The sequence below is a fragment of the Mirounga angustirostris genome, unplaced genomic scaffold (genome assembly GCF_029215605.1).
Source record: "Mirounga angustirostris isolate CCGP_5_RB_7025 unplaced genomic scaffold, mMirAng1.0.hap1 SCAF_1, whole genome shotgun sequence".
NCBI classification, from domain to species: Eukaryota; Metazoa; Chordata; class Mammalia; order Carnivora; family Phocidae; genus Mirounga; species Mirounga angustirostris.
Window position 1 is genome coordinate 69,146,193 of NW_026991709.1, and position 288,358 is coordinate 69,434,550.

Sequence of the window (288,358 nt, forward strand, 5' to 3'; positions counted from 1 at the left end):
ACACTTGAGCAGGGCATCTAGAAAGGCAGGGAAACTGTCCCTGAAATGTGCCCAGAGGAGGAAACACTCAGCTTCCTGCACTCAGTACGCCAAGCAATGTCTGCCCCAGGCAGTGATCTGAGCTCCTCCCCAGGAGCCCTTTGCAGCTGCCTCCAGCAGGCCACCTGCCAGGCCTTCAGGAACATAGGTGACACGTGAGATGATACCTTTTCTCTATTCTGGCAGCAGGAGGAAAAGGAACCAGGTGAGAAACTGCTTCTACCCCCCAGGTCAGGAGAGGGTCAGAGCAAGACAAGGCCTGTCCCATCCCTGCAGACAAAGTACATCCGCAGAGACTGCTTCTGCCTGGAATATACACACATGAGCCAGCAGTTTGCTTTCTGAAAGCTAATTATTTATTAATTACACATCGGAGAGTATGCCAGGCTGCCGCTGAACGGTGATGCGGTGCACCGAGTGGGTACCGCCTACCTCCCCTGGCTCTGAACGGGCCGCAGGCAGGAGCTGGGCGGGGGGCTCCGTGGGCCAGAGCCCACGTGTGGGGCCTGCCTAAGATGCAGACAGCCACATACCTGCATCGTGGGCTTCTGTGCAGTTTAGATGAGATGATAATTGTGAAAGCTTTTTGTAAGCAGGAAGCATAACAGACCATTTTAAATGTGGGTGAAGGTCCCCTCAGGGAAATCGGGAGGAAGAGTAAGGAAAGAGGGCTTCTGGACCATGCATTTTCTATCTTCCCCACCTAACTTGTCGTCATGTTTCAGGGAAATGCTTGCTCTATAGCTCAGCCGTGAAGGCTGCCCTCCCAAGCCCTGGCCTGGGAGAGCCAGCCCCTTCCAGCATGGATAGCCAGGGAGGGTTCTGTCACCCCGACCGACGTGAGGAATGGAAATGGCCCTGCCGCAGAGGAGGGAAGGACCGTGTGGTCAAAGTCTGATTTCCCTGGATTCGAATCTGGGCAGCACCTTTGGTCAATATTGATTTAAGTGTTGCTAGAAATGGGAGACTTTCATGGCAATGTGGGTCTCCTCTGCCACAGAACTAGTTCAAAAGCCAAGGTCTACATCCAGGAGTTTCTGCGTGCTTGCTCTGTGGTTTTTCCATGCCTGTACACACTAATCCTTGTCCAAGGCTGAGAATCTCCCAAGGCACAACCTGGTCACCGCCCTGCAGAGCCCCAGGAGGGGCAAGAGCTTCAGATGCCGTGCAAACATTGCTTGCTGATGGTTCTGCTCCTAGGACCACACAGCGGATTCTTCCCCAGGATAGCCACTACTGCCTGCAGGACTCAGAACCCGGAGACACAGTGTTTTGGGCACCTGATACCATCCCACAAGTGGCGGGAGCCCACGGCAGCAATGCCATGGCCACCTAAACAAGAGCATTCCCTGCCCTTCCCAGCCTCCTTAGCAAAAGGGCCGAGCCTTTCTTGCAGGACTCAGGCTGCCACTGCTACTTGACTTTAACATCACGAGGAGCAATGTGGACCCCAATGCCCTTCCTCAGTACCAGGCAAACCAGCTAAAAAAATCAACTGCAAAAGGCTTATCCTTCTGGGTGCCTCAGTAGATCAGCCAATATTATATCCGTTTAAGAATTGTTATGTGCTGCGCAGTTCTGACTTTTGGAATCACATTAAGTCAAATCAAATCAACAAGGATGAGAGAAAAATTAGACTGCAAAGAGAAACAAGTTAGCATAACTGTATTTCAAAGGAATAACATAACCACACTGAAGGTGGGAAAAGAACTGAACCAGAATAACTTTTGAATATGGTTCTTTGTGTGCTCTCAGTCTAAAGACAAAAATAACTACAAATATTCAATGCTAGATAGAAAGGGTTTTTTTTTGTTTGGTTTGGTTTGGGTTTCTTTTTACAGGGATAGGAGTTATCAATTCTAAATCTACCTTCTGTGAATTGTAGGATTGAGCAAATAAGTAAAGGTATATGAGTTAAGTTTCTCACTTTTGGAGAAAGGAATTACAACTAAAGAAAGAGGAATGAGGGGAAGAATGACCCCTGGAGTGATGGATTGGAAGGAGAAGTATCAGTTTCAATGTGTGGTTTTTAATATAGATAGAAAAATACAGTACTGGATATGTGTGTGTGTGTTTACATGCCTCCTCTCTGTCCACCTGCAGGCTCTGTAAGCAAAGACAGCTCATGGCCATCAACACACCTAGCACCTAGGTCTTGGTCTTTAAATACCATTCCTCATTTTAAGGAATCAAGACCCTTCCTTTGGAGAAATGGCTAATTCAGGGCTGGGGAAGAGAAAGTACAAAATGAGCCTGGAATATTTTGTGCCGGAAAGCAAGAAAGTGCTAAAAAAAAAAAAAATGGTGAGGATATGACAAAAGGACATAGGAGCCAGCTTGAAAGGAGCCCCCACTGGCCAACTCTGGGCTGACTGGAGCATCAAAATAATAATAGCAATAGAATATTTATGTAATAAAAGAAGAATCTGAGTCCATACAGACGTAAATAAATGAATAAATTAAAATATGAGGAAGAAGGGAAAGTCCTTCTTTACAGAACACCAACTAACATCTGTAGAAGGAGTGATGGTGTCAGAAGAATCACCATTTTGCAACCATCAGAGTCATAACTGATTCTGTCAAGAATCATCTCCATGGATACTAATGCCAGTGGGTGAAAGACCGATGAGGAACAGGATACTTCCCTAGTCTCAAAGTATCCCCAACAAACTGTTTATTAATTACAAAGAGAAAATCAGTAACTTTAGAGTGGATTAACGTAACAGACATCACCTTAAATAAGTAACCAAAGTTAGCATCACCAATAATGGGATAAACAGAAATCCTGTACCTTCTAGAGAAGAACACAACTATCACTTCTAGAGTCTTCCTGGCAAAAATACAAAAGCTAAATCTAATCATGAGGGGTCCCAAACTGAGGTGTGTTCTACAAAATAACTGTCTTGTGCTCTTCAAAAAACATCATGAAAGACCAGGAAAGGCTAAGTAACAGTTGCAGATTAAAGAAGAGTAGAGACAGGACAATTAGGTGCAATGTGTCATCCTGGACTGGACCCTGGGCCCTGGGGAGAAATGCTATAGGATGTGAGGGGGATAACTGGCAAAACTGGAATGTGGAACTGAGGACTAGATAATAGGATGTACCAATGTCACATTTCCTGATCTCGATAAATATACTGTGGTTAGGTAAAAGACAATTCTCGTTCTTAGGACACACACACTGAAGAATTCATGGATAGGGGTACATGATGTGTACAAATCACCTTCAGATGGCTTAGGGGAAAAATACAGAATATAATATATATTAGAATATATAGACAAATATAAACACAAATGGAATAGAAACATATGGAGAGAGCATACTAATGATGAAGCCAAAAGAAAAATGTTAACAAATGGTCAATCTGAGTCAAGGATATATGGGCATTCTTGGGGCGCCTGGGTGGCTCAGTCAGGTAAGCATCTGACTTTGGCTCAGGTCATGATCTCAGGGTCCTGGGATGGAGCCCCGCCCTGCATAGGGGCTCCACGCTCAGTGGGGGGTCTGCTTCTGCCCCTCCCCTCACTTGTGCACTCGCTCTCATTCTCTCGCTCTCAAATAAATAAATAAAACCTTTAAAAAAGAGAGAATATATGGGCATTCTTTGTACTATTGCAACTTTCTATGATTGTGAAATTTTACCAACATGTCAAAAGTTTAAAAATAAATAATAAGTTCAACAAAAGCTATATTTTATGCAAGGAGCCCAGATACTTATTTAAAAACATAGCTTGTACACTCTTGTGCCCAACATGAAACTTTTACTAAATGTGAGCTAGCTGAATGAATGAAAGAAATGTGCTTTAGAAAGTAACATTAGGTACCTCTTTTAAGATGGCAGAAAAAGCACTTCTGTGCCTTCCAAATTACCATAAAATGACAGAAAAGATGTGGGGTTTTTTTAAGTATAAAACTATACTTATAACTGGAAGGGAAAAAAGAACAAGTACCACCAGCAGATCAGACATTTGAGGAAATTCCTACAGATGGGCTTGGACGGGGGAAGACAAAGCAAAGGAGGGAGAAGCAGGGCGGCTGAGAGAAGAGTGGTCTTCTAAGGAACCTGAGAAGCTCCAAGTTCAGAGCCAGATAGCTAACCCAGGGCGTGGACATGGGCAGGGCATCCACTGGGCAAAATGTTGTCTTGAAGGCTTCTTCATGTGTGTGGAAGTAACATACGGGGCACTTACAGCACCAAAGAGCGGGGTGGTAAATGGGCCTCTGGGGTTGCTCAGTTTCTACATCGTACATGGACGTGGTACCGTATTAATGCTAAATAAACTGTGAAAAGTTTGAAATGTGCACTTAATCCCTAGAGCAGCTGTTCTCAAACTTCCTGGTCTCAAGGCCCCTTTACATTCTTAAAAATTATTGAGTGATATGGAAATGCTGGGGTTTGGAGCGAATGTCAAGGAAGAATTCTTGAGATGTCTTCAGTGCAAAAAGTGGTTTTATGAAAGCACAGGGACAGGACCCACGGGCAGAAAGAGCTGCAATGGGTTGTGAGGCAATTATATACTTTCAAGGTGGGAGGGGGTTAGGGGTAGTGTTAAGTCTCTAAGGAATTTAGAAGTAAGGTTTCCAGGACCTTGAGGGGGTTAGCTATTGTTAGAAAAAGTCATTTATTGGGTTAAGCATCTGCCTTCAGCTCAGGTCATGATCCCAGGGTCCTGGGATTGAGCCAGGCGTCAGGCACCCTGCTCAGCGGGGAGACTACTTCTCCCTGTCCCTCTCCCCTTCTCCTTGCTTGTGCTCTCTCTCTCTCTCAAATAAATAAATAAAATCTTAAAAAAAAAAGGAAGAGTCATTTATCACTGTCTAGTAAAACCTTAGTCATGAAACCCTTCAGATGTGTATTAGTGGGCCATATGCTTGGAGGATGACTGCTAACATATATCTTGAGGGGGTAGAGATAAAGTTAGTTTCCAAAGGAATTGTTATATGTTAAAGCAGGCTTACAGGATCCCGGAGGTCAGGATAATGTTAAGCTAAGACTGCTTTCTGCTCTTAGCAAAGTATTAACATCAAGGCAGTTGAGTTCCTAGAGGAAAGTCACTCTGTCTGTTTCAAGGACTTGTCAATAGGCTGTAGGCAGTAAGGAAATTTAATTTTTTCTTTTGCCTTTGTTTCTCACATCACTGAGGACCCCAAAGAGCTTTTGTTTGTGTGTGTTATATCTATCAATATTTACCATATCAGAAATTTAAAGGGAGCTACTTTTAAATATTAATCACTCAAATATCACAGTAATAACCTCATTGTCTGTTCAAATAAATGCCCTGTTCTCAGGAAAAATAACTACTGTCCAAAACAAAAACATTTAATAAAAAGAGGCCTTGTTATACATTTTGCAGATCATTCTAATGTCTGGTCTGATAGAAGACAGCTGGATCCACCTATCTACTTTTGCATTCTATCTGTTGTGAAGTATTGTTTTTCGAATACATGACAAAAATTTGGCCTCCCACAGTTCTACAGTCAGACAAGGCAAGAGTAATTTACTACCACCGGTCCATAAGTGAAAAAAATGACTGCCACCCAAAAGATGAGAATCACAAAACAGGGGGACATGCGACATAAGACACAGCTATAGTTGAGGCCCCTGGGTGGTTCAGTTGGTTAAGCGGCTGCCTTTGGCTCAGGTCATGATCCCTGGGTCCTGGGATTGAGCCCCACGTCAGGCTCCCTGTTCAGCGGGGAGCCTGCTTCTCCCTCTCCTTCTGCATCCCCCCTCATGCACTCTCTCCTCTCTCTCTCTCTCAAATAAATAAATACAATCTTAAAAAAAGAAAGAAAGAAAGAAACAGCTTTAGCCACACAAGAGCCAGAAGAAAGAAAGGAACCATGAAAGAAATGAAGACCCTGTTGCTCAAGCAGCAAAGCTTTAATAACTTAATAGGATGTTTTCTTCTCCACGAGTCCAATAACATCACTTGGTGATTCAGTTAAACACACACACCTCACTGTTATAAATGCTATTTCTAGGTTTTAAATTTTTATAACCAACCATTACAAATGTGGAAATGTTCTTTATAATTACAGAAAAAGATATAAATTTTATAAACCTCGACAAAGTAAAAATAATAATCCAACCAACAAAAAATGAGAAACGAAATGAAGGAAATGGATAGAAGAGTAAATGTGCCAATGTCTTCTTTTTTTCAGCTCAGGAAGCAATAAGTAAATGATTAATACATGGATAACTTGGTCAAGAAATTGAGGTACAAATATATGACTTAAAGGAAATGAAAACCAGAAATCATAAGCAGTGAATATCTATGGAAAGTGTGGGTGAAGGCTTTAAATTTTATACCATTCTTAATTGTTTGAATTGTTTTTTACTGCATGGAGTACTTCTGTGATAAAAATACTAACTTATTTTTTATGTAAAGAAACAATTAACAATTATTAGAAATATTTTTAAAGTAGAATGGGTTGGGGCGCCTGGGTGGCTCAGATGGTTAAATATCTGCCTTTGGCTCAGGTCATGATCCCAGGGTCCTGGGATCGAGCCCCACGTTGGGCTCCTGGCTCGGCAGGGAGCCTGCTTCTCCCTCTCCCTCTGCTTCTCCCCCGCTCATGCTCTCTCTGTATCTCTGTGTCTAAAATGAATAAATAAAATCTTTTAAAAAATAAATAAAAATAGAATGGGTTTTTGTGCTGACCTAGAGTTAGGAATCCTGTTTTTAACTCATCTTCATTTTTTGCAGTGCCAGGAGAAGCCCATGGTTTCGATCACAGTTTAAATGTGTTGGATGGACGGGTTACTTAAAGAGAGTGAAGCCTTTCATAAAATTAATGTCTGTTTTAAAATCTATATATCTTCTAAGAGAAATTAAAATTTGGTTTTGCTTTGTATTGCTCTTGACTGATAACTGCTTAAAATAAACAGGGAAAGTTACTGAGTCGTGGCTTTCTGCTTTAAGTTAAATTCTATAAACACTGGGATTCATGTTAGAGCAAATTTCTCATCTGCATCAGATGTAACTAGTGAGGGCTCCTAGGCCACCACCACCTTCCAGTTCATCAGAAAGCACCTGAGTCCTATAACTGCTCCCAGGGACTGTTTAGGAAAAGAACACAGCAGACTTTTTTTACACAGACCAGGGCTTTTTACACCACTATCTTTTCTCTTTCTTTATGTCTGTGAAGAAGAAAATATTCACACAACAAAATAAAAACAAAGGAAATGTAAATAGGACCTTTCTCCTGAGAAGTAAAAACACCTGGCGTTTCCTATTGAAGACTTTTGCCAAACTATTCTAAAGCACACCACCATCACTACAATCAGCATAGTCCTTTGATTAGGTATTAAAACTCACAAAGAAAAAAAAATTTTAAGAATCAGATTCACTTATACTTGATAATGATTGAAGAGCAAAAAGAGAATGAATTATACTTGGGCATATATATTTCTTTAAATCCTACTACAATTATTTAATATTCTGTGAATATAGAACTATCTAGTGTTTAAATTGTTATCCCGATGAGATACATTTTGGCCAGAGAAAGGTTAAAATGAATGGAAAAATATCCACCCCATAGGAAGTCAAGACGTTCAATCAGGCCAGACCAGGGTGTAAGCACCACCTAGTGGCACCTTCCTCAAATTACAAGAATAGTGCTTCAGCGCATTCTCCTTGTAAGCCCCGATCTATTTATTACAAGATGGCAAGGACTGTATTTTTTGTGTCTGGCCATGGATAAAAAGCACCCTAAGGCAGTAAGAAGTTTTCAAGTCTCCTAGTCAATCCGTTCACAGCTAGGCAGAATGTATTAATCATATTTTTTTCTTTTCTATATCTTACGATATTCTAACATCTTAAAAAATCTTGTGTGCTGAAGAAAGATTGACACCACCCCCCACCCCCACCCCCAGGGGTTAACCAATTCTTAGAGATAGCAGAGGGCTGGCCAGGAGCATACTTTTCATATGAAAACCAACTAATTCTGAATCTGTCCCCCAAATCACCCCTTTTTATCTAACTCTCACACACTAAGCCAATGTTTCCCTTGTCTAAACTGTCCCAGGGCCAGGCACTAGGCAACTAGAGAACACGGCTATAGCCCAAAGCCCACCAGAACTATTCCAATGAGCCAATCCTAAACTCCCTTGCCCTGTTTTTCCCACAGAAAGCCCCATAAAGCTGTGGTTCAGGCTTTCCCCTTGCTCCTGCTTCTCCCTCCTGACCAGAACCTGATGCTTTCCCTGTGGTCATGTGTGGCGTGGGATCCCCACCCCCCTTCTTCTGGGAAATGATAGCAAATTCCTTCAATGTCATTGACCTCTTCATGTCATCATGCATTCCCCTCCATAAATGAAGATCCTATGCGTACAAACGAGACAGGATCCCACTTAATTCATTTCAGTGAAGAATCACTTCCATTCCAGTTTCTAGGGCACCTTCATTCATAAAATGTCTCCATTCCCCTTTTTACAAATGGGCAGCATTTTTGGCCCAATTGTCATTTTGGGAGTTGCAAACAGGGCTATAAAATGGAAAGGGAGAACAACAAAGAGGAGAGAGCAGGAAGGGTGACAGTGTCCACACGAAAGCCTCAGACTCAGCTCTGTCCCTTCTTCTCTCCCAGATTCCAGGACCATAAGCCTCTTTTCTTCTGCCATCTCCAAAAGTTGGTTCTGTCCAGGTACCGTTGGTGGCTTGGCAGTGAAGCTACCAACTGAAGCTTCAAGACCCTTCACTTGCATGGAGTCCCTTCCAAAGATTACACCTAATTTCGTATTTGTAATTTGTATCTTTTAACTAAAGACAATCTCTAAAATCGGACAAGCTTCATACTCTAGAAAAACTGGGAGGGCAAGGACGGTCATGGTCCAGGGACCTCTGATGTGAGCCCTTCTCTTCCATCCAACCATTCCGGGCCTCAGTTTCCTTATCTGTAAAAGGAGGGGCTAACAGGGTGGTTTTGTCTTTTTTTTTTTTTTTTAAGATTTTATTTATTATTGGACCCAGACCCTCCGCTCCTAGACTCGACTGGCAGCACAGCCCCCCAGCCTCGCACTGGTGTCAGATGCGAGAGCCTATGCTTAAGTAAGAAATCAGTCATTGGAAAATTCAAGCAGAGGTTGGACAACTAATTTTCTGGAACAAAAGGAAACTCATGCATCAGAAAGGTGACTAATAAACATACCAGTAGAATATGGCTGCACAAATACCAGAATCTGATCAGATAAAACAGTTTAAGGAATTTCTTGGAACCTACAATAAACTTACAGAAACCTGCTTTTGGGATTGCGTTAAAGACTTCACAACAAGAGAAGTAAAACCTGAAGAGACCACCTGTTCCGAACATTGCTAACAGAAATATTTAAAAATGACACAAAGAATATCCATGAGATTTCAGGAATATCATATTCAGCAGAATGAAGCCCTGGCAGCCAAAGCAGGACTTCTTGGCCAACCACGATAGAGAAGTCCTAATGGATGGACTTTTGATGAAAGATTGCCAGCAGGTGTTGTGATGGAAATGAGGATTCATCTGATAGAATCCCCTGAAAGCAGTAGCCACCATATTAAACTGTCCGTCATAACTTTGGCAAATGGAAACAACTGCAGAAACCAAATTGCTATTTACGGAGAATAATCAAAATAGGAGGTCTTATTGTTCAATGAAAATAATAAGATGCAACATTTGTTGAGGCCTTAAGATTCAGCAGCTTGGTAATTTCATTAGAAAAATAAACCACTGTTTCTTAAAAAAAGAAAAAGATTTTATTTATTATTTATTTGAGGAAGAGAACACACAAGTGGGGGGTCGGGGCAGAGGGGGGAGAGGGACAAGGAGACTCCCCACTGAGCAGTGAGCCCAAAGACATGGGGCTCCATCTCAGGACCCTGGAATCATGACCTGAGCCGAAGGCAGACGCTTAACCGACGGAGCGCCCTAGGTGCCCCAGGGTGGTTTTGTCTGAAGTTCCCTTTTCCTTTCTCCTCAGCCATATTCATTTCTCTACATACTAATAAAGCAATACCCTCTAACCTCCCATGTGGCCACTAAGGCTCATTTTGCATATTGGCTTTTAAAGATTCCAAACCAGGCCTGGCAAATGCATGGCAAAGTCAGCACTTAACTGTACACAGGCTAATGGGGGTGCAGAAAACAAGGGCAAAGCTTTGGCAATGAAGCCTAACAGCAGTGCTCAAAATAATATTATAACCTAGAGACAGGCCACATTAAGCTCAATCCAGAGCTGTACTACCATCAGCACTTGTGGCTCCAGCCTATCTCTGCCCCTCTTCCCATGTGTCCTCGGACAGGCCATTCAACACCTCTGGCCTTGTTTCTAGACCTGCCGAGCAAGGCGGCTGGGCCACAGGTTTCTCCGGGCCCCTCTGCCTCTCGTGCTGGTACTACCTCCCTGCTCACCAGCTTCCCACACTTGACCAGACTCTCTTCTTTACTCTTACCATCCCTAAGCTAACCTAGGGAAGCCACTGAAGTGAGATAGAGAGCAAAGGATGAGAGGACAGAGAAGGGAAAGGGAGGGCAAGGGAGTCAGGCAATGCTGGGGCCCATTCAGGTCAGCTGTGCCGCCCCCCCCGCCGCCCCCCCCCCCCCCGCTGCCCCGGAAACCAGCCTGGGAACACCTCCTCCCACACTCAGGCCAGCTGCCACGGGCTCTACCAGGGCACCAACTTCCTGGGTCTGCTTCGGGCTCTTTTCCACGTGATTAGCTCAGGCCAGCCAGACATTAGCACCCAGATTTCCTAGAAAGGGGTCCTCATGGACTTACTCCTACAGGAGCTAAGTTTCTGGAAGAAGGCTGGATGGGGAAGAAAGAATACAAGTCACTCATACTAGCTAATCTGCAGCTTTGGGTGACTTGTTTACATCCCATTGCATAACCCAGCCTCCCTTTAGGTTTCTCTGGAGACCATCCAGCCCTGGGAGAAGAAAGACAAGAACCCTCAGATTAGTTAGAGGCGTTCTTTATTCCATAGTAATTATGAGACTTCAGGTTTGTTTGTTTGTTTTTTTAGATTTTATTTTTTTATTTTTAAAATTATTTATTTGACAGAGAGAGAGCGCACAAGCAGGGGGAGTTACAGAGGGAGAGGGAGAAGCAGGCTCTCCGCTGAGCAGGGAGCCTGACATGGGGCTTGATCCCAGGACCCTGGGATCATGACCTGAGCCGAAGGCAGACGCTTAACTGACTGAGCCACCCAGGCGCCCTGATATTTCAGTTTTAAGATCTCCAGCAATAGATATTATTGGAGATCCCGACAATCATATGCACTCAGTAAATACCTGGCTGGGCTGAATTTCCTCACTATTCCCAGTGCTAAAAGCACTTGATCTTGCTGGACATCAGACCTCACCCAGCACGTCAACTTGCCATCTCTCCCTGCAGGCTACATGCTTTCTCCTGCCAGCTTAATCTTCCCGACACACCGTATTGCCACCACAGTCCTCTCTGTCCAAGGACTGGCAGAGACAAGCATGGGATGTAGGGCTGTTAGCCTTCCATCGCCCTCCCTCTGGCTCCAGCAGCTCCTTAGCTTCCCAGGCCCATGCTTCACAAACAGTGTGCTCTACTGGGCTTCAGTGTGAAATCTGCCTCATCCAGCCACTAAACACACACAGTATTTACGGCTTGCCATGTGACAGGTTCCGGGCCAGATCCTTCCCCATATGGCATAAAAGCCTGAATATCAGGTGCTCCCTCCCTATCTCACAGTTGTGGAAGCAGACAGGGATCCCTGAATAACTTGCCCAAGGACCCAGCACATCCAGTGGCACAGTCAGACTTTGGAACCCAGCCTCTCAGGTTCAAGTCCACTGCCAAACCACACCTCATGTTAGTGAAATGCTCGAGGACAGAGGGTCCCCAAACAAGACTTGCTCCTGCCAGAGTCTCAGCAGGCTCTCAAACACACACACACACACATACACACAGGCGCGCACGCACACACACACTCTCAAGCCACTCTGCACCCATCTAGGTCTAGAAAGTGTCCCGTCCTCCTCAGTGGACACCCACCCAGCAGGTTGTCCTGGACAAGGTCCCACATTCTGGCTTCAGCCACTGGAATAATCCTGGATTTGGGACTTAGGTCTTGGCTGACTTAGGTCACCCTGGATTTGGGACTTGGGCATCTTGGCTGACTTGGTCTGACTTAGGTCCTGCATCGGTTTCCCCACTGAACCTTCTGATTACTTATTTTACTACAATATGGAACAAATACATACTCCTTACCTTAGTTTTATTATTAGCCAACATTTACTGGCTTCTTACTATGAACCAAGCACTACACTGAATATTTACATGAATTATCTCTTTAAGATTTTATTTTTATTTATTTATTTGAGAGAGAGGGAGTGAGCACGAATTATCTCTTTTAATCTTTGTAATTCCCTAGGGTATGTTTTATTATTGCAGCCATCTTATAGGTGAGGAAACAGAGGCTTACCTAAGTTAAATAACTTGTCTAAGGTCACAAAGTGTTAGAGTCAGTACCCTTGACCACCAGACTATCAACCTGATCTACAGCCTCTTCTCAGCTGGTCCACTTAGTACTGATCAACACGCACACACAGCTACTCCCTCTGGTCTCGAGACAATTAAAGCAGAACCAAGAACCCATCCATTCACCTCTCCACCTTACTCACAAGCATCCCTACTCTGGCCAAAGTTCTTGAGAGCTACTTTCCAGTCACAGTGACCAAGAGAAGAGCAGATCCAAACTAAAGGATTTGGCATGGGGCTGCCTTATTCCTGTGTTCTCCAAGCTCCAAAGCTCCTAGTAGAATTCCTGACTCCCGAGGCTAGAGTAAAGGTAGAAGAAGGTTCACAGGAAACTTCCAGAGGGCCAGCCACTCCCAGAGGTCAGCTTCACATATGTTAGTTACCCAACCTGCTATCTGTTCTCCGCACAGGCATCTGATTTACTATCTGGGTGGCCCTGTTCTACCACCGGCACTGGAAGCAAAGAGCAGAAAGGATTAAAGCTGGGGCCTTGGCAACAAGCACACCTGGGTTCCAAATGGCTCTGTTTTTTTCATCTGTCCAACCCAAATCATCCTATTTCCTCCAGAATGTGATTGTGCAGATGAAGTGAGCTGAGGCAACGTTAAATGCTCATTACGTAGTAAGTGCACTCCGCTCAGCCTGGGACAAGTTTCCTAGGTTCACCACGTATGTGCTCTGCTTCCACCAATACTTCAGCACGTAATGCAAATGGCAGCCCAGTGAGCTCCATTAAGTAGAACCAGCACTAACTGAGTACCTTCTAGATGCTGAGCACTAATGGCAGGTACTGAGGACACGACAATGGATAAGGAGTTCACAGCCTTCAGGGAGAGAGGAGAGAAACAGCCCGTTTCCATGCCACACAGTTAAGTGCGGAGGGGAAGAGCATGCAGCTCGAGCAGGGGGAGCTGAGTCAGATGACAGGAGGCCTTGGGGGCCAAGATAAGGAGTTTGAGCTGAATTCTGAAGGCAGTGAGAAGCCACGGAAAGGCTTTAAGCAAAGGAGTTGAATGCACAGCTTCACACTTTAGTAAAGGATCGTTTAAGTAGTGATGTGGAGAAAGAAGTAGGAGGTAGGGGCGCCTGGGTGGCTCAGTCAGTTAAGTGTCTGACTTGAGGTCATGATCTCAGGGTCCTGGGACTGAGCCCCTCATCCGGCTCCCTGCTCAGCTGGGAGTCTGCTTGTCCCCTTCCCCCCCTCCCCCTCCCCCTGCTCCTCCCCCTGCCCGTGCTTTCTCTCTCTCTCTCTCTCAAATAAATAAATATTTTTTTAAATTAAATTAAAAAAAAAAAAGAAGTTAGGAGGGTATGAATCAACCAATCCAGAAACGGTGCCCTGGACAAGACAGTGCAGGGAGTCAGAGGAAAGGGATAGATTTCAAATGTGTGTAGATAGTGAACACCAAAGGCCTTGACATTGAACACTGTCCAGCCCCTCAGTGTTTGGAGAGAGAGGTGATACAGAGGGCTTGCATCCACCACAGTTTTAAAAGCAAGCCTCTCTTATGGTAACTGAACTTGCATTTGGCTACCTGCTGCTTGTTGATTTGGTTAGTCAACTAACAGTCATCATGTTCAACCTGATCTACAGTACCAGGCACTGCCTTCGGTACTTGGAGGGTTCCAGTGACCAATCAGTTGAGTGAGAAGTATCAGCAAGGACCACCGGAGGGGGAAAGACACAAGCACAGTGCCCGGACAGTGGTGACCTCTGTCTGGAGTGTGGGGCACAGAGAAGATGCAGGCTCGAAACTCCCGCAGGATCAACCTGTGCAGGGCCTACGCTAAGGAGTTGAACTCTAGGTGGTGGACACAGGGAGCCACTGAAAGTTTTTAACAGGGGAGAGAGGGTTGCAGCTGAGCCTCCACAGATCCCTCTCACAGAGGGAACCCAGAATGTCTAACTCCTCTCTTTTTTTGGACTCCCTGGGGACAAGAGCCTCCTGTTTTCCATCTGGGTATCTTTTTCATGCCCTATCACAGCAGCCACTATTCCGGAAGTGGTCCACAGATAACATGTCAAGTGTGCAAACACTCACGTACAGTCTTACATATCCAAAGAAAACACATGGCAAGTATGGTGAGAAGCTGGTCAAGCTCACTAAAATGGAAGACCCCTGATTAACCAAGGTCTCTCTACAGGTCCTTGGCCACACTAAGAACGAACAGCTCTGGGCAGGCATTCTGAAACATCTTTGAGGAGCTATGCCAAGTCTCCAGTCCCTCACTTCTCAGCAGCATGGAAACTTCCAGGGCTGGGTGTGAGGAGCTGAGTACGAGGGTGCAGGGGCTACAGTCCGGGGCCTGCCTGGGAGAAGAGGGGCAGTACCTTGTGCTGGGTACTCGCCACCTGCCAGCCACCATGCTGCATTTTTCCCATGTACCTGTAAACTTGAAGAGGGGGTGACTGGCCAGTTTGGATTCCCCCACCAACTTAGAACCCCATCTGCCTCACCAGCCTCTGCCCTTTGGCTCAGGACACCCAGGTTCTGGAGCCTGCTCTCTGGCAATTGTGTGAGGCCTTGAGTTGATTTTCTCCCCTCTCAGCAGGCTCATTCCTCCCTTTATGCCAGAAACCCTCCTGCCCTTTTCTACAAAGTATAAGAGAAATTGAAGGGACAGTGAAAACTTCAAGGCTGAGTGATCCTTCAACAGCAAAGACTGGTGCAGGTAGTTTCCTGATAAACACCGAAGCACGGCTTTTTACTTTTTAAGGGATTCACTGTATTTCTGCAGAGAGCCACTTCAATTCCATAGCTATGTTGAATATTTACTATCTCTAATGATCAACAGGGGAAGGAGGAAAGAAAAAAGAAGAACCTGCAGCCATCAGGAAATCCAGAAATCCATTCTGATGTGGAAAACCAAGGCAGAAGAAAAATTATTAAATTTCATTACTACCTACAGCCCATTGACAAGTCCTTGAAATAGGCAGAGTGACATTCCTCTAGGGACTCAACTGCCTTGATGTTAATACTTTGCTAAGGTCAAAAGACAATTCTAGCCGCCCCCCACCCACCCCAACCCACCCCCCACAGGGTCCTGTAAGTCTACTTTAACATATAAAAATTCCTTTAGAAATTTCCTTTAATTCTAAACCCCCCAAGATACGTGCTGGCAATCAACACCTCCCCCCGCCCAAGCATATGGCCTATTGGTGGATATACATCTGAAGGATCTCATGACTAAGGTTTTATTAGACGGTAATAAATGACCTTTTCCTTGCCCAATAATAGCTAGCCCCCTCAAGGTCCTGGAAACCTTGCTTCCAAATTCCTTAGAGAATATCCCTAACCCCCTCCCAACTTGAAAGTATATAATGGGCCACTCCTCATGATCCTGGTGCAACTCTTTCTGCCCACGGGTCCTGTCCCCGTGCTTTAATAAAACCACCTTTCTGCACCAAAGACATCTCAAGAACTTTTTCTTGGCCGTTGGCTTCAAACTCTAACATCTCTCCTACATCACACTTGGCTTCAGCATATATGAGTTATTTAGAAATAAATTTACCTTCTTACACTGCTTTGATTCAATAGGAAAAGGAGTTTATATTATGTGAGTCCTCACTCTGTTCATGGAAAACCTCCATGGGGCAGGGAGGGATGCCCAGGATTCAAAATCCACTACAAAAAATACCAGATTTTCTGCACACAGCTGGTTAACAGTTGGCCATAATATTTTCTTAAGTCAGAATACCAAAATAAACTTCTGAGATAATTACTTTTAAAATAGGGTACTGTAATGTTTCCATTCAGCTTCCTGTCTGGTGACCCCTCATTCCCTCTCAGACCCCCACACCACGCAAGCCTACCTGCTGGGCTGCCTCATGGAAGAGTTCCTGCACTTGAGACATCTGGGCCGTTCTCCTGGAAATGGGGTCCTGGCAGTCTGGGTGGGGAGACCCCTCTGGAAGGTAAACACCATCCTTGGTCAGGCTGGCTCCTCTTCCCTCTGTCCTTATGGTCCATCCTTCCTGTATACACCAGACACAGCCCTGACTGAGGAAGGGACCTTGTTCCGCCCCATCTGGAAATAGCCCTTTCCTCTTTGGTACTCAACTATATCCCGCACACCCTTCAGAAGCTCCCTGTGCTCAAACCTTGCTGTCCTCCAGCCACAGCTGCCCCCAGCAGTTCCTTCCCTGAGCGCCTTCAGTATGGGGTCAGAGCCAGCCGCCAGGCTGCGCAGTCCTCGAGGACACAGTTGGACACTCCTCTCCCATGCTCGTGAGCCCCTCTGTCCACAGCACGGGCATCACTGGCTCACTAGAACTGGTTGCAGGCGGTGAGTGAATGTCCATTGGACCAGGAGCAGAGGGGGAGAGGGGGAGTTTAGGAAGTTCTTTTGGGGGTCCCCTCTGGAGCAGGGCCAGAAAAAGAGGACTGAGCATCATTATCAAGGCTTGGTTCTCCTCAGAGGAGCAGTCTGCCCTTGGCATCAGAGCCAGCTTTCCTTGGGGCAGGGACCTTGTGCGCCGCTGGTGTGCCCCCTTCCCCAGCATAGGGATGGGACAGAGACAGGGCTCTTGACATATTGGAAGGAGGAGGAAAGGGAGAGTGAGGGGAGGTACGGCGGCAGAGTCTGCCATGTGAGAAGAACATGACCAATGACAGCAGCCAGCGAAGGCGAGGAAGGGAAAGCGCCCCAAGGGTATTCTGAGGAAAAGGGTTGGGGGCTGGGGAGCAGGGAGACTGCAAGCATTTGGCGGGTTGCGGAGACGAGCAGGGTGCGAGGGGGACCCGGAAAGGTCCCGGCGCCCCTCGACCCGCCGCCCACGCGCAGAGCAGCGGGCCCTGGGGGAGGCGCGCTGGGCATGGCACGACCCCCGCAGCTCCGGCTCTTGGTCTGCGGACCCTCTCACGTCTCGGTCAGCCCCCCCGCCCCACTTCGGCGAACCCCAGATGGAGCAGCCCACACCCGGCTCTCGGGACCCTGGGGAGAACCCACCAGCCCTCTTCTGGGCCGGGCGGGAGACGCGCGCGTGTCCGAGTGCCCGAGCACAGACGCGCAGGTGCACACGCGCTCCAGGTGACGCTGGCCCGGGAGAGGCGGGGATTACCTGAGCAGGTGGCGACGCCTGGCCCCCGTACTACTGGACAGTGCTTCCCTGGAGGCAGAAGCCGTCCGCAGGACCACCTCGTGCACTCCCCACCCACCAGCCCCATCCACCCTTACCTGCTCCAGGGCCTGGGCGCTCCTAGCGCTGGGCCCGCCCTGTCCCCGCCCCGCCGCCACGTGGCTGACCAGGTGTGCGCTGCGCGGGTCCCAGCTGTCCCGCTGGAGAGGCGGGTCCCGCCCGGGCTCGGTCGCCCCAGCCAGGCCTGCACAGCACGGGCCTCGGGGCCAGGTGGAGAGGGAGGGGCTGCAGAGATTCCTCCCCGCCCCCCCCCCCCCCCCAGGGTCGGGTCCATACACCTAGCGCCGCCCAGGAAGGCTCCGAGCTCCCCCACAGAGCTGCCAGGCCCGGGAGGAGAGGACGGGAATCTGGACCCCCGACCGGGTTACCGGGGGAGGGGGGGGGAAGTGGGGGCTTCACTAGCCCCCAGACTTGACTCGACCAGCCACTGCCTCTGCATCTCTCGGCCCATTCAATGCCACCAGCTGAGGTGCCCAGCCCTGAGAAATGGGACAGGACGCCAGCCTACCCACTGCAGGTCTAAAGAATAGTGGTCCAACCCTGCACACAAGAGTGAGAAATGTTGGGGAGCCAGAGAGCCCGCAACTCCCACACTGGCCTCATGGCCCCCTGGGCGGGTGCAGAAGCCTCTGGGCGGGAGAGGAGACTGCGCCCGCTCTGGGGATCCTCAGGTGCGGCTGGCTACCCCACCAGGTGGCCCTCCCACTGGAAGAAAGTGGAATTCTTTTGCCCTCACCACCTTCAGCAAGACTCAGAACTGGCTTTCCCTAGGGATCGAACTCAGATTTCCAGGGCCCCAGATTGCAGGAAAAAAAACTGAATTAACATACAGAGAGATTAAATTATCTCCATTTCCAATCTGGCATATATCCTAATCCTTAAATAACTTGCTAGGCTTCCATATGGGCTTCTGAAAACAGGAGGGCAGCTGGGAGTACTTCCCACACCCACATGAGCCTTTGTGTGAAAATCCCTAAAAATAGAGGTTGTTCTTTTAAAAACAAAAGGGAAGGCAAAGCCATGGGAACACTGACAGAGCCCCAACATCTCCTGCTCCAGTAAAGGGTTTTTTGGTATGGAAAGACATATCACATAAAATGTGCCATTTTAGCCATTTTTAAATGTACAATTCAGTGACATTAATTACCTTCACTTTGTTGTGCAACCATGACTGCTATCTTTTTCGTCATCCCAAACAGAACCTCCACACCCATTAAGCAATAACTCCCCGCTCCCCTCCTTCCCCAGCCCGTGATAACCTTTAATCTACTTTCTGTCTCTGCATTTGCTCCTTCAAGATATTTCCTAGAAGCGGAATCACACAATATTTGTCCTTCTGCGCCTGGCTTATTTCACTAAGTATGTCCTCAAGTTTCATTCATGTTGTAGAATGTGTCAGAACTTCATTCCCAGCAAAGACGTTTTTTAATTAATAACATGCAAAGACATTTCTCTGCAAGAGGAAAGACTCCAGAATAAATTACACATTAGCCGGCTGTAAACAAAGGATGGATAGGTGGGCAGGATGATACTGTCAGATTATTGCAATAGACTATATATCCATGCATTACATCTGTATGGCCAGTAGACTCATCTTTATTATTCACTTTGGGATTACACATGACACTTTTTTTTTTTTGCCCCCATTTAGTTTCCTGTTTGTCATCATCTTCTGATGAACCATCCTCTAAGTGTCTGTGTGAACTTTGAAGAATCCACATTCAATTCCATAACAGCCTGAGTTAAAAACATTAGAAAAAGAAATCCACACCACTGTTCTTAACCACCTATTCTCTCTCACTCATTACTTTTTAAATAAATGAGAAGTTCCCTTCAAAGCTTATAAGCATTTTCAGACCTAAGAACAGATGTTTGTTTCTTTTCCTAGTATTAAAGCGAGAGAAACCCACCCATTTTCAAAGAAAAAAAAAGTGTATCTTGCTTAATGTAGAGTGACCTCATAACAATGGTATTTTAAAAGAAAATGCACTTTTGTTGTATTGAAAAACAGTATCCTGCATATCTTTTGTTGGTTTTTTTTTTAAGATTTTTATTTATTTATTTGACAGAGAGAGACAGCAAGAGAAGGAACACAAGCAGGGGGAGTGGGAGAGGGAGAAGCAGGCTTCCCGTGGAGCAGGGAGCTCGATGTGGGGCTCAATCCCAGGACCCTGGGATCATGACCTGAGCCGAAGGCAGACACTTAATGACTGAGCCACCCAGGCGCCCCCCTGCATATCCTTTGAAAAGAACAATTAGATTTTTAAGATAGAACCCTATCTGACCTAGTGTAAGGATGTTCACTGACTGCATCATTAGTCTGCAATAGTTAAAAAAATTTGAACCCAAATGTCTATTAATAGAACGTTGATTAAATAAGTTATGGTACAGCCATGCTATGACAGCCAGCATTAAAAAGAATTAGGTGTCTTTATATGTACTAATATGAAATTCTGTTCATCACATAAGTAAAAACAGCAAGTTGCAGAATAATGTGTATAGTTATTTTTTATAAAGCACTGTGTATATGTATGTAGTTAGTATGGAAAAATACACATCAATCTGTTAATAGTGGCTATCTCTAGGGAGTGGGATTGAGATAATGGGTAAAATGGGAGAGAAATCTACTTTCTAGGTGTACAAATTCAGGATTTTTGAAAAAGATTATTTATTTGAAAGAAAGAGAGCACAAGCAGGGCTAAGGGCAAAGGGAGAGGGAGAAGCAAACTCCCCTCTGAGCCGGGAGCGGGCGCAGGGCTCGATCCATCGGACCTGAGATCAAGACCTGAGCGGAAGTCAGAGGCTTAACCGACTGAGCCACCCAGGTGCCCTGACAAATTCTGGATTTTTAATGAGATATTTTTTCTTACAATGAGCACATTACTTTTGGAATCTGAAAAATAGATGAGTAAGAAAATCAAAAAACAAACAATGTGGGGCAGACAGTATATTCCAAAGATGCACTAACATATGCTCTTCTTGCAATATGACATTAACATTCCTTTCAAAAGACATGGGGTCTGTGTTCCCTACCCTTGAGCCTGAACGGACCTTTGTGACTGGCTCAACCCGTAGTAGGAATGCAAGAAATGACACCGATTGATTTCCTAGATTAGAATATAAAAGCAGTAGGCAGTCCATCTGGCTTCTTTGGTCTCGGAGCACTTATGCTTGGAATTCAGCCACCATGTTGTGAGGAAGCCTGGACCACATGGGGAGGCCACATGTGGGTGTTCCACCAGTAGCCAGCATCCACTGCCAGACGTGTGAGACCAGCCTTCAGATGATTCTAAGTCCCCCGCTTTAGGTTCTTCCAGCTGAGGTCCCAGACATTATAGAGCAAAGACAAGCTGTCCTTGCTGTGCTCTGTCCACAGAAATGTGGACCACAGAAACCATGAGACATAATAAATTGTTGTTTTAAGCCACAAGGTTTTGGGGTACTTTGTTATTCAGCAATAGATAGTGAATACATAATGCATCCAACCTAGGTAAAAAAAAAATGGGTTATTTCTATTCATTTCATTGTTATATAAAAAATCATAATATTGTTTTTAAACTCATTTCTTTTTCATCCAGTAGCAACTTCAACTCAAGCTGAAGTTCACAATAGTGACGTTGCTGCTCTGTGGGCCTTACCCCGCTTAGCCGCTGGCAGAAGCTCCTTCATCTCTTCCCCTTCCAGTGGTTGGCGCTGAGAACTGCCCTCTGTGTGGAGGCTGGAGAAGAAAGCAGGTCTTGAAAAAGGACCTCATCCGTCATAAAGTCTGAACCCTGAGCAAGGATCAGAGCTTGGACAAAGTCAACCAAAATAGAAACGTAAAAACAGGTTGAAAACATTAAATTGTGATATAAATATGTATATATACAAAATTACCTCGAAGCCTAGAATCAGAACTGGAACCAGAGTCAGAAGGGTCACAAGACGGGGGTCAGCTAGCCTGGTGGTCCTCTCCTCAGGCTGTACTATACAATCACCTGGGGGTGGTTTCAGAAAACAGCAGTACCCAGGTCTGGGGTGGAGCCTGGGCATCAGTATTTTCTCAATTCCTCAGGTGATTCTAAGATACAGCCAAGGTTGAAAAACATGGAATTTCTAGCTCAGTAGTTTGTGTGTGGGGGGGGGGGGAGCAGTTTTTGCCGCTCTCTTAAAATACTTAAGGGATAGAATATGTTCTGTCCACAGTGGTGTCCTACTCCAGTTAAAATTTTCTTTTTTTTTTCCTTTTTTTAAATTTTTATTTATTTATTTATTTGAGAGAGAGAGAATGAGAGAGAGCACATGAGAGTGGGTAGGGGCAGAGGGAGAAGCAGACTCCCCGCCAAGCAGGGAGCCCGATGCGGGACTCGATCCAGGGACTCCAGGATCATGACCCGAGCCAAAGGCAGCCGCCCAAGCAACTGAGCCACCCAGGCGCCCCAGTTAAAATTTTCAATGACAAAGAGAAGTTGTGAAATCTATTACTCAAAGAGCACAAGTAATTTATTATCTATCTATATTTCTTTCTAGTCGGTCATTGTGATGCAGCTCCGTGGGACATGTCTATTCAAAAAATCACAGGAATTGTGCACACACTCAGGAAAGTTTGCTGGCTCTGAGGGCGGAGTCAGGATTTGAACCGAGGTCTGGTTCCTGTTCCAGGCTCTCTCCTCTACACAATACAGCCTCTCTAATCCAGGTGAAGAGATTAGACAGAAGAAGGTTGAGGTGTGTTTCCAGGAGCCCCAGATGCAAGAAGGACGTCAGTCTGAAGCACTGGCAGGCATTAACTGGGAGTGGGAAGGGGCGACTCAAGAAATTCAAACCTGACGCAAGTACAAGCCCCTCACACTGGCTGAGATCTCCCAGTTCTCAGAAAGGTGGGGGCAGGACCCCAGGAGGAAGAGTTTCGCCCTGGCTTTCTGGCGCAGGGCTGAGTGGAGAGGGAGGGGCCGCCACTTTCCTGCTGTCAGGTGTCCCCAGCTCCTGTTGAGATCCTGTTTCTCCTCCAGGATCTACACTGTTTGTTGATTCTGGGAGTTTGCCCTCTGACAGGAGGAAGGCATTCTCCCTCTAGCAGCCACATGCCATCTGGGTTGAGCCAGGGTTTAGTGGGAGCAGAGAACATAGGAGGTGCAGGGAGAAGCCTAATGAGCTGGGTCCAGTTTGTCTTAGGAATGACGGTGGCAACAGTACAATTAGCCTTCAGCACTTGCTTGAATACCCTACACGGAAGACCCGCTGACAGGCCTTCGAGAGTCAGGATGAGAGAAGTCAGGCCCCAATTTGGGTCCCAGTTCTTCTTTTCCGCCATGGTCTTTACTGTGTCTAAGCCTCGGCTTCCCCGTTTGCACCATGGAGTTAATGATAAGGCCTGCCAAGCCTACCTGACAGAGTTGTTATGAACATTCTGGAATCTGATGAGGATTGAAATGCAGCTATCCCTTGTTTTCAAAATCCACCATCTTTCCTCCCATTTTGAAACTCACATGACCAGTTTTCGGGTCCCACGGCTGCTATCTAGAGGGCCTCAAAGTCCCAGGTGGTGCTTCCTCGGCAGCACCTGCAAGCTCTTTGCACCCTGAGGTGTGACTCGTGGGCCTGGATGCTCTCTTTCCACCATGTTCACCGGGTATCTGTTCATCACGAAACACTGAGCCCAACACCGACACACAATGGGGAGCCAGATGGCTCTGGACAGGCAGGAATCAAAACAAATTCTCACACTAATAAGCAGGTCATGACAAACAGCCATCTATGCTAGAAGGAACTGTATGAAGGGGAGGGGGTCTGAAATAGTTGGGTAGGGGGAGGCACAGGGAGAGGGTAGCTATGACCTAAGCAGGGAGATCAGGATAAGCTTTTCTAAGGAAATGATGCTGGGGCTGAAGTGAGGGTTGGGGGTTAATAGGTAAAGAGTATAAACAGTCTTTGTGGCAGAAGTGGGCATGACCAAACGTGAGAGGATGAGAGCTCACTGTGGGGGAGGCTGGGAGCTGTGGGCAGTGGGCAGCCACCAGGGCCAAGGCAAGGAGCTTAGTGTTTATTCAAATAGCAAATGAGAAGCCTCTGAAGGGTTTTTGCATGGTTATGATCTGCAGAAAGGACTGGAGGCCATCAAGAATCAATGTGCAGAAACTTGTAGGAGCCCAGGCAAGACTTGAGGGTGGCTGTGGTTGTGGTAAAGGGAGGGAGGGTTCAAAAGGATTTGAGAAATAGTCACAAGTCCAGCCCACCATGAGTTGTCCATCCAATTGATATCATAGAACATTTACTGAGCTGCCCCAGCAGTGAGCACAAGTCACTTTCCAATAGGCCACACATGTGGACATGCCCACCCCCCTCTTTTCCTTTCTTTATTCCTATGCCACTGGGCTGGGGAAAATGCTGGGACCTTTTCTTCATTTATGGAATTCTGACCTCCTGTTCTCTGTTTGCTCTTCTTATATATGAATTTGCTCTCATTTCTCTGCAGCCAGAGGGTAGTAAGGAGCTACAGGGAAGGAAATGGCTCTAGAAGTCCTGTAGTTCTGACCACATCCTTTGGCCCATTTCTACATTAGGGTTTGGGAAAGAGCTGCAACACATAAGATGCCATGTTTCCCACTAACCATTGATCCTTGTGTATGTCTCCTCTGGGAATCTTTGGAAGCTTGGGGCCAAGCACAGAAATCTGGTATTCCCAAGCTCCCTGATCATAGTAGCATCATCTTAATACCATCAAATCTCCACCATCATTTCTAACACCTCTACTGTTAATACCTCTTTTACTGCATAATATTGTTCACTCATTCATTTATTTTTGCTTACGGATGAAGCACTGTTCTATATTCTGTGAACAAAATGCCCTCGAGAAGCATACAAACTAATCCAGGGGTCCCACAATCTTTTCTTGATGAACAATTTTGAATTTTCCTGGAATATTAATACTAAAATCACTTGAAGTAAATAAACCTAACTTGCATGAAAGGCCAGGTATTACATGCCATCAGTCAGCTGTTTCCATTTGGTGTATACGCACCGTGGCACATACCAGAGTCTTTCAGGAGGAAGAAAACAAAGGAGGTAGCAAAGAATGGAGAGAAATGGCGAAAGAAAAATAAAGAAAATGTGGTGAAAGAAAAAGATGAACAAGCAGGTTCAGCACATACACACAGACCTACATGCCCTCCTCCAGCCTGGGGAAGCTGGCTGCAGCATCTCAACTTCACTGTCCATGGTGTTCACCTGCCTCATGGGCAGATAGGTTGCTGTACCTGATTAACCAATAGCTTGGGATTGAGTGGTTCAATACATTCCTACTTTTGTAGGGTGTGATTTCTCCCTCTTGCCCCACCCTGCAAGTCTACTGACTTTTTAACATTCACTACAATATACATTGTTCTCCGAAATGTTGCATCCCTTCCAGGGTCTCTGAAAATGGAATCACTTCCACCTCACTAACTAGTTTTCCCTTGCTGGTCAATTAAATCCGGACAAACCCACTCCTACCTTCAATTTTTTGAAAAGATGATATTGTCAGCAAGTCAGTAATTTATTACATGTAATAAATCTGCTTTACATGAAATGAGGCTTCCAAACCCTTGTCCAATTCTGCTCTATCTTGCCTTTGTCCCACTTGTAAAATATGACTAGGAAATGTTTAGTGCTTTACAGCTTACAAATCATTTCAAATGCTTTGATACTGACAGCAATTCTGAAAGGAATCTTTAATCCCCACCTTACAGACAAAACACTGAAGCTCAGGGTGACTTGAACAACCTTACACAAAGGGAGAGCCACAACTTAAGTCTCTTGATTCTAAGTCTCTTGCTCATTTTGCTGCTTCTTAACCTGCCAGTGTGGCCGGTGGAGTCTCCCTACCCAACAGCCCTGCGTCACACAATCATCCTCAACAAGATCACACTAGGTTCATTTAAAGCTGTCCCTTGCAGCACTGGTTACACTGCCTTTGAGTACCATCATCTGCCCTCAACTCATGAGGGCCAACTCAGCAAACTGCATGGGACAACTGCTCTCAGCAACTGTCTCTTGTGAGTAAACCCAAGAGTGGTTCTGAATGTGTTAACTCAGTTGCATCCTCTTCCTGCCATTTAATTTTGTGCTCTAGCAATCAGTCTTAACCCTCATGTTGCCAATGACAAAAGTTGCAGAACAGTGCTGGAGTTCCCATAAGGAACCAAAGGAAAATTGTCATATTAGAAGTTTAAGGGTAAATTTTACTGTGGACCAAACACCCTGAAGAAAATAGTCAAGGAAAAGAGTATCATAATGAGGGGTTAGTGGAAGTTATTTGACATAAAGCGTATCATAATCATAGCTGGGAGTACTGACTAGTAGTGTAGGACTTCAATGTATTTAAATTAGTATTAATACCACTCCATGAAGATTGTGCTCAAATGACTAACTAGCACTGGTTCGGTTGGCTCTATTTCCAGAAAGGCATCCTCTAGCATCCATTTCCAACTCCCTACTTTGATGTAGGTACCCCTCAGGTTTGCAAAATCCCTAGAGAGCACCTATCTCCCACTCCAATAATAGGTCAGTTCCTTCTGAACAAAGGCTATGGTCTCATTTCCACAGTACAGGTTTGAATTTTATCCGTAAGTTTGGTATTTTAGGGGATATTTTTAACAATGTTCTTTATTTCCACTGTATTGGCCTGTATATATTTTCTATCTTCTGCAATTTATTAAAATTATGTTTTCTAGAAATCTATCCTAATCTACTTACCCATTTGGTGAGGAATGAGGTATGTTACTCAGCACAACACCCAACACATCTTAACACTCAATATCTGCTTTCATAATCTAAAGTACAACACTGCACCCTGCAACTGATACCACTATAAATACCTTTCAGATGCTCAAATAAAGACGTTAGTATCCTCAACCGTCTCTTATTTGCATCCAGGACAATGCTTGTTACTTAGCAGGTGATCGATGCTCAATGAATACTAGACCCCAGCAAGTAAGAATTCACATCATTAGAAACGTAATTACTATCACAGATAATGCATTTCTTTAGCTCCCTTCACCATCTTGACACAAGCATCAGTTTCAGAATCTCATTAAGAATGGGAGAAGCTAGGGGAAATTAAGTTATGATTTTAAAAGTTCATCTGAATAAATGGGTAAAGATGCAAAAACTCAAAATGTTCCCCATTTTACCATTTAAGTCCATTTCTAAACTTGTTTTCCGTTTTTTCTACTTTGAGTTTTCAAAGTAGAAAATCACTTTGAAAATGGTCATTCTCACTTACAGTACCACTTTTCACATGCTAGCTCTCACACATACGCATATACATCTGCATGGGTGTGTGCATAAAATGTCCTTTTAAAGACATTAGAAAAATGACAAAAAGAACTAATTTTGAGACCCAAAATTTTACCTTCAGTTCACTTAAACTTTTCTGCTCCATTGATTTTTATCCACCAAATGGATATAATTTATCCTAATACCTTATCAGGATCACGGGTGGGGGTGGGGGTGGGGGTGAGGGTGAGGGTGAGGGTGAGGGACAGGATAGCCAGCAGTCTGAAAAAAAAAAAATTAAATTTCTATCCAAACATATAGTCATAAAAATCTTCATACTCCTTTTGTGCATGATAAATTGTCAAGTAAGACTCAATGACAACGCATTAATTCAAGTGACTTCATTTTTTTGTAATCTTGAAAAGGTAGAAGCATCATGTAGAGTTATCTCCCCACCCTTCTCCCTACCATTTCTAATCATTCAAGAACAGAGATCTAGGAAATGGATCAATAGACTATCAGTGGTATTATGTATCATTACTTAAAGCACCATGCTAATAAAGCCAGGGTCCTAGGATTAATCTCTCTGCAAAGGCCAATTTGCTTATATTTGTCCCAAGAACCTGGACTGTACTCCTGATCACAGACAGCTTTCTTACAATGTGTCCCACCGGTCACAAGACAGGGGACTGGCAAGGTGGCAAATGGATAAAAACAAAACTATCTTCACTAATGGGGCAAAAAACCCCAAGCCCCACCTATAACGGGTTAAAAGAATCTTACCTATAAAGAAAAAAAATCATGTAATTTTTAACCCCATGTTAAACATATTTCAAGTGTCAAATATCAGAGTCATCCGATATACATTTGACTCCTGAATTTTAGAACTGCTTAATACATTCTACACAAAACTACATACCGTCAAGGCCCTGCTAATTATTACCCAATTTGTGTGTAAAACTGTTAATTCCATATAGACATCCCTTTATCTTTTTAATATAAATCTATGCACCAGTTTTTAAATATTTGTCATTTAAGTTATTTGGTTCAGAATATTGTGAAAAATTCAGCTAGTAAAATTATTCATAAAACTGTATTCTGTATTTTTTTTTATTTTTCAAACAGCCAAGTGTCCACATTTAAAATGCAGAATTTGCAAATATAGTCTAATAATCCAATTAAAAATAAAACAAAACAGGTTCCTTTAGTATCACAATACATAAAATGGTATTATAAACCCCCAAGTGGCAAGGTTAACTACATGACAATGTCAGAAGCTGTGAAACTCACTAAACCACTTAATGAATACGTCAGTTTAAAGAACATGTCTATGTTCCATAACTATGCATGAAATGAGCTTCCATTGTATTATAAAGGCTCAGCAATTCATTCATGTCATAATATGGGGTCAAGCAAGATTTTATTTTTACAGTGACAATTAAAAAATGCATTTAAACAAACAAACAAGTCCTCCCGACTGTTTAAAAACAATTCGATTTGGAGGGTAAGACATATTTTAAAACACACTGACTTACCAGATTTCAATTGTCAGGCTGCTGACTACTGATGTGAAAGTTTGTATTTAAAAATATCACAAGTATCTTTAACAGTGAAAATTTCAATGTGATAAGTTCCATTGCAAAGCAATTTTCACCTGAGTAGATTTTGAAATTTAATGCTCATGTATTTGGGGGGAGGTGGGGAAGGAAAGACCCACTTGTAGAAGATACTGAGTTTAGAGTTGATTCTTTCACACAGATAACCCAGGGAGTTGAAGAAACAGCTGCTGTGACCTTCCCAGGACATATGATGCCTTTCTCCTGGAAATTTGTTCTGACATTAAGAATTCTCAGTATCCATAATATTTCCATTTACCCATTCAAGCATAACAACCCAATTCATTCAGTTTTACACAACAGTGTCTATATTATGTACATGTTTAATTATCAATAGGAAATAGAAAATAAAAATTTACAGTGACTGAGAAAGGGTCAGAAAATGGGATAGGAAAAGTAATACTGTATAATCAGAATATCCTATTATCCTACCAGTTTTAATGACAGGGTTTTTTCCTTTATTAGTTGAAATACAAAGAAGCCATAGGGGATCCCAGGAAAATAACACTATGTATCAGAAAATTCAACGTGCTCCACCATCAGGATTTCCATCACACATTTAATTTCTTCTGTACAATTTTTATAAACGTGTTTTTCTTTTCAAAATCATCAGATTTCCAGATTAAATTCAGCACTACACAGTATGCCCTTGAAGTAAAATGAGGTTACCTGCTTTATTTGGATACCAAGTTCCCTTCCAGACAGCATTAAAATAAAGACAAGACTACACAGATAAAATCCAGTATAATTCAAATCCAACAATGAAAAATTTCCCCCATATTGTTGCAAAATTCGTTCTACTGAAATGCTTTGCTACAATAATAAAAAGCATACATTACATATAAAAGATACCAGTGTACTAAAAAGTGACAGAAGTGGACTAGCAAATCCTTCAAAGCACATTATTATATAAATGACTAGCATTTAAAAACATTTCTCCTATAAAATGTAGGTCATATACATTTATAAATTGGCGGTTTTATTTCTAAAGCAGTGATGTGTGTGTTCAAATAGCTGTTCTGTACAGTATAATATCTACTCGATTCAAACTACAATAGGTTTGTCTTTCTTTGTATTGAAGTTGAATAAATTCATCTGATCAGCTGAGAAATCAAGCTCGAAAAATAAGTATCTAAAAATCAAAGTAGAAAGTAGTTTAGAATTATTGAAATGTAGCTATGAAATATGAAGAGAACTATTTCACAATGGAGCTGAAGTCACCTCAAAACTTAATGGGCTTGAATCTAAAACAGAAACAAATATTAAAATCCAAAGCAAACCACAAAGTTAGGTAGCAGTACAGAAGCAGGAAAAAAAACAAAACAAAACAACACACCCCCTTCCTTCAGTGTGATGGGCACTAAGTTTTGCGGTCTTCCTCCATCTTGCAGAAGAGTGGTAAGGCCATTCAATGCTTAGTGAAAGTGAGTACAGATGAAGTCAGATTTAGCCTGTCTCCCCTGCAACTTCAATTATGCTGTGTAAACAGTGTTATGTTCCAATAGGAGGAACAATGGAATTTGCTTATAAAAACTGATTAAAGATAATCATTATTAAATGAAATAAGGATAATAACTCTGAAATGTTTTTAGAACTTTCCTGATGCTACTTGTAAAGTTAGCACTGCTATGTATTATTGCTTACATACAGTACAACATCATATGCCTTCTAACATAAAGCAGTTATGATTTGTTTGTACATATTTACAGATTCTTAAAAACAAGCTGTAAAAACATTACATACTTTCAGACAATACAAATTAGCACATTGGTACTCACTTCAAAACAAATGGAATGCATAACATTAATAAACATCATAAAGGAAGACTCACATAAAAGTCCTTGATTGTCAAGACACGTTTATATATAAACTCTAACTGTGCAGAATTAAAGATTCAATCATAGGTACATCCTTATTTGATGAACCGTATTTACAGCATGGTATTGCATAAAAAAATAAAATAATGTTTACAGGGTTTTACTTTTTTATCCATTGGATTAAAGAAAGCAACAAACACAACAAGAAATGTTTGTCTGCTTTAGTTTTGTTTCCTACCAAAGTTTAAGTGAAAAAAGGAAACATACGGTTTTATTTGCAGAATATAGCAAAAACAACTGGAAAATTATTTCCCTGAAATAAAGCAATTTGAAACGGAAAAGGTTTAAATTAAATTGCAGTGTCAAAAAGTTTCTCATTGATTATAATAGTGCTTCTTCAAGTAATTATACTGTGAAAAAACAAGTTCTAGTTTAAGATGTTCTATGTCTAAGAAATGTAGTACTACAGTAATGCCTACTTTTAAAGTTTCCCGGCTTTTTTTTTTTTTTTTTTAACAGCCCTTTAAAAACTCAAATTGATAAAATGAAGGAAGTGGCAAAAGATCTAATCTAGCTGGCACTTTGCAAGTTTCTCTCCCCTGTGGAAATGAAAGCCTACCCTGAGCACAAGACCTTTTTTGCCTCTCAGCAAGGGAAAATTACCCGACCACTGATAGTCCTTAGCCAGAGCTAAAAGGATGGGTTTCTACGGTATCAAGTAGAAGATCTGCAAGTAGATCCAAAAGATTTAAGAGCCACTCAAATATTCCGAACCAAATGAAATATGTGTACAATAAGATGTTAAAAAAAAAAAAAAAAGGCTTTTAGAAGATGTTCAACAGGTATTACCTCATCTAACACAATCTGTTTCCAATCTTTAAACGTGAGAGTAGGTCCTAAGTGAAAAAAGCATACCTTACTCACAAAGACCAAAAAGTTCAACGGCATAAGAGCATATTTTAATAGAACAATTTGCTCACTGAGAGAAATGAGAAACACAAATTGCAAAATGGTATCTCATATCCTCAATATTCCGATCTACAGTAGCACAAAAGGCTACTTACTTTTACTATTAATGCCCGGATAGAAATGAAGTAACTTTCTACACCCAAGTGGGGAAACCCAAACTGCTGAGATGTTTATCATATGATGATAATACAAGGTAACTCTGGTAGGCATTTAGAATTTCACAGTTAAGAGAGCGATGAGTACTAAACTTAAATGGTGAGTCAGTAAGTTATGCTGAAGTATCACTTTTCTCAAAAATGCTTACAATGTGGTAGAAAAGTCTGCCATTATGTAGATTTAAAGAAATGTGTTGAAGACAGGAATGCAACACCTGAATTTCTGCTTGCATAACTACCATTTGCAAAGGCCTTCCTTCCTTAGCTTACCCTAACTGCTCAGCAGTAGAGTCCCATTCTAAAAACTGTGCCGGTGATGTTAAAACAAACAAACTGTATACTGTACCAAGAACTACATCAAAGCTGTTAATAGAACAAAATTTTTGATCAGGCTCAAAATAAAAAACCAACTCAGGAAATAAATGCCTATTATCAAATAGTAGTATGAGAAAAATACAAATGCCTGAATAGGATGAGCACAGTTCCATCTTTAACATCTCACTTGAACAAAGCCTTCTTGCAATTGTGTGATGTGTAACACAACACACACCATTCTTAAAAGTCAATAATGGCAGAACTTAAATATCTACTTCAAAGAAGTCTAAAATTCTTGAAAAATCTGGCAGCAAAGAAAGCTGTCAAATAGGAAAATTAATATTTCAAGCAAAGCTTAATAACCAAAGTACAGAGAAACCACATTAAACATAATTTATACTCATTATCATAAAACACCAAAATATTCAAAATAAATGTAAAAGATGTTAAGGGTGGATATTTTCTTTGTTCCCTTTCTTTATGAGAACACTCTTCGGATAACATTAAATAAAAGAAAAAATAATTTAAACGTATAACATTCTATACTGAAATAAAGACTGCAGATCTATAGGGCCAATATAAAAGTTAAAGTGGAAATTAGCAACAGTAAAGTTTTACCTTCCAAGGATATTAATTTTAGATTATCACTGGTGCTACATCAGAATGTGCATTGTGACAAAGTTGTTGGAAATTAAAATAAAAAGTTGGAACAAATTAAAGAGCACAGTAATATCAATAGAACTAATGTTATTTTCCAAAAATTAAAACTGTCCATGTGTAACTCAAACCGTCATTTTTTAGAAAAGTATATATACGTGTTTATATAAAAGCACTATTTATTGTACCATGCTGTATTATTTTAAGACAAAGTATAAAAAAAAAAAACATTCGTGGTATAAGGATAAAGTCTGTAGTTTATTTAGATTTTGAAATGCAACAAAAAGTTTCCGATCACTCATCTAGCTGAAAAAGAAATTGTAGTTACTAGAATTAGTAAACACTTTTGGTTTGTAAAATTGTAATGAGCAGTGTTCATTAAAAAGTAATTCAAGATAAAATAAGCAATTAAAATGCCCATTTCTTTAGTTTCTCTGGATACTGTTTAATTATCCAATCTATCAAGATTCTAGAAAGAGAAGGATTAAACCAGGTTTTACAGTTCCAAAGATACCCAATTTCCTTTTATTGCCAAAAATTAAAATAGTCAATTATGAGATGATTATGACACAACCATATCAAACCTAAAAATCTAATTTTTTTTTTTACTTTGAGAAATCAAAAATACCAAATAGATTCTAAGTGCTCTATGTTAACTGAAGTGTATATGTAAAGTAAAATACAATTAAGCTTTAAAACGTGGAATATACATTTTGTGTAAGCATTATGTTCTTGGGAATGTAATCTACAGAATATCTTTTTACTAAAACTTCAAAACCTTGATACCTGCACATGAAAAATCATAAAAAATATCTAAGTACAACTGTACAAAGAAACTGACACCAATATGCATACTTCCATAGAGAAGTGAATGCTTCAACAGTTACGTATTTTGGTAAAAGTTTTGAAAGTATGCATATTTTAAAAGTAATTAGGCCTTTAAATAGTGGAGTCTTAGACTATCAGATTTTTATTACTTTTTTTCTCAAAAAAAAAAAAAAACCATGTCAATATAATGCAAAATGAAAATCAAGGGTATATGGCATATCATTCTTTTTAAAAGGTGGTTTCTTGGTTTCTTTTTTCCCCCCTATAGGACACACTAATTTATTTAAGCCATAATCTCTTGACATTTAAACTTTTAAGTTCACTCTGTCTGTAAAGTATACTCAGATTCCCTGCTGAAGTGCAATGACTATGCTGAAAAACTTAGAAACAGTATGAGTAAATTTCACACAATTACTAATCTCCTCAGAATGTACAACGTTATCGGTTAGGAAACGAGTGTGCGAAAGTCTTTTTTTTCCTTTTAAACTCGGTGTAGGTGGAATAGCAAGTTTCTGTTCTAAAACAAGTAATGCATTGCTTCTATAAAGGTGACAACATGTAAGGCAGTTCAAAGAATGCTGACTAACCAAACAAAATGCAGTTATTGGATTATCGTGCTATTCCTATCAGCTTAACTTGTTATAACGCATTGCTCTTAAGTCTGTACAGCACTCCATTTTACACAGAGTAACCCCACTCTTGATCAATCTGTTCTAAAGTGCCAGTATTATTTACACATCTGCTTAGCCGAACGTCTGGCTGGTTGTGGCGTCAGGTGAAGACGTCATCCCAGCTCTGTTATCATTTACATTCACCAAGGGGAATTCTGGAAATTCAGCACTTGTCCCTGGTCCCCGGAGGTTCACCTGTCCGTTGGCAGTGCTAAACTGAGTAGCTATTCCAGCTCTTGATCCATGATACGGAGCACGGAAGGGCTGTTCGAAGGAGCTCATTTGGTAAGCTTGGTGGACAGGCTGAGCCTCAGCTTTTTTCTGAGAAGTCACTTGATCCAAAAAGTCCTGTGTTGACGTGGCAGAAGCATGGTTTGTCTCATCACCTGAAAAGGGAAACGAGTGCTGTGAATCACCAACTATTAGTCCAAAGTGGGACTTATCTGGAGTTGTTCTTAGTGGAGAATTCATTCCTGATCGAAAGCTGTTGATGGGCATGGCTGCATAGACTTGCTTGTCTATGGAAGAGAATGCTGGCTGATTTGGAAGGGTCTGGTTATCAGTCACAAAGTTAAGGCTCGGGCTATTCAAATAGGCATCATTTTGGCTAGTTCTGTCCAAAGCCTGCTGCAGAAACTTTGAGTATTCCTGCAACATGTTGGCTTTATCTGATGAGGATGCTTGGGAGCTTGATCCAACATTCTCTGCCTGGGTGACCTCGGGTACTTCTGAAGAATTTATTGATATGCTAGAAGTCACCTCAGTGTCCGCAACACTGAATGATATCTCATGCTGTCCATTGGCTTTGTGGGAGTAATGATCCAAGAGAGTCTGCAGTACCTCATCTGGAATAACATTTTTGTCGTGGTTACTCTTAATCTCCACATTCAATGCCTGTGAATCTAGTATGGACGCTGTGGTACTTTCATCAATGACACTTGCCACAGCCGCTTGTGTCACGGAAGGCTGAGAAGCTATGGTACCCACATTCAGCGCATATTCCCTACTATTGTTACTTGCTGCTTGAAGATACCGCTTCTTCTTCAAAAACTGCATGGCATCATCATAATTAGTGCTACTGTGCACAGGTTTACTGGGCCCCTCCTGCAAATTATCAACCTGATCGATGTCAGCATTGCCTTCTGAGTCCAGTAAAGCTTGTTTATCCACAAGTTCAAAAGCATACTTTGAAACTTTGCTCTCTTCATATGTGGATAAAGGCGAAATTGTTTGATTTTGCTCCAGTGGCTGTTTCAGACTTCTCTTACTGTTAATTTTTTTGAGAACCAACTTAGGTGGATGTATTTCTCCTGATGCATCTTCTAAATGCGATCCCCCAACTGACGAATGTGGCATTTCAACAGCATACTCCGCTACCATATACTCATCTTTTACTTTAGTACTTGAAGAATAAAGAGGCAAGTAATCATTTTTGTCTTTCTTCAGGTCAGATTTGTCCAAAGCACTCTCTTTGTCCATCCCAGATGATTTTTTCTCAGTTTTCTGCCTTTTCTTTTTTGGCAGTGAGCTATCTTTTGGTGATGTAGAAAAGCCAGAATCTTCCTCAGATGTCAGAAGGCCACCTTTGATGGCACATCTGTTTAGTTTTTTGTCATGATTTTCATGGCACATACGTTTATGTTTCAATACACGATCTGTTCTGGAAAAATACTGTCAAATTCAGATTTTGGCAGTCAGTTTTTTGTTTTAATTTGTGTTTTTTCGTCAAGCAAGAAAAGAAAAGAAAAAAGGAATTAATATAAAGACAGATAGAAGTATAATAATATAAGCAATTCCATACTAATTTGTTGAGCCAGGTGTCTATTGTAAGTCTAATCAGCAGCAGCTGGGAGTTCTTCAAACAGTTCTAGTAACATTTTCTAATTTAGTTTAATAGAATTATCTTATAATTTAATTAGAAGAATTTCAATATCAATCATACTGCAACAAAGTGATTTAAAAAAAAAAAAACCCCAAAAACAAACATTTCAAACCACCCCTTACCTGTAAACAGTATTCACACTGGTAAGGTTTTTCTCCACTATGAGTTCTCTTATGCCTTTCCATGTGATATTTTTGTATGAATCTCATACCACATTCATCACAGCGAAATGGTTTTTCACCTAGTACATGATACAGAAAGTTTAAAACAAAACAAATATTGTAAAATAATGAATTACTTTACAAGAATCTCTACATAAATGGCTCTTAAAAACTGTCATACTTTGCTCTTTTTAAATGATAAAAACTCTGCTCCTATATTAAATATAACTTCCAATTTAATTTGCAAAAAATATTTTGCTCTACAAAAATAAAAGATTGGCATATGCCATTGGAAAGAAAAGGCTGAAGGCAGGCATACTCAATTTCCCTACCTTTCTATTATGTGTGTACGTAACATACTCTTTCCAATCCAAGGAGACCAGGAGTACCAGGAACTTACAGCAATGTGAACCTGTTTCAGTAGAGTAGCTGATGCTTTTTATCTTTTTTATTCAGTCATACCAAATAATACTTGAGAAAAGTTTTTGAAAAAAGAAAATGTTACCCATATATAGTCCAACACAATTCCTGGGTACACCTTTTCAATTCTTCACTTCTTTTCAACAAATATTTGTGGTTAAATGAAATCTGAATCCTAGGAAATATTCTTAAAAATCTAATTTATTAAAACATAAAAAGAACTTAAATTAGAGACTAAGTTTCAAAAGGTTTGTTTATACTGATCCTTTTTCTCAACTCAAACCAGCACTACTCATGTCCTTTTGGGGAATGAATCAAACTGAGTACTGCTAATCAGACACACAACTCCTGCCCGATCCCCTCCTTTTTATTTTTAAAGTTTCATAAGGACTGATTAGCTATAAGGAACCATTACTGTGGAGATCTAAAATAGTTTTTACTGATAAAACCACAGTAAACAGAAGGGTGTGACAGTAAGTTCTCTTGAATAATACTTTTCTGGGAAGCTACCGTTACATACATTCAACAAAATCTTACTGAATACTTGCCCTCTACCCATAGCCCTGCTGTAGAGGTTAAAAGTGTAAGATTCGTTACTTGGCTTCACAGAGCTTATAATGTTATTGGGAAAACAAGATACACACATTATAAAGAGACAACTAATAAAACTACGTCCAGCTCTGGTTTACCTGTACAACATTAGATCTCACTACCTCTCTTCTTAAAACTTTTCTTCCAGGCAAATCAATATACCTACCATCTTGTGCTTTTCTACCTCTGCCGCAGATTCACACTGCTCCTTCAGTCAAGAATGCCCACCTAGGGGCACCTGGGTGACTCAGTCGGTTGAGCATCCGACTCTTGATTTCGGCTCAGGTCATGATCTCAGGGCCGTGGGATCGAGCCCCACTGCGGGCTCCGTGCTCAATGCAGAGTCTGCTTGAGATTCTCTCTCCTCTCCCTCTGCCCACCCCTCCCCACCCCCCAATAAACTCTCTAAAAGAAATAAATAAAATTAAAAAAAGAAAATGCCCACCTCTTTGTGTTCAAGGTGCCACATTTCCTTCAAGTCCCAACCCATATCCTCTGGGATCCTTTGCCCTACTCTTCCAGGGGAAAAGTATCGTTTCTAAATTTCCACAGAACTTCATCTGAGCCTCTTCTATAGCACTCATTACTATCACTGTCATCTCAGTAATTATTTTGTACATCTCTATTCAACTAGATCACATTTCTCTTGCTCCAAATCTGAGTCAAAAATTATCTTTACATAGCTCAAAATACTTTGTACAATTTTTAAATGCCAAATGAATGGCATAAATGATTATTACAGTGGATTATTACTGGGAAAAATGTTACTGAGCTGGTATGATTTGGAAAAGCTTCTTGCAAGTGTTAGAATTTAAAGTGAATACACTTTTAAAGAGACTGTGTATGTGATTAAAGCCAAAGAAAGAAAATGTAGTGGAAAATAACAAAGAAACTAAGAATTTAGTTACTATAAAATGTCCAGGAGAAATGGTGCCTGAGAATTTAATTTGGTGACAATTACTTGAAACTTTCAAGAATGTAACTTCTGTTTAAAAAAAAAAAAAAAAAGTGACTTCTGTAATTGCTATGGAGTTACCAAATTTTAGGGCTAAAAGAACCACAGAGACCCCAAAGGCTGATGTTGGTGTGGCAAATGGCTCTAAGCATCCACCTAGATTTCAGGACAGAATAGTTCCACGTCTGTATACTGGGGTTTTAAGTAAGAACTCCAAGCGTTCAGAGGCTAGAATGAGAGCTTAACATAATTAATCAAGACCAATTCACTTATTTCACAAAAAAATACTGAAGTCCAGAAAAGTTAAGGCACTTGGCCAAAGGGTTAGTAAGTGAATAACTAATGAAGCAATGGAAGCTGGTAAAAAAAAAACACTTTTTTTTTTTTTCTGTTTAGAATGCAACTTTCTTTTTCTTTTCTTTTCTTTTTTTAAGAAGACCACTTATTAAGAAATTTGGGGAGTGAAAGAAATGAAGAAAAGGAGATGAGAAGTAATAATTAGGAGGCAATCCATTCAAGAGAGCAAGTATTGATAAGGATGGGGAAACTGATTTATCTGAAGCCAGAAAGGAAGGAGCCAGTGAAGAAGAGAAATGAAATACTAGATTAAACTGAAATATTATGGTTAATAATCAAAAGAACAAGATCTCAGAGGACCTACGATGAAAAGGGAGAGTACAGGTTATATTTTAGAAAAAAGTAAATAATACTTCCATATTTTGAAATAGAGAATGTAGATGATAGAGCTTATCAAGGTCAGAAGTTACAGTCATTTTTCAAAAGTAGTATAGGATAGAGGAGAAAATTAGTGAACTGATTAGAATTCAATTAATTCTGCATAATATTCATGGACTAGTAAACTCAGTATTGTTTAAGATGGTTCATACTCTCCAAGTAGATCTATAGATTTCAAAGCAGAAATTGAGAACCTAATCCTAAAATTCATTTGGAAATGCAAGGGATACAGAATAGCCAAAACAATCTTGAAAAAGAAAAACTAAGACTCACACTTCCTAATTTCAAAACCTACCCACAAAGCTACAGTAATTAGGAAGATAGGCGGTAATGGCATAAGGATAGACATATATATCAAAGAACAGAATTGAGAGTTCAGAAATAAACCTTTACATTTATGGTCAACTGATTTTCAACATAGGTGCCGATACACTTCAATGGGGGAAAAATACTCTTTTCAACAATGATGCTGGGGCAAATTTGATACCCACATGTAAAAGAACAGAGTTGGACCCCCTACACCTCAACCATATACAAAACTTAACTCAAAATAGATCATAGGCCTAAATGTGAGAACTAAAACTATAAAACATTTAGAAGCAAGCATAGAAATATCCTGACCCTGGATTAGGCAATGATTTCTTAGACATGACACCAAAAGTCCAACCAACCAAACAAAAAATACAATGTAGTTCATAAAAATTAAAAACGTTTGTTCTTTGAGCACCTGGGTGGCTCAGTTGGTTAAGCAACTGTCTTTGGCTCGGGTCATGATCCCGGGGTCCTGGGATTGAGTCCCACATCGGGCTCCCCCTGCTCTGCGGGGAGGCTGCTTCTCCTCTGCCTCTGCCTGCCACTCCCCCTGCTTGTGCTCTCTCTCTCTGTCAAACAAATAAATAAAATCTTAAAAAAAAAACACTATCAAGAAAGTAAAAAGGAAGAAAAGTAGCTGCTGTGGGAAATAGTCTGGCAGCTCCTCAAAATGTTAAACATAGAATTACTACTATATGACCCAACAATTCTACTCCTATGTACATACTCAAGAGAAAACAGGGACTCACTCAAACAGGTACTTGTACCCCAATGCTCACAGAAGCAGTATTCACAACACCCAAAAGATGGAAACAACCCAGTGTCCATCAGCAGATGAATGCATAAATAAAATGTGATATATACATACAATGATATATTATTCATTCATAAAAATTCTGATACATGCTACAACATGGATGAGCCTTGAAGAAATTATGCTAAATGAAAGCAGCCAGACATGAAAAGGACAAATACTGAATGATTCCACTTAGATGAGGTACCTGGAGCAGGCAAATTCAGAGAGATAAAAGTAGAATAGAGGTTACTGGAGACTGGGAGAGGGAGGAAAGGAGTTACACTGTTTAATGGTTAGAGGTTTTACTTGGTCACACAATACTGTAAATGCACTTCGTGCCACTAAATTCTATGCTTAAACATGATGAAAATGATAAACTTCCATGTTATTTTTTTTTTAAGTGAAAAGATAGCCTAGGGAATGGGGTAAATTATTTGCAAATTATATATCTGACAAGGTATGTACATCCAGTTTATGAAATGAACACTTACGTTAAAGAGACAAATAATCTAAGAATAGGCAATGGATCTGAATAGACATTTCTCTGAAGATATGCAAATAGCCAATAAGTACATGAAAAGATGCTCAACATTATTACTCATTAGGGTAACGCAAATCAAGACCACAATGAGATACCACTTCACACCCAGTAAGATAGTTAAAATAAAAAAGACAATCACAAATGTTATAGCATGGATGTAGAGAATCTGCCCATATTTTCAAGACCCATTTGCGGTTTCATCTTTTACATTAAATCTGACACATTTTGGGTTCATCCTGAGGTCCAGATGACTATCAGTTTTCCCAACACCATTTACTGAGAAGTTCTACTTTTTGTGATCACGTCTTCATCAAAATCATATGCTAATAATTTCCATGGGTCTATTTCTAGACCTTCAATTCTATTCTATTCCACTGGTCTGACTATCATAAGCCAGAATGAAAACGTTTTATGACTTTATTATACACTTTATCATCTGGTAGAGCTAATCCCCATCATTGCTCTTCTAGTTTGTTTTGTTTACCCACTTTCCATATTATTTCAGAATTATCTTGTCTAGTATTTGGGGTGGGGGAAAGGGAGTGCTGCCTGAAATGTTTATGTTAACTTACAAAAAAGATATCCTTTATGATGCTGACCATTCTCACCAAAAAAGGGAGGGGGACATGCCCTCCTCCCAATTACCCAAATTTGGTTTCTTGTCCTCAACAGTGTTTTAATGATTTCTTCATATGGGATTTTCCATATTTCTTGTTGTTGATACTATAATTATATAAGGTGTTTTCTTCTATCTTCTACTGTGGGTGTATACAAAGTATATGGTTTTCTACTTTACTAAATTTATTAGTTTGCAATAATTTTTCAGTTGACTCTCACGGATTTTTCAAGTATAAAATAATGTTGGTTGCAAAAATAGTTTTTTTGCCTGTAATATTTTTGTGTATTTTTGCTGGCTACTATTCTCAAACATTATATTAAAAAGTAGTGATAATGTGCTCTACATCTTATTCCTGACTTTGGTACTTTGGGTTTTTTTTTTTTTTTGAATAAAAACAAAAAATAAAATGACTGATACGTATTTCACTAAGAAAAATAAACACTTAAATGAAATTTCTTTAGAAGAAAATCCCTTTATTGTTTTTCCCTTTGAGGGCCAGGGCCCCTCTACTAAAAAGAAAACCTATATAGCATTTGAGTGATTTTAAGATCAAGAAGAAAAGCTTACTTGAAAAATAACAAGAAGTTTGTAAATACTACTTAAAATTCAGGAAAGCAGTAACATGGGGAGGAAAAAACAAGGTGTTCCACTAATGGTAATCTCCAATACCCAAGAAGCCTGGGGTTTCTCTTCTGTTACCCACTGAGACCACAAATTCTTCCTACTGTGATGTTTTTCTCTAGTAATTTTAACACTGTTCACATTGAGCTACTTACGGGTAAGAATTCTTACTCTAATATATGGGTAATTACTGTGGCAAATTATATACAAGTGATAAGGACATAGTCTTTATGCATAAACTAGCCCACTGTGGCTTGATATACTAATCTGATTGTTAGCAGTTTCAACTATGCTGCTTCCTCTTCAAATATTCCAATCTGGCTTTTGCACTTACTTCATCAAAATGGTACTTGCACATCACATCCTGCAAATCTTTTCAGTTACCTTAGTAGACCTCTCAACAGCATTCAACTCAAGTGATCCCTTTCTTTTTTTTTTTTAAACTCATTTTCCCCTTAACTTCTATGGCAGCCATGCTCCTGCAGCTTCTCCGACTATTCCTTCTTGGTGCTCTTCCCAGCTCACCTTCCTCCCTCCAACCATGGTATATTTTAGTTCCTCAAGGCTTCTTAAGTTTTTTGCTTTTTCTTTCTTTTCCTTGGCAAGAGGGGAAACTCATCTACTTCCATAGCTTTAATTATACTCAAATCTGACCTCCAAATCCACATATCCAAGCTGTGTACTGAACAAACAATCCACTTCAATAACACTTGGGGATCTCAGATAAATCATACCCCACACTAAACCTGTGATCTTCAAGCCCCAGCCAATCCTTCCCCAGATTTCTTATTTATAATGAATGGCACTCCTATCCATCTAGTTTCACAACCCAGAGGCCCACACAACTTTTCTTCATCTCCTCTCCATATTCAACTAATTAAAAGGTTTCTATCTACTAAATACCTGCGAGATCTCCCCACTTCTTTCCATTTCCCACTGTCATCAATCAAATTCAAGACACTATCATACCCTGGACTAGACTATTCTATAATATCCTCCTAATAGCAGTCTCTCTGGGATCCACCCTCGTCTCCTTACAATTCCATACCACTTCCAGATTTTGTTAATGTAAGTAAATCTAATCATCTTTAAATACTATCCCTGGCCTTCCACTGTTCTTAGAATTAAAAAAACAGAAAACACAAAAACTGGGTCCTGCCTTTCTCTCATGTCTGATCTTTCTTCACAATTCCTCCCTTTACTTTCTGAGCTCTAATCAAAGTGGCCTTTTTGTAGTTCCTAGAACTATCATGTTTCTCTCCTCTAGGATCATTTTCTCCTAAAATTCCTCCCCCAAACCACTTCTGTTAATGATAGTGAATTGCAAAGTGCTATATACTCTAGAAATGGTATCTACTGTTCTGATTAATCAGATGAGAGCGGCAATTATTTTAATAATGAAGTCTTCATAAAATCTAGGTCAAAAATACTTATGATAATACTTGACCTATGACAAAGTTCACACGGCCTATCTAGTAATACATACTGGACAACAGAAGGAATCATCCATCTTTAGTAAATCATAAAAAAGGGTAGGTATAACAAAATTTACAACAATAATAAGTATTACACTAACCAAAAAAGATCTGGCACTATTGTGAGAAGCATTATAGGTACTTAAAAATACAGGTTCTAAAGCCAGACCAGCTGGGTTTTAATGCTGGTCCTCAGCATTTCTTAACTGTGAGAAATTGAGCATGTTATTTAAACTCTTAAGACTTGATATTCTTATCTGTAAAGTAAAAGTATTAATAAAACATACCTCAGAACCAAACGTTAAATGAGATAACCTGTGGGAACTAATTTAAAAATGAAACCTGGTACACTTTCATAGCTCAATAAATGTTAGTTATTAAAAATAGAAATGAAGAGGCTAATAAATAAATGATTATCATTATATTTACATATTGAGTACAGTTACAACCCACTGGCTGGACTATATATCCCAAATGTTTAAAACATCCTTAATTTAGGGGCGCCTGGGTGGCTCAGTCAGTTAAGCGTCTGCCTTCGGCTCAGGTCATGATCTCAGGGGTCCTGGGACCGAGCCCCACATCGGGCTCCCTGCTCAAAGAAGGCCTCTGCTTCTCGCTCTCTTCCCTGCTTGTGCTCTATGTTTCTCTCAAATAAAACCTTTAAAAAATAATAAAATCACTTGTTTAAAAAAAAAAAAATCCTTAACTTAGACAATAAATTTTGGAAAAGGGAAACATGGAGGATTATTGAAATAAATACATGGGCTAGTAATCACATACTCAGTTATTTGCTTAAAACTTTAGAGAATTTAGAAAATATATCTTTGGCATACAGTCCTTCTAGGAAGTTATGAAGATCATTTATCAGTCTAAGAACGCATATACGAGCATACCTCAGAGATACTGCAGGATTCAGTTCCAGACTACCACAATAAAGCAAATATCACAATGACATGAGTCAAATGAATTTTTAAATTTTCCAGTGCATATAAAAGCTGTATTTATACTCTACTATAGTCTATCAAGTGTGCAATAACATTGTGCCTAAAAAAAGCACATCCCTTAATTTAAAAACATATTACTGCTAAAAAACGCTAACCATCATCTAAGCTTTCAGCAAATTGTAATCACTGATCACCATAACAAATATAATAATGAGAAAGTCTGAAATACTCCAAGAATTACCAAAATATGACAGGGACATGAAGTGAGCAACTGCTATTCGAAAAATGCCGCTAACAGACATGCATGATGCAGAGCTGCCTGTACTATGCCGGAAACTATATTCTATAGGAAATAATCTGAGACTAAACTACAAACAATGAAGTGTAAATTAGGTCATTACATAAAAACTGTGAAGCTGCCACAGTAGCATGAAGACATGTCAGTTAAATCAAACTGACAAAAAGAAAAACAAAAACCAGAAGTCTTAAGTTAACTAACAGAAAAAGTAATTTTTCTTGGTAGCAAAGTTTTAAAACCAACCTTTGCAGTAGAATAGAATGGCTTTCTTTCCCTAGAATGGAGGTCAGGGAGAAACTTCAACTCCTGCCATTTTCAACTTCAGAAACTGGCAGGGGTGCATGAGTGGCTCAGTCGGTTAAGCTTAAGCATCGGACTATTGTTGATTTCAGCTCAGATCACGATCTCAGGGTCGTGAGAACATGGAGCCTGCTTAAGATTCTCTCCCTCCCTCAGCCTGCCCACCCCCCCCCCAACTGCTACCCCACAACCCTGCTCTTGCGCTCTCTCTTTAAAAAAAAAAAAGAAAGAAAGAAACATTATCAATGTTTGCCCTTTTAAAAAAATAACAAGTTGGGGTCATCACCTTCCCCCACAAAAGAAAATTAAGAAAAAGTTCTTTCATCTCCTCTAGGCTTCTTTTCTTTTGTGGAGCTATGAAATTATACATTTGCACTATAATTTTTTAAGTCTAGTTTCCTTAAGATGAAACAGCAAATGACAGGTGGGGAGCTGTTTTTTGACTTAAGTTTTAGACTTCTGCCTTATTAAGTAGACAACACTGAAAAATAATCAATCACCTCCAGTAAGAGCAACATCCCAGGCAGACCCGATTCACAATTTTAAAGATTTAAGTACGAGTTGGTCTAGGAATCACGAGAAAAACAAACAAACACTGTCCTAATTCTAAAAATAAACAACACAATACAATTATGGCAATTTCCACACCTTATTTTTCTATCAGTTGTATACTGTGCATCCAATACACAGCTTGTAATAGTATCTAAGCATATTAGAACTAAGTAATTGATGTCCCAATGATGACATGTAGGCAGTACAAAATCAAAATTAAAATACCAAAAGGAAATTTAAGTTAGAATCTCAAAATGTGGGGTGCCTGGGTGCCACAGTCAGTTAAGCATCTGACTCTTGGTTTCAACTCAGGTCATGATCTCAGGGTCTTGGATTGAGCCCTGTGTCAGCCTCCACACTCAGTGCGGAGTCTGCTTGAGATTCTCTCTCCCTCTGCCCCTCCTGTTCATGCTCTCTCTCGAAAATAAATAAATCTTAAAAAAAAAAAATCTAAAAACGTAAAATAGATTTTAAACAACAGTGAGCTAAGTAAACACTACCTTAACTTTGTAAACACGTTAATCTGATTTTGAACTTAATATAAACCCCCATTTTCCAGCTACCTCCTGAAAACAAGTGCTCTAGAATAAAAGATCAACAATGAAGATTACATTAAACACATAAGAGGTTACCAAATCAACTGACTCTACATTGAATCCCATATACTGCACTGCATAAAAAGAAAGAAACCTATCATCAGCTTATTTTCTTTCTTATTTATGGTATTATCTTCATATAAGACCGGACAAATGCCCATCAGCTTTCTTCCCTTTAAAAAAAAAAATTAACTATGGTATCAAAAGATGAAGAACCATTCTCTCAAAAATATACTTTTTTCAGGACGCCTGGGTGGGTCAGTCGGTTGAGTGTCTGCCTTCGGCCCAGGTCATCATCCCAGGGTCCTGGAATCCAGCCCCGCATCGGGCTCCTTGCTCAGCAGGAAGCCTGCTGCTCCCTCTCCCTCTGCTGCTTGCCCTGCTTGTGCTCTCTCGCTCATTCTCTCCTTCTCTCTCTGAAATAAAATCTTTAAAAATATATATATATATACTTTTTTCATCACTAAAATCTGTTTTCCTGATCTGAGCCCTAATCAGGGTCTTTTGACTTTTCGCCCACCCTTACAATTGTCTCTTATTCTGTTGCAATAAAATGATTTGCCTTTTCATATTAACTGCAACTACACTTTTATTTCATCTACAATGCATTTGAGAAATACGGTATAGGTGCTCTCTAACGTGGGCAAGGAGCATAAACAGAACTTTTAAGCAAAAACTCAGATATAGTGTGACTCAGAATTAGTGAAATTTCAAGCAGCTGTCTTTTCTGATTTCAGCCGTCAATTAAATAAAGACAACAAACAAGCACCACAATTCTAGGAACATAGCATGAAGTAGTCTGTCTCAAGTACTCCATTATTTTTTTAAGTGTCATCTTAAATGCATTTCAACCTAGAACACCTGTCTTATTTATGTATTCAGTCTTAACATTTTATTGAGCACCTACTATGTGCCAAACACTTGCTGGGCACTCTTACACTTAAATCAACTCTATTCTTGTCAATTAAGTACATTATCCCCATTTGCCAGGCTAGGAAACTTTTGCCCAAAGTCACAGTACTAATAAATCAGGCCTAGGAACAAACCCTGGTGGCATTCTTTCATCTCCAGAAAAGCCATCTTGGCAACAAATACATCTACCTCATGGTTTATCTCAAAGCAATCCCAAACTGTGGACCAATAATATAGCAAGTTGCACCCCAGGCATTCATCAATTCATTTAGCAAGTACTAAGTGTCTGTCAGTGTCAGGAAACTACAGGAAAAGAACAGGAGTTGGAACCTAGGTTTTCTTGTTGTTTTTTTTTCCACACTATTTGGCTATTTGGTAAGTTTTTACAAAGGAATACACCTCTGAAAGCATCACCACAATCAAGACAATGAATTCATCTAAAACCACAAAGTTTCCTGCTACTCTGTATAATCCCTTCCTCTCACCCTTCTTTGTCATTCCATTACTCCTTCTCAGGCAACCGAGTATCTGCTGTCTGTCCCTATAGTTTATGTTAATTATTATTATATTTTCAAATACACAAAAAGTAGAGAAGAATATAAAGAGGACTTATGTACCCATCCCTCAGCTTTAATAATTACCAACACCCAGTCGATTTTATCTAACTCTTCCCATTATTTTTTTCTTCCTTCCTTTCTTATTTTCAGCAAGCAAACTTTTTACCGGAGTATAAAAGTCACAGAGAAAGTAATCATAATCAAAGCTCACTGAATTTTCACAAAGTCCACTGACTCATTTAACCAGTACCCATAATCAAGAAATAGAACATTACTAGCATTTTCTAAGCACCTCATGAAGCCTCACCTGGTCACCAAACTCTCAAAAGATAACCACTATCTAGACTCCTAACACCAAAGATTAGTTTTTGCCTTTTAATAAACTGTTATGGAAATCTTAAAGCATACAAAAAAGTACTCAGAAAATACCCTAATCATATATATATTTTTTTCACGTATTTTGACAGAGAGAGACACAGCGAGAGAGGGAACACAAGCAGGGGGAGTGGGAGAGGGAGAAGCAGGCTTCCCATGGAGCAGGGAGCCCGATGCGGGGCTTGATCCCAGGACCAAAGGCAGACACTTAACAACTGAGCCACCCAGGCACCCCCCTAATCATATTCTAAAAACAGATTTAATGAGATGTAATATACCTACACAAAAGCATACAAATATATAAATTCAGTTTAATGAATTTTCTCAAGGTGAACACACCTGTGTAAATAGCAACCCACCCAAGAAACAGAATATTATGAGTACAGAAGCACTTCTACCCCCTCTCAATCAATAATCACTATCTTGATTCCTAGAGCATAATTCATTTTGCCTTGTTTATGAGCTTCAAATGAATGGGAGTCATACAATACGTATTCTTTTGTGTCTGGCTATACTCAACGTTATGCTTTTAAGATTTATCCACAGTATCATGTTTAGTATTCCATCATAGGAGTGTACTTGGGATTTATTGATCCAATCCTTGATGGAATTTTGGGCTATTAATACCAATGCTGCTTTAACATTCTTGTACTTGCCTCGTGGTTAATATATGTACACTATATAAGCATAACACTAAGAGTGAAAATGACAGATCCTAGGGTTTGTCTATTTGCAGCCTTGGCAGATAGTTTCCTAGAGTGGATGTCTCAATTTACATACCTGCCAGCAGTACATAAGAGTTCCAAGTGATCCACATCCTTGTAAGTACTTTGTACGGTGTGTATTTTTCATTTTAGCCATTCTGGGGTGTGTTCAAATGGTATCAGATTACAATCTTAAGTAATTTTCCTTATGGCTAATGAAACTGAGTACCCCTTCCCATGCTTACTAATCATCTGGATAACCTTTATGTGTGTTAAGTGACTGCTTAAGAGTTCTGCCCACTCTTCTATTAGCTTGTCTTTTCCATAATAGACTAGTAAGAATTCTGTACATGTCAGGCATAGTTTTCACTTTCTTAATGGAGTCTTTAATGAACAGAAAGTCTTAAAATTAATGTAACCCAATTTGTCTATTTTTTCTATTATGACTAGCGCTTTCTATATCCCAGCTGAAAAAGGTTATAGCCCATGTCTTTCTTCCCCTCTCTGTGATATTTTCTAGTGATATCTTCTATTTCACTAACCTCCTCTTTCATTATCTCTATTCTTCCATTAAGCCTATCTTATATATAGTCTGTATATCAATTATTTTTTCAGTTCTAGAATTTTCGTTTTCTTTTTTTATGGACTGCTATTCTCTGGTAAAATTCTCCATCTTTTTACCTATTTTCTATACCTTTTCTATGATTTTCTTAAAACATATTAGTTACAGTTTAAAATGTAAAGTCCTGAGGCGCCTGGGTGGCTCAGTCAGTTAAGCGTCTGCCTTCAGCTCAGGTCATGATCTCAGGGTCCTGGGATCAAGTCCCACATCGGGCTCTCTGCTCAGCAGGGAGAGAGCTTGCTTTCCTTCTCCCTCTGCCTGCCACTCCGCCTGCTTGTGCTCTCTCTGTCAAATAAATAATAAAATCTTTAAAAATAAATAAAACTTAAAGTCCTTTTCAAATAACTCTTATTATCTCAGCCACCCAAGAGACTGTTTTTATTGTCTCTATTTTTCTTCTTACCTTTCTGTGATTCTGTCCTATCATTTGGTATGCACTGAATGCAAAACACTATGTATGAAAAATTGTAAAGGTTCTGGATGATGTTAATGTTAATGTCTTTTAAAGAGGGTTCACCCTTTCTTCTGAGCACTTAGTGTAGGGGCTGATAACTTAAATCCCCAAATAGGTTAGGCCAATTTGAGACGGGTTTATTTTATAGCAAGCCCAAGATTCTGGCTTTTCAAAATAAGAAATGCTTCTCTTTCCTATTTCCTGTTAACTTTCAAAAAATGTTGACAAGCAAACTGCCTGACTGCTTTAAAACTTAGTAGCAACTACAATACTTTTACAATAGTACTTCTAAAATTTTTTTATAGAATCTGTTCTAATAGTACCAAGTCCCTATGAATTTCATTATGGACTTTTAGATTTTTAGATTATTCACTGCTAATGAGGATCTTTGCTTACTGAGATTGTGCCATTTATTTAATACATAATGTGGTAACAGCACTTTAATTGCTGCAAAGCATGAATCTGACAAATTGCATTCTATATAATTAGAATAAATACAAATAAGTTACATGTTAAAAATATTTTCCAAAAGTAATTTACTTTCCATATGATGTAAATTAAATTCTTTTAGTGCTTCAGTCTGGTACTAAACACTAATGTGAAATTAGTACAGTTTAACCAGTTTTTTTAGATGATAGAGGTTATGTAAGAACACTTATATTATCTACTAGATACAAAAAGTTATTCATAATATTCTTTGAAATATATAATAAAACTTATGTTCCATATTAACAGGCAGAAAAATTAAGCCTAATATTTCTACCAGATTTTTAGTTTGGATTGCTGCATATTTCAAAAAATAACTAATGTAGATCATTGCCATTTTACTTTTTATTTTATATTACACTTAGAAATATGAAGTTAATATTGTATATAAAAATGAAATTAAATGTAACATTATTTTGGAAAATACCAAGAGGTCTTTCAAGAAAACAAAGATTTTTCTATTAATTCAAAAAAACAAGTTTATGGGAGAAAAAACTACATATCACATATCTGAAATAAGTACATAACGAACACTCAAAACTCACAATAAGAACAAACAATCCAATTTTTTTAATGGGCAAAAGAATCAAAGAGACACTTTACCATCCCCCAAATATGTGTATTTGCACAGAGATGGCAAATAAGCACATGAAAAGATGCTCAACATGTTTGGTCCTTAATGAAGTGCAAGTTAAAACCACACCTGTTAGAATAACTAAAATAAAGAAATGTGGGGGGCGCCTGGGTGGCTCAGCTGGTTAAGCGACTGCCTTCGGCTCAGGTCACGATCTTAGGGTCCTGGGATAGAGCCCCACATCGGGCTCCCTGCTCGGCGGGAAGCCTGCTTCTCCCTTTCCCACTCCGCCTGCTTGTGTTCCCTCTCTCGCTGTCTCTCTCTGTGTCAAATAAATAAATAAAATCTTTAAAAAATAAAAATAAAAAAAATAAAGAAATGTGACAATGTCAAGTGCTGTCAAGGATACAGATGAAATGGAAGGCTCATAAGTTACTATAAAAGACAAAATGGTATAAAAGTTAAACATACACTTACGATATGATCCACAATTCTACTTCTAGGTAGTTTCCCAAGTGAAGTGAAAATATGTTCACAAAAAAGCTGACGCAAATTTTTATAGCAAATGTTTACAGTAGTTTCATTCATAAGCACCAAAAACTAGAAACAACCCAAATATACTTCAACTGGAGAACGCATGAACCAACTGCAGTATATCCATACAACAGAATAATGTTCAGAAATAAAGAATGAAACACTGATACATCAACAACGAGGACTCTCAAATGCACTATGATAAGTGGAAGAAGCCAGACTCAAAGGTTACCTTCCATGTGATTTAATTTACAGAATATTCTGAAAGAGGCAAAGGATGGGAATTGGGGAGGAGTTAACCTCAAAAAGATATGGAGGGAATTTTGGGGAGTGATGGAACTGTTCTATATCTGTTTTTCTTTTTAGAGAGCGAGAGCACAAGGCGGGGGGCAGAGGGAGAGGGAGACAGAGAATCTTAAGCAGCCTCCACACCTAGCATGGAGCCCAACACGGGTCTCGATCTCACGACCCTGAGGTGAAAATAACAGTCGGATGCTTTAACCAACAGACCCACCCAGGCGCCCCTCCCTTTTTAAGTAGGCTCCATGCCCAGTGTGGAGCCTACCACAGGGCTTGAACTCATGACTGTGAGATCAAGACCTGAACTGAGATCAAGAGTCGGACATTTAACCAACTATGCCAGCCAGGCACTCCCTGTTCTGTAGCTTGATTGTGGTGGTGCTTACACAAATGTATGTTTATACATTTGTATATACACTAAAAATAGTAAAGCTCATTGTATGTAAACTGTACCTTAGTTTAAAATAATGAAAAGAAGTCTGAAGTCAAGAAAACATATTTCCCTTAAGATGAAAAAGGTAATGAAAATTTAAACATCTTTAAATGTGTATCTATACAAAACATTAGAAAAATTCCCAGCTATTTTGCAAAATAAAATAAATCACTATTATTAGCCCATCTCCTCCAAAAAATCAAAACTTTCCAACTAATTGATGAATACATAGGTACTAGGAACTAACTGAAGTTCTCCTTTGATTATTTTTATTTTCTCAATGAAACAGGAATCAGGCAATCAGCTGGAAGTGAGAGAGTAGGAGGAAATGCTGGAGGTTTATGAAAAGGAGAAGGCATGAAATATTCATTGGGGAGAAAGGTAGGCAAGCTTTTTCTGTAAAAGATCAGATAGTAAATATTTTAGGCTTTGAGAGTCCTACAATCTCTGTTACAGCTACTCAACTCTGCTACTTGTAGGGAGAAAACACCCACTGATATTCCATAAAAGAATGGATATAGCTACGGGGCACCTGGGTGGCTCAGTTGGTTAAGCGTCTGCCTTCGGCTCAGATCATGATCCCAGGGTCCTGGGACTGAGCCCCACATCTGGCTCCTTGCTCAGCGGGAAGCCTGTTTCTCCCTCTCCCTACTACTCTGCCTGCTTCTGCTCCCAATTTCTCCGTCAAATAAATAAAAATTCTTAAAAAAAAAAAAAAAAAGAATGCCTATGACTACGTTCTAATACAATTTTAATTACAATTAACAGGCAGCAGATGGAACTGGCCCATGTGCTGAAATATGGATCCCATCTAGATGAGTGGTAGACTGAATGGACTAAGGAACTATATGCTTTCCAGCAGATATTAAAGGCCCTGCTTAACATTTAAGGTGACCCTAATTCAGCACAGCTTTCTGTTTTATTCCAGAGATGGAAGGAGTTAAATTTCCCAAAGTTGTCATTTAGCCAAGTGAGTATTATGTATGAGAGAGAGCAAAAAGCATGAGTGTATCAAGAGAGTGATTATGATAAATGAGGACAGAATTTAAACTGGAAAGGAAAGAGATGAGGAAAAGGAATGCTAGTGAAAGGGAGGTAGAATCACTGGATTGTAGGTCCTAGTAGAGACAAAAGACTGTTGAAAACTAAGTATAAGAAGGCATCAACAGAAATGATAGGAGGCAATGCTTGGAAATCATGAAGAGATCAAGGTTTGGTAGCCATTAGCCTAAGGTATGACCAAGAGTGAAGTAGAATGAATGACAAGATCATCCACAAAGCAGAGGTCTAAGAACTGAGAGAGTAGGACATTCAAAGAATAAATTCTGATAGCAGTCAGCAAACTTGTCTATAAAGAACCAGATAGTAAATATATTAAGCTTTGTGGGTAAAGAGGTAAAATCAAGGATATTGCATACATACTCATATAACAAAAGAGAAAAATTTCCACATATTTTTACTGATGAGATTCAACACATAATGATGATAATATAATATATAATTTATAATAATATAATAATAATAACAGAAAAACAGAATAATAGAATATAACTTTGACCACACAGATGTATTAATGGTAAGACTGGAATTATTTTTTATGGGAGGAGGTAGCATATCACTGAATTGGGGTTCAAAGTTAGTTGTTCCCTATCGTCAAAGTTGATTACAAATGTTTATCTGCTAATGCTAATCTATCTGTAATGAGATTTTACATATTCTTTAAAACTGTTTTGTCACAAAATACTGACATTAATCCAGGAAAATATAATTTTAATTAAAGTGTCATTCATCACTTGGAAGGCATTTCTAGAATTCTATTAGATTCTTTTCTTGATATTTGCCTTTTGCACGCCATTACATTGCAGATTAATTACTTCCAACTGAAGAGGAGGTAGAATTACCGTTTAACGGTCATGAAATATGGAAATTTCTTTTGCACTCACATCAAGGTCTAAAATCTGATGAAAATATAGTTTGAGGCTGGAAAACATATCTACCCCATATGTGTGTGGAAATGGGAGATTTTGCTTCTTGTTGTAACTTTTAACAACATGGGAAGTGTATAAAGCAGCATTTTATGATTCCACATTAGCAGCTGTCAAAACAACTTTACAATAGAAGTTTCACTATAAGCACTGTTTTCCCCTCGTAGTATTAGGTTTAATTAACTAAGAAACATTTTCAAGTCTTCAGTAAAAGCTAATTTCCAAAGCCATTTTCCAGTGTTCTATAAAATAGTGGTTGCGAGTAGTTCTTCTCATTCAGAAAAATTTAACCTCAGCTCTATACTCAAAAACTCCCAATGAAACTTGACCAATTCTAACATATTAAACTGCTATACAGTAGGGTAAGTCAGGATGTTCACTTACGTCTCAGACGAAAATTCGTGGGAGCAATAATGGTTAAATCCATTACACCAAATGAAGATTGCTGTTGATACTATTGGTTCAGTGACACATAATAAATTCAAATGTTTTCCACAAAGTATTGCTCATGTAATACAATGAATAGCCCATAAGCTTTAAATGCTTTACATTTTCTTATTTTCTGCTCCACACATACTTCTCCCATTATCAGGTGTTAACACATCTTAGTGGACTCCACTTTGTATTATATCCTGAAATAATGTTTTCTCGTGTATTCTTTTTAAGGAAATTAAACTATCTTTATTGAGATTTAATTCACATACCATGTAATTCCACCATTTAAAGCATATTATTCCATTTTGAAAATATTCTTGCCTACAGTTATTCCACAATGGCTAATTCTTCAGTCACTTCCAACTTGGCATTGTCTCCTTGAATAAATAACGACTGGGTAGTATTGGTAACATCTGTCAACTCATCAAGAGCCAAGGAAACCATTTGAAATCACTTGCCTTCTTTTCTAATTGACTATTGCTATTGCTCCATGTAGGGTTTCATTTGAAAACCAGGGTACCATAATAAAAATTTAAAAACCAATAGCCTTTACTACTTTCACTGTTAGTTGCTTCTGTTTAAACTGCTATTAAATTTCATCTATACTTAATCATCCTTTAAAATATCCTTCATATCTGGGGCGCCTGGGTGGCTCAGTCGTTAAACGTCTGCCTTCGGCTCAGGTCATAATCCCAGGGTCCTGGGATTGAGCCCCGCACTGGGCTCTCTGCTAGGTGGGAAGCCTGCTTCTCCCTCTCCCACTCCCCCTGCTTGTGTTCCTGCTCTCGCTCGCTCTCTGTCAGATAAATAAATAAAATCTTTAAAAAAAAAATATCCTTCATATCCATTTCATTCAATTTTTAGTCAATGTCTTGCTCATAAATTCAGGCCATCGTTACTTTGCCAGAGTATGACAGTGGTATTCCTAAGAAATCTCATTATAAAAGCAATTGTTGCAACGAGAGAGAAAAAAGAAAGATTGCCATTAGTTTCATAAGTTACTTACCTGCAGGGGCAAAAACTTTAATAGCTAATTAATTAATCTAAAACGCAAACAATGCTGAGCAAATAAATCCAGACTGTTAATAGAAGCAATAGCTTCAACTTTCAATTCAGCACTGTAATGATTTCATGTAAACTTTGTTTATACACAATATTCAGGAACATATTTACCATTCAAGAACTTTCATCCAAAATGTAAAAGCAGAGCAAATGTAACAGCTTAGAAATACAAAATATCACATGAAATACAAGGGAAGAAAGGACCAGAAATCCTATTATTCTGCTAAAATAGTCTGTTACCATTGTCTATTTCTTGGCTACTATCTTATTCTTTTTAATATCATAAAAAACCTACATACATCAGTTAGCCGCTGAGCAAATTCTCCTACTAAATAATAATCTAGAAGTCTCAATGATTAAGCAGAAACATCAGGCAATGTTTTCGGTAGGTAACCTCTACCCCCTCTTCCTGTAAAAATCATTCTGTTCTCCACTTCTGCTTAACATCTTACCTCCTTAATAAAGGCCCCTCAAATGTCTCCTGCCCAGTCCCTAATTTTTTATGCCCATGGCTTCTGCATAAGGGCAACCTTTGTATTTTTCACTGAATCCTAACATTTTAAATTAATACCTTTCAGTTCCAGGTTCCCATGAGTCCATCCTCCATTTCCTCCCAAATCTGACATTAGAAAAATAAAATGTCTTAACAGGCAGATTTTTCTGCAGGGATAAAGTTAGACCTCAAAACTCTATAATAGAGTTACCACTGATCAGACTCCAGGTCCCTCCCCTCCATCCAATGATACAGAACTAAAAGGTGATGTAGACAAGAACATACCTGACTGAATTTTAAGGATGAAGACAGTTCTTCCATTATATAAGCGTAACAGGCCTATATATAGAATACTATGCAACTTCAAACAACAGCAATATGTAATGCTCTTTTTGTGCCAGTATTCATTTTATTTTTTTCACAATTGTATTTGTCTTTTTAAATTTTAAATAATTAATCCGGGGCGCCTGGGTGGCTCAGTTGTTAAGCGTTTGCCTTCGGCTCTGGTCATGATCCCAAAGTCCTGGGATCGAGCCCTGCATTGGGCTCCCTGCTCAGTGGGGAGTCTGCTTCTCCCTCTCTTTCTGCCCCCCCCACCTGCTCACTCACACCCTCTCTCTCATATAAACAACTAAAATCTTTAAAAAAATCTATAATTTAGTCAATTCCCCAAGGTAATTAAGAGTTGACTGAATATATTTTCTAGGATAATTAAAAATGCACACTGAAAGTTCTTGCTCAGCAGTTATTCTTTATGTGCCCTTAGAAAGTCAAAATCAAAATAGATAATGAAATGTAGGTAAAGAAGAATCAGTTAAGCCCTGTAAAGAATTTACAGATAGATGAAAATATATGGGGGAGGGGGAAATCAATAAACTTCTAGTTAATCAGCTTCTTTACACGCTGTGAGGAAGAGACAAGAGACAGTCTTATAAGAAATAAAGACTAGGAAGTACTTCCATCAATAATCAGTAACACAAACGGCATCAAAGCAGCACAGGAGATGAAGCTGGAGATAAGTAACTACATTAGGATGTCAATCCTATGACAGTTGCTTCTTAACAGTATCATGAAGTTCGACTCTCTCCAAAAGATCTACAGAAGAGCAAAGTTATAAAATAGGGAGAAGCAGTTACTATTACTGTGGCTGCTTTCAAATAATGTCAAAACACTTCCATAAAATTCAAATCAGAGTTGAAAATGATAGTAACACTTAAGAATTTTTGAAAACCAGAAACTCTTCAGAGATAACACCTAAGGATCTTAAAAGTACTCAAAAAAAAAAAGAATGAATGACCTTGATAAGTAAATTTAGATTGCCTTAAATATCTAAATCCTGTTTCTTCATCCTGTGTCCAGACAGTCCAGTCACTCTTCCACCAAAGGCCCAAATAAATATATGAATTCTGAAACTATGTGTCATTAGAAGTCTGTCAAATGAAAAACTTATCAACAAATAAAAAAAAGTTTTGTCAGCCAATCCAGACATCTGAAAACTTAATGAATTCAAGATGTGAAAAGCATGAATGTTGGTCATCCACTCAACTGGCTTCTGGAATAATAAGTAGTAGTTGTCAAAAAGACAGCTTCAAATATTGGAGAATCTTGAAGGTCTCCAGGTGTTTGAATTCAAGGAAGTAATTGGGTATTTTTCCAAAAGAACGTGTAAAAAAAAAAACACCCCAAAGCATCAGATCTAGATTCAACTGTCTTAATGCTTTATCATCCGTAGAGTGTGAAATAATTGGGGGTACGGGGGGTTAGGGAAAAAAACACATTAAAGGAAGGCAAACTAACAAGTGAAAAAGTAACTTGTCTTGTTCTAGACTAACCACAGTTTATAAAGTAACTGAAAATGATTTAAAAAACAATCAAGAATTTCCTGCTTAAGATTCTCTCTCTCCCTCTCCCCTCCGCCCTCTCTCTCCCTCTCGAAAAACAAAACAAACAAAAAAAACAAAAGTTTTTGCCAACTCTAAATTTTCTGGGTGCTTGATCTACCCTTTCAATAGCATACTGGTTAAGGGCATGATCTTTGAAGACCTGGACTGTGTCGTTAACCAGTTGCACACATTGGGGCAAGTACTTAATCATTTTTACCTTTAGTTTCCTTATCTGTTAAAAAAAAAAAAAAAAAGGGAATAACAAATAGTACCCTCTCCTCGAAGGACTACTGTGAGGGTAAAGTGAGATAACTTATGTACTGTGTTTCATTCAGTGCTTGGACAGAACAGGTACTCAAATTTATTTGACAGTATTATTAGGTTGATGATACTGAATTCTTAGGAATTTCTAGCTTTTTAACTAACTTCAAAGTATCTGCCTCCTTCTGGTTCTTTTAACCTAGCATATATGACACACTGCTTGCTATCATATTATCCAGCATCTGCAACTGTCCTGATATCTGTCAGATTTTTAACTAGCTACTCTCTCTGTGTACCTGAATTTATCACCTGCATATCTGCTTACCTATCCTTGCCCAAATATTCCCAACTTCAGTACACCCCAGATTTTTCTCCTGGTCCTGGCTTCATTGTGCTTCTGCTCTACCACCTATACTTCCTACGATGACACTTAACTGCCATGTAACACATGGACTACAAAGTCTAAATCGAACCTCACAGGATCATTTAAGTTCTATGTCTTCCATGAAGCCACCAATCTGAATCCTCACTGGTCTATTTCATCTGAACACCTAAAGCACAGGTTGTCTGTACTACTTGTATAGAATGTGTCCAATTGTGAGTCATGTCACTCACATGTTCATTCATTCAATAATGATACATAAATAAGAATGAAACCACTTCAAGAGATTCCCATTTGTTAAACTAGAGACTCGTCAAAACAAATGATAATTTTTTTTTTTTAAACTGCAGACACTAAGAACTAACAAAGAACATTTTCTATGGATTTGAGGAAAAGGTCATGTACACAAAACATATATACTTAATTGAAAACCAGGCAACTTTCCTTTATATAGCCTCTTGTTCTCTTTATTTCAGTACTAATGCATAATGTCAAGATGGAGTTGATTCTCAGAATGACTTCTCCAATCCCCCAAAACAAAAAAAGTATGGCACAGTTTTTGTGTGTGTGTGTGCACGCACATAAGTGAGGGTGTATGATTTCTTCTATATCTTTACTGAGATACTTTGTTATACAGTGTTAAGCTTTTATATGTATTTTATGTGTAATCAAATCTTTTGGTGTGAATTATCAACAGTTTTGCAGAGGAAAAAAGATATCTGGTTTCTGAATGCTTTGTTAATAAACCAGAGGATGTCAGTCACAGCAATCTGTAGTTCCCTGCTTAATCTTTCTTGGCAAGCTCTGGCCATGCCAGCGCGATCTGGCTCAGCAATCAGAATGCCAGCAGCAACTAGTGCAGGCAACATCCTCCGCAGCACAAACAGTATTCAGTTCCTCCATCTCCACAATAAGATACACTCTAACCAGGTCTGTAACGTTTTCTTTCAATAAGACCTCTCCATTAAAGCTCATAAACTATAGATTGGGGATTCAAATAATGAGAGGAAAACTGTTATGTTTTATTAATAACTCAACTATAATGAAGGAAATACAGTGCTGAGCTAACTTAGTCAAGGGTGAATCAACATTCTTACTCCACCCCACTAGCCCAACTGGTTTAAAAAAAAAAAAAATGCTATTGTTCAGCTTTTTAACATGCTTGTGAAAAAAAGTCATAGTCAAGAGGAAAAGAAGATCAACATATTTTTAGGCATAAAGAGTGCTAACTTGGGTAAAGGTTTTCCAGTGTTTCTTCCTCTATTTGTATATATAGAATTGTATGCATTAAAAACTAAAGCCTTTTTTAAAAAGAGGGGGGGAGAAACTAATGAATATGCATAACTCTGAATGATTTGGTTTATTTTCAAAATACTTTTCATTTTGGGGAGCAAGATCATTCTATAAAATTTTCCCTATATACAAAATGGCTCATAAGTTTTTACTAATGAAATGAAAAAATTTGTGAAAACTGCCACACTATAAAATACAACCATAATTTGCTAAAACAGTCAGAATATCAAGATAGGTATTCTGTGGCTTACTATTTACAGGAATTTAGAGAACTAAAATAAAATTAAAATAAAATATTGAAAACTATATTAAGTTCTTTACTCCTCAAACTCACACCTCCTGTCCCATGGCAGTAAGACTGGTACTTTCTTAGGGTAAAATGGTGACAAGGTGACTAGAAAAGAACACAACTGGATATATGTCATTCTAACATGTGGTCTATACATGCCTTTGAAGATGTAAAGGAAAAGGCACCTTAGATGAAATAAAAACACCTGATCAAATCTGCCACTGAAAATCAATGTTTAACCCTGGTATGTACCTGACCCTAAACAAAATGATCAATTAGATTTTCATCTTCAACCTTGGCTTCAAGTCTTCACCTTCTCTCCCACATCCCCAAACATACCATAAGGATCTATAATACATTTACAAAAAGATAGAAATCTCCCATAATTGCCAAAAAAACAGCAGTCTCAAGAATATTTACCCTTCTCAGTGCCTTAGGCTAAAGGGATAAAGTTTTAACCAAAATTTCAGGGATCAGCCTCTGGATGAAAAAGTACTCACAAAATAATATTTCATGGGCTCAGCCAAACTTTGGAAACATAATTAAGTGATAACCTGTCCAGGCTGAGTTTTAAAATTTTCTATCTGAAAACCAAATTAAGCTCGGTTCTTGGTTTTTAAAAGTCACAGTTATCTTTTGGTGGCAAGAGTAGCCAAGCAGGTAATGATTTTTAGTCATGTTGGAAATGGAGCAGAGTACAGGCCTGGGGGCTGGGGAGGCTGGAGGAGACAGTAAAATGAGACCTAAAAGAATATGAGGGAGGCTATAAGGAAAATGGAGCCTGTAAGAACTAGCAGTTCTTCTCACAACAGGACCATTGAGGATCAGTTGATACGTGACTCATTACCTTCTTGACAATTTAAAAATGGATAAACATATGCAAAATCTCTTTTACAGCCCTAACTAATGTGATGCATTCTTCTAAGCTAAGAACGTACAGAGAGAAAGCCTTGACATGGGCAAACTGTAGAGCATTACCCACCTCTCTAAAAATGAAAGCCACTTAAAACGTGAAAGAACAGTAAGGGACAGAATAATAAATGTTGGAGAACATATATGTGGTTCTAAATATATACCCCCAGATAGGTATAGCTTATAGGTATCTTGGTTATAAGACAAAAACACCTTACTGTCTTCAGAAAGAATCCATAAAAGGAACCAAGAAAATGAAGAAGGAAAATCAATTCCCTTTATATCAGTTCCACCTGGGGCATTGAGGTAGTGTGAACAGTGAAGCAAAAGTGAGTCTCTCTTCAAAAGAAACTTTTCTCTGTTAAGGAACCATAGTGACTGGTTTGCCCTGGTTCCTCTCAATTTCTTCTCTTGTTCTAACTGTATTCTCTATATCATGAGAACCGGAGCCCTTGCTTCCATTCCTTTTACATATTACTAAACCCGGTTATGACTTAGTGGCATAGCAAGAAAAACTCAAAACGGCCAAAAGATAACTGTTATATGCTTCTAGTCTCATTTTGCAGTTAATGATTTCACATGTGTATCTGGAATCACAGACTTAGGTTGGAATCTTAGCTCCACCATATATGTATATTAGATTATATATAAATTTAGAAGAGTTTCTCAACTTTTTGTGTATGTATTATTTCTTCATCTAAAACACGGGGATGGTAATAGCTCCTCTCTTTCAAGATTAATGTGAGAACTAAATGAGATATTTAACAAAATATTTAGCACAATATCTGGTCTTAGTAAATTCTAAATATTAACTACCAATTATAACGTGTTTAAATCCAAGATACCCCCCTGGCTTAGCACAGTTATTTTTTCAGTAAGATTACAGAATTGTGACCAGCACATTAAAAAAGAATTTACTGGGCGCCTGGGTGGCTCAGTTGGTTAAGCGACTGCCTTCGGCTCAGGTCATGATCCTGGAGTCCCGGGATCGAGTCCCATATCGGGCTCCTTGCTCAGCAGGGGGTCTGCTTCTCCCTCTGACCCTCCCCCCTCTCATGTGCTTGCTCTCTCTCATTCTCTCTCTCTCAAATAAATAAATAAAAAAAAAAAATAAAAAAAAAAAAGAATTTACTAAAACAGAACAGAAAACAGCAGAGTGCAATTAAGGGAAAGTACTGTTTCAAAAATCCTTGTCAGATACACACACACACACACACACACATACACTCTCTCTCTCTCTCTCTCTCACGTACATGGTTTCTCTCAACTAAGCCGGCTGCAGTTTTCCTGTGTTGCCTTCCCTATGTAACCTTCAACAGCTAACACAGCTGGCTCTTGCTCAAGGGCACAAGAACATGTTGTACAAAACTCTACAACACTTATCACGCTGTGCTTGTTTATATGTATGTCTCTCCCATTAGAATATAAATTCCACGGAAACTACTTTTTTAATCTCTGTATTTCTGATACCTGAAAAATACTGAAGGCTCAGTACATTTTTTTAAATGAATGAGTAAATCATCAAAATCTAATAGGTATTAAAAACATACAAAAATTTTAACCACTTTATCATTATCTGATCAGGTTTTATTACTGTATAGAAATAAAAATTTAGCTGTAAGTCTCATAAGATCAATAAGTTGTTCTTTCTCCCAAAGTGCCTATTACACTCCCCTCCATCTGGAAGTGATGAATAAATGTTTACTTAAGAAACTGAAATGGCTGTTGTGCGTAACCATCTTTGAAAAGTAGAACTTTAAAGCACATAGATGTGCTACACAGTTGAAGTTGTATTTAAGGAGACCAGCCACATTCATGCTTCTTTGTTAGGGACAAAGAAAGGAAAATGATTAGGCAGAAGAAGTTGCTTCTTTTATAGGACAAACTGTCCAGGATCCCCTTTCACAGGTACTGCAGGTACCATGAGAACACATCTAAATAACATTGGGCAGGTTCCTGCTTAAGTACTTAATATAGAAAAAATATGAAGAACTTTAATATTTTGGGGGCACCTGGGTGGCTCAGTCATCGGGTGTCTGCCTTCAGCTCGGGTCATGGTCCCAGGGTCCTGGGATCGGGCCCCCGCACTGGGCTCCCTGCTTGGCGGGAAGCCTGCTTCTCCCTCTGCCCCTCCCCCTGCTTGTGCTCCCTCTCTCGCTGTGCCTCTCTCTGTCAAATAAATAAAATCTTTAAGAAAAAAAAAAAAAAGAACTTCAATATTTTCAGTATCACCATCACTCTCAATTCTACTTAAATATAAGAATCAAAGTGATACAAATACACCAACTCTGCTTTTATTCCATCACAAAAAGGCAAAACACTAGAAATAAATTCTAAAGAAACACTTTTCACCATGCTTACAGACATCAAAGTCAAAAGGTGACAGTCTACTAAATCAAGGTTACATATAACACTTGGTTTTACATTTGTCAAAAAATAAAATAAAATAAAAGCAAATAAATGTTTGCTTAAAAAGAGACTTAACTTTTTAAGGTACGGGTTCCTTTAAAGTGATTTTCCGAAATACTTGTTTCTAAGTCATTAACAACTGAAAAACTGGAAGTCTCCAATTTATCAGGATTACAACTCTCTTAATTTAGTAAGCTATATACATGAAACAGTAAGGGAAAAAAGAATGGTATCTGTATCTTAGGGCTCAGGCACTTTGTTTCTTCCCCAGACTAATGAATAAGAATGATACTTTTACCTAACCCTAAACTTGTTAAACATCTTAGGAAACCGCTATCTCACAAAAATCTCCTTTTGTCATTTCAAATAATTTTAAGTTATTATGAAACTCTATTTCAAAGTAATTTATTGGGCTTGGACATTAAAGCCAAGTCTTAACAGTTAAGACTGATTTATTCAAAGAAAAAATATGATACACACTCTTAAGAAACAAAACTGATGACAGTGGCAACAAGTTGCTGCTACTTGTTAAAAATTCTTCCCTGTATTTGGAATGGTAATTTTAATGACCCTATAGGAAGGGTGGCAACACTCACCAGTATGAATCTTCTCATGTCTCTGTAGCAGGTACTTCTGTATGAAACGCATGTCACATTGACTACATTGAAATGGTTTTTCGCCTTAAAATAATTTCACATCCACAAATTAGTTACTGGATAAAACACAGTTTATAGTTACTATTTCTGAGGAAAGATAAATCTTAGAAGCCCAAATTCTGGAAAATTCCAAATTATCCACACAATATTTTTATACTGTTCATTAATTTAAAAGAATTTTATTTCCTCAATTTTTTCCCCCACAATTATAAAATTCACATTATCACAATCACACAAAGATGAGATCAAATCCACTCTATATCCAAAAGGAAGGAAGGAAGGGAGGGAGGGAGAGGGAGGGAGGGGGAGAGAGAGAGAGAGAGAGAGAGAGAGAGAGAGAAAGAGAGAAAAACAAAGAAGAAAGAAAAAGCAATTCAAAACAATTTAAAAATCAGGAGGCTAAAAAGGATCTGGGTTATCTAGTGTGTCTTAAACAGCTCCTCTCTCTTTTTATCTGAAAGAAGATCCACCCACCCTGTTCTCCATGGCTAACTATCCCTTTATGCCCTTTCAATTATATTCTCCAGAACCTTCAGAACTTTCGAACATTTTCCTTTTTTTTTAATCTGGACTCTTCAATCATTCCTTCTCTGCTGGAACCTCTAAGTATTCTTGAGGTCTGCTCTATGCAAACAAACTTCCCAGAAATCCTGAAACACTCCCACCTTATTACTTTCTCTCCTTCCTTTTCAATCATACCTTGAGAGTAGTTTACCTCATGTCTCAAATTCTCCACCACCCACTTGTGCTTTAACTCTTATACTCTGCTTTCTTAAAAGCTACTTGTGATCTCTTTACTATTTTATTCCAATGGTTTCTTCTCAGTTCTCTACCCCTCTCTATCCTCTCTGAAGGTTGTGGCATTGCTGATCATACCCTCCCTGGAACTGTCTCTTTTTTTAGCTTCTGGGACACTCTATTTCCTACTTCATTAAACCTACCTTATTACTCTATCTTCCCCACCCCATACCCTTTAATTTAACCTACGTGTCTAGTCTGTTTCCCCAAGGATCTGTGATTAGTCTTTAGGTCTGCCCTCTATAATGTCATGTTCTTAGTGATCATTTTTAATATCATTTTTTAATATTTGAAGCTCATATTTCATAAATTCTTATTTCAAACTCCATCTGGATGTCTTGCAGAGAAAAATAAATGTTGACAGGCTTTTAATAATACATTATTTAATTGTTTCTCTAGCTGAAAAGAACACATAAGCCAGGTAAGTGTCCAATTAAGACTAATTAATTTTACACATCATTGCTCATTGTTTTCTCATTTAAAGTTTTTGCTGGTTTCCTTCTGACATTCTGGCCTGTGGAAATCTCTGATTTAAAATGCCAGGTTAGCTACAGTCTTAGAAATGAATGACATTTATGCGAGGTAAAAATAGCAACAACAATAATAATGGCCATAAGCCCATTTTAATTCAAGAAATACCTGTATGAATGAAGACATGTCTCTGTAAGTGATAGTTCGTTCTAAAGGCAGCATTGCAGTGCTCACAAACGTGAGATTTAGGGGTTTTCAAACCAAGTGATCCATCCTCATTTATTGTAAGGATCTAGTTAAAAAAAAAAAAAGGTAAAAACAAAAGTTTTAAAAACATAATACTAACTTATAAAAAAGGTAATGCCTTTTAACGCAAACAATGGTCACCAGAAATTATGAAAATTTCTTTCCTAATCTTGAAAAAGGTGTTAGAATAAGGTTATGATTAACTGTAGCAAAGTACAATGTGACTCGGAATGGTAAAAATCACTAATAAAACCTTGGAAGCTGGTATAAGTAAGATCTCAGCACTCTGTCCCCTCTTCTCCAAAGGTGATGTCTAACAGAGTCCTGAAGTGCTGCTCTCTGCTAGGGTGAGTGTAACTTTATTTTCAATTTTAAATTCTCACATATGCAGGACAAAAGTTTTATGTTTTAGACAGACATGGCATAAATATCAATCAGTATAGGACTGGTTAAATCATGGAAAGTGAATGCAACTTAATATTATCTGGTTGTAAAATAAAATGAGAAAAGCTCTCTACAGACCTATATGGAAAAAGCTCCAGGATTTATTAAGTAAAAAATGCAAGGTTTAGAATCCAGTACATAATTTTGCAAATTTTTATATATAAGAAAGTACATAGAAGGATACATATTTATTTGTATATGCATAAAAACTATTTAAGAAGGATACACATGAAACACACAGAGCCTTGGTTGTGATGGCAGGGGAACTGGGCAGAGGGGAGAAAGTGGGAGGGGGACTCTACATTGTTTATACTTAAATACTTTTCTGAATCACATAAATGCTTACCTATTACATTTTCGTTCTTGCTTGCTTGCTTGCTTGTTTTTGTTAAAGCAGAGAAAAAGAGCAATCTAAGTTTTTAAGTCATCTAGCATAGAATTTGGAGTCTGGTTCACTCTAGGATCTCTAAGGTTACTTATTCTAGGACTACTAAACTGTCACTGAGCATATTCCTAAAAACATCTGTTGGATAAATAAGAGTGGGTATGGGGAAGGAAGACAGGTGACAAAGAAATCATATCTTCCTGGGCTTCCTGAGGTTGAGAATATTATGGGCCTGGTCTGGACAGTGTTGGAGAGAAGCTCATCTTAATAAATGATCTTTTTTTTTTTCATTACTTAGGAGATTAGAAATGACATGGCAGAATATGACATGAAGATAAGAAGCAAAGAAAACCAGTAGGAGATCAGATCCCTAGGAGCATGGCAAGTAAGAGGGAAACAATACTGAAAGTGGGGGCATACAGTGTAGGAGCTACAAAACTGTGTCCCACACAGGGTAGACAAATCTAGGAAACATCTTAGAAAATACAAAGGCCTGTGGAAACTGATTAGGGCCTGTAAACACACAGCTATGACCCCCTTCTCAAACCTAGAAAACAGGAGAGGTAAGGGGGAAAAGGCTTTAATTTTTAAAACATTCTTTTACTTTAAATTCTGGAAGACAACTCAGCCTGTACTGTATGTAAAGCAATGGTAATTATTATGCAAATTATACAGGATATTTGGGTTCTGGGCAAACTGCCAATGTGGTCAACAATGCTTCAAAGTCTATGCACCAGAGTCATAAAGAGAAACATTTGGCACAAGAATGGAAGTGGGTGTCACAGCTTCCTGATGAGAGTCAGTGAGAATAGAAAGTTTCATCTCTGGCCAGTTGCTTTAAATTTTTTGACCCCTCCAAGTCACAAAATAATATGCAAGTTAACACTATGCAAAACAAAACACAAAATCTTTTCAAAGAAGATTCAAAATATTTCTAACATACAACAAATAACAAAAAGATGTTAAACATTTTATATAAAACAGAACTAAAAACAAGATAGCACCAGGTATTTTTTCCACATATGCTGATAACAAGATCCAAGTGCCAAAACACATGGCAGCTCAATAGCTTTCTGTGGCATAGCAACTGCAAGGGAAGTCTCTGCAAGGAACAAATCTGGCCCAAGTTACTTAATGTGAAACGGATGTTGTCCCTGACTGTACAAAGCCCTTTTATGAAGAGTTAAGGAGTTCTAGGTCATCGTTTTCTGGCACTGAAGGTAATGCTGCCTTTCCCTGTGCATTCAAGCCTTAACTCAAGGTGGATTTTATGGATGAAACAGCTAACACTGGCTTGTGAATAAGAAGACTGAAAAATCTAGCACATTTATAAGGTCAAAGACAGAAAAATCAAATTCTTGGGACATTTTAATATTTCTTTCTCTGTGTTTTTTTTGGGGGGGGGCAGAATAACAAACATATTTGTATAAAGGACACTGAGTAAAATTCATCTTGCCTCAGATGAGCACCAGTGGCTCTTCCAATTTGTAATCTGTTTTCAATATAACCACGTGATTTTGTCTGTTTTATTCACCACTATAACCCCAGTGCCCAAAATGGTATCTGGAACATAGTTAGACTCTATAAATGTCTAATGACATGGCTGACTGCTACCCATACCAAACATCCTCATGGCTCACCAATTTATTCTCTTTAAAAATTTTTGCCAAAAGTGATACCTTTCAATTTTTCGAAGTTACTAAGTAGTGCCACAGAGACGTGGCTATGTTAAAGAACAAAGGCCCTTAGTGGAAAAGAAATTGCACATTAATATAGGCAAAATTTTCTTCCTTGGTGGATATGGCTTCTGTTCTTGTTCACACCCTTTCAAGATCTTTTGGGAGAATGTGATCTACCAGTTAAATGTGTCTGCCTTAGAGATTAGCAGTCTCACTTGCTACTCTAACTAGTACCATAAAATATTTCTGCTTTTCTTTTTCCCCTCAATTTATGAACACTATTACAACTAAACATTTTAAATTTCAAGGTTTAAATCCTAAAATGCCTGGTATAGTATCTCCATTTGATTTGTCTTGCTTCCTGTCACTCCTACTCTTGGAGAAATATGGTATATTATAAAGACCAAGTAATAAGGCTTTATCAAGAGTGGTGAAATTAGTAACAGTCTAAACAATACTTAACATACTTGATTTTCTTAACTGTTTACAAATTTAAAACAGATTTTTTAGTAAAAAATTTCAAAACCAAATGAACTCAATTAATCTGCTTTCTTAATCTCATGGTCCATTATTTTTTGTTCTGAGCCAAATCTGTTCCCAGCTAGCTACTATATATGATGGTTATCTTAAATAATACATCAATTTTCATTAGGCAAAGCACTAACAAAGCTCTATTAAATTTAGAGATTTTTCATTCCTCAAAGGTCACTGCCACTGAACAACCTAACACTCTTCAGTGAGGAAAAGTTTTGCTGTCTTAAAAGGCAGAAATTATTTTCTCCATTCTCTGTTATGTACTATTAAAATTATTTTAAAATAATTGTAATTATTTTAAGGTAATGATTATAGGTTTTATCATATATTCTTAACCTAAAGCATCTTCTAAACTACCAAAACCCAAAAGACAATATAGAAGAGATAATTTAAATTTCTCCTGTATTGTAAGTCAGTTCACTGCAACTGGGGGGGGTGGAGAATGAGATCTTCTATAATTCTCTTTATTCTTCAAATCCAATCAGAAGCAGAATAGTGCCATCCCAAAGATATACAACAAAATAACACAGCCATAACCATCCACAGCAATAACCAGCACAACATCTTGACCCTTCTAGTTACCTCTAATATCCCACCCTCACACTGTCACTCTCATTCTTCAGAATTTTCACTATCTGTCCATACTGGACTTCATACATTACAAATTTCATTTTAAAATGACAAGCTTTTGACAGTGCCAGAACACAAAAGTCACTGTATTGTAAGCATGGCACAATAACTAATGTTCAGCATAATAACCCTAAGCTTTAGAAAAGGTCATTTCTCTTAGGTTTCCTAAATATTAGGCAAAAAAGTATGTGATATTTAAAGAAAGGTTTGCATCAAAATATTTTTTAAAGTTAGGGTTCAGTTTTGTGAGAAAAATTATTTACCCAAAACACATAGCTTCCTGAGAAAATTAGAGAAATAAAATATTAGGGACTCCTGGGTGGCTCAGTCGGTTAAGCGTCTGCCTTTGGCTCAGGTCATGATCCCAGGGTCCTGGGATTGAGTCCCATGCATCAGGCTCCCTGCTAGGATGGGGAGCTTCTCCCTCTCCCTGCCACTCCCCCCCTGGTTGGTGTGCTCTTTCTCTGACAAATAAATAAAATCTAAATAAATAAATAAATAAATAAATAAATAAATAAATAAATAAAATACACATTCTTTTACTAATACTCATCTTCATTTTTCTCTTAAGTACTATTCTGTTACTTCCATTCCCCATCTTATAATCAGTTCTTCAGCTTCAAAGCCACTTCTTCCATAATCAAGTCAACACACAGGAGAAAGTATGACACATGCCTGGTATATCTATTTCTCTGTTCCCTTTAATTAAGTTTTCCTCATTTATATAATTTAAGATCTTTTTGATATCAAAGTCACAAATCTTTTCTGAAAACCAATACTGTATAATAAATTGCTAAGAAAGGATTCTCTATATAATCTACAATCTATTTGATCTGTGGAATATTCTCATCCTTACTGAGTTCAGCACAACTTTGAATGATCAATTTCTACTCGGACCACCTAAACTATTAAACAAACAGTTCCATTCTTCAGCACCTGATAAGAGATGCTGGCACATCACAGGCATCTAAACTGTTTGCTGAGGGATGAAAAGGGAGATACATTTCAGAATAAGAAGTAAGGAATTAAAAGTACTCTGCTCTATCTCATTCAGTCACTGAGACATTTGAAAAGACCTATACAATGTATACAATACTGGATTAAGATAATATTATTATACTTTTCTTAAAAAGATTATCTTAAGAGTTGACTTTGGCTCAATAATCCTCATAGAAACCTTCTGTGTTACCTCCTAATACACCTAACAAGTCAATATCAAAGTCAAGTGGTAATAGCTCATTCCTTACTTCTTATTCCAGAAGTTTCTAGTATTAAGACTTGAGATTCTCAAGCGTAAACATAAATCACAATCGCCCTGGACTCTTTTAAAGTATAAATGGAAATCCCCTCAATAAGAATCCCCAGGGTTGGGGCCTGGGTATTTATAACTGGAAAAGCCCTATAGGTGACTCTAATGAGAGCCAGGAGGAAACCCACTGACATGAATGCATGGAGAACGAATTAAGTTTACTAAAACTTTTCACACATTTCTGGTAACTTTAGTTCTCCATATAGTGCTAATCCACAACAAAGCGAGATTCAAAGGGGCGATGGAACTAAGTATAGCAATGTAAAAAAGAATAGCATGTCATTAAGGAATGAGACAAGAAGCAATTATAAGCATCAAAAAAACACTTAAAGTCTACCAGTCAGGAGCGTTCAGGGTAAGAGGCGGGGAAAGCCCTAATATCTCAGTCCTTCCAAAGGGCTTCATTATAATTCATATAATTTTTAAAAAAATGTTTACATCATCAACATAGACAGACATTAGACTAGACATTATAGTTCATATGCACTATACTTAAAAAGAACACAACACATTAAAGATCCCCGACAAAGCTGTTAAAATTAAATTAAATTTGACATTTAAAAGGGACAAGATTTTATTATGTAGAAAACTTACTTTCATAAACAAGCTTAATCCATGATAGCACCAAATAACTTGACCTAGCCAACATTCCCAAGCTTGACTATATCCTCTTCTTCAGACATGCTGCTAAATGTATTTTGGCATTTTCAGTATCAAATCTACCTCTGCCATATGACAGAGGCTTAGAAAGCAATTATTGCTTAAAATCCATGGCAGCTAAAGATGACATAACAATACAGTACTTCTCACTACAGAGCTGATCTTGAAAGGAGTCACATTTATTTATATGGATATGTAAGCTCTAATATTTTAACCAGAAGTCTATCATGTTAGTTATATTTTCTGCATAGATCCCCAATCTAATATGACACAATGGTGGCGCACACCCAAAATATTCATAATGGCAAATTCAAGATCTGGAAAAGATTTGGGGGGAGAGTAGAGTCTTCTAAGCATAATAAATTATAATTCTTTGTGAAACTTAAAACTGTTTTTAAGGAATTTAAAACAAGCAATACATTGATTTATAGACATGAGATAAGCTTCTCTTTCTCTTCTTACAAAAAAGGAAGAAACAGTTACTTTAATGAAAAATATGAAGTGTTAATTTTTAAAAACATGCTTGAGAAAATGTAAAAAAACCTCACTGGTTCTGTCTCAAATTCTAATACTCCAGACACAAAAACCATTCATCTGGAGACTGCAGACCAGTGTTAAAAACAGTCCACACCATTCTCCGTTACATTTAATGTGTCAGGAAAGTTTAAAAATAACTGTTTTTGTTAGTCTCACACCCTCATCTTCCATGTATTATTTCTAGTTATGTCACTCTCCTAGGAATTCCCTAAAAAGACCCAAAACATTTCCTTATATATAATATACTTAAAATAGGCCAAATCTTTCATCTAGCCATTACATAGATATATATTTACATAATACCCTTAGAAATATTTTAATACATTATCAGTTTATCTACAAATTAGACAAGCAAAATAGCTTAAAGCCTCTAAAAATCTGATCTGTATTAGAAACACCTAGAACATAGCACCAAATAAAGATGCCAAATAACACCCTACTAGAAGATAATAATCTCAGTTTTAGTCAGAATTTTAGGATACATTACACTCAAGAATAGTACCAGAAAAAAAATGGCAATAAAATACCAAGGAAAATGTAGTACATTTTTTTTAAAAGACTTTATTCCCCATAGATTAGCAGCAAATCCAAAGTAACAATCACTATCACAATATTATAATTTTTTTCTCAAAACCTTGTATTGTATATATGAAAAACTTGATTTATTCATTAATGTAAAAAAACAACAACACAAAAGTATCATATAAGTCACTGAGAAAAAAATTAACCCCAAGAAAACAAAGGGAAGGAGAAAGGCAGGGAGGGACGTCACAAAACATGAAATATAAAATGCCAATAATTATGGGAGAAAAAAAGTTTAGTATGGCCAGTAACTAAAGAAATTAAAATTTAAACTATAATGAAATGTCCCTCTTATGCTACAGAAAATGAAGTCTCACACTTGAAAGTACAGACAGACATGACACACCTCAGGTCCACTACAGGTAGCAATGTAACTGGTACAACATTTCTGGAAGGAGCCACACTGTCAAGAACACTTTTGAAAAATTCATGCCCTCTGACTGATGACTGATTCAGTAACACATGAAGATCTATACACAAATATTTTAAGTGCAGCATGATTTAAAATAAAGGCAAAGAGAACACAACTTCCAACAATACAGCAATCACCGAATATAATGTGATACATCAAAAAATAATATATTATGCAGCTAATAAAATCTTTATAAAAACCATTAATAACTTTAAATGTAAAAATTGCTTACACACTGTTAAAAAAAATCAGGACTTTCAATCAATCAATCTATGTACACAAATTTGAATACAGAAAGGGAATATGGCAGAAAATTATGTTAGCTATCTCTGGCAATATGACTACAGGTTATTTTAGTCTCTATTTTTCAAATTTTTCTATAGTAGCTATACATATATATCCCAAAAGCTGTGGTATGTTCTTAATGCTTACCAACAGAGTAAGGAGTCAGGTGGTGGGAAGTGTTTGTTATAAATATTCTCACTATGGCTAATTTTAAGTTACTAATGATTTTAGCACTGGCTTACAAAATTCCTGTAAATTTAGCAATCAGCTCTGGCAAGCCAATACAAGCTGGCTTCAGCACATCACTGAGTCCAAAAATAGACTAATTATATAAATAATGATGATGATAATCTAAATCACAAATGTAAAAATAAGGAGCCATCAAAATTAAAAGGTCATGTTATATTATGACTTTAAAAAAAAATCCTTCTTCACTATATGAGGGAAAACAAAAGATGAAAAATAACTATAAAGATGTAAACATACTGCTCAGAATTCAGAGACTTCCTAGGAATACCAAAATGCTACCTACAGTCAACTATTACTATACCAAAGAGGAAAAAAAGCCAGCAATTACTACTAGTATGTCACTTATTTACTAATCTATTCATTCACCCATCAAGTATTTCTTAAGGGTCTATTATGCCTACTATCGCAGGCTCTTGGGATACAACTGTGAATAATATGAAGTCCCTGCCCTCGTGGAGCTTACATTCTAGTACAGGTATCCCACAACCTTTCCCTGGTGAATAACTGGTGTTGAATTTTCTTGAAATCATATTAAAATAAGTAAAACTAGTATGAATGAGAAGCAAGGGCAGAAAAGAGAGACGTGGAAAAAGAAAAGTTTGTCTTTAGAAAAAAGACATGGTGAAAAAAGTGGAAAAATTAAAACCAATGGCCCGCCACCTCCATGCAGACATGCATCCCATCCTCCTGGCGATTCTGATACAACATTCCAACTTTACTAAGCCACATGAGATTTTTATGTTTGCCTTATGGTCCAGCAGCCAGGTTCCTGCCCATAAGATTAACCAACAGTTTGGAACTAGGAGGTTAGGGACCACCGCCTTAATATATTCTCTTACTTTTGCAGGAGAACGTTGTTTCCGTTTCTTCTTTTTCTGTAAGTCTACTGGCTCTCTGATTTGTTTTTTGTCTCTCATCAGTTGCTCAGATACATCAGTAAAAGTAATTTCCTGCTTTACACTTATCTGTTAAAAAAAAAAGCCAATTTTAGAAATAAACAAAAAGTCCATTGTGACAAAGCCATTACATGTTTAATCCTTTGCTCAACCTACATATAGGTGCTTCCAAAATGATGGTGTGTGTGTGTGCGCGCATGTGCGCGCAGAACAGTGTATTGAAGAGTTCATTAATACGCAATAGAATAATAAGAGTCAAGAGTATATCAACTAAGGAATAGACTAAGATTTTACAAAAATCTATCTGGACAAGAAGACTAAAGATATCATGGGAAAGGATTATAAGACCAAAGAATAAAGTAGAAGTCAGGACAAAGTAAGATCAATTTCACTCCCACATTTAAGGAAACTGATACTGAAGTTAAAAGCACAAAAAGAGGTTTAAATTCCAAAAATCAGTAAAATATTGGGGAATAAAAGGGTATTCAGACTTCACAGTAGGCTTTCTCTTGATTTATAAAATATGAGGAAACACAAAATTCTAAAATGTAATCACGTCAGAAGAAAGGTAAGACAAAAAATGAAAATTTAATTATCTTTAAACTCAACACCCTGACAATATCTTAGCTTAGCCTGTACTTTCCTGGCCTATACACAAAACCATCACCAAATAAAGATGTTTATAGAACTGCATACAGTGTTAGGCCACTGTTATGTACAAGGCAGGATACTAATTACACAACAAACAAAAACTACAAAATGTTATCCCATCTTCAGATCTCTGTTTTCACAGATGAGATGCATGTCCTAAAACCACCCCCCCACACACACAAATAGAAACGCATGAAGGTTCTTAGATCAGTAATAGTAGTGCCAATTCTCATCACAACTGATGATACTCAGTCATCTGCTCTTTAATAGTACATTTTCCATCTATCCTTGAAATGAAAATACAAGAATCTTAAAACTAAAAAACCTTTCAACTCAACAGGTTCTGAACCACATTAAACATCCGTGACCTTTCCAACATGTAATGACACAACAAGAAGTCTGCGATCTGGAAGAGGGCCCTCACCCTACCATGCTGACACCCTGATCCTAGATTTCCAGCCTCCAGAACTGTGAGAAATAAATCTCTGTTCTTTATAAGCTAAAATAAATAAATAACTCCTTAATAACAATCCAGGAAGTATCATGTAGTAGTGGCTACATTTTTCAAAACATACACTAAAAAGAATGGTGCAAAACATTATAACATCTTACAGATTCACAGTGTAAAGTTGGAAGACAGCTGTGTAGAAGGGGTTCATGAGGAAAATGCAACATAAGGCAGGGATTTCAGGCTGACAAAATAAGGAACTGGAAGCTTTCATAAATTCCTGAGGTGTAGGCAGTATAAGAATCACAAATCAAGAAGAATCTTGGCACAAAAACAGGATGTAAATGATTTACTAGGCTAATAATTCTTTCTATCAGGTTATAGAATAGTACTAGCAAACCTTCCTATGGCTTCTTTTGGTATCATTATTTGGAACATAAAATAAAATGGTAAAATCACCACCAACAAGGCTTTGGAATACAGACATGTTAACACCTCTCAAGTGATGTGTACTGAAATACAAAACTTGGATTGGGTATGAGACAGCAGAGATGATTACAGACTATGTAAGCAGCTGCTGAATTGCTCTGTCCCATTTTGCAGGGGCACCAAAAAGTAGTTCCAGTATTTCCATCAGCTTCTAAATTGCAAAGAAACCATGAAAATTTAGCATGCAGCAGTAAGAAACAGAGGAATTATTTTTAGCAAAAGTGCCAAGTAGAGTATAAGACAAATTCACAAATTCTGCAATTAGCAGATATTCACAAACCAAGGAAGAGCCTTTCTGTGTAAACAGTGAAAAAGATTAATAAATGTATCTAAACTTTTCAGTTATTTCCACATATATGGAAAGTGTTTTTTGTTTTTTTTTTTAGGTTTTATTTATTTATTTGTCAGAGAGAGAGCACACAAGCAGGGGGAGCGGCAGGCAGAGGGAGAGGCAGGCTCCCCGCTGAACATGGAGCCCAATGTGGGACTTGATCCCAGGACCCTGGGATCATGACCTGAGCAGAAGGCAGACGCTTAATTGACTGAGCCACCCAGGCATCCCTGGAAAGAAGTATTTGTACTAGCATTCTCAAATATAAGGCATACTTTTAACATATGAAAGCCCAGCCTCAAACCCAGAAGTATCAATGAATCAAAACATTGTGAATGTCAGGCACACAGGAGCGCACCAACAGGCTTATTACCCATAAATGGAATAAATTAATCTCCTCTATATATAACATAACCACACACTAAAGTACACAGATCCAGCCTAAGGTGCTTAGAAAAGATGGAGGTAACTCTAAATCATAAAGAGATGGATGGGTATGATAGTAAGTCAGCTAGAAAGAGTGAGTTGCAAAAAAGTCTGAGAAAACTTAAGTCTTCTTTGGCTTTAAGAAGACAACTATAATCTATAAAAACATGAAAACTTTTTTTTTTAAAGTAGGCTCCACGGCCAGCGTGGAGCCCAACATGGGGCCTGAACTCATCACCCTGAGATCAAGACTGGAGCTGAGAACAAGAATCAGATGCTGAAACCGACTGAGCCACCCAGGCACCCCAAAACATGAAAACCTCTTAATCATGACAAAAGAGACAAGAATTCATCTATACATTGTCTTTTCATTCCTTGAGAACTGTCTTTACAAGAAAATCAAGTTCTTAGTGTTATTTTTCACCTAAAATAAACCAAAGTATAATTAATCAAAGCAGCATCTGCAGGTACATGATATTTGAAAAGACTGGTTTGCTGGATTTTTGAAACATATTCAGGGGCGCCTGGGTGGCTCAGTCCGTTAAGCAGCTGCCTTCGGCTCAGGTCATGATCCCAGGGTTCTGGGATCGAGTCCCACATGAGGCTCCTTGCTCAGCGGGGAGCCTGCTGGTCTCCCTCTGCTTGTGTTCTCTCTCTCTGACAAATAAATAAAATCTTTGAAAAAAAGAAAAGAAAACCAAGAGACTAGGAAATACATCAGATTAAAAAAACAAAGACTCTGGTTTCTTCCTCACTTAAGCTTTACCATTCCACCATGTCCCATATACAACTTCATGCCCACATACCTGAATTTCAATGTTGTTCTCACTACCGACCCAGAAATACCATTAAACCATCAATCAGCCTAACTACCCTTCCTTTCCTAAGATCTTACTAAAGCCAGGCATTTCTCCACCTAAAACCTGAAGCCCCCTCTAGATCTCTCACTTTGAGACTAGGGAAACTGTCAGGCATGACTCCCATGTTATATCTACCTTCCATACTCTTCTAACTTCTTCCCCAACAGCTTTAGAAGAGGTAGAGACCTATAATGTCATACCTCCTCACCCCTTGCCACAGCCCATGCTGGTTCTTTCTTGCTACTTCTAAAATATATCTCTTAATTATCCTGATGTTTTCTTCATTTTTGATCTCTTTCACTTCATTCTCCTGACCTTAAATATAAAGAGGCCTCTCTACATTAAAAAAAACTCTTCCCTTGATTCCCATGATCACTAATAAAGGGAGCCCAGAATCCAAAATTACTCTTTTAAGACTTATTTCATTTCTGTCCCAAAAGTAGACAAACTATCCTACTTTTATATTTCACTATTTCATGCACATGTATCTTATCTTGGTAACTGCAAGTAAGATATTCTTCTTTGGTATTTCCCATAACAGCCTTACTCATTTATTCGTGCAACAGCTACTAAGTGCCTGCAATGTGCTAAACTCAGTCTAAAATAATTTAACAAAAGCTTTAAATTTACTAAAATTCTAATATGTACAGAGCACAATTCTAAATACCAAGAATACAGTCTAAATATAAGGTCTCCTTTTTAAAGGTCTTAAAAGTGTACATGCGGAGTTTTGATGCATAACAACAACCACCAAAAAAACCCACCTAGCAATTCAAGTAATAGTACATGTTAGGTTCAACCTAAATGAATGGTACAGGGAATAAGGGCAGGAATCAAAGGAAAAATTAATGAGATTGGAAATAACCGCAAAAGGCTTCATGAATGAAATAAGAAACTTAATCAGAGCTGCAGGTTTATCATACATATCCCTTTATTTTTTCCTTCCAACCCTGCTACCCTTCCCAACTTCTTTCTTCCAGACTTAATAATGTTAATAAGTGATATAACAAATGTGAAATGTACTAAAATAAATTTGCCAGACATAGTGTATGATGAATAAGTATTTCATTTGGGTTGCACATTTTAGTCGACCCTCTACCCGTAACTCCCAGGTAAGAAGGTTTATTTTAGACTCTTCCTTTTCTTCATTCTCAGTATTCTACATCCATATCCAGCAAAATCCATTTCACTCTAATTAACTTTATCAACCTTGCTGCCTAACGGCATTATCATCTCCCTCATATATTCTCCCATGAAAAAATATAAAACTGTTTTTTGGGAGCACCTGGGTGGCTCAGTCAGTTAAGCGTCTGCCTTCAGCTCAGGTCATGATCTCAGGGTCCTGGGATTGAGCCCCGCCCGCAATGGGCTCCCTGCTCAGCAGGGAGTCTGCTTCTCCCTCTTCTCTGTCCCTTCCCCATTGGTCCTGTGCATGCACGAGTGCGCTTCTTTCTCTCTCCCCCCTCTCTCAAATAAATAAAATCTTAAAAACAAAAAACTGTTTTCTTATCATCTCCCCAGTGAGGAATCTACAATAGCTCCTTGTTGCCCATGGTATCAATTATATTCTCCCCAGCTCAGCTTTCAAGATGCTGTATGAATCCACTTTACAGAAAAGAAAAGGTCACTTGGCAGAAGTAGCTGTCCTTACCACCTCTCCTCTTTATTTCTAGAGCCATATGTTCCTTCCAATTTTCAATTTCCTCTCTACTCTGTGCTACTGACTCAATTCCTACCTATCTGTTTCACTGCCTTTCTAAAATAATCTTCCTTATTCTACCAGCTACATCTTCTCTGCCTAAAAGCACACTTACATTTCCTCTATAAAATCATTTCTCATGAACCAAAATTTTTCTAACAATTTCCTTCTTATGGCCAAACTTTTACAAAGAATAATCTGTTATACAGAATAATTCTTTTATAAGAATACTGACAAAATAACTGCCTCCAAATTTTAAAGAAATGGTTATTCCTGAGAGTAAAAGTAGTACACACAGTCATATAAAAAGGATGTGTTTATCACTAGAAGGGAACTGTTTCAAAGTATTGCATCTAGGAAACAAAATCAAGGTGACTAAATAAAACAAGTGTTTGAATATAAAAATAAAGATATAACACAATTAACTGTACTGTAAACATACTGCCTAAAGAAAGAATGTTAGCAATAGTGGGGAATATTCCTGGAGTCTGGAAAAGAGAAAGTTAAGACCGAGAGAGAGAGAGAGAGAGAGAGAGAGAGAGTGTGTGTGTGTATTTCCAGGGTAGTTTTGGCAAGAACAGTTAAATGTAGCTGGTCAATAGGAATATTTCTAATTCCAAGCTCACCAAGTCACAGAATAGGGCAAGGAGAGGAAGGAGCACACTGACGGAACAGGCCTTTGTGTGATTCATGAACTATAACCTTCCCTTCTGCCTGACCCACGACTGCATTCAAAATTTTGAATGTAGCTACATTTGTCAGGGTTTGACAAGGTCCATAGTTATCTTTTGATTTTGAAGGGTTCAGGGATCCATACTTCACAGCAAATATTCTAGTCTGTTTCTCTACATTTCTTATGATAAATCTGCATTTTGGCTGCTACGCTAGCAACTTATAAATTAGATAACTATAAGATGAAGTAGATGAAGTGCTCAAATCAAGTTATCTTATCTGTGACAGTGCTGACTCCCCCCATCCTACCTGGACATTCCATTCTTTCAACTTCCATAAAATCATGAAGGTCCCTGACACCCTTTTTGGTTGTCCATGAGCTTGGAAATGCTTCCATAATCATGACGGTTTTCCCCACTCTCCTCTCATGAATACATAGTGGCATTTTTCAGAAGCTAACATGTGATGTCACCACAGAGTGAATGTATTAGCGAATGTGAGAATCCAGTTATATTACAGTAAGCCAGGTAATATACAGATTAATAAAACTGTAAAACAAAGTCTCTCTAAATTTTTTGTTTTAGAAAACAAGGTTATATTTCAATTTTAGTATATGTGCTGCCAAAGCGAGCACAAGGTTATATTTCATTAAAAATGTTATATGTTATTTTTCACAGAACTAGAACATATAATACTGAAATGTATATGGAACCAAAACTACCCCATATAGTATCAAAAGCAATCTTGAGAAAGCAGAACAAAGCCAGAGGTATCACAATCCCAGATTTCAAGATATACTACTAAGCTATAGTAATTAAAATAGTACGGTTCTGGCACAAAAACAGACACATATAGATCAGTGGAACAGAAAACACACTCCAAAAATCAGACCACAATTATATGGTTAATTGATCTATCACTAAGGAGGAAATAACATACAATGGAGAAACAGTCTCTTTAATAAATAGTGCTGGGAAAACTAGGCAGCTACATGCAAAAGAATGAAACTGGACCACTTTCTCACACCATATACAAAAATAAATTCAAAATGGATTAAAGATATAAATGTGAGGGCTAATACTATAAAACCCCCAGACAAAAACACAGGCAGCAACCTCTTTGACATCAGCTGGCCGAAGAAACATTTTTCTAGATATATCTCCTCAGTCAAGGACAAAAGCAAAAATAAACTATAAGGATTACATCAAAATAAAAAGCTTTTGCACAGGAAAAGAAACCATCAAGAACATGAAAAGGCAACCTATTGAATGGGAGAAGACATTTGCACAAGATATATCTGACAAGAGATTAATATCCAAAGTATATAAAGAACTTATACAACTCAATACCAAAAACAAAACAAACCCCCCCCCCACAAATACTCCAATTAAAATGTGGGCAGAGGACCTGAATAAACATTTTTCCAATGAAGACATACAGATGGGCAACAGACACAAAAAAGGTGCTCCCTAATCATCAGGGAAATGCAAATCAAAACCACAATGAAAAAAATAAATAAATATCACCTCACATCTATGAAACTGGCTAGAACCTTTAGACAAGAAATAACAAGTGTTGGTGAGGATGTGGAGAAAAAGAAACCCTCATGCACTGTCGGTGGAATATAAATTGGTGCAGCCACTGTGGAAAAGAGTATGGAGGCTCCTCAAAAAAATTAAAACTAAAATACCTTACAATCCAGTAATTCCACCACTGGTTATTTACCCAAAGAAAGCAAAAACACTAATTTAAATAGATATATGCACCCCTATATTTATTGCAGCATTATTTACAACAGCCAACATATGGAAGCAACCTAAGTGTCCAATGTTAGGTAAATGGATAAAGATGTGCACTACATGCACGCACAATGGAGTATTACTCAGCCATAAAAAAAGAATGAGATCGTGCCATTTGTAACAACATGGATAGAACTATGGGATATTATGCTAAGTGAAATAAATCAGAGAAAGAAAAATACCATATGATTTCACTTCTATGTGGAATCTAAAAAACAAATGTACAAACAAACCAAAAAAAGCAGAAACAGATCCATAAATACAGAGACAAGCTGGTGACTGATTGCCAGAGGAAAGGGGGGGGAGGATGGGCAAAATAGGTCAAGAGGAGTGGGAGGTACAGGCTTTCAGTTATGGAATGAATTAGTAACAGGGATAGAAGATACAGCACAGGGATTATAGTCAATGGTATTGTAATAGTGTTGCCTGGTGACATATGGTAGCTACACTTGTGCTAAGCACAGCATAACACACAGAGCTGCCGAGAATCACTTTGTTGTACACCTGAAACAATGGTATACAATGTGAGATTGTGTGCCAATTATACTTCAAAAAAAAAATAAATTAAAAAAGAAAGACAGCCTCTGCTTAGAAGGCAGAAACATACTGCAATTGGTGGGTACAGGTTAGCTAACGATTTGCCAATATAATTTTTTAAAAGTATGTTCTATGTTAACTTGCAGTGGGATTTGTTATTTACAAATTAATAAAGTTTTAATTTCTAAAATGGTAAATAAAATAATGATATATATAACCAACATAAGCAAGAGTTGTTAGGAGCATTCAAAATTTATTAAGACTAGAAGGGTTGCATGCAAGACCAGAAATTTGAGAGCTGCTGACCTAGATACATCTTAAGTATACTTTGTGTTCTCTTCCTCTTCTCCATTCAATCGCTTTTAATAGAGATACCTGGACTCTACCAACATAAAGAAATGAGTAGAGATGTGTGCATGTATGAGTTAGCAGACATACATGTATTTCCTAGCTCTGTCTACTGAGATTACCAAGGAGGAATGATATCTAACACACCTAGCACCCAGAACTTAGGTTCTTAAATATCATTACCAAAATAAGAGGAACTGGGGCTCCTTGGAGAAGTGACTGATTCCAGAGCTGGGCCAGGGGAAAATATAAAATGACCCTGCAATATCCTGTAGTACCAGAAACTAAAGAGCCAGAAAAAGGATGAGTACGTGTCCAAAGGACACAAGTCTGGAGGAACTCTAAACCAGCACAGCTGGAACAACTTTAGCAACAAAGTAAGTAATGACAGTACAGGATTGGAACTCATAGAGTAAAATGAATATCCACGCTGAGAAAAATTGAAGTAACTGAAAAAATTAATAGGGGAGAAGAGATAACTACAATTAACATAAATACAGCAAGAAGGAGGAAAATACAAAATCACAATTAGGCAAACACCACATTAATAACTACAATCGGCAGGGTCCACTAATGGATGCTAAAATCAGCAGGTAGGAATTTGAGGAGAAATCAAATATTTAAACAGACTCAAAGATATCTGTTAACTACAAAGGGAAAAACAGTGACTTTATAGTGGGGAAAACTGGCAGATACTACCTAAACAAAGAATCAAGGTTAATATCACCAGTAATAAGACATATCAACATTTTGTTCCAACACCACTTCTTTGGGGTTGTCAAAAATGCAGAGCTTCAATCTAATCATGAGAAAACATCAGACTCTGAGAGACATTCTACAAAATAACTGACCAATACTTTTCAAGTATCAAATGTCAAGGTCATAGAAGACAAGGAAAGATTGAACTGCCTCAGAATGGAGGAGACTTAAGAAGATGCAAAAACTAAATGCAGTGTAGGATCTTACACTGAATCCTCGAACAGAAAAAGGGCATTAGGGGATAAACAAATGAAATTCTAATAACGTCTGCAGTTTTACCAACATTAAGTTCCTGGTTTTGATAACTGTATTATGGTTGAATAAACTTTGATATGAGAGGAAGCTGTGTGATGGGTTTATATGCACTCTATAAACTATTTCTACAACCTTTTTATAAATCTAAAATTATTACAAAATAAAAGTTAAGAAAATTTTGATTTTTCTAACTACAAAAATACCTAGCATCCCAAACTTACCATATTGTATACATTCAATATGTGCAGATCTTCTGTATATCAGTTATACCTCAATAATGCTGTTTTAAAAGAGTTACCATTTATATGGTCTTCTATAAATTTGTGGTTTCTCCTCCTCAGCATGATAAACAAAGATTCATCTACCATTTACTGGGTGCTGGGCACCGTCCACTGTTCTAGGTTCCTAGGTGCTAAGGCTACGGGATGGGGGAAGGGGGAGGCAGGCAGTACATGCTCCCTAACTCATACCGTCTATTGCAGTTCATCTCAGTTTCACAGCAACACTATTTTCATCCCCTTTTAAAAATAAGAAAACTAAGGCCCAGAAAGGTTAAGTCACTTGTCTAAAATCCCATTAATTAAGACAGGAAATCAAAATTTAAACCCAAGTCTTCCAAATCTAGCAACTGAAATCTTAACTGCTGTGATCTGTGAATTACTACCTTCATGTTACCAATAAGGAAACTAAAACTTCAGCGAAGTGTCTTACCCAAGCTACTATATTTCAACACTAGGACTTAAATCAAGATCTTGTATCTTTTAGTCCAGTGTTACTTCCATTACTATAACAGCTTCTTAATAAATCTGAATTATTAAAGCTTATTTTAAATTAATTTTTTACACGAACATTTTATTTTTCCAAATATGAACTACAGTTTGCTTGCTGCCAGAATGTGGAAAAAATTTCTAATGGTTCTAGAATGGCTACTAGGAAAGGGAGAGAAAATAATTTAAAAAATAACAAAGTGAGGGACACCTGGGTGGCTCAGTCGTTTAAGCATCTGCCCTGGGCTCAGGTCATGATCCCAGGGTCCTGGGATCAAGTCCCACGTCAGGCTCCTTGCTTAGCAGGAAGCCTGCTTCTCCCTCTGCCTGCCGCTCCCCCTGCTTATGCGCGCGCTCTCTCTCTCTCTCTGATTGATAGATAGATAGATAGATAGATAGATAGATAGATAGATAGATAGATAAATAAATAAATAAATAAATAAATAAAATCTTAAATAAATAAATAATAACAAAGTGGATAAAATACTGTCAATATTTAGGTGAAGCAGAGGACTTGAGTTTCAATCCTACCTCTTCCAATTACTATCTGGCTGAATTTGACTTCCAGCTGGAAAAGTATGGAAAAACATGAAAAGCAAAGGTGGGGAGTTAAAGGAAATACAACCTAATTCCAAAAAATATTAATAGCAGTTTGAGGCTGAACTAAAATTTAGTCATTTGGAACTTTCTTCACCAATACAATGGAGGAAATAATCCTCACAGAATTTCTGCAGAGTTAAAAGAGATTATATATGTAAAGCATCAACTACAATACAAAGCAGTTGATAGCAGACAGATTCTTGATGCTACTAATGATCATAATCATTTCTTCATCTCTTACTCATGGTAGTAATAATATCCAGCTAATACACAACAGAAAATCAAATGAGATTACATCAAGAGCACCTTGAAAACTTTCAAGTTCTAAACAAATATTTATGGTTATTAATTATCATACAATTACAGATGGGTTACCAATTTCTACAGGACATCTCCACTTAGACATCATATTATCTAAATCAGTGTTTCACCTCAGAACCTCCTTCCAAATTCCCTGCCTTTCAATATGCTATATTACCTCAGTCTCCTGTTTAAAAACATCTTTTAATTTTCTTCTCCACTGCCAACCCAAGACCAAGTCCACTTGTTTTTATTTCCTTCAACATCATATACAAATTTAGAAATTATATTTCCCAGCTCCTACTCTAGATCATTTATGAAGATATTAAGTAGGAAATCTCCTACACTACTACAGGAAGAATAACTGGTAAACTTTTACGGACTACAAATTGATCAGGATATATCAAGAGTCTTAAGAAATCTATACGGAAGAAATAATCTCACAGGGCAACAATGTCTACATATAACATAACATTCTTTATGGTAGTAAAAACAAAAGTGCCAACAGTCTAAGCATCCAGTAATAAAGACTGAGATAAATTACAACACAGCTATTTGACATTATACAGTTATAAAAAAATCTTAGTTTTGGATAATATTAATGACATAATGAAATGTTCATGGTTTGAGTGGTAAATATATAATTATGTAGATAGGTATATTTTACAATTTTATACAAACACACAAATACATATGCAGCAAATTTTATACAAACACAAATACATACACAGAAAAACAAACAAAAAGGAAACACTAAGATGCTAACAACCAAATGTTAGTTGTGATTATCCTATAGTGACATTACAACAATTTTTTGCTATCTTTTTTACAGTTTTAGAGTTTTTACATTTCCTCAACAAGTATGTGTTACTTTATAATCTTAAAAAGATACTTAAGTCCAGTGTTAGTATAAATCCCTAGTATTAATCAAAGAAAAACCTGTTTATCATTATCTGAACATACTAAGTTGTTCTAAGAACTAAAACATTAAGCCAGCAAAGTGAAACTGAAAAAATTTCTATGGGTGAGTGGGAAAAAAAGCCATCAAATAAACCTTGATCCCTATCTCACATCATCAGCAAAAATCAATTCCAAATGGATTATTAATCTAAATGGGAGAGAAAAACCATAAAGCTTCTAGAAGTTAACAAAGTATCTTTGTGACTTTGGGGTAGGCAAAGAATTCTTAAATAGGATACACAAAACACTAACCAAAAGGAAAAGACTTATAAATTGAATGTTATTAACATTAACTTCTATTTATCAAAAGAGTAAAAAGGCAAATCAGAGTGGAAAAGATGAGATGTATATACAAAGATAGATATATAGATAGATAAGATGATATATACACAAAAATAGATGTATATATATCTCTATATATACCCCCAACAGATAAAGAACTACTACAAATCTGTAAGAGAAAGAAACCTAATAGAAAAATGGACAAAAGATAAACATGTGCCTTACAAAAAAATAATATCCAAATTGCCAGTAAGTGTGAAACAGTACTGAATTTTGTTAGTTTTCAGTGAAACAAAAACCTAAAATCACAGTGCAAGACTACTACCGAACAAAAATGGCTAAAATTAAAAGGACTGACAATACAAAATATCAAGGATATGGACTAAACTAGCAAAACCACTAAGAAAAGCTTTTGCCAGTACCTACTAAAGCTGACCATATGTATATCTAGCAAATTCAATCCTAAGTACATAACCAACAAAAATGAGTATGTACATGCACCAAAAGACACATCCAAGAATATTCACATCAGCACTTTTCATAATAGCCCACATCTTGAAACAATCTAAATGTCTATTATACTACAATGGATACATTTTGATATATTTACACAACTGATGCTTATATAGAAATAAGAATGTGCATGGAGCACTGGGTGTTGTGCACAAACAATGAATCATGGAACACTTCATCTAAAACTAATGATGTAATGTATGGGGATTAACATAAGAATAAAAAAAAAAGAACTATCACTGAAAAAAAAAAAAGAAATAAGAATGAACTATTACATGCAACAATGTGAATATATCTCACAATCTGAACCAAAGAAATCAGACACTACAGAGTGCATGATTCTATTTATAATCAGTACAAAATCAGATAAAACCACTAGGCCATGCTAAAAGTGTTGTTATCTTCAGGAATTAGAAAAGGGTTGTGACTAAGATGGATAAAAGATGGGGAGGGCCTCTGAGATGCTAGTAATGTTCTATACCTTGATCTGGGCAGTGGTTACTCAATTACGTTCACTTCTGAGAAAATTTCTCACATAAAATTTCTGCACTTTTCTGTATAAATGTTGTATTTCAATAAAAGACATACACCTAGAGAAAGAGTGTTACAAATGTGTGGGTATATATAGATATAAATACAAGGAACATGATCATATATATATATGTATATACATATGTGTATATATATATACACATATATATAGGCATCTATGTCTATATATATAAGCATGACCCTTTCACCATTATTACTTCATTCAAGCAAATCTAGTAGTAATACAAATATCCATCAATACTGCCTTAAAGGCATACCATTTAATCAGTTATTAAAATAAGTTTTATATGCAATTACAAAATTTCTATAGGATGTGTTTTAAATGAAAATAGCTAATTTCAAAAGCATATAAATAGCACCATCTAATCTATGGAAAACAAAACATATGTTTTCATAAGATAATAGATCTTAAAACCATATTACATAGAAATAAATACACATACACATTCTGCATATTTGTTAATAAATTAAAAATTTCCAGAAGGCTATCAATATTAGTAGGTATCTTTTGGGAATTAAAGTAGGTAAGTGGTGGAAACAATTTTTACCTTTTACTTTGTTCTAAACTATTTGAATCTTCACAATGACTATGTAATTGTTTATAATAACCTACATCATATCATTATGAAAAAACCAAAGTAGTTATCTCTGAGACTGATCTAGCTAGGCTGACTCTATACCCTTGTCCATAATGATTTTCAGTTTGTGTACTACTGTCCTAAGTAAGAGAGTGTAATGCTCATTCAGTACTACTGCCTCACAATTCCAGATCAGTCGATCATCAAAGATCACACAGAACTAAATTAAATGTGTTAGGAGACTGGCTATGTTAATACAGTCATCTAGAAAGAAATCTTCTATTAATAATTTATGTCCACATAAAGGGAAAATAAATTAAATCAAACAACTCTAAGAGCATGGAAGGATACTAAAACTATAGATCATTGTGGGTTAGCTCCCTGAAATAATCTTTTTTTTTTAAAGATTTTATTTGAGAGAAAGAGTGAGCACGGGGTGGGGGGGGGGGGGCGGAGTGAAGGGAGAGGGAGATGAGGACTCCCAGATGAGCCTGCAGGGAGCCTGATGTGGGATTCAACCGCAGGACCCTAGGATCATGACCTGAGCAGACGTTTAACGGACTGAGCCACCCAGGTGCCCTAAAACAATCTCTTAAAAGAGATACCTTGACTCATCTGCTTATCAAGTAAGTTGAAATAATAAATAAGCAGTAGTATGACTCACACCAGGAGAAACTATGAAGCATGATTACTTATGCCAGGTTTTCTGCTCATATATTGATTCCTATCAAATATGGCACTTTCTAAGGTCTATATAGCATGTGAATAAAATCTTGTTTAAGAAAAAAAAAATTGAGTTGATACAAATTACCATCTCTTCTCCTTAAAATAAGCTTAATTAATGGATCTATTTCTGAAAAAGATATCCAGAGTATGCTGAAGTAAAAAGTATTTGAATGGGAAGAATAAAAACCCTTTTTAAAACATAGAGCCCTAATAACAGCCAATGCAATCACCTCAAAAGACAAGGACCCCAAAAGCCAATGAACATAACAAAACTACTTCTCAATCCCTCAGATGAACTCTAAAAGAAATGTAATGGTAGTTAAGAATTGGCTACAAGTTATAAATAGCTCTGTTGTTTTTTTTTTAAAGTATACAATGTAATGGGGATAACAAGCTGAGAGTTAGCCAAAAAAAGAAACATATCCTATCAATGACTATTTAAGCAAATAAATACAATGGCAAACAGATTTGTCACCTTCCAGGATGCTTGTGAAAGATCATTTGTCACCAATAAATGCAATCCAATTCTGGAATTAAAACAGAGTACAAAATATGTGGCAAAAATAAAAAATATCTTAAAACCACTGAAATGGGTTAGGGTTGATTTTTTTCTCTTTTTTTAATAAAAGGGAAAAAGTTACCCATTACAAGATATATACTCAAATTGCTAGCATCAGCATGTTAGGTTTTTACTGACTAGAGCAAGAGGCATATGGGAAAATATCTATACAGCCCTCCTTAAATTAGTAACAGGATTTAAGAAAATTTAAAAACTAAAAAACCAAATAAAGGTCTTATGCCAATGGCCAAATACATTTTGAGTTTCCTAGGCCATGAACAAAATTATCATAAATAAGAAATACATGAAAGTATTCCTACAATTTTGTTCATGCTGTTTTATAGCACAGAAATTCATGACTAAAATAAAATGCTACAAAAATGCTAAAGTATATTTTTTCAGGAGTTATGAATATCTGAAATACTTCACATTTTATTATATCATTATATGACTAGAACATTTTTTATAGTTCCTAATTTATAAAATCCTTTTGCTCAAGTGATACAATCCAACAGTTTTCTAAAAAACAAATGTAGCATATATATCATTATGAATTACATTTTGCTCCAATTTGTCAACACAAACATGTCTTTACTCTTCAACATGCTTGCCATCAAACTGGAAAAATAAAGCCCATAGAGAGTTATGATTTCTCAATTCCTACTAAACAAATATAAGAATTAAAAGAATAAACCAAATACTTTTTTCACATTTCTAAAATAAATTGTTTCTGAGTTATGAAGCTTTGTAGCACAGTGTTTCCAATAAAACTTTCTGCAATGTTAGAAATGTTGTTTATCTTTGCTGTCCAAAACAGAAGCCAGTAACTACATGTGGCTATTGAGCACCTAAAATGTGGCTAATGAGACTTAAGAACTGAAAAATTAGTTTTATTTCATTTTAATTTAAGTTTCTAACACATTAGAAAACAAAGTTCTAATGAGTAAACTGTAGACATTCAAAAGGTGGCCTGGAGATTGCTGCCAAAAATGTAGGGCCATTGAGTTTGGGTGACTGATTTAGAATAAGGTTAAGATAAACTCCGAAAATCAGCAGTTATCACAAATGAGGAACTTTTACTTCAATTGTCACGAAACACTAGAGAGTTTACAGAGGCTACAGAACCTAAACTGTTATTTAACAATCTAAGAGAACTTAAAACTCAACTCTAGTTTTTAGTTAACAAAAGAAGTTAATATGAAAAAGTTCTTTGTGGCTTCCAAATGAATGAGCAAATAAAAGAAGAAAATCATTAATATGCTCAATATCTATTTTTAAAAGTCTTCAGCACATAATCTAAAAAGGATGAAAGGCCTGGTAACTTAAGTCTTCTTACTTCTGGGGACCTGGATCATACTGTTCTAGATCAATGTCCTCTCTTTAATTCAAAAATATATATTCATGATCCCAAGACTTACCCTTCACCACTGTGCCATATTAGTGGGAATGCCTAAGTAAGAAAAAAATGATATAATTTGTGTCTGTTGTGTTCTACTACAGAGCAATGTTACACAAATCCTAAATTCTGCCCTCTGGTATATAGTATGAGACAAATTTATCATTACCTAGTAGGAGTAGCAGGACTTGATTTAAAATTATCCATAAATATGGAATATGAAACAAACATTTAATAAGTATTAGAAGAATAAGAAGTTAAGAAAAGTTCAAAATATGCTGGTAAATGAAAACAGTCAATAAAAAGCAACATGATCCTATGTCTGGTATACATATCAAAAAAGGACATTAGTATATATACCAAAATGTTAGAAGTGTGTATCTGGTGGTGGGAGTATGACAAGGTATTTATCACACACCTATGCTCACACAAAAACCTATGCAAGAATGTTCATAGCAGATTTGTAATATCCAAAATGTAGAAACAACTAAAATGTCCTTTAGTAAGTGAATGGTTAAACTGTGGTACATCAACACCATAGAATAGTATTCTATAATAAAAAGGAACAAATTACTAATACACACAATAACTCAGATGGCTCTCAAAGGCATTATGTTAAATGAAAAAAGTCAACCTCTAAAGACCACATACTGTATGAGCCCACTAATAAAACATTCTCAAAATGACAAAGACACAGAGGTGGAAAATAAACTAGGGGTAGGATAGCCAGGGGTTAGAAAAGGTAGGAGAAGAGGTGTGACTACAAAGGGGTCACACCACAGAGATCTTTGTCATGATGGATTCATTCTGTCTCCTGATTGTGGTGGTGGTTACACATATCTACATGTGTGATAAAGTATACAGCATTGGACATATTATAGCAATGTCAATTTCCTGATTTTGACATTGTACTATAATTATGTAGAATTTAATCACTAGAGGAAACTGGGTGAAGGGTACACGGGACCTCTCTACTAATTTTGTAACTTCCTATGAATCTATGTAATTTCAAAATTAAGTTTAACCAAAAGTAAAAGGATAGTAAGTTTTGTCCCTTCCTCTTCCTGCCCCTCCCTATTTACCCGCTCTCCATGAACCATTCATTCCTAAAGGCATAAGCTGAAGCATAACAGGGTATGAGATCCCAGACAAGATAAACAGGCATCTGCTGCACAAAGCAAGATGTCAGAGTGTAAGCAGGGTGAGGAGGTTCTTCACAGAAGAGAGCTAAGGGTGAGGTGTCAGAACCCAGGGAGCGTAAGGATCTACGTTATAGGGGAAGGGCAGCCTGGAGCAAGGTGTCAGAGGCTAAGTGGGGTAAGAAGGATACCAAGTGTGAGCGTGGACCAGCACAGTGTATAAGGAGGGCTCCATATGGTGATGAGGTCCAGTGCAAGTTGTGAAAGCACATGCAGGGAGGAAGTATGGACTGCCATGCAGTATAGGAGCCTTGGTAGAGGAAGAGGGCATCTGCACAGGAAGATGGGGTGACAAATGGTTTACACATGGCACGAGGGGGAGGGAGGTCTGATCAAGTAAGGAAATACACTAATGATAAAGAAAGCCAGATTTCTCACTGTTTAAGAAGGGAGTTATAAAATACAGAAGGGAGAAAATGAAAATGTACTCTGTGGTAATGGACTATAATTGGAGGGATCAGTGTGACTCATAGTTTTATAATACTGATAAGATATGGAGATAATTACAGATAGAAGTGGATGCACATATATACATATAAATGTATTTAATTATATACATACATATATTCTCTGGCTTTGTCCACTGACAGGCCTGGAAGTAGCTATACCTCAACAGCAATGAGCAGCACATTAGGCACCCAGTCTTGCCTTCTAAATGCCATTCTGCACAAAAATGAACTAGGCCTCCTTAGAGAAATGGCTGATTCCAGGGGTGAGGCAAGAAACACACCAGACAGACCTAAAAATCTTGTGACAGAAAGCAAGGATGTGCTAAAAAGATTGATGGGACATGTCAAAAGAACATAGAAGTCAGCTTGCAGAGGATCCAATTGGCCAAATCTTAAGTCAAGGATTAGAACAATCACAGTAATAGATTTTAACCCAGTTAATAAAATTCCTAAGCCCATACTGATATAAATAAACAAATTAATTAAAAAGTGTGATGAGGAATGAGATTAACTTTACAGTGACAAAACCTGCCAGACATCACCTTAATCAACTTATCAAAGTGAACCATCAGAATGGGGCAGATAAAAATCATGTGCCACCTATTAGAATGCAATGCAGAGAAGACACAGCATCACTTTTTGCGATATCCCTCCCAAAGATAGTAATTTAACTATCATTAAGAGGAAAAATCAGATAAACCCAAACTGAGAAACATTCTACAAAATAAAGTTATAATCTTCAAGTATAATCATAAAATTTTAAAAGTGAGGAACTAATGCAGACTAAAGAAAACTAAAGAGACGTGTCAATTAATGCAATATGTAGTTTTCAACTGGGTCTTTTTTACAAATAAACTTTAACTGTTGGAAGACTAGATCAGTAAAGGATCAGTGTCAAAGACCAATCCAAAATATATAAGAACTTAGAAGACTCAATACTCAAAAAATAAATAATCCAATAAAAAAATAGGCAGAAGACATTTCTCCAAAGACATACAGATGTCCAAGACACATGAAAAGATATTCAGCATCACTCACCACGAGGGAAATGCAAATCAAAACTACAATGAGTTATCACCTCACACCTATCAGAATGGCTAAAACCAACAATACAAGAAACAAGTGTTGGTGAGGATGTGGAGAAAAAGGAACACTCATGAACTAGTGGTGGGAATGCAAACTGATGCAGCTACTGTGGAAAACAGTATGGAGGTTCCTCAAAAAGCTAAAAATAGAACTACCCTATGATCCAGCAATCACACTACTGGGTATCTACCTGAAGAATATAAAAGCACTAATTCCAAGGGATACATGCCCCCCCATGTTTGTTGCAGCATTATTTACAATAGCCGATATATGGAAGCAGCCCTAGTGTCCATCAACTGATGAATGGATAAAGAAGATGTAGTATACATACATGATGGAATATGATTCAGCCAAAAAAAGAACGAAATCTTGCTATTTGCAACAACATGGATGATTCTGAAGAGTATAATGCTAAGCAAAATAACTCAGAGAAAGACAAATGATTTCACATGATTTCACTGATACGTGGAATTAAAGAAACAAAACAAATAAGCAAAGGGGGGAAAAAAGAGAGAGAAAGACAAATCAAGAAACAGACGCTTAATTATAGATGGCTACCAGAGGGCAGGGGGTGGAAGAACTGGTTAAATAAACGATAGGGATTGAGGAATGCACTTTGATGAGCACCAGGTGATGTATGGTGCTGTATACTATATAACCAAAACTAGCATTAACTATGTTAGTTAACTAACTAGAATTAAAATAAAAACTTAAAAAAAAAAGTGTCAAAGACCATAACTAGGCCAACTTGACCTAATTGACATTTATAAAATAACCCACCCAATAACTTCCAAAATACACATTGTTTTCAAGAGAGTATAAAACATGGACCAACTAACCATATACTGGGCCCTAAAACAAGTCTCAATGAATTTAAAAAGACTGAAATCATACACTGCACATTCTCTGACCACAATAATTAAATATCAATGACAAAAAGATACCTGGAAAACTTCAAAATATTAGAAGTTAAGCAAAAAACTTCTAATTAATTCATGGGTCAAAATGAAATCACAAAGGAAGTTAAGAGAAGCTTATAGCTCCAAATGTGTATATCAAAAATGAAGAATGGCCTGTAACAGTCATCTGGCCTCCCACTTTAAAAGCTAGGACTCATGGAACACTACATCAAAAACTAATGATGTAATGTATGGTGATTAACATAACAAAATAAAATAAAAAATTTTTAAAAGCTAGGAAAAGAGCAAATTAAAAATAAAGTAAGTAGAAGGAAGGAAATAATAAAGATGAGTTAAAGTTGAAATGCACAATAGTAACAATCAATAAAACCAAAACCTGATTCTTTGAAGAGACCAATAAAATTGATAAACCACTATCCAGACTAGTCAAGGGAAGGACAAACTACCACTATCAGGAATGAGAAAGAAAAATCATTATAGATCCTTAGACAAAAAAAGAAATTTAAAAATTATGAAAAATTCTGTTCAATTAAACAAGAAGAAATGGATGAATTCCTTGAAAAATACAACTTATCAAAATGGATTCAAGAAAAAAATTTAAAAATCTGAGAAACCTGAAATATGTTTTAAAAATTGAACTTGGGGGGCGCCTGGGTGGCCCAGTCAGTTAAGCGACTGTCTTCGGCTCAGGCCATGATCCCGGGGTTCTGGGATCGAGCCCCGCATCGGGCTCCCTGCTCGGCAGGAGGCCTGCTTCTCCCTCTCCCACTCCCCCTGCTTGTGTTCCCTCTCTCGCTGTCAAACAAATAAATAAAACCTTTAAAATATATATATAAAAATAAATAAAAACTGAACTTGGAATTTAAAACTTCTCACAAAGAAAACACAGTCCCAGGTTAGCTTTAGTAGTAAAGCCTAACAAATACGTAGAGATGTACAAATCTTACACAAACTCTTTCAGAAAATGCAGTAGGAAATATTTCCTAACTCATTTAGGAGGCTAATACATCTAAAACAAAGATATTGCAAGAAAACTAATATCCCTCATAAATGTATACTTAAAAATTATTTTAAAAAGTTAATAAACTGAATCTAGCAATGTATAAAAAGGATGACACATCATGACCAAGTGCAGTTTATCCCAGGAATATGAGGATGGTTTAATACTTGAAAATCAATCAACAGCATTCACCATACTAAGATAATAAGGAGAAAAAAATCATTATCACTTAATAGACATAGAAAAAGCATTTGAAGGTACAAATTCATTTATTCAAAAAAGTCTCAGCAAATTAGAACGAAAATTTCTTCAACGTAATGAAGATCATCTATAAAAAATCTACAGCTAAAATAATTCTTAATGGTGAAAAACTAAATGATGTAATGTATGGTGTATGGGACTAAATGAGTCCCCTAAAGATCAGGAACACAGCAAAGATGTCTACTCTTACCACCTCTATTCATCATTGTACTGAAGGCCCCAGTCAATACAATAAGACAAGAAAAAGAAGAGATATATACCGTGGGGGGTGGGGGCATGGGGGCAGGGAGAGATATATACTGGAAAGGAAAATGTAAAATGCATGAACAATATGATCAGACAATATGACTGTGAATAAACTTAAGGAATCGACAAAATAACTACTAGAACTTTTATGTATACATAACAGTCAGAGGACACATGGTCAATATAAAAAGAATCAACTACATTTCTATATACTAGTCATGAACAATTAAACATTGAAATTTTTCAAAATACCATTTACAATTACATCCAAAACACGAAATACTTAGGGATAAACTTAAAATATTTCCAATAACTCTACACTGAAAAGAACAAGGCTAAGATAAATTATAGAAAACCTACACAAATATAGCAATATATCATGTTCATGGATTAGAAGCCACTATTGTTTAGATGTTGATTTTTATCAAGTCAATATGTAGAACTAATATAATTCCAATAAAATCCCAGCTGGTTCTCTTTATAAAAACTGAAAGGCTGATTCTGTATTTTATATGAAAATACAAACAACCTCAAATGGTCACAACAGTCTTGCAAGAAAAATAACAAAATCGGAAGACCGTATTACCTGACTTCAAGATTTACTATACAAGATTCAGCAATCAAGACAGTGTAATACTGATGCAAAGATAGACACTAGCTCAATCAAATAAAATGAGAACCCAAGAGAAATGGCTTAACTTGTATAAAGAAGTACCCAAAAGAAATGAAAAAAAACTTGTACAAGAATTGGGCGCCTGGGTGGCTCAGTTGGTTAAGCAACTGCCTTCGGCTCAGGTCATGATTCTGGAGTCCCTGGATCGAGTCCCGCATCGGGCTCCCTGCTCGGCAGGGAGTCTGCTTCTCCGTCTGACCCTCCCCCCTCTCATGTGCTCTCTCTCATTCTCTCTCTTTCTCAAATAAATAAATAAAATCTTAAAAAAAAAAAAAAAAGAATGTTCATAGCTCATAGCAGGTTTATCCATAAAGGTTGAAAACTAGAGATAACATGACCGTAAAAGGGGAAATGAATAAACAGATTTTAGGACAATAACACAACAGAATATTAACCAACAACAAAAAAGAATGAACTACTTATGTATACATTCAACCAATATGGATAAACCAAAAACATTGTGCTAAGCAAAAGAAGCCCCACACAAGAGTTACATATGATTCTATTTACATAAAGTTCTCAAAGGGACTGATCAGGAAGAAACACATAGAAACCTTCTAGGATGACAGAAATATTCTGTATCTTGATGGGTTGTGGGTTATACAAGTCTATGCAGTTGTCTAAACTCTGAACTTTAAATTTAGCATCTGAGAGCATTCACTTTACACATACACATACATTTTCCTCAAAAAAAAAAAAAATATATATATATATACACACACACACACAAACGTTTTTTTCACTCAAAAAATATTGGACTGCCTACTACAGCCCAGGTATTGAGAACACAAAGGTTGAAGGCAGGATCCGGAAAAGGGACCTGATAGACTTGTAAGCAAAAAAATGCAAAATGTTAGTTATCACAATGAAAATCAAACAAGAGAAATCTTTTCAGCTGAGAAGTAAAAACAAGTAGATTGCCAATCAAAGAATATTACAAGTGTATAGAACATATACAGAAGTAATAGAAAAAATCATAGTGGAGCTGGGCAAATAAAGTAATATGATACACTTCATGTATAAACGGGGGAGGGAAGCTGTTGAACTACTGTCTAAGGGGTTGTTAGAAGAGATCTGATTTTGATTATGTAGGCTCTTTCTGCCTCTGCATTAGGCTGTGTTTTAGCTGTTTAGCAACAGGAACCTCTGAAGAAGTTTTCGTAGGGGAGTGAGAAATATAAAACTCATTCAGAAAGATCACTATAGAAACTATATGAAATATAGATTGGACAAGTCAATCTATATTTACAGGACAGTCAGTCCTATTAAAAAGGCTAATGCAATCTATAGACCACTTCATCAAGAGGAAAACACGCAATCTTCTCAAGCTCACATGGAGCACTCACAGACCACTTTCAGAGCCATAAAACACACCTTAACAAATTTGAAAGAACAGAAATTATATGATATATGCTCTCAGACCACAACAGAATTAATCTGGAAATTAATAACAGGAAAATAGCTGCAAGATCCCCAAACACTTGGAGATTAAACAACACACTTCTAAATAACATGTGGATCAAAGAAGAAATCTGAGGAGAAATTAAAAGATATACTGAATTGAATGAAAATAAAAATATAATTTATCAAAATCTGTGGGATCCAGTAAAAGCAGTGCTTAGAGGGAAATTTATAGCATCGAATGCATATATTAGAAAAGATCTAAAATCAATCATCTAATCTTCCCCCTTAGAAAACTAGAAAACAAGAGAAAATTCATCCAAAATAACAGAAGAAATCATAAAAATTAGACCAGAAATCAGTGAAATTGAAAACTAGAAATCAACAGAGAAAATCAAAAGTTGACTCTTTTAAAATAGCAGTAAAATCAGTAAGCCTCTACTGGGGTCTGGAGAAAAACAGAGAATTGTTGTCCAATAGGCATAGAGATTCAGTTTTGAAAGATGAAACAGTTCTAGAGACCTGCTGAACAACAATGGACATTAAAAGGATAACAAAGGAATATTATGAACAACTCTAGGCTCACAAATTTGATAATCTAGATGAAATGCGACCAATTCCTTAAAAGACACAATCTGTAAAAACTCACACAAAAGAAATAAACAATCTGAACAGGCCTACATCTATTAAGGAAATTGAGTCAGTAATTAATAACCTTCCAAAAAATAAAGTAGCAGACCATAAGTACTCACTGGTGAATTCTATCATACATTTATGGAAGAAATTATACCAATTCTCTACAGTCTCTTCCAGAAGTCAGAAGCAGAGGAATACTCCTAGATCATTCTACGAGACCAGGATTACTCTAATATCAAAATCAGATGTGAAGGTATTACAAGAAAACTAGACCAATATATATCATGAACAGAGATACAAAAGTCCTCAACAACTTATTAGCAAATTGAATCCAACGATACATAGTAAGAATTATACACCACAACCAAGTGGGATGTATTGTAGGTATATAAGGGTGGTTCACCATTCAAAAATCAATTCATATAATCCATCACATGAACAGGCTAAAAAAAGACAAGGCTATTGCAATGGGCTAGATAAAAGTTGGTGAGCACATGTATTAGAACACAACTATAAGTATTATTCATTCATTCACACAATGTGCCAATACCGGGGATACAATGGAACATAAGACAAAATTCATGCTCTCATAGAGCCTATAATCTATGAGAGAGACAGACACTGAACAAGTAACCACAAGTCCCTATTGTAGGAACTCAACCTGGACTAAATAGAAGGGGAAGGCTGATGATAATGATGAACCACTAACTAGATAAAAAACAGGGAGGGGGTATGGCTGAGGGGAATATTATAACCAGGATATATGAAGGTTCTGAAGCAAAGAAAAAGCACAGTATATTAGATATACTGAAAGAAATCCAGGTTTAATATCACAGAAAGAATAGAAGAAGATTACACTATGGTTATGATTTTGCTGGTCATCAGGTAAAAATAAAAACACAAGAAGGCAAAAAAGTTATGGATGCCCACAAAATAATACTTCAGGTGATTAAACCACGACATCTAAGATAAAAAGGAAAAACTAAAGAGCTGATATACCTTTTAAAAAGATAGTGAAAAAAATACAGGCACCAGGAATTGCCAAGTTACAGAATTTGAAGGAAAAATCCCTCAAAAGTGTCTGATCTTTTTCTAGTTATGCTCAAGATTCAATCTTTCTACTCCTCAAGGAAACCCAGAAGTTAAAACAAAATCTTTAAAAGTGAAGCACTTAAAATTTAATACACAGTAATCCTGACAGAGAAATAAATTTTATCCTGGAAAAGATAAGTTTCTAAAATGTATATAATACAAAAACTTAATTTTGCTTTTTCAAATGTGATTTCTGTCAACATTCAGCATATCAATTCAAGAACACCCATTTGAACTATTTAAGCCTTTAAACAATTTCTAAAATTTCCTCAATGACTTGAAGTATTACTTAACACAAAATTATGTTTCTAACTATAAGTTATATTAATCTTATAAAGGAATTACTTACAGGGACATTAAGTGCATACTGTAGTCCTTGAGGAAGTCTTTCATGTGTTTCCATCTGCTCTTCATCATTTTTTACTGTCTCCTCATGGACCATGAGTTCATCATGTGATATCATATCCTGTTGTCTCATTTCACTTTCTTGTAACACTTCATCTGCAGCAAGGATCTCCTGGTGAGGCATACTCCGGTCTTGAAGTACCGACTCCTGCAGTTCCCCAGACACGGTAGACTGGCCAGACACTCCACCCATTACAACCATTGCCCTGGAAGACTGCATTTCGTCTATGCCGCCACATTTAAGAAATAATCCTTCCAGTTTGTCGTCAATGTTCATGCTTAAGTATAACTGCCTAGAAAGACCAAGTTTGGCAACAAAGCATAATGAATTAGTTTTATATGTCTACTTGATACTTTTTAAAATTTCAATTATGAAAGGTACACACTTTAACAGAAAAATTTTATTCATGTAATTCATTATCATCTCCAATTTTAAAATTACCAAGATAAGTTTCCAAAGGCTAGTAGAGTAAAATACAAATTTTCATTTTTGGCATTAAGGCATAAAATCTTAATCTATTTCATTATGAAAAATGAGTATGACATAAAGCAAACTGGGGGAAAGTATTTGTAACAAAGGATTCGTATCTTGTAATATATTAAAATGTCTTAAAAATAAAAAAGGTGCATTAAGAAATAAATTGACAAACCACTATCAGGCAAATCACTACATATATAAAATATATAAAATGAGGGGCGCCTGGGTGGATCAGTCAGTTGAGCGGCTGCCTTCGGCTCGGGTCGTGATCCCAGAGTCCTGGGATCGAGCCCCACATCGGGCTCCCTGCTCAGTGGAGAGCCTGCTTCTCCCTCTCCCTCTGCCTGCCTCTCTGCCTACTTGTGCTTTCTCTCTCTGTCAAATAAATAAATAAATAAATATCTAAAAAATATATATATATATATAAAATGAATAGTCACTTACAGTAATAAAGAAATGAGCATTAAAACAGAGCTACTATATTTCATCCACCAAACTGGTATGACTCTTTAAAAAAAAAAATACATCCAATGTTGAGGTAGGTTAAAAAAAAAAAAAAGACACTCATTTACTAACAATAGGAAAATAAATTAGCTCAATTATTTTCTTTTTTTTCTTTTTTTTTTTTTTAAAGATTTTATTTATTTATTTGAGAGAGAGAGAATGAGACAGAGCGAGTACATGAGAGGGGGGAGGGTCAGAGGGAGAAGCAGACTCCCTGCTGAGCAGGGAGCCCGATGCGGGACTCGATCCAGGGACTCGATCCAGGGACTCGATCCAGGGACTCCAGGATCATGACCTGAGCCGAAGGCAGTTGCTTAACCAACTGAGCCACCCAGGCGCCCAGCTCAATTATTTTCAAATGTAATCTGGTACTATGTATCAACAAAAGCCATAAAAATGCACATATTCTTTGAACTGGTGATTATACTTTAAGAAACCTATCCCGATGAAACAAAATGCATAGAAAGTTATATATAAAAAATCACCAGAGTAAAGTTTACATTAACAAAAAAATGGTAATACACTATGTATTCAATAAAACAAAGCTGGTTAAAATATATTCATACATATGTTTTAAACTATACTGATGGCTGTACAACTCAGTAAATTTACTAAAAATCCCTGAATTGAACACTGAAAATGGGTGAATTTTATTATATGTAAATTATATCTCACAGTTTTTCTTAAAAATAAAATAGAATAGTGGCTACCCTGTGGGGGTTGCTGCTTATAACAGGTATGAAATGGGAGGTGTCCGGGTGCTGGCAGTATTTTTTCTTGAGTTGAATGCTGACTGCGCAGGTGTACTCACTTTGTAAAGTTTTCAAGTTGTTTATCTGCAATATGTGCATGTTTCTGTCAGTTATTATACTTCAGTAAGTTTGTTGGAAGCTCAAAAAAGAATGTATGCAGTAATAAAAATATTCTTGAAAAATACCTGAAAATGTGGGGGAATATCCCAATATATTAAAGGAAATGTGTGTCTGAATGTACAGATTTCTAAAATGCTAACAATATTAACATTACCACTGGGTGGTTAAATTACATTTCTCCATATTTATATTTATCTCTAATTTGAAAACTTACTATAATAAAATTTTATTTTTTACGTTTTTAAATGCGTTAAAATGAAATAAAAGTGAAACTTCCATTACTAATATAATCTTAAATAACAGCGCATGATTAACTTTAATAGGTTATAAGAACTACATGCTATCAAATAATTACATTACCTTATTTACTCCATTGTTTAAAAAGACAGGCAATATTAAATCTGCCCTTCTAACTTTGTTATAAATTCAAATTCCACTGTGTTACTCTAGGAACTAACATAACAATCATGAAATCAAAGAAATTTCATCTCAAAGAGGGTGGAAGCACTTGTACAAAGTTTTTCAAAATAGATTTCAAGACTGTGTAAAATTAACATACATAACCTACCCAAAGGGAAGGGTCCACAAGTAGTAAATGCATTAACTATGTTTCAGTTTGGTTACCTCTTCCCAAATCAATCAAGTAGGTAAAATAAATGATCAGTTACATTCAAACAAACACACTACCGAAATTTAAATACTCTTTCATTTACTAAGGTTATCATTTACTGAGAAACTTGTACTTAAATGAACAGTTCAAAAAAACACAAACAGCAAAGTTAAAAAACACAAAAAATATAATTCATACTTGCTAATCTTATCTTCCCTGGTACCAGGTATTATCAGTGTAGAACACATAAAACAAAGGACCCAGAATCGGATTTTACTTTTCAAAATCTTTAGTAGCAAACTTGGATCAAGCCCCACCCACATCAGGCTCTCTGCTCAGTGGAGAGTCTGCTTCGCCCCCTTCCCCCGCTCATGCTTGCTCTCTCTCTCTCACAAATAAATAAAATCTTTTTAAAAAATCTACAGGACAAAGATTCTAAATAAATTGCCAAATAACTGTTCTCTTCTAATATTCTATTTATCACATTTCTTAGAAAATCAACTATCCCACAAGTAAGTGAGACCTAAGTCTTACAGGGCTAAAATTTGCTTATTCTGGCCATTTCTTTGGAGGTTCATACCAAATCAATTATATTCTTCTATTTACTGTTTTCTTAAAGAATGTGGAAAGCCCCTAATTTAAAAGGGAATTATGTCTACACAAAGCCATCCTTTATTGCAATTTTTCATTGCTGCTACAGCTGCTGTTATATCGTTATTAAAAATAAAACACAAAAAACTGGGGAGCTTTTAAAGAATATGGGAGATGTAGAAGTCATTAAAAGGGCAACTTAAAGAAACTGACCTAGGACAAAACTTAAAGAAAAAGTAGCCAAAGTTGAAGCTGACTTGTTAACCCAACACAGGGTCTACATTTCCCTAAAGCAATGGTCCCCAACTCCAACTCCACTGTTTTTGATCATGCATCTCATCCTTTTCTTAAAATAGTATATCCTAATATATGCATACAATTTAAAACTATACCTCTAAAATACTGTTAACATAAAATGTACATATGAAAACAAACATTAAAATATAATTTTTACTAACCTTATCCCTAACGTGAGGCTAAAACAGTAAGTACTGAGGAAGTCAAAATATTCTAGGGATAGAGACTATTTTGGAGAAAAGGTAGGCTTACATTAAGTGCCAGGGTGAGGGACTTGGAACAGGAAGTTAACACACCTCAATACATACGGAGTAAATGGAAAAGGAAGTGGAAAGACTAAATGTAAGACAAATATGACCTCTTTGAAAATTTGCTTGAAAACAGGCCATAGACACAGAAAAAGGAATCTCTCTTCCTTTTTTTTAGGTATGGTTTTATTCCTATGACCCCAAATTAATCCATACATTTTGAGTTATTGGCTAGCCGAGAAATTGTTTTGAGACAACTTCCCTGAAATACCAGAAAATACCAAGATACAGATTTCAGTATCTGTGAACACCGCTCTGACAAGGGTTTAAAGCAAGCCTTGGAAATATCAAAATGAAAACTGCATGCACCCTTGACCCAGCAACCTCACTGCTAAGAATATACACAATCCTATAAAGTAATTCATTAAAATTAACCAAAGATGTACGTACAAGGATGTCTGGTACAACCCTTTAGTGGGAAAAGACTGGAAACAACCTAAGCATCCACTGATAGAAGACTTGTTCAATTAATTATGATTCAACCATACAATGGAATACACACAGTCATTAAAAGGAATGAGGCCGCTGTACGTGCCAGGTGAGAAGTTCTCAGAGATACATTACATGAAAAAAATCAAGAGGAAGATACACAGACAAATAAAGTGAGCCATACTTGTATCATACATCTCAACAAGTAACTGGGCAGAGTAAGCTGGACAAGAAATTAGATAAGGTTCTCAAACAATAAAATTAATTTCACCAAGCCTATATAGTAAAAGGAAAAAGGACAAAGCTACACGAAAAATGATAAGGAAAGACCATTTTTTATTGTCCTTGAAACTCTCTTAACATGCACTTATCATCTTTAACTTTCCCCCTTCTAACTCCTGCATGGTCTCAGTCAAAGCTCCCGTGTGTTTCACAGCACATTCAACAGCCCGAATACAACAAAAGGTCCTATGCTCAAGAGTTAACATAGGCTACTTCCCTTCTCTAGTTTCAGTTATTTCCAAGGAGGATCAGCCAGGAGTAAAGAAAGGAAACTGATATAATCAATCCATGTTAAAATGTGAATAGTTAGGGAAGCCTGGGTGACTCAGTCAGTTAAGCGGCGGCCTTTGGCCCAGGTCATGATCCCAAGGTCCTGGGATCAAGTCTCACAATGGGCTCCTTGCTCAGCAGGGAGCCTGCTTCTCCCTCTCCCTCTGCTTGTGCTCTGTCAAATAAATAAAATCTTTAAAAAAATAAAGTAAAATGCAAATAGTTAAATGTCTCTTCCTGTTAACGTCAAAAAGCCAACTAATGCTTTTTGACCCAAACATCTATACAATTAATGGAAATTCAGGTGTTAGGGATATTACACAGCAGAGAGGAAGAAAGAAATAATAGTTCCTTTAAATCATGTCACTTACACGAGAGCCTGCTTTAGAAGAAAAAAAGAAATAAACAATTAATTTGTGTTCCCAGTAGCCTCTGTCCAACTGGGGAAAAAGAAGGGCTAGGTGGAGTAATAAGCAACCAGTCACCCTGAGTTCCTTATGACAACACATTCTTTTGTAAGGGACCCTGGGCAGCTGACAGAGTTTAAAACATCACAGCTGTTAAGAGCTGAGACAAGATGGGCACCTGGGTGGCTCAGTTGGTTAAGCGACTGCCTTCGGCTCAGATCATGATCCTGGAGTCCCTGGATCAAGTCCTGCATCGGACTCCCTGCTCGGCAGGGAGTCTGCTTCTCCCTCTGACCCTCCTGCCTCTCATGCTCTCTGTCTCTCATTCTCTCTCTCTCAAATAAATAAAATCTTTAAAAAAAAAAAAAGCTGAGACAAGATGGACAATGATGTCCTAGGGCTAATTCAGCTAAAGGGATAGCTCTCTTTCTTCTGAAATTTAGAGTTACCCAGAACACAAATCATTAAAAACTAGAACATAGCAAAAGAGTGAAAAGAAGGAAGAAGCCAGCCCACCTCGGGGCAATTTCTCCTAAATCTCCCTTTAGCAGATTACTTCAAACTGCATTCTTTTCCCCCTTTCCAAGCTTTATTCTTCCCTCATCTCCATCTCTCTGTCAAAAAAGCTGACAGGTACAGCAACAGGGATATTTAGGGGGCCACAATACAGTTTCCTGCTCCATTCAATGATTCCCACACACTTCTTACCAGCCTTTCCTACTGAAAAATGTTTGGTTCAGCTGTGTAAAAGTAATTCAAATTGTGGCCAGTTAGGTAACCCCTAGTCATTTAAGCCTAATGGCAATGCTCTACTCAAAGAGAACATAAATTATTAGCCATCACTTTCTCCTGTCTTCCAGAAGGGACAGCTGACTCTCCTTGTCATCACCTTCTAATTTAATGCTTCTAATCAAATGTGTGCAAGCAATTAAAAAGTAAGCTTTATAGATTTATAAGATGAAATGGAGTAAATAAGCTTTGAGTCAGGGTTTTCAATAAGGAATTAAACACATGCGCTTTTAATACAAGCATTTGTGTTAATTATTTCTAAACTGAGGGGACTGTTTGGGCTTGCTTTCAGAAGACAAAGTTGACAGAAGCATAACATATGGACAAGCTGGCCACTACTACTCATTTTTAATCAACTCTACAAGGCACTTAAAGTGCCCACTGATTTTTTTAAGGGAGTTCTATGCAATTAATAAGGAAAATATCTTTCCAAATTTATTAATAGGTTTGGGTCTATATTATAAAGTTCAGAGATTATCATAACCTGGAGAGGAAGAACAACTAATATGTGTTGAGGACCTACTAGCTGTAAGACACTGCTGGGTACATTTATATATGTTACATCACTTAACACATATAGTAACACTCAAGACAATAACAGTATATCCCCATTTAACAGATAAAGAAACTGGGGTTTACCCCAAGTCATAGCTATGAGGTACACTAGGAGGGATTTCAAAATGGGCTTAGCTGGTTTAGTGCACTTTTTGCCTCACTATACTAAACCTTCCCATCTTGAAAAAGGATCTGAACACATTAAGAACTCACAGAACTCCTCCTCTTCTCACTCACCTACTCTGAGGCCACTCTGTCACCACTGCTTGGCTTGGTAAAGCAATCCAAGTCTACTTAGCTGGCTACTCCCACCACATGGTACCACAGGAGAACTCTGTGACACAAAATCCCTTTTTCTCCTTTGGAAGGAATGGACACTTCCTACATTTGCTATTTTCCCACTTCCACCCATTACTCACACCTTAGTAAATTTCTCCTGTTATTCTTTTTTTCATAGGCTTACATACACGGTCTTAATCCTTCCATTCTTTCTTCAAACCTTTACCAAGTTACTTCAGGAAACTCCCTTCCTCTTTTACCTCACCATTTTCACTTGGAAATCAAACAAAATAATCCTAAATGTGGCTAATATAGGAGTGGTTCTAAAGATATACCTGTATCAAAGAAAAGAGGGCTCTACATTTTAAGGTGAAAACAGATCTGGAAGACTTCTGCCGTAATCCTCCAAAATTTTTGAAAGCACCTAGTTCCCCTTCAGAACGTACACAAATATTCATCTGCCACTTTATCACCTTTAATTAAATCTTGCATTCAAACATGAAAGAAATATTTCTCACTTAAAGATACTGCTTTTCTGTTTTATTTATTTAGTTTGGTTGTATATTATTTTCCACCAACTTTTATTGAACAATGTAGAGGTTCCAACATTATGAGTCAAAACAGATTATAGTGGGCAAGCTTAAGAATTAAACATCATTCTTTTCTATAAAAAGAATAATTTCCAACTCAAAATATTCTCCCAAATCAACAATACCCTGCCTTGTACCAGAATCCATTCAACCTATAAACCTCACCTGAATGTAGAAGAAAAGTACTCAAAGGAACCTATTCTGAAACAGAAAAGCTAGGTTTTACAAATTACTTCTGACCCAAAGCATTTTCAGCAAACTCCTTGTTGTCTGGAGGATGCCAGTTATATTAATTCGGATATTAACATTTCTAACCCATGTACGAGTAAGAAATTACACCTTAAAAAATATCAGCATTGGAAACACAAATATCAGTCAGCCTCAAGATCAACTGGTTAGACAAAGCAAACCATGATCAATATGGAATTAATTTGCCACTGGTAATTCTTAAGAAGTTTCCTATTCTCTTTCATCCTTCAAAAGAATAGTTTTATCTATGCAAACAATGCTTCATCGCTAATTTAAAAACAAAGTCTACTTCTTGTCTAGACATATTCCACATTCAGAAACCCCTTCAGATATACCTTTGTATAACTACCATTTTGCACCTATAAAGTATATCTTGTAAACTACGCTCCTTGATGATTTTTAAATTACTACTAATTCAAAACATTCCAATAGGAGCATCATTTATAATGATGGCAACTGGACAAAATGGTCTTTCTGATCATTGCTAGCAACAGTTAAAGACATTAAATAAGAGAAAGTATAGGCTAAGATCCATCATTTTATACAATATAACAAGAAAAACATCTGACCCTTTTTTAACCACAGAAAATTTGTAAATATTAAGTCAAAATTAACAGGCATCTCTATATGCCTGCATCCCCCTCAAATAAAGCAGAATCTAAGCATATTCTGTATTCCAAATACTCAACACCAAAGTCTTCCAAAACAATGGGACAACAAGAAAATAGTGGTATCTATAAATATTAAAACATCAAATTTTTGGCAACTCATACTGTTTAAGAAACAGCTGTAATTTATATTGAAAAAGGGGGAGGGGGATAAAAAAAAAAAAAGATCCAAACAAAACAGAACCCTACATTCTGCTGGATCTAGTTGTTTCATACATCACATCTTATGCCAATATCAACAATTCAAACATTAATGTTAAAAATACTTATTCTGTGAGGAAACTATGAATTTTCTACAGTCTTGTATAATAAAAGGAGTATCAAAAACACTTCTTAAAACAAACTTCCCTATACACTATGAACATTAAACACCTAAGTTATTTTTAATATGTACTACAGAGTAACCAAAACTTGTTTCAGAACAGAGAACTGCTAACTATTAATATCAACATTTTTTAAACTTAGATAAATGCTCTCACTTTAATAATACAAACCCTATTTGTTCAGTACAGAACTAAGGATGTAATTTCACCTTCAATACCAAAAACACCTATAATGTCTTACACTATTCAGTAATAAAACTTAAGTCAACAGGACTACTATAAATGCTGTATACAAGTACATAAATTTATCAAAACTGTTATTCAAGTCTCTTAAAAAGGGTACCAAGGTTAAAATATGTTGACATAAAATATGGTGGAAAACTGACAACTAGTTTCTAACCCTTTAATAAATTCTATAATAGAATATATAATATTTGATACTTGTTTCAAAATACAGTATTTACAACAGGACAAGAACCATAAAATACAATGTATGATGACATACTTTCCATCTAAAAAGAACTATTTGAAGTGTATAATGTCCCTGAGATTAAGTTGTTCTGATCTTATCTAAACATTTAGAATAACAGACTCTTTAGAATTAGAAGGAGCTAGTTACAGATCTTTTAGCTCTATGTGTATCTGGAAAGATCCTCCCATCCAAGGCCCCCACCCAATTGTTTTAGAGTCTAAAATAATAGACAGGGACGCCCGGGTGGCTCAGTTGTTAAGGGTCTGCCTTCAGCTCAGGTCATGATCCCAGAGTCCTGGGATCGAGCCCCCAGTCGGGCTCCCTGCTCAGTGGGAAGCCTGCTTCTCCCTCTCCCACTCCCTCTGCTTATGTTCCCTCTCTTGCTGTGTCTCTGTCAAATAAATAAACAAAATTTAAAAAAATAATAATAATAGACAAATCATTTCACCCTAATGGCAGTGAAACAAAATGAGGAATTATCTCAAGTCAATTCTAACTTCTAATACCTTATTCTATCTTATCAAGACCAGCAGTGTTTAGTCAAAAAAAAAAAAAAAAAAAAAAACAAGATGACTAGTCACAAAACTTGAACTGTCTCAGAATGCAAATAAGCACAATTTCCAAAGTATGTCCCAGGCCAAGAGTTAATGTCTTGGATAATAAAAATTGTATTTTAATGCTAATCCAAACTAGTTAATGGAAAGTAAATCTGACACAAACCCTAATATAACAAACAACAAATTCCCCCTTCTCCCCCCACCAATCGGTTCTCTCCTTCTTGCCTAATAATAAAATATTAAGTGAGACACATGGCTACCTAGGTAAGACTCATTTCCCAGCCTCCTTTACAGCTGATTGTGGTCATGTGACAATGTTATAACCACTGGAATATAAGTAGAAATGATATACATAACTCCTCTTAAAGGGAAGGAAAATGTCCTTCCTTCTTCCTGTTGACAGACATAATGGTAACCTACTGGGACCACAAGGGAGAAGCCACCTGTTAAGAACAGCAGAGCAAGACAAAGATGTCCAGGATATGATGATTCTAGAGCCTCTATAAAATCTCAAGACTGTTTACATGGACTTTTCAAATAATGTATTTCTACCTTTAAAGCCTCTGCCACCATGGCCACGTCTATATTTTAACGAATATCTCTAATATAAATGATTAGGCAAACATACAGTACATACAAAGTACAGTAACTAGTATGTTTTTTTCATATTTTATAAATTATATGCCAAACACCATTAAATTTGATTAACAGGTTTAACTAGTTTTCCCACGTATGAAAACAGTTTCCATAGAAATTCTGAAAAATGTAACATGGGTTTGTATGTGTTAATGATAAGTGGGTAAAAAATACAATACCCTGCTGAAAAAAGGGTTAAAAGAGAAAAACATCTTCCCACTTAAATTTCACTTAAGATTACATAATAAGCTACCCATATTTTTCTGTGCTAAACTTAAAATATAAAATATTATTACTCCTCAGTTTTCTCTTAACACTGTTTTCTCAAGAAAAAAGATTAAAATCCTAAGTTTCTAACAGATACAAACATCAAAACAAACTATAATACAAAAATCAACATGAAATTCTATCACCCAAAAATGGTTTCATATTTGAAAATATTAATTTATTCATGATTATGAAAAACAAGTGTTGACGTTACCTGAGACTAAGGTAAAAATGAAGACTTCAAGGAAGGGAATGCTGTAGAGTTGAAAAAGAAATCATGGTTGAGTTTCTACCTTTCGTAAGCTTCAGAGACCCTCAACACCACTTTAATCACTTATGCCATCCAAGTCCTACAAAAAAAAAAAAAGAAAAGAAAAACACACAACAAAAACATTACTTATGAAGGGAAAAAATACTGTACAAATACAACATGGAAACTGGTATGAATAATCAAGTGATCATTCTTTGCAAATAGGAAGCTATGCCTGAATGACCAGTACAATGACTTGCTTTTAAGTCTGAAACCAGGAAGATAAAATAGTGGTAAGTAGTAACTGTGAAATAACCCTGGCCTTATAAAAAATAATTTGCCTAGGGGCACCTGGGTCGCTCAGTCAGATAAGTGGCCAACTCTTGATTTCAGCTCAGGTCATGATCTCGGGGTCCTGGGATCGAGCCCTGCATCAGGCTCCACAGTCAGCGAGGAATCTGCTTCTCTCGCCCTCTGCCCCTCCCCCCACTCATGCACACACCCATGCTCTCTTGCTCTCTCTCTAAATTAATCTTTTAAAAAAATTTTTTTAAAGAATAATTTGACTAAATCTGGAGTCTACAGCTTTAGAGATATGTGATGCTGAGGGAAATTCAGAGGGTTACAGACCTAAAAAGCTAGAAAAGAGAAAGCAAAGATTAAGAAACCACTTAATAGTACTATTCATATCTGCTTTGCAAAGTCTATGAAGTGAAGAGGGAAGCAAACACAATACCAGGCCTTACAAATAACAAACAGAACTAGTCATGTACAGAATATGTATTTATTTACAATAAAAACAATTTCAGTTGTAAAAATCCCATTAAATACTTAGATATAGAATCTCAATCAGTCAGGTCACCTTTGACAGGAAAAGCTGACAATGAGTATAATCAACCATGAATCACAGGAAGATGATATACCATATCCAAATAACAAAAATAAAAATGAAGAACATAAGCTATACACAACAAATCTAACAGTATTTCTGAGCATTAGTTAACAAACTCAAGAGTTTATGGAATTTCCTACCATAAGTCATTAAAAATATTAGATCCCTAGGGCACCTGGGTGGCTCAGTGGGTTAAGCATCTGACTCTTGCTTTCAGCTCAGGACATGATCTCAGGGTCATGGTATCAAGCCCCATGTTGGGCTCCATGCTTAGAGCAGAGTCTGCTTGTCCCTGTCCCTCTGCTCCTCTCCCCACCTATGCTCTCTCTTACTCTCCCCCTCTCCCAAATAAAGGCCTAGTTTGCAACAATAAATTACAAGATTACAAAAAAATGAAAAATGTGATCTAAATATTAACAGAAAATAGCAGTCACTACAGTTTCCAGAGTATGCCCAGATGTTGGTTTAAGCAAACAAGATTTCAAAACATCTACTTCAGATATGTGAAAAGAACACATATTTTAAATTTTTTTAATTATGAAAATAATCAACAAATAACAGATTCTCAATAAATGTACAGAAATTACATAAAAGAACCACATTGGAAACTCTGAAGTTGAACAGTAACTAAAACAAAATATTTACTAGCAGGGCTCAATGACAGATTCAAAATGGCAGAAAATCAATGACCTTGAAGACTATCTACTGAAATTATCCAATCTAAAGAATAGAGAGGGGTGCCTGGGTGGCTCAGTCGTTAAGCATGTGCCTTCAGCTCGGGTCATGATCCCAGGGTCCTGGGATCGAGCCCCACATTGGGCTCCCTGCTCAGCGGCAAGCCTGGTTCTCCCTCTCCCACTCCCCCTGCGTGTGTTCCCTCTCTCTTGCTGTCTCTCTGTCAAATAAGTAAAATCTTAAAAAGAGAGAGAAAATAAGTTGAAGAATATTGAACAGAGCTTTGGAGACCAATTTATTAACACTTCTGGAGTCCCAGAAGGAGAGGACAGAAAGGACAGGGAAAAAAATTTTTTTAATAAAATACCAGCCAAAACTTCCCATATTTTAGTAAAAAGGAATCAAATCTACAGGCCTTAGGAACTCAATGAATCTCAAGTAGGATAAATACAAAAAGGCCCACACTTAGACACATCATAGTCAAACTGGTGAAAGCAAACACAAAGAGAAAATAATGCAAGCACAAAGAGAAAAATCACTCAGCATGTGCAGGGACCCAACATGATTAACAGCTGACTTTCAGTCAGAAATAACAGAGGCCAGAAGACAGTGGAATGACAAAGTGCTGAAAGAAAAAAGCTGTCAACCAAGAAGACAAAAGAATTATCCTCCAATAATAAAGGCATAATAAAGAGTCTCCGACAAAAAAGGCTTAGAGACGTTTTTGCTAGCAAACCTGCCTAACAAGAAATACTAAAGGAAATCCATCAAGCTTTCAGGAAAAGACAACAGATTCAAATACACAGGAAAAAAAGAAGAGCACCAGAAATAGAAAATATGGGAGTTAAACTAAAGGACTCTATATATTTTTCTCATTTCTTCTCTCAACATCTTTAAAAAACGTAAGAATGAAGGCGGCTTCAGTGGCTCAGTCTTTAAACGTCTGCCTTTGGCTCAGGTCATGATCCCAGGGTCCTGGGATCAAGCCCGCATCGGGCTCCCTGCTCAGCGGGAAGCCTGCTTCTCCCTCCCCCACTCCTCCTGCTTGTGTTCCCTCTCTTGCTGTCTCTCTCTCTGCCAAATAAATAAATAAAATCTTTAAAAAAATAAATAAAAAATAAAAAACATAAATGTAGCTAAAAAAGTACTTAGAAAGAAGTTTATAACTTTATATATTTGGGGAAAAAATTCTCAAATCAATAACGTAGGCCTCCACTTAATAAAACAGAAAAAGAACAAACTAAACCCTAAAGTAAGCAGACAAAAGGGAATAATAAAGATCAGAGCAGAAATTAACGAACTACAAAACAGAAAATTAGAGAAAAACCTGGTTCTTTTAAAACTGACAAACTTTTAGGCAAACTAAGAACAAAGAGAAAAAAGACAAATTACAAAAAAATAGGTATGAAAAAGGGGATGGTAACACTGACCCCACAAAAATTAAGAGTTCTACAACTGAAACTAATACAAGTTATATGTTAATTACACCTTAAAAAAAATTTAAGAATTATAAAGGAAGAAACATCCTAACAAATTTATGCCAACAAATTACACAACTTTTATAAAATGGACAAATTCCTAAAAAGACATGTATTATCAAAACTGACTAAAGAGGAAATAGAAAAATCTGAATATAACAAATAAACAAACTGAATTAGTATTTTTTAATTTCCCACAAAGAAAAGAACAGGCCTAAATGGCTTCACTGATGAATTCCATCAAAAATTCAAAGAATACCAATCCTTCACAAACTCCTTCACAAAACAGAGGAAGACGGTACATTCTGCAATTCAATCCATGAAGCCAGAGTTTCTCTGATACCAAAGTCAAAGACATCACATGAAACTACTCAGCAATGTCTACAATTATAAAATTAGATATAAAAATCCTTACAAAATATTAGCAAACTGAATCTAGCAACATTTAAAAAGGTCTATACACCATGATTAAGTAGGATACATCCCATGGATGCAAAGGTGGTTTAACATCTGAAAATCAAATAAGGTAATACACTATATTATGAGAATACAGGACAAAAACCACATGGTTGTCTCAAGAGACATAGAAAAAAAAGCATCTGAAAAAATTCAACACCTATTCACAATAAAAAGTCTCAACAAACTGGAAGAAAACTAATAAGTGAGTTCAGCAAGGTCACAAGAAATAAGTTCAGCAAGATCATAAAATATTAAATCAATAAACAAAAATCAATTTTATTTTTATAGTGAAATGATGGCTGGGGGCGCCTGGGTGGCTCAGTTGTTAGGCGTCTGCCTTCGGCTCAGGTCATGATCCCAGGGTCCTGGGATCAAGCCCCACATCGGGCTCCCTCCTGCTTGGTGGGAAGCCTGCTTCTCCCTCTTCCCACTCCCCCTGCTTGTGTTCCCTCTCTCGCTGTGTCTCTCTCTGTCACATAAATAAATAAAATCTTAAAAAAAAAAAAGAAATGACGGCTTTGTATTATGACTTCCTACCAAAAATCTGAACTGATTCAAATTTTTTTTCTTATCCCTCAGTAGAGTTTCAAAATTTTCTTCAAGTAGCCTGTCCCCAGGCATTTTATATTTTTAGTTATTCTGAATGTATACTTTTTCTTCCATAATATTAGTCCTAATGCCTATTGTTTGTATAAAAAAATTATTTGTGTATATTAATTTTATAACCAGTTCCTTTACTGAATTCTCTTAATACTATCAGTATACAAAGAGGCAAGCAGATGAACTGAACAGAAATTATTTCAGACACATGCCCTTCAAAAACATGGAAATTCCGTATATGATAAATGTGGCATTTCAAATAGGTAGAAAAGAAATGCAACATTCAATAATTGGAATGGGGACAACCAGTTAGCCAGCCAGAAAAAAACGTAAAGCTAGAGCTCTACATCTACTGTTTATACCAAATATATTCAACATACATCAAGATTTTAAGCAATTTAAACCATAAAAAGTAATAGAAAACCTGTATAACTCTTTTTCAAGTACCATAGTTCACTGAATCTAAAACGACCAATCTTAAGATACATGGCTATTTTATGGGTTACTAAGAAAGAAAATAATAATGTCAAACTATGACAAACCAGGGATTCATATAATTCAAGATGTGACAACAGAGAGAAAAGAGTCCTATAACCAATGTCGAAGAGCTTTTAAACTTTACACAGAAACCCCCCCCATCCCCAGCCATAAAGGAAAAGATCACTAAATTCAATCATAAAAATTAAAACTTCTATAAAGGCAAAAACAAAATCAAAGGATAAGGAAAAAAAAATCAGTGAGAATAATCTGCCTAACAAATGGCTAGGGGCTCAGCACATGACCAAAGAGATCACTGAAAATATACATATGGCCAATAATAGTGGGAAAATGCTCAAGCTCACTCATAATGAAATTTTGGAAAGCAATACTAAACAACAAAATGCTGAAAAATATTAAGAAGTTTGACATTAGCTCGTGTTGTCACAGAGACAGAGATTCCCATTTTCCTAGACTACCGATACTGGGATAATGTTTTAGTTAGGCAATATATCTACCTAATTATTAAATGTACACACTCCTAGGCCCAACAATTTTTCCCTTACGAATTTATCCTGCAGATTTATTTTATTTTGTTTTGTTTTCATGCACGCACAGGAATTGGGAGGGAAGGGCAGAGTGAGAGGGAGAATCTTAAGCAGACTTTACATGTGGAGCCGATGTAGGGTTCGATCTCATGACCCTGAGATCATGACCTGAGCCAGAATCTACAGTCAGATGCTTAACTGACTGACCCACCCAGGTGCCCCTTATACTGCAGATATATTTAAAAATATATGCAAAGACATGCCCAAGATTTTTCACCATATTACCACTTATTATAGCAAAAAAAACTAAAAACCTAAATATCCATAAATAAGTTAGTAGTTAATATAATTATGGTATATCCAAATACTGGAATACTACACAGAATGAAATGAGAAGGAATGATATGCAAAAATATAGAAGTTAACAACAAAAAAGACATGTTGCTAAGTAATATGTATGGTGTGATCTCATTTGTGTAAAGAATATGTAAATACAGGTATACATATGTCTGCATATATATAGAAAATGCCTGACAGGATACACACATACGCACAAATGTTAACCATGAATAGGAAAGGGGAGAGCCTTTTTTTTTAAACCTTTTAACATTCTCTACTGCCTAAGTGTGTATCCTCTTGCAATAAACCTGGATAAGGAATGATAAATGCTGAACATGACAATTACCAAAAAATATGGAAAAAGAAGGAAATCTTAAAATATGGCCACTATATTATTTTCACATCCTCATTTTTAAGGAATTCTCAAAACAAAATTTATGAAAAACTTTAGAATTTTTATGATCATTAACAACTGACATCAGAATATGTGCCATTAACAGATATGTAAATACCCTGAAAACTGTTAAATATTTAACTTTCTTTCACTTGTTTGAAGGATAAAAGCATAGACCTAACATATGTACTAACATAAGCCAAAAAGAAAGGAATCATCTATCTTCCCAAAATAAGGGAACTGGGGCCTAAAAGAGACATGCAAGTAATCTAGTTAAGTGAGAAAAGATCTACATCCTATAAAACTAGTAACATTAACTCTTTCAATGTAGATATTCATTATCTCTATAGAGCAACACCATATATATATATATATATGGATAAGTATAATTCATGCTTATCTGTTAGTAGGCATAAAAGGAAAAGAGATCATCCAACAGATACAAAGTACTATCCAACTGTTGTGGTCAGTGCATCAGTGCAGTTCATACACAAGTGCATGGGCATCTATCACAGGTAAAAATTAAAGACTGAGTAAAACAGTGTTGGATTACCTCTATAAAATATGTCAGGCAAATGTCCATCCTATCAGATTACTTGGCGCAATTTCCAAGCTCCCAATTCCTCCCCTCTATCTTATAAAAGTACAAAAATACAGGTTATCCCCCAAAAGAACCAGGATTAGACATGTTCTTAAAGTCAAGTAATATGGTGATATCCAAATATGCCAAATCTAACAATATTCTCTCCATGGTAGATACTGTTAGATTAAATAAAATTAGTAGTAAATGATATCCCAAGGAAATGAGGAGACACTAACTGGACTTTTTCTAATTTAATTTCTAGTTGAGGATTAAGATTTCTTTAAAATCTGGGCAATAACCCAGAATTACCTTCTTTAAAATCTCGGCAATAACCCAGAATCATCTTAAATAACTTAAAGAAAGTAGGGGTGGGTTGGTGGCTCAATCAGTTAAGCGTCTGACTCTTGATTTTGACTCAGGTCATGATCTCGGGGTCGTGCGATTGAGCCTTTCGTTGGGCTCTGCACTCATCGGGGAGTCTGCTTGAGATTCTCTCTCTCTCGCTCCCTCCCCCTTTGCCCCTCCCCCCTCTTGTGCATGCTCTTTCTTTAAAATAAATAAAATCTTTAAAAAAATTAAAAACAAGAAAATAAACACAAAATGTGTTTCATTAAAATCTTATGTTGCTACTCTACATTATTCAGAGTATGATTTCCTGATGAAACCCCAAAGTAACATTTCCCTCAGCTCAAAAGTCTAACTACATTAATATAGTTTTTAAAAACATAAAAACATTAAGCATTTAAAAATTTCAAGGCAAAGGTATTTAATAATACTAGAACAGACTAGGGCACCTGGGTGGCTCAGTTGGTTAAGCGACTGCCTTCGGCTCAGGTCATGATCCTGGAGTCCCTGGATCGAGTCCCGCATCGGGCTCTCTGCTCGGCAGGGAGCCTGCTTCTCCCTCTGACCCTCCCCCCTCTCATGTGCTCTCTCTCTCTCTCTCATTCTCTCTGTCTCAAATAAATAAATAAAATCTTTAAAAAATAAATAAATAAATACTAGAACAGACTATATATATTTTTAAATGTTATGCTGTAATAAACCTTTTAACAGAGACTAATATAGAAAGTTAATATCCTGCACTGATATTGCATCGATATTGGACACATACAATTTCTTTTATGTAACTGTAGTATTTTTTTCTGCCATATGAAATGGAGGTAATGAAGACTGAAAGCTGAAATTTTATTAGAAACAAAGAATAAGCCAAATATAATTTTCTATTCAGAAATAATAAAGCATTTATATAGCAGCCCTAACACATTTTTAGGGCTCAATAAATATGCAAATCAATAAAAGCTATAAATGAAAAGCAAAACAATTAAATAACTTTAAATCTTTAGAAAATAACCAATATATTAATTCAAAGTTGTATTTACATAATTTTATCTAGGGATCACAAACACTACAGCATTTTCTAGTCCCTCAGCCAGTCAGTTTTGTTGCTAAAATAGTTACAAACTAAAAACTCTATTTTAAAAATTTTATGTCTACTAAGCTCTTAATTGCCTGCCTCAAAGTTTTGTTTCCAAGAATTCAGAAGAGCATATATGCCACCTTCTCAATTACGTAAAACAATTTTTGAATATGTATTTGTCATAAAACTATACTATTGTGGTAGACATTATTAAAAACAAGTAGAGCAACACTGTATTTGCACTATACTGCTATTCACTAATCTATGTTCTTCATTCACTATGTTCAACTTTTAGAATTTCTAAAGCTATATTGTAAAGTTGAACAGAAAAAGCACAGCAAAGTCTATACACAGGAAATAAAAATGTCTTCAAATTATATATTTTAGGAGTCTTACAAAGTTGATTGGGTATATTTACTTCACAATCAAGACATTATTACATATGTCATCACAGAATATGATAAAATCTACAGACTGGACAAATATTTTCTTTTTTAAGATTTTATTTATTTATTTGAGACAGAGAGAATGAGAGACAGAGAGCATGAGAGGGAGGAGGGTCAGAGGGAGACTCGATCCCGGGACTCCAGGATCATGACCTGAGCCGAAGGCAGTCGCTTAACCAACTGAGCCACCCAGGCGCCCTGGACAAATATTTTCGAAATGTTAATATTCTGTTGAAAACATTTTCACAAAAAGCCTACTCATCTTCTTGCATCACTTCTTATTGAAAGCCCTAAATTAAGGCTCTCATACATCAAAGAACATTAACTAGACATGTTAAAGGAGAATGAAACAAAAAAAAACAGTAAAGCAAGAAGGAAAAGGAAACATGACCCCCCCCCCCACACACACACCCCCGCATGCTTAAAATAATATAACCTCAAGGTCTAAATCTGTAAACAGAAATTTCGGAATATCATTCCCATCACCACCTTTCCTCTACCATGGAAACACAATTCCCTCTAACTCACCTGCCACAAAGTCTCTGTCTCTGGAACCCTAAATTCATTTAGCATCATCTACCAATTCACTTCTCCTTCCAAGTCTCTATCCTTCCTCCTTCTCTCCCACTCCTCTCCCCCAACAATGAGAAGAAAAGAACCTACCAAGCTGGAAACTAAGACCCTGTAAGTACAAAAAGAGAGGTATAAAGTTACTTGGACAACCACCCAAAGGTCAGTTATGATTTTCCTTTTTCCCTGCTTCACTCCCTCACATCAGGAGTTAGTGAATATTCCTTCTTAGCAATTCCTCTGACTTAAGATTTTGCTGGCTAAATATTCCCTCATTATACCACTTGTGCAGATATAAACAGTGAAATTAAAACTAAAAATATGTTTTAAGGCAGGAGTATTATGCTTTGCTGTCAATAAAGATACTTATCTTTCATCAAAGACAGATGTTAATAGATCCATACTACACTGTAAATATGGACTTCTAATTTACCTCACACTTATTTAATAACTGTGATTTTCTACCATTACCAATTTTAATAACTATGGCACAGAAAGAAAATAAATGAAATATTTTGCAGGGACCATTTGCTATTGTCCTTCCATTATTCAGTTTTGAAAGACTGGCAAAATTCATACACATACACACACACACACACACACACACCCCAGCAGGTGGGTTGATTCATTAAGCCAACATTTTTGTTATTAACTAAGTCAACACTCTGATCACCTGATATGCATGTACGACATGCTACCTAAGATTCCTAAGACATGCATAAAACATCATGGCCTCTGCCCACAGGAGTTCATAATTTAGCAAAGATGGTAAGTACACACATAACAAATAATGTTTGTAATAATAACATAATGTGATAAGGGCTATAACTGAAGTTGAAGCAATTTATTATAGAAAAAAGTCAAAGCAGAGAGGAATCACAGGCTGCTGGGTAGCTCAGGCAACAGTTAAGCATTCAATTCTTGATTTCGGTTCAGGTCGTAATCTCAGGGTGGTGGATCAAGCCCAGTATTGGTCTCCACACTCAGCAGAGTCTGCTTGGATCTCTCTCTCTTCATCTCACTCTGCCCCTCCCACCACTCATGCTCTCTAAATAAGTAAATAAGTAAAATATTAAAAATCTGTTTAAAAAAGCAGAGAGCAATCAATTCTTCCTTTGCTACTAAATGAAAAAGAAGTAATCTTTTAATGTTGATTCCACATTTAAAAATGCAATGAATATATGGTTCAGACTTTGCTCAGTAGTGTTCCTAGGACTTTGCAGTTATTAACTCACTTAATCCAAACAACAAACATATGAGATTGGTACTATTATTACTCACATTTTATGAGAGAAAACTGAAGGGTTAAATAACTTACCAAAGGTTATAAAACTAGTAAGTGGCAGAACCAAAGTCCCTATAATGGTCTGCGAGGCCCTCCACAATCTGTTGTGCTATGCTCTCCTCACCACCACCACCACCACCACCATTCAGACCTCATCTTCTATACTCTCCCCATTGCTCACTCCACATAAGCCTCACTAGCCAGACCTCCTTATCTCCCTAGATCTTCCAGCATGCTACTGCCTTCAGGCCTATTGTACGGGCTGTTCTAGGCCTGGTACACTTCCTCCCAAAGATAATCCTAAGTAAATCCTTTACCTACTTCAAGTCTTCGCTCAATCATCATCTTATTTAAAAGGCTTTTTTCCTGCCATGCAATTTAAAATACATACACTCACCCAATCCCCCTTTAATCTGTTACACATTTTGCATAGTAGGACCACCTCTCAACATACTATGTAATCTATTTGTTTATGATGTTTAAGGTTTTTCTAACTCCCAACTATAAACTCCACAAGGGCAGAAATTTTGTTTTGTTCAATGATGTATCTTAAGTGCCTAAAACAGTGCCTTGCCCATTGTAGATATTTAGTATTTTTTAAATGATTATATAAAGCTTATCTTTAACAGAGAAATCAAACTCCAGAAGCTTAACCACCACACACTATCTCAATTACAGAATCACAGATAACAAAACTAAAGCATCTAGAAAAGTCACATTTACCTAATGAAACAGCAGAACCTGATATCAAACCAGCCTAGTGAGGTTTTTGGCAACATTACCCTTCAGCTTGGGAAATTTCCCTAAAAAGGCTTGAAGGCCTTAACAATAAAGAGATTCAACCTACTGATGAATTTACTATAAGATTTATGAAACATTGTATCAAATAGAAAAAATAATTCTTAGCAATGTAAAAAACCGTTTAATCCTATCTAATTTCTAGTCTTTGTTGAGTTCTAATAGCGAATTTCAGAAGTACTGTTAGAAAAGCTACAAAAGCTGCATGCACTTTACAGCAGATCAGAAGAAACTAATTTTTTTCAAATATTTCACATGCTCCATGTTTAGTTCTACAAACCTAGGCAACTTCTACCTCAAGTATTTTCAAAGTATATCTGTATGTTGTTTGCTTGGTGTATTTCAGCCTACCAAATTGTTTCAACTGTCATCTTTGCCTAGAGAAGATTGCAAAAGATGAGGTTTTATGAATTAATGATCAAAATCCAGATAAGAAACCCCCACAAAAATTGTCAATATGAATTTCTAAGACAATAAAAATATAAGAAAATCTAATCAAAACTTAGCTGTTTTATAAGTATTACATTATATCATGCACCTTAATGTTACTTCCAAATACAACCATTCTAGGAAAGCTAATTGAGAAAAACAATAATTCTTGGTTAATTATCTCTTTTAAAACCTCATTTTTAGTTTCACTAATGTGTATGCTTACAAAATTTCAACTACTGATGCTTCCATAAGCACTACCAAAAAAGGCTACTACCTCTTGCCCTTTAAATGTAATCAAGAAAAGCACAAAGCAATAAAATATATAATAGTACATATGGTTTAAGAATCTGAAACAAAAAATACTTTAGCATCTTTTAAAGTCCTTTAGTATCTTTTAACTAGATCACATTTTAAGGTTAGTCAAGTTCTAGTATTACATTAGTTTTTACTTTTGTAAGTTAATGATGCTTTCTAAATGTCTGGGGTGGGGGGGACTTGTTCCAGGCAAAAGATTTCTATGAATATGGTTAGAATTTCTACACAGTAACAAAGCACAGACATAGGTGTTCTTTAATTTACACGAGCTGTATTAAAAATTAAAGTCGTTAGAACTCTATGTGAATGACGGTCTAACAGTATATTTTTCATGACCAGATCTTTCCCAAGCAGGAATGACAGCCCAACAAATTCAAACCAACCACCCCAGAAATTACTCTGCCCAGGTCTTTCTAGAACTATTTTCCATTTCTACTCTCAACAAACATCAGGCCAAAATCTTATAAACTTTGCAATTAATGTAGCTAATCCACTTAGTTGAAAATGAAAATCCTACGAAGGAGTAATCAAATTCTTAAAAGAAAACTGACCAAAGTGAGTGAAATAAAACCACGAACTGAAAATTTTCACCTGCCCTTGACCTTTTCAAATCACCTAAACAACAAACGTTTGTCGAACAAGAAACCAACTGTCCACCACAAGCATTTTTTTTTTAAAGATTTTATTTATTTTTATTTGAGAGAGAGAGAATGAGAGAGAGGGAGTAAATGAGAGGGGGGAGGGTCAGAGGGAGAAGCAGACTCCCCACTGAGCAGGGAGCCCGATGCGGGACTTGATCCAGGAACTCCAGGATCATGACCTGAGCCAAAGGCAGTCGCTTAACCAACTGAGCCACCCAGGCGCCCCACCACAAGCATTTTTATAAACTCCTTAGACTCTAAACTGCTAAAGATATTGAACCTTTCAACCTAAATTACCTGTTGAGGAGAGACACCTCCCAAAAACTATGACAAACTATCAAGCAACTATGTAATCCTTCCCCAAATTTACTAACAGAAATTCATTTCTAAAATTGGTAAGCCACTCTTGGTCGGTTAAGCATCCAACTTTGGTTTTGGCTCTGGTCGTGATCTCAGGGTGGTGATCTCAGGATCCTGAGATCCAGCGCTGTGTCAGGTTCCATGCTGGGCGTGGAGCCCACTTGGGATTCTCTCCCCCCACCTTTGCCCCTCCGCCACCCGCGCATGTGCACATGCACTCTCTCTCTTAGAAAAGATCAGTAAGCCAATAAACTCAAGGGAAAGCTGCTTTACTTTTACTTGTACATAAATTTTTACTGAATACACATTAATTTGTAAATTAATATTTTATACTATGATGATCAAGATCGTGCAAATTTTCAAATAATCTCCTCAAAGATGATATACAAGCATACTCTGATAAAGTACTTTGTGGTATACAACCTGCTTTCACTTGTCACATTTCACCTGACCCCCTATAATTACCTAGGCAGGTATTATTGTTTATCTCTGAGGTTCAAGGGGTTAAGTATGCAAGTCCTTCCCAAGTTAAAAATATATTTAACGCTACTCTTAACAATGTCCTGGGAGTCAAAAAAATTATATATATATGTACATATATAATATTTGAAGTATAATATCAATGAACATAAAATTTTAAATTAAAATGTTATCTATGATAGTTACCATGTAAATAGAGAAAATTAAATTCACCTAATTTAACACAAAAATTATCCCACTCTAATAACTAAGGAAACCCTAAAAAATTATAATACCCACTTAAAAATTAGTTTATTTACATTGATTTTTTAAAGTGTCAATTCTTTGTGAACAAAAACATAATGTTAAAATATTATTAAAGGTCAAAGATAAGAAGAAACTGGAATTATTACTTCTCATATGAAATATCATTAACAACTCTCATTTAAAAACATACAAATGGTCCACAAAAAGCCAGTTCATCTTTTGACAATTTTCATCTTATTCAATACCACAATCATTCTTATCTCTTCTGTTTAGAATGCATGCCCAGAGTTAAACTAGACACCAGCACAATGTAGAGGTATGCCCACACATAAAACAAATGGTTTTTAATCTGATTAGGAAACTGAGATTTGCCATCAGTGTCATTCAGAGAATACCTCAAAAAGTGTCTGCAAAGGAGCCTAGTGAACATAATTGCAGTAACTATATTAAGTTTGAACAATTCATGAAGTATGTTTGTGAGACTTTTTTTCTAAACAGGAAAAGTCAAATTAGCAAGTGAACTCATCATTTAGAAACACAAGCTTTCACTAATGTAGAATGGGCGTTTTCTTATTTGGGCCAATTTATTCTCAATTAAAAAACTAGGAACTATAAAGGCAGGACAAGACATTTTATCTGCTCTTTTCAATCTATGAATTAGAAACAGTTTAAATTGGCTGCATAATGCAAAACTTTCAGTACTGTTTTGAAAAATATTAATATTAAAATACTATAATGTACTTAAACATCTTCAGTGCAAATAATTTATTAAACAAACACATCTCTGAAGAAAATACTCAGAATTTATAACCTCATTTTAATTAACTACATAACAAAATTCTGTTTATGTGACAGATGCCCAGTAAAATAGCATGTATCTATTCCCTGGCACCCTCTTAAACTGGTTAGGACAGACTTCCCCAAAACTTAGGTGTCTGATACTCTGATTTATAACCGAAGCAAGCATTTATATAGTGCTTAAAACTTCACAAAACACATATCCATATACCATTATTTTCAAAGTTGATATAACCTGACTGGAGATCATGCAGGTTCACAAAAATTAAGGAACTTAAACTCCCTGTCTAGTCAAGATGGCGCAGATCTGTTTTCCCCTGCTCCTCCTCACTAAGTACAATTATAAACCATGGAAATAATATAAGAGACAACCAGAGGAAAACTCTGAAAATGGTAAGAAGGCAGTGACCCACTTTGGGCCCAAAAGACAAGAAACAAAAGAGCAGCAGGGTGCTTTTAGTCCCCACACCCAAAAGAAAAAAGCAACCCAGACTGCCATTTCCCGACCACCAACTTAGCAACAGAAGGCAGACCAGACAGTCACATTCTTCCCCCCAAATTAAAGTGGAGTCCCTCTACAGTATAAGGGGGAAATCCAACTGGAAGCCCAGCCAACAACAAAGACAGGGGAAGAAATTTTTCCTTACCCATCTGGCCTGAGACTGTTTTCCACCTAGAGATACAGAGACAAGTAGGCAAAGCTGAGGAATCCAACCAGAGCAAGCAGCTCAGTTTGGGCCAGGCCTCTCCTCCCTCATCCAAAGACAGGGGGACAGGGAAGAATGGGGAGGCATGGGATGAACAGCAGGAGGATCCTACCACAATGCCCTCCTCCCATCTAGAGATACCCAGAAGCCCAGCATGGGGAAAACCCTTTTGCTCCCTCAGACAGCACCAGCAAGGACTTAATGGGAGCCCAGCAGCAGCATCAGATAAATTAAGGTGACCACAAAGGCTCTGAAAATTAAACTACCAATGGAAACACAGCCTACAAAAGTGAGCCAAAATCTGTACGCTAAACCTAAATAGGGTCTGTCTGCTAAAATAAAAATATCAATAGGGGGCCCAGAGCCTCCTAACAGATAAAAAAGAAAAGACTCAAGAAGTCACAAATTGAGCGAGAAAGATCATCAACTAAGGCCAATGCAGAGATGAAATCAGACATTGGAATTATTTGACAAGGATTTTTAAAAACCATAATAAAAATGTTTCAGCAATCAATTATAAATTTTCCCAAAACAAGTGAGAAAATGGAAAATCTCAGCAAAGACACAGAATTTATATTAAAAAAAGAAGCAAAAGAAAATTATAGAGCTAAAAAAATACAACAACAGAAAAATTTGAACTCACTGGATAAACGCAATACAAACATAGAGATGATAGGAAAGAGAATCATTGAACTTGAGGACAGAAAAACAGAACTCACCCTATGTGAACAACAGAAAAAAAATTACGTCCTGGGCAACAATAGGCCGATAACAAAAGGTCCAACACTCGTATCACTGGAGTTGCAGAAAGAAAGGAGAGGTGCTGAAAGAGTATTTGAAGAAATGATGGCTTAAAACTGATCAAATGTGGCAAATACAAACTTACAGATCCAAAAAACTGAGCAAACCCAAGACAGGATAAACACGATGAAATTTACACCAAGATACAGCACAATTAAATGTTCAAAATTAAAAACAAAAAACTGGGAAGGCAGCACACAGAAACAACATACTACTTATAATGGAACAACAATTCAAATGACACCAGATCTCTCATCTGAAATCAGAGAGGCCAAGAAAAGTGGCAACAGTATTTTTTGAATACTAGAAAAATAAAGAACTGCGAACCAAGAATTCTATATCCAGTGAAACTATTCTTCAGGAATTATTAAACATCCATTTAACAATCCATTTAAACTGCTAAAACATATACTACAGAATGGGTGGCTTATACTCAAAAGAAATTTATTTCTCACAGTTCTGGAGGCTAAAAGTCCAAAATCAGGATGTCGGTATGATTGGGTGAGGGCTCTCTTCCAGGTAACAGACTTCTCTTTGTATCCTCACAGGACATAAAAGGGCAAGGGAGCTCCTCTCTGGCTTCTTTTATAACAGCACCAATTCATTCATGAGGGCTCCTCCCTCATGACCTCATCACCTCCCAAAGGACCCAACTCCCAATAGGATTTCAGCATATGAATTTTAGGGAAATACATTCAGACCACAGAAGGAACAAAGGGGCCATTTTTAAAAAGCATTCCCAAAAGAAGAAAAACTAAAAGATTGTGTCACCAACAGCCATACTTATAAAGACTGGCTGACAAAAACGTTCCAAACAACAGGAAAAAAAGAAATATAGGTATACACAACAGATTATCTTTTCCATCATTAGTTTTATAAATCATATTTGATGACTGAAATAAAAATGGCAACACCATTTCACACCCAAGACAATTATGTTTAAAAGTTGAGAAGGTGGGGCGCATAGGTGGTAGGTGGCTCAGCCGGTTAAGCATCCACCTTCAGCTCAGGTCATGTTCCTGGGGTCCTGGGATCAAGCCCCATGTTGGGCTCCCTGCTCAGTGAGGAGCCTGCTTCTCCCCGCTCTGCCCCCACCCCTCTGTCAAATAAAGAAATAAAATCTTAAAAAAAAATTTTTTTTAAATAAAAGTTGAGAAGGTAAAGGGTAAAATAGAAGTGAAGTTTACACACTTCAGGTGAAGTTGTAAAATATTGGTACCAACAGACTATTATAAATCACATATGCATATTGTAAAATAACTACAACAACCACTGCAAAAACTACACCAAGACAGACTCAAAAACATTATAAATAGATCTTCTGCACATTACAAAAGATGGGATCCTAAAGACTGTTCCAGTAATCTGCAGGAAGGCAAAAGAGAAGTAAAATCCAAAAACCAGAGAAAACAAGCCAAAAAAACACAACAGCAGACATGAATGGTGACATATCAATAATTACCTTATATGCAGATAGCCTAAATAATCAAAAGACAGACTGGCAGAGCAGATTTTTTTAAATGACCCAACTGTATGTTGCAAACAAGAAATATGATAACATATGTTGAAAATAAAGGAATGAAAAAGCTATAACAATATCTTTTAGAAAAGCACAGTGGCTATATTAATAACACAATCAACCAACAGAATCTAACTGATATCACAGTTGATCCCTGAACAACCCCCTCATACAGTCAAAACTCCATGTATAACTTGACGCCCCCAAATCTTCACTACTAAAGCCTACTTGTTGACCAGAAGCCTTACCGATAATATAAACAATCCATCAACACACATTTTATATATTACGAGTATTATATACTGCATTTTTACATAAAATTAGATAAAAGAAAATGTTAGAGAAGATCATAAGGAAAACACATTTACAGTACTGTACTGTAAAAAAATCCACATATAAGTGGACAAGCGCGATTCAAACATGGTTCAAGTGTCAACTATATATAAAATACTCCACCCAATGACAGCAGAATACCCATGGAACTTTTACCAAGACCATATCCTGAGCCACAAAACAGACCTCAACAAATTTAAAAGAATTAAAATAATTCAGAGTGCATTCTGTGACCATAATGGACCTAAACTAGAAAACAGTAACAGAATGACAACAGGAAAACCTTGTAACACAATGGGGGGTGGTGGGGGGGAGAAACACTTCTAAAAAGTCCATGGGTCAAAGAGGAAATCTCAAAGAAAAAATTAACATACAGATACATAAAAATGAATGAAAATAAAAACACATGTCAAAATTTGTGAGATGCAGCTAAAGCAGTAGTTAGAAGGAAATTTATAGCACTAAATGCTTACATTAGAAATGAAGAAAGATCTCAAATCAATAACCTAATTACCTATCACAAGACACATAAAAAAAGAAAAAAGAAAAACATAAACCCAAAGCAAGCAGTAGGAAGGAAATAATAAGGAACAGAAATGAATGCAATTGAAACAGGAAAATGGAGAAAATCAATGAAGCAAAATTTTTAAGTCTCTAATATGACTAACTAATAGAAACAGAGAAGACACAAATCACCAAGATAAGGATTTTAAAAGGTTATCACTGGACCACTTGGGCGATTCAGTCAGTTGAACCTCCAACTCTTGGTTTCAGCTCAGGTCATGATCTCGGGTCATGGAACTGGGATCGGCCCCACGCTGGGTGCAGAGCCTGCTTAAGAGTCTCTCTCTCCCTCACTCTGGCCTTCCCACTGTGCACACATGCATTTTTTCACACTTTTTCACTCTCTTTAAAAAAAAAAGAAAGAAAGAAATGCAAAATTGGATTAACATCTGAAAATCAAGTAATATAAATAATACACCCTATCAACAGAGTAGAGGACAAAAATCTTTATTCTTTTTGTAGATCACCTCAACAGAGGAAGAAAAACATGTGACAAAATCCAACCCCTTAGCAATAAAAACTCCCAAAACATTAGGAATAGAAGAAAATTTCCTCAACCTGATGAAGGCCATCTACAAAAAAATCGAACATTATACTTAATGGTGAAATACTGAATGCTTTCCCCCTACAACCAGAAACAAGACAAAGCTGTCCACTCTTGTTTGTTTGTTTTTTTAAGATTTTATTTATTTAACAGAGAGAGAGAGAGGCTGCAGGGGCTGCAGCAAGCAGAACAGGCAGACTGAGAAGCAGGCTCCCCGCTGAGCAAGGAGCCCAGTGGGACTCAATCCCAGGACCCTGGGATCATGACCTGAGCGAAGGAAGACGCTTAACTGACTGAGCCACCCAGGTGCCCCTACTCTCGCTTCTTTGATTCAACACTGTACTAGACATTCTAACAAGGAAAATTAGGCAAGAAAATTAAATAAAAAGCATTTACAATGGAAAGGAAGCAATAAACTGCACCTCTATTTACAGATGACATCTTACATACATAAAACCCTAAAGAATATACTAAAAACCTACAGTTACATTAATCAAGACAGTGTGGTACTGACAGAGGGACAGACACATAGATCAATGCAAGAGAGAACCCAAAACTAGACCAACATAAATATGCCCAACAGATAATATAATTCCATGGAAGAAAGGTAGTCTTTTCAACAAACAGTGCTAGAACAAATGGGCATCCAAAGGCAAAAAAAGTCTGACCTAAACCTCACAACTTTATATAACAACTCAAAATGGATCATGAATTTAATGTAAACATAAAATTACAGAACTTTAGACGAAAACACAGGAGACATCCTTCAGGACCTAAAGAAAAGGGTTCCTAGGCTTGGAACCAAAAACATGATCCATAAAAGAAACCAGACTTCGGGATGCCTGGGTGGATCACAGTTGGTTAAGCATCTGCCTTCGGCTCAGGTCATGGTCCCAGGGTCCTGGGATCGAGCCCCACATCGGGCTCCGGGCTCCTTGCTCAGCGGGGAGCCTGCTTCTCCCTCTGTCTGCGGCTCCCCCTGCTTGTGCATGCACGTGTGCACCCACTCTCTGTCAAATAAATAAAATCTTAAAAAAAAAAAAAGAAAAGAAAAAAGAAACCAGACTTCATCAAAATTAAAAACATTTCCCCTGTGAAGGAACTTGTGAAGAAGATGAAAAGATAAGCTACACACTGAGAAAATGTTTGCAAACCATGTATCTGACAAAGTCTTATATCTAGAATATATAAAGAACTCTCAAAAACGTAACAGTAAATACATATATTCTGATTAGAAAATGAGAAAAAGGCATGAACAGACAGCAAGAAAGTACATATGAAGGTGTTCAATATCATTAGCCATTAGGGAAATGCAAATTAAAGCTACAATAAGGTATCACTGTATAGCTATTAGAATAGCTAAAACACAAAATAGTAACAACAAATGTTGGTGAACATGCAGAACAAGTAGCTCTCTCACACACGGCTGATGAGAATGTAATATGGAACAGCCACTCTGGAAAAAGTTTGGAGTGCTCTTATAAAACTAAACTTGCCCTTGCCATACAACCTAAAAAGCTCACTCTTGGGCATTTATCTCTGTACATAACTGTATACAAAATCCTGTACGTGAATGTTCATAATCACTTTATTTCTTAATAGCAAAATGGTGAATACACTCAAAGTCCTTCAACACATGAGTTTTGATTCAACGAAGTATGTATTAATATATCATTCTTGAAATGACAAAACTACAGAGATGGAAAATAAGACTGTGATGAGACGGAGGGCTTTTGGGGTGGGATGCAAATATAAAGGAGTAGCAAGAGGGGTTTTCTTTGTGGTGAGGGAACAATTCTGTATCTTCACTGTGGTGGTAGTTATATGAACTAATATATGGGAGAAAACTACAAAGAACCATACACACACACAAACGAATTCAGGTTAAACAAATGGTACAAAGTGAATAAATCTGGCAGTTAAGAGTACTGTACCAATGTCAATTTCCTGGTTTTGATGTCTTACTAGAGCTTTATAAAATTTGTCACCACTGGGGGAAGCTGGGTAAAGGATACACAGGACTGTACTAATTTTGCAACTTCCTGTGAGTCTATAATATTTCAAAATAAAGTTTTTAAACAAATAATATGAAAGGAGAGAAACAGGGTAGAGGTATAGATGAAACAAGAATGGCCATTAATTGCTGATTGTTGAAGCTAGATCATAGTTATATGGAGATTCATAATACCATTCAATTTTTTATTTAATTTTTTCCATAATAAAAAGTTAATAAGGGGCGCCTGGGTGGCTCAGTCAGTTAAGCGTCTGCCTTCAGCTCAGGTCATGATCCCAGGGTCCTGGGATTGAACCCCTGCATTGGGCTCCATGCTCGGCAGGGAGTCTGCTTCTCCCTCTGCCTGCAGCTCCTCCTGCTTGTGCGCTCTCTGTCAAATAAATAAATAAAATCTTTAAAAAGTTAATGAAAATATAAGAAGGCCATATATCAAAATATTAACAGCAGCTTCTCCAGTTGATTTTTTTCTTTTCATTAATATGGATTTTAAATTTTTTTCTATAAATTTTTTTATTAAAAGTTTTTAAAGAAATCTTTGCTCATACAATCCTGTCTTCTTTTGTTTTACTCACTTAAAAAAAGTAATATTGGGGCACCTGAGTGGCTCAGTCATTAAGCGTCTACCTTCGGCTCAGGTCATGATCCCAGGCTCCTGGGATCGAGCCCTGCATTGGGCTCCCTGCTCAGCGGGAAGCCTGCTTCTCCCTCTCCCACTTGCCCTGCTTGTGTTCCCTCTTTTGCTGTCTCTCTGTCAAATAAATAAATAAAATCGTTTTAAAAAAGTAAATAAAAAAATACTATCGAAAAAAATTTTAAACATAAAAAGAACCCCACCGATACTTCTTCCTCTGACAATATACTGCTTAATTTGAAAATATTTCATTTAAATACCCATTTTTTATTTCACCCAATTAATTTCGCCTGAAAGTTCCAATATCGTTTTCTACAATTAAACCAAAAGGATCTTGCTAGAATAGGTTTACAATTAGCACAATAACTCACCCTTACGGTGATCAATCTTCACACAATTCATGACACCCAAAGATGTTTTAACAATTCCAGTTGGGTCTGCATTTGCAATGTTGCCTAATGTATCATAATTAACTTAGAATTGTTTTGTTTTAAAATTGTATGTGGTCGGGCGCCTGGGTGGCTCAGTTGGTTAAGCGACTGCCTTCGGCTCAAGTCATGATCCTGGAGTCCTGGGATCGAGTCCCGCATCAGGCTCCCTGCTCAGCAGGGAGTCTGCTTCTCCCTCTGACCCTCCCCCCTCTCATGCTCTCTCTATCTCATTCTCTCTCTCAAATAAATAAATAAAATCTTTAAAAAAAAAAAAAACTGCATGTGGTCTTTTTAAATTTTCAAACACTTTTTTAAAAAGCAGATGCTGGGGCGCCTGGGTGGCTCAGTCATTTAGCATCTGCCTTCGGCTCAGGACATGGTCCCAGGGTCCTGGGATCGAGCCCCGCATCCTTGCTCGGCAGGAGCCTGCTTCTCCCTCTGCCTGCTGCTCCCCCTGCTTGTGCTCTCTCTCTCTCTCCCTCTCTCTCATGCTGACAAATAAATAAATAAAATCTTTAAAACAAAAAAAAAAGCAGATGCTGCAAATTTACAAGTTACAAAACCATGCTGATGAATTCAACAAACACATGGGAATCTGAAAACGTAACAATAATTCATTAAATACTGAGATTTTCACCATGCAATTATTTTTTAATTCAGTTATTTAAATGTATTTGTATACCAAGCAAAAATGACCAATACTGTTTCCCTCAGTACTAAAATTAATTTTAATTAAGTAAATTATAGTAGAAACAAGAGACCTGAGCTCTGCATTATCTGTAAGAACTTGGGTAAGTCACAATCTCTCTGAAACTCCATTTCCTAATCTACATACTAGAAGAGTTAAACTTGTTAATCTTGCAGCTCCAAAATCCTATGTACTGATGATCTAAAATATACTTCATAACTTTTGACCCATGATCATTCTAATGACAACTCTGGAAAAAGTTTCATAACAATGTGATAGATGTTTCAATCACATTATAAATAACTTTTATAGATTTAAATTATTTGGGAGAATGTTATTTTCAATATTATGAGGTCGGGGTTTCTCAACATCAACATTACTGACATTTTGCACTGGATAATTCTTTGTTGTAGGGTTATCATGTGCACTGTAGAATGTTTAGCATCTACCCACTAGATACCAACAGAACCCCCTAGCATGGCAACCAAAAATGTCTCCAGACATTGCCAAAATCACCCCTGGTGGTGAACTACTGTATTAAAATAAAAATGTCCAGGTTCTTTGGAGATGGGAAGGAGGAAGAAACTGTTTTTGTTTTTGTGATAGGAGGAAAGGCATAAGAAAGGTTAAGAAATGAACAAAAAAGTTCAACTGCAAATCATATACTATGAAAAGGTACTCTTTTCTAAAAGGCCTACCAAAACACATGTTAACCAAATATTGTTGTATGTAGCTAAGTAGCAATAGTAGTGAGAATAACAGTACAGAAAGCTGAGGAGAAAATCCACAGGTATTCCATCTGTACCTCTTTAAGCATTTTCAATAAAAAGAGCCAAAAGTTTTTATATCAGAGATTAATGAAGTTAACATAATTCCTATTCTCCCTAGCATTTGTGAGAAGGCTAAACATTCTCAAGTTATCTGCTATTCTCTAGCCACAGAGAATACCCACATGAAAAACACAATTACAATAAGCATCTATTTTAATCTAGTGTAAATGTGCTACAAATGCCATGAAAAGTTAATACTGAGGAATACCCTAAAGTCCCTTTTGTATTCAAAGAAAGGCCAAAGACCATGTGGAGAAACTACATTTAAATGTTGCAACAGAAAATTAAACGTTCACACATTCACTTTTTGGCTGTTTAATACTCACTACAAACTCAACTCAGCCATATTTTCCACCAAACAGAAAAATACCCAGTTTCCTTAGTCTATTCTTGGATAGGTCACCAGACTGGGAATAAGAGACCCAGAGTCTATTCCCAGTTGCAAAACAGACTGGTAATCTCAAGCAAATTATTCACTCAGGTTAAGGTTCTACACCCGTATCATGCTGACAATACTGAAAATCTGCCCAGAAACAAGCACGAGAAACCCAGGACTTCCTCCTGCACCCAAAGGACAACTGCAAACGTATTTTTAGATATATTAAATCTAAAAATCTGAATAGGATTTTATTTATAGCAACATTTAACATAGTTGAAATTTCAAAACTGCGTGGTGCCTTTACCACTGCCCCTTTAAATTAGTAAGAATTGCTTTTTTTAAATCACGCCATGCCCAATTTTGCAAAACTCTATATGCAAACTAAACAATCATCATTATGTTAAAAAAAAAAAAAAAGCTGTTTTTAATTCAAGCTCTTGGGAAGGGCTTTAACTTCTGCATTTCCTAACTCCATCTAGCTGTTAGTCTAGTACACAAGGAGTTCTTTCCTGACACCGTAAAAAGTGTTCCACAACGTCTGGAGAGCAAAAGTTCGCCCCATAGCCTAATTACGGAGAGGCCTTAGGACAGTTCTTACCACTAAGCATGCAGGTTTTACTAGCGCAACCAATATACGGATCCTGGCGTACACTTTTTGCTCTTGATACCAAGTAAAAAACTATTTGTCTAGTATACCAAATTACCCGTCTGACCTTACGGCACACCGTAAGACGGTAAATAAACCCCGGTCCAACAGAACATTTGAAAAAAGCAGGATTAGGAGGGAAGGGGGGGGTTGTCAATTAACATTCGGCAGTCCCCGCTGACAGGCAGACACTTGTTGGCCGCCGACAAGCCACTCACAAAGTTTGCCATCTCGCTGGGAGCAGGGGCCCTGCCTGCGCGGCGGGCCCCGACCCGGAAGACGGCTGTTGGGAGGCCCCGCCACCCGCCGAGGCACCCCAGCAGGCAAAGCCCCGGCTTCTCGGCGCTCCTCCGCCGCCTCCCTGCACAAGGGCGCACTCACGCACGCGCGCGCACACTCACACACGTACACACACAACAAAAGGAAGCCGTGCGAGCCGCGTGCGGAGGTCCGCTGGGGGCGCTCGGGAAAGCCCCTCCTCCCGGCCGCCACTGCACGGCCCGCGCGGCCTGCTCACTTACTGGAGCGCCCTCGGAGAGGCCCGGGTGCGCGGAGCGCCGCGCCGAACGCCCGCCCGACTGTGCTCGGCCGCGCTCGCGGGGGGCGGCGACGGCGGCGGCGGCGGCTCTGGGCCCACCACCGCGCAGCCCCGCGCCGCTGCTCCGCCCACCGCCCAGCGGCGCGCCGGCAAAAGCCCGCCCGTGCGGCCGTCCGAGCCGGCCCCCCGCTCGCGACTGCCCCGGCTTCTCAAGAATGCAACTCTTATGTTGAGTTATCCCCACCCCTACAAACCAAGGGACGCTTGAGCCCCCTCCCCTGACTGAACCACTAATCAAAAGTAGTACCCAACACAACACTCCTCACGATAAAAAATTTTCAGTAACCTCTTCCTTAACCCTTCCGCTTACTCTGATTCTCCACACCTTAACTTACTCGTTTTAGTTTTCCCTTACCTTCCTGTTTTTACCCTACGAGCTGTATTTCCCCCAAAAAGTAATCTTCCCTAAACCATCTCTCCAATTTTACTCTTGAAATTTACTTTTCTAGTATAAACAAGCTTCCTTATAAATTCCTTCCATTAACATCTCCCACTTACCTATTCAAAACCGCTCCACAATTAACTTATAATTTGTTATCAACTCCCACCAAATCAACTCACAACCTTCTAAAACTGCATTTTGTGTGTTCCCTCATTCCCTCCAAACTAAGGCTCTCCAACTTAACACAAATTGGCCTCAAACTGCCCTCAAATTTTGTGAACCAATTCCAGAAAGGCCACCACAGTCACTGAAAAAATCCATTTCCCAAGCATAATCCCAGTAATTTGACAATGACCTTTCCAAACATTCTCTACCAATTCACTGGAATCACTCTTAAGACTACCAAGACCATTTCCCTAAAGACTCTAATTATAGAACCTAATCAAATTAACACATTAAGTCTATCATTAATATCTACACATGCAGGTGTGCATATGTTGACAAACACACATATACAGGACCCTACAAAACATCAACTTGTGTATTTCATTCTAATCCCCTGGATATTGGCTCTTCTCAAATTTAAAAGGAAAACTCCTTGATGCCAACGAAGATTTTCAGGCATCCAACCCCTATCTTGTGAAGTCACTTATCTGTTAAATTAATATAATTACCATTAAAACATTCTCTCACCATTTCCACTACAATCATGCCCAACAGCTTCCTTTACATCCATGGTTCATCTAACCCACACAACCCACTCAAATAGGCCATGCTATGTCAGAGGCAGGTCCTGGAAACAACTCTAGACCAAATCAGGCAGGTTACAGCAAAGATGTGAGATGGGCAAAGTGACCTCCCTTGTCCCTCTTAGGCTTTTCAAAACTTTGGGTCTCCACAGGTCCTTCATTATTAAATTTCGTGACTGACTAAATGTAGACTAAATGTAGAAGGGAGGGGGGGGAAGTGACGAATGACCTGGGGCTAGATTCTGGAATAAAGCTGCACTTGGGTGGAACACCAATAATATGTATTTTGTGTCTTGTCATATTTTTCTCACTGCCACTAAATATGCTGTTACATGGATAACATCAAAAACAGGATCAGGAAGTATTCTTTCTTCAGAGGGTGAAAGCATGAGTTAATCATGTAAGGAATATAATGCAAATACAAAGGATCTGAAGAACACAGCATTGGGCGAGTATTGGTTTAAAATGTCAGCTGCCGGGACCACAGCAAGGCACTGATGGAGAATCTCAAAAACCACAGTCAGGTAAGCACTGAGAGTCAAGCCTTTGATAGTACAAGGGGTAAGTTGACAGACAACAAAGACTGACAAAAATGAACACTTCTGCACAACTGGACAAGCAAAAGTTTGAGAGCAAAGACAAAGCCAAAGAATAAAGGGCCTGGTCTAGATCTTAAATATCATCAATGGAAAATGATGAAGGTTTCAAGCACTGAGATTTAAAAAAAAAATCAAAATGAAACAAATAGTTTAACTATATTTTGTTTTTGGAATTGGCAATACAGCTCCTTTAGACATGTTCAATAAATGATAACTACAAACAAGACAGGAAAGCATATTTAGAACTGTGCATCTGGGACTTACCTCTATATAGGTAATAAGTGAAATGAGAAAACACAGCAACCAGCCTCCTAAGAACACTAAGAAATATATGAGATAAAAGTCATTATAGATAAAAAAGAAAAGAAAAAACTACAGAGGCCATTTTAGATTCCTTAGGACATCCCCTTCCTACCACCCATCCCATTCTTCCCACTTTTTACCTGAACCTCTTTATGTATACAAATTATCACACAGTTTTTTTTTCTTTACGTATACAAATTATCACCACACACTTATGTGGTTTTGAGGAACTCATGTAGAGGTCAAAAGATTTCAGTATCTCTATCATCATGCTATTTTTTCAAATACTTAATGCATACTGCACCATTTTTATAACATCATGGGTGGCAAGGACTGTCCTTATGCGCAGACAAGGAATAGGCTCCTGGCATTAGGTATTTCCTAAACAGCATTATGTTTTCCCCATATTTTCTCTGCTACAAGTTACTTAACTCTCCTCTTCTTCTTACCTTTATTCCTATTCAGGTCAACCCCAACCTCCTCATTCATTTCTGTTCTACCCTTTTACTAGCTTCTATCAGCTTATTCATGTTCTACTGTCAACAAACTACCCTATGTCTTTTGCCTTTCATATTAATATATACCTCCCCCACCTTATCTTTTTTTTCCCTTGCATATGAATGGCTAGGATTTTGCAAGTATAATTTATAAAGAATTTAAAAAACGGGTAAATGCAACAAATCTGTTTATCTCCATCCCCACACCATAAGTCAGATACTATCATCTCCTGCCTGGATTGTTGTGACTACCCCCCCTTCATGGTATCTCAAGCTTGGCTTTTCCTGGACAACCTATTTCTCTCATGACTTAGCTATCCATTCTCCTACTCCTTCAGCTTGCTAAAAGGACCAACTGCTTCTTGCTCCAAGGGCCACTCCTATTACTAAAAAATCTCTTTGCAGTCTACATTACTCACTAAACCATTCCATCTGCAACATCTACCAAGTTCCAGAATACCGCCCCCCTTCCTTCCCAAAGACTTCAATTCTACTTTGTACCACATTCAGCCATTATTCTCAGTAACTTCAACAAGGATGTTGAAGTACTTTCTACACCCTGACCTTTCTCAGCTCCTAAAACCTTCAGCTGCACTTCAGCCACCCACACATATATAATGAAAATAGGTCATCAATTAGAGTGCTGTACCACTAGGATTATAACTTCAGAGACCTCTTTTTTTTTTTTTTTTTTTAACAACTACTTTATAGTTCTACACCTGCTCTTTACCTCCTTTTGGCTTCCCTAGTTTCCCCATGCAATTTAAATCAGTCCATCAGCCATTTAATATTGCCCTCTCCAGAATATCATGACCTCCCATTATATTCACCATGCACCTCCCTAATGACAATCTTCACCATCTGTTTTCTTCACACCCACACACTGGGTGTTAAGTACCACCAGAAAGCTATGAAGTCTTCCACAACTGATTTATTCTAAATACAATTCTCTATCTCATTGACTAATCCAAGTCATTTTCAGATTTAAATCTTTAATCCCATCAAAACCTCAATCTCTTCCATAAAATTTCTTCAAATCACACCTTCTCCACCTGTAATCAAATCCTCTTTACAGCTTCTAAAAGGCTGTATCTTCATCCATCTGTTACTTCTTGCCTCCAGTTTTGGAAAAAGAGCTGTTCCTCCTTCTTAAAATAAACTTAATACAATTCCTACATTCAATGTTTCCATATTCTCCCAATCCACTCAGTCCTTTACCCCCATGCACTGTGGTCTCTGATCTGCTCTCCTGAAGACCAAAAAACAATTTTATGTACCAAATCATATGACCCACCACCTCAATCCTTATCCCCTCTTTGGTAATGACACCTGAACTACCTCTTTTGGTTTATGTCACTGTACCACAGGATTCTACTGTGGTCTCTCTAGTTGCTGCTTCTATCTCCAATAAGTACTGGTCCTCTTCCTAGCCCAAATAATGGGTATTTTCCCAATTTCTGTCTTTCTCTAATTCTCTCCCCTTTGGTATTTCATCCCTTAACATTGCTTCTACATTTTCATTCCTCATATGGATATCTACCCTCAGCTCCCAAAAATAATCTTTAAACCATCCCCCTCTGCTACAATCTAATTTATTCCTTAGGAACTAGAATCTATAATGATTTCTTTTTACCTATATCCTTCAATTATTGCTTCAATTAATACCTCAATTATCAGTCCAAATAATTTCATTGCCATTACCACCCTACCAAATCCAGAATTAGTAGCTTCAATTATCAACTCTAGGTACATATTCCCAAATCTCTATTAGACCTCCTTCCTCAGCTGAATCCAGTATTTCTAAATCTAGCTAAATAATTCCCCTTTGCCTACTTCCATTGGTGTCCCACACACTGGTCATGTGTCTTAAAACCAAAGTAATTATTCTTCCCCAGCAAAACAGTTCTGCTAACTGATCCAGTAATTTTTATTAATGGCACTACCATTCTCAAGTTACCCAAGAAAAGCCCCCAGAGTTTCCCTTTTCTTTTTCTCCAGTTTTCCAAAAGTCATTTGCCATCAAATCCCTCAATTCTTTCTTCTATGTATCTCATTTCTTTTATTCCCACTACCACCACTGCAACTTAGGCTCTCAATACTTCAAACTTTTGTCATAGCTTTCTTTCTTTCTTTTTTTTTTTTAAGACTTTATTTATTTATTTGACAGAGAGAGACACAGTGAGAGAGGAAACACAAGCAGGGGGAGTGGGAGAGGGAGAAGAAGGCTTCCCGCCGAGCAAGGAGCCTGATGTGGTGCTCGATCCCAACCCTGGGAACATGACCTGAGCTGAAGGCAGACGCTTAACGACTGAGCCACACAGGCGCCCCTTGTCATAGCTTTCTGACTTGTCTCCTAGTCCCTAGGTTCTCTTCATTGCAAAAACAACATAACAAAAACAGGCCACCACATATGTATTCTTAAATTATCTCATTTTCCCACTCAAAACTCATCAATGGTTCCTCACTGCATACTGAGTCAAGTCCTTAGACTTCCAAAAAATAGAAACTTGCCAACAGCCCAACAATCGTGAAATGAACAAATACACTGTGATATGTTCATAATGGAATCCCACAGAGAAATGAAAAAGAATGAACTACTGCTATACGCATCATGGACGAATCTCACAGACATGTGTTGAGCATAAGAAACCAGACACAGATGTATGATTCCACTAGTAAGAAACTCAAAACATAAAACCACCCTGTTGTGCTAGAGATCAGAATAGTACAGCTGACCCTTGAACAACGCAGAGGTTGCGGAGCCAACCTCTCCCCGCAGTGGTAGAAAATCCAGGTATAACTTTCGACTCCCAAAAACTTTACCAATAGCCTACTGTTGACCAGAAGCCTTACCGATAGCAAACTGTATACTAACACATATTTTGTACGTTTTATGTAATATATACTTCATTCTTACAATAAAGTAAGCTAGAGAAAAGAAAATGTTATGAAGAAAATCAGAAAGAAAACACAGTAATTATCAAAAAAATTCCACTTGTAAGTGGATCTGTGCGATTCACACCCATGTTGTTCAAGGGTCACGGTTAATTACTTTTTGTTGAATGGAACATCAACTTGAAAGTGACAAATGAGGGAGCCTTCTGGCATGTTAGAAATGTTGAACTGGATGGTGGTTACATAAATGTCTACCTACAAAAATTCACTGATCTATAACAAGTTTTGAGCACTTTATGTACATAAAGTCATATCTCAATAAATTTTTTAAAACCCATTTAGTCTAGATTTTTAGATGTTTCCTCTACAGCCTTATTTCCCTCCATTCATAATATGAACCCTAAATTCCAGCTAGTCTAGACCACCAACCCCTAAACACATCCGGAACTTCTCTGTCATTCATATCATACTCCCTCTTTTTGGAATACCAACCCTCACCATTTGCCTACTATAATCCTATTCATCCTTCAAGGCCTAAGCTACACACCAACTTCTCTACAAAGTCGAACCTGCCATAGTACTTCTGTCATAAACAGATGTGTACACATTTTTGTCCCTGGATAAACTCCTAAAAAAAATGAACTGTGTCATATATAAACATGTATCCTTCACACTGCCTACCATGGAACATTGTGCACAGTAAGTATACAAAAATATTCCCTGAAGAAATGCTTGCAGTCCCTCAAAAGCACCCTTCAATCTCACCCCTCCTTCTCAAACCTATCCCTTACTGTCTCCATTTGCAATTCTTCCTCAGTTTACGTATTTAATCATTCAAATAACTGAGGACCTACTATATGCAAGAAACTGCAACTACTGACCCTAATGTACCCCACTAAACTACCCCAACATGTATTCCAATTTCAGTTGCTGCCTTTTGAATCTTACCACAGCTCTAAATTTCCTTTCCTCCTTTCACCATCCAATCACAATCTACCCCCTCATTTCTAATCCTGCTATCAAAACAATCCAAGCCCTTCTTAAATTTCTCCAGTAGTCTCCTAACTGGGTTTGTCAGCACCCCCAATCTTACTCTACCACACACTGCCGCCAATCTACTTTGTACAGTACAGCTATCATCAGATTAAGGTATTCAATATACAGGCTTTTATTCCATTCTCTACTCAAAAAAGTTGAGTAGCTATACATTAATGATATGTGAACATACTTTCATCCTATGTTAACATACTTTAATCCTCAAATCCTAGCCTCAACCCTTGCCAAAAGGTATAATAATTACCAATTTCTTTTTTTTTTTAAGATTTTATTTATTTATTTGTCAGAGAGAGAGAGCACAAGCAGGGGGAGTGGCAGGCACAGGGAGAAGCAGGGTCCCTGGTGAACAGGGAGCCCGAAGCGGGACTCAATCCCCGGACCCCGGGATGATGACCTGAGCCAAAAGCAGATGCTTAACCAACTGAGCCACCCAGGAGTCCCAATAATTATCAATTTCTTGATGAGAAAATGGAATCTCAGAAAGGAAGTAATTCTCTCCATAATCATAGCACAGGTAAAATAGAAGGGCCAAAACTAAAACCCAGCTTCTGTTTGCTTACTAAGCACAACACTACATCATATCAAACACAAACTACTTAGCTTAGCTTTCAAGGCCACCCATTTTCTATCCAACCCCACTGACTCTTCCTACCTTTTATCATATTATGCCCTATTCATGAACTCTCTTTGTGTTCCAAACTACAAGTTGTGATCAATTATTTAGTTAGTCATGAAATCAGTTTGTGAGTGACAGCCATCTTTTTTTTTTTGCCAAACAGAACAGAATGGAAAACATATGAGTGCATCCAACATGGTAAGGGATATGGTTATTGGTGTATCTTGTTTTATACATATACACACACATTCAAATATGCATATATTAGCTGAAGATGTGACATGTATTTCTTACTGTGGATCACAGTAAAAAAAAATTAAACACTAACTCACTATTCCCCACATATCCTTGGCTTCTCACCTCCAAGTCTTTGCTTTTGCTAATCCCTCAACTTGGAACGCTCTCTTTCCAGTAATTTCTACCAGTCAGAATCCTATCCATCCCTTCAAAGACTAGCTCAAAAGCCACTTGCATGCCATTAAATGTAGTCCCAGGTTTCCCCCTACTCAAATGTTTTCTCCTACCTTTTAACTTCAGTAACATTCCGTTTTTCTTAAGATATGTTATCATAGTGTAGTTATTTGTGCACAAGTCCAGCTTCATACTAGAATATAAATCCCAAAGGATTGATTCCTAACTACATCTAACAATGCTTTTACATATAACAAATGTTCATCATCTGTTGACTAAAGAGAACTCACCCCATCATTCTCTGAAAACTGTTATAAATCCACATCATAAATAATTTCTGCTACATTCTAAACTTTGGTTTACTATTATCCTTCGAATTCTTACCATCTTCCTCCCCAAAATAACCATTTCAAATAATCCTCTACACTTTCAATCTTCTCTTGCTTTCCACTAAACATAACCTACCATATACCAATAATCTTTTTCTTCTTTCAGAATCATACTTTCTGTGGAATAACACCTTTCCTTCTCCATCTGGTTATCTTCCACTTTATTCCTAGTTCTCTAGCATTCATAATAATAGACCTTATATTCTTTAAACAGATTTTTCTTTCATTTTCTCTTCAACTAGACTTCATTTATTTCAATTCATATTATAGTATACATATTTCTGTCAGCCCCAATAAATCCTTTGCAGAAAAAAGGCAGGTTATGAATAAATAAATTGAAACAATCAGAAACATATAGATCATTTAGAGCTTGTAAATTATCTGATACTTTCTCATTCATTCATTTATTCAACAAGCATGTGTCTACTAGGCATATGCCCTCAATTCTCTGACTATTCTATTCTGTAATTCAGAAAGCAGCTTTGAGAAAAGCACGCAGGAAAATGCCAGGATAGCAGAGCCAAGTTGACTCATGCTCTTCACTCACAGAGACCAAGTAATTTGTGGGGTACAGGCTCATAAAAGGAAAAACTAAAAGTTACACTAGACATAGATGGAAACAGACCCCCCCCCCCCCCCGTTGTTCCAGGAGCTCAAAATCTACCCAGCAAAGGAGAATTTGAAGAGGAACAAACCAGTAGGAGTAGCTAAAATGAAATAGGCAGAAAGCATTCAGACAAAAATAGATCCAGACTCTAGGTTCATTCTAGGGCTGCAAGAGAAATTTGGAGCAATTTAGTTCCTCTCCTGAGATCCCTAAGGAATCCTTTCAAATATCTAGCTAAAGTATGGTACACTTAAATCCTTTCCCCAAACCTTAGCCAATATTCATTTCTCCATTCCCTGAACTCCTACAGCATTTACTGTCCATAAAACTCATTTGGGATCTTAATCATAAACCACCTTGTTCACAGTAATCAAAGTGTTTGTTAACAAATATACCCAGAATTTATTTACATATTAAAATCAGCGAGGTCCTAGGGGCGCCTGGGTGGTTCAGTTGGTTAAAATCAGTGAGGCCCTCTTTAAAATAGTTACCTTGGGAGGCTACCACTTATCCATTTATTCACTCCATCCACCCAACCATCTGATGCACTTAACCAACATTTATCTAGTGTTCGACTACCTACAAGTGAAGCTATCATCACTGTTCAACATATTTCCGACTTCATCACGGGGAGTGTTTTCCAAAATCAGTTAATAAGTCAACCAAGAAAACCATTCCTATTTCTGTGACTAGCTGAATTTAAACCAAAACTATTCTTTATTCACTCTTATTTGTTATTGACGGATCTTCAGCATTTCTAAAAATCAAATCTTTCAAACTAAAAAGATTTGTCACCAATGAGACTACTGAATAACATTATGCCTAATACTATTTGTAATTCTGCCATTCTGAAGGGATTATGAACACTGAAGATAGGGACCACGTTTAACCTACCTTTACAAGCCCAGTCCCCCAAAAGTACACAATAGGTACTTAATAAACAGATAAATTGTACAGAATGTGCTGGAGGCTCAGAAGGGAATTCAGAAAAAAGGTGATCCAAAAAAGTTCTGAATGCTACTACTGAAAATGACTACCAAAATACAAAAATTCTCATCTGGAGGTATACTTTTGATATTGGTTTTAAAAAATCAACTTTCTGAAATCTTAAACTGTTACTAAATTACTTCATAACTGTCTTTTTCCCCCTAAAAAAATATAAATACTATAAATTCCTTGAGGGAAGAAATTTCACCTAACGCTTTTTTACTATCATGCCAAAAATGAATTACATCAGACAGATTCCTAAAACAGCTAAAAATCTCTAAGCAGTCATTTAGGTAAGAAAATCCAAATTAAACCAGCCACCAACTCTAGATCCAGATTTAAAATTTACCCAGATTTAGGTGCCTGGGTGGCTCAGTCAGTTAAGTGTCCAACTCTTGATTTTGGCTCAGGTCATGATCTCAGGGTCATGAGATCGAGCCCCACATGAAGCCTCCTTAAGATTATCTCTCTCCCTCTCCCTCTGTCCCCCCTCCCCCCGGCACCCCCTAAAATAAATAATAAACTCTAAAATAATAATAATAATAATAATAACAATAATAATATACTCAGCTTAAACTAGCCTCAGATTAGAAGAGAACCTTTGGTCCCACCCCTTCAATATTTTGGCAAGATTGTTCCAGTCCCATTCTAATCCATTCTGTCTTCTTCCCTTAAATCCAAAGGCTTCACCAGATACCCCTTTTGTCCCTCACTCTCTCAAACACACACACACACACACACACACAATTTTTGTCTACAGTACTTCCACAGTACTCAGCAATTTGACACAGTCCCACTATTATCACTGACAGTGAACACTACTTTCTATCAGTCATTCAACAGGTATTTATTAAGCACTTAAAAATCAAACTGTTTTGAATTTCCCCAGAGATTAAAGAAACTCTTGGCTCCAGAGTAGGTTACAGTCTAGCCACCCTTTGCAAAACAAAGAATAATTCCCAAAAGCAAATACAAGATTTAGCAGTATATAATCTGCATGTGAACGCTGTTCTTATTCAAAGTAAAGATTCTCAAGAGGTGAGGTTACTTAAACAAGACTTCCGAAAAAGGGAGCAAGTTCTTTCTATTCTCCCCATCTGTCTACTGGCTCAGTGATGTTAAACCTCATACACAAATTTCAAAAATCAGTATTTTTCGAATCAATCCTAATATATGAGCACCCTACTTTTTTCCACACATTCCCACCATATTAGTGACTTAAATACACAAATTTCCTTGTAACTGCCACAAATCTCAGTCTCACCACTGTAAATTTAAATCTCCTTCACATCAACTATATCCAAATGTCCTCAGAATTCTTTACCCTTTCTTCAGCCTCCTACAAATCTATCACCACCTCCATCATACCCTGACCTTCATCCTCTTCCCCCTTTTATCACATTTCCCCATCCCTCCTTCCCTCCACAAAAAAAGAAACACATTATCCACAACAATTCATTCCTTCCTAAAAACTCTTATAAGAATTGCCACAGAAGCCTGGTATGAACAGTCAAGGGTCCTTTTAATCCATTCCCAGATTCCCCACTCTAAAACTCTCCAGAAGACTGTCAAAGAACACTGCACAACTGACCTGGTAACTACTTCCAAGATGAACAACTATCATTGCCAAGCAACTCCTCCTCTCTCTAACCAGCAACCCTTATGCTGCAAAGATGTTGTTTCCCACAACCTAGTGTTTCTTACAGGTCCATCCATTAAACTTCCGTTTACCTTCTCACCCAGTTTATTTCCAGTCTAATTTTAAATGCTTTCTCTTTAAGCATATTATTTAAAGATATAAAGACAACTAATAAAAAAGCTAAAATAATAACTATCAAAGGTTTGAAAGGAGGAGAATGGGGATAATGCCAATGACACAAACCCTTTCCATTCATAGAAGTCTTCTGACTCCTTCATAATGTCATTTTAATCAATCAAGAAATAACAGTACATGTATATTACCTGCAGACCTGAAGAAAAGCAAGAACTACAAAAATTAATGCTTACAAGTAGTAGCCTCTGGAAAGTGGGACTGCAATGGACAGGTGAGACAGAGGGGCTACTGCTTTTCGTTATAAGCTCCCTCAGGACAATTTTATTTTTTAATTATGTACATGTGTTATTTCATACAATTTCAAAGGGAAGAAAAATAATGACATACTATATTTAAGTCCATTAAACCTACAAAAATTAAGTGACAATACATAGTGCAGGTGAGCGGAAAGAAAAGACTCTCTCATTCTGTGATAATAAAAATGCGTACATCCTACTATGAAATATACTGAAGCCCTTGAAAAGAAAGAGTAAATCTAAGTGTACTGACATAAAAAGTTTTCCAAATTAAGAAAAAAAAAATCCTGGATTATTTCCACTAAAAATTTTTTAATAAAAGCCCCTCTCATTTCTAATGCTAAATTCTCATCCTCCTTTAGATATATTTGCTAAACAAATGAATGAGTTTTTCCATCCCTCTCCCAAATTTCTTTCCATCTTCCCCATTAATCCCTCCACCTTCTACTTCCATAAAAAGATTTTTTTATACTACCCTCTCTTCAGTTGAATTAATATTACAATGTGTACATTGTAATATTCTTTCTTAATAACAAAAAGTGAATAATTTTCAGGTAAATCTTAAGAGTATGGTTCTAGCCTACATTTCCCTCCTGAAAATCTGGTCTGGTGGGAGCTCAGCAAATCCAACAGGCCTTGGTTCATTTCCTGATATGGAAATGCTAATATTCCCTCTAACCTGGCTCTAGAATCATCCAGTCTCTTCAGGTTCCCCTAGACCTCAAGACAACCAGTCCTGACCTCCTTGCAACCTAAGACCAAAACAGATATTCTAGATCCTCCATTCTGCAGGCCCACATTTTGCAGGCTGATGCATTTTCTTCAATACCACAATGCCTCAGTGAGAGTATACATTCAGGAACCCTGAATAGCAAAAGATCTCCCACCAGCCCCAGAGTTACGGAACCAATCCCGTCTGACTAATTTGAGCTCCAAATGGAGCCTCCAAAGAAAGGCCACCGTGCATGGACTCCCCCCACCATTAATTATAACCCTGTGTACTGCAACCCAGGGTGAATAATATGGCATCAGTTCTCCTGGACCAGATAAGCTGGGTAGTGAAGAAAACCGCCAAGCCAAGTAATTTCCATTCCAGCATTAGTGTTCACCCGGCCTCTAATAAATGACAATACTTCAAATTTGCTAAAATCTAAACTCATGGCTTAGGGGATCCCTGCAGGCCAGGCATTTTCTTACCGTCTGTTTCAGAAATTCTCATATTCGCTGGTGCAGGTCTAAGACGTCTCAGACCAAAACTACAGACTAAGGTCTAATTCTCAGTGACCCCAACCACTACAGGACCGCACTTACCAGATGTCATCTACAGAAGAGCCCAAACAGGTTCAGAACTAGGCCATCCTGGCCCATCTGGAATAACTCTTTAGTCCTTGGGCCAACATTTATTAATTCTACTACATCTGTCTATTCTATCATGCATTCTCTTCATAGTCTCTAGTATTCAGCACTTCCTCTGGCTTCAAACGCGGTCCTTTCTATTCGCGGAAACTCCTTGTATCCCTTCTTTCCTTTCCTTAGAAACGCTTCAGTTCCTTCCATAACGAAATCCCCAATGTATCTGCACAATGAACACCCCCCGGACTCCTCAAGACTCCTCCACAGCCACCCTCTGCATTCCTCCACCTACCCGGCATCTTTCCCTCCGGCCTCCCGCTCCCTGCACACACTCCCACTACGTTTCCCGCAAGGATTCCCTTTTCTCCAACCCCTGCCCTTCCCTTCTCCCAAAGAACACACTCTGGCAGCAACAGTGACTGAGGCCTGCGGTGCATAAAGCACTGCACCAGGCACGACGGACAGAGAACTGGTGTCTCCCTAGCCTTTTCACACCCACACCCAGCACCCTCCGGCCTCCCCCTGCAAACCTCCCACCTCCTTCCCTACCTCTGACACCCGCCTCAGGCCTCGGAGGCCGCCTTCTCGCCTCCGCCACCCCCGTCATTATCCTTTCTCAACCCCCCAACCCACCATCCGCGCCCTGCTTCCTCCCGTTCCCCAGCCAGCTCCTGCGCTTCCCTCGGCCTCGGCCGCTCCCCTGGCCACCCCCAGCCTCGCCACGGCTCGCTCCCCCCGGGGTCAGGCCGTTACCGCCGCGCGCTCCCCCCGCGCGCCGCCCCCTCCCCCTCCCCCGCCCTCCCCCGGGCCCGGGCCTGCCAGGCCCAGCGCTTTACCGCGGGCGGGCGCCGAGTCGCGCGGTCACCGACTGCAAGCGGCGGCAGCTCCAACCTTTCTAGGGGCCTTGAGAGGAGGGGAAGGGGGGAGGGGAGAGAACTTTTGCTGTGGCAGCTTCGGCAACAGCTCCCACCCCTGCGCCTTTCTCCTCTTCCTCCCCCTCCTCCTCCTCCTCTTCCTCCTTCTCTTCCTCCTCCCAGAGCAGTCGAGACGCAGACATGCCGCGGCTAGAGCGCCGCCGCGGTCGCCGCCACAGCCGGCGCGGTGCATTGTGGGAAGCCTCGCACACGGGAAACGCTCCGCGGCGCCGGCCCTCCCTGGCCCGGGGACCAGGCTGGGAAGACCCAGCGTGGCTTCGATTCCGGCGCCTGCGTGTCACTGGCGCAGCGTGGCCGGGGAAGCTGGCCCCGAGCCGCTGATCCCCCGGGCCGGGCCTGGGGGAAAGCAATATGAGAAATATCGGCCCTGAGGAAAGCTCTTTGACAGGGGGTCAAGCCTTCAGTGCCTAGCGCCCTGAGAAGTGGAGGACTCGGGGGTCGGGTGCGTTTCAGGCCCGGGGACAAGGAAGGGGCGGGGACCTAGGTGAAGGACCTATCTACCAGGATCTCCTGGCTTTTTCGTTTCTTCTCTCTTACCCTCCTTCTCCCCCGCCACCTCCAGTCGTTGACCTCTATCACCCCAAGTGCCATCTTTTCCGGAAACGGCCCTCCTGGGCCCTTGAAAGCAGCAAACCCTGTTAGTGTCTGCAAACTGAGAAGCAGGATGTGAGTCTAAAGAAAGACTCTTCTGGACCCTGTTGCGCAAGGTCTTACAGGTTTCTCCCTCTCGCTTCACCTGGGGCCCAAACCTAGCTCTTTATGGTAGAGACTTGGGAATGATCTATACCGACCTAGAATTGCACGGTTGTCTCATCCCTTGGAGGCCCTTTAAGTGACCTTAGCCAAATTGTGACCTCTTTTTAAGGGTGCCTTCATTCAACTGACATTTATTAGATGCCTTGAGGTGCCCATGCGGTGATGGTTTACAGTTACTCATCTTTGTGTCCCCACCCTAGCACAAGGTCAGTCATGTAACGTAAAAGATGCTCAGTGAATGTTGAGTGATTATGAGCATCAGAAACTTAGCCTGGGATGAAACACAATCACGATTTCTTCATAATAGTCTGAAGATTTATTTAGCATCTCTCTGCATACTTAAACATAACCTCGAGGGGAGAGGGAAAGGAAAGACGTTACAGTGTCTATATAACCATTTCTGGAGTTCTCCTTCCCTTGTCCACGCCCACCTTCCCACCCCTTGCCAACTGAATGTTCATTTGAATAGTGCTTTTTGGCGATACTCCAAACTCCCGCATTATGCACTTGTGATGGCACTGAATTAGATTAGTGTCTGCAAGGTTAATGTTCCCCCAGGCACTAACCTTAGTAAATCGTGATGCCTGTTTAGAAATAGCTAAGGCCCATAGGTTCAGCTTAATTTAGACACAGGTAACTAAGAAGAGCATGGATAAGCCACAGTTCCACAACCAACTCTCCATGTGCTTTCTCCATTAAAAAATACACATTTTAATAAGATGACAGTGCATAATCTGAATGCTAATTGCAACAAAACAGTGATACAAGGTAGAGCAAGAGACTGTTATCTGGAGGACAGCCTTCTGGCAACTTCTAGCATCTGCAATGGCATCGAATTCAGATGTTAAAATATAAAACACCTCTGGCAGCCAAGAAAGAGTCTCTGAATGTTAGGTAATAGGAAAACTAATAACTGAAAAGGATTGAAGACCTGGTGATTCCACTCAGTGGGTTAAAATTGATTGGTTTGCCTAGGAATAGTTCTAGTTCTCTGCTCAGCACCTTAACAGAAACAGTAGAGAAACAACTGCCTAACACGGGCCGAATAATAAGCACCATAGAGGTAATGACGTCAGGAGTGATAATGGGGACCAAGTTTAAGGCTTCTGTAGGTTAAACTTCTGGAAATATTTTTCAGCCCCAGGTTGCTTCTCGACGCTCCTCTTGCTCACCTCCCCAAATGCCAGCCCTAGGCATTCAGCATACATTCCTTTTTTTAAAAAATTTTGTTTTGAAATAATTATAGACTCACAAGAAGTTACAAAAATAGTAGAGTCACATTTACCCTTCACCCAGCCTCCCCTAATAGTGACATCTTAAAAAGTTCTAGTAAGATGTCAAAACCAGGAAATTGACAATGGTATATTACCTTTAACTAGACTACAGAACTTACTTAGTTTTTACCATTTTCTTTAAGCCTGCATTTCTGTGTGTGTATGCTGTCTTATTCCATGTATAGATTGGTGTAACCACCACTACAACCAAGATCTAGAATTGTTCCATCATCACAAAAGAACTCCCTCATGCTATCTCTATCTTCCTGTATTCACAAATCCATCTCCCCTCCCAACCCCACTATCCCATCCCTGTCCCCTAGTAACCACTAATCTGTTTTTCATCTCTATAGTTTTGTCATTTCAAGGATGTTATATAAATGGAATCATACAGCATATAACCTTTGAGAATGATGTTTTTTACCTAAACATAATACCCTTGAGGACCAGCCAGATTGTTGCAGGTATCAAACATTCATTCCTTTCTATGGCTGTCTAGTACTCTATTGTATGTACCAGGGTTTGTTCATTCATTCCCTGGGTGAGGTACAGTTGGGTTGTTTCCAACTTTTTTGCCATTACAAATAAAACTGGTATGAACGTTTGTGTACAGGTTTTTGTGTGAACTTAAGTTTTCATTTTCCCGGGATAAATGCCTTGAGAATATGATTGTTGGGTTGTGTGGTAAGTGTGTATTTAATTTTTTAAGAAACTGCCAAACTATTTCCCAGAGGAGCTATATCATTTTACATTCCCACTAACAGTGTATGAGAGATCCAGTTTCTCCCCATCCTCACCAGGGCTTTGTATTATCACTCTTTTTCGTTTTAACTATTTTATTTTTTTAAGGTTTTATTTATTTATTTGACAGAGAGATAGTGAGCACAAGTAGGCAGAGCAGCAGGCAGAAGGAGAGGGAGAAGTAGGCTCCTCACTGAGCAGGGAGCCTGATGTGGGGCTCAATCCCAGGACCCTGGGAATATGACCTGAGCCGAAGGCAGATGCTCAATGACTGAACCACCCAGGCGCCCCATGTTTTAACTATTTTAATAGGTATGTAGTTCTCTCTCCCCAAAACTGGCTCCTGAATAAGGCATCTCTGTAACTCCTACTTTCCTTGGTAGTCTTTTAAACAAGCTCACAGGCCCCTTTTGTTGAAGGATTTCATCACATATCGCTGTAGAGAAACACAACTCTCATGAGTAAATTATAAAGTTTCTTGAAATATTAAGCTTATATAGTGTATGTCTCTTTTTGACACCCTTTTTGAGATAGCTCCAGGAAACATCTGTTAGGTGGGCCTAGGAATTTCTTTTGGGAGATGATCTACATTAGACTAAGCTGCTCAGATACAGTCCACAGGTAGCAAACTTCAATGCCCAACAAGCCAAACAGATAACATGAATAGATGAAGCAGGCCAGATGCAAAGACAATTGACAGTGGGAGGGACTGTGAAGAGCCAGAGAGCTCACGCCAATCTGAAGGGCACAGCCGCTACTCATTTCCAGCTGATAATTTCCAAGTGGGAATGTGAAGATCAGGAAATTAAGCAAAATCAGGAATCTGAATTTTGGGGTGACCTCTCCCAAATATCAATGTTGGCAACTAATTCCACTTCTTTAAAACAGGAAAGCATGTCAGACAAAACATGTCTGTGGGTCAGACTCAGCATACAGCCATCATTCTATCTTGTCTGCTCTGGACTAACCCAGACAGGGCTGGCAACAGGCCTCTCAACAGGGGATTGATTCTCAGTGCCTCCCAGGGCCTTCTTCCTTTCCTCTGGTTCTGGAAAGGGTCCTCTTCAGTCTTGTGCCTCTGGCTTCTTTAGGAGAGGAATGTACCATCTCTTGTCCCCAAAGACTTCACCAGGTCTTCCAAACCTTCTATATCAACCATCTTCCAAGTTTCCTGGACTTCTCAGGCTCAGGAGTATGTGGACGTACTATCTTCTCTATCCACGTGGGTGCCTGCAGCATGAGCTTTGTCAAGGCTGCTTCTACCTAAAGGGGAAACTTGGCTTCTTTTTGCAAAGCTCCAAATCCATAGCCTTGTCAGAGACTGGTCCACAGGAGCCTGCCCCCCCACTACATCTTGTCATTCCTACTAGACGCAGGGAAACATGGCTTTTCCTGTTCCTATGGGCCATCTTTTCCTGAGACACCTCCCCCTGAGTTCCTGCCTCAGAACTGAAGGACACTTCTAGATCATTAATATATTCTAAAACTAATGACCAAGATATGGAAACAAATTAAGTGCCCATCAACAGATGAATAGGTAAAGAAAATGTAGGGGCGCCTGGGTGGTTCAGTCATTAAGCATCTGCCTTCGGCTTGGGTGGTGATCCCAGGGTCCTGGGACCGAGCCCCACATCAGGCTCCCTGCTCAGCGGGGAGCCTGCTTCTCCCTCTCCCACTCCCCCTGCTTGTGTTCCCTCTCTCGCTGTCTTCCCCCCCAGCTCCCCCGTCAAATAAATAAATAAATAAAATCTTTTAAAAAAGAAAAGACAAGATGGAAAAGAACACAAGAATGAATGAAAATAAGGCCTCGTAGCAGAATCATATCAGTGGGAAAGGAAAAAAATAAAATAAAATAAATAAAATAAAATAAAATAAAATAAAGCAACATTATGAGGTATTCTATTAGGACCTAGAGGTTAGCCTTGTGGTTAAGTCCACAATGGCAACTAAACCCTCCTGGGTTTGAATCCTGCCTCTACCATTTATTACCTTTGCAACCTTAGTTACTTTACTTCTCTGTGCTGTCAAGTGCCCCATCTAGAAAATGGGACTAATAATAGCAACTTCATCTTAGGGTTGTTAAGAATAGTAAGTATTGGGGCGCCTGGGTGGCTCAGTTGGTTAAGCGACTGCCTTCGGCTCAGGTCATGATCCCAGGGTCCTGGGATCGAGCCCCGCATCAGGTTCCCTGCTCAGCGGGGAGTCTGCTTCTCCCTCTGACCCTCTTCCCTTTCGTGCTCTCTCTCATTCTCTCTCTCTCAAATAAATAAATAAAATCTTTAAAAAAAAAAAGAATAGTAAGTATTAATACATGGATTTAGAACAATTTCTGGCACATAGTTGAATGTTCCATATGTTGCAGTTACAGATGGTCCCTGACTTCCAATTGTTCAGCTTATGATTTTTCAACCTAATGGTGGTACAAAAGCAATATGTATTCAGTAGAAACCAAACTTTGAATTGTGCAGTTTGATCTTTCCCTGGGCTAGCAGTGTGCAGTGTGATGCTCTCTCACAATGTTGGTCAGTGGCTCCCGGTCAAGCACAAGACCAGGAGAGTAAACAACAGGTATGCTTACAACCATTCTACACCCATACAACCATTCTGTTTTTCACTTTCACTACAGTACTCAATGAATTACATGAGATAGTCAACATCTTACTACAAACTAAGCTGTCGTGTTACATGGTTTTGCCCAGCTGTAGAATAATGGAAGTGTTCCGAGAACATTTAAGGTAGGCTAAGCTATGATGTTCAGTAGGTAGGGTGCATTAAATGCATTTGCAATTTATGATATCGTCAACTTACAAAGGGTGTATCAGGACCTAATCCCATGGTAAACTGAGGAATATCGGTGTTATTATTCCTGTTCTTGTCATTGTCGTTGTCACTGTTAAAAAGGACTTAAGGATGGTGCTGAACCAAATTTCCTAAAAGCAAAATTTAATAGGGAAAAAAAGTCAGTTCCTACAAGTGGATTGAGGCAAGGGAAAAGAGAAACTATACAAGTACCCCCAAAAATGATTTAAGTGGAAAAGTATTTTACAGAATGTTTAGCATGGGGAATAAAAAGGTTATATGATAGCTAGATGGAGCTAGGAAAAAACTAAGCAATTAAGCTGCAGAGAAAATATGTAACATTATTCAAAGAATTTATTTCTGAGCATAATCTTTGCCTGAATAATTTTACTTATAAGGCTGATGAAATTGGTCTATTGTGAAGATGCTTGCTATTTTCTACTCAGTCAATACCCAGTAAATCAAGTTCCTACCTCTTCTCTCTCAAAGTTTAAGCAGAATGAAGACAAGTTAACTATGCATATATATTAAAGCTGTGGGTTTTCATAAAAAAGAAAGAAGGGCAATTGGAAATTTTTAGTATTCTAGAGCTTTCAACGATTTCATACATTTGATTACTGCCAGATAGTGCAATATAATGCCCAGATGAAGTTTTCTTTCTTGTTTTTGCTATTTTCTTATAATTTAAGTAAAAAGCATGTCAGAATTTTGGACTTCCCAGAAAATATTAAAACTACCCCGTTGCTAGACCCTGTTCCCTGGAGGGCCTGCGCAGTTGAGTGTAGACCTTCACATGTGGGGCACTGAACACCTGGTGCTATAAACATACTGTAATGATAATGTCTCACATAGAAACCACAGAAAACACTGGGTCAGCAGCAAGCTGTAGTTTTTTAAAATGTTTTTAGTTAAACTTGGAGAAGAAAAAAAAGGCTTTCCCCCCGAGGTATCACGTGTGAACCTACAACACACTGACCCCTTTCTCTCCTCCTTGACTATATGAAAAACCCTAAAATCACCTCTTAGAACTGGTTTTAGGGGTACCTGGGTGGTTGAGCACCTGGCCCTTGGTTTCCACTCAGGTCCTGATCTCAGGGTGGTGAGGTGGAGCTGGGCTCCTCGCTCAGTGCTGAGTCTGCTTGAGATTCTTTCCCTCTCCCTCCCCCTCAGCCCCTCCTCCTGCTCTGTATGCACACAAGCGCGCTCTCTCTCCCTCTCTCTCTCAAATAAATAAATAAAATCTTAAAAAAAAAAACCTGGTTTTAACTTGTAGCTGCCATGCCTACACTATGTATACATATGACGTTGTACATTGCACACAACCTTGGATCCCCACCGTTTGGTCCCCCTCCCTGCTACCCCTTTATAGTATGACATGTTAACAAGTTGATGACCTACAGGAAGTGAGACACAGCCATTTAATCTCTTTCCAGACGTCGCCCCTCTTGGTGAAATGCTGTACGGGTCTCTGTAAAAAGTCATTGCTGTCTCAGCAGACAATCAACTTACAGTTTGGTTTTTTTCTGGGTTTTTCTTTTCTTTTCTTTTCTTTTCTTTTCTTTTCTTTTCTTTTCTTTCTAAATGAGGTGTGAAAAAGCTCTAGGTTCAGGTGAAGTTCCTGATGAAGAAACACAACTGAGATTTTTTTCAGTGATAAAATCTGCATCTATGTATTTCAAACAATGCAGCTAAAACTTGATGTAAATTCCTCTTTTTTCCTTTTTTGGGGCTTAATGAATATCATTTATTCAGCATAAAATCTTTATACCATATGTTCCATGTGTTAAGAATAAATGTACATTAAAAAAACAACAACAACCCTACTCTGTTGCTAAACAATTGTGGAGACCAACACAAAGAAAGAGTTCATTTCCCAAAAAGTGACCATTTTCCTGCCTACCGATGTTCTCTATAAACGTTGATTACAAACCCACATGCAAGGTTCAACAAAAGAGGTAAAAGAGGTCCAGGGTTGCCCTAAAGTTCATCAGCTCTGAGGTAACTATGGTTTGAAGGAATTCAAAGGAAGACATGATTGCAAGTCAAGGTCACAAGAACACAAGAATGAAGTACTGGGGTGGAGGCTATGTTACCTTTTCATTCGCTAACTGATATTGCAGAAAGTCAACAATTTTATACTTCCTGAAGAAAAGTACATAGCTAAGTAAGCTTCATTCTCCCCTTATGAAAAAATGGGGAAAGAGGAGAGCTCCGAAATCAGCCAATTTGGGGGTTAGTTCTGTTCATAAGAAAATGTTTCAATGTCACAGCTAAAGTCATTACCAGTTTCGCCTCAGGCCCGCTATCATCTGAGTCTGCATGTGTGCTCCCCAGACCTCTAGCACGGACAGATATGGCATCCAAAAACCTAGAGTCCAATCGAAGAGCTCCTAGCCAGCATGGGACTGTTAATATTTGGGGCATTTTGTTACAAAAGCCAGGGAAGTATGCAGTGTATTGGGAAAGTTCCCTTTTTTTTTTTGTTTTTTAATATTTTGGTTGTTTATAAGATTAAATATAATTTATTTGGAAGTTCCATTTATACCAAATACCATCGTCCCCTAGATTCCAGATAGTAGAGCCAAGAAAGAAAAGAAAAGAAAAGAATAAGAAAGTCTTAGAGTAGAATTTAGTTGCTGTAAAACCTTTATTATGTATGGCACACATTGTTGTAAGAAACATTGTTACTATCAGTCTTAAAAATTGCATAGGTTGTAGAATCTCAGAAATTAGGGATAATGGCGTCATTATCCATGCTATTTTTTTTTAAAGATTTTATTTATTTATTTGACAAAGAGAGACACAGCGAGAGAGGGAACACAAGCAGGGGGAGTGGGAGAGGGAGAAGCAGGCTTCCCGCTGAGCAGGGAGCCCGATGTGGGGCACTGAGCCACCCAGGTGCCCCATTATCCATGCTTTTTGAAGGTTGATGTTATGCCACTTCACTTTTATGAAAGACCTACATTAGTACCTGTTTTCGGTGACCAAAAGAAATCCAAAGGGGATGCTCACTTTTTATCAAAAAAGGCAAAAATGAAAAGAGTGTTCAGCGTTTGTTCTGCAGCGAGCTGGGGAGCTGTCCGAGAGGCAGCATGCACCCCAAGCAGTGAGAGTGACCCCCAAGCTCCGTCCCCGGGAACTACACCCAGCATCTCAGCATCCAGCTGCCTCAGCTCTGAACTATGACCATCTGTGTTTATCTCAACTTATTCTGGGCATCCGTTAGCAAGATGTGTCCTAATGCATCAGAAAGGCCCAAGAGAAGTCGTTTTTAGGTCTGGGAATGCTCAAAAGTTTTTTTCATATACATTAATCGTCATTGCTTCTTTGCTTTATGCTATTCCAGCTTACAAAAGTTTTCAAGGGAATGCCCCACTTCCAGATAGTGTGGGGAGACTGTATATAATAACATTAAATGTACTGAAAACATGCATGGAGTATGGATTTTAATATTAATTCAAATGTTTAGTATTGACTTTATAGCTACTTCACCCTGAGTAAGAGAAAGCATATGGATCTAGATCCCCTCTGTGCTGTAGCTTTCCCTCCCAGCCCCATCCTCTTGTCACCAGAGGGACCAAAAGTTTCTTAGGCAACAGACAGACATTTTACCTCATTTATGACCTCTTCCTGGGCAGAGAGGAGAGAATAGTGTGACCGGAATCTGAGACCACCTCTCAAATAGCAAAACAAAAAGTAATGTCACTAGGGCAAGGAGCAGCCCTCGCTGCTTTCAGTCACCCAACCATGTTTTCTGAATGGCCAGTATGTGCCAGACACCGTGCTGAGCGTTAATGACATTCCTTTCCTTGAGAAACCTGTATATTTGTTCTCCTATTCATTAACCAAATTACTACTGCATGTCTGGTACTATATTTAATACCAGAAATACTATGATAAATAAAATACCCCGTCTAATACCACAATTCACTCGCCATGACATTCCTTGCTCTGCCTGCTCAGTTTTCCCCAAAAGCATTTATTGTGATATCCATCTCATTCTAACATGGTATATAATTTATTATCTTCACTGTCTGTCTCCCCACAAGATTATAAACTCTCCTAGAGCCTGTAACACTGCTTGGCACATTGTAGGTGCCCCATAAAATGTTTATTAAATAAAGAAATGAAAGATGACTCTTAGTTTTCTGGTTTGAGCAACTGGGTGGATGGTGACTCACCGAGGCAGGAAACACAGGAAGATGAGGGATTTGGTGGGAAATAACCAGTTCAGTTTGGGACATGCTGATTCTAAGTGTCTTTGAGACAAACACCCAGGTGGGAATGACACTTAGGCAGTTGCATTTATGGGCCTGGTGCTCAAAAGTGGGTCACTGGATTATAGATGGCATTTGAATGGGTGTCACTGGCAAAAAAACGTTATGTAGAAAAGAGGAGAACTTTGAGAAACAGTAGGAGGTGAGAGACAGCACCATCAGAAAAGCCCATGAACCAGAGAGAGAAAGAGGAACCAGGGAGTGAGGAAGAAATCCAGGAGATGTGAAAGTCCGTGGGAAAATAGTTTGAAGAAAGAAGATATAGTAGTTATCTGTTGTTGTGGAACAATTACCCTAAGACTTGGTGGCTTAAAACAATGCACGTTAAATATCTCATTCTTTGTGTGGGTCATAAATCTGGGCACTGCTTAGCTGGGTCTTCTGTTTTAGGGTATCTTACAAGACTGCAACTAAGGTGTTAGGCAAGGCTGTGGTCTCATCTGAAGGGCTGACTGGAAAGGGATCATCTTCCAAACCGTCAGCAAACTGTTCCAATCGTTGGCGGGATTCAGTTTTCTAAGAGCTATTAGGATGAGGGCCTCAGATCCTTCTCAACTACTGCCCACCCTGGGAGCTTGCTTCCGCAGAGCAAACGAGCAAGAAGACTCAGAGGAAAAGTGCAAGCAAGTCTTTCATAACTTAACCTCAAAAGTGCCATGTCATCCCATCTCACTCTTGTCCTACCCTCTTCATTTGAACAAAGTTCCCAGGCTCAGCCCACACACCAGGGGAGGGCATTACAAAAGGGAGTGAATAGCCGGAGGTGGAGATCACTGGGATCCGTTTTCCAAACTGCCTCCTGCAGAAGATATGTCAGCAGTGTTAGGTGTCAAAGAGTGATCAAGTATCCCGGAGATTTGGCGATGAGGGGAAGCCATTTGTTATTTTAGAGAGAGCTGGCCTAGAGGACTATGGAAGCAAAGGCCAGACCATAATACACCAAGGAATGAGTTTGAATGGAAGAAGTAGAGAAGGACGGCAATCCTAAACAATTTTTCAAGATGCTTAGATGTGAAGAAAAGGATAGAGATAGGGTGGCTGAAGGAAGGAATGGAGTCAAAGCCAGATTATGGGTTTTTTAAAAATTGAAAGAAATTTGAACATGTTTAAATGTTATTGGGTAGGCATGAATAGAACGGAACAGATTGTGGTCAGTTAGAGATGAATCATTCCGATAGTTTGATAAGGGATGCAGAAGACCCATAGTGAGTCCAGGAGAAGATGAAGAGGGCCTAAATAACCACCTTTCATTAAGCCCTCACGTGTCCAGCCTTATTGTATTAAGTGCTTTACCTGTATTATCTCATTTAATTCAACTCTCAAAGGTAAGACCTTTATCACCATTACACAGACCAAGAAACAGGCCTGGAGAAACTCACTCACCCAAGGTCACACAGCAAATAAGAGGAGTAAAATTTTAAATCAACCTGTAAGCCATTAGCTCTCCAAGTACAGCCCCGGACCGGCAGCAACAGCTAACAGGAACTTATTAAAAATGCAAATGATCAAGGCCCACCCCAGACCTAGTGAATCTGAAACTCTGGGGGTAGAGCCCAGCCACTTTGGTTTGAACACACTCCAGATAACTCTGAAGCTTGAGCAGCACTGCTCCAGGTGCTGTTGCCTCGCACAGCCCAAACTAGGGCAGCGGAGAGAATTAGTCAGAAAGGAAAGGGAGAGTGACAGGGTCAAGAAACCCAGGATGCCTTCTAGGGCTCTAGCTTGGATGACTGACAGAGAAATCGCCAGAAGAGGGAGGAGGTCTGGTAGAGAAAATGGTGAATTCAGTTTTGGACAAGCTGATACTGAAGTTCTTGTCGGCAGCCAGTGGGAGCTATCTAGGAGACAAATCTGTGTGTCAGGTGGCTGAAGGACAGGCCATGACGGAGACAGGCCTGCCCCTAACATTTGCAGGGCCTAGGACAAGAGTACAAGTTACCATACGGGCATAGATCGAAATATTTAAAAGTTATAAGTCAAACTAACTTACTGTTAAAATACTTGGACTCCTTTTACCTTGACACACATATCTTCATGATGACAAAAACGTTCAAAACATGCATAAAGCGATGGCTTTTATATGACTGAACATTGGCAAAATGGCCAAGCCACCTTGGGAGTTCTCTTGATGGGTTGGCAGTTGGGATGAGTCATAAAATATACACACAATTCATGAATTGCTATTTATTTCCTCCATGAAATTTACTTTTTCATGCCTTCATTTCAGCACAATTTTCAATCATGTTTATAATGAAGATTTTCACATAATTTGTATGCAACTGATAGTGTGATTCAAAGGGTTAAAAAATAAATGTAACTGTATTCAAAGTACACAAAAAATTTTTTTTAAAGATTTTATTTATTTATTTGTCAGAGAGAGGGAACACAAGCAGGGGGAGCAGCAGAGGGAGAGGGAGAAGCAGGCTCCCCTGCTGAGCAAGGAGCCTGATGCGGGACTTGATCCCAGGACCCCGGGATCATGACCTGAGCCAAAGACAGCCACTTAACTGACTGAGCCACCCAGGCGTCCCTAAAGTACACAAAATTTTAAATAAGTTGTCATTGGAAATGTAAATCAAAGAAATATTAGAATTTAAAAATTATCATTCATGTAAGTTTTACAAAGTTCTTTTCTTCTAAACTATTCAAAACTATTAAAATTAAAAAGCAAAAGACAAATTATAATTACTATCAACCATTTAAATCAAAACTACTTAAAGTTGAAAGTTTTAATTTTCTGACAATTTAAATCTTATTGAATATTTTTAACAAGATAGAATTATTATCAACTGTAGCAATAGTCATGTTTTAGTTACCTTTTGCGGCATGACAAAGCACCTCAAAACTTAGTAACTAAAAATAATGATCTCTTAATTTCTCATCATTCTGTGGATTGGCTAGCTGGTTCTTCCACTGGTTTCTCTTGGGCTCATTCATGAGACTGCAGTCATGGGATGGCTCAGCTAGAGCTGGGGGATCTAAGATGATCTCATTCACATATGTGAGGCCTTTGAGGGAATGGTTCGATTTCTCATCATTCAGCAGTCTGAATGAATGTAGCTTCCTTACATGACAGGTGGATCCCAAACAGGAAAGCAGAAGCTGCTAGGTCTAAGGCCCAGTTCCTGAAGCGACACCATCACTTTTGCCCCGTTCTACTAGTCAAAGTGAGTCATAACGTCATCCCAGATTCAAGTGGAGAGAAAGACTCCACCTTTTTTTTTTTCTAATTTATTTTTTTAATGTATTATTTGTTTCAGGGGTACAGGTCTGTGATTCATCAGTCTTATATAATACCCAGCTCATTACAACCCATACCCTCCCCAATGTCCATCACCCAGTTACCCCATCCCTCCACCACCCCCCTTTTTTTTAAGATTTTATTTACTTTTTTTTTTTGTTTGAGAGAGAGTGCGAGCACAGGGAAGAGCAGAGGGAGAGGGACAAGCAGACTCTGCGCTGAGCACGGAGCCTGATGCAAGGCTTGATCTCAAAACCCTGAGATCTTGACCTGAGCTGAAATCAAGAGCTGAACGCTTAACTGACTGAACCACCCAGGCACCCCCACTTCCTTTTTTTAACTAGGCTCCATGCCCAACATGGGGCTTGAACTCACAACCCCGAGGGCAAGAGTCACATGCTCCACTGACCGAACTCACCAGGCACCCAGACTCCACTTCCTGATGGGAGAAATGACATGAGTGGACAAGGACGGGAAGAATTCTTGGCAGCTATCTTTGCAAACAATTTACCACAAGCCATCTGGTGGGTTATTTACATAGCTTCACACATGTTATGCCTAGACCTACATATACACAAATTTAAAATAATCCTATGAAATAATAGGATATATGATTACTAATATTATTTAATATTTATAAAATGTTCCTCCAGCACTCTGTGCAACTATTGTGAATACCAAGAGAATCACAATTTAGAATGTGAAGAGAAGCAAGAAAATCATGTTCCACACTACCAGGAAACGCTTTGTTATGCAATAACCTATTGTACTCATGCAGTCTGAGAAGGATTTGACAAATTGTCTAAATACTTACCTTGCTCAAATCCCCTCCAAACTCAGAAGCAGCATCCATCTCCACTGTCAGAAGCATAAACCTGGAGGCAGTTGCTTTTTATTTGGGGAACACAGGGCAAGCGATGTGGAGAAGTGTTTCCCTAGGACCTGAACAGTGCTAGTTGGCAGAGAAGATGTTTGAAGATATGGGTCACACTGTACCTCTGCTGAGTGCTGGATCCTGAATGATAATAGTGCCTAGGTAGTCCTCAATTAATTTACACTATGTTTGCACATGCAGGGACTGCTAAGGTATATCACCTAGGGCAGGGTCCTCTTGTCTAGGTCAAACAGAGGTACCAGGTAGGTCCCATTGGCTAGGGGGTAACATGCCAGTGGAGGAGAGATAATCCAGGGAGAGTGCATGGGAGTGAGGAGAGTGGTGGGCCAACACAGATGAAACTCTGGGGAATCAACACAATGTTTACAGAATAGATGGGCTGAAATATCCATCAAGAGAGGAATTAATTAAATTATGGCATGTTCATTCTATGAAATACTAAGGACTCCTTTCTCTCATTCTCTCTGTCCCTCTGTCTTTGTCTCTGTCTCTGTCTCTCTATGTATAGAGTCCATACATTCATGGACCGATTCCTAAAGCAAAACAAAATAAAAACAACCAACACGGTGTAGAACAATAAGCATAAGATGACTTATATTTATTTTTTTTAAGATTTTATTTATTCATTTGAGAGAAAGAGAGAGAGAGAGGGCGCGCGAACACACAAGCGGGGATGGGGGGATGGTTAGAGGAAGAGGGAGAGGGAGAAGCAGACTCCCCACTGAGAATGGAGCCCGGCACAACTCAGGGCTCCATCCCAGGACTCTGAGATCATGACCTGGGTTGAAGGCAGATGCTTAACCGTCTGAGCCACCCAGGCGCCCCAACTTATATTTATATCACACACACACACACACACACACCGTGCATTGAAAAAGGACTAGAAGAAAATACAACACCAAACTGCTAAGGGTTTGGAGGTGCAAAGGCAAATTTTCACATTTTATTCAGCAACTTAGAATAACTTGTTGCCTCTGAACATGAGTTTCCTTTTATGTAAAATAGAGATAATAGTCACCTTACAGAGTTCTTTTTTAAAAATTGAGATATAATTCACTCACCACAAAATTCACCCAAATTAAATTTTAAAGTGTATAATTCAGTTTCTTAATACATTCACAAAGTTGCGCTGCCATCACCACCGTCTAATGCAGAACATTGCATCACCCCATGAGGAAGCCCTATACCCATTAGCACTCACGCCCTACTCCCCCTTCCTTCCAATCCCTGGTGGCCACTAATCTACTCTCTGCCCCTCTGAATTTGGCTATTCTGACATTTCATATAAATGGAATCATATCTTATTTTCAAGGCTTATCCATGTTATACCATGTAACAGTACTTTATTCCTTTTTATGGCTAAATAATAGTCCATGGAATGAGTGTATCACAATATGTTTATCCATTCATCAGTTGACAGACTTTTGGACTGTTTCCATCCTTTTGCTACTATGAATATTGTTGCTATGAACATGCCCATACAAGTTTTGTTGTGGGCATGTGTTTTCATTTCTCTTGGATATATATCTAGGCGTCAAATTGCTGAGTCATATGGTAACTCTATGTTTAACTTTTTGAGGAATTGCCAAATTCTTTCCCTTTTTTTTAAGATTTATTTATTTATTTATTTTTACATTTTATTTATTTATTTGACAGAGAGAGACAAAGCAAGAGAGGGAACACAAACAGGGGGAGTGGGAAAGGGAGAAGCAGGCTTCCTGCGGAGCAGGGAGCCCCATGCGGGGCTCGATCCCAGGACCCTGGGACCATGACCTGAGCCGAAGGCAGACGCTTAACGACTGAGCCACCTAGGCGCCCCTAAGATTTATTTATTTATTTGCGAGAGAGAGGGAGAGAGCATGAGCAGGGGAGGGGCACAGGGAGAGAGAGAGAGAGAGTCATGAGCAGACTCTGCTGAGCGCAGAGCCCCACACAGGGCTCGATCTTATGACCCTGATACCAATCTCATTCCCCTGCACCACCCAGGCGTCCCTTGCCAAATTATTTCCATAGCAGCAGCACTATTCTACACTCCCAGCAACAATGGATGAGGGTTCTAATTGTTCCACATCTTTGTCTACATTTGGTATTGTTGGTCTTTTTGAATCACAGCCATTCTAGTGGGTGTGATGTGGTATCTCAGCGTGGTTTTGATTTGCATGTCTCTGACAGCTAATGATGTTGAGCATCTTTTCACATGCTTATTTTCCATTTGCGTATCTTCTCTGGAGAAGTGTGTATTTCCTTTGCCCATTTTAAAATCAGATTACTTGTCTTTTTATTGTTACTGGGTATTATATATACTGGATATATGCTGGATATTAATCCCTTATCAGATATGTGAGTTGCAAATATGTTCTCCCATTCAGGGATCATCTTTTCACTTTCCTGATAGTGTCCTTTGAAGCACAAAAGCTTTTCATTTTGATGAAATCCAAAGTATCTATTCTTTAAATCGCTTGTGCATTGGTGTCATAGTTTGAAAAAACAATGCCTAATGTAAGGTCACAAGGATATTCCTATGTTTTCTAAGAGTTTTAGCTCTAAAACTGTATGTTTTTAGCTCTTACATTTAGGTTGTTGATCCATTTTAATTTTAAATTATTTTATTTTTTTAAAAGATTTTATTTATGGGGCACCTGGGTGGCTCAGATGGTTAAGCGTCTGCCTTCGGCTCAGGTCATGATCTCAGGGTCCTGGGATCGAGTCCCGCATCGGGCTCCCTGCTCCTTGGGAGCCTGCTTCTCCCTCTGCCTCTCTCTCTCTCTCTCTGTCATGAATAAATAAATAAAATCTTTAAAAAAAAAAGATTTTATTTTATTTGACAGAGAGAGCGAGAGAGCACAAGCAGGGGGAGCAGTAGAGGGAGAGGGAGAAGCAGGCTCCCTGCCAAGCAGGGAGCCCGATGCGGGGCTCGATCCCAGGACCCTGAGATTATGACCTGAGCTGAAGGCAGACGCTTAACCATCTGAGCCACCAGGTGCCCCTTGAGTTAATTTTTAAATGTGGTGATAGGTCACAGAGTTCTTATGATGGTTCTACAAAATGAATATTGCATACCACGAGGCATATAGTAAGCTGTCAATGACTGGCAGCTAGTATTATTATTGTATGATTTGTTTTGAGAAACCACCAAACACACGATAGTTATTGAACAAAATGCAGAGAAAGATCAATCTTCTTTTTGAGGAAAAAAACATAATCACTCACACTGATTGCCCACCTTATTCCCCATCTTTAGCAACTGCTAGTTGTTTCTAAAAGATGAAGACTTGCCTTAAACAGAGATTTCCAAGCAGAGGCAGTTCTCAAGGGCAGCCCCAGCACCATCCTAGAGATTGGGGTACCTCTGGCACACACATAACCCTTCTCAGGGTGACTGCATAAGGAGGAAAACTGTGCATTTTGACATAAACGTTTGTCATGAAACTTTATAGTTTCATTCTTGTGTGTCCATGTTCATGGGCACGTGTATTTCTTCACATGAGCTTTCTATCAAATTAATTAACTTCTGAGGATTCACCTACGGCCCAAATGCTCCAGTTAAGTCTGGGGCCCAGCTACCCAAATATGCCAACTCTCTTCTCTGAATCCTCCTGTATTCCCCGTAGCTCCCCATGGGTCTTTCTTTGGGACAGTCTCGCTGAAAGCTCAGTGTTTTTGATGGGAGGCTAGGGTGGCATAGGGGAAGCTTTGCCCCCAGGGTACCTTTGGCAATGTCTGGAGATAGTGTGGGTTGTTGTCACAACCATGGGGGTGCTATTGGGCAGAGACCAGGGAGGCTGCTACACATTCCACAACGCACAGAGCAGCCCCCCCCAAACAAAAACTCATCCAGCTCCAAATATCAGTTGTGCCAAGGTTGAGAAGCCCTAACTAGAAATCTGAGAGTTGATTATGCTTACTCCTCGGACTAGGGCAGCAAGATGTGATGGTTTCTGGAATCAGACACACCTGGGTTCAAACCTCAGCTCTCCCACGTAGCACCTCGATGACCTTGAACAAGTTCCTTAACCTCTTTGAGCCTTAGTTTCCTAATCTAATAACACATCTGATATATACAACGATCATCTAACATATAGTTAAAATTATCTAATATATAATGTATGGCATAGTGACTGGCACATATTAAATATTCAAATATTAGCTCACATTAACATAGGTGATGATATCTTAATAAAAATAATGCCCTAGGGTTTTTTTAAAGTCAGGCTTTTTGAGTTAATGTACATAGAATAAAATCATCCTTTTCCAATGTACAGTTCAATGAGTTTTGACAAATGTCCACAACTGTGTAACCACAAAGAATCAGGGTATCAGTTTCATCATGCCCCAAAACTCCTTCATACCCTTTTATAGAAAAAATCCCCACCATATTGATCTACTTTCTGTCCCCCCCCCCTTTTTTTTTGTCTCTCTCAAAATGTCACGTAAATGGAATCACAGAGCGTGTAGCCTTTGAATCTGGCTTCTTTACTTCCATAATGCTTCCGTGATTCCACTCTGATTTTGCATGCATCGGTAGCCTTGTTCTTGTTTTATTGCTGAGTAGTATTCCATAGTTTAATTGTGCCACAGTTTATTCATTTACCAGTCGACAGCCTTTGGGTTGTTTCCAGTTTTTTGGCTATCATGAATAAAGCTGTTATAAACATTAGCATAAAGGTCTTTGTGTGCACAGGTGCTTTTATTTCTCTTGGAATAAACCCATTTAACACCAGGAGTGAGATTTCTGGGTGCCATGGTGAATGTACGTTTAACTTGGTGAGAAATCGCCAAACTGTTTTCCAAAGATGTACCACGTCGCATCGTTGATCTGCAACCTCCACAACCTAGCTAGCACTCGGTGTTTTCGGGGGTTTTTTGTTGTTGTTGTTTTGTAATTTAATTTTTGTCATCCTAGAAAGTAGGAGTTGGTATCGTGGTCTTAATTTGCATTTTTCCTAATAACTAATGATACTGAGTTCCTTTGTTTTGATTTCATTTTACAACATACAGATCATTTTGGATGCTTTAAATCTCACAAAAACTGTATTAGGTAGGTAGAAATAAAACAGCATGTTCATCCTGAGGAGAATTAAATGTATGCCTTCTCTCCACCACGCCATCTCCAAAGTGACTGCTTCCTCATTTCCCATAAGAAAAGAAATGTCTGGTTTTGGATACTCTCTAGCAACCTCAAGCTGCGGCCAATCTGCGTCATCCTCACTGTGTAATTAGAGGCTAGGTGCCCACGTGTCTCATTTTTAGGATCCTGTGGGCTACACTTGGCCCAGATTAGGTTATACTTTAGGCATTTTGCTGCATATCTCTTCTTTCTCCCTCACTGTTCCATTTCTCAGAAGGCACTTCAAAGAACACACAGGTCTGGGTTGGAGTGAATGGAGAGTCTCGCTCTCTGTGGATGGTGGAGTGATAGAGACCTCCATCAGGCACGCTCTGTAAGCAGGAAAGCAAAGAAAAACAAAACCCACCAGGCCACGCCCACGATGGCACAGAGTCCTGGCCTCAGACCCAGCAAGAACAAGTTGCCTTGTGTACTAAGATCATGGGTCTGCAGGGATTCTGCTCGTTTCCCCGAGTGGACATGGGCGTGCTCACGGTGTCTGTAGAACCCATCACCCCCTTCTAGTTATGGTTGGCCAGAGAAAACACAAGATCTGTAGGTAAATTTGAATTTCAGATAAACAATAAATAATCTTTGGGTGTAAGTATATCCAATGTGATATCTGGAACCTTCCTTCACTGCCAGTGTCGGACAAGTTATTTTTATTAAGGAAGTCGAGCTCTTACCTGGGGAGAGAGACAAGAACCTACTTGATTTCTGTTAGACCTATGCTGATTTTCGTTTTGTATTTTCTTCAGGGGCCGGGTATAGAAACAACTACTTATTTTCTCCACCCCTGCATCAGTCCTCACACTTCAGAAGCAAAAAGGACCGGAGCTGGGTGGCAGTGACCTACCTTTCAGTAACAATTCCTTTAAAAAGAGCAAAAGAGCAAAGCTCCTTCCAGGCTGGCTCTGGGGAAAGTCAGATGAACAACGGACTCCCCTGCCTGGTTGCCTCACCTGGCTAGGGAGGGAAGCAAGCCGACCTCTCTGAAAGGGTCACTCAAATTCATTTCGGGAATCAGCCTGATAGAAATTTATCACTTTAATATGCAACTTCTTGAGTTATTGCACTGCTCGCACACCCATTGAGAGCGAGCCTCCCCTACAGAGAGGGCATGAGCAAATTCAAACACCCCAGGCTCTCACACAGGCTAACAGGAAAATAAATGCAAAATACAAATAGAAGTAAATCCAATAAGCATTACTTTTAAAATACAAGAGAAAAAAGTGTATCACCTACCTCCTGTGCCCAAGTTCCCTGTGTGCATCATCAAATGCATCCAGTTTTACCGAACATACTTAGGAGTTGTGTGTTGTACAACTCTGAATAGTTTAGGATTTCCCCCAGTGCTAGTGGAGTAGCTTGGATTTGAATTAGAGTCAGTGTCATTCTTGAACTGGGTCTCCCTACTAATCTACACAAGTCTGGTGCCATAATTAACCAGGGGAAAGAAAGAGAAGCTTCCTCGTAAAAACGCTCAGCAGCGTCGTAGGAAATATCACAGTCGATCCGCCCCATAGCACAAAGCCTATGATTCCACCAAGTAAGCAGAGCCCGTCCAGGCAGCTTTGACGGTGATGGGAGAGACGAGTTCCAGGTGCCACGGCCACAGATTGTGGAAGAGGCAACGCTGGGGCTCCGGTGAGGTGTCAGGCCAGTGGATATGGGTGGCCAAAAATCATTGACACCGAGGGGAATAAAACCATCTTACAATTTCCAGAGACCAGAGCAGGGAGGAAATGAGGAATCCAGGCAGGCAGGAAAATCCAATCACGTTTCTAGGCACTATGAGGTGACTGTGACTCTGAGGTAATGTCTGGGCCAGCCACGGCGTGGTCAGGGACTGGGACCTGTGTCCTCACGTGTGGGTGCCAACAATAACAAGAGTTACCACTCCCAAAGCACTTTGCAGGGCCAGGCTCTGCTGTCAGCACTGAACATCTATTAACCATTTAATCCTCACAATGACCCTTTGAGATAAGTCCTCTTACTCTCTTCCTTTCGTCTGTGAGGGAAACCAAGGCAGAGGGAGGTTAAGTAACTTGTCCAAGATCCCACAGTAAGCGGTAGAGCTGGGATTCCAAGAGGACAGTCTGCACTCTTAACCCCCCACCCCCAACCACACTGCTATGTGCTAAGTATGCACACCTGGCCAGGAGGCGGACCAAGGCAGTGCTAGCAAGATCTGCAGAAAGGGCTGAAGTTATGAGTTGGAATCAGCTTACCAAAGGAGGGCACCGAATGTAGAGGAGAAAGTCGATGAGAATGGCCACGGTTAAAGGAGGGATGGAGAACGGGAAGCCACTGGGATAGACAAAGAGGGAATTGGGATTGTGCAATAGCAGGGGAGCAGGAGGAAAAAGCTTCGGGAAGAAAGGGCATCTGTAGTGCCCAGTGGCACAGAGAAATCAAGAAGAGTAGGGTCTGAGAAATGGACGCGGGAATTGGCACTTTGAAGAAGTTTGCCTTGATAAGATGAGGGTTATTCTGTAAGAATATAGATTTGATTGCTGTAATAAAGGCCAAACAACAGTGTGAAGTGTATTTCCTCTCATATAACAGTCCAGCATGAACAGCTCAGGCCTAATAAGGCCAGGCCGTCTTAGTGCGGACCCGTGCTCCTTCTATCTTGTTTTGTTCTGCCATCTTGAGCATAAGGTTTCTATCTCAGATCTAAAATCACTGTTCCCATCATCCCTCCACAGTCTAGCCAGGATGAAGGTAAAAAAGGAAAAGTGGAGATAGCACGCCCCTTCCTTTCAAGGGGCTAACCCAGGATCACATACATGGCAACACTTAGCTACATGGGAACCTGCCATTGTTAACCGGGCAGTCTGGGACTCGGCTAAAACTCATGGGTTCTATTTCTAATGGAAGAAAATGATGGACAGCTATTGGGACCCAAGTCTCTATCACAGAGGTCACCGGTCCCTTCTGCAGTTGGTTTCATCTAGTGAGCTGTAGGGAGCTTGCAGGGAGAGGATGGAGGAGGAAGTGGCATCTGAGAAGGTTGGTGCTCACTGGAACCAGGGAAAATGATGGCAGTTTGAGGAAGAGCGGAAGAGAAAGGGGGTCTGCACAAAAGGGGGAGAGCTAGGTATGTTAGTGGAAAGCAGAAAAAAATCAAGAAGGAAGAAGGAAAAGCGCCAGTTGCTGGAGAGGGTGAGGACAGCTGGAGAGGTCAGCCTTGGACACTGCTTTCTCTGAAACCAGAGGGAGGAGAAGACAATGAGGAAAGATACAGAGACATTTTCACGTGGAGAGCAGGGAAGTAGAACAAGCTGGGGTTCAGGTGGCCCCAACCCCAGTCATGTGAGTCAGGTCATCTGCCTCCGTGCCCATGTTTCCAAATGTGAAGGCTGCTGGGAGCTCACAAAATGTAAGGGAGACACTGCATGTGCCCCACTGGCATCCGGTCAGCCGGGGCCACCCCGTGTCCCAGGGGGAGATTAACAAACATACACTCTCTCTCCTACAGAGTTAGAACCTGATGGCAGAGCTCCTTCTCACCTGGAAAGCCAGACACTGCGGATGCAGAGTTGGCTCTCAATTGGTCCTTGTTAAACAGATGAAGACATGGGTACATGAACGAGTAAATGAACGAACCCCTTTCACATTCCGTAACTTTGGGGAGTTACACAGGTTCAGGACATTTAAGCTCCTCTTCGAGCAGTATAATTCCTCACAGGCTGACATTCATCTCGACCGATTCCATTTCCAAACCTGCTTCCTTCTTCTCTAAAACAGGAGAATGGCATATTGTCTGGAACATTGGACACAGTGAGGATTTTACTGGGCAGTGTGTAGGTCCTTTGTTTGAGTTATTAGAAGAGCTTGTGAGGACCCACTCAAGTTAAATGGTGACTCCCTTCAGTTTAAAGAAACAGCATCAGGGCACCTGGGTGGTTCAGTCAGTTAAGCGTCTGCCTTCGGCTCAGGTAATGAATCCCGAGTCCTGGGATCGAGCCCTGTATCAGGCTCCCTGCTCAGCAGGAAGCCTGCTTCTCCCTCTGCCACTCCCCTCTGCTCATGCTCTCTCTCTCTCTCTTAAATAAATAAAATCTTAAAAAAAGAAAGAAAGAAAGAAAGAAATAGCATCAATAATAAGTGGGTTTTTTCCCTAAAAGGAAAATATCCATTCAGGGAAGTTCTTTGTATGTATTTGTTTCCAAATGCCATCTGTCACAATGTTTCAGATGTTGGGCAAGCCATGACAGAGCTCAGGAATCCAGATACTTCAGAAAGAGAAAACCACCTCCCCGCAACCTCCCTACCCTCAGTTTATGTATTGTTTCTTGTCTCTACTTCGTATTTCAGATTATATCCAGGAAGATGATGAAGTTGGAGGAAGAAAATCAGATCAGATGTCACCTCATCAGCCATCAAACCCCATAAAATCAGAAAGCCTTTTATTATGAAGTTATTTTACGTGCTGATGTATTCAAAACTAAACAAACAAAATGACTGAGAGCTAGTTCCTGCTACCTGAGCCGGTGTTGACATCGGCTTGGAGGCCCCCCTCCCCCCTGCAATACGCTCTCGACCCCTTGACCACTTGAGACCTTGGCCCTCCCCGGAGCCTCTTTCGGAAACAAGCCCATTCTGCAGTGAGACGCAGACCATCTTCACTGCAGAGAGAGACTCTCCAGGTTCAACTCTCACAACTGCAGAAATTACAAGCAAGCAGAATGATTACATCATTTCTAATTACAATTCCTCTTCCTGGCTCCAACATGAGGGAACAGTGTGCCTGCTTTCATCCTCACCTCCAGGCTGCCAGCTCTCTCAGCAGCCTTCACCTTCTGAAGGACAGAGCTGCCTCTGGTCTCCTATCCTGGGCAATCTCTCTGAACTTGTCTCTTTCGAAGGCAAGGCCTTCTCTAAGGCATCCGCTAAAGCCCTGACTCCCTGGCACAGGACAAAAACAGGTGCATAAGGGAGCTAAGCCACCTGTCTTCTTCCTTCTCTAAGAAGAGTGACTTTTGATGAATATGTTTGGGGCATTTCCTCTGCCTCCACCATGCTCTCCTAGAGCACTGAGCCTCCCAAGGTTCTCCACAGGGGAGCAAGGCACTACTATCGGTCTCTGTCCCCTCCTGCCTTCCAGATCGTTCTACTAGCTTTTGGCTGGGGACCACCCGGTCATCCCATACCGCTTTTGTTTGACAGCCACCAGCACCCCAGAGGACCAGCGGGGTTCTTCCCGCCCACCACAAAGGGAGCACTGCCCTACTTTGCTCTTCATTACTCTCCATCTATGACCCCCTCTTTCCCATACTACAAAGACAATGCGCAGAGCAGACCACGTGTTTTCAGGACGTTTACTAACAAAAAGTAAAGGAGTCATTGTACTAAAACTACAAAGTAGTATTTCTGTCTAACCCTTGGTTACAAACGGGTGCTAAAGCTCGGGTCTGTCCTTCCCTGACCTCACGGTTCTGCTCACCTGGGATCCGCGCCTCTCGCAGGCCTAGCTCAGACCATGCCTGAGTCCCCACGCCGCCCCAGCCTGGGCCCTGCCTCCCCTTCGAATCACGGAGAGACCAGACCACGGTGGCTTTGTGTGCAAATCTTGCCACAGCACTTCTTGATACATCCGGGATTTCACGCCCAGTGTTTGGTGCTGGATGTCATGCTGCGAGAAGTACGGTGACAAATTTGAGAGAACCACCAGGGGGTGAGGGGTCTGGAAACCATGCAAGGCAACAATGTCAGAGAAACTGAGGACATGGGCTGGAGGAGAGAGGCCCTGGGGGAGTGGGCATGGCCACTGTCAGTGCTCCAACATGGAAAAAGGTAGGGCTGAGGCCAAAGAGGCGTCCCTGCCATTGTCAGCCCAACCCAAAGATACACATTTCTCAGACTAACCCAGCTACAGCGGTACAGACTGTTCCAAGAAATGGTAAGTGCCTCTTTATCTAAATTGTTCTAGCAAGATTAGCTGGCCCTCCAGCAGAGATGTTCCAGACAGGATTCTTTTGTTGGGTGAGGGCTTGGCCTTCCACATCCATAATTGTTTATTTCCATGAAGAAGATGGAGAGAGAGTCCGGAGGTTTTTGGTAACTATGGGCCTGTGAAACCTTGCTGCCTGCTTGGCTCTAGACATCAGTCAGCTTTCACCTATTATTATTACCCTTTGAAATTCTAACATGCTTTCCAGGAATTTAAAATATTCCTTTCTGCGGGATGACACAGCTTGCCAGCTTTAAATTTTAAACTTCAAATCCGCTTTGGAACTAAAAGTTTGCTTTTACAATTTTAAAGGTTTCTAGCCACAGGAAAAGTGACTTGAACTTTGGAAATTTGCTTTTGAAATTTAGACCTATTGACCAACTTACTGGTGAGCTTGAAAGTCCCTCTGGCAGGTACAGCGGCCTGTTTAACTTACCTTTGCTCTCTGACAGATTAGGCCTGCCTCCCATCTCGAGCAGTCTAGAGCAGTGGTCCCCAAGTCTGGCTGCAGAACAGCATCTCAGTTAATAAATAAATAAATTAATTAACTAATTAATTAAATAAAATAAAACAAAAGCTCAGACCCCCCACTCAGAGCTACTGACTTAATTGAGCTGCATTGGACTCAGGTATGGGCAATTTTTTAAATTCTCTGGCTCATTCTAATGTGCAGCCAGAGGTAAGAAGCCATTCTCGAAGGTTCGAGGGCTGCCATTTGACCCCATGTTCCTCTCAGACATCACTTCAGATCAAGCTAGTTTACCTGGATTCTAGAGGCTTACCAATGCTGCCCTATTCTAAAACACCATTGAGGAATGAATGACTTCCTTAAATCTGTTGGTTTGATTCTCAGTGGACCTCGTGCCTCAAGTCCAGGTAGACCCCAAGCATGATGATGCAGAGTGGGGTGGAGGTTGAGGAATGTTTATACATCTCTAATGACAAAATCGGTGGGGTTGGAGTCAAGCTAAACTCAGCTACAGGTGTTCCGAGAGTTGCTCTTGGTGCCCCTTAGTCAACACAGAGTTTCCTGATGCCTGGATGAAAATGTCTTTCTCTGAAGCCTCAAAGTATCAGACAGGAGAAAGCATTCCTTTAAGGAAGCCTTTTGACATGCTGATGCACAGCTGTTTATATTCAAGAATAGCTATCCACTCGGAAAATCACATCTGTGCTGACTATTGAAATAGAACTGCCCATGGGAGTTGATGAGCCAGCAGGACCCATCCTTTTGGATGGTGCTAAATCCATATCATCCCCACACAAAAGTAACTCCACGGACGTACAGACCTCACGGGTCTTCCACTCTGGTGGAACAGCATCTCACACAAAGGGGGTGCTCACGACATTTATTCAACGGATGAATCCGTGAATAAATGAATCAAATCATAGTCAGGGCCCGGAAAGAACTCCAGAAACTGTCAAGATACTTAAAAATAAAGTATTGATTTCCAAAGTCTGGTTTCCTCAGAGCTTCATGGAAATGCTCAGGGACCAGCAGAGGAAGACCTGAACGACTTCACGTGCTAATCTGTACAGCGACCGGCTAACAGGACAAAGAGGGGTCGATCCATATGAAGCCCTGGGTCTACCTCTAAATGTTCAGCCTAAACTCTGTCCTTGTCAGAGTTCCCTCGCCTCCATCCCCTTCAGCCTGACTATCACGGAAGTCCCCCTCCACAGTGCTGCCTCCCCCAACCCAGGGGTTCCCTGCTACTAACTATACTAACTAGTCCACTCCCCTCCAGGGCGAGCCCCTCTCATATCTACTTCCTGTGCCCCGGGTCTCGAGCCCATCCCCCCACACCCTTGCATAATTCCAGTTTTAGCAGTGATAGAACGCTCCGCCCTGCCCAGCTGGGTGATGCATCACCAAGCCCTCCTCAGAGAAAGTGGATTAGAAAATCTTTTTTTTTTTTTTTGTACCTCAAAAAATTAGAACTAGGCTTGTCCGGCCCTGGCAGTGTTAGCAATCATGTGCTAGAGAAGCATACAAATTTGAGTAAAAAAAAAAAAAAAAAGCCAAGCAGCTGCGTTCTCCCAATACCCAGGGCCCTAGAACACACCCCATAGAGAGAAGAGATCCTTTCTTGGAATATGGAATGTGGGACTCAGAGAAAAGATCCTGACCTAACCATCTTTTTCCTGAGCTTTCACATCATCCACCTAGAAGAGACCTGGGTATAAAGGGACATGTTCACATCCGGTGCTTTTTAGTTTCCCTGTCAGCCTGGCCGCTGACCACATGACTTGGCAGAGCTGAGCAGTTCTCCCTGAGCCTCTGACTGGTACAATAAGGAATTTTTCCTTTGAGGCTCGCTCAGCTTTCTGATGAAAGGATTTCACTACGTCGCCATGTGGGTATTGCCTGTTTCATGTGCAGGTGGAAAACTCAGATGCTTGGACCCCAAAGTTAATGTATTCAATCTCTTCTTGTATTTGTCACACTCTCTGCTTGAGCTTCAAAATGAGGGATTAAATGCTGGTGACCTGGGCACTAGCGTCATTGGCTCCAGAAATGTCCCCTCTCTGATGCATCATCTACACTGTGGAGGTTGTTCCCTGTGGACCACACCTGTAGGGATGTGCATCTTAATTGAAGAGGGAAATATTCAAGCAACTTGATCTGTAACAATAACCCGCGATTGTTAACTGTAGATTATGGTCCAAGAGGAGCAGCATTCAAATTTCTAATCAAGGGGCCATTGTCATTGATAATAATCATCCCCTCTCTGCCTAGGCATATCTCTGAAATATGCATCCTCCACAGGCTGGAAAGTGATCACTTGTTCAGGAAACCCCCCTCTGCTCATCACAACCTCTGAGGGGTTCACTTAGTGGGGATGGTGGGATTAGGGACTGAGAGAGACACTACATTTAAAGTAGCATCTAGTTAGCAGCCGCCTGATGTAGCTTTCCCCGACTCTCCCCTGAAATACACACAGACACAGAAAAAGATTAAAACTCTAAGTCATCCAGTCATTTAAAAAATATTCGTCTGGCAAGCACTGAGTAAACAGTCGCTGCTTTCAAGGAATTTCTGGTCTAGTCACTAAACCAAACTCCGTCTTACTATCGCTGTATAACAAACTACCCCAAAACGTAGGGTATTTCTTTTCCCACAGTTCCTGTGGGTCAGAGTCCAGGAATGGCTGAGCCGCTCCCCCCCACCCCCCAGCCCCGCTGTAGGTCTCTCACAAAGCCATAGTCATCTTAAGGCTCAATGAGGAAGGACCCACGGACCCACTTCCTTCCTCACTCACAGGGCTGTTGGAGGGATTTGGCTCCTCAATGGTTGCTGGACTGGGGATCCCTCCGGTTCTTTTTTTTTTTTTAAGATTTTATTTATTTATTTATTTGAGAGAGAGAGCAGGAGAGGGGGGAGGGTCAGAGGGAGAAGCAGACTCCTTGCCGAGCAGGGAGCCCGATGCGGGACTCGATCCCGGGACTCCAGGATCATGACCTGAGCCGAAGGCAGTCGCTTAACCAGCTGAGCCACCCAGGCGCCCGATCCCTCCGGTTCTCGAGACAGAAGTTTCTTCACAGAGCATATCACAACATGGCAGCTTTTGAGGAGTTTTAGTAAGAAAACACAACGGAGTAAACCTGGCGACAAGCAGGAGCACTTCCAGATTCCCCACCCATCCCCAGTTGCTGCTGAGATTTGAGGGGTGTCTTAAATGTCTCATGCCTACCCATGGGCATCTAGACTTTCTTCTTGTCCCTTCCTTCACTGATTTATCCATTCAAGTAACATCGTGGGGCTCTATGTACCAAGAACTATTGTAGGTAGTGAGAGCACAACAGTGAGCGAACAAAACACACTTGCAATTCTTAGAGAGTTTACATTCCCATAGAGAAGACAGATAATAAATAAATAAGAAATGTATAGTATACCGGAGGATGGGTGTTATAGAAAAAATAAAGCAGAACAAGTGGGGGAGGAAGTGCTAAGAAGTTGTGTGTGTGTGTGTGTGTTATGGGAGGTTATAATGTGACCACTGAGCAAAGAAGCGAAGGACGGTAGAGGTCTTGGGGCAGCAGAACGCTTGGCACGTTCAAGCACAGCAGTGAAGCCTGTGGGGCTGCGGCACAGTCCGTGAAAGAGGTAAGAGACACGGGGTCAGAGGGGTAGTCGGGTGGTGGGAAGTAGCGGAGTTCACCGCCCAGTATTTTGAAAGGCTCCGTAAACCACTCTAAGACTTAGGATTTCCTCTGAGATGGGACACAATGGGCAGATTTGGAGACGAGCAGTAACTGGATCTCTGTGAGGTCGCTTGGTTGCTAGGTTTGAGAAGAAACGGTCAGTGGGGCAAGGGTGGAAGCCAGAAGGGCACTTGCAAAACTACGGGAATAATCCAGGCAAAAGGGGTAAGAAGTGATTCGAGTCTGGATATATTTTAAAGAAAACCAAATCGGATTTAACGAAAGGTTGAATATGGGATGTGAGAGAAAAGGGGGCATTAAGGACAACTCTCGAGCTTTTGGCCTGAGCAACTGGTACCATTTATAGGCAAGAGGAGCACTGGAGGGGGAGCAAGATGGGAAGGATTTGGAAATCAAGAATTCTGTTTCAAATACGTTAATTTGAGATGCTTATTAGACATCCAGATGGACATGTCAAGTAGGCAATTGGATAAATTAATCTGGCATTCAGGGGAATGATTCTGGGCTAGAGATAGAAATCTGGGAGTCATCAGTTTACAGACATTATTTAAAGCACTAAGACTTGATGAAGTCACTAGGAAGTTAGGGTAGATAGAAAAGCCACCCAAGAACTGATCCCCACCCCCCCCACACCGGGGGGTGGTGGTGTGTGTGACAGGAAAGCGGTAAAGACTGGGCTAGGAGAATCAAGAATAGTGGTGTCTAGGAAAACAAGTGGAGAAAGTATTCCAAGTGTTTTGGAGCTTCCTTTTGTTTATCTCTGTGTCTTTCACTTTTTAAAAAAGATTTTATTTATTTATTTATTTGTCAGAGAGAGAGAGAGAACAAGCAGGGGGAGCAGCAGGCAGAGGGAGAAGCAGGCTCCCCACTGAGCAAGGAGCCTGACGAGGGATTCGATCCCAGGACCCTGGGATCATGACCTGAGCTGAAGGCAGACGCTTAACTGGCCGAGCCACCAAGGCATCCAATCTCTGTGTTTTTCAAATGCTACTATACATAAGAAACACTCTACAAGGTTTACTCACAATACCTTATTTACTTATTTTGTGGAAAACTTAAAGGATTGTCAAGGTACATTTTAACTTGGCTTGACCTTAGCAGCCAGTGCTGACTGAAGTCTGTAACTGGGGTCGGATGGGCCCCCCTGCAGGTCCTGCTCTGCTAGGAGGATTCCCAAGTACGATAGGGACAGAAGCGCTATGTATTGGCGAGTCAAGGATTAGGAGGCTATTTCCTCGAATGTTTTTGGATTATCGCAATTTTCAAAACTTTTTATTATAGAGAATATCAGATGTGGAAAATTAGCAGAACAGTATAATGATATATTAGCCTCTGGGGTGTTCCTATCACCCAGTTCAACATGATCAACTCATGGCCAATCTGGTTTCTTTTATATTCCATTCACTACCCCACCCCCGATGCCTTTTGAAACAGACTCTCAACATCCTATCATTTCATCGGTAAATATTTTAGCATGTATCTTTAAAAATAAAGACTTTTTTTCACATTAACACACTATCATTATCGCCCCAGCAGTTAATATAATTTCTTAATATTGTAGGAAATCCCATCAGTGCTCAAATTTTCAATCATTTGATAAATATCATGACTTTTTAAGACCGTTTGTTTGACTCGGGATCCAAATAAGGTCCATACATTGGGGATATGTCTTTTTAGACCCTACACATTCTCCCTTTACCATTATATGTCCACTAGGAAATTATTTGTTGACGGGAGCAGGTAAGAGTTTCCCTCAACCTGGATTTTGATGATTGCATCCTCGTGGTGTTGGTGGTGAAATGTGTGACATGTTTCTGATCTTCCCAATTCCCTGTAAAAAGGGAATTGAATCTAGAGGCTTGATCAGGTTGGTTAGATTTTTTGGCAAGACTACTCTATAGTTACTGCTGCTTTCTTCCACCAGGAGTCCCTTAACGTCTGCCGGCATCTCTTTTTTTGTGTGTGATGTTAGTGGCTGTTGATGATTAAAGCCTAGATCCGTTATTACATTACGGGTAGCAAAATGGTTGTTAATTCTATCCTCCCTTCTTCATTTATTGACTGTAATGCTTCTATAAAAAAATTCCCTGCAATCTGTATTTGGTTTCTCAGTGATACAGTTCACACAGGGAAGGCAACATAAATGCTTGATGTCCTACCTTGATTTAAAATAATGAGTTGGTCCCTAGCACCCTCCCACAGAGACCAACCGGGGCTTGCAGGGGGTGGTAGTATTGTGAACGCATGGATTTAATTACGTGATGTGTTTCAATCCATTGTGGTTATCCTCACTGATATTCAAATTATCCATCACTGGCATTGGAAGCCCCTTCAAATCGGTTCCTGAATCCTTTTGATGCATAATCTTCACTATCTGGTATGACGGGTTGTGATGTTCAGGTTTATTTTGTATATTTCCAACCTAGACCTGGAATCAGCCTTTTCCCCTAGAAGCCTTGGTTCCTTTTAATGGAAAAGGAATTGAAGTTGCTATGTACCATATGGGGGTCACAGAATCAAAGAGCCAGGCAGTAGGTGTTGAAGATGTCACCTCAGTGAGCAAAGCTGTACTAGAGTCCTCTAGAACTCAGAATTTGACTGGGAACCATTCACACCAACCTCCTCTCAAGCTGTTGATCTAAGAAAAGGATGCTATTATCTCCCAAGGAGGAGATAATTGTTTCATTCAATCTAAGTAAGTAAAAAGAGAAAAAAATGGAGCCCATGAAAAATGCTGCTGAATAAGAGAAAGGACATATCCCTTCCTCCCTGATGAACAAGAGGAAGGGACAAATTCCTGAAAATGCAGGCTACTGTAGGATACTAGAAGAAAATATTGGGAAATTGTTTAGCATCCTTGACTGAATGGAAGAAGAGCCATCTTTCATAAAACATAGCAGACCGGGGCGCCAGGGTGGCTCAGTCGGTTAAGCATCAGCCTTCAGCTCAGGTCATGGTCCCAGGGTCCTGTTGAGTGGGAAGCCTGCTTCTTCCTCCCAAAAACATGATCAGACTATACAGTATGTAATACTATCATTTTCACCTAACACTGTATGAGAAACATCTTTCCATATGTCCCTGAAGGTTTTTTATCGGATATTCCTGACTGGACTTCATGGGTAATTCAATATATGTAGGGTCATACCTCATTGAACTTACCCTCTCATGTTTGAAAATTATGTATTTTCCAGTTGTCTGCCATTTTGAGCAATGTGAACAGGACACATCTTTGTATGTCTTCCCATGTATTCAGTAACTGTTTAGTGAGCACCTAATGATAGGCACAGTGCTAAATGCTAGGGCGCACGGTGGTAAAACAGATAGGCACAGTTCCTGCCTTCATGGACCTTGCAGTTCAACAGGGCAACAGGACAATTAAGAAATTTCAACAGGGGCACCTGGGTGGCTCAGTTGGGTAAGCGTCTGCCTTCGGCTCAGGTCATGATCCCCGAGTCATGGGATTGAGCCCCGAATCGCATCGGGCTCCCTGCTCGGTTGGGAGCCTGGTTCTCCCTCTGCCCCTCACCCCACTCCCCTGCTCTCTCAAATAAATATATTTAAAATCTTTTTAAAAATCTAAAAAAAAAAAAAAGAAATTTCAACAGTTTTACAATATGTGGTAGAGAAATTGTGTGGTGATAACAAAACACATGGCCAGGAAGCCTACATGACTTTAGATTTTCCTGAGAAAGTGACATTGAATCTGAGACCTGAAGAATGAGAGGAGGTAAGCTAAGGAGAGAATTGCAAATAATATTTTAGAGAAAGAGAACAGTATGTGCAAAGGCCTGAGTGTGAGAAGAGCAAGGCACACCCAAGACAAAAGAAATTCAGTGGCCAGTCACCAAGGGACTTGTCTCTGAAGGACGTTAAGCATGGAAGCGTCACAGTCAATGTTTCACGGCAGGAGCAACACTCTGGAGCAGAGTGGACATTGAGTGTAGTCGTGTGACTAGAGGTAGGGAGGCCACCTCGGAGGCTGTTCAGCAGGCCAGCCAAGAAAGGGCAGTGGGCCAGAAGAGGGGCTTGGCAGTGAGCTCTCAAAGAAGCAAATGGACTTTAGAAAATATTTAGAAGAGGCTGGTCCATTTGATGTGGGCAGTTAAGGGAGAGGGATTCAAAGCTGGATCCCAGGTTTCTGACTTTAGCAACCAGGTGGTGCCATTGACTAGTAACAGGAGAAAGAAATGGGAGAAATGACAAATTCAGTTGGGCAATGTTGAGTTTGAGGTTCCTTCAAAATTCCTAAATAGAAATATCCACTCTGCGGTTGCATATACAGATCTGCAGCTCAGGATCTCTCCTGAGACCTGGACTGGAATTCTAGATTTGGGATCCATCAGCACGTGAGTGATAATCAAAACTTTGGGAGTGCTTACAGTAAGAGTATATAGAGGGAGAAAGAAAATCACCTAGGACAGACCGCCAAGGAACAGTGCCAACATTTGAGGAATGGGCAAAGGAAAAAGACACTTAGAAGGGGTAAGCAGAGAGATAGGAAAAAAACCCAGAAAACATGAAACTTTATAGAAGCCTGTGTCAGGAGGAAGGGTGTGGCTAATAGCACCAAATGGTTCCAAGAGGTTAAGAAAGACAAGGGCTGAAGAGACTCCATTGGGTTGAGTGACTATCTCCATGCCCCGACAAGAGCAGAGGTAGGGGTGAGTTGGATGTGGTGGCCAGATTTCACAGTAACGAATCAGCTGAAGGTAAGGAAGCAGTCGATCTCTCACTTGACTTTTGACCCAATTTGAGAATCACTGTCTTTTAATCAAGGCCAGCTTAACCTATCTACATTTATTTTCATACTGATTTTATTTGGGGTTGCGTCTTTCATTTTGTCTTATGCTTCCTAGTTTTTATGTTCCCTTGCTATTTTGTTTCTATTCTTTTTTTTTTTTTTTGCTGAGTACACCATTATGTTTACTATTACCTCCCAAAGTAGACTTTTAATTCTATTCAGTAGTGGAATGAGAATTTGAACCCAGGCAGAGCCCAGTGGAACCAGAATTTGAACTCTAGAGTCCAGTCTCAGCCACTGTTATACGGCCTCTTTTGTGACCCAAAACATCCTACTACACATAGAAAATTAATTTGTCCTTGCAAATCGTTATGCCATAGGGTGATTATTTCACTGCCAGAAATATAACTTAAAGAACTAATTAGAGGGGCGCCTGGGTGGCTCAGTCATTAAGCATCTGCCTTCGGCTCAGGTCATGATCCCAGGGTCCTGGGATCAAGCCCCGCATCGGGCTCCCTGCTCAGCGGGAAGCCTGCTTCTCCCTCTCCCACTCCCCCTGCTTATGTTCCCTCTCTCGCTGTCTCTCTCTGTCAAATAAATAAATAAAACCTTAAAAAAAAAAGAACTAATTATAGAATTATGCACTTTAGGTATTCATTACAGCGTTGTTTATAATAACAAAATAAGTGAATGTACATAGATTTTTCTTTTTAAAAAAATAATATCCATCAGCTATTCCTTTCTAGTGCTTGACTTGTCTTTTAGTCTGTGTTCATAGTTTTTTGGTCTTATATCTGAATTTTGGTTGTAAATTGATCCCATCCTTTTAAAAGCTGATTGAAAAAACCTGTTTTCATTATAATCTGTGCCCTGCTCTCTTCCTGAGTGGGCTGAATGTTTACAACACCAAACAAGGCTTGATGTATAGGAAAGGAACAGCTCAGAGTCCATCTGAAGGTGACAGAAGGAGCAGGCATTTTCTGGCATCAGAAAATGTTATAAGACCTAAGAAATTTGGTTTTAAGATATCTGGCAATGAAACAAAAAGAAACACAGTAAATTACGTAATTTTCATTGTCCAGTAAGACAAAGAATTCTAACTAATTCTTCTGTGGAGGCAGCTTTTTCTGGGATCTAAGATCAAGCAGGAATGGATGATGCAAATCCTCATATCAAGGGTATCAAGGAACACTGAAGGCTATCTGTGATATCGTGATTCATAACAGGAAGTGTATATTTGGTCTTTATCCCCATGTCTGGCACAGAGCTGTCCAAACCTTTGGAAGTTCCTGAACTATAAGAGAAAAGAAGGGCATCTTTTGTTGTAATATTTGGTCTCTGGTCCTCAGTTTCTGAAATCACTTCAATCAGAGCCATGAGACGAAATGAATGTCTTATTATTCATAACAAGTCCCTTTCAACCACAACCGACTTTATGTTAATGTTGTGACTTGTGGAAAGCACCTAAAGATGGGCGAGAGGGGAGCTGGTTACCAAAGGAGCCAACCATATGATTAGAGTTTTGAGTCCTACCTCCTGACCTCAAGGAGGGGAGAGGGGCTGGAGGGTGACTCAGTCGCCAATGGGCAATGATTTAATCAACCACACTATGGGCAATGATTTAATTAACCACCACTATGTGATGAAGCCTCCATAAAAAACCCAAAAGGACAGGGTTCAGAGAGCTTCTGAGTTGGCGATCATGTGGAGATTCAGGGAGAGTGGTGCACCCAGAGAGCACAGCAGCTCCATGACCCCTCCCATACCTTGTCCTATGCATTTTTCTCTCCTGGCTGCTCCTGAGTTTTATCCTTTCATAAGAAACCAGTAATCTAGTAAATCAAATGTTTCCCTGGGTTCTGTGAGCCATCCCAGCAAATTAACTGAACCCAAGGAGGGATTGTTGGAACCTCCAATGTACAGCCTGTCAGTCAGAAGCGCAGGTGATGGCCTGGGCTTAACCTTGGCTGGTGACCGAAGTGGTGGGATTGGGGGTCCGGGGTGGGGGGGGCAGTCTTGTGGGATAGTGTCAGAACTGAGTCAAATGGTAGCACACCCAGCTGGTGTTGGAGAATAGCTTATTGGTATGGGGGAACACATCCCCTACCCACACCACGTTGGAATTGGATGCTCAGATCCCTCACTATCTTTGAACAGTTTACAAAGAAATCCAGCTAAACCCACTCGCCTGAGTGGCTCTCTATGGACCTGCCCTAAATGCACAGGGCAAGAAAGCTGCCCCTCACCGAGAGAAGGTACTTACGCCAACAGCTGAGAGGCGGAGGGCGGGTATTTCGTCTTCTGGTCATATTTTTGTCTTCCTCACAAACCTAGAGCTGTACCACCAGCAAGGCACTTTCAGATCCCCTGCTTCTTCAGCTTTGCCATGAAAGCACCCTCACGTGAATACGAGCTGGGGGTGGGTGAGAAGAGGTTGTAGCCCAAAAAGGCCAGCTGTAAGCTAAAATTTCTTTGAGGATTTGCAATTTATATTTAAAATCCATGTGAATTTTACAGTCTGTTTCATAATGTGTTATACATAAAAATGTGTTTCCCCCTTAAAAGTTCTAACAAAATCGGTGCTCTGGGAAGATGGGCTGTGTTTATCCTCTTTGAGTATCCCTTGCCATGCTCCCCACCCCGACAGACACGCCATTATTTTAATTTGATGTTGGGCCGGTTCTCCCAGAGTCTAGATTAGTAAACTGCTTCTTTCCAATATTAGATGTCTTAGAACAGAACATCGTATGTTCTTCTAACATACAGAGAAGGGGGTCTACATAAGTTCGGCTTGATGGGTATTTTCTTTTTAAGTTGACATTTAAAAGGAAAAACAAACAAGGAGCTCTAAAGACAGGTCTAGGCCTATGTACTAGTTGTAAATTGTTTTCTACTTTTAAGGGTGGAATGTGTCCACCAAAAAGATATGTTGAAGTCCCCAACCTCTCAGCATGTGATCTTATTTGGAAATAGGGCTGTTGCAGATATGATTAGTTAGGATGAGGTCACGCTGGAGTAGGGTCGGCTCTAGTCCAATATGACTGGTGCCCTCATGAGAAAAGAAAGACACACACACACACACACACACAGGGAAGACAACCATGTGAAGTTGGAGACAGAGATTGCACTGATGCTGCCACAAGCCAAGGAACAGCTGGGGCTCCCAGAAACTGGAAGAGGCAAGGAAGGATCCTCCCCTACGGACTTCAGAGGGAGCACAGCCCTGCCAAGACCTTGATTTTGGACTTCCAGCCTCCAGAACTCTAAGAAAATAAATTTCTGTTGTTCTAAGCCATGCAGTTTGTAATACTTAGTTACGGTAGCCCTAGGAAACTAATCCATCAATTATCCTCAGATTGTCAATAAAGTATCATTGAAAGTTCCCCCCAAAGAACTGACATTACCCTGTGAATATTTATGACTTGGACTTCCTATACAGCCAGCAGAGAAAGCCCCTGCTCCAGACAGGTACAAACATCAAGAGTGACCCCATTAGGCAAGAGCCAATACTTACTTCTCAAGAAGGATCTTTTAATCTCCAGCGTTCATGATTGACATCTGTGATCTCACACAGTATCTGGGGGCAGGAATCCGGGAGGAGCTTAGCTGGGTGTTTCTGGCCTTCGGTCTTCCACGAGGCTGCAGTCAAGATGCCAGGGCGCAGGTGTCTGGAGGTTTGACACAGGTTGGGGGATCTGAGTTGACTCGCGAACACGCCTAGCAACGTAGCACTGCTTGTTGGTGGCAGAGCCATTTTTCCTTGGCCCATGAGCCTCTCTAAAGTGCTGCTCGAGTGTTCTCATGACATGGCAGCTGGCTTCCCCCAGAATGAGCAAGTCAAGAGAGAACCCGAGAAGGAAGCCCAAAAACCTTTTATGACCTAGTCTCAGACATCAGATACCATCACTTCCAGAATATTCTGTTTATGCTAAGTGAGTCATTAACTCCAGTCCATACCTTATGGGCAAACCTAAGCCCTACCTCCTGAAGGGGAGAGTCTCAAAGAACATATGGATATTTTAAAACCATTACACGTGCCTACACCTAACTTCAAAGCGTGCAGTGTGGCCAGGAGATGAAGCACAGACATTTGGTGAATAGTGCCAATGACTAGAAGCATCCTTGGCGATTTTATTGGCAACTTAAGAGTTAAATAAAATCTGGATCCAAGCTTTACTGTTATGTTTATATGAATCTTTGCTATATGAATCTTGGGGTTATGGTGTTGAAACACAATTTGAATTGGATCCAGAAATCCTCTGGAGTGGGGAGAGGGACAGCGCAACATCCACACTTCCTTGACATGACATCATTCCCAGGGCTAATCCCCTCTGGGAAGAAGAGGTTCTTCACTTAAGAAAATGAATTCTTCAATTAGAGCCTAGGCAGGAGGAAGGGGGAATCCAATTTTCCCCACATCCTCATTGTCCCGACCTTGGACTTCCCTGGCAGAGGTGGCCAAGGTGGCATCCACCACCCTACAGAGCCAGGGGGGTGGGGAGGAGAGGTCTGGGGTCAGAGAGGTACCTCTGGAGACAGTCACAAGTCAGCTCTGCCTTGTGAGCCAGATGGCTGCTTCCATATGACTCTTCGTGTTCATTTCTCATTTGTATGTCCTAAGCTTTTGGTAAAACCTGTTCAAGTGGGCGAGTCATGTCTCAGCTATCCAGATCGTGAGAGAAGGGTGATGTAGCCACATTTGGGATGGGGCATCGAGGGGGAAGCTGTGCGTGGGAGGCAGGGGTGGCGGGAGCGAGACTGGGGACAGGTTAGGCTTCAGCTTCAAGATGCCCTCCCACCAGCAAGAGAGTCTGCTTTCGTGACTAGACATAGCCGTTCAGGCTTGTATTTTACGAATGTATCTGGCATTTCCTTATCACCAGGCACTCCCGATCTGCTTGACTCCACAACCATAGCTATCCACAAAGCAGCCCAGGAATCTGGGCACCATTAAGATCTTGGCCCATAGGTGCAGATACCCAAGGACGAGCACAGTCATTTCTAGACCCAAGACCCAAGGCAGAAAGAGATGGAGGACACCTCCAGGCCAGGGCCAAAGGTACACAGGGCTGGACACAGTTTCTCTATCCCCATGGGTCTGAAGCCCTGCAGAGAAACAAAAATCCTTTCTACCCTGGAGGACTTCGCTGGGATGTGGGTGAACTTTCTGGTGAGCCTCTCTCCTCCCCCAGCAGAGCAAGGGCACAGGAACAAGCACCCTGCACCACACTGAGGGCTGTGCCTGCCCCACACTGGGGTCCTTGGGCTGCGGGGTCATGGTGGGGTTCCCACCACCCCGGGGCTGGGATTTGCCGTGGCACCACTTATGGATCGTATCTGTGTGATGAACATGCATGGTCTGTGACCAGCACTGTTCCCATCATCACCAGAGGAGGGAAAGGGCAGGTAAGGGGACTGGTCACCTACTACTCGGGGCTGGCAGAGTTAAGGCAGACTTTCTGTTATGGGTGCTCTTATGGGTTGTTCAGAGACTACCAGCCTTAGGACCTTCCTTCCAGAGTTGCCTTGACCCACAAGATGCATCGGTATTCTGGGTGGCCACTTGTGAGAGCTTATTTCTAGCTTCCTACTGGGGCCCCGTGGACTCTCTCCTCTGCTCGGTCCACTTCAGATCCGTGGGAAACACTCATGCTTCCCTTGGCTCTAGTGAAGTCCGGAATGAGCCTGATACCAGCAAGCTCCTAGCTCTGCCCCCAAAGCCCTGAATCAGCACAACTGTCTGTCCTACTCCAGAGATGGGGGTCAGCTGCCAGGTTCTATGCACCCCCTCAACTCCAGAGGTCCTGTGGTGTGGTCACCATCTTCAAAGATGGCCGCCATCCATTCCTGCCCTTCCTTTATACACATGCCCACTTCGCTAGCAGGAAGAGGAATCTGTTCCTCTACTTGCTTGAATCTGAGCTAGCCTGTGACTGCTTACCCAACAACATGTGCCTGGCCTGGGCCCCTCCATAAGAGGACTGGCCACTCCCCCTTCCTCTCTGTTGGCCCAGCCTCCATGCTGTGAGGAAGCCCAGGGCCACATGGAGAAGAACCAAACCCTCTGGCCAACAATCTCAGCTGACCTCCCAGCCATCAATCAGCACCAACTTGCCAGCCAGATTACTGAGTCACTTTGGAGATGACACCATGCAGAGCAGACAAACTGTCCACACTGAGCCTGGCCCAAATTGTAAAATTATGAATAAATCAATGATTGTTGTCATTTGAAGGCACCGGTTTTTGTAGTGGTTTGTTTTATAGCAATAAGTAACCGAAACACCTGGTAAGTCTCCAGGTAACCCCATGGAAGCCTTTCCTCCTGGGTGGGAGGTGAAGTAGATGGCACCCCATTCCTTCCCACTTGGGCAGGATGAGGGATGGGGTGTGACAGCCGATCTCTCTGAGGAAATCTCTTCACAAACTTCTCCTCACACGCTAACCCATTTTCAGATCCCCGATCTGTCTGAGGAGTCCAAGAGATGTGGAACCAGTTCTCCACATTTCTTTGTAAATTCAAGTTGTATGGGAATTCCATCTCACATTCATAAAGATGTGTCCTATCTTTCGCATTCGCTTCCCCAGTTGAAGCTGAGGCCCCAAAGCACGTCCTCCTCAGATCCTGGGGCGCGGAGTCTGGGGCTGACTAGGGCACGTGCCCACCTCAGTCTGCAGGCAGCTGATCACTGGTGCGCTGCAGGGCTTTTGTCAACATTTTCCTCAGCCAGGAAATCCTGGCAGAATCTTATTTCGAGGCCCAAACCCGTGAAAGGCTCTGCGACAGCTGAAGAGGGAGTGGGGGTCCAACCTGGGGCTGGGTCCCTTCCTTGCCCCTCCAGGGCCCCCCAAAGTGACATAAGGGGCCTGGGTTCCACGGAACACAGTGTGAACAGCACCACAGGAGGCCACAAGCCGGAGGTCTGGTGCAGCTCGAACCTGTCTGCATCTCGGCTTCTTCCTCTGCAACATGTGCAAGATGACACCGCCCGCCTCCCAGGTTGTTAGGAGCGTTGAACGAGGCCAGGGCTAAGCACAGCCGCGCTCGCGCTGGTATTCCACAGCGGGCTGTTCCCTTCCGCATTTTGACTCATGTTTCGAGTGAACAGAACAGTCACACTGACTTTCCTCCCTGGGCACAGGGGAGGGCCTGCTGCCGCATCATGTCACTGTGTGGGACAACCCAAAGCTCCTCTTCGAGAGGATGTCCAGACCCCCCGGCGCCCCATCACCTGGTGAGGGTGGCGTTAGTGCAGGTGCCCTCCCCCTCGGGATGAATGCCAGGCGGGAGAAAGGCTGGGCACACCATTGCTGGGGTGAACAGAGGCCAGGTCGGCGCCCTCCCACTGGCAACCCAGGGGACTCCTCCCTCACCACCATTGTTGGGTGCTTACTGCATGCTAGACGGGGGCGAAGTGCTCGACATGCGTTCTCCTGTGGAATCCCCACCAGATCCCCATGGGAAAGATACTCTTACCCTGTTCTACAGGCTAGAAAACTGACGTGCAGAGACGTGAAGCCAGGAATCTCCAAGTCTAGCTGACTATCAGAATAACTCCAAGAGGACAGAAATGCATATTCCCAGGCTCCGCCTCAGACCAACAGAACCAGAACTCAGTTCTGTAGGGTCCCAAGTTGCACACACATCCAGCAGGAAGACAGGGCTGGGACTAGGGCCATGGGGCCCCTCTTTCTCAGGTACTGAACTGCTCTCAAGGCCCAGAGAAGCAGGACCTTCTTTTTTTTTTTTTTAAGATTTTGTTTATTTATTTGACAGAGAGACACAGCGAGAGAGGGAACATATGCAGGGGGAGTGGGAGAGGGAGAAGCAGGCTTCCCGCTGAGCAGGGAGGCCGATGCGGGACTCGATCCCAGGACCCTGGGATCATGACCTGAGCCGAAGGCAGACGCTTAACGACTGAGCCACCCAGGCGCCCGAAGCAGGACCTTCTTAAATCTATGCCTTACAAGAGGCGCCCTCTGACCTCACCCTGGACCACCCACCCAAAGCCAGAGCCGGGACGCAGGACGGTCTGTGGAAAGCCCACACGCTCAGCCACAAAGCTAGCACCATCCTGGGAAATCTTAGGGCCAAGCCTCTTACCTCAAACATAGGTCAGTCACTTGGAAGGGACCAGCCCCGGCACCACACAGAGATCCGCGGCCTGAAGGCAGGAGGAGAAGCCAGCACCCGGAGCAACAACCCCCTGCTCTAGATTTCTTCTCCACGGGGCTGTAAGGAAGCGCTCCGAGCAGCTGAGATACCTTACGCTTTGACCCCAAGAAGCTCCAACCTGGAGTTAATGTTCTCGTGGCCCACCTGCACCCAAGCACCTTGATGCCAGGCATCCTAAGCTGCTCCCAGTTTCAACAAAGAAGAGTCTCCTAGGGAGGGGGTCCAGCGTGGAGAGGTCGGGCCTCACCAGGGCTGGACAGGTGTGCCGTCTGGGTCCGGACCGCCCCGTGTTGACCCCGCCCAACGGCGTGCGGGCTTCTAGGTCTGGGCCTTCTGCGACTCCGCACATACGCAGCTGCCTGCGGGGAAAAGAGCCTGATTGTAATTCTCACGTTCTCACTGCTCCCTCATTGAGTAACTGTCCTGAGAGCAGTTGCAGACATTTGCACTAATTAGTTAATTTAATTTTATGTGCACCTTGTTAGGGGCCCAAATTCAATCTGCAAATTAATGGCAGCTCACATGCAAATGAGCGGAATTCACAGTCCTCAGACTTCATGGTTTTGGTTTTGGTTTTGGTTTTGGTTTTTTTAAACAGCCCTACAACACATAAACCAGCCCTGGGTATTTCCTTCTAATCCTTAAAAAAGTGTTTCTGATTCATTGAACACCTAATTGCACAACTCTTGGGGGAAGTTCCTACTAAAAATGAAAACCAGCTTCCAGTGGGCCCCTCATGACTTCCACCCTCACCAATGGTGATCTTAACTGCCCACACAACGCTCTGTAGTACTCTGACTCAACTGACCTGCCCCTGGACCCTGACCCGTGGCCCTTCCCTCCTCCTCGCAATTTCACCATTCTGGCCTGGGTGGGTTCTGATTTGGGGAAAGGGTTCTAAGCGGGGTCAGGACCTGTGGGCTCAGCGCACTGACCAGCGGCGCGCAGCGGGCAGCCACTCACCTCTCTCAGGCTTCAGCTCCCCCACTGAGACAGAGGCAACAGGATCATAGTTTCTCCTGAAGGAAATGGGCAGGAATGATGGTGACCCTTGGGACTGGGAGAGAAAGGACTTTCTCTGGAGCTTTAGGAAGCGGACTTGGGTATTCGGAGGGCAGGGAGCAGCTCTGATGATGAGGGTCAGTTGATCCTGGCTAGGAGGAAGGAGGTTCATAGCATCACTGAGCTGCCTTTTTTTTTTTGCTAGCAGGTGCAGTGAGGGACAGCCTCCCGCTTCAAGGTTGAGCTGCTCTTCCCGAGCTATGGGGGAAGCCAGCATAGGCTGACCAGAGCCTGTATGTGGAGAAGGTCAAAGAGCTCAGTCTCTAAAACACCATCTCCGTGGGAGCCCAGGCTGGCCCCAGGCTGACCATGAGTCTGCAGAGAGAGGAGTCTTTGTCCCAGTCCTGCGCCCTGAGAAACACCCGCGGCGCCGGAGGCCGGCCTCAGTGGCCTAGGAACTGCCCGGGGGGACAGGGCCTCACACCGCTAGGCTACCTGCTGTCTCAGCCGCAGCTACATGAGGAGTGGCCCTTTTGACCTATTCATTTCTTCTCAGAGGTCAAGCGGCCATGAATGGGAAGCACCCAGGGGTCTCCAGATGCACTATTGGTAGGATACTCTTTTTTCAATTAAAAAACTTATTTTTTAAAAGCTTGGTTGAAGCCTATTTGACAAATAATGGGAAGACAGTAAGTTGGCTGCTTGGAATCACTTCTTTGGACCTTAAAAAATAGCTCCTTATTTTCATTCAAGCTGGTAAAGCAAGACATCTAGTTATTTGAGATTAGACTCTTCTTCCTTTTGAGCTGGTATCACAAAATACCACAGACTAGGTGGCTTATAAATCACAGAACTTTCTTACAGTTCTGGGTGCTGGCATGGCGGGATTCTGGGCCAGACCCTCTTCCTTCAGGGCTGCCGACTCTCAGCTTCTTGCTGCGTCCTTGCCTGGCAGAAGGGGGCGAGGGAGGTCTCTGGGGTCTCTTTTTTAAGAACACTAATCCCATGCATGAGGGCCCCATCTTCAGGACCAAAGGCCTCACCTCCTAATTTCAGCCCATTGGGCATTAGGGCTTCGACATATAAATTCGGTGGGACATAAACATTCAGACCATAGCACAGACGGTGATGATCACTATGGGCCCAGCAGCAGCAGCGGCCCGTGACTTCACGCGCTGTCCCTGATTCCTCACTTAACTGTACCTTAGTCACTATCACCGAGCGCTTAGGCCAACGTGCTGGGCGCTGTACTAACCACTTGATGGGCATGACTGCATCTAATGCAACGTTTCTTTTTTAAAGATTTTATTTATTTATTTGACAGAGAGAGGGAACACAAGCAGAGGGAGTGGGAGAGGGAGAAGCAGGCTTCCCGCGGAGCAGGGAGCCCGATGCGGGGCTCGATCCCAGGACCCTGAGTTCATGACCCGAGCCAAAGGCAAACACTCAATGACTGAGCCACCCGGGCACCCCTCTAATGCAACATTTCTACACAGTAGGTGCTATACTCATCCACACTTTGCACTGGGATAGCGAGGCTCAGCAAACTTAAATAGCTTACCTGAAATCACAGAACCTGTAAAAGGTGGAGCCAGGCATCGGGCCCTGGAACCCCTGGACTACAGCCTAGGGGCCCCCCTCCCGCCCCGCTGCCCGGCTGCTTCTCCAGGTCCAGCCCCTGCCCCGATGTCTCCAAACTCCCGTGTGGGTCAGGAAGTCACCTCTGCCTGTGGAGCAGGGAGACCCTGCCCAAGCATGAGGAGGTGGTCAGCTCACAACCAGGGACTCTGCTGGGAGCAGCTTGGAGCTCAACTCTGGACCATCCAGGCAGAACCAGTGTGTACTGGAATGTTAACAACGTCCTTGTTATGTTCTATTTCTGTTGAAATATAGTACAGTTTGACAATACGAGCATGTGTTTGTGTTCAAAGGGTTTGAAAAATATGCTGCTGATCAAGAGGGGGAAAAAAGAGAGCAAAACCGTCACACTTGTTCAGGAACTCTAAAAAGGGAAAAAAAAAAAAATCTTTTTTTTTTTTTTTTAAGGAAGCCCAAAAATCTCCAACTGTAACTGGAAGATTGAAGAAATGAGAGGGGTTTGTGGACTCTGAGGTCGGAGAGAGGCACGTCCTTCCTCACAAGCGGGGTGGAAGGAAGAGTGGGTGGTTGGATAGCGGTGAGTCAGGGATTTTCTCCCAAACTGGGACTATCCCAACCCTCCTAGGGTTCAACCAGAAGGCCCCCCTCTCTAAACCCTTGCCCAGACTGTGATAGGCTCTCCCCATGGAGGACTGCTGGGGTGCGCTAGTGTGAGGGAGGGTTGATAAAGACAGGAAGGAGTGGGCAGAAAATCAGGGAGAATCATCTAAGTGCAGATGAGTTAGGAAGAGACCCTTTCCCTAAGGAATTATATTGATGAAATCTGGGCTAGAAAGGTCCAAGTTCAAAGGTCTGTTTATTTTATTATCTTTTTACCCTGAGGAATGTGCCTGCTGGGTTAATGTTTATTCTATTGAATAATCTAGTTCTAGACATGTCAATAGAGTCAGTGCTGCTTTTACCAGGGGGAAAAATGCAGTTTTGCAGCTAATTTCAGATCCGAGGCGAGGTCCCTGGGCTCGTTGACTACACTGCCACCTGGTGGTAGGTCCCTCCAGACCAGGGCTGTGGCGGTTTGGTGGCAGCCAGAACCCGAGTCCCGGGTTGGAGTCCTGGCTCTGCTCACTCAGAGCAGGATGACCAGTTAGAGTTCCCCTCTCTGAATTTCAATATCCACATCTTAAAACAAAGACTGTAATACCTACTTTGGTGGGGGGGGGGGGTACGGTTTGTGATGATTCAATGAGTTAACAAATGTGGAGTGCCTAGTGCATAGTAAATGTTTAATAAATTGTAATTTTTTGTAAATGTTTAATAAATTGTAATAATTGTAACTATTAGTCTTATTGGAAAAGAACTCGATATCCCCATACGGTTTTCTTTTCATCACTCCCATCCTGACTTGAGTGAATCTACAGAAGACACAAACCCCACATCAGTGGCAGTCACCACCAAATCAGAGGCCGGGAGATATTGGTAAGTGTGAAGGGATGGGCCAAGTCTAACAGGTGATGTTTAGCAGAGATAATGTAAGTTCTAAATTACATATATCGTCCGCCAAGTGTACAAATATGGGGGATGCCTCGTTGACAAAAAAGACCAAGCCAAAGACACAGGGATTTTAGGAAAAGATAGTTCAATGGGAGTCAATTGGGTGACCCTGAACTGAAAATTCTAATTTGACTGACAGCTATGAAGAAGCAACATACATGACAAGCTATTAAAATGTTCATATGCCATGACTTTGTAATTCCACTACTCGGAATCTACCCAGGGGAAATAATCAGAAATAACTGTATACAAAGATGCTAATTACAGTGTGATTTACAAAAGTGAAAAATTGGAAACTGTAAATGTCTAATAATAGAGGACAAGTTCATTAAATTGTGATTTATCCATATGTAGTATCTGTATGTGTCCTTCAAAGTTTCTAAGGGAAAATGCTGATTATATAAATTGAGGGGGAGGGGTAAATCAGGATATATTTAAAAATAGAGGATCATAACGTATTAATAGAAGTTTCAGTTAAATAAAATAAAAAATTAAAAGCCTGCCTACACCCAATAAGTTGGCTTTCAACTTGTGTAATATGTAAATTGACAAAACTATAAGGATAAACTGGCAAGTCCAACATTGAAGTAGATAATTTTAATACACCTTTCTCAGTAATTAATAGATCAAGCCGACCAAAAAAAAAAAAAAAATCAGTAAGGAAAAAGGTCTGAAGACCACAATTTAAAAGCTTAATATAGGGGCACCTGGGCGGTTCAGTCGGTTAAGCGTCTGCCTTCGGCTCAGGTCATGATCCCAGGGTCCTGGGATCGAGTCCTGCGTCGGGCTCTCTGCTCAGCGGGAAGCCTGCTTCTCTCTCTGTTGCTTCCCCTGCTTGTGTTCTCTCTCCCTCTCTCTTCAAATAAGTAAATAAAATCTTTAAAATAAATAAATAAAAGCTTAATATACTGGTCCTACATGGTATGTTGCACACTACAGCTGAAGAAGGCATGTTCTTTACTTTTTTTTAATATATCTTTTATTTATTTATTTGAAGAGAGTGGGAGAGCAGAAGCCAGGGGAGAGGCAGTGGGAGAGGGAGAAGGCTCCTCTCTGAGCTGGAGCCCGACGCAGGGCTCGATCCCAGGACCCTGAGTTCATGACCTGAGCCAAAAGCAGACGCTTAAACAACTGAGCCACCCAGGCGCCCTAGCATGTTTTCAAAAACACATGGGCCATTTATAAAACTTGACCACATACCGATAGAAACCAGTAATTTCAGTACCTGGCGCTAAATTCTAAGACGGGGAGGAACAGGCAGTTTTAGGAGCCAGAGGCTCTTTGGTTAGAAGCTCAGAGAAGATCTCTCAGAGGAGGTTATGGCTAAGATGAGTTTGTGAGGATAGTTCTCCAGATAAAGGAGATGGGGCTGGGGGCTGAGCCCACCTCAGGCAGAAGAAGCAGCAGGTCCAAGGGCCCTGACGAAAGCAATTGAGTTTAGAGAACTGCAAAGAATATCCCTTGCTGTCCATAATACCAAGTTCTCTTCGCCTGCTTCCAAGCAGTGACCCTGTCATGAATACCCAGGGGCCTCACCAAAAGCTATGGGTCAGTTTCCTTCTCTAGTAGGAGACAGGGGTCTTCAGTTACCTCCAAGCTGGGGCATGTCCCCCAGAGAGGAACATGAGCTGGGCCCGAAAAGAAGCCATCTGGAGCTCAGGTGTCAGGCCAGGCTTGGTGAGCTCACAGCAGGTGGGAAGGTCACAGGACTCCCGAGGCTCTGCCAACAACTATAAAGATACCCTCTGCCCATCCTCCGTGGGTACCCCTAACAAGCCGTTGGGGACCTCTCTGGAAGTTGGGCCGAGCCAAGTGGGATCCAGGCCTCGCAGGCCGGGTCTAGTCCATGCCGTGTTCCCTGGGGCTCCGGCCACCTGTCAAACACAGGTACCACTGGCTTCCTGCTTGCTGGCCAAGGTGTCACGTACACAGGCTCATGTTCAGGAGGGAACTCTAGAGGTGTTTGCGACAGTAACTGTCCGAAGTCCCTGGATGGTTGAAATGCAGTGTTTATCCCAAACCTTCATTTCAGACAACTGCTTTCCTGGGTCCTTCCCCCAAAACCACTCTCATCCTACCCCTTGTTCTGGTGCGAGGACGCCCTTTATCCCCCTTTAGTCCCCTCCCTGGCTACTGACCAGGTGATGACATGGGACGGCCAGACCGGCCTGGGAAGCCACACAGGCCCATTAGCTCAGGAGACAGATATGGAAAGAGAATACTCAAAGGAAGGAGCCCTGTCCAGAAGTCGGGAACCTGCACTCATTGGCTGTGTTACTGTGAGCAAGTCACTTCCCCTCTTTGAGTCCTGTTTCCTCATTTTTTTTTTTTTAAGATTTTATTTATTTATTAGAGAGCGAGCAAGAGAGAAACAGCATGAGAGGGGAGAGGGTCAGAGGGAGAAGCAGGCTCCCCGCTGAGCCGGGAGCCCGATGTGGGACTCGATCCCAGGACCCTGGGATCATGACCTGAGCCGAAGGCAGACGCTTAACCGACTGAGCCACCCAGGCATCCCTGTTTCCTCATTTTTTAAAAGGAGAGGAAATCATCTCTAAGCTCATTTCCTTTTTTTTTTTTTTTTTTTATTCTTCCAAGCTCATTTCTAACTGAAGATCCTGGGATCCAGTCATGGAAAGAACTGGGTCTATTTTAAGGGTCAATCAAGCACATTTTCAATCAGAGGACATCATCCCTTCCATTGACTTTGGGCTGCTGTGAGGTGGAAGGAAGCAGAGGTGGGAAGCCCTGAGCCTTTGCTGAGCTGCGGACCAGGAATGAGACGTCACAAGGGGCTGCGGCCAGGACCTGGAACGATAGGGCAGTTCTTCAGTCACCCCCGTAAGCCACACAGCAGCATGAGGGGGACGCCGGTGTTGCCCTCAGGCTGGACCAACATTTTAGATATGCTAGTAAAGTCCTACTGAGGAGCCAGTCCTCTGTGCGCGTGCGTGCACGTCTCTATCCATAGATCTACCTACAGACAGAGACGGAACACTGTGAGCTCTCTCTTCATATGTGTATGTATGTATACATATATGTATCTTTTACATATATATATATATAGTGAATCAAGAAAAAGCAAATTATGTGATAAAATGTAGATTTGGTTCTGGAGAATTTTTAGGGGTGAAAGGGAAGTGGTGAAGATCTCTGGTTCACACAGGGGTCTTTGGTTTGCTGATGGGAAGGGAGTGGTGCCTAATCACGGACAATGAGTAGTCTGCCTGTGCCCTGCTGATGTGGGGCTGACTTCCGGAGGGCCATACTTAGTTCTGGGTGCTCAGTTTTCAGAAGGATCCTTCAAACCATAAAACTATGGTCTGTATGGAATACCACATGGCCAAAAAGAGACGGAGGCACGTGTATTGACATGGGGCAATCTTCAAGATGTTAAGGATGCACAGTAAGCTCTCGTTTCTGTGTGGAGAGATGTATACACATGTAAAAGGCTAGTTCTAGAAGGACACACAGGAAACCACAGCAGTGGTTACCTCTGTGGAGAAAAACAGGGAGACAGAGGGGTGGGAAATGAGAGGGGAAGGACACAAATTTCCGTGTGTAGGCCTTCAGCACTGTTCGGATTTTTTTTTTTTAACCACCTTCATATATTTTATTATTTATTTATTTATTTATTTATTTATTTATTTATTTATTTGTCAGAGAGAGAGAGCACAAGCACAAGCAGAGGGAGTGGCAGGCAGAAGGTGATGCAGGCTCCCTGCCAATGTGGGACTTGATTCCAGGACCCTGGGATCATGACCTGAGCCGAAGGCAGATGCTTAACTGACTCAACCACCTGGGCGTCCCTACCATCTTCATATATTAATTTAAAAAAGTTTTAACACTCTATGGAAATGTCAAGTATGGATTTCACAATGTAAAAGAGGCTCTGATATGTCCTTTATCATAAACATTTATAATACCATGGAGTCTTTGATTTCAATACTGTGACCCCTTTAATTTAACCTCTTTTACTTCCCTCAGTGAGGAAGAGGGAACACTATTTGGCTTTCCTTTGCCTTTATGTGCTTATTTTTTAAAACAATCAAGATAAAAGGCTTCTGCACAGCAAAGAAAACAGTCAACAAAAGAGACAACTCACGGAATGGGAGAAGATATTTGCAAATGACACTACAGATAAAGGGCTGGTATCCAAGATCTATAAAGAACTTCTCAAACTCAACACCCAAAAAACAAATAATCAAGTCAAAAAGTGGGCAGAAGATATGAAAAGACACTTCTCTGAAGAAGACATACAAATGGCTAACAGACACATGAAAAAATGTTCATCATCATTAGCCATCAGGGAAATTCAAATCAAAACCACATTGAGATACCACCTTACACCAGTTAGAATGGCAAAAATGGACAGGGAAAGAAACAACAAATGTTGGAGAGGTTGTGGAGAAAGGGGAACCTCTTACACTGTTGGTGGGAATGCAAGTTGGTACAGCCACTTTGGAAAACAGTGTGGAGGTTCCTCAAAAATTTAAAAATAGAGCTACCCTATGACCCAGCAATTGCACTCCTGGGTATTTACCCCAAAGATACAGATGTAGTGAAAAGAAGGGGCACATGCACCCCGATGTTTATAGCAGCAATGTCCGCAATAGCCAAACTGTGGAAGGAGCTGAGATGCTCTTTAACAGACAAATGGATAAAGAAGATGGTCCAGGGGCACGTGGGTGGCTTAGTCGTTGGGCATCTGCCTTCAGCTCAGGTCATGATCCCAGAGTCCTGGGATCGAGCCCCGCATCGGGCTCCCTGCTCTACGGGAAGCCTGCTTCTCCCTCTCCCACTCCCCCTACTTGTGTTCCCTCTTTCGCTGTGTCTCTCTCTGTCAAATAAATAAATAAAATCTTTAAAAACAAAACAAAACAAAACAAAACTATTCTCTACCTTGGGGAACCTGGGTGGCTCAGTTGGTTAAGCATCTGACTCTTGATTTCGGTTCAAGTCATGATCTCAGGGTCATGGGATCGAGCCCCATATCAGACTCCACGCTCAGCAGGGCGTCTGCTTAAGATTCTCTCACTCCTTCTCCCTCTGTCTCTCCCCCAGCTCGCTCTTGCTCTCTCTCTAAAATAAATAAATACATCTTTTTTTAAAAAACCTATTCTCTACCTTTTTCTCTGCTTCTTATAAGTAGTAGGGGAAAGAAGGGATTCGTTTTACATTTTTAGGACACGTTTTGAAGGAGTTGTTGCCTCCCCCGGCTTCTCCTGCCTGCACCTGGCACTGGAAGGCACAGTGTTCCTGACAGGCAGGCAGTGTACCTCACTGTGGTTAGGAAAAACCAGAGGTGTTGATAATTACCTACTGGTAAGTGGAGTGGGGCAGGTGTGGCCACTGTCCTTTCATTCTGGCCTGCTGGAGCCACGTTTTGCTGATAACCTAATTCCTAATACTTGTTGAATCTTCTGACTTTCTTTAGTTGCAATATCCTTGGGATCCACTTTTGGAGAGGAGACGTGTGCCCTTTGGCACTTTTCTTACCCAGGCCTCCATTCATGTCCACTGTGTCCCACTGTCTAGTACACGTACCAGTTTTGATGAAGTTCCCATTGGGCCATCGTGTCTGAAGAGGTGAGCACTGTTCTTTCTCTTTATGGGTGCAAAGGTTTGGCACACAATGGTATCTCATTCCAAATACTACTCCTACCAGCAGCAGGTATTGAGATATTCTTTTGATGGACGGTTTTCTGTAGGTAATTATTTCTTATCCACACTTCTAAAAAATTAGATTTTCATTATGTAAGCAATACATAATGGTGCAAAAATTTCAACAGTCTGGGAACGAAGTAAAAAGTAGAAGGCTGCGATTCCCACCAACTGCTGACCTACACATGAGACATAACCATGGAGCCCCATTTAGTATCTTACCACAGATTTCCCAAGCATATGCAAACACAGACACACCCAGACATAATCAAGCTGCTGCTTATTAAAAAGTAAAAACTGGGGGCACCTGGGTGGCTCAGTCGTTAAGCGTCTGCCTTCGGCTCGGGTCATGATCCTAGGGTCCTGGGATCGAGCCCCGCATCGGGCTCCCCGTTCAGCGGGAAGCCTGCTTCTCCCTCTTCCACTCCCCCTGCTTGTGTTCCTAATCTCACTGTGTCTCTCTCTGTCAAATAAATAAATAAAATCTTTAAAAAAAAAAAAAGGGGGGCGCCTGGGTGGCTCAGTCGTTAAGCGTCTGCCTTCGGCTCGGGTCATGATCCCAGGGTCCTGGGATCGAGCCCCACATCAGGCTCCCCGTTCAGCAGGAAGCCTGCTTCTCCCTCTCCCACTCCCCCTGCTTGTGTTCCCTCTCTTGCTCTCTCTCTCTGTCAAATAAATAAATAAAATATTTTTTTTAAAAAAAGTAAAAACTGGCTCATGCTATACGGACTGTTCTGTTATTTGTGTTATTTGCTTTCTCTGTTGGGAACATCTTTTAATGTCAATTCATTTAGGTTTTAAATTACTTTTATTTTTTAATCAGTTGTCTATCACATAATATTTTTTGATCATTTATTTATTTATTTGACAGAGAGAGAGAGAAAGAGCATACAAGCAGGGGGAGCAGGAGAGGGAGAAGCAGGCTTCTCGTAGAGCAGGGAGCCTGATGCGGGGCTCGATCCCAGGACCCTGAGATCATGACCTGAGCCGAAGGCAGACACTTAACTGACTGAGCCACCCAGGCGCCCCTATCATATAATTTAAAAATTAAATAGTACTTAAAGGTTTAGGATAACAAATAACAGCCCCTTGCCCTACTTCTACTAATTCCCCAGTCCCTCTTTTTGCTTTCTTTCGACATTTGTCTTATTTATCTTCATATTTCCAAACAGTGTTTCTAGTGCTATGTCTTGAGGTGATTACACATACTGAAGCATTATGATGTACACCCAAAACTAATAGAACATCGTGTGTCAATTGAACCTCAAAAAGAAAAGAACATGGTAGGAGGGAATTTGGCTCCTAACTTCTCCTGACCAGCCCTCTCACTAGTTGTTACCATGGTTGGATGAGCTGAGTGTCACGTTTCCATTGTTATAGTTGTATAAATAAATTTTTAAATTTCATTTATTTAGGGGCACCTGGGTTGCTCAGTCGTTGGGCATCTGCCTTCAGCTCAGGTCATGGTCCCAGGGTCCTGGGATCGAGCCCCGCATCGGGCTCCCTGCTCAGCGGGGAGTCTGCTTCTCCCTCTCCCACTCCCCCTGCTTGTGTTCCCTCTCTCGCTATGTCTCTCTGTCAAATAAATAAATAAAATCTTTTAAAAAATAAATGTCATTTTTTTTTTTAGAGAGAGAGTGCGTGCAAGGGGGGAGGTAGGGTAGAGGGAGAGAGAGATTCTTAAGCAGGCTCCCTGCTCAGCACAGAGCCCAACACGGAGCTCCATCTCACGACCCTGAGATCATGACCTGAGCTGAAATCAAGAGTGGGATGCTTCACCAACTGCGCCACCCGGGCGCTCCTATAGTTATGTATACATTTTTTTTTTAAAGATTTTTTTTATTTATTTGACAGAGAGAGAGACAGCGAGAGAGGGAACACAAGCCTAGGGAGTTGGAGAGGAAGAAGCAGGCTCCCCTCCAAGCAGGGAGCCCGATATGGGGCTCAATTCCAGGGCCCTGGGATCATGACCCAAGCCGAAGGCAGACGCTTAACGACTGAGCCACCCAGGCGCCCCAGTTATGTATACATTTTTAACTGCAGAGCCATGTAGTACATTCTGATTCTCTTCGTGCAAAACATCTTTTCTCCTGAGTATTATAATAGCCTTGTGTTTTTATTGCTTTGTTTTCTTTCTATGGCTACATCATCCCACTCCAACGGCCTCCAAATTCAGTATTCCACATTTGTGAAATCTATACCTAAACCTACGATTCCAACTTTTTTCCAAGTGATCTTCCTCCTGGAGTCCCCCAACTCGGACTCCACTCTGGACAGTGCCTTTCTGGGATTCCTTTTCACCATACCCTGGGCATACCTTTCATCTCTCTTTTATGTTGGATCTCCTGTTTTCTGTATCCCATGGCTTCCTGATTTTTGGTCTATGTTCCTGTTTTAGTGAAGCACATCCTCCAGGAGCTTCTTGAGAAAGGGTGCATAGGAAAGGAATTTTTTGAGACTGCATATTCAAAAATGTCTTTGTTCTGCCTCACACTTGATTGACAGTTTGGCCATTAGCTTGGCTATCATTTTTCTTCAAAACTCTGAAGGCATCACTCTATTCTTTTCTGGTGACCAAGAGATTTTTCTTTCGAGAAGCTTGATGCCATTCTGATGGTAATTCTTTGTATATTAACTTTTCCTAGAACACTTCACTAATGTGAAATTTTGAGGTAATGCACAGTGGCTGTCTCTTAAGCATATGCAGAAAGGGCTGGGACCTGGGCATATAACTGTTGTTGTTTTATTCTATAACTGGAAGCCCATATCTCCACTCCCCTTCCCCCATCTTGCCCATCACCCCACTCACTTCTCTGACAACCATCAGTTGGCTGTATATACGGGTCTGTTTCTGCTTTTTGTTTATTCATTTGCTTTGTTTTTTTAGATTCCACATATAATCGAATCGCTCCTGGTACAAACTTTCAACCAATCCTTTCCCCACCCTTTTTAACTTCACACCTATTCCTTCTTACCAGTATGCCTGTTTCCTCTAATTCCTGAGTCCTTCTGGAATTCAGTGGTATAAAGCAGCTTGCTTCTCATTAGTAGCCCTGGCCACTGGCATGTAAGTTTCAGTGGCCACCATTTTGCTAAGTCAATTAGCACCTCCTCCATCTTTTTATCTTATAAAATTTTGTGAACATTTATTGTACACAGTTTTATTTTCTTCCATTGCCCTGAATGGTACTTTAAAACAAAAAAATAAGAACAAAAACTCCTGTCATTTTAGAGGAATTTTGAGAAGGCACTAAGATAAACTCATGTCTAAATGACTGTATTTAATGTCTTCCACAATATTTGATGAAAGCCTCATTAATACTATTTTTGCTATTACCATATTATTTAGCCTTAATTTTTTATCATTATTACCCATCTACTCACCTTTATCATTAAGGATTCACGTTTTAAATTTAGCTTTTGATATAAACTTGTAAACTTGGGGGCACCTGGGTGGCTCAGTTGGTTAAGCATCTGCCTTTGGTTCAGGTCATGGTCCTGGGGTCCTGGGATGGAGGCCCGCGTTGGGCTCCCTGCTCAGTGTGGAGTCTGCTTCTTCCTCTCCCTTTGCCCCTCCCCCTGCTTGTGCTCTCTCACGCACTCTCTCAAAATCTTAAAAAAAAAAAGTAAAATATCTTAAAAAAACCTATAAACTTGTAAACTTGGAACTGAACTAAGAAATCAGAGTTGCCTAATTATTTTTCTTTTATATAACTACTAAATTTTTCTGTATTTGCTAAATGATTGTACCTAGATGGGTCTTGGTTTGACAGCTAGTAGTATTTCGCATTTCTCAAAGTCTGACCAGTAGCACTGACATTAGCTAGGAGCTTGTTAGAAATGCAGACTGAGGTTCCACTCCAAACTACTGAATCAGGAGTCTGCATTTTAATTAGATCCCCAAGAGAGTAACAAGCACACAATTCCAGTTGGAGATCTAGTCTGTTATTTCCCCACAGACCACCTCATTCTGTTTCCTCCTCCTCTCCCATTCCTAGTAGTACCTAAGGCATTTTCTTGTCAAATATCTTGCAGTTTGAGCATCATGAAAGTTACCTTTCCCATCCCTCTCCCACCATCATGAGCCTGTCTCCTCTAGGTATCTTAACACCTAGATTCCCCTGCTCCTCCAAAAGGAAAAAAAAAAAAAAGCCTCAAAAAGTACAGGCTCTGGATCCATGCTACTTGGGTTCAAACTCTGGCTCTAACAGTTACTAGTTGTGGGACCTCGGGCAAGTCACGTCACTGCACTGTGCCTCAGTTTCGGCTCTAGTAGTAAGCATCTGATGCATGTTAATCTATATCCTCTGAAATCAAGACCTTAGCAACTGAATATTTAGGAATTTCTCCTTGTCTTCTGCTGAATGGTGCTTCTATCACCTAACTACATAAAAAGAATGTTTTATTCATTTGGGCTTTTAGCTACTGAATCAACTACTTTCACCTTCATCTGGGGATGGACTTTATAACTATCTGCTGAATCAATAGATTCCCTAAACCTTCTAGACTTGGGACTGCTCACCTGGTGAACATACTCTCTGATCTTCAACTATGGAGCATCCATGAGCTTCAGAGTTCAATGATTATTGAGAAAAAGGCTCAGCAATAAGCACAGGAAGCAACAGGGGATGGGCATAGTTGCAGGAAGGTTGTGGTGAAAGCCGGCCGAATGTCAGCAATGGTGAGAGGAGAAATGGGGACATATACTATCTAGTAGGCAGCTGTCCTGTGACAGACTTGACTTTCCCAACATTATGTATGTTAGCTGTAGCTTGTCCACAGATGCCCTTTATCAGAGTACGTTTCCCTCTATTCCTAGTTTGCTGAGTTTTCAATCATAAATCAGTGTTGAATCTTTTTTTTTACATGTATCAAAATGATCATAAGGTACTACTCTTTACTGTGTTAATATGATGGGATTATAGTAATTGACTTTTAATGTTAAATCAACCTTGCATTCCGAGATAAACTCTGCTTGAATCACGACATACTATGCTCTTTACATATTGCTGGGTCCAATTAGTTAATGGTTTAACAATTTCTGCATCTATGGTTATGATGTATATTGATATGTCACTTCTTTTTCTTGAAAAGGTCTTTGGCCAGTTTTGGTACTGTGGTAATACTGTTCCCATTAAGAAAAAAAAAAAAATGAAAAAAATGGGAAGGAAGTATTCCCTTTTCCCTATTTTCTGAAAGTCTGTGTAGAATTAAAGCTTTTTCTTACTTAACTGTTTGATACAACTCATCAATAAAGCCATCGAGACCTGAAGTTTTCTTTTGTAGGAATAATTTTGATAATAAATTTCTTTGGTACAAGGTTACTCAGATTTTCTATTTCATCTAGTATCAGTTTTAGTAAGCTATATTTTTAAAGGAACTTGCTGACTTCATCTAATTTATTGGTTTAAAGTTGCCCATAATATTCCTTATTATCCTTTTAATGTCTGTAAGATCTATAGTAACATCTCCCATCTCATTCTTGATAGAAATAATTTGTACTTTTTCATTTTCCATCCAGGTTTGCTAGAAGTTTAATTTTATTAATCTTTTCAAAGAACCAACTTTTGGCTTTATAACTCTATTTTTAATACCATTAATTTTCCTCTTCCTTTCTTCCACTTACTTTGGATTTAATTTGCTCTTTTTTTCAATAGCTTATTCCTTCCTTTCAAATATATAGGTATTTAAAGCTATATAATTTAGGAAGCAAGTATAAGTCTACTGATCTGACCTTTTATTATTTATTTCTCTGGGTTACTCACCCTTGAAAGAAATTCCCAAATCTTTTTTTTAGGGAAAACTTTTTATGAGAAATCAGTAAATTCTACCCAGGGGGAGAGTATGCATATAAATCTAAAGAAGGATTATAAGGATATAAAAAGCCTAGCATTCCTGTTACATAACTCTTGGTTTTTCATTCCATCCCAAGCTGGGTGTGTTTATTCTAAAGATGCTTGAATTTTAAGAACCCGCAGTTCCTGTTTTGGATGCTATGTTGTAATTACCAGTGACTCATTCAGGCATACTCAAGTTTTGGATGTAAATGAAGGTTAAGTATGACTTCAGTTAATTTTAATGCTTTGACTATACCAACCGCATCACTAGTACACCGTCAGGACGAGATCTTCCTCTGTTACTATTTACATTAATGTAATGAGTCATTTTTCTTCAGTCATTCTTTATATTTTTATATTTAGCTTTGAAGATTTAAACCCCACTTCTCTTTAATAATTCATTTTAGCATTCTGATTTTTAAATAGTTTTGAAAAGGGTTATTGCACAGATTATTTTCTTTATACTTATTCTGGATAGTACCAAAAATAATTCCCATCATAAAACTTCTTTAAGAGTTTCTTGTTCGTTTGTTTGTTTTTGAGGGGGGCACCTGCCTGGCTCAGTCCGTACAGCACACAACTCTTAATCTCAAGATTATGAGTTCAAGCCCCACGTTGGGCATGGAGCCTACTTAAACAAAACAAAAAACAAGTTCAAGAGTTTGTTGTTTTTTTTTTTAAAGGAATGATTTGTGCTATCAAATGAAACTTTTTAAAAAGTCAACCCAAGTCAAGATATTCCTAAATATACATACAATCAAGTGAATATTTGCATGTTTTAGAAAAATATTTTTCCTAATTCATCTTTTTAAAACATAGGTAACAATGGCCTTCTCAAACTAAATCAGCTAGTAGAAAAAAATCTACTACATTTTACATTTAGCTTAAGGTTAGTTTTGGGAAGAAGGCTTTTGATTTTTAAATGCCAAATGTAAAGCTATTTTATTTGATGACCTTTGCCTCCAGCAATTTTCTTTTTTTAAAAAGCAGTAAATTTTTAAAAATTGTATCTCATTTCAGCATCTTATTTTTTGAAAAACCCAACATTTTGGCCTCAGATAAATTTACACAAACACTTCAAAACATAATATAGCACGTATTATTTTCTCACAGGGCATCCGATACTAATATGTATAGATAACTTGGTTAAAATAACAAAAATCATATGAAAATCAGCACAATATTTCATTTATTTATTGTATACGTTTGGCAAACAGCACAAAAATCCAGCAACATTTTAAACATGTAAAAAAGTCAAATACTGAACAGTACTGGGGATTTTTTTTTACATAATTAGTAATAATGGGAACACATTTAAAATACTGCAAAGCTAGCAAAATGAGGGTGCTTGGCGTCTGAACATATACCACAAAAACACACAAACACACACACGCACAAAAACAATATAATTTATCTTTACAAAAATTACAGCCAAGCAATAGAAAAGAAGGATGTTAATAATGAAGATACTAACACATATGTTCACTACATGTATCTTACACATTGAAATGCTACATCTTGTACCCTGAAATGCCATGTGTAGAGAGCCAAGCAGAGTAAATTTAGGCTCATCACTGAGGTTAAGAATTATTTGAGAAGAATTTAGTGCTTATATGTAACATATTCAATTAAAACTTTCTACATAGCAATTCCTAGTTCATAACAATGTGTTCCACTATATATCTGAGAAGCTGAATCTTCTTTGTTGACAGTATAAAATTTCTGACCAGTATCAAAATTCTGGTAAAACACAAATTGAAGGCATTTTCTAGTGTATGCAAATGTTATAGGGGGCATCAATGAATGTGGGAGAAAATCTTAGATTTCACACTAAGTTTCTGCTGAGCTTTGTCAAACCGAACAGCTCAACTCTAAGGCAAGAAAAAATAACCCCCTATAACAGCTTAGTGGGTCTTAGCAAGTGAAGATAGGAATTCAATCTTAGGAAAAAACTCCCTACATAAACAGACTGGAGACAACTGGCATTGAAACAAACAAATTACCTAACATCTTAACATTCAGTCATTGGTTCAGAAGCCTGACGAACCATCTATTGGTAATGTATTATCAAATTAACTTTTTGGAATCAGCACCAGTCCCCAAAACCTCAAATTATAATATTTAATATTCATTAAAATACATCCTTCTTGTGCTATATGAACACAACTACAATCAAATTAAAGAAAGTTGAATTGACTCAACTTATACATATTTTTGTGTATACTGGGTAACGACTTAAGTTTTTTTCATTTACTTGTGCTTCTGTTCTGGGGCACTTTGATTGAAGAGAAATTCATTTCACAAGATTACATCTTGCTAAAGCATTCCTTAGCATTGGTCCAAACTTGAATTCCCTAAGACAAAACAAAACAAAACCACCAAACAAAAAACAAAAAAAGAAAAGAAAACTTTAAAATGTGATTTTGCAAGGATTCTGAAAGCCGAAGTTTTGGCTTACTGGTATGCTAAATTTCACTTTCTGGAATAACTAACAAGTCCAGCAAATATGACACTATTTCTGGCAATGGCTAATAGAAGTGAATGTCTAATGCTTCTGAAAAAAGAAAGAGATTTGCATAGCCTATCTTCAAGAGGGGAAAAGAGCTCCTACAACTTCTTTTTTTAGCAAACTAAGTTTTCAAGGTTCATAACATAAACTCATTTACTCAGATCACATGTTTGCATCATTTCTATTTGTAAACCAAACAAGTTTTCAGGCAGTTTTTCTATGTAATACTTAAAACAAAAGAAAAAAAACCTTATTAATTTAACAAATAAAAATTAATGGATTTTTTAAAAAAAATGGCTTATTAAATTATCAGTTTAACAACTAATGTTGTGATAAAAACCAGTAACAGGCTAAATTACCAAAGCCTCCCCAGTGGTTCTAGCAGGCCGTTCAGCACAAAGTTAATATGACATACATACCTAATATGCTTAAACAAAAATGCATGTATATAAAAATAAAATAGTAAAATCTAACCAACTGGTAGAAACAAAGGGTTTTTTTTTAACAAACAAGATACATATTCTTGAATAACTGCTAATTCATGAAGAAGCAATATTTTAATACTTAAACATTAAAGTATGTCAATATTTATCAACTTACCAAGGCTCCAAACACTAGAAAAAAAAAAATCAATCTTTTGATTTTTCTCCTCCTGATGAAATACAAAAAGCAAATTTTTTTAAAAAAATCCTTTAAAATGTCTCAGATTGGCTGGATAAAGTAGTATCTAGTAAGAGTATTTGTTGTCAGAAAGGATAAGAGATCTTGTGCACTCACATAGGAAAGTGTCCATGAGACGTCAAATGAGCAAATGAAAACAACCCCCAGCACATGTAATGCAGTCCAGTTTTTTGCGGGGAATTATGTTCTAAATTACTGTAAATGTACAAGAACGTCTGGAAGGACACACGCGAAGTTTCTAACAGTGGTGAGGTTTCAAAAGGGATTTGCTGGAGGAGGGGGAAGAATTTTTACCTAATATGCTTCTGGATTTTTATAATTTTTGCAATGAGAGTATGTTATCTTTATGGTAATATTTCTGCTCTGATCTTTATTAAATTCCTACCTTCTACTAATTTTGGGCTTTGTTCTTTTTCTAATCCCTTTAGATGTAAGGTTAGATTGAGATTTTTCTTGTTTCTTGAGGTCGGCCTGTATCGCTATAATTTCCCTTTTTTTTTTTTTTTTTAAGATTTTATTTATTTATTTGAGAGAAAGAGAGCACAAGAGGGGGGAGCGGGAGAGGGAGAAGCAGACTCCCTGCTGAGCAGGGAGCCCGATGCGGGACTCGATCCTGGGACTCCAGGATCATGACCTGAGTCGAAGGCAGTTGCTTAACCATCTGAGCCACCCAGGCGCCCTATAATTTCCCTCTTTGAACTGCTTTCGCTGTGCTCGCTTTGGCAGCACATATACTAAAAATGAACTGCTTTTGCTGCGTTCCAAAGATTTTGGACCACTGTGTTTTCATTTTCATTTGTAGCCATATATTTTTTTATTACCTCTTTGATTTCCTCACTGACTCACTGGAGGTTTGGCAGCATGCTCTTTAGCCTCCACATGTTTGTATTTTTCCAGTTTTTTTCTTGTGATTGATTTCTAGTTTATACAATTGTGGTCAGGAAAGATGATGATATTATCTCATTCTTCTTACATTTTTTTTTTAAGATTTTATTTATTTATTTGTCAGAGAGAGAGAGAGTGAGAGAGCACAAGCTAGGGGGAGGAGCAGAGGAAGAGGAAGAAGCAGGCTCCCCACTAAGCAAGGAGCCTGATGTGGGGCTTGATCCCTGGATCCCGGGATCATGACCTGAACCAAAGGCTTAATCTACTGAGCCACCCAGGCATCCCAGTCTTCTTTAATTTTATTGAGAGTTGTTTTGTGGCCAAATGTGTGATTATCCTGGAGAATGTTCCATGTGCACTTGAAAAGAATATATATTCTGTTTTTGGATGTTATATTCTACACATATCTGTTAAGGCCATGTGGGCTAAAGTGTCACTCAAAGATACTGTTTCCTTATTAATTTTCTGTCTTGATGATCTATCCATTGATGTAAGTGGGGTGTTAAAATCCCCTACCATTACTGTATTACCATCAATTTCTCCCTTTATATCTGTTAATATTACTTTATGTATTTCGGTATTCCAGTGTTGGGTAAATATCTACAGCTGTTATAGCCTCTTGCTGGGTTGGCCCCTTTATCATTATGTAATGCCCTTCCTTGTCTCGTTACAGTCTTTGTTTTAAAGTCCATTTTGTCTACTTTGTCTGATGTAAGTATTGCCACCCTGGCTTTTTTTTTCCCATTTCCATTTGCATGGAATATCTTTTTCCATACGATAATTCTTAAAATTTAAAAAGATAAAGTAGGGCACCTGGGTGGCTCAGTTGTTAAGCGTCTGCCTTCGGCTCAGGTCATGATCCCAGGGTCCTGGGATCGAGCCCCACATCGGGCTCCCTGCTCGGCGGGAAGCCTGCTTCTCCCTCTCCCATTCCCCCTACTTGTGTTCCCTCTCTCGCTATGTCTCTCTCTGTCAAATAAATAAATAAAATCTTAAAAAATAAATAAACAGAAAGCCTCTTACTAAAAAAAAAAGATAAAGTAGCTTAAAAATCAATCAAGTATTTCTTGATTCAATGAGAAAATTCACTATCAAAAAGATTGACCAAAAAAACACTTAGAAGTGATCCTTGATTTTTTTTTTTAAGATTTATTTATTTATTTGAGAGAGAGAATGAGATAGAGAGCATGAGAGGGAGGAGGGTCAGAGGGAGAAGCAGATTCCCTGCTGAGCAGGGAGCCCGATGCGGGACTCGATCCCGGGACTCCAGGATCATGACCTGAGCTGAAGGCAGTCACTTAACCAACTGAGCCACCCAGGCGCCCCGTGATCCTTGATTTTTAAGTGTTAATACTTTTTATGTAAATTTTTTTAAAGATTTTATTTATTTGTCAGAGAGAGAGAGAACACAAGCAGGGGGAAGGACAGAGGGAGAAGCAGGCTTCCGGCGGAGCAGGGAGCCCGACATGAGGTTCGATGCCAGGACACTGGGATCATGACCTGAGCAGAAGGCAGATGTGTAAGCAACTGAGCCATCTAGGCATCCTTGTAAAAGTTTTTTGTTTTGGTTTACTACTACTACAATTTAGTCATTTGATTATATTCAATTACCACTTTGGATAGCTGACATTATAACAAAGTATGGTATATTTGAAAAGTTAATACACAAGTAAAATAAGCAAAACATAGATACCCATATTTACCCAAGAAAAACTAATATTAATCTTATCTTCTCGTACTTAATTTTAAGTTCATAAAAAAAAGAATACTGCAGATTTTCATATATAAAAATCTATTCCACTTAAGGAAAAAAATACATGATGAAACTTTATAGTACTGTTCTTGGGCAATAAGGTGAATACACATCTTTTTAATCTCATGTGGGTATACTTGTTTACTATACTTAATCGTAGGACACATGAGCAGACACACAAGATATCCAACAGCATATCCAAATACACCTACAGTGATATCTTCTTTATTCAGATTAATTTCCAGCACCCTCAACCACCCCACCCTAGGTAAAGTGGGGAGAAAAGTCCTTTGAGCCATTATACAGTCTGCCTTTTACTTGGAAAAGCAGAAAACAGAAGATCACAAGGAGCTTATTAGTAAGTCTTTTATGAAAACAAAACCAAACCAACTCTAAAACATTTGTGTTATCTGATCTTTCAGACCTCCCGAGATTAAAAAAAAGAAAGGTTAGAAAAAAGACTAAATGTGAAGCAATCTGTGAAGCAGGGAGGCAGTAGAGTTAGCAGGAAGAGAGCAACAGATAAAAACACTATCAAGCTGTGGGGCACCCGGGTGGCTCAGTCAGTTGGATGCCCCGACTCCTGATTTAGGCTCAGATCATGATCTCAGGGTCATGGGATCGAGTCCCATATCAGGCTCTGCGCTCAGTACGGAGTAGGCTTGGGATTCTCTCTCTTCCTCTGCTCCTCCCCTCCCCGCTCACACACTTGCTTGCTTGCTCTCTCTCTAATAAATAAATGTATTAGTAAATAAAGTCTTAAAAAAAACACACACTATCAAGCTACAGTCATACTCACCCATTGGCATGTGCAGATGGATCACTCATGATTTTAATGTCTCTTAAACGACCTCAGAGATCCACTACGTGAAGTAACTTACACTTTAACTGAGGCATAAATATGAATTTGGCCAATACAAAAGGAGCCCATGTGACTAATTCTAGAGTCTGGTGTTTACATCTCAAAATATCCTTGCTCTCTGTGCACTGCTGGTGATACCAAGTGGAAAGGGCTAGGGGAGGGATGGTGTCTAGCCAGAAAATACACATTTTGGATGAATTAAAGCACAAGTTGTTTATATGAGTATGATTTTTCCCTCTAAGAAGGTCTTAATAACTGAGAAATCATCTTGCTATATGATTTACTGAGATAATGCACGTCGGTAAACTGTGAAGTGCTAGACATATGTAAACCATTGGTACCAACTGACACGCACAGGCAGATCGTGGGTTATAAAAAAGAAGGAATGTTTTATATTTCGTTCTTACAATAGCATTTTAAAGATTTCAGCACTGTTCAAACACTTACTTGAACCAGAATAAGCTTCCGTGTTCTTATCTTCTTCTATGGATATCAGTCACATGACAGACTTACTATGACAACAAACCATATCATAACCACATTTCCCCGAAACCATGGTTAAGCTATCTCCCAATCCAAGTACTATACATCACTGTTAGGAACAGTATCTTACCCCAAGATGTCCAAGAACATCATATAATCCAAGTAATGGTGTTGATATATATTTTCAGATACTAGATATAAACAGGGCATACAAATGTGGAACTTTGGGTGAGTGAAGACTTAATAATTAACATTCTGGTTACAATACTCTTTCAACGTTAAGTGAAGAAACCGGAAAACATTCTGGAAGGGGGGGGAAATGGGCTTTAAAAAATGAAAATAAACACTCTGGTCCACATAAGAGAAATCAGTTTTAAAGAAATTTGTAAGCACTTCTGAATATATTTGTACCCTCACCTACCTTTTTGCACATACTGATCTGCATGACTGCATAGCTTATGAGGGCCTCCTTTAAATCATGGTTCTTTTGTTCTTTGAAGCGTTCAATATCGGCCCAAGCATTTTTCACAAATTCTCTGAAATAAAATGTGTAGTCATCATTACTCTTACTCAAATTAGGTTAACTATATTATAAATTCTAATAACCAGTTCTCGTTTGCGTTGGTTTTTATTTATCTATATGAAGGGAAAAGCTACTCTCTGTATAAGATAGTTCTATTTTTCTCTTCCTAAAAATTATACTAGGAGAAGAAGCAGAGAAACTGTCATACATTCGTCTACATTTTAATAATCAATACTTTTGCCACAAGAATCCCAGCTTCAAATTATTCCTATAAAGCAGCCATTAGATGGTTTTATGAACCAGCTCACAAGCCTAACAGAGGCCATGTGAAGTTGCCCTCCTGGGGTCACTGGAAAACATACTCTTTTGACAAGATATATCATGTATCACAATTATTATTATTATAACACATGAAGTTTTTTTTTTTCAAGATTTTATTTATTTGACAGACACAGAGAGAGTACAAGCACAGGGAGTGGGAGAGGGAGAGGGACTCGCCATCCTGGGATCATGACCCGAGCCAAAGGCAGCGGCCCAACTGACTGAGCCACCCAGGCGCCCCTACACACTTGCTTTCAATGACAACCAGAGTTTTAAAAATTCTGAGAGGCATTTTTCTTTCTAAATCCCATTCATAAAAGTTTACTTTTACTTATTTGGTGCCAGCAGTCCTAAAAATGAACAAAAATACCTCAACACCAATGACAGACTCTTGGTCGGCCTTGATCTACTTATTATCAGATGAAAAACAACAATAAGGAAAATAAGCCAAACTGCAATGGCAGACCTTTGATAGTTGCATTTCCAGAAATATTTATGGAATAATTACGTGCCAAGCCCAATGCAGGATGTTGAAACATAAAGATGAAAGACACAGTCATTGACTTTGAAGGGCACTTAATCTAGCCGGGGACAATCACAGAGAACAACTGACCACCCAAAACAAAACTGCCATGTTATCGTGGCATGAACCAAGGGCTACGAGAGCCTGCGAGGCTAGAAGTAAGCCTCACAAAGGAAGTAGCACGAGAGCTGGGCAATGAAGAACGATCAGGCTTTTGTCAAGTGATGGAGAAGAAAGGGCAAAGGGAATGTGCAAAGGACAGAAATCAGGAAAAGTGCAGGAAAATAATATTATAAAGTTGAAACTCTTCTTACTCTTTCCCCCATACTAAAACTGTTTTTATAACATGATTTTTGATAATTCAAATTTCTTAGGAATTCAATCACTACATTTTATTTTATTTTTTTTAAAGAGCTGTTTATTTATTTATTTGAGAGAGAGAGAGGGAGAGAAAGAGCACAGGAGCAGGGGGAGGGGCAGAGAGAGGGAGAGAGAATTTGAAGCAGAATCCACGCTTAGCGCAGAGCCTGATGCGGGGCTTGATCCCACAACTGCAATATCATGATCTGAGCCAGAACCAAGAGTCGGACACTTAACTGAGCCACCCAGGTGCCCCTCAATCACTACAGTTTAGAAGAACCAGTATAGGGGCACCTGGCTGGCTCAGTCGGTGGAGCCTGTGATTCTTGATCTCAGGGTCATGAGTTCGAGTCCCACGTTGGGTGTACAGATTACTTGAAAATAAAATCTTAAAAAAAAAATGCCCTAGAAGAACAGGCTATAATGTAGGAATGTTAATGAAGATGGGAAACGGTATAAAAAAACAATCTGCCATGTAGTACATATGTCTAGTTTTGTTCAACATCTCAGCATTTTTACCTGCCTTCCAGATTTTTAGACTTTAACTGTTGTTCTCCTTCATTTATTTGTTCTTCTAGCACCTTTATTCTGGCTTCTCTCTGCTCTGGAGTTTCTTGACCAAAGAGCTTGGTAGTCATTCCCTTCAAAGAAAATGTTCTCACGGTCTAAAAGGAAACATAAACAGGTGAGTGGATAAACAAAATGTGGCACATATGTACAAAGAAATATTATTCAGCCTGAAAAAGAAAGGGAATTCTGACACATGCTACAACATGGATGCATCTGAGAACATTATGCTAAGTGGAAATAAACAAGTCACAAAAAGACAAATACTGTATGATTCTTCTTAATGTAAGGTATCTAGAGTAGTCAAAGTCATAGAGACAGAAAGTAGAATGGTGACCGCCAAGGGCTGGAGGGAAGGGAAATCGACAGTTGATGTTTAATGGTATAGAGTTTCAATTTTCAAGATGAAGAGAGTTCTGGAGGTTGGCTGCACAACAATATGAATGTACTTACTACTACTGAACTATACACTTCAAAATAGCTATCAACAATGCCTAGTATAACCATTCATTAATCTATGCTCTCATAAAATTGCTTTTAATTTGTATCAGTGTAAATTCAATAATAGTTGTACTAATTTTTTTCCACTATTTTGTAAGCTCAAAATCGTAAGAGTAAAAACTATTATTATTATTTTTTTAAAGATTTTATTTATTTATTTGACAGAGAAAGAGAGAGTTCACAAGCAGGGGGAGAGGCAGAGGAAGAGGGAGAAGCAGGCTCCTGGCTGAGCACCAGGACCGACTGAGCCACCCAGGCGCCCCAAGAGTAAAAATTATTTTTTAAAAAGAAAAATACAGATGCCTGGCTGGCTCAGTGGGTAGAGCATGTGACTCTTGATCCTCAGGGTTGTGAGTTTGAGCCCCATGTTGGGTGTAGAGATTACTTAAAAATAAAATCCGGGCGCCTCAGTGGCTCACAGTTGTTAAGCGTCTACCTTCGGCTCAGGTCATGATGCCAGGGTTCTGGGATCGAGCCCCACATCGGGGTCCCTGCTCGGCGGGAAGCCTGCTTCTCCTTCTCCCACTCCCCCTGCTTGTGTTCCCTCTCTTGCTGTCTCTCTCTCTGTCAAATAATAAGATCTTTAAAAAAATAAAAAATAAAAAAATAAAATCTTTCAAGATAGACAGATCTATACATACATATATAGAAGAAAAAGAGAAAAACCAGGTTAAAAAAATGGTTAAGATGACAAATTTTGGTATGTATACTTAAACCACAACTAAACATTTTTTTTAAAAAAGGGAAATAAAACTTTTGCCATTTTCCCCATACCTCATAAGTCTTATAACCAGGGGTCCTAACATGATTGCTAACTCTGGAATAATATGGAATAGTCAAAAAGAAAAAATTTCTAACTGAACTTCTTAATCAAATGGAAAACTTCTAGGTGAAGTATTAGGCAAATTATTTCCTTAGATCATAAGTCATATTTCTTTAAATTTCTCTCTGACATAAAAAATAGATAAAATTCAACAGGCAACAAAGGAAACAGACCACACTAAAACAAACAAACAACATTTAAAATCTGCATAACACACACTGGAACTTGGGTATCTATCAATAAAATAGGATGCCTTCCTTCCCTTGGAGGGAAGCCTGAAGCATCACTGCTTTAACACTTCCTCACTCTCCGGAATTTACTGAGAGAAACACTTTTCCCTTCACATGGAGGAGTAGAGAACCCTGCTCCATGAAAATAGCCTGGGAATTTCCCCTGAGTTTTAAAAATAAATCAAGCCCAGTGTATACATGTTTTGTGGCCAACGGTCTTTTCCCACATATATCTGTGACTTTTCAGACATACCAAAGTACTCGTTAACTATGAAGTGACGGATAAATGGTGGTACTGTCACTGTTTCATTATTTCCAGATTGTGTATTCTCACTACAACAGCTACTTTATTCCAATAAAATGGTTGGACAGTAGAAAGCTGACTATAAAAATGATCTAAGATTCATACAATAAGATATGGAATTTTCTTCACAAGTATTCACTGTGTACCAAAAGCTCCTTCCTAGGAGAGATGCACTGATTCTAACTAGGTAAGGCTTTTCAAAGTAAACTAAAATTTCTATAATATACTTTGTAAAATTAAACCTGACAAACGTCATTATTTCAACCACAAAGAATAATGTTTTTTCATTTGGACTTAACATAAACTAAAAGACACTTACTACACAGAGCAATGTTGGCAGAATTTTTTTTTTAAAGATTTTATTTTCAAGTAATCTGTACACCCAACGTGGGGCTCGAACTCACAACCCTGAGGTCAAGAGCTGCATGCTCCACCAACTGAGCCAGCCAGGTGCCCTGGCAGAATTTCTTCCAATGCTATATAATACAATGTTTTAATGGCTTACGTCTTTTAATATCAAGATCACAACCCAAAGAATTATAATGTTGCCCATAAATTATTCCCCTATAAAAGCTACAGGCATCCTGAGTATTAGAGCTGCAGCTCCTTCCTTATATGGCTTGCTGCAATGATACAGAGACCTAAATGGAACACTCACCCCAGTTGCCAGTTCCTCACATTGCTGCTTTTTGGATGCTAAGTCCTGAGCAGCCATCTCCAAGTCATATTGCATAAGTTCATGTTTCCTGCATACAGCCCTAGGGATGAAAAAAGTGCTGCCATTTAATTTTTGTGCCTTCTTTTAACATATCAAAAAAATTTTTCAGGGGACAAGGGGAAGCATTCACAATGTCTTACTAGGCTCAGAACTTGTGCACACAGAATTTTCAAGTTTAAAATGTAGTAGCCCAATATCAAAAATTAAATCTAGCAGAACATAAGCATAAAAGTTTTACATATACTTAACAAAAAAGGTCATTTTTTAGATACCTGCAACATATTTTTCAATAAACACACCATTATCATATACATTAACAACAAAATCTTTTGTATAACATAGAAACTAATGGTGGATTCTCACAAAGCAACTGAATATTCTTTAAAAAGATTTCTCAATATTTTCTTTTTTTATACAGAAATGTCTTAGTTTTGAGGTGCCTAGGTGGCTCAGTTGGTTAAGCATCCAACTCTTGATTTTGGCTCAGGTCATGATCTCAGGGTCGTGAGACTGAGCCCCATGTCAGGCTCTGTGCTCAGCAGGGAGCCTGCTTTAGATTCTCTCCTCCCTCTGCCCGCACCCCCCCACCCCGCTTGCGTACACGCACTCTCTCTCAAATAAATCTTAAAAAAAAAAGTCTTAGTTTTTATCATAAAAGTAATCCACACTTAGTGTAAAAAAAAAAATGCTAATACAGGAATGCACAAAATAAAAAGTTTCACAAATTCTTTCTTTTGCCTAACTCCACCATCCAGACAGAATCCATATTAATAGATGATGCATATTTGGCCAGACCTTAGCTAGGCACTTACAAATACACATATGCACATGCCTCAAGTGATTCTACATCTCATCTTACTTAACTATATACCATGGACATACCAATATACATTAATCTTTTCTACAGTGTTTAAGAACTATACAGAATTCCACTGTATTCAGCAACTTTCTTTTGCTTTGTAACGAGACCTTGGTGAAACTCCTGACTACTCAAAGTCTTAAAAGGAACAAGGCTAACAATGTGCGGATATTTTCATACCAGTTACTGAACAACTAAAGGAAAATTGGTGCTGTGTTTACTAACAGAATTCTTATACTGCTTTTAAAAGTGACAGGAAAATAACCAAAAGTGGCTATGATCAAAAGACACCAAAAATTGGACAGAAAAAGTATACTAATTTCTTCTTAATTAAATAGAACTATATACCAGAGAATTCTGTTCAGCTCTGTAGGAGATACCATAAAAACAGAAGACAAAGTGCTGATATTAAGAACTTATACAACCTTACTAAGAAGATAAGCAGATGTGTAAAGAATTACAGAATAAAAATGGCAACATATTGCCTAGTGACAGGCCTACATACACTCAATCTATATTTTGCATTCAATCTTCAAACTGAAAAAAGTAGAAAGAACAACCTACAAACAGATCTGAGGTTAGAGACTGATGAGTTTTATCAATATTATGTTTCAAGAACAGGACTTGTCTTTAATGTCTATGTCTAGCACTCTGCAACACAGAGGATTACAATGAGACCTCATTCAATACCTGGGGGATGAATTCATTTAAAAATCACCTTACTGTCTTTACTTTCTGGCAACGTATGAGGAGAGTGGTGACCAGCCACAGGGCTGCATCTGGAACACTTATTATACTTACCGTAATGCTTCTGCATAAAACAGATATTCCTTTAACTGATCTGCATAATGTTCTTCATCTTCTAAAATATCATCAATAGAAGATGCATACCTGTTTAAAAAACATTGCACACAAACTTTTATCACGATACAAAGTATTAATGATCAAAAGAAGTGCTATTTGTTACCCCTCAATAACAAAAGTAAGTACACAAAGGTGAGAATAAGCATTCAGAAACACTTATAGCAATTTTTAATTACCAGGAAAATTTTATTGAACTTTACCAAAATGTTTCAATCAGCAATGGCTTGGAAATAAAAAACAAAAAAAAAAGGTCCTTCTTACAGGTAGCTTAAGAAGCCCCATAAGACTATAATATATTTTGTTCAAAGATATTCTATGAAAGGGCTACAAAATCTGTAGAAAAAATAAGAGTTCAGTATAATTGGTGCTCAAATGTTCCTGGCAACAATTACATACAGTAATGCTTAAAAGCTACAAAAGGAAAAACAGAGTAAATAAGATTATAAAAAACTTTAGAAGCCTTATTTTATACTAATTCTCAATAGCAACCTGTGCTTTGATCTGGACAAGCCCTTCATTGTGTTGTCATTCTCATTCCTGCACCTCAGTCCTTCCTTGTACAGAAATGTGACAGCTCTCTACATTGCTTCTCCAAATCCTACAAACACATATCTCAGCACCTCTAGGAAATCTTCCCAGACTACTTTAGTCCTTAGTCATCACTCTACTTTTGATCTTTTTTTTTTTTTTAAGATTTTATTTATTTATTCGAGAGAGAGGGACAGAGTGCATGAGCAGGAGGAGGGGCAGAGGGAGAAGCAGATTCCCTGCTGAGCAGGGAGGACACGGGGCTCAATCCTAGGACCCCGAGATCATTACCTGAGCCAAAGTCAGCCACTTAACCGACTGAGCTACTACCCAGGCGCCCCCACTTCTGATCTTTTATCAACAATTCACAACTTACATTTTATCAAATGTCTCATGTGTTGGTTTTATTTCTTCAACCACATTATAAATTCCATAAGGACATGGGTTTTGTCATGTACTATCTCTGTATGGTATAACAGGCATCCTTTTTTCAAATTAATTCTGACTTCTTAGCATGGGAAAAAAAGAAAAATATATTCTATGTCTCCAGACCTGCTTTATGTAGGCAAGTAAGCAAAAGTACTGAAGTTGTAAAAATAAATAAATAAACCTACATTAAGATTCACTGAAAAGCTATGTGCTTATAGGATTTATAAAACAGGCAAAGTCCATATTCTGTAATTACAAACTCATATTTGCATGGAATTTCTTCTATGTGACTGAAAAAAGTCTTGAGAATCACTGTTAAGAGTAGGAAAAACTGCCTTTAATTCATAAACCTATGATTCTGAAAGAGTTAATGTTAAGGAAACAAAAAAGAGGAGCCAGGGTGGCTCAGTCGTTAAGCATCTGCCTTTGGCTCGGGTCATGATCCCAGGGTCCTGGGATCGAACCCCCACATCAGTCTCCCTGCTCCGCAGGAAGCCTGCTTCTCCCTCTCCCACTCCCCCTGCTTGTGTTCCCTCTCTTGCTGTGTCATTCTCTGTCAAATAAATAAATAAAATCTTTAAAAAAAAAAAGGAACCACAGGGCTGGTGGCCTGAAGACAGGAAACAGTGAACAGATAAAAGGCACATCCTTGGGTAGAAAAATGTAAGTGGTAACGATTTTTAGATATCGTTACCGAAATTAATTTTATTTAATGCTTTAAATAAAACAACTGAAGGGATAATCTTAAATTCCTGAAAATGCTAAGTCAACAGAATACAGGAAAACGGCTTAGGGTTAAGCAAATTGGTTGAAAAGTAGCCAGTTAGCTTGAAAATGGCCCAAAGAAATATTTAGATAAAATAAATATTTTTTTGTCTTTTTACTACTGAGTTGTAAGAGTTCTTTATATATTGTGGTTGGAAACGTTTACTCCCAGTCACTGGCTTGCCTCTTCATTATTTTAATGGTGTCTTTTGTGTGTGGGGGGGGGGGGTAAATAAACATAACATAAAATTTACCTTTTAATAATTTTTAAGTGTACAGTTAAGTGGCATTAAGTACATTCACAGTGTTGTGCAACCATTAACCACTATCCATCACCAGAATGTCTTCATCTTCTCTAACACTAACTCCCCACGTTCCTCCCCACCTCCAACAGTATCTTCTGATAAGCAAAATGTTTAATTTTGATAAAGAACAATTTACCATTTAAAAATTTCTTTTTTCTTTTCATGTTCTCTTTAAGAAATCTTTGCTAATTTGAAGGTTGCAACGATATTCTCATGTGTTTTCTACTAAAAGCTATAATTTTAGCTTTTATACTTAAGTATATGATCCAAATTGCATGAGTTTTTATGTAAGGTATGAGAAATAGCTCATGGTTAATTTTTTCCTTGTAGGTAACCAGTTATTCCAGAACCATTCCTTGAGATGTACTATTTTTTTTTTTTAGGTTTTTTTTTTATTCTTATGTTAATCCCCATACATTACATCATTAGTTTTAGATGAAGTGTTCCATGATTCATTGTTTGTGCATAATACCCAGTGCTCCATGCAGAACGTGCCCTCCTGAATACCCACCACCAGGCTAACCCATCCTCCCACCCCCCTCCCCTCTAGAACCCTCAGTTTGTTTTTCAGAGTCCATCGTCTCTCATGGTTCATCTCCCCCTCTAATTTCCCCCCCTTCATTCTTCCCCTCCCGCTACCTTCTTTTTTTTTTTCTTAACATATATTGCATTATTTGTTTCAGAGGTACAGATCTGAGATTCAACAGTCTTGCACAATTCACAGCGCTTACCAGAGCACATACCCTCCCCACTGTCTATCACCCAGTCACCCCATCCCTCCCACCCCACCCCCCACTCCAGCAACCCTCAGTTTGTTTCCTACAATTAAGAATTCCTCATATCAGTGAGATCATATGATACATGTCTTTCTCTGTTTGACTTATTTCACTCAACATAATACCCTCCAGTTCCATCCACGTCATTGCAAATGGCAAGATCTCATTCCTTTTGATGGCTGCATAATATTCCAATGTATATATATACCACATCTTGAGATGTACTATTTAAATGCTGGTCTATCACTACAGATAAAGGGCTGGTATCCAAGATCTATAAAGAACTTCTCAAACTCAACACCCAAAAAACAAATAATCAAGTCAAAAAGTGGGCAGAAGATATGAAAAGACATTTCTCTGAAGAAGACATACAAATGGCTAACAGACACATGAAAAAATGTTCATCATCATTAGCCATCAAGGAAATCCAAATCAAAACCACACAGAGATACCACCTTACACCAGTTAGAATGGCAAAAATGGACAGGGAAAGAAACAACAAATGTTGGAGAGGTTATGGTGAAAGGGGAACCCTCTTACACTGTTGGTGGGAATGCAAGTGGGTACAGCCACTTTGGAAAACAGTGTGGAGGTTCCTCAAAAATTTAAAAATAGAGCTACCCTATGACCCAGCAATTGCACTGCTGGGTATTTACCCCAAAGACACAGATGTAGTGAAAAGAAGGGCCAGATGCACCCCAAAGTTCATAGCAGCAATGTCCGCAATAGCCAAACTGTGGAAAGAGCCGAGATGCCCTTCGACAGATGAATGGATAAAGAAGATGTGGTCTATATATACAATGGAGTATTACTCAGCCATCAGAAAAGATGAATACCCAACTTTTACATCAACATGGATGGGACTGGAGGAGATTATGCTAAGTGAAATAAGTCAAGCAGAGAAAGTCAATTATCATATGGTTTCACTTATTTGTGGAACATAAGGAATAACATGGAGGACATTAGGAGAAGGAAGGGAAAAATGGGGGGGGTTGGAGGGGGAGATGAACCATGAGAGACCATGGACTCTGAGAAACAAACTGAGGGTTCTAGAGAAGAGGGGGGTGGGAGGATGGGTTAGCCTGGTGATGGGTATTAAGGAGGGCACGTATTGCATGGAGCACTGGGTGTTACACGAAAACAATGGATCGTGGATCACTACATCAAAAACTAATGATGTATTGTATGGTGACAAACATAACATAATAAAATTAAAAAAAAATAAATAAATGCTGGTCTATTTTTGGGCTTTATTCTGTTCCACCGATCTGTTTACCATTATGTCAATACCTATCTTGATAACTGTATCTTTTTTTTTAAATATTTTTTTTTTAAGATTTTATTTATTTATTTGAGACAGAATGAGAGAGAGAGAGAGAGCACATGAGAGGGGGGAGGGTCAGAGGGAGAAGCAGGCTCCCTGCCGAGCAGGGAGCCCGATGCGGGACTCGATCCAGGGACTCCAGGATCATGACCTGAGCCGAAGGCAGTCGCTTAACCAACTGAGCCACCCAGGCGCCCCGATAACTGTATCTTTATAGTAAGTCTTGAAATCAGGTAATATATTCCAGGTTTGTTCTTTTTTTTTTTTTTAAAGATTTTATTTATTTATTTATTTGAGAGAGAGAGAGAGAAACAGCATGAGAGGGGAGAGGGTCAGAGGGAGAAGCAGGCTCCCCGCTGAGCCGGGAGCCTGATGCGGGACTCGATCCCAGGACTCCGGGACCATGACTCGAGCCGAAGGCAGTCGCTTAACCAACTGAGCCACCCAGGCGCCCCCAGGTTTGTTCTTTCTCAAGACTGTTTTGGCTACTCTAGGTCCTTTGAATTTCCATGTAAGTTTTAGAATTAGTATACCAATTTCCATTAAAAAGTTATCAGAATTTTGATTGGGACTGCAGTTTGGGAGGAATGGACATATTAACACTACTGAGTTTTCCAATCCACGAGCATATACATTTATTCTCCCCATTTACTTAGGTCTTCAAAATTTTCTCTCAGTATATAAAGTCTTCAGTGTAGAAGTATTTCACATCTTTCATTAAATTAATCTGTAATATTTTGTTTTGATACTATTATAAAAAGCATTGTTTTTCAATTTTTATTTTCCAATTGTTGCTAGTATATAAAAACACTTTCTTTTTTATATATTTATCTTATATTCCGCATCCTTGTTAAATTCAGCTATTAGTTCTGTAATATTTTTGGCTGATTCTTTATGATTTTCCATGTAAAAGATCCTGTTAACTACAGAAAAAGATAGTTTTAATTCTTCCTTTCTAAGAGTGATGCCTCTTATTTGATTTTCTTGCCTGACTAGGACTTCTGGTACAATGTTTACTAGAAGTGGTAATAGCATACAACCTTGCCTTATTGCTTGATCTTAGGGAAAAGCATCAATACTTCACTAGTAAGTACAATATTATCTAAGTTTTCAGTATTTCAGTATTAGGTACAATACTAGTTTTAAGTTTTAAATTGAAGAAATTTCTTTTAATCCTAGTTTGATGAGAATTTTTGAGTGGATGTTGAAAGGTTTTTCTACATGTACAGAAATTAACATGCAGGTTTTCTTCTTTATTCTACTAATATATGAATTGGACTGATTGATTTTTCAATGTTTTAAATTAACCTTCATTCCTGAAATAAACTTGTGTAAGTCAGATCTGGATCCAGAGTATATAATATAAAAGCCAGCAAACTTGATAAAAACAGAAGAATCACTAACATTTCACCACTAGACTTCACCCTGGGTTTTACCTTAACTGCTCTAGGTACTTACACGTCCATATGGTGACCAGCACTCTGCAGTCCGTCCCCCATTTCTTTCTCTATGGCACTCCACTCACTAGGGAGAAAAAGATAAAACCAAACACACCATGAATTAGATATAGAATTTTTTTTAAAGACTTTATTTATTTATTTGACAGAGAGAGACACAGCAAGAAAAGGAACACAAGCGGGGGGGAGTGGGAGAGGGAGAAGCAGGCTTCCCACTGAGCAGGGAGCCCAATGAGGGGCTTGATCCCAGAACCCCGGGATCATGACCTGAGCCGAAGGCAGACACTTAACTGACTGAGCCACCCAGGCGCCCCTAGATATGGAATATTTTCAAATGGGATATTTTATAAGGTTTTCTTTCCAGCTACCTTTTAAACAATGTAGTATCTGTATTTGGATTTATTTTCTGTGACTCAAATATGCTGCTTTCCCCTGAAGTTTAACAACTAAATGCAAGTGAAAGCTTTAAATTGTTAGTTCAAAAGTTGCTACCTGACACTGCTAAGTGCAAAGTAAGTATCACATAAAACAGCTTCTGCTTATAGACAACTTTCTCAGCTATGCTGCTATTTAAGTCAATTGTAGAGCTTTAGAAACTACGAATGCTAGCCCTGCTCTTGATCTACTTATTCAGAATCTCTGGGGTAGAGCTGAGATATGTATACTTTTTTTTTTTTTTAAGATTGTATTTATTTGCGAGAGAGAGAATGAGAGACAGAGAGCATGAGAGGGAGGAGGGTCAGAGGGAGAAGCAGACTCCCTGCCGAGCAGGGAGCCCGATGTGAGACTCGATCCCAGGACTCCAGGATCATGACCTGAGCCGAAGGCAGTCGCTTAACCAACTGAGCCACCCAGGTGCCCGAGATATGTATACTTTCTAAAGCTCCATGGATGATTCTGATGAACACATTTAAGCTAACAAAAAAAGACAACTGTACAGAAACATTAGGTACACAGTAAAGCTTCAATAATTGCACTAAAATTGATGAGAAAGTCTATAGAACCGCAGATCACTGTTTTGTCATTTTTTTTTTAAAAAGATTTATTTTATTATTTTTAAGTAATCTCTATACCAAACATGGGGCTTGAACTCAGAACCCACGATCAAGAGTCACATAATCTACTGACTGAGCCAGCCAGGCGCCCTTTGTTGTCATTTCTACAAAATGCTTCTCATAGAAATTCCTTTTTATGGCAGTTAATTATGTATATTATATATAGTAAACTGAAAAAATAAATCTGCAATCCCAAATACCAAGAGATGACATAATTTGATATATTTCCTTCCAGTCTTTTTATTTACTCATTTTAACGTGGCTGAGATCATATGGTATATGCAATTTTGTATCACGCTTTTTTCCAGTGTTTTCTCATGTTATTAAAACAATTTATTCTAAGCATTGTTTCATATGGCAACTCAGTTTTTTTTAAACCATTTTCCTGGCCATTCAGGTTATTTGTAAGTTTTCTCCTACGTAAAGAATGCATAAACCTCTTCAACTGCACCATATCATAAAAGAAAAAATTCTAAAACATATAGAAAATATGTTTCTATACATATTTTTATGTTGTTGAAATACCAGATTATATGCTTATAGTATTAGAAGAAAGAAAATCTCACATGATTTTTAATATTGTCAAAGCAAAACAAACGTATAAATCACCTATGCAACACTATGGTTATGATTAACAAAACAGGTAAGGCTCCCTCTAATAATTTTCCTTCCTTATATGTTTGTAACTACTCTCAAGATAGTAATAGCAAGTTAACCTTTTTTTTACTAAAGCCACATTTATAATGCCTACAGGACAATTCTGCTTTTACATACCTCTGTCACCTCATATTCAATATATCCAAAGCCCTGTTCTTCACATGAAAGAGGAACCTAAGGGTTTTGGCAGATGACAAATATAACTAGCCAAAAAATGAAATGCAGCAATCACAGTTAATGTAACTGTAGGTCATGTTACCAGAATTAACGCCACGGGGCATCTGGGTGGCTCAGTCAGTTAAGCATTTGACTCTTGATTTTGGCTCAGGTCATGATCTCAGGGTTGTGAGATTGAGCCTTGTGTGGGACTCCATGCTGGCATGGAGCCTGCTTAAGATTCTCTCTCTTCCTTTTCCTCTGCCCCTCTCCTTGCCCCAGCCTCTCTCCCCTTCTAAGAAAAAAAAAAAAAGAATTAATGGATAGTCCAGATCAACTGTCTATTGGATATCCCAAAAATACTTCATCCATCTCATTAATCTTTGAGCACCTTACTATGTGCCACCAACTCAAGGCCAACATAACCAAATTTAATTCCTTTGTTTACCAAACAAGACTAAAAACTAGTTCAAGGAAGGTAGGACTCACACTTTATCACCTATGTATGCCTATTAAGCAGTTTAGAGCCTGATAAATACATGGTATTTATAGCTTGCAGGTAAAATGAAAAAATGAACCAATAAGTGAATTAATAAATGTGAGGAGGGAAACATGTACTGGATTCTATGTACCAGCACAAGACCTCAAGACCTATAGTCTTAGCCTTCTGCTACTCAAATTGTGGTCTACCAACAGCATCACCTAGAATTTCATTAGAAATGCAGGACCACAGGAACGCCTGGGTGGCTTAGCTGATTGTCTGCCTTTGGCTCAGGTCATGATCCCAGAATCCTGGTATGAAGTCCCACATCAGGCTCCTTGCTCAGCGGGGAGACTGCTTCTCCCTCTGCCTGTGCTCCCCCTGCTTGTGCTCTCTCTCTCTCTGACAAATAAATAAATAAAATCTTAAAAAGAAAGAAATGCAGGATCACATAACCCATTCCAGATCTACTGTATCAAAATATTCATTTTACATACCTCTGTCACCTCAAATTCAATATATATAGTTCTCCAGGAGATCTGTATGCCCATTAAAATTTAAGCAGCACTACTAAACAAAAGGTTCTAACCTGGGGTCCAAGGATATGTCTAGGATTGGAAATAGAAAATGCTAACCAGTTTATAGGGGAGAGGAGGAACCATTAACATACAAAGAACTATTAAAGGGTAGTTGACTTAACATCAACATTGTAAGAGGAATAATTGAATCTTAAAGTACTTAATGGGTGGGTAAATTGTCACAGATGAAACAGATCAAAAAGGGTCTTGGATCTTTTGTAGAATCTGAGGAAAACTATGGACCTTTTCCCTAAGAAGGAAAAAAAAATCACAAACAAAATTTGGCATGTAATTTCAGAAACTTCTGACAACCTGAAGTCCATCTATGAACTACAGGGGCACCTGCCTGGTTCAGTCAGTAGAGCATGTAACTCTTGATCTCAGGGTTCTAGTCCGAGCCCCACATTGGGTGTAGAGATTATTTAATATTTTTAAGGGGTGGCTCAGTCAGTTAAGCACCCAACTCGTGATATCAGCTCAGGTCTTGATCTCAGGGTCGTGAGTTCAAGCCCCATACTGGGCTCCACTTAAAAAAAAAAAAAAAAAAAAAGCTGATGAAGCAGCTTTGTATTTCTTCCCCTCTCAAATTTCAAACCAAAAATAAAAACAAAGTAAGCTTTTTTCCACTTAAGTGGCACTCATCTTGAATTTTTTCATTACTCTTTTCGGGCAGCAGTACTCAAAAGATAAAAAAACACTCCCCCACCAACTGGCACTGCTCAGCAATCCTCACTCACATTCCTAATTAACATCCTTAACAGTGCCTCTCAAGCTGGGACACTTTGTAACGGGTATTTGAAGCCATATGATAAACACGGCACGATGCTTCTGAAGAATGACTCGTACTTTTACATTGGAGGGGGGAAAAGTTTTATATATATATATTTAAACAACCGTAGATGTTTTACAGCATAAAATGCAAATTTGGCATGTACATCAAGAACTCAAGCTTTCAAAGAGGCTGCACTTGCCTCAGCGCCTTCCAGCCAATCCCCGGTGGAGCTGCTAAGGGGAAGTAAAGGCGGGTGCCTGTAACTTGTGCCACCAAGTTCAAGACTTCCCTGCATTTGAGATAGACTGCCCTATATCACTCCCCTCAAGCTTCCTAACCAAAGAAATCACCTGACTTGTTCTCAGCAGAGACACTTGCTTCACTGAGACAGAGACTGACTAACGTTGCCTCCTACAATTTACCACTCCTCTGCTTTAAGACAGCTCTGTATCTTCTCTGTCTTCCCTCCCATCCACCCTTTCATCCCTGCTCCCCTACACAAAACAAAACAGACCCTGTTTCTCCCCTTCAAGAATAACCTCAGGGACTTCCTTAAAAGTCTAACCAGTAACTTGCTGTCTTCCCTTCCTTAATATTTTCTTCTCATTCCTAGGACTACTGCAATAACATCATACCACTCAAACCAAACTGCTCTCCAAACTACCACCAAAGATTTACTTACCCGTTTCCCCTTTTCATCAGACTCAATTCCCCTACAGTGTTAACTCCAACTTCTTGAAGTGTTCCCTTCACTTGCTTGACATTGCACACTCCCAGTTCTTCACCAATTTTCTAGTATCTCCCTCACTGGTTCTTTTTCTTTGCCTGATCCCCTTTTTAAAGATTTTTTAAAAATAATTTTTACACCCAATGTGGGGCTCAAACTCACAACCCCGAGATCAAAAGTTGCATGTTCTACCAACTGAGTCAGCCAGGGGCCCCTTTGCCTGATCCTTGAACACAGGAGGTATTTCCCAACGTTTGGCCCTGAGTCTCTCACAGACTTACTCTAACCCTTTGACAGTATCACCTAACCCTACATTTTCAAAAATCACTCTATTAGGATTCATCCTTTATACACAAATCATATTCTCACCAGCCTCTTAAACTGCTGATCCAAATTTGCAACTGCTTAACAGAGATCTTTAATTCAAGTGCAATCTATCCAAAACAGAACCCTTTCATGAACTCATCCCTCAAACCCGCTATTTCTCCTACATTGTCTATTGCAATCTTTCTAGTCATTCAACTGCTTACAAGTTAAATCTTGGTAACCTAGCACCTACCATCGTAGCAGAAGTTCAGCAAATGTACCTACTAGCAACCACTCTGGTTCAGGTTCTTCATCATCTGCTTAAATTACCTCAACCACCTCTGGTCTCCCTGGCTCACTTTTCATAAAGTATTTTAGGAACGCCTGGGTGGCTCAGTCGGTTAAGTGCCTGCCTTTGGCTCAGGTCATGTCCCAGGCCCTGCGATGAAGTCCCACATCGGGCTCTCTGCTCCGTGGGGAGCCTGCTTCTCCCTCTGCCTCTGTCTGTCATGTATAAATAAATAAAATCTTTAAAAAAAATATTTTAGATGTAAAGTGGTTTTCTATTAATTTATTGAGTTGGCAAAAAGACCAAACTGTAGAATATTTCATCACAAGAAATTAATGCAAATAATTTTCTTGAAATTTGATTCAGCCAAGTAACCTTTTATCTACATGTTTCTCAAATTAATACAAGTCCATTTACTTATTATAATAAATGTGCTACCTTCAGGAGTGTCTGATTTATGTTAATTTTCTTTCTTTCTTTCTTTTTTTTTTTAAACATTTTATTTATTTAGTTGACAGAGAGAGAGCAGGAGACCACAGGCAGGGCGAGCAGCAGTGGGACAGGGAGAAGCAGGCTCCCCGCTGAGCAGGGAGCCTGATGTGGGGCTCGATCCCAGGACCCTGGGATCATGACCTGAGCTGAAGGCAGTCACTTAACCGACTGAGCCACCCAGATGTCCCTGAAGGTTTTATTTTTAAGTAATCTTTACACCAAACACAGGGCTTGAACTTACAACCCCAAGATCAAGAACCACATACTCTGGGCGCCTGGGTGGCTCAGTTGGTTGAGCGACTGCCTTCGGCTCAGGTCATGATCCTGGAGTCCCAGGATCGAGTCCCACATCGGGCTCCCTGCTCAGCGGGGAGTCTGCTTCTCCCCCTGACCTTCCCCACTCTCATGTTCTATCTCATTCTCTCTCTCAAATAAATAAATAAATAAAATCTTTAAAAAAAAAAAAAGAACCACATGCTCTACTGACCGAACCAGCCAGGCACCCCTGTGTTAATTTTCAAATGAGGATATTCCCAAGCTTAACTCGAGTTCAACTCTGGGAATGTTTTATTTATTTATTTATTTATTTATTTATTTATTTATTTATTTATTTTTAAAGATTTTATTTACTTATTCATGAGAGACAGAGAGAGAGAGAGAGAGAGAGAGGCAGACGGAGAAGCAGGCTCCCAAGGAATGTTTTATTTATTTATTTATTTATTTATTTATTTATTTATTTATTTATTTTTAAAGATTTTATTTACTTATTCATGAGAGACAGAGAGAGAGAGAGAGAGAGAGAGGCAGACGGAGAAGCAGGCTCCCAAGGAGCAGGGAGCCCGATGTGGGACTCGATCCCAGGACCCTGGGATCATAACCTGAGCCGAAGGCAGACGCTTAACCATCTGAGCCACCCAGGCGCCCAACTCTGGGAATATTTTAAAAATCAGGGCTGATGGATGTGAATAAATCTAAATGCAACTGTGGATAAGTCAAACGTAACGAAACAGACTTCAGAAAGGTGATTATTATTTGCCTTTATCCCCATTATACTATTCCTTCACATTTAGCCATATATTCCTGTTTACATTCTTACAACATCAATATACTTCTCTTCATTAAAAAATGTCTCTTCAACAAATGTGTTGGGAAACTGGACAGACCACTTTCTTTCACCATACACAAAAATAAACTCAAAATGGATTAGGGGCACCTGAGTGGCTCAGTCGGTTAAGCGGCTGCCTTCGGCTCAGGTCACGATCCCAGGGTCCTGGGATCAAGCCCCGCATCTGGCTCCCTGCTCAGCGGAGGGCCTGCTTCTCCTTCTCCCTCTGCCTGCTGCTCTGCCTACTTGTGCTCTCTATCTCTCTGTCAAATAAATAAATAAAATCTTTAAAAAAAAAAAAAAGGATTAAAGACGTAAATGTGAGACCTGAAACCATAAAAATCCTTGAAGAGAGCACTGGCAGTAATCTCTGATATTGCCATAGCAACATGTTTTCTATATGTTTCCAGAGGCAAGGAAATAAAAGCAAAAATAAACTATTGGGACTACATCACAATAAAAAGTTTCTGCAGAGCAAAGGAAACAATCAGCAAAACTAAAAGGCAACCTTCAGAATGGGAGAAGATATTTGCAAATGACGTATCTGATAAAGGGTTAGTATCTAAATAAAGAACTGATACAATTCAATACACAAAAAACAAATAATCTAATTTAAAAATGGGCAGAAGACATTAATAGATATTTCTCCAGAGAAGACATACAGATGGCTGGCAGACACATGAAAAGATGTTCAACAACACTCATCATCAGAGAAACACAAATCAAGACTAAAATGAGATATCACCTCACACGAGTCAGAATGGCTAAAATCAAAAACACAAGAAACAGCAAGTGTTGGCTGAGGATGTGGAGAAAGCAAAACCCTCTGGCACTGTTGGTGGGAATACAAACTGGTACAGCCACTCTGGAAAACTACGGGGGTTCCTCAAAAAATTAAAAATAGAAATACCCTATGATCCAGCAATCATACTACTTGAGTATTTACCCTCCAAAAATACAAAAACACTAAATCAAAGGGATACATGCACCCCCATGTACTGAAACATTATTTACAATAGCAAAACTATGGAAGCAGCCCAAGTGTACGTCAACTGAAGAATGGATAAAGAAGATGTGGTATATGTATACAATGGAGTATTATTTGGCCATAAAAAAGAATGAAATCTTGCCATTTGCAACAACATGGATAGAGCTACAGAGTACAATGCTAAATAAGTCAGTCAAAGAAAGACAAATACCATATGATCTCAGTCATATGGGGAATTTAAGAAACAAAACAAATGAGCAAAAGAAAACAAAAAAGACAAGAGACAAACTAAGAAACAGACTCTTAACTATAGAGAACAAACTGATGGTTACCAGAGGGGTGGTTGGTGGGGGGATGAGTTAAACAGATGATGGGGATTAAAGAGTACATTTATCATGATGAAAAAAATAAAAAAATTAAAAATGTCATATAATCCTGATATCATCCCAACCTGCATTTAGTTTCAATGTATTGATCAACCAAAGGCTTATGGATAATATGCTACTCTCACAAGTTAATTAAATATATTTGGCTCCATATCTTACACCTGACATTCAAATAAATTTCAGATGAATCAAAAATTTATAAAACCACAAAAATATAGAAGGAATGAGAAGTATTTTTTATACCCCATAGTGAATAAAACATCATTAAGATATACACAAAGGTCAGAGGCTATTGTGTTTGAAAGGAGAAAAATTAATAATTTATATGTAACTGAGTTTAATAAATAGAATATTTCTGTATATCATAAAGGAACCATAAGAAAAGTCAAAATACATAACAAAAGTGGAAAAAAAATTGCAAATCATTTTGCAAAGCCCTAATTCTCCCAAAAGATAAAGAACTCCTGTATATCAATTAAGAAAATTGAAACCAATCAACCCACTGCTTGTCCCTCTCCCTCCCCCTCTTCTCCTTCCCCCACTCGTGTGCTCTCTCAAAAATTTATTTTAAAAAAAGAAACTAATCAGCCCAACAGAAAAAAAAGGGGCAAAAGATATGTAGATGATGAAATAGGAAAAGTCTGTTAATCGTAAGAAAAAAATGTTTGACTTCATTCATAATTGAAATGCAAATTACAACTACAGTGAGAAACCATTCCTCATCATCAGTCTGGCAAAGACAAAAGCTTACTAACATACTGTTGAATAACGGTGTAAGAAGACAGATACTAATACTTTGCTGGTGAGAGGTTAATAGCTTCTATGTAGGGCAATTTGGCAATATCTACCAAAACTACAAATGCTATCTATTATCCTTAAGAGTCAGTAACAACACTTGGAGAACCTGTAGAATTTTATCCTACAAACATATTCATACACATGTGAAATGACATGAACGAGAATATTTATTGCAGCAGTGAGTGAAATAACAGACTAGAAATCATTAACAAGAAGAAATTGGTTAAATAAACTATGATTCTCCTCCTCCTTGATAAAACTCAATACAGTTATGTAATGATAACAATCTATCTTGGAGAGCAGTTCTTAAGTAAAAAAAAGCAAGGTATAAAACAAGGCAACATAGCAATGTATACAACATGCTCCCTTTCCATGTTAAAAAAAAAAAAAAGAGGGAAAAATGCATGTGTTTGTATGTTAATATATTTATAGTATTACATTTTACTAGAGGGATACATAAGAAACCAAGAAAACTAGTATTAACTGTCTCAGAGAAGGAGACCTGGATGGTTAACAGAGAAGGGAGACATTTCAGTGTAAAAGCATTTATTCTTATTGAATTTTGTGCCATATGATTGTATTATCTATTTAAAAATGTAAAATGAATCATTTTTAAATTAATCCAATCAAAAGGACTTATAATGGAACATTAGCAAGGACATTTTCTTATAAAAAGATTTGGATAACAACTTCTAAGATGTCACAACCAAAATAATACACAGAAAAAAATCACAAAAGGTTCAAAAATAACCACAACATGCAAGCACTATACACAAGCAGATATTCTAAATTAATTAACACTAAAATTACTCCAAGACTGAAAAACTCATCTTGCAAAATCCTTCAGAAATTATAAAGTAACACCAAGAAAGAAAAAAAAGAATATCACTAATTCTATAAAACAGTGATTTCTAATGGAATCTTCTTAGGCATTCTGCCCACAAAGTAAAGGGCAGTGGTCACTGCTCCAGAGTAATTTTATTTTTATCTGCTCAATATATTGGATTTCTTATTTTTTTACTGAAATACTTTTAAAAAAAACTATGAAAACTACTATTATAGGACATCATTTCAAAACAAAACTCTTTGATATTGATATCATTAGGAGCTAGTCATTTGAAAAGATAAAATTGGTAAACCTTTAGCCAGACTCAAGAAAAAAAGAGACTCAAATAAAATCAGAAATTAAGGAGGAGAAATAAAAACCAACACCACACACACAAAAAGAAATCAGTAAGAATAAATTAGTGTAAATCAAAACCACAATGAAATATCACCTTATACTTGTCAGAATGGCTAAAATAAAAGACATAAGAAATAACAACAAAAAAACCCAACACCACAGATATAAAAAGAAATTACAAGAGAATATTATGAAAAATTATATATGCCAACAATTGAACAACCTAGAGGAAATGGGTAAAATTCCTAGAAACAGAGCCCTCCAAAACTGAATCAGGAAGAAATAGAAAATTTGAACAGACTGATTACTAGCAATGAAAATGAAACAGTAATTTAAAAAACTGCCAACAAACAAAAGTCCATAATCAGATGGCTGCACAAGTGAATTCTACCAAACATTTAAGAAAAAGCTAATATGTATTCTCAAACTATTCCAAAAAACAGAAGAAGAGGGAAAACTTCCAAGTTCATTCTACGAGGCCAGCACTGTCCTGATACCAAAACCAGACAGATACTACCAAAACAAAACAAAACTACAGGCCGATGTCTCTGATGAACATAAATGCAAAAATTCTCAATAACATATTAGCAAACCAAATCCAACAATAAATACATTAAAAGGATCTTTCCCGACAGTCAAGTGGGGTTTATTCTAGCAATGCAAGGGTGGTTCAACATTCACAAATCAATCAACATGATACATCACATTAACAAGAGAAAGAATAAAAACCATACAATCATCTCCTTAAATGCAGAAAAAGCATATGATGAAGTATAACACCCATTCTTGATAAAAACTTTCAACAGAGTGGGTTTAGAAGGAACATACCTCAACATTAATAAAAGGCCATACATGAAAAACCCACAGTTAACATCATACTCAATGCTGAAAAACTGAAACATTTTCCTCTAAGATCAGTAAAGGAACAAGGATGTCAATTCTCACCACTGTTACAGGACTGGAAGTTCTAGCCACAGCCAAGCAGACAAGAAAAAGAAATAAAAGTCATCCAAATTGGTAAGGAAGAAGTAAAACTTTCACTATTTGCAAATGACATGATACTCCATATAGATAACCCTAAAGACTCCACCATAAAACTACTAGAACTGATAAATGAATTCAGTAAAGTTGCAGGACACAAAACTGATATACAGAAAACTACTACATTTCTGTACACTAATAATGCAGCAGAAAGAAAAATTAAGAACCATTTATAACTGCACTAAAAATAATAAAATACCAAGGAGGTGAAAGACCTGTCATCTCTGAAAACTGTAAGACATTAATGAAAGAAACTGAAGAGGACACAAATAAAAAGACATTCAATATTCATGGACTGAAAGAACCAATATTGTTAAAATGTGCCAAAGCAATCTAGAGATTTAAATGCAATCCCTATCAAAATAACAAACAGCAGTTTTCATGGAACTAGAACAAATAATCCTAAAAATTGTATGGAACCACAAAAGACCCCGAATAGCCAAAGCAATCTTAAGAAAGAAGAACAAAGCTGGAGGTATCACAACCCCAGATTTCAAGATATACTACAAAGCTGTAGTAATCAAAACAATATGGTATTGGCACAAAAACAGATACACAGATCAATGGAACAGAATAGAAGCCCAGATATAAACACACACTTATATGGTCAATCTACAATAAAGGAGGCAAGAATATACAATGAAAAAAAGAGAGTCTCTTCAACAAATGGTGCTGGGAAAACTGGACAGCTACATGCAAAAGAATGAAAATGGATCACTTTTTTTCACCACCCACAAAAAAATAAACTCAAAATGGATTAAGGACATAAATGCGAGACCTGAAACCATTAACTCTTAGAAGAAAATATAGGCAGTAACCTCTTTGACATCAGCCAAAAGAAACATTTTTCTAGATATGTGTCCTCAGGTAAGAGAAACAAAAGCTAAAATAAACTATTGGGACTACACCAAAATAAAAAGCATTTGTACAGTGAAGGAAACAATCAACAAAATGAACACACAACCTACTGATGAAAGTAGATATTTGCAAATGATATATCTGATAAGGGGTTAATATCCAAAATATATAAAGAACCTATACAAACCAACAGCAAAACCCCACAAATAATCCAATTAAAAATAGGCAGAAGACCCAAATAGACATTTTTTCCAAAGAAGACATACAGATGGACAACAGACACATGAAAAGATTCTCAACATCACTAATCATCAGGGAAATGCAAATTGAAACCACAATGAGGTATTACCTCTCATCTGTCAAAATGGCTAGAATCAAAACGACAAGAGGTAACAAGTGTTGGTGAGGATGTGGAGAAAAAGGAATCCTCCTGCACTGTCGGTGGGGGTGCAACCACTACGGAAAACAGCACTGAAGTTCCTCAAAAATTAGAAACAGTATTACCATATGATCCAGTAATTCCACTACTAGGAATTTACCCAAACTTTCTTTACCCAAAGAAAACAAAAACACTAATTCGGAAAGATATATGCACCCCTGTGTATGTTGCAACATTATGTATAATAGCCAAGATATGGAAGCAACCCATGTGTCCATCCATAGGTGAATGGATAAAGAAGATGTGAGCTAGATATGTAAAAATATAAATATATAAATATATATCTAGCTCTCCTCTTCCTTATCCATTGTGTGTATATACACATACACAATGGAATATTACTCAACCATAAAAAAGAATGAGGGGCGCCTGGGTGGCTCAGTCGTTAAACGTCTGCCTTCGGCTCAGGTCATGATCCCAGAGTCCTGGGATCGAGCCCCGCGTTGGGCTCCCTGCTCTGCGGGAAGCCTGCTTCTCCCTCTCCCACTTCCCTGCTTGTGTTCCCTCTCTCACTGTGTCTCTCTCTGTCAAATAAATAAAATCTTAAAAAAATAAATAAAAAAGAATGAAATCTTGCCATTTGCAACAACATGAATGGACCTAGAGAGTATAACATTAAGTGAAATATGTCAGACAGAGGAAAACAAATACCATATGATTTCACTCATATGTGGAATTTAAGAAACAAAACAAAAAAAGAGAGACAGACAAAAAAAAACCCCAGACTCTTAAATACAAAGAACAAACTGGTAGTTGACAAAAGGGGGTGTGGGGCATGGGAGGGGTGGGAAATGGGTGAAATAGGTGAAGGGGATTAAGAGTACAGTTATCTTGATTAGCACTGAGAAATGTACAGAATTGTTGAATCATTACATTGTACAACTGAAACTAATATAACACTGTATGTTAAGTACACTTGAATAAAAAATTAAGTAATTATGCCATAACATAAAAAACAAATAAATAAAAACTAAACTACATTTCAGACCCATAAATTTTCAAGAATTACAGTTCTCAGGCAAAAAGCTAATTAGAGCTAATCATTTATTTTAAAAGTTTATATAATGCTTACCTGAAAACTCGCCCATAATTCCCGTGCACTTTATATACACCATAGAGTCGATCTGCTACTCTCTGGAATAAATTTTTAAAAGAAATTACTATTAGATCAAAGTTATATACAGTTTACTCTTTAAAAAAAGAGAAATTTTATCCTCATTAAAAAAATGCTTAGTACAATAAACTTGGAAAATATGAAAAAGAAAAAACTTAAATTTCCCAAAGTCTCATCATGGGGGGGAAAAAACCTGCTGTCATCGTATTTGTGTAATTGCTTTTATACACATACACACACACACATATATAAAAATAAAGAACATATATAAATATGTTTTAATCATTGTTTTAAAATTTCCTATATTAAAAGTGATAGGGGCACCTGGGTGGCTCAGTTGGTTAAGTGTCTGCCTTCAGCTCAGGTCATGATCCCAGAGTCCCAGGATCAACTCCCGCATCGGGCTCCCCACTCAGCGGGAGTCTGCTTCTCCCTCTGATGCTCTCCCCTCTCATGCTCTCTCTCTCTCTCTCTCAAATAAATAAATAAATAAATAAATAAATAAATAAATAAATGGTTTTTTTTTAAGTGATAATATTTTTATCCAGCAGGTCAATATTCCTTTTAATAAATACCACTTTAATTAGTTGCATAAAATTCCATCTAGCAGTGTATAAAATACATAAGCACTCCTTGTTGGATATTTAGCTATCCTTAAGTTTTTTGGTATTATACATAATGTTTTAATAAACATGTCTGAGAATAAAGTTTTTGCTAAATTTCAGATTGTTTCCTTATGATAAAGTCCTCAAAGTGGCATTTATCAGGGGGAAAAATAAACACTTTCAATTTTATTGATTGTTTTATACATAAATGCTGAATACATACAACATACTTCATTGCTACTTTATCACGATAACTCCTTCTAACCAACATGTTAGATATTTTAATAAAAATAGAATTATAATTTAGATCGAGATGAAATATATACTGCCTAGCTATTCACACAAATTTTACAGAAGACAAAACACTACAAACTCTCCTCCAAAGTGTTAGAACATGAACCGAAGACCAAAAGTAATCCCACATAAAACCCTAAACCCTAAAAAAATTCACAAAAAAATTCTTGGTACACAGTTTCTAAATGTAAACCCTGAGGATAAATTATGTCCCTAATTCCTTACTCAAATGTGAATAATCTGAAGAATTAGGCGTTAACCATACAACAAATCCTAACCCTTTCAATACTTTCAGCTTCAAGTGAATGAACCAGCACTAAATACTTGGAGCAGGTGTAAGAGGAACATAAAATGTTTTCCATCTCTCCTTGGCTTGCCCACTAGACTAGGGAGCAGCACCCACAGGACTGCAGCTTGTTTCTGTAAAGTCTTATTAGAACATTCATGTCAGCATTGTCTATGGCTGCTTTCATAGCAGAGCTGAATAGATTTTACAGGGATCATATGGCCCAAAAGGCTGAAAATATTTACTATCTGGCCTTCAGTAAAAGTCTGCCCATCCCTGCACTAGACTCAGGACAAAGCTCATAGTCTTCATTCTGCTTGAAACATTCCAGAGTTGTCCCCAGACCTCTCAACTAATTTCTCTAAGGATGTTATTTCCCAATTATTTTTTGAGTCTAAAGAGAGTGTCAAAGGTTGTTTGCTTTTTTTTTTTTTAAAGATTTTATTTATTTATTTGACAGAGAGAGAGAGCACAAGTAGGCAGAGTGGCAGGCAGAGGGAGAGGGAGAAGCAGGCTCCTCACTGAGCAAGGAGCCCGATGTGGGACTCAATCCCAGGACCCTGGGATCATGACCTGAGCCAAAGGCAGACACTTAACCGACTGAGCCACCTAGGCGTCCCAGTTGTTTGCTTTTTTTAAAGTTGTTCCATCATCAAGTAAGTTTGGGAGATAATAAAATTTAACACTTTTCTTTTCCACAGGACTTTTTAGACCTTTAACAACATATATGAATCATGCCTATTTAAGAGAGATATGGTTTGCACTAGAAAACATCATACAGAACTGGCATTCCAGAGAATATGAAATGGAAAATGCCACTCTAGACCACTAACTTTCCTAGATCTTTGTACTTTAAAGATCAAATCTCCTCTTGAAAGCTGAGCATTTTATCACCCACTAAGATATTAAGTATGAAAGAGGGAGAATACTTTTTAACCACGTAAGAACAGAAACTACAAGCAACTTAAGTACAAAATGCAGATCCAAAATAAATGTTCAAAGACAAAGTTTGGGGGTGCCCGGGTGGCTCAGTCAGTTAAGCATCTGCCTTTGGCTCAGGTCATGATCTCAGGGTCCTGGGATCGAGTCCTGAGCTGGGGTCCCCACTCAGTGGGGAGTCTGCTTCTCCCTCTCCTCCTACCCTTCCCCCCTGCTCATGCTCGCTCTCTCTCAAATAAATAAAATCTTAAAAAAGAAAAAGACAAAGTTTGTAAATCCCAAGGACTTAAAAGCTTGTTTCTTTGAAGTATGTCACTCCTGGGAGCTGGTACAAAAGGATCTTCTACCATAATAATTAGAACTCTGAAAAATAATTTGACCCACAGAACATGCCCAAAAGAGGTAAGAGTCTTCCTATACCAAAAAGGTGAGCAACCACAGGAGGAACTACCTACCCATGAACTAGACCACAGACACTCAGCACTCGTTATGAGACCAATGTTTCTGGTATCAGCTATTCATGGAAACAAATGGATCTAGCCAACTAAAACACAAAATGACTTGTACCTAGATCATTAAGCAGTGAAAAAGAAGATGAGGCAAAGAAAAACTATAACCAAAAATTATTATTTCTAGAGAAAAGGAAAAGCAAAAATGGCAGAGAAATAAAACAGAAATGATAAAACCTAAAACCAAATTAATTCATTGGTCATTGGTAATCAAGAATACTGGTGCCAGGGAAAAGGGGCTGTATCCAACGATTTAGTTCCGACTGCTATTCAATTTCCTTTCTATTGAGAAGTCTTTCCTTTTGAAAACTGATCATCTGACAACTGACAGGGAAAGCGTGATACCTAGCAAATTCTATGACAGCAGAAGAAATGTGACAGACTCATCCATCATTCTACACAGCTCAGAATCATTTGGAACTGTAAGAATGCCTTTTCTAACAAATAATGCAATATACTTTAAGAAAAAAAAAAAGAAGAAGATAGCAGGAGGGGAAGAATGAAGGGGGGAAATCGGAGGGGGAGACGAACCATGAGAGACTATGGACTCTGAAAAACAAACTGAGGGTTCTAGAGGGGAAGGGGGTGGGAGGATGGGTTAGCCTGGTGATGGGTATTAAAGAGGGCCCTTACTTCATGGAGCACTGGGTGTTATACGCAAATAATGAATCATGGAACACTACATCAAAAACTAATGATGAAATGTATGGTGATTAACATAACAATAAACAAATTTAAAAAAAGAACGCCTTTTCTATCCTCATTGAAGTAGTAGCTGATTTAATGCTAAAAAAGACAGTTTCAGGACTTTCTATTAGATGATCTTATTTTGAAAATCTAGACATGCATAGTTTTTCTTTTCTTTTGAACTATTTCCTAAGGATTCAAAGATTATGAGATTTAACTATTGATACTTACTGCCACAGTGGTTCCCAAACGAGCTGCATGTAATACTTTATACTGCACCATCACTAAATATTTCAGAACGCCAGAGATTACCATCCTTAGGACAAACATGTCAAGTAGTATCTTAATAATTATAATTTACAGTATCTGCAAAGTTAAATGTTCCCCCCTCCCTTTTATTTTTTTTATTTTTTTAGAAGAGACCCCCTTCCTCTATTTTTTTTTTTAAGATTTTATTTATTTATTTGAGAGAGACACAGCGAGAGAGAGAGAGAGAGAGAGAGAGAGAGAGAGAGAGCACAGGAGGGAGAGGGGCAGAGGGAGAGGGAGAAACAGGCTTCCCACGGAGCAGGGAACCTGTTGCAGCTTGAGCCGAAGGCAGACGCTCAACAACTGAGCCACCCAGGTGCACCTCCCCCCTCCCTTTTAAATTTGATTTCTCCCTAAAGAGGCAGCATATACTGTAGTAGGAAATATGGGATCTGCAGTCAGACAAATGTGAGTTCAAATTCCAGCTCCTTCTTACTTTAGGGTTTGACTTTGGAGATTTATTAAGCCACTTCAAGCCTTGTTATTATATCTTTCAATATGGAAATGACCTTCATCATATAACTTTGTGAGGATTAGATGAGATGACATTTGTTAAGGGTCCTGGCAATAAGGAGGATGACTCAATGAAAATCAGTTTTCTTCTTGCGCAATCTACTTGAATTCATGTGCTCTGTCAATATACCATTTGTAGGTAGTTAAGAGCATGGGCTCTCAAGTCGGGCAAAAGTGGAAATTCTGGCTCCACACATCTATTATCGTGTGGTCTCAGACAAATTATTTAATTTCACTTAGTACATTTCCTTTGCCTCTGTTCCTAATCTACAAATGAGGACAGTAACAGTACTATCTTTAAAGAGCTATTGTGGGAACTTGATAAGAATATTATATATGCTTGAGCACTGGTTGATATACAGATCAATATTATTTTTCCATTGTTACTTATTTTTCTTTTTAAAGATTTATTTATTTATTTACCTGACAGAGAGAGAGAGAGCGAGAGAGGGAACACAAGCAGGGGGAGTGGGAGAGGGAGAAGCAGGCTTCCCGCTGAGCAGGGAGCCCGATGCAGGGCTCTATCCCAGGACCCTGGGATCATGACCTGAGCTGAAGGCAGACACTTAACGACTGAGCCACCCAGGTGCCCCCTTTCCGTTGTTATTTACAAGACAGAAATTATTTCATCTGAGTCTCATAATTCTATGAATAAGGCACCTTCATATAACAAATATTTATTCAGTACCTACTATGTGCCAGGCAGATATTCCCATTTTTTTAGCTAGATTTGTCTGAAGGACCCAATAAATGGCAGAGACACAGTCCAAAGCCAGCTCCTCTCAGTCCAAGGCCACCCACTCTTTCTGGTTGTTCTATTTTGATAAATATTTAACTCTTTAACCAATCTAAAACTTTTTTGCCTTTTCTACTTTCAAAAGAATTCTCCTTGATAGAAAAGATGGTCAAATAATTCTATTTTCCTTCATCTGTTAAGAATTCATCCTCTGTCTCAAAAATAAAATACAATAATTAAATAAAAGAATTCATCCTCTGTCTCAAACAGCGTCTAAGCCTTCTTCTCTTGACATTCTGACTGTTACAAAAAGGCCCTTCCTGTGGTGCGTTGGGACTTTAAGCTTTCATTTTTACTTTTCTGTTACTGTCCATGATTAAATAGCCTTTCTCCCAATTTTAGAAAAATCAAAATTTTAGCTAATCAGAAAGCATCCTGTATCGTTCACTGGCTTTTCTCTTATTTATTCACTCAGAATTTCAATTTGATTCACAGATCAAGTGCTGCCTTTCCTTTCAAGAGCTCAAGCTATCTTTAATGTCATTAAAGTTTCTGAAGCCTGTTTTCATAAAGTTAAGGATGGGGTGCCTGGCTGGCTCAGTCAGTAGAGCATTTGAGTCTTGATGCCACATTGGGTGTAGAGATTACTTAAAATAAAATCGTAGGGATGCCTGGGTCAGTCGGTTAAGCGTCTGCCTTCGGCTCAGGTCATGATCTCAGGATCCTGGGATCGAGCTGCGCGTCAGGCTCCCTGCTCAGCGGGGAGTCTGCTTCTCCCTCTGCCCCTCTCCCCCCTCGTGTGTGCTCTTTCTCTCTAATAAAAAAATAAAATCTTTAAATAAATAAATAAATAGAATCTTGAGCAAAAAACAAACAAACAAAAAGCTTGGGATAAATATCTATACCCAGAATTCTCTTACTTATGTATTACAAATTCTTTGATGACAAGGTTGTTTTCTTTAAAGGTTCTTTTCACATATACATTACTAACCAGTTCTCCCTGGTTGGTTATAATTAAATTCAAGAAGCAATTTATCTTAACTATAGAGAACAAACTGATGGTTACCACAGGGGAGGTGAGTGGGGTATGGGTGAAACAGGAGATGGGGATTAAGGAAAGCATTTGTTGTGATGAGCACTGGGAATTGTTGAATCACTATATTATACACCTGAAACTAACATGACACTGTAGGCTAACTATACTGGAATTTAAAATAAAAGAAGCAATTTCTGTTTTTTCAGATTTTTCTTAAACATAAAAATGTCAGCATATACATTCATTTGTTCCTTCATTCAATGTATTATAATATATAGTGAGTGTCTATGAGTTGGACATTATTCCAGGGATTTAGCAACGAGAAAACAAACCTGCTCTTGTGGAGCTCACATGTACTAGTAGGGGAGCTCATTAACAAATTAGAACACGATGTCAGACAGTGTTGCTATAAAGACAACAGCAATGACAGAATATGACAGAGAAATGACAGAAAATGATAGAAAATTGCATCTTATTTTATATAAGATGCCCAGGAAAGATTTCTCTAAGGGAGGCATTTGAGATGAGAAATGAATGACAAAAGAGAATAGGCCAAGAGAGGTTCTTGAAGGTGGGGCATGTGGGAAAAGTGATACGGGCATGAGGAAGAGCAAATAAAAGTCCTAGGGCAGAAACAAATTTGATATGGTTAAATTTTGCCATAATCTTTAAAGGTTATTAAATATTAATCACATTTAAAAATACACTTTCAGCAGAAAACAACACATAATCACTATGGTTATCTTGCCTTGTGACAATTTTACTTGTTTTTTATGAAAGCATCATGTATACCTTCCTTCAGGCTAAATGATCTGTAATAGTCTCACAGCAATGACAATTACGTCTCCCTCCTTTAGGTCTCACTTAAATTTATTACCTATACTTCACAGATTTTCTGAGTGTTTAACCATTACATTCTGCTCAATTCACACTCATCTCGGAGATTTCTGATAAATCCGATTCTAGCTGTTTTTCTGCTTTGTTCTTTAGTTTTCTTCTGGGTCTGAAAGGCTGTTTGAGAACTTCTCAATACCTGGGGTTAGTCATGTGAGTGTACAATTATGTACCTCTGCCTACTCGAACTCCCAGAACTGTTAACCTTCCTGCTAAACAAGGCTTTCTACTGTGTTCCCCACCCTTCCCTTTGGTTGAAGGCCTTTAAAAAGGATACAGCTTTCACAATCAACCAGACCTCTAATTTAAATCGATTCTCCAAGGTTTCTAGCATAAAAGACAAAGCTATATGAATTACTCTTCCAGTCTTCTGGGGTGTCTCTGTCCCCCTTACCCCCAACTTTCCACAAGAACTGTTGTCTAATTACCTTATCAATCCACAGCTTCCCAATACCCAGTTCTTGACTCTAGCCTACTAATTCTCACAGATACCTTTTCTTTTATTAGAAAGTATCTCATAATTTATTTAGGGAGTCTAATGGTACTCTGAATGGTTAAACAGAAGACTGGGCCAATATAAAGATATTCAAAAGGATTTTTTTCTCTTATTTTATTTTTTTATACTTTTTATCATAGAAATCTTCAGTCATACAATAAGTAGGGAACAGTAGAACATACTTCCATTTCCCAACACCTACCTTCAACAATTATTACATGGCCAATCTAGTTACATCTAAAACTGCCCCCACTTTCCACTCCTCACCAGTAGATGCTCTCATTAAAACAAATCCCAGATAATGTATTTCAAGAGGATTCCAATCACTCTAAGTTGTGATCCTAGACCTGGCATCCCAGTATCTTTCAGTCTTTTTTTTTTTAAAGATTTTATTTACTTATTAGAGAGACAGAGAACATGAGCTGGGGGAGGAGCAGAGGGAAAGGGAGAAACAGACTCCCCACTGAGCAGGAAGCCAATGCAGGGTTCAATCCCAGGACTCCAGGATCATGACCCGAGCTGAAGGCAGACTCTTAACCAACTGAGCTACCCAGGTACCCCTTTCAAAGTCTCTAGTACAGCCAAGTTCTAAGGGTTCCATGTCTACCAGAGCCCAACCATATGGCTAAGTTCAGTGATTATGCCTCAATTTCTAATTTCTTTTGTCATGGCAGACTATTACCCCAAACAAGTTTATTTAGGAGAATTTAAGAGCACAGGCACAGGATAGCCCAACATATATAAACTATTTCACTATTTAAAAAAAAACAAAAAACCTTGAAAGTACAAGGATATCACTGCATGTAGATCTAAACTCCCACACTTACTTAATTATATTCCAACACTGAAAGGATTAGGCCTTTGACAAGATGTCAAAACAACCATATACAAACTACAGAGAAAACAACAGGCTAAAAACCTTCAAGTTGTTTATGCAAGAAAACATTTCACATTTTTTAAAAAAATGCAGTTTGGATGAGGAACAGGCCAAATCTGAATGCAAAAACCAGCTATTCATCATAAACACCATCCATTATTTAAAAACGTGATCAGGCGAGAAGCACTTCCTTATGAATGTGTGTCACAAAGCCCTGGGGACCACTTACAGCTCTGACTCGAAGAAGATGTGAGATGACAGACTGCAGCTCATCACTGTAGTGTTTCAGTTCAGTAAATCTCCTGAAACAGGACAGAAAGAAAACATCATTGTTTTCTCATGAAAGCAAGTCAAAAACTGAAAGACAAAACAGCAGTTCCTGAGAACAACAAAACTGATTCTACTTAACTATATGCTGGCTTTATGTACACACCAATACAAATTCAAAAAACTTTAAAATAAAACCACCATATTTTCTTTTGATCTTTTTAAAGATAAGGAAAGATGTCATACTTCATAATTTTTACTGTGAAACTGAGATAGAGATAAAATTTGTTTGTCTGAAAAGTTCCTTGAAAAAATTCCTGGTGCTAAACTCATGGTCTTGAACCTCAATCTTCATGCTGCTCAGTAATCTTTGTTTCCCTAATCTAATAACCACCATTCTGCATAAAGATGTGAAACTTCTGATACCACCACCTGTCGCTCTCCAACCAAGCTTCACACATTAAACACAGCCATTAGTAGGATCTCCTGCCAGTAAACACATCTACCTCTATTATTTCTTCCTTCCCTCAAGGACCCTTCTTCCCATCAATACTCTAGATTCTACCCCAGCTATACCCCATATTCCTATTTTCTAACTTCCACTCTCTGCAAGCTCCTTCTCATTAGCATATCAATTAACTCTCCTATATTAAAATACATACACACATTCCCTTGACAACACACCCAACTGCTAACACACCCTCATACCCACGCCTCTCACGGGCACACTTTGACAAGGCATTCTCTCAAGCAACCACCACCTCCCATTCACCGTGCAGCCCCCTGCAATCTAGTTTTGCCTCCAGCACCAGAGTACAGAAATGCTCCAGACAAACACACTAATTATTCTCATGTTGCTAAAATCCAATGACATCCTTTAGTCCTCATCTTTCTTGGTCCTTTCAGCAGTGTAACAGCTGACCTCACCCTCCTCAAAAATTTGTTCCCTTGACACCAGTTTCATTTTCTCATGATTTTCCTTTTACTCTCTGGTTTTGCCTGAAGTCTCTTTTGCAGTATACATTTCCTTCACCCACCTGTTACACCTCCAACTTTAGCGTGCAAAGAACCTCTAAAGTGCTTGTTAGAAACGCTACCAAGGGCCTCTCAGTAGGAGAGGGGTGTGAACAAGCAAAACTGTACACAGAGACCTTAGTGGGACTCAGAAAGCTGAAGGTTTAACAAGCCCAACCCACAGGATTCAGATGCTACTAATCCTCTGATTACACTTTGGAAAACACCCTCAAAGAGTTGGCACTCCTTGGGGTCCAATCCTGGGTCCTCAACCATCTTAATAATCAATCTTTCAATCGAAACACTCTATGTGACTTATCATTCACAAAGCTTCACAATTATAATGTATATGCTACTGAATTCCAAATTTCCACCTCCTGCCCAAATCTCTCTCCTAATAAACACCAGATCTATAACACCAACTGACTAGCAGACATTTCTACTTGCTTCCATACCCAAAGCTCAACTTATCTTCCCCTATCCCTCCCAAATCTCTCTTCCTTGTATTTCCTAGCACTCTAAAGAATGAAACCTGGGTGCCACCTGTATTTTCTGCCCCCCTCTTTCACCCCCATTCATTCTACTAATCTCTTGGTCTACCTCCTAAATATTGCCCAAATATTGTCTAAATATTGCCACATAAAAGTAGAAGACTCGAGGTCCATCTCCAAACTGCTCTTTAACAGTCTAGTTTGAAGAAACATATCTTATTTTATTTATTTATTTATTTTTAGTAATCTCTACACGGAACATGGGGCTCGAACTCACGACCACAAGATCAAGAGTCACATGCTCTTCCAACTGAGCCAGCCAGGCACCCTTTGAAGAAACATAAACATGCGTAAAGCTAGTATCATTTTGGTAATCCCTCTAAAACAATCTTTCTGGTTTTCTACATTTTAAGAAAGGACAGAATAAAAGTATCTTAATGATGTAAACTATTTTAGTAATGGTATGAATAATAATTATATATTGGGACAGCTAGACCCAGTATATACAATATATATAATATATGACATAGCTAGAACAGAGATTCTGTACGTGAAGAATCTGTTTTAACAATGAATGATATAGGGGTGCCTGGCTGGCTCAGTCGGAGGAGCATGTGACTCTTGACCTTGGGGTCATGAGATCGAATCCCATGTTTGGTGTAGAGATTACTTTAAAATAAATAAATAAATAAATCTTTAAAAAAAAAAACACCAGTGAATGACATAGACAATCCTCTTATCTAGAACTTAAGGCAAATAAATTCTATTACTAATTATACATTAATTATACACTTCATAAGAACAAAAGCAAAAAACTGCTTGGTTATGTTATTGGTCATATCAAATTTAAAATTCTATAATAATATGGATATTAAATAAAATTTTACAATCCAGGAACCTGGTTAGGCCAGAAAAGGGAAGACAACATTCAATTGATAAAATTTTTCATTAAATTGAAAAACATTCAATTGAACATATATTAAAATATTAATTTAAAAACAGTCTCATCTACATGCTCCTCAAATGAATGTACATCCACCAAAGTCATAAAGCTAGCTAGCCTACTAGGTTTCTCAAAGCTTTTTTTGGAGGGTGACTTAAAATTTTAGTTCTTTACCTAGAGAACATCTCTTATATACCATGTATGTCATTATACCCTTTATAATGAAACCTCAGTAAAACCTTAAATGCATATTACTAAGTGAAAAACACCAATCTGAGAAGGCTACATACTGTCTATGACATTCTAGAAAAGGCAAAACTATGGAGATCACTGGTTGCCAGGGCTGGGAGGGAGGGATAAATAGGCAGACCACAAAGGATTTTTAGAACAGTGAAAATACTTGGGGTTTTTTGTTATTTATTTTTATTTATTTTTTTAATTTTAAGTAGGCTCCACGCCCAAAGTGGGGCTTGAACTCATGACCCCGAGATTAAGAGTCATGTGCTCTACAGACTGAGCCAACCAGGCGCCCCAGGACAGTGAAAATATTTTGTATGATACTATCATAATGAATATGTGTCATTATAAATTCGTCAAAACCCATACAATATGCAACACCAAGAGAGAACCCTGATGTAATGTCTTTGGGTGATAATAGTGTGGTCAATATACATTAATCAATTGTAACAAATGTACCATTCTGGTGGGGGATGTTAATAGTGGGGGTGACTGTGCATGTGTGGGGGCAGAGGGTATATATGGGACCTCTGTGCTATCCATTCCATTTTTCTGTAAAACTAAAACTCCTCTCAAAAGTCTATTAAGGGGCACCTGGGTGGCTCAGTTGGTTAAGCATCTGTCTTCGGCTTGGGTCATGATCTCAGGGTCCTGGGATCAAGTCCCACATCAGGCTCCCTGCTCAGCAGGGAGTCTGCTTCTCCCTCGCCCTCTCCCTCTGCCCCTACCCCTGCTCATGCTCTTGCTCTCTCAAATAAATAAATAAAATATTTTTTAAATAAATAAATAAGGCTGGGGCGCCTGGGTGGCTCAGTCAGTTAAGCGGCTGCCTTTGGCTCAGGTCATGATCCCAGAGTCCTGGGATCGAGCCCCGCATCAGGCTCCCTGCTCAGCGGAGAGCCTGCTTCTCCCTCTCCCTCTGCCTGCCGCTCTGCCTACTTGTGCTCTCTCTCTCTCTGTTAAATAAATACATTAAAATCTTTTAAGAAAAAAATTAAATAAGACTATTAAAAAAAAAACCCTCAATGGTTACCATCACAATTTCCTGATCACCAAAATTTTAAATATTTATTTATATTTTATATTCAAAATTTATTATTAAAAATCAAAGGCATTATGTTAATGTGTTATGATTTATAAAGTCAGGCATAATACGTTATCAAACTATGCAAACCTGGCATTTGGTAAGAATTTACACCACATAGAAATTAATGCTGAAGGCTTAACTAGAGAAATTCTAACGCATCTCATGAGCTTCGAAGGCAAAAATGGAAAAGCCTCATCTGCCTGAGCACCTTCCTATTTGAAAAATTTAGCTGAATCAAAGGCCAGGTAAAGCTCCATATAATGAAAAACCTGAATTATCCACCCAATTCAGAGAATGAGTAAAACCAAAATATTAAGAAATGCCTAGGTCCCAGCCTAAGGAAATTTTTTTCTGAATGCACAGGCTTCCTTTATTATAGAAATGGTCTCACAAACACCAAACTGATGTTAATGAATTAAGTGTCATATAAATACATCTCCATGAAAGTATTATACTAGTACACATTTATCAAGTTTTCTTGGCATACAAAGTAGTTTATTATTAAATATATACACAATATATAATAATCTTAACTTGAGATTTATACATATTTGACAAGCAAAGTCATATAAGAAAAATGATTTCATATGAAATTAAAAATTACTTCTCTTATTTTTCTGATTATCTTCAACAACATTTTAATAAATACTTCTAGGAAAAAGCAGTGGTTTAATTTTCTAAAACTTCAGTTACTTGCAACCTTAAACCCAATTAAGTTACCAAATCTCAAAATCAGTTTTAACTGTAAGAGGATTTCACTAAACATGAATTACTATTTAAAATAGTTAGCAAATAAAGTGCATACATTCAGAAATGAAAAATTTAATAAATTGATAGGCACCATTCAAAACAACATTGTAACTGTTATTAAAACAAAACCTTACTTGTCTGGGTTTTTCACTCTGAATGTTGCATTAAGCGCTTTTAACCTGGAGTCTGCCTGGAAAAAATAATTTGTTCACTTAATACAATTACATTTCAGGGTATAAATCCAAACAGTTTTACTTTCCCTTTAGATTTAAGATGCTCAAGTACAGTTTTCTTCATATCATTTGTGTCAAACACATAAACATATCTAAAAAAAAAAGAAACCTTAGTAATTATTTTTGAAAACACTACAAAAACAATGTTTTAATAAATTAAACTGAATACATGGCATTCAATGGCACCAAAGTAAAACAATTATAAACATCAACACACTAATAGATATATATACATAGCTCTGCATTATCACAAGTCAGAATAGGTCACGGGAAAAAAGTACCTTTTTTTACCTTTCTCTAAATCAAGAAAAACAATGATAAACTAAATAAAACGACCGCTCTGAAGCATATGCATTACTGCATATGCAGCTGGTTCCCAGATGGAATCCAAACCAAATGTACACTGTTTTTTTCACTGTCATGATCAGTATTTTAAAAAAGAAGTATGGAAATACCTGTACTAAATATTACACACTAAAGTAAAACGAAATGACATTAAATTAGTTTCTATCTAGCTGACAGAAAATGTTACGTTTTAACTACCTTTTTTTTTAACTTTTTAACTATTTTTACTCATTCTAAATAATTGCTCTCAAAGGAGGAACAGAGGGATCAGCACTGAACAATAATTGAATTCTATAAAATTTATACTTCAATATATCCAAATCCTATCCTAGGTTCTCACAAAAACAAAAAACAACAAAAACAAAAACAAAACAAAACACTGAATTATTTCTGACCAGGCACAGAAACTACAGAGTTCATAAAAGGTGGCTAAATCATGGGCGCCTGGGTGGCTCAGTTGGTTAAGCGACTACCTTCGGCTCAGGTCATGACCCTGGAGTCCCAGGATTGAGTCCCGCATCGGGCTCCCTGCTCAGTGGGGAGTCTGCTTCTCCCTCTGACCCTCCCCCCTCTCATGTGCTCTCTCTCTCTCATTCTCTCTCTCAAATAAATAAATAAAATCTTTAAAAAAAAAAAGGTGGCTAAATCAGGAATTAATTTTATAATGTAGTCTGAAACTTGCAATCAGCTTGAAAATTGTATATTACTCCAATTTCCAACCCATAATTACATATACTCCCAAATTAACAAAACAAGACAAAACAATCCTGGGGCTCCCCAAATTACTTGGCTAAGAAAATAAAAACAAATGCAACAAATATGTTACTCCACAAACTCAGGCTCTTAGAACTTCAGACCACAAGAAATTCAAAAAGCTATCAAGACCATCTATAGAAACTTAATTTATCACTGATTTCTGGGGATCCTCTTATTTCTAGAATCAGTATTTCACGAATTCTTGACCTTTCTGACTTCTCAGGGGCAAACAAGCTAGTGCACATGAAAGTCCTTACATATAAACATTCCTATGAATTTAAGGCATATATTACTCCCTTATGTTCTTTTAATTAATTAAAATAACTAAACACCAAAGTGTTAAAGACTCTATATTCACATACAAACGTGATTCTTTAAATGAGGATGAAATTACATAAAAACTATGAGTAAAGAAGGATATTTTCATTTGTACCTTTTCTGGAATCTCAAATTCTTAACAATGCCAATTTATTTTTTACTTTTAGTATCAACAATTTACCAATTTAAAAGTCATATAAAATGTTAAACATTAGGGCGCCTGGGTGGCTCAGTCGTTGGGCATCTGCCTTCAGCTCAGGTCATGATCCCAGGGTCCTGGGATCAAGCCCCGCGTCGGGCTCCCTGCTCTGTGGGAAGCCTGCTTCTCCCTCTCCCACTCCCCCTGCTTGTGTTCCCTCTCTCGCTCTCGCTCTCTCTGTCAAATAAATAAATAGAATCTTTAAAAAAAAAAAAAAAAGTTAAACATTACCATCTTAACCTTTGCTTACCCAATATCCAGTCAAGTCAGGTCCATCAGAACACCCAATTCACCATGCTCACCATTTCATGAGATTCCATAAACAGAAAAGTTGCCTAAAATGTCCCCAAAGCCAGGGCGCCTGGGTGGCTCAGATGGTTGGGCGTCTGCCTTCGGCTCGGGTCATGATCCCAGGGTCCTGGGATCGAGTCTCGCATCGGGCTCCCTGCTCCTTGGGAGCCTGCTTCTCTCTCTCTCTCTCTGTCTCTCATGAATAAATAAATAAAATCTTAAAAAAAAAAAAAAAGTCCCCAAAGCCAGATCTCGAAAAAAGCACCTGGACTATTCCAAACCTGACAGTTTACCAACCCTCTTTCAGATTCCCCATCAAATATCTAAAGAAGACCCTTGACCCATCACTGTTTCATACCACCTTCTTTCATCTCCTTGAAAACAGCACAACTTGACATCATTACTTGTTCCCTTGTGCCTTAGCTGTCCACTAGAATATAAGAGCCATAAAAAGGCATAATGCACATGGTGCCCCTGGGAGCTGCACATCGGTGGCTCTGGCAATACTTTCATCTCCTTTGTTCTCTGCTGTACCCCCAGTGCCTCACAAAGCTTGGCACAAGACAAACGTGCGTAAGGAAAAATAACCCCAACTATTCTCTAGCCCCAACCTACTACCTTACTTCCCATGTTCTCCTTTAGTCCCCACTTCCTCCTCTTTCCCAGCTCTTATTCCGTATTTTACTTTCCTTGTCCTGGATCTTGTCTTCCCTTGGTTATTTCATCTTCTGATTCTTCTCTTCCCCCAAATGTTGCCTAGTAAACCACCACCCAGCTTGGGCCTCTCTCTAATGTTCCTCTTCTCTGGTTCCCAGCCTGATTCCACTGCAGGCTTCCTATTCCTGTCTCAGCTCTAATGTTATCTCTTCAACCATGTGACTCAATTTACCCAGGACAGTCCTGGTTTATGCTTGTTGTCCTAGACTCATTATTAATAGTGCCCCTTTTTACTCTTGAAAGTGTCCCCATTTGGACAATAAGTTTTATGGTCACCTATCTCAAAATAATCTCTGGACAAAAAATCTCTGCTGTCATACTCTTTTAACAAAGATGACATACCTATTTTCAAGTATCTTATTTAAATGTTAATGTCTCCAGCTACTAAAATATAAGCTCCATAAGAACATGGGAGTTTATGAAGATTTTCAGCTCATCCACTACTGTCTCCATAGCACCTAAAGGAGCACCTGATACTCTGTAGGTACCCGGCATTTGGAATCACAATGGCTCTCTCCGCATTTCTGTGTAATACACAGATTAGCAGAGATTTTAAAAGTCCAGACTGGGGACACGAGCAGTCTACTCCAAGCAACAAACAGGGTTCTGGATTCCTCTGAGTTAGCGTAAATTCATTTAAGGTTTGGGTATATGGATGATACTTTCATGTAAGGAATTGAGTTAATGGGAGTTAAAACAGTATTACTTTATACTAAAGTAACTAGTTGATACGTTCATTACTCTAAACTCTTTGCTCTTTCACTAAATTGGTTAACATGAATATTTATATAAATATTCAAGACAAAAAATGCCAATATAAAGCAGTGATGAAAAGAGTTATTGCTCATGTTTATATTAAGTAGAGCACTGATAAAAAAGAAACTAGATTTTTGGGGCGCCTGGGCAGCACCTGGGTGACTCAGTCAGTTAAGTGTCGGATTCTTGGTTTTGACTCAGGTCATCATCTCAGGGTCCTGAGACTGAGCCCCACATCGGACTCCACACTCAGCATGGAGTCTGCTTGAGATTCTCTCCCTTTCCCTCTGCCCCACTCCCGCTCTCTCTCTCTCAAATAAATAAATAAAATCTTAAAAAAAAAAAGAAACTAGATTTGTATAATTATCTTGCTGGGTATAATAATTACTCTAAAAAGACTCAAGAAAATATTAATTTAGTAGGCCAAAACTATATATTAAATTAAACAAACATGTGAAAAAAGGAAAATCAGGGGCGGCTGGGTGGCTCAGTCAGTTAAGTGTCTGTCTTTGGCTCAGTTCATGGTCTCAGGGTCCTGGGATTAAGCCCCATGTCGGGCTTCCTATTCCACAGGGAGTCTGCTTTTCCTTCTCCCTCTGCCCCTCCTCTGCTCTCTCTCTCTCAAATAAATAAAATCTTAAAAAAAAAAAAAAAGGAAAATTAAAGTAAGCTGACATTTCAATTTGAGGGTGACAATCCAAAAGCCAAAGGCCAAAGTCAAATATTCTCTCTTTTTTTTTTTAAGTAGGCTCCACACCCAGCACAGAGCCCAATGCAGGGCCTGAACCTGAACCTACAACCCTAAGATGAAGACCTGAGCTGAGATCCAGAATTGGCCACCCAAGTGCCCCCCAATGTCAAATATCCTTATAAAATATAATATTTTAAAAATATAAATATTTGGCCTGATTCAGAACAATCTCATTTTCACAGAAATAGTTTCCAATACTTCCTTTACCAACCATTTTTACATACAATTTATAACCAAAAAGAGAGGTAATATGGGACGGTAACATGTATGTACATGAACCTTACATACATGCATGCGTGCATGTACATATGTGCAAGGTGATCTAAAAGATTCCATTTCACTGATGAAAGGACTTAAAACAAGAACCAGCCACAACAAAATAAGGAATACAGCAGGACACGAGGATTTCCAAACTCTCTTTATACATCTTATTTCTGTTCTATTTCATTAAAAGTCTGACTTTTCAAATTATTAATACTGCGCATTAAGTATTACCTTTCAAAGACCTTAGAAAAGTGAAACTGAGGTTTTACCATAAGGCAACCCAAATATGAAACATTTTAACTCTTAAATAGCACCTATACGCAAGATTCAATCCACTCAGTAAACAGCAGAGTCTATACAGATGAAGAAACTCGAGAGGTCTCTCAAGGTCACCAAAGTCATGGCCAAATACTGGGTTCAAGGACAAAGAACTGTGAACTAGTTACTAAACTAATGACTAAATCTATGACTGTTACATAAAGAGAAGTCATCAAAACAATTGTTTTACTTTTCTCTTTTCCTTAATATTAGCTCCTAATATCTTACACTAGTTCTCAGAAAACCTATCAAAATAAAAACATTTTTTAAAGTTTTTAGTTATTTCAAATCCAACTCTAAATTAAAATTCCAATATTCTGAGTACCATAAAGTAATGAATTATAGCCAACAAAATTCTAATTTTTTCATGCAACCGGTCAATAAAATTTTTATATATGAGTATCAGCTTATGACAGAATTAGATGCTTGATTATATTTTCCATGCAGAAACAAATTTTTCTCTTCCAAGTTTTTTTGTGCTAAATTTCAAATCCCTAAGTGTCAATACATAAATCTCTAGGGGGTGTTTTCAAAACTACTGTAAAGACATTCCATTCTTGTTGTCTAGACCTATTAAACTTTTGTTACTTAATTATCGTATCAATTGCTCATCAATTTATATATCCTATCAATTTACATTACATTTTTCTACTTACCTGTTCAGTATACACAAGAGAGAAAAACTTTCAAAAATTTGCCAACAACCTGTGTTTACATTATTTTGGGGCCAACAGGGAGAGCAGATAGGAGTTAGGGTGGCCATCACACCATACCTTGCTTTTCAATTTTTAGATAACAGTTTCATTCCCAAACACAAATTATAATGACTAAATTTGAAAAGCTGTATCACTAACAGACACTAATTGAAAATGACTCATATGTCCACTCAAAGCTGACCACCATGTCCCAGTAGACAGAAGAAGCATGACACATAGCTCATCTTTTAGTCTGCTATGATTGGGAACGCCAAGCTCAATTCAGAAGTGTCTTTCATGGGGCGCCTGGGTGGCTCAGTCCTTAAGCGGCTGCCTTCAGCTCAGGTCATGATCCCAGGGTCCTGGGATCGAGCCCCACATTGGGCTCCCTGCTCGGCGGGAAGCCTGCTTCTCCCTCTCCCACTCCCCCTGCTTGTGTTCCCTCTCTCGCTGTGTCTCTCTCTGTCAAATAAATAAATAAATATTAAAAAAAAAAAAAAGAAGTGTCTTTCATATCTCATAAAAAAATGAGTAAGTATGTGGGCAAGAATGTGAGTGGCAGTGGTAAAGGCAGAGGGGGTTAAAAAAAAAAAGATGCAAAGTATATGCGCATATTGCAGGAAAAATCTATAGCTTATGTCTAAATCACTGCTTCAAAATGTTCTTTCCCTACAGAATGAAATTCATAAATATGCCCACTCTAGTCTCATTAGTAACTAAAGGGAAATCCAAAGTGAATTCAGAGTGTTTCTTTGAAAACCTTACCAATGGTATTAGCAATGATATTTGCAAAAGCGAGGTCTATTTCCAACATTCATTCATTCAATAAATACCAAGTATCCACTAAATGCATGGCACTGTGCTAGGAATTGTAAAGGAACCTGTCAAATTATTTCATAAAGATCTTCTTACCTTCAATTGAAACCCAGTTTCATTCACGGTCTCCTTCCAGTTACCTTCCTAAAAATTAAAGTTAATTTTAGAAATCATTGCAAAATAAAACAACCTATAAGGAATACTCCAAATTAAATAAATTACATATCTATTATTCTGTTATTCTTTCAGGGAAGATGGGAGAAAGGTTAAAAAAAAGAATTCATTTCAAAATTAAGCATACAATCCAGATTCCAAAAGATTACCAAAAGACAGACCCAAGATTTTATAGATCTGGGCTTCAAAAAATTAAGACTAACTTTGATATCATTTAAGTGATGCCAGAAAGTACTGTCTTCAGTATCTTTAAGTATAAAAATGTTAGCTGAGTAATGTAACCCAATATTTTTGAAAATCAAAACAAACTGAAAAACACAATTAAATGCATATATAGTAACAAAGCTGCTGTAAAGAGATACTTAAGCATAAGCATTCTACAGTTTAAAAGAAAAAAAAAATCAAATGAGAGAAAAATACCTGTGTTAAAAACAAATAGAAGATTTTGTCTCTACAAAGGATGGGATGTGAGGCAACTCTCAAGAGAAAGTTTTCTAGGCCAATCCGTCGTCTTTCCACAAAATCCGGGTCCATGTTGTCAGCAGAAAGTTTATGCCAAACAAATTCTGCCTAGGTGAACAAAACAATCATGAAGAATAGTCTCAATGCTCAATATTTTTGAACTACACTGCTGTTTCATTTCTTACCCTTTTTTCTGGTAGAGGTGGCACAACAATATGTGGATAGTAAACTAAAAGGTAGTTTCTCAACAATTCAAATTCACTATACCGCCTCCATAGTGAGTCTGTTAGGACACTTTGACCATCAGTATGTTCAACTGACCTGAAAAGGAACAGAATAACATCTCCATTACTTTTTTAAAAATACAGATACATACACACACCCACCATTAAAATTTGTTAACTCCAGGGGCGCCTGGGTGGTTCAGTCGTTAAGCGTCTGCCTTCGGCTCAGGTCATGATCCCAGGGTCCTGGGATTGAGCCTCACATAGGGCTCCCTGCTCTGCGGGAAGCCTGCTTCTCCCTCTCCCACTCCCCCTGCTTGTGTTCCCTCTCTCGCTGTGTCTCTCTCTGTCAAATAAATAAATAAAATCATTTAAAAAAAAAATTTAACTCCATTTACTAAATGCTTATGAACCAGGCACTCAGTAAAGAACTTTCCGTGTATTATCTTTTTTAATCCTCCTAACCACCCTGTGAAGCAGGGATTATTATGCCCATTGTGCAGATGAGGAAGCAGCTACCCCTCCTACATTCACAAAGCTCTCTGGATAAAGCACTCAAACCTCTCTGATTCCAAAGCCCTCACTCCTAATCACTTTTCCTTCTGTTACAGAAAACCTATTTGAACTCCAGAGAAATAATCATTTTAGGCACATTCTAAAAACCTCAATGTATAATAATTCAGTTAATGTATAATAATTGATTTTACAATACAGTAAAATCTGCCTCAGCTACTGTTCCATTAAACAAAAAGTATTTTTAACTATACTTCAGCCACAATGAGACACCACCATTCATGCCAAACAGCAAGACACTGCAAAGACCTGGATTAAAAGCTATAAAGGAAGCAGATGCATCCACGTACCAGGACATCTCCTCAAAGGCAAAATGTTAACTCTGAAAGAGTAGGGGAAAAAAGATGTAAAAATTCATTTCTAGTCTTATCTTTACCATAAAGAGCTGCAGGCTATATCATATAAAAGTTCAACTTACAGTTGGGGGAAAGTTTGGCTAAAACCACACCAAGGATATTTGAAGTTATTTTGACTACTTAAGATTTCTACTAGCATAATCATTTTTTTTTTAAAGATTTTATTTATTTATTTGACAGAGAGAGACACAGCGAGAGAGGGAACACAAGCAGGGGGAGTGGGAGAGGGAGAAGCAGGCTCCCCGCAGAGCAGGGAGCCCGATGCGGGGCTCGATCCCAGGACCCTGGGATCATGACCCAAGCTGAAGGCAGATACCCAACCATCTGAGCCACCTGGGCGCCCCCTAGCATAATCATTCTTAAAAGGCATCAATCGGTCCCTAAACATTATCGGGACCTTCCTACTTTCTAATTGGTTGATTGACAATAGCTTTCAAGCCCTCCAAGAAATGCACATATCACCACAATGTGCATTTGCATCCTAGGGCATAAAGGCCCAGAAGCTAAATCAGTCTTGGAATAAAGTAGTCTTAAGAAAGTATATACATCATGCCATGCTTAGCACAATAGATGCTCAGTGTTTTTATCACTTATGTATTAGGTTTGCCACTAAATTTATTCATTGCCTATCAGTTACAAAGAAACAAAACATGAAATTCAAAGTGTACAAATGGCTCCCGTGGTAAAAACATAAATTATCAAATCAGAATTCATTTTAAAGAGTTAACCCAAACATTAGCTGTGACTAATACTATTCCAATTCAGATTCTCAAACTTCAGCTCAAAAAATATCTGGATTAATATCAAGTTTCAAATTATTCAAAATCATTACCAACAGAACCCACATCTTGCTAATAATCAGATTGATATAGATTAATATAGCCTATAAGAAGTACACCTACAAGGCTGTTAGAAGACCTGCTTAAGTTTTTGGTTTGTTTTTTTTTTCTTAAAGGCCATTTAAGGCAAAGTCTAGCCATTGGAGACTGACTAAACACATAGAGGATATTTACATTGGACCCTAAAACTAACACATTTATCCAATCATTCGCCAAATATTTAATAGCATATAACTAGTTTTACATGCAACATTTAATGCTCATAATAGACTGTATCATTAGCCCCATTTTACAAATCAGAAGACTTAAGTAATGACATCACACTTCTCCCAAACCATCAAGGCATTCTTACCTACTCTAAAAGAGGCATATTCTTATCTACTTTAAAAGGTTTCATATTCTGGGGCGCCTGGGTGGCTCAGTTGGTTAAGCGACTGCCTTCGGCTCAGGTCATGATCCTGGAGTCCCGGGATCGAGTCCCACGTCGGGCTCCCTGCTCAGCAGGGAGTCTGCTTCTCTCTCTGACCCTCCCCCCTCTCATGCTCTCTATCTCATTCTCTCTCTCAAATAAATAAAAAAATCTTTAAAAAAAAAAAAAAGGTTTCATATTCTATGAACAAAAAAACAAAAATCTCAGGAGAAATTAAAAACCAGTGACTTGGGGCGCCTGGGTGGCTCAGTTGTTAAGTGTCTGCCTTCCGCTCGGGTCATGATCCCAGGGTCCTGCAATCAAGCCCCGCGTGGGGCTCCCTGCTCAGCAGGGAGTCTGCTTCTCCCTCTGCCTCTCCCCCACCCCCCCAACTTGTGCTCTTTCTCTCTCCCTTGCAAATGTATAAATAAAAATCTTCAGGGCGCCTGGGTGGCTCAGTTGGTTAAGCGACTGCCTTTGGCTCAGGTCATGATCCTGGAGTCCCAGGATCGAGTCCCGCATCGGGCTCCCTGCTCAGCAGGGAGTCTGCTTCTCCCTCTGACCCTCCCCCCTCTCATGCTCTATCTATCTCATTCTCTCTCTCAAATAAATAAATAAAATCTTTTAAAAAAAAATCTTCAAAAACCTTTGACTTAAAAAAAAAAAAAGTCAGACCATATCATTCCTTTGCCCAAAGTCCTCCAATACTTTCCCTCAAAAAAAAAAAAAAAAAAAAACCTGCAGCTTAGCAAATTCCTCAAGTGATTCCTATTACTTTAAAGTTTAGGAATCACTGTCTTAATTTAGAATTACATGAAAAATATTGTGGAAGATAAATAAATATACATTTATAATGAAATACAATTGTGGGGGCACCTGGGTGACTCAGTCAGTTAAGTGTCTGCCTTTGGCTCAAGTTATGATCTTGGGGTCCTGGGATCAAGCCCCATGTCAGGCTCCCTGCTCAGTGGGGAGTCTGCTTCTCCCTGACCCTCAGCCCCTGCCCCAGCTCATGCTCTAATAAATAAAATCTTTAAAAAAAAATAATGAAATATAATTGTGAAAGTCAACCCAATAATCATTTTGTGTACCACACATTTACTGATGATCCACTTATTTATTCAGAATATAGCTACATTACTCAAGTATGCTCACTCCTAACTCCCAGGTATAAATTATGATGTTCTATTCAGTTCAAAAGCAAAAGTAAACAACTATAAATTATTCTAATTATTCAAATCAAGATTCTCTTCCAGCAGTAAAAGTAATCAACAGCAAATTTCACTGCTCATTTGGGTGATAAAATATTCACATACTAAAAATGAAAATATCCTTTTTAGTTTTATATTAAAGAACTTGCAGCACGGTAAGCTATAGTTAATAATACTCTATTGCATATTTGAAAGTTGCTAAGAGAGTAAATCTTAAAAGTTCTCATTATAAGAAAAGAATTTTATAACTGTGTGGTGACAGATGCTAGTTAATTAGACTTGTGATCACTTGGAGCACCTGGGTGGCTCAGTTGGTTAAGCAACTGCCTTCCGCTCAGGTCATGATCCCAGGGTCCTGGGATCGAGCCCCGCATCCGGCTCCTTGCTCCTCGGGGAGCCTGCTTCTCCCTCTCCTTCTGCCTGCTACTCCCCCTGCTTGTGCTCTCTCTCTGTCAAATAAATAAATTAATTAAAAAAAAAAAAGACTTGTGATCACTTTACAATCTGTATAAATACTGCAAGGTAATGCTGTGTATCTGAAACTATTATGATGTTGTATGTCAATTATACCTCATAGTAAAAAAAACAGGGGGACGCCTGGGTGGCTCAGTCGGTTGAGCGTCTGCTCAGGTCATGATCCCAGGGTCCTGGAATCGAGTACCGCATCGGGCTCCCTGCTCCACGGGGAGCCTGCTTCTCCCTCTGTCTCTGTCTCTCTCTCTGTCTCTCATGAATAAATAAATAAAATCTTTAAAAAAAAAACAAAACAGGAAAAAATAATTTACTTAGAAAGCTAAAGTTAACACTAATCTCTAAAGTATGATTTTTTTTTTTAAGTAGCTAATTTAACTTAAAAAAAGAGGGGTGCCTTGGTGGCTCAGTTGTTAAGTGTCTGCCTTCGGCTCGGGTCATGATCCCAGGGTCCTGGGATCAGGCCCCACATTAGGCTCCCTGCTCAGTGGGAGGCCTGCTTCTCCCTCTCCCACTCCCCCTGCTTGTGGTTCTTGCTCTCGCTCTCTCTCTCTGTCAAATAAATAAATAAAATCTTAAAAAAAAACAAACAAACAGGAAAAAAACCCTCTACTGGGACCATATTTTTTTTAATCACTTTAAAAATCTCTGTGAGGGGGGTGGGGGGATGGGTTAGCCTAGTGATAGGTATTAAAGAGGGCACATATTGAATGGAGCACTGGGTGTTATATGCAAACAATGAATCATGGAACACTACATCAAAATAAATAAACAAACAAACAAACAAACAATCTGAAAACCAAAAAAACAATCTCTGTGAGGGGGGTCTGGTTGGCTCAGTCAGCAGAGCATGTGACTCTTGATCTCAAGGTTGTGAGTAAAGCCCCATACTGGGTGAAGGGCCTACTTAATAAAAAAAAATACATTTTTTAAAAATCTCTGTGAAACACATATGTAGATACATATGTCACAAAATGACCTAATTCTGGTGGGGGGATGGATTAAACAGGTGATTAAGGAGTGCACTTGTCATGATGAGCACAGGGTGATGTATGGAACTGCTGAATTACTACACTGTACACCTGAAACTAATATAACACTATATGTTAAGTAACAGGAATTAAAATAAAAACTTAAAAAAAAAAATACAAAAAACCCAAAATGACCTAATTTTTAAAAGACTGACCTTACCTCCCTCTGTTCCTAAAGTTCCTATTGTACATAAATTTTCTCTCGTTTTGGGAAGATTCCTTTTTTTTTCTTTTTGGTGGAGGAAGGAAAATTATACTTACAAAGAGAACTTTCAGAATTGCCTGTAGATAAACAGCATTTTCCAAGATTTTAACTTTTATTTTGGGTAGAAACACAGACCTGGAGAAAGCCTTGAAAAGTCACAGGGTGCAGCCTTAAGACAAGTTCAGTGACTTTGGTAAACCTATGAAAATTCAGGGTTTAAAATTTTTTTTCCTTAAAAATGTATTCACATTAAAACATGGTTATAACTACCAACTAGATCTGGTAGTTCTATTTATTTTATTTTACTGGCTATCAAAAAATCTCATGTCTTTAACTCAAAGCATTTTTGCTCAGTCTCGCAGAGAGTAAAAGAACTAGTTGGTAGATAGCCTTTATATAAGCTGTTTATAACTGGTGAAATAGAGTCTTGCCTTGCCTTTCTCTAGTCAAAACAGTCTAATTCCTTTAACTTTTTCCTTATGAGGTAAAAGACAATTTTTCTGATGAGTTTTAATTTCTTACTCCATGATTTACTCTTTTCAATTTTATCCCAGTCTAAAGTTCTAGTCTCAATCAATTCTTTTCTGTGAAAGAAAGGATTTAGACTGGCATCCTCTCCTCCTATACTTCCCTGCTAACCATCTTACTACCTAAGTCCACTTCATACACACCTGGGAATCGATCTCCTTTCCCAAAATCGCATAGGGATTATTATACCTAACTCCAAAATCTCCACCAAAGCATGTGTCAAGTAACATTTCAGATCCCAAAAGTATTCCACTAACCTTCTACTTCCAACACAAGTGCATTAAAATATAGCTACCAAGAGTACTACAGTAAAAGACACACCTGTTTATCTGTTAAAAAGTAAAGAAACAGGGGCGCCTGGGTGGCTCAGTCGGTTGGGCATCTGACTCTTGATTTTGGCTCAGGTCATGATCTCAGGGTTGAGACTGAGCCCCATGTTGGGCTCCACGCTGAGTGTGGAGCCTGCTTGGGATTCTCTCTCTCCTCCCCTGCCCCTCCCCACTCACACATGCGCACACTCTCTAAAAAAAAAACAAACCCAATACCTAAAAAGACAATGACTTGCAAACAATTCCATTAAGCAACATAACTTGCATCAACAGCTACCAGACAAAGCTTTTTCTATCTAATTCTCATCGCCCACCTTGTTTCAATGAGGTAAGCAGTATATGTTTCTTGCATGTTCATGGCATTTCTTCCAGTTCGCTTTTCTGCTTCTGAAACACTAATTTCGATCTTCTTCAACCAAAAATTATTTTCAGTCATCTGGACAAAAACAAATGGACGAAGAATGACAACAAAACTTTTAAGACAGTATTAAAAAAAAAAGAGCTATTTTTATCCATTGTTAGTACATATTACAAGCAAATTTCTTCTATTCCTTGAGTTGTTAGGGGTTGCTAAATGACAGCAGCAAATGAAATACGTCTCATCAGCAGCATTTTGTAGCACATCAAACTTTTCCAAAAGCTATTTTAACATGTATCACACATTATTAAAACATAGACGTTTTGTGTAAGTGACCAAGAATAAATCAATATAAAATGCCTAAGAAAACAATCTAAAAGCATGTTATACAAAGATGGATAATCCTCAATATTAAAATCTAATTTTTGGTTTTAACAAAGTCAAATCTCAGTCTCTCAAAAAGAAAATACTATACATATGCCAAAAGGCAAGATTTTCAGCAGATAGGTTAAATTAAAAGAAAAAAAAAAGGAGGGGCGCCTGGGTGGCTCAGTTGGTTGAGCGACTGCCTTCGGCTCAGGTCATGATCCTGGAGTCCCGGGATCAAGTCCCACATCAGGCTCCCTGCTCAGCAGGGAGTCTGCTTCTCCCTCTGACCCTCCTCCCTCTCGTGCTCTCTGTCTCTCATTCTCTCTGTCTCAAATAAATAAATAAAAAATAAAATCTTAAAAAAAAAAAAGAAAAAAAAAGGAGTCATCATCTTATATTCAACTTTATTTTTATTTATTTTTTTTATTATATCCAACTTGAAATTTGCCTAAACGCTTTGGCAGTGGTTAACAGGCTCCACTTGTGAGACAGCAGCAAGGTTTAGGAGCAGACTCCTTTCTGCTCCTGCTAAAACATCCCCAGGTCTATGCTAAAAAAACACACCACTGGTGGTTCAAAGGCTGTATGTGTGGAAAGTGTGCCATTAAAAATACCAAAGTAACTCCAAGTCTAAAAGAGGAAGACAAAGTGAGACCATGTGATAACTGCTGTGCTTTGGGTTTTTTCCCCTTGCTCTGTCTCAAAGTTCAGAGGTGGGTTTTAATTAAAAATACTGCACTACATTATAACTGAGGGCAGTTTGTGAAGAAAGGTGTGAAAAACTGACAGGAATGGAGCCATTTTAAAAGGGAGCCAAGTAACCACTGCAGAGAAACTGCCTTATCCGTTTCTGATCGGACCAGACCAAAACCTCTGGACTAGGCAAAACAGCAAATGTTTTAAGTAACTGCTTGAGAAGTCAGCAGGAGAACAAACAACCTGCCCACAAGTCCACAGGTTATGGACTTTCTGAAGACAGAATCTATAGTAAAACAACGTATAACTAAGGGTTTAGCCTTTTTTTCTCTTAACTCGTGTACCTGCTCCGCCCCTTCTTTTTCCTTATAAAAACCCCTTACTTTCACCCTAGAAGCAGGATTCTATTTGGGTTTCTACTGAATTTGTATTCCCCAAATTGCAGTTCTTTAATGCCAAATACACTTGTTTGCCTCTCACTGTGGCCCTTTGTTTTCAGGTTAACAAGAGACAGAAGCTGGGCGCCTGGGTGGCTCAGTTGGTTAAGCGACTGCCTTCAGCTCAGGTCATGATCCTGGGGTCCCGGGATCGAGTCCCGCATCGGGCTCCCTGCTCAGCAGGGAGTCTGCTTCTCCCTCTGGCCCTCCTCCCTCTCATGCTCTCTGTCTCTCATTCTTTCTCTCGCAAATAAATAAAATCTTTAAAAAAAAAAAACAAAAAAAAAAAACAAGAGACAGAAGTAGAAAGATGGATGCACCAAGAAATAAAAGAAAAAACTACAGTAAAACCAACTGGTGATGATGTATACAGAAAATTAGGGATGCCTGGGTGGCTCAGTTGGTTAAGCATCTGCCTTCGGCTCAGGCCATGATCCCAGAGTGCTGTGATCCAGTCCCGCATCAGACTCCCTGCAGGGAGCCTGCTTCTCCTTCTTCCGGCTGCTCCCCGCCCCCGCTTGTGCTTGCTCGCTCTCTCTCTCTCTCTCAAATAAATACATTTTTTAAAAATCTTAAAAAAAAAAAAAAAGAAAATTAAACCTATGTGCTATGAGGACAGAAAAAGCTATGTGGTATGGCAAAAAATTAAATGATGAATAAATTTAGGAAGTGCCCCCAAAATGCTGAAGAAAAACTGAGAAGATAAAAATGCTAAAAGATGATAAAAAGGCAGAGAACTAAGAAGTTAACCCAAAGGAATAAAATTATTAGTCGACAAAAACAGAAATCACTCAGTTGTCAAATAAGACATTTTTATCAAGTATTAATTTGTATGTTTAGCTACTGAGAGAAAAAATAAGGAAATACTCCAACCAAAAGTAAGTTCAAGAAATTACATAGGGTATTATGCTGAGCGAAATAAGTCAATCAGAGAAAGACATGTATCATATGATCTCACTGATATGAGGAATTTTTTTTTTTTTTTAAGATTTTATTTATTCACTTGAGACACAGAGATAGAGAGAGAGAGAGAGTGAGCAGTGGGAGAGGCAGAGGGAGAGGAAGAAGCAGACTCCCCAGTGAGTCAGGAACCCGATGTGGGACTCGATCCCAGGACCCTGGGATCATGACCTGAGCCGAAGGCAGACGCTTAACCATCTGAGCCACCCAGGCGCCCCATGATATGAGGAATTCTTAATCTCAGGAAACAAACTGAGGGTTGCTGGAGTGGTGGGGGGGTGGGAGGTATGGGGTGGCTGGGTGATAGACACTGGGGAGGTTATGTGCTATGGTGAGCACTGTGAATTCTGTAAGACGGATCAATCACAGACCTGTACCTCTGAAACAGATCATACATTATATGCTAAAAAAAAGAAGATAGTAGGAAGGGAAAAGTGAAGGGGGGGAAATTGGAGGGGGAGACGAACCATGACAGACTGTGGACTCTGAGAAACAAACTGAGGGTTCTAGAGGGGAGGAGGGTGGGGGGATGGGTTAGCCTGGTGATGGGTATTTAAGAGGGCACGTATTGAATGGAGCACTGGGTATTATACGCAAACAATGAATCATGGAACACTACAGAAAAAACTAATGATGTAATGTATGGTGATTAACATAACATAATAAAATTTTTAAAAAGGAAAAAAAAAAAGAAATTACATAAGCACAAACCACCCAACAACAGGATTATGAAACCCTCATTGGTTGAGATACATATATATATATATATATATATATATATATATACATATATATATATATACATATAATTCCTAATTTGGGCCCATAGTCAAACACTTTGATTTATCCAGTGAAAAATACCTCCAATACTGACATGACTAGTAAAACAAATTAGCTCCCCAGCCAAAAAGATAATGCATCTGAGTCATGAATTTACCCTCATACCATCCAATTACACAGAAGGAAAAAATAAATAAAAGAATAAAATCAGCTACCATAAAAACTAAAGAATGAAAACAGGAACACAACAATAACACCAGAAGGACTTGGAAAATGATATAAAATTGCTTATCCTCTCAGTAAAACACAAAGAGTGCCAAGAATAACTCAACTGGAAGCACAACTGTTAAAAGGATACATTGAACAAACTAGAGATGGACTGACTTGACTGGAAGATGAGCCCAGGGACATGTTTCAAAGAGAGACAGGATAGTTTAGATGTATTCAAAGCCGACTTCTCATCAGAGTAAAGAATATCATTAAAGAGTGATGCTGTACTCAAACCCAAAGGAATAACATCCTGAATGTAGATGTTTGATGTGTGAATCACTACTTTCTACCTGACTTAAGACTAACTCCCTTAGGGCGCCTGGGTGGCTCAGTTGGTTGAGCGACTGCCTTCGGCTCAGGTCATGATCCTGGAGTCCCGGGATCGAGTCCCGCATCGGGCTCCCTGCTCAGCGGGGGGTCTGCTTCTCCCTCTGACCCGCTTCCCGCTCGTGCTCTCTGTCTCTCATTCTCTCTCTCTCTCTCAAATAAATAAATAAAATCTTTAAAAAAATAAAAAATAAAAAATAAAAAAAAAAGACTAACTCCCTTAGACTAAATAAATGTAGAAGATAGACATATTTAAAAGGCTAATGAAATTATTTCCAACTCAAAAAATGAAAATGAATATAATGTTTCAAGTTTCAAAAATGTTGCAAACCACTAAGAAACAGTAAAAGCATAAAAGCAGATAAAAGTGATAAAAGGAACAATAAGAAACTATTAATTCAATAAATATGTCCTGGGTATCTAACTTGCCAGTCATTAGGGATGGAAAGAGAGATGACACATGGTGCCTAAAAAAAAAAAAAAGAAACATGGTGCCTGACACTTCAGGAGTTCACTGCTTGCATGAAGAATTCTCAGCCTGCATACTGACGTTCTTTAAGACTAAAAACAAAATGAAAGCTAACCTTAATATAACTTTTAGGATTACAGATGAAAAGAGTTAGTGTTTATGGCATTTGACTTATTTAGTTAATCTTATTTAAATCATATACTAAAGAAAATATATTACATTTATTGTTATACTGAAAATTATAGGAAAAAGATAAAACAGGCCAACAACAACAACAGGCCAATTAAGATGAACGCGGAGCTAATTGGAAAAGAAACAATGCAAAGAAAGAAAAATAAAATATATTTGGGTAGTAAAACTGACATTGCAAGAATTCAAATCAGTAAGAACATGAGATAGTTGCAAAGCTTCCGCAGAAGGCTGAGGAAAAAAATACCAAAAAAGGGTAAAAATGATGAAATATGATCTTAAAAAACCCAAAGAACCAATATAAAACAATGTTAGTCCTCAAAGAAGAAATTAGAAGAAGCAGAAATAATAACTATCTGTATAATTTAAAAGAAAAAGAAATAAGCAAACAAATCTTTCCTGGACTGGAAAAAAGTTCTAAGCCTTCAAACTAAAAGGCATGTGGTCTATGTATAATGAACTGGAAAATTTTAACATCCCAACAAGATTAAGGCAGGAAAATAAGAACTAAGACCCCTAACAAAAGAATAAATATCAAATCTGCCTTAGACTCCACAATAAATTCCAAATGACAAAGGAGCATTATGCATAGGGCATGCTTAAAAATATTTAAACATATTAACATACTGTCCCTTCAAAAATACTTAGACCCAGCACAATTTTTTACAGAAACTGATAAACTATTCCTAAATTTTATATGGAAATATGGCCTAGAATAGCCAAAAGGATTTTGAACAAGCTGTAGGATCCAGTTTCAAAACTTACTAAAAAGTGAAAGTAATCAAGAAAGTGTTGTATTGGGAGAAGGAAGAAAGATCAATGGAAGAGAACTGAGAATCCAGGGATAAACCCTTACATTTAAGGTCAACTGATTTTTTTTTTTTTTTTAGGTCAAGTGATTTTAAAAAACACACCAAGGCAAGTCTTTTCAACATATGGTGCTGAAACCACTAAATGTTCACACCCCCCCCAAAAAGATTCAGACCCTTTACTCACACCACAGACAGAAATTAACTCAAAATGGCCTAGATATAGAGCTAAGACTGAAATTTCTAGAAAAAAACATAGGAGAAAAATCTTTGTGATCTTAGGATATGCAAAGAGTTCTTAGATATAATACCAAAAGCACAATCCATAAAAGAGAAAAGTGGTATACCAGGCCTCATCAAAATTAAAACCTTTTACTATTCAAAAGACACCATAAAAAGAGGGGCGCCTGGGTGGCTCAGTCATTAAGCATCTGCCTTGGGCTCAGGTCATGATCCCAGGGTCCTGGGACTGAGCCCCACATCGGGCTCCCTGCTCCGTGGGGAAGTCTGTTTCTCCCTCTCCTACTCCCCCTGCTTGGTGTTCCCTCTCTCGCTTTGTCTCTCTCTGTCAAATAAATAAATAAAATCTTTAAAAAAAAAAAAAAGAGAGAGAGAGGCACCTGGGGCTCCTGGGTGGCTCAGTCAGTTAAACATGACTTCAGCTCAGGTCATGATCTCAGGGTTCTGGGACTGAATTGGGCTCCCCACTCAGCAGGAATTTGGGGGGATGACAGGAATGTTCTAAAACTGGATTGTGGTGATGGTTGCATAACTCTGTAATTTTACTAAAAATTATTGAATTAGATTGAATTTTATGATATATAAATTATACTTTAATAAAGTTGTTTATGGGGGCGCCTGGGTGGCTCAGTCGGTTAAGCGGCTGCCTTCGGCTCAGGTCATGATCCCAGGGTACTGGGATCGAGCCCCGCATCGGGTTCCCTGCTCGGCAGAGAGCCTGCTTCTCCCTCTCCCTCTGTCTACCGCTCTGCCTACTTGTGCTCTCTCTCTATCTCTGTTAAATAAATAAAAATCTTAAAAAAAAATAAAGTTGTTTATGCCAACAAATTAGACAATATGGAAGAAATGGATGCATTCCTAGAGATGTATAAACTACGAAAACTGAACCAGGAAGAACTTGGAAAACCTGAACAGACCCATAACAAGCAAGGAAATTGAAGCAATAATCAAATATCTCCCAACAAACAAGAGCCCAGGGCCAGATGGCTTCCCAGGAGAATTCTACCAAATATTTAAAGAAGAATTAATACCTATTCTGAAACTGTTCCAAAAAATAGAAATGGAAGGAAAACTTCCAAACTCATTTTATGAGGCCAAAGACTCCACCTAAAAGGAGAATTAGAGACCAATATCCCTGATGAACATGGATGCAAAAATTCTCACCAAAATACTAGCCAATAGGATCCAACAGTACATTAAAAGGATTATTCACCACGACCAAGTGGGATTTATTCCTGGGCTGCAAGGTTGGTTCAACATCTGCAAATCAATCAGTGTGATACACTTCATTAATAAAAGAAAGGACAAGAACCATATGATCCTCTCAATAGATGCAGAAAAAGCATTTGACAAAGTACAGCATCCTTTCTTGATTAAAACTCTTCACAGTGTAGGGATACCTCAATATCATAAAAGCCATCTATGAAAAACCCACAGAGAATATCATTCTCAATGGGGAAAAACTGAGATCTTTTCCCCCTAAGATCAGGAATACAGAAGGAATGTCCACCATCTCCAAAGCTGTTCAATACAGTACTAGAAGTCCTAACCAGGGCAATCAGACAACAAAAGGCATCAGAAATGGCAAAGAAGTCAAACTCTCACTCTTTGCAGATGATATGATACTTTATGTGGAAAACCCAAAAGACTCCACTCCAAAACTGCTAGAAATCATACAGGAATTCAGTAAAGTGGCAGGATATAAAAATCGATGCACAGAAATCAGCTGCATTTCTATACACCAAAAATGAGACAGAAGAAAGAGAAATTAAGAAGTCAATCCCATTTACAACTGCACCCAAAACCATTAGATACCTAGGAACAAATCTAACCAAAGAGGCAAAGAATCCATACTCAGAAAACTATAGAAGACTCAAGAACGAAATTGAGGAAGACACAAAGAAATGGAAAAATGTTCCATGCTCATGGATTGGAAGAACAAATACTGTGAAAATGTCTATGCTAAGAGCAATCTACACATTTAATGCAATCCCTATCAAAATACCATCAACTTTTTTCAAAGAAATGGAACAAATAATCCTAAAATTTGTATGGAACCAGAAAAGACCCCAAATAGCCAGAGGAATGTTGAAAAGGAAAACCAGAGCTGGTGGCATCACAATCCCAGACTTCAAGTTCTATTACAAAGCTGTAATCATCAAGACAGTATGGTACTGGCACAAACACAGGCACATAGATCAATGGAACAGAATAGAGAGCCCAGAAATGGAGCCTCAACTCTATGGTCAACTAATCTTTGACCAAGCAGGAAAGAATATCCAATGGAAAAAAGACAGTCTCTTCAACAAATGATGTTGGGAAAATTGGACAGCCACATGCAGAAGAATGAAACTGGACTATTTCCTTACACCATACACAAAAATAGACTCCACATGGATGAAAGACCTAAATGTGAGACAAGAATCCATCAAAATCCTAAAGGAGAACACAGGCAGCAACTTCTTCCTAGAAACATCGCCAAAGTCAAGGGAAGCAAGGGCAAAAATGAACTACTGGGACTTCATCAAGATAAGCAAGGAAAGGAAAGTCTACCAAACCAAAAGACAACTAAGAGAATGGGAGAAGATATTTGCAAATGACATATCAGATAAAGGGCTAGTATCCAAAATCTATAAAGAACTTATCAAACTCAACACCCAAAGAACAAATAATCCAATCAAGAAAGGGGCAGAAGACATGAACAGACATTTCTCCAAAGATACACAAATGGCCAAAAGACACATGAAAAAATGCTCAACATACTCGGCATCAGGGTCATACAAATCAAAACCACAATGAGATACCACCTCACACCAGTTAGAACAGCTAACCTTAACAAGTCAGGAAACAACAGATGTTGGTAAGGATGTGGAGAAAGGGGAACCCTCGTACACTGTTGGTGGGAATGCAAGCTGGTGCAGCCACTCTGGAAAACAGTACGGAGATTCCTCAAAAAGTTAAAAATAGAGCTACTCTATGACCCAGCAATTGCATTACTGGGTATTTACCCCCAAGACAACAAATGTAGTGATCCGAAGGGGCACCTGCACCCCAATGTTTATAGCAGCAATGTCCACAATAGCCAAACTATAGAAAAAGCCCAGATGTCCATCAACAGATGAATGGATAAAGAAGATGTGGTATATATATACAATGGAATATTATGCAGCCATCAGAAAAAAATGAAATCTTGCCATTTGCATTGATGTGGATAGAACTAGAGAGTGGGGCGCCTGGGTGGCTCAGTCGTTAAGCGTCTGCCTTCGGCTCAGGTCATGATTCCAGGTCCTGGGATCGAGCCCCGCATCGGGCTCCCTGCTCCGCAGGAAGCCTGCTTCTCCCTCTCCCACTCCCCCTGCTTGTGTTCCCTCTTCGCTGTCTCTCTCTCTCTGTCAAATAAATAAATAAAATCTTTAAAAAAAAAAAAAAAAAGAACTAGAGAGTATTATGCTAAGCAAAATAAGTCATTTAGAGAAAGACAATTATCATATGATCTCACTGATATGTAGAATTTGAGAAACAAGGCAGAGGATCATAGGGGAAGAGAGGAAAACATGAAACAAGATGAAACCAGAGAGGGAGACAAACCATAAGAGACTCAATCTCAGGAAACAAACTGAGCGTTGCTGGAGTGGAGGGGGGTAGGAGGGATGATGTGGCTGAGTGGACATTGGAAGGATATGTGTTGGGGTGAGTGCTGCGTATTGTGTAAGACTGATGAATCACAGACCTGTACCCCTGAAACAAATAATACATTATATGTTAATAATAAAAAAAAGGGGGGGAAAGAAAAAAATATAGTTGTTTAAAATAAAATCCATGAGTGAGGCGCATGGGTGGCTCAGTCGCTGGGCATCTGCCTTCAGCTCAGGTCATGATCCCAGGATCCTGGGATCGAGCCCCGCATCAGGCTCCCTGCTCCGCAGGAAGCCTGCTTCTCCCTCTCCCACTCCCCCTGCTTGTGTTCCCTCTCTTGCTGTGTCTCTCTGTCAAATAAATAAATAAAATCTTTAAAAAACAAAATAAAATAAAATAAAATCCATGAGTCCATACTGAAAAGACAAATAGAAAGTCTGATGAGGAGCAAGATACTTTCAATTTCAAAGTATGTCCCACAAAATATTAATTACAAAAGGGAAAAGAGTTACTTGATATTGAAGACTGGCAGAAAATATGATTCCCAAGTATTGGGCAAATACAAATCACATGTGAACTGCTAAGATGTAACTGGAACATAGCATCACTTTAGTGGCAATTTCTGCCAAAGATGCATAACCTGAATCTAATCATAAGGAAACATAAGCAAACCCAAGTTGAGGGGCATTCTACAAAATAACTGGTTTCTAATCTTCAAAAGGGTCAAAGTTACCAAAGTAAAGACTGAGAAACTGCCAGATTGAAGGAGACTAAAGAGACGATACAATTAAATGCAGTACATGCATCTGGACTGGATCATTTTGCTCTGAAGAACACTATTGGTGCAACTGGCAAAATTTAAACAAAGTTTGAGGATGAGATAGTAGTCATTTATCAATGTTATTTTCCTGATTTTGATGGTAGTACTGTGGCTACATAGGACAATGTCCTTGTTTGCCCCTAAACACTGAAAAGTTTTTGAGTAATCTCTATGCCCAACGTGGGGTTCAAACTCATGACCCCAAAATCAAGAGTTGCAGGCTCTACTGACTGAGCCAGCCAGGAACCCCTAACACTGAAAGTTCTGGGAATGAGATGAGGGAATATCATGATGGCAGTTCAATTTTCAAATAGTTCATGGGAAAAAGTATCTTCATATTGCCCTTGCTTATAAATTTGGTATCATTTCTATAAATGAGATTATTTCAAAAAATTCTTAAATAGTCATAATTACATAAATAATTTTTGTTTCAGTTATGTTTGGGGGAAGAAAACAAGAAAGATACATGCCCTCCAAATCATTAGAGGATAAAACCAAAGAAATTATCGCCCACAAAGGAAAACGCAAAAATAGAAACCAGAATAAGAAAGTATAAAACCTCACAGAAGAAAATCAACTAAAAATAAAGCCAGTTAGGATAATGCAAATGTTTTAAATTCCCTATGGTAAACAAGAGAAAGACTTAAAACATAACACAAGGCATAAAAATTATAACATGGAACAAACACAAATACAAATAAACTGAAGTCAAAAGAAATCAGTGATCAGTTTAACATGAGGCCAAGCAGGTAAGCAGGAAAATATAAAATAACTGGAAATCAGGAAAAAATAAAAGTTTGTAATTAGAAGAGCCAAGGATCAATTCACTCTCAGATTAAAAACCAGTTTGCCAGAATCTGAATCCCATCTCTGCCACAGATTAGCTGTGCTAACTCTGGGCAAATATTTTAATCTCTCTGCCTCAGTTTCCTCATTTTTAAAATGGGGATTACAGTACTTAACCTCATAATGTTATCAGAACATTTAATGAGTTAATGCAGGAAGAGTTCTAAAAGTTGCCTGGTGTATAGCAGGAGCTCAAGTATTCCCTATTACTTGTAATTTTAAGTTTTTTTTTAATTACGAAAATAACACAAGCTTGATGTGTAAAAATTGAAAAATATAAGTAAAATTAAGTAAATATAAGTCACCTGTATCCCACAACCCAGCACTAACCACTGTTAATATACTACTGTTGGTGTACTTCCTTACAATCTTTTTCTACGTTTGATTCTTGTTACTGAAATAGGTCAAAGATCTGAAGTTTAAGAACTACCCAAAGAATTTACTTCCCTTAGGAGATACGTCTACAATGGCCAAAAGTAGCAGGTATTATGTTAAAAACAATGTATTTACTTAGTCCTATGAGTGAAGCTTACTTCAGTTATAAATAAGAAAAATAGTTTTATGACCTGTTTTCTTGTGCTTTTTATCTATAAAAATATGTATTTTAAAAATAGCAGTGATTCAGAAAACATCAAGTTTTTTTTTTTAAGATTTTATTTATCTTACAGAGAGACAGAGACAGCCAGAGAGGGGACACAAGCAGGCGGAGTGGGAGAGGGAGAAGCAGGCTTCCCGCCCAGCAGGGAGCCCGACACGGGGCTCGATCCCAGGACCCAAAGATCACGACCTGAGCTGAAGGCAGACACTTAAAGACTGAGCCACCAGGTTCCCCAGAAAACATTAATTTTTATTTAAAATAAAATATATGTTTGAACAGTTTTTCAGACTGAGTGACAACACATTCATGGTTCATGAAATCAATTTGGTGGTTTGTGATCAATATTTCTTTTTAATAATAAATAGAAGAAGACTGTCAGAGTACTGAATGAAGTAATGATTAAGTATTGCCTCTTGGAACAACACTTATGTATGAAAGGATATGTATGCTGATTAGGTTGTAGAAAATGTATTTTGTACCGTGAGTCACCTTTGAAAAACTCTTGAGAGCTGCTGAGGTAGAAAAATGAGGAAAAAGTTCTTGAATGTGATTTAATCACCTGCTACTAAACTGATACATTCTTTAAGTACATCTTCTTTTCCTTTTTCATGTTACTCACCCCCACAAGCCTCAAATCTTGCCCACAGCGCCAGCCTACTCCACTCAGTTCTCTGCTGCCAATCAGTAAAGGTGTCACGGGGTACACCGATTGCTAACCAGTAAGCACCAGTTGCACAAGAACTCTTTGCCCCCACCAGTACTCCCCAGACCTGGAGTGCACTCCCTGAAAAATCACTCATGACTCCCTCAGGCAATGATTTTTCTCTGGACAAACACTTAACTATCAACTCAATGGAATTTTCCAGCCTAAAAAGTTATCTTGCTTCCATTCCCTTGCTATTTCATCTCTCTCTTGTGCCGGGACTAATTGCTACTTTCTTGGAGATTGGATTCCTCTCTCATTTTTTCCATTTTCTAAATTATTTTATATAGAACTGACACTACTTTAAAAAAGAAGAAGAAGAATGCACTCTTCCCTACTGGGGAAGAAGTATGAAAGAAAAAAAAAGACTTCTCATCAAACAATGGAAAAGAATTGAAGACTCACAGAAAGAAAAATAAGAGACCACAGAAGAGCTGATAGCAGAATTTAAAGAATCCTGATTACTGATGTTTAAAACCAAAGGAGATTTGAGACTCAGTCAGTGCTGGCTTCTATTACCCCTAGGTGTAGGGCAAATGGTACAAATTACTCTCAGCCCAAATCTACAGTCAAAAATAAGGATGATGAGGCAAGATTTCTGCATCTCTATACTCCATCTGCATAGATATTTTTGTGGTGAAAAGCTACTTGATAAATCAACACATTTTTAACACTTTCTTTTCTTCTTAAAATTGCAACTTAAACTAAAAAACTTAAATACAGTATTGGAGCAATTAACAAGTCTATTTTTAACTTTTTTTTTTTTTTTAATGAAGCAGCATGGCTTACTGGAAAGAGCACTGATTTCAAAGCCAGGAGGACCTGGGCTCAAATCCCAGCCATACCACTGACTAGCTTGTGACCTTGGTGAAATTACTTCTCTCCGAACCCCATCTTTATCTGTCTTTTGGGGGTAATTTACAGAATTAAATGAAAAGCAGAGCTTACTGTACATAGCACTCACAAACAACAAATCTATAACTTACCTTTCTGCTCAGACCACATTCCTATCAATAACAGTAACAAGTGGTTATCGTTACTGCAATATTTCTCAACTGAAAATGGACTGGAGAAGAAGAGGGGATAGAAAGAGGGAAAGGTAGGAGTGCCTGGCTGGCTCAGTTGGTACAGCATACGATGACTCTTGATCTTGGGGTCATGAGTTCGAGCCCCACGTTGGGTGTGGAGATTACTTAAAAATAAATAAAGATTTAAAAGAAAAAAGAGGGAAAGGGAGTAGGTGGCCCTCAAAGGGCGGGCTTGGGGCTTTTGGCAGGAAGGGGACAATGTACAGAGTACATGTGAATGTATATATTTAAACTACTGATTCTGAAATAATTGATACTGAAAATAATTGTCCAAATGGCTTGTGTCTCTAGAATCACAAAATTAAGGAGCTGCTTGAGGAAACCCCGTAAGTTTGGTCACTGGTGAATGGTACATTTACAAACATTTTCCTAAAATGTCAGGTAATACAACTTTTACTATATGATAGCATCTTTGGGATTTCAAATATCTTAAACTGAATATATATAGGTTTTTTAATGAGGTACTTATAATTACTTTTAAATTAAGATAAATGGAGTTTATACTATAGTTGTGACTTCATATTAGTTAATTATCTTCACAAAAAATTACCAAAAAACAAATTTTTTTTTAAAGATTTTTTTTTTTTTAAGTAATCTCTACATCCAACATGGGGCTCAAACTTACATTCATGAGATCAAGAGTCGCACGATCTACTGATGAGCCAACCAGGTGCCCCATGAAAATTTTTATCATCATAATCGAATCAAAATTAAACTCATGATGTTGTCAACAAAAGATATGATCCTTGCCTTTTGAAACAATCTAAAATTGCTTTAACATATACCCAAGATATTGGCAAATATTTTAAAGTCTGAAAACATTAAGTGTTGATACAGACAGAAAGCATCGGGCACTGCTGATGGGAAAATAAGTTGGTAAAATCACTTTGGAAAGCAATTTGGCACCACCTACTAGGATTCAATGTGCTAATATCCTACAATCCAGCAATCCCACATCTAAATTTGTATTAGACATCTGCACCAAGAGATACGGAAGAAGTTAATGATAGTAATTTTTTTAGAAATAAGCAAGAATCTTGTAATAACCCCAATGTCTATAAACACAAGAAGAAATCAACTGTAGAATATCTATAAAATGGTAGCCTATAACAGTCGTGAATATAAATGAATTAAGCCACAGTTTGGCTGAATCCCAAAAACATACTGAGCTAAGAGAGGAAGTAAAATTATATCACTTACGTAAATTTCAAAATCAAGTAAAACAACATGTTGTTTAGGGATACATATGGTAAAATTATAAGAAAAGCAAAAGAACTGTTAATACAAAATGCAGAATACAGGTTACCACTGTGGTGGAGGGAGTGAGCTGTAACCCAGGAGAACATATGAGTGCTTCGATTATTTTGTGAGATAATTATTTATTGTTTAGTGATGACATACTTCACAATAAGTTTTTTTTTAAAAAGGGGAACACAAAAACTAAGTCACAGATGGAAACCTGCATAAAGAGCAAATCATAAGAGCCAAATTTATGAACTAAGAATACACACACTTCTTCACATTTAATATGAGATCCTGACCTTTCCACAAATAATTCTACATTTTGGAAAAAATTAAATGAAAAACTTAAAACTCACCCCAAAAAGTCTTTATGCTACCCTATGTATCTCCACATTTCCCTAAGGCAAAACCTTCAACTACTGTGTATGAAGTTCCTGGTTATCTGGTCTCTAAACTTTAAATAAAGGCTTTCTAGTTACATCCAGCAAACAACTTTAACTTTTCTTTACCCGTATACCATAAGAATGGGCAGTTTTATATTAGCACTAACACCTGTTGCAGAAAAAAGGAAGCAAAATGGATGATCAACGCACACTCTTGGAGAGAATGGTGTCATGTGGAGTGATGGTTTCTGAAATGCTTCGATTTAACCCGGTCTACCTATCTTGCATTATGCGTGAAAACACTTTGGAGTGAAAGCAATTACAAATATACAATGATGCATTTTCTCCTCTCCTCAAGCAATGAAAATCACTAAGGGGCTTCACAAAGCAGGTCCATGGGATATAGATGACAAACCTCACTCAACTGGGAAATACGGCACTGCCTCCAAGTGAAGAAACTGCAGACAAATACGGAGTTTGATTTTTTTTTATTTGTACCTCTTCTTGAATCCGACACTTTCTTCAATTTCCTGATGGTGGCACCAAGCCAACCACCCTTTTTAACCCCCAACTTGTTCAAGGCCCCCATTCCCCTCCTTCTCCAGCACCGCTGCCCACTCTCCACGATGCCTCGGTCCGGCCATCGCCTCCGCACAACCCTTCACCAGAATGCCAGGAACAACAGTGTTGCTCTTCTGGTCCAAACCTCTAGGTCCCCCGACCTCTGAACACCGCACCCGCTCCAGCCCGGCGGGTCCCGGGCTCCGACCTCCACGCCCGCGGGACCGCACCCACACATGCCCTCCGCTCCCCGCGCCGCCGCCCTCTCGGCCCTTCCCTTGGTCCCGCAGCGCCAGGCGCTCGCCCCTCCCCCAAACCCCCTTTTTCCACCGAGCCTCCCCTTCATTGCACCTGTGGCCCGGCCCTTCCACCCTGCTGTCGCCTCACCGCCGGGCCTTCCCGGCTCGAGCCCACCGGGCCCCGCCAGCCCAGCCCAGCTCGGCCCGCTAGGCCCCGACACCAGGCCCCGTGGCCTCTGCCGCCCCTTCTCCTCACCGTGCCCTCCCCGGAGCCCTCGTCTCGGGCCCCTTCCGCTTCCTCACCGACCGCGGCCTGCAGGCCCGCGTCGGGGTGGCCCAGCGGCTCTAAGGGCGCCGGCTGCAACTGCCGCTCGGGATCCCGAGGTGCCTGCTCCATGGCTGCGGTTTGGCGCGGCGGCTCCAGTGCGCCTGCGCCGCCGCGCAGCGCGCCCCGCCCCCTGCTTCTCGGCCCCGCCCCCTGCTTCTCGGCCCGGCCCGGCTGCGGTCCGCGGTCCGCGGTCCGCGATCCGCGGGGGCTGAGACCCACGGAGTTCCCGGCGGGTACTTAGGAAGTGGTCAGCTGCTAAACTGGGAGCCCCAGAAACCGGGGAGAACGGGTGGAGGAGAGAAGGGGAGAAAGGCAAGGGGAAAGTGAAGAACAGAGTAGACCCTGGAACCATTCCGGTTGGAGATCACCTAGAGAAAAATTGAGTCTCAAAAAGAAATCCGAGGCCGCGGTCTGACCTTCTCGCTCTAGGCCCCTGTCTCTCCTACCATTTTTTCCCCGGAAAGATCAGAGCGCCATAAATTAAAAACTTTCAGCAGTTCGAGTAACACATTCAGCAAAAGGTAGCAGGTGCAAGTTTTTGAGAGAAGTGAAGAAGTGAAGCGTTTGGCCGAAGCGGTGCTTGAAATCTCTTGCGTTTCATAAAGCCCTGGAGATCTCTATCATTTTCTACGAACATGAACATCTCTTACCGAATCTTCGGAACCCGCTTCCTTGACAAGAATTCACTATTGGTAAACCTAACGGGAAATGCTCACTGGGTGTAGCAGGCTGTGTGGAAATTGGGGTTCTCTATACAAAGTCTGGTCATCAGTTTTTCAAGGAGAGAAACTGATCTTCCTGCCGAGATACTTTGAGGCTGTGACACACAATTTGCTCTTCCTGCATTGCCTTCTCTGCCCCGCCCCCACTTGGCGTACTTCCCACTCATCCCTAAAATCACAAGTTATCATGTCCAAATGCTAATATCGCTTTGTTAATGAATCAGTTAAGACCTTTCTCGTATTACTTTACAATTATTTTTTTATATGTCTAGCTGCCCCAACTGGACTTTGGACTTTTTTAAGGCAAGGACCCCCTTTTTCCCCCCTCTGACCAAACCTAGGACATTTACTCAAATTTCAAAAGGCATTTTATCAGTTTATCAAGGATTGTTCATGCTAAGCAAATTCTCAGGAAACATATTTTTTATTTTTTAAGATTTTATTTATTTATTCATAAGAGACAGACAGAGAGAGAGGCAGAGGGAGAAGCAGGCTCCCCGCTGAGCAGGGAGCCTGATGTGGGGCTCAATCCCAGGACCCTGAGATCATGACCTGAGCCGAAGGCAGACGCTTAACCATCTGAGCCACCCAGGCGCCCAGGAAACATATTTTTAAATCAGAAGACTATTTTATTAATTCATCACAAGAGCGATGGATAGATACCTTCCCAGGGACAGATTTGTAATCATTATCATCTGCCCTTTTCCCAGTTTTGAGATACTGAAAAAACTAGGTCCTAGAGCCTTTAGGATATTCACTCTGGGCTGGTGACTTCGGTGTCTCATCCTGCAGTAAGAACAAGGAAAGGAGCTCAAGTTTTGACAAAGCATTCACTGAGGGGAGGCCATAGTTCTACGTGCTATTTCTGAAAAGAAAAAAAAAAAGAAGGAGAAGAAAACTAAAACAGAGTAGGAACATCTGTTTCCTCTTCATTCTGAGGGGGAGCAGAATACATGACCCCAAAATAGGCCACTTTGGCATGTGCATTATTTTGAGCTGAAAGCAATCAAAACCCAGAAGATTCAAGAAAATTACTTTTACCTCTCCCTTAACTACCTAAAAGAGTTTAGGGAGGCCTGGCCCAGAAAGACTACTACTACCAGAAATAACTTTTCATCTGAGTGACCCATGTGTATGGCAAGGCAAACATCTAATTATCAAACATCTGTTTTTATTGTCCTGGGAATTACCCTCCTCTCCTTTGAGGCCAGGGCCCCCATCCCATTTCCTAGCTCAGGATGGTGTAGAAGCTTCAATTGCCTGACATTTTCGTCCGTCTCATATTCTTATTGGGCTCCCATACCTACATAATTTATTTTTCTCCTGTTAATCTGTCTTATGTCAATTTAATTAACAGACCAGCCAAAAGAATCTAGAAGGATAAAGGGAAAGCTGCCCCCCACCTTTTACAATTCACACCTCCTTTTTTGTGGAAAAAAAAATTCAAGACTGCCTTTAATATTAATTATAAGTTAGCTAGATATAACTTTGTCCCTATATTTTCTTAAGAGATAGCCTTGAAGAAACCAAATTTGGAAAAACAAAAGGGTGCTTGAAGAGTCTAAAATCAGGGCAAAAAGGATTAGATGATCATGTCCCCTCTTATATATACCTATAATACATGTTCATTGTGGGAAAATTAGAAAATAGTTATGAATAAAAATAATATAAAATCTCCATACTTCCACACCCAAAGATAAGCACTAACATTTAACATATCCCTTCGAATATTATACATATATAATAAAAGTAGAATCATACTATAATGTTATAATAATTTATTCACTTAATACAGCAAGAACACCTTTCCATGTGATTAAATATATTTCTACAGAATCTTCTTAAAGACTATACAGTTTTATTGTAAAAAATTACTATAATTTGGGACATCTGTCTGGCTCATTTGGAAGAGCATGCAACTCTTGATCTCAGGGCTGTTAAGTTTGAGCCCCATGTCAGATGTAGAGATTACTAAAAAAATAAATAAACAAAGAAAATTACTATATTTAATCTCATAATCCTCTATGGTTATAATTTTTTAAGATTTTACTTTTTTAAAAGATTTTATTTATTTGAGACAGAGAGAGAGAGAACATGAGCAGGGGGAGAGGGGCAGAAGGAGAGGAAGAGGGAGAAGCAGACTCCCCACTGAGCAGGAGCCTGACGAGGGGCAGGACTCTATCACAAGACCCCTGGATCATGAGCTGAGCTGAAGGCAGACGCTTAACCAACTGAGCCACCCAAGCACCCCAAGATTTTATTTTTAAGTAATCTCTACACCCAGCATGGGCCTCAAACTTGCAACCCTGAGATCAAGAGTTGCATGCTCCACTGACTGAGCCAGCCAGGCGTCCTTCTATAGTTACAATTTAAGTTGTTCTCAAACTTTACTTTTAGAAACAAAACTGCAGGGCGCCTGAGTGGCTGTCATTAAGTGTCTGCCTTCGGCTCAGGTCATGATCCCAGGGTCCTGGGATCGAGTCCCACATCGGGCTCCCTGCTCGGCAGGAAGCCTGCTTCTCCCTCTCCCACTCCTCCTGCTTGTGTTCCTGCTCTTGCTATCTCTCTCTCTGTCAAATAAATAAATAAAAATCTTAAAAAAAAAACCAAAAAAACTGCAATGACCATCCCTCTACATAACATCTTTGTGTACCTGACCTGTTAGTTCCTTAAGCTAAATAGGAATTGGGAGATTTTAAGAGATTTTTATCTAAGCTTTGATAGTGCCTGAGGAATTATTTCTGCTCTATTATATAATACCATATTTCTCAAAAATTATTATTTGTATCCACTAGATAATATGTCTCACCCTTGGGCCTGCCAAAAGCTAACACTCTTTTTGATAAAGAGACAATAACTAGTCTTTAAAAAGCCCGGGGTAGGGGCGCCTGGGTGGCTCAGTTGTTAAGATTCTACCTTCGGCTTTGGTCATGTCCCAGGGTCCTGGGATCAAGCCCCACATTGAGCCCCACATCAAGCCCCACAGCAAGCCCCACATAGGGCTCCCTGCTCGGTGGAGAGCCTGCTTCTCCCTCTCCCACGCCCTCTGCTTGTGTTCCCTCTCTCACTGTGTCTCTCTCTGTCAAATGAATAAAATCTTTAATAAATAAATAAATAAACAAATAGCCCAGGGTAGGAGAAGAGGTGGTATCTGCAACTTCTTGTTCATCTTTTGGACAACCTGCCATGTAGTGTTGTTGTAGTTTTTTTTAATTCAAGCATTTTTTAATTTTTATCTTATTTTATTTTATTTTTAAGTAAGCTCTTTGCCCAACATAGGGCTTGAACTTATGACCCTGAGATCAAGAGTCACATGTTCTACCGACTGAGCCAGCCAGGCACCCCCACCCTGCAGTTTTTTTATATGTGTGGCACTTCAACATACATTTTCATGATGCCTCTTGCAAGACAAGCATTATTTTCCCCATTCACAGGGGATGAAGCAGGTTTGGTAACATCTGACAAGGTCACACAGCCATCAAATAAAGGGAAGAGCTGAGATTCAAACCCAAATTTATAGAACATTAGAATCCATGCATTTGGGCCATGCTGCTTTGCATGAAGGAGAGGAAGAAGAGAGACTCTTCTGGAAAAGGAGGAAAATAATTGGCAGAAATTGAGGTTTGAGTCCTCACCTGATAACCTAGAGGTAGAAGTATATTTCCTTGGAAGATAAAGGCAAAGTTACTCTAGTCCAGCTTAAGTCTGGGAAAATCCAATGCTAACTCTATAGACATTTTAGATACAGATGCTCCCTATTTTTCAGATTCAGATAGAGTAAGGATATCCACCCCCCCCCCCCACACACACACCCCTTACTGAGGGAGGGCTTGAGGTTATTTGCTCCAGAGTGAATGGGAAAGTTCTCAGGAGGAGGGATGACTAGCCAGGCTGGCTTTAAGGATGAGTCCACCTCTGTGGGGACATACTCCCCACCTCATCCAGCCAGAGGAACTTCAGTCTCGTATCTGAATAGCATGATGTACATTTCCACTTTGTTATGAATTTAACAAATATGTATTGAGCTCCTGTGTCAGCCTAAGAACACCACGAAACACCTGTTCTCTGCACCTCACCATCCAGGTTCTGTTATCCCCTCCCCAGGATTCTACTGCTATCTTGCTGGCCACCCATGTCTCTGAAAGTCATGTTCTTCTCCTTCCTCCAAAATTACAACCTTCTTCTCCTTCAACCTTGACCAGCAACCAGCCCCAGCCCCAGCCCCACCTCATCTCTCATTTTAGTGTCAGTGTAGATGACATCTGTCCTTGTTCACAGTGTAATATCTAATTTGCCCCCTTCCCACTAATATTACCTTCTTCCTTTCTGGCAAATTCCCCATTGTGTGAGGCCTCCTTTGGCGACCAAGTCTTAGTATGTTCCTTTAATTGCAGCCTCTCACTGCAACTGAAGAGCTCAGATCCTTCTTTTATTACCCATGGGCAGATTATTTCAATTCAGCCATTCAGACCCTGAAAGTCCCAGAACTTTGAATCTTGGGTCAGAGGAGATGTTGGAGATTAGAGCCATCATCGGGCCAATGTGGTCCCCAAGCTGTGAATTTCCTGTAGGCTCTGTGCCAAGACTCCAGAGCTACCCTGATTCTACAACTTTCTAGATCACCTGCCTTAATTCTTTGAGTTTCGGATATCCTTCCAGGATTTTCTCTATTTGCTCGATGTGACTAGTGTTGGTTTCTGTTCTATGCAGCACAGAGCCGTGACTGATGTAGCGAAGCTCCAATCTATTCAACTAAACATGCAATAAATATTTATTAGACACCTGCCCAGGCAATCTCATTGTCTGCCAAGGTGATCATCTAAACTGATTCATGGCTGTTTGCCCATGGAGAAGACTGGAATATACATGCAAAACCTGCAGAACCATACCCTAAACCACTATGGCTTGAGAAACTTCCAGAAAATTTTACAGCAAGTGGGGCACTAGAATCTTCCACAGCTAAAAATCATGAAAATATTTCTCCCCATGGCACCAGACTGGCTCAGTCAGTAGAGCATGTGACTCTTGATTTCGGGGTTGTAAATTCGAGTCCCACATTGGATGTAGAGATTACTCAAAAATAAAATCTTGAAAAAAAAAATACTTCTCCCCTCTCAGATAATTTAAATGCACTTTGATAAAGGTCTTCTAAAGCAAGTAGTTGTTTACAAGTAGCAAACGGAAACCAGATAGGCTGGGAGGGAGCCCTGTGGCAGGTCATTGGCCAAGGCATTTTGGCGTGAGTCTTGTGGTGCCCATCAACTAATATCCTACATATGAGTAACAGCCTATCTACAGGGTAAATA

The 288,358-nt window shown here is 39.1% G+C and overlaps 2 protein-coding genes and 1 pseudogene across 5 annotated transcripts; 1 reads left to right on the top strand and 2 right to left on the bottom strand.

Moving 5' to 3' along the window:
* The first annotated feature begins 9,014 nt into the window (after positions 1-9,014).
* On the top strand, positions 9,015-9,754 carry LOC123834547 (mitochondrial import inner membrane translocase subunit Tim9-like; annotated as a pseudogene).
* Positions 9,755-29,059: 19,305 nt separating this feature from the next.
* Positions 29,060-149,296, bottom strand: ZNF148 (zinc finger protein 148). Of its 4 annotated transcripts, XM_054504237.2 has the most exons (9): positions 149,088-149,296; positions 137,332-137,387; positions 110,381-110,516; positions 99,678-100,026; positions 73,802-73,927; positions 65,179-65,302; positions 63,682-63,765; positions 35,937-36,055; positions 29,060-35,603 (listed from the first exon to the last, which is right to left on the bottom strand). In XM_054504237.2, exons 4-9 carry the CDS (start codon positions 100,008-100,010, stop codon positions 34,005-34,007), a joined length of 2,385 nt encoding a protein of 794 aa, XP_054360212.1. In that variant the 5' UTR covers positions 100,011-100,026; positions 110,381-110,516; positions 137,332-137,387; positions 149,088-149,296; the 3' UTR covers positions 29,060-34,004. The 4 variants fall into 4 exon arrangements, with proteins under 4 accessions (XP_054360212.1, XP_045758981.1, XP_054360213.1 ...); XM_045903025.3 differs by lacking the exon at positions 137,332-137,387; XM_054504238.2 differs by lacking the exons at positions 137,332-137,387; positions 149,088-149,296 and adding an exon at positions 148,210-148,532.
* Positions 149,297-208,132: 58,836 nt separating this feature from the next.
* On the bottom strand, positions 208,133-282,421 carry SNX4 (sorting nexin 4). The gene is made up of 14 exons (XM_045903026.3): positions 282,259-282,421; positions 266,297-266,418; positions 259,992-260,127; positions 259,765-259,914; positions 259,267-259,314; positions 252,846-252,901; positions 248,152-248,224; positions 239,700-239,761; positions 226,318-226,383; positions 220,670-220,759; positions 218,950-219,049; positions 216,386-216,531; positions 214,561-214,675; positions 208,133-209,320 (listed from the first exon to the last, which is right to left on the bottom strand). The coding sequence occupies exons 1-14, from the start codon at positions 282,397-282,399 to the stop codon at positions 209,273-209,275; spliced, it is 1,353 nt and encodes a 450-aa protein (XP_045758982.1). The 5' UTR covers positions 282,400-282,421; the 3' UTR covers positions 208,133-209,272.
* Positions 282,422-288,358: the final 5,937 nt, after the last annotated feature.

Bases quoted from the DNA above. Each gene is read 5' to 3' on its own strand.
- ZNF148 (XM_045903025.3), bottom strand. From the start codon at position 100,010: ATGAACATTGACGACAAACTGGAAGGATTATTTCTTAAATGTGGCGGC. The intron at 63,766-65,178 runs GTATTTCTTGAA...AATTATTTTAAG, and splicing joins ACATGTCTTCATTCATACAG to GCGAAAAACCATTTCAATGT. The intron at 35,604-35,936 runs GTAAGGGGTGGT...TGAATTTGACAG, and splicing joins AGTGTGAATACTGTTTACAG to TATTTTTCCAGAACAGATCG.
- SNX4 (XM_045903026.3), bottom strand. From the start codon at position 282,399: ATGGAGCAGGCACCTCGGGATCCCGAGCGGCAGTTGCAGCCGGCGCCC. The intron at 219,050-220,669 runs GTAAGTATAATA...TTTCATCCCTAG, and splicing joins TTTTATGCAGAAGCATTACG to GGCTGTATGCAGGAAACATG. The intron at 209,321-214,560 runs GTAGGTGAGGGT...GTTTTGTCTTAG, and splicing joins AGATCAGTATGTGCAAAAAG to GGAATTCAAGTTTGGACCAA.